Below are 253,586 nucleotides of genomic sequence, written 5' to 3'. Positions count from 1 at the left end.
GAGTTGTACCGTGAATTACGGGGCAGGTCCTCTTTGCTGAGGTTTATTTATGGCAGGACAGTAATAACTGGTTGACCATTGTGGCGATCAGAACATATGGAGGAACCCAGTTCTGGTGATCGGTTCCCAGTTCTGAGCCATTTATGATGAGATCTAAGAAACCTGAAGGTATAGTTTGTGTCCAGAACAGAAGATCTGGTGCCAACTCTAGGTAAAGACATTGCTAGGAGCAATATTGAAATATGTGAAGCACAGTTGTCCTAAGTAAAGGTCACCAGATTGTCCTCTCTGTTTTCTGCAGGTATGGGGGTCTGATGATGACTACAAAGAAGAGGTCATCCAGGATCACCACTCTGTGTCCTCATCGGGTAAGAGGAGACTTGGGAGAGTCCCACCTAGATCCCCCATCATCTGATAAACCCATAGAAACAATGTATTCAGTCAGTGTGTGTGTGTTTCCTACAGATGGATCCAGTAACGTAGTTTCACGAGGGGAATCTCCCAATCCTCATTTTTCCCGGGACTGTATAGACGTTCGTCACGGCGTCACACGGTTTTATCAGGTGGGCACTCTACTTCCTCTGAATCCTACACGATGTTCTCCTATCCATTGGTACAATCATGCTTATGAATTAAAGAGCAGCTTCAGGCTCCCCCCCCCCCCCCCCAAGAAAAAAAATAGTCAGCAGCTACAAATACTGTAAAATACTTGAAAGAGTTCTCTCAGAATAAGTGTTTTAGGACATATTGGTGCACTTGTGGCTTCAAACATTGAAAGTCATATTCTTCAAACCAGCTTGCTTAAAAATAAAAGACAGTTTATTCCAAAGACATGAAATCTAAAAAACTGCTAAAAAGGAGAATTCCAAAAACTTGTTACTAGTGGATAAATTGTCCGGTTACTAGAATCGCAACTCTTCCTCTCATACATCCAAGACAACCGCTGGAAAGTCTACTTGGCTCTATTGAAGATGTAGCGGACAATCCTGGGGTTAATGAGAATGGACTGTAGCCAACTGCCGTGCTACCCACTGCAGACTTGCAAGGAGCCTGTACACGGGATAGCTTGTGGTGTCAGAGGCCGCCTGACCATGGATGAGAGCTGCTCGGCTTCACAGCGCGACCAGTGTCACACGGCTGAGGAGAAATCTCCGCCTCATGCTGGAAGAGGGATGGAGGTCCAGGAAGCCGATCCACTTGGCAGCCGTCACGGGCAGCGCTGCGGCTCAGGGCTGTATGTTGTGGAGGAGAGAGACTCGTCACAGATTCCTGTAAGGCGGTCACAAGACGCGTTTCGCTCCATAGAGCCTTGTCAAACCAGGCCTAGTGATGGCTGCCAAGTAAATCGGCTTCCTGGACCTCCATCCGTCTTTGCGCTCAGCCAGTCCAGGGTGAGGCGGACATGTCTTCTCAGCCGTGTGACACTGGTTGCGCTGTGAAGCCAAGCAGTTCTCATCCATGGTCAGGCGGCCTCTGACACCACGAGCTATCCCGTGTAAGGGCTCCTTGCAAGTCTGCAGCGGGTAGCATGGCAGTTGGCTACAGTCCATTCTTATTAACCCGAGGATTGTCTGCTACATCTTCAATAGAGGCAAGTAGACTTTCCAGTGGTTGTCCTTGATGTACGAGAGGAAGACTTGTGATTCTAATAACCTGTAAATTTTTTCCACTAGTACCAAGTTTTTGTAATTCTCCTTTTTATCAATTTTTTATATTTCATGCCTTTGAAATAAACTATTTTCTGTTTTTAACCACTTCCCGCAAACCGACGTACCTGTACGTCGGCTTGCAGAAGTGGTTGTATCGGGATGAAGCCTGCAGCTGCAAGCATCAACCCGGTACTGTTTTTTAGAGCCGGCGGTCGGCTTTCAGGAGATAACAGCTGATGCGGCTCCAGTAGCCGCTCGGCCATTATCCCAGCGAGTGGGAGGGGTCATTCCTCCCCTCCTGCCGCCTTCCGCGGCTCTGCCCCCGTCTCCCGTTCAACCGGGAGACCCGAGCAACCAGCCGCCTCGTCCCGAATGGTTGGAGTCCCAAACCAAGCCGGATTCGGCTTTGATTGGGTCTCCGATGTAGTGACCTGGAAGCGACCTCACAACTTCCCTTCCGGTTTACTTGGTTAACGGCGCTAAAGGCCCGGTTGTCAGGCGGTTAAAACTGTTCTCCTTCACATGATATGTGATCGTAAAAGTCTCCCATACCGAAGACCCCGAGTCTTCTCATCTGTGTTAACGAATTCTTTTTGTTTCCTGAAATCCACAGGACGAGCACGTGGGCGATTTTAAGATTTTTGTCAAACAAGAAAAGAAAGAGGAGCATGGGGCGGATGACGAAGTCATTCACGTGACCATCAAAGAGGAAGAGTATCCAGCGGATATTGGCATAGGTGAGCAGTAAACTAGAAATGTTCCTAATCGTTCCCTCTCTGGAACTTCTGCCTACTTTTGTCTGCTAAAATTCTGCAAACAGTTCTTGGGCCTTCAGTTGAGCCTTTTGTGGTGGTGCTATTTTATGGATATTGTTTAGTAGAACGACATAGACAATGTGGGCTATGTGGGACTTTAAATGAGACACCGGCAGGTATGCCCAGCGTCTCCATCCCTGTATCGGAAAAAACAAATTGAAAAGGATTAAAAGAGGTGCATGGAAGCCAGCCAGCCCCCAGTCTGATGTACTCACCCTCCAGTCTGCCACCAACCAAGTAGACTTGTTTAGTAGAACTGTCCCTGTCCCTTGTGTGTGTTGGGTCTTCATAGAAGATGTGGTCCACATATATGGAAGCTCCGAGACTTGCCCTTTTACCTATCTTGTGGTTTCACATTTTGGTGAGACTGTTTATTGGATGTGATAACGTTTTGTATCTTTGTAAGACTTGCCCAACATTATCTGTACAAATGGTCAGAGGGTATAGCTGGTTAGTGTAGCTTCAACTATAGCAGGCCCTGTTCCCTTAAGGCAAAAGGCAAGCAGCCCTATCAGTTGTTTGCTCTCAGGACTTGCTACATGATGCTCCACTCTCTAGCCAGGAAGCTGAGGCTGAGCAAGGGAGGAACAAGGCTACCTGTGGTTCCAGAAGATACAGGTGTCCTGAGAGAGAGTCGGGACATGTGCCGAGCAAGAGCAGAACAAGTCTACCTGTGATTCCAGAAGATACAGGTGTCCTGAGAGAGAGTCGGGACATGTGCCGAGCAAGAGCAGAACAAGTCTACCTGTGATTCCAGAAGATACAGGTGTCCTGAGAGCGAGTCTGGACGTGTGCTGAGCAAGAGCAGAACAAGTCTACCTGTAATTCCAGAAGATACAGGTGTCCTGAGAGAGAGTCGGGACATGTGTGCCTCATCTGGAGAGTAATAAAAGTAAAGTAGCAAGAGGTCAGTCCAGGCAGAAATGGGGTGATCCAACAGCCAAGGGTTCGGTCCAGGCAGCAGACATGCGTGGTCAGTAAACAGGCAAGGGTCAATCCAGAGGGCAGGCAAGAGACTGGGTCAGTGAACAAGTAATGGTAAGTCCAGGCTGCAAACAAAAGAGGTGGTTTGTCAATGGGTAAAGGTTGGTCCAGGAGGTAGGCAAGGCACGTGGTCAGTGAACAAGCAAAAGATGTGGTTTGTCAATGGGTAAAGGTTGGTCTAGGCAGCAGGCAAGGGACATGGTCAGTCCAGGCAGCAAGCAAAAGACATGGTTTGTCAATAGGTAAAGGTTGGTCTAGGCGGCAGGAAAGGGACGTGGTCAGTCCAGGCAGCAAGCAAAAGACTTGGTTTGTCAATGGGTAAAGGTTGGTCCAGGAGGTAGGCAAGGCACGTAGTCAGTGAACAAGCAAAAGATGTGGTTTGTCAATGGGTAAAGGTTGGTCTAGGCAGCAGGCAAGGGACATGGTCAGTCCAGGCAGCAAGCAAAAGACATGGTTTGTCAATAGGTAAAGGTTGGTCTAGGCGGCAGGAAAGGGACGTGGTCAGTCCAGGCAGCAAGCAAAAGACTTGGTTTGTCAATGGGTAAAGGTTGGTCCAGGCGGTAGGCAAGGCACGTAGTCAGTGAACAAGCAAAAGATGTGGTTTGTCAATGGGTAAAGGTTGGTCTAGGCAGCAGGAAAGGGACGTGGTCAGTCCAGGCAGCAAGCAAAAGACTTGGTTTGTCAATGGGTAAAGGTTGGTCCAGGCAGAAGGCAAGGGACGTGGTCAGTCCAGGCAGCAAGCAAAAGACGTGGTTTGTCAGTGAGCAAATGTCAGATAAAAGGCAGGTCAGGCTCGAGATACAATAATGGCAGCTAGAGGAGCACATGGAGAAACCTATGACAAGTGAAGGTGAATTGGGTGCCAGCAGACAAAAGGCCAATGAAAGCCAAGAAGGGAGGAGAATGCTACAGGTGTCACTAAGTTGTAGAACACTGAGTGTCAGGATTGCAGACACGGTCATGTTGGCAGGAAACGGAAAGCGAGGGCTCCCAAGACCCATAGGAAGCCAGAAGGTTGAGTCCAAGGTGTGTCCATGTTGCCTGCACAACAGGACGCTGAACAGTGTAGCCACTTGGGTCAGGAGAAATGCCAGGAGGCAGGCCAATCTACATGGGACCAAATTTAAGTGTTTACAGTGGCAACATGGGTTTTAGCATTTCTCGCAGAGCTGTGTTGCCTACAAGCCAGTAGAAAATGGCAATGGCCACAGGCCTTTCCCAGGTAAAACAGATTGGCTTTACAAGGTCATCAATAGTTACATTGCTACTTGTGTGGTGAGAAGGTGTTGGTTTTTTTTTTTTTATTATCACTTGAAGGACCTCTTGAGTATCATTTTAAATGTTTTGGTGGTGGAACTTGAACCTCAATAGAGAACAACCCAAATATCAATGACACAATGTCATGGAGTCTATATTAATTGGTTTGTGTGAAAGCTATAGCGTCTACAAATTATGGTATATATATTTGAAAACTGATCAGTCCTGCTATACTGTTGTGCTCCTCTCATTTCTTGAGGCCTTAAAAAAAAAAAAGTTAAATGGAAAAAAAAAAGTTAAAGAAAAAAAAAAAGTTAAAGAAAAAAAAAAAGTTATTCAATTGTCACCAGTCAAGTGTCCCTGATCACCACCATACCAGTCATATGATGACCCTGTACTGCACTGGTAACCGTATGTAAAAAAAGTTGTGAAATGTATTAAATTTCTTCATTCAGGAAAAAATTGTGACAAAAAAAATAAACTTTAGGTAACTCGCCATGTCTCTTACTAAATACCTTTTGGCTGTCTTCTTTCCAAAAAGGGGTCTTTAGAGGATTAATTCTACTGTCCTAGAATTTTTCAACTTTTTTTCCTTTTTTAAAAAAAAAAAAACTTTCTTTTCATTTTTTTCTTTTTTAATTTATAACTTTTTATTTATTTATTTTTTTCATTCGTGGTTTTTATTTATTTTTTTTAACTTTTTAATTTTTCAACTTTTTTTACTTTTTAGTTTTTTTTTTTCTTCTTTTTAACATTCATTTAATTTTTTTTTTAATCAACGTGGTTTCAATTTTTTAATTTGTTTTTTTTTGTTTTTTTATTTTTTTTTTTCCATTTTAAGATTTTTTTTTAATTTTTATATTTTTTTTAACTTTTTTCATTTTTGAACTTCTTTTTTTTTTTTTCATTTTTTTTTTCTTAAACTTTTTTTTAATTTTCTTTCAATTTAAAAAAAAGTTTAAATGGAAAAAAAATGAAGAAAAAAATAACTTTTTTTTTTTTTTTTTTTCATTTTAATTTCTTTTCATCTTAACGTTAATTTTAATATTTTTTTTTTTTTTTTTTCATTTAACGTGGTTTCATTTTTTAACTTTGTTAAAAAATGAAGAAAAAAACTTTCAGAGTAGCGCAGATCACTGTAACAGCAATGTTTCAACTTTTATGAATGTGTAACATTCATGACAGCTGTGATCATACAGCTAATCACGTGGTACAGGGTGCTGTGATTGGCCTAGGTACCACGTGACAGCTGAGGGCCAATCACAGCCTAAGAAACACAGCTTTGTTGACACTGATCATGTGATCGCATATTACATGAGTACCGAGATCCGCATTTCACGCACCCCCCTGAACCAGGGCCGGCAAAATGACATTCACATGACTTTGCCTGCAGGTGCCGCCCAACTGCAGTATATGTATTACGGCTGGTCGGCAAGTGGTTCTCTTACTATATTTAGTTCGGACTACCCAGGCATGTTTTGATGGCCTTTTGGACCATCTGACCAATGTTGTCTGATGAAGTTAAATGTAAACGATCCCTCAGGTTGAACTGACCCTATACATTTTTTTGTATTCTGCATCCACTAGATGGTCGCCGTATCCGTCGGACCTCGGAGGGTTGTCTGATCTTATCTTGTGACATGGAGAACGACGTGGTGCAGGATTCTCCGGAAGAAGAAGAGGAGGAGGAGGAGGAGGAGGAAGAGGAAGAAAACCCGGTCACTATAGATGTACAACCAGAGGACTGCACAGAGAAAGCCCTTGATCTATCCAACACCGGGGGATCCTCTCCTGAAATCATTACGCATACAGTGGGAAACATAGTCCTCAATCCTAATTTTGACGGGTTTTACATCCAAAAGCCTAAAACCAGGCAGAAGAGGACGCCCAAGCCCCAGCCCCAACCCAAAGTCCGCCGACGGAAGACCCCTGTGGACGAGAAGCGATTCCAGTGCTGCGAGTGCGGCAAGTTCTTCCCGCACAAATCCTATTTGATCAAGCACGAGCGTTCTCACACGGGTGAGAAGCCCTTCATCTGTTCCGAGTGCGGCAAATGCTTTACGGACAACTCCGGCCTGATGAAGCACGTCAGAATCCATTTGACCGAAAGGCCTTACCAGTGCTGCTCATGCGGGAAGGGCTTCACGTACAAGGCCGACCTCATTAAACACGAGAGGATCCACACCGGAGAGAAACCATTCCCGTGCTCCAAGTGCGGCAAATGCTTCACAGACAAATCGGGCCGCGCCAAGCACGAGAGAATCCACTCCGGGGAGAAGCCCTTTCCCTGCCCCATTTGCGGCAAGTGCTTCTCCCGGAAGTCGCACATGGCCAAGCATCAGATCATCCACACAGGCGAAAAGCCGTTCTTGTGCCAGGAGTGCGGGCGGTGCTTCGGGCGCAAGTCCCACCTCACTAACCACCAGATCCTTCACCGGGGGGAGAAGCCGTACATGTGCCCCGAATGCGGCAAGTGTTTCGCCCAGAGGCCGGGCCTCATCATCCACCGCAAAATTCACAAGCCAAAGGTCCCCCCCGTTAGTGTTAGTTGAGGCCAAGGACAGTGGGGGGGAGGGGGGGGATTGCGCTTTTAGTGATACCGAGCGGTAGAACACGTAGACATCATGCTCCGTACGAACGCAATATCAACATTTATCAACCTTCACATCAACAATAGCCGACCGGCGCTGCCATAATCAGTCCGAAAAAAAAAAAAAACAATCACCCATTCGCAAGACTCGTGCGTAGTTATACTGTATAGGCCTTCAGCATCCTTTTTTTCTAATAATCGCAAAGAACAATGCCAATCGAATCCAACTTTTTTTTTTTTTTTGGGAATTTTCAGCTTCTTCTTTTTTGGAATAGGCACATATATAATTATTCACAAAATTTGGTTGATTTGACCAGAATCTTTTCAAGTGCAATTTAATTTTTTTTTAATTGTTTAAATTTAAAGATAATGGACGTGAGTTATAATTTCAGAAATGGTTAAGGATAGGTATGATCGTAAGAAATAATATTTGTATATCGCACCATCAATCATCAAAAGTAGCTCCCCTTTTTTTTTTTTTTTTTTTTTTTTGTAATCTAGTTTATTCAGATTACAAAAAAAAAAAAAAAAAATATCATATTAGAAAAAAATACATTATATTTTAACAATCCATATATTTGCACTTAACCAAACGCAGTGTGTTCGTTTTTATTAATTAGAAGAAATTATACACATGCTATAATATTTTTTTTTTTTTTTTTTCTCCTGATTGATTTATTTTGTCAGGTTAACCAGACAGCCGGTTGGAAAAGTTTAAAAAAGTATAATGGTTTTTCAATTTTTTTTTTTTTTTATGGAATAGAGTTACATGTATAATTCACAAAATATGGTTGCTTTGACCAGAATCTTTTCAAGTGCAATTCTTTTTTTTTTTTTTAATTATTTAAATTTAAAGATCATAGACGTGAGTGATCATTTGAGAAACGGTTAAGTATAAGTATGATCGTAAGAAATATTTGTATATCCCACCATCAAAATTAGCTGCTCCTTCTTTTTTTTTTTTTTTTGTAATCTAATTTATTCAGATTACTTTAAAAAAAATTATTTTTTTGTAATCTAATTTATTCAGATTACTTTAAAAAAAATTTCCATATTAGAAAAAAAAAAATGCATTATATTTTAACAATGTTATATTTGCACTTTACCAAGTGCAGTGTGTTAGTTTTTATTATCTAGAAGAAATAATACACATGCTATAATTTTTTTTTTTTTTCCTCCTGATTGATTTTTCGGTCAGGTTAACCAGAAAAGCTTAAAGTATACGGTTTTTCAACTTTTTATTTTTTTTTTTTTTTTAATGGAATAATGTTACATATATACAGTAATTCACAAAATATGGTTGATTTGACCAGAATCTTTTCAAGTGCAATTTTTTTTTTTTAATTGTTTAAATTTAAAGATCATGGAAATGAGTGATCATTTGAGAAACGGTTAAGTAGAAGTATGATCGTAAGAAATATTTGTACATCCCACCATTTAAAATTAGCTCTTTTTTTTTTTTTTTTTTTTTTTTTTTGTAGTCTAATTTATTCAGATTACTTTAAAAAAAAAAATACTATATTAAAAAAAAAAAAAAAAAATACATTATATTTTAACAATCTTATATTTGCACTTAAAGCGGTTGTAAACCCTATGAAAAAAAAAAAAAAAAACCTGCAAGACAAAGGCATAATGAGCTAGTATGCATCGCATACTAGCCCATTATGTTTAACTTACCTTAAAACTAAGCCCCGACACGGACCCCCGGACATCGATGCGGGCGCTGCCATGATCCCTCGTCGTCTCTTCCGGGTTCGGCGGCTCCGGCGCGCTGATTGGCCGGAAGAGACGGCTCCAGCGCGCTGATTGGCCGGAGCCGCGATGACGTCACTCCCGCGCATGCGCGCGGGAGTGATTTTTCCGGCAAGCTCCCGGCAAGTTAATTGAAGGTCCCCCCGGACCTTCAGAGCGCATGCGCCGCTCGCGCGAGCGGCTGCATGCACTGTAAATATCTCCTAAACCGTGCCGGTTTAGGAGATATTATTTGTACCTACAGGTAAGCCTTATTATAGGCTTACCTGTAGGTAAAAGTGTCAAAAAGCGGGATACAACCGCTTTAACCAAGTGCAGTGTGTTAGTTTTTATTATCTATAAAAAATTATACACGTGCTATAAATCTTTTTTTTTTTTTTTTTATCCTCCTGATTGATTTTTCTGTCAGGTTAACCAGACAGCAGGTTGGGAAAAGTTTAAAAAAAGTATACGGTTTTTCAATTTTTTTTTTTTTTTAACAGTTTAACATAAAAGCCTACCTGACGCAGGCTTGTACAATTCTGCCATTTAACCGGAAACGATAAATTCTACATTTCTTGCTAAGCTTCTCCTTTTTGGGTAGTTTGGTGTCTCATAACTGTAGTTAGAATTTGTCTCCTTCTCTTAACAGTTGAAAGTTTGTTTAATCGCGATTCTGATGGCTCAACATATTCGGGAAGCAACTTGTACAGACTTTGGGGGGGGGGGTGGGATTCGCGGGAGGGCGTTCTTTGCTTCGGTTTTGGTAATTTTGGTTGTTTGGGGGGATCATTCTTACTCTAGCATCGGTAGTATTTATTTACAGTGACTTCTTACATTCAAGAAATAAAAACTGTATTATATACATGCATCCTTCATTTTATTTTATTTTTTCTTTATAAAATTTAAAAATGTTAAAAAAAAATCCTCAGGTGATCTAGATTTGTAATAAAATTCTTTTAGCATTGTAAAAATCATTTCAAAAAATTAAACCACTGCAAAAGGAAGAAAAAAAAAATAAAAAAAAAATATGGACAGCTTGTTTTGTCATTTTACTGACCCTGGATGTTGAGCTTAAATAATAAAAATTCTGAATAGAAAATGTATTTGTGCATTGTAAAGCCACGCAGATATTCCGTATTGTAGCGGAAACCAAAGAGCCAGTACAATACTGAGAAGAAGAATAATTTCCTCTTCTCACAAAACACCTTCCTCATTTGTAGAAGAGCAATTTATCCAACTGTCCACCCAGAGCCTCTGGTTTATAGACCGGATACATCCTAAATATAGAACCATTTATCCAACTGTCCATCCAGAGCCTCTGGTTTATAGACCAGATACATCCTAAATATAGAACCCTTTATCCAACTGTCCATCCAGACTCACCGCCACTCCTTCCCTGGCCCGACTCCCGCTGTGACTGAATACAGCGGGAGCGAGCCTCCGGCGCCGCGCGCGCCGCCGAGAAGGGGTAGTGTCTGGCGACGTAGGTCTACGTCGCCAGACGATAACGAACCACGTTGCCGCAGTAGAGCTCTAGTGAGCAATGGTAAAATGGTTAAATATAGAACTATTTATGCAACTGTCCATCCAGAGCCTCTGGTTTATAGACCCGATACATCCTAAATATAGAACCATTTATCCAACTGTCCATCCAGATCCTCTGGTTTATAGATCAGATACATCCCAAATATAGAACATTTTATCCAACTGTCTATCCAGAGCCTCTGGTTTATAGAGCAGATACATCCTAAATATAGAACCATTTATCCAACTGTCCATCCAGGGCCTCTGGTTATAAGTTAATATTTCTCTCAGGAAGGGTTTTGGGTGAGGTGAAGTTGTAGGTTGTTCTTTTCCTTTATTTTTAGGAACACAAAGGGCTTTTCTCTTGATCCTGGCTGCTTAGGAAGTCGGTAACCTGGGACAACCATGCAAGCCGTGACCTTCCATCATGCATATTGTAGGTCAGTAACTCGCTAGGTTGTGAAGCCAGGATCAGGATGGGAAGACATGACGTCTAAACAGAAATAATACTTCCTATATTTCTCCCTGAAAGCGGTAGTGGGAAAAAAAAAAATGCCCTGCACGGTAAGGGCATGATGTGCGATTAGACATCGTAGGCTAGCGCTTTATGAAGACTTGAAACGAGGTCCTCCATTGGCACGCTGTCACTGCTGCAGAGGCTTCCACCTTCACTTGGTCCTCCTTCCGGGTTTCCCGGCTGTGGCCGCTTCAGTGGCGACGACGCAATGATGTCACTCCCGCGGCACAGGGCTCTGAAGGAACCGCATTAGCTGGTGACGTCCCCGCCTGCTGCTCCCTAGAATATCTCCTAAGCGGTTCACGAGCAGGAGATAAAAATCCTATCTGTAGGTAAAACAATTATAAGCTTACCTGCCGGTAAAAATAAAAATATTGCGTTTGCTACCACTTTAAGTGGTTATTTTTGAACCGCTTCATGCATAAGCCTTTTACCAGACATTTTGTTGCTTACAAGTTAAAATCTGTTTTTTTACTAAAACAATTACTTGGAAGCCCCCCCCCCCCCCCAAAAAAAAAATATATATAAAATATATATATATATATATAATGTATGTATGTATATATATATATATATATATATATGTAATAATTTTATAACACGATCCTGTCCGTGAAATCCTGAAGTATTAAAACCCTATTTTCTATCAGTCCAGGGGATCGGATCGGATGGGATCGGATGAGAGCGGACAGGCGTGGTCCGGTCTCATCCGAATTCCCCATAGAGAGCAGCGGGGCGGAGAGGGAGCTGTCACCTTCCTGCTCAGCGGGGATCTGTGTACTGATCCCCCGCTGAGCAGCACAGAGTCCGCCTATGGAGGCGGACCGTGTGAAAGGAGCCTGACATTTTGGGGGACCAGTGACATTACTATAGTTATCGGTGCTAAAAATATGCACTGTCACTGTACTAATGACAGGGAAAGGGTTAACACCAGGGGCGATCAAAGAGTTAAGTGTGTCCCTAGGGGAGTTCTCCCCAACTGCGGGGGGGATGGGCTTATGGAATCAACCCAGAGATCTGTGTTCCTAAATAGGAGCGTTTGCAACGGCAGACCTCCGTTCTGTCTCCACGAGGAGCTTCCCCTTTGGCGAATGGGCGTGTGCGCCCCCACTCGCAGTCCTGGGAACCGACGTACAGGTGCGCTGTTTCGCGGAAGGAGCCATATATGTACTGCTGGAGGTCGGAAATGGTTAAACTGAATCTATTTAGAAGAGGTGTGAATACGTCTATAAATAGGTCGCAGTGTGTTTTACTCCAGAGTCTCCAGAAAGATCCTGGGATTTATTGCTGGAAAACAAAAAAAAACACATTCCACATTTATTTTATGACCATTCTATAGATTATAAGCATACTAGCGACGCACCGATACCCTTTTAGTATACCAATACTTTCAGTCAAGTACTCGCCAGTACCTTGCGGTGCGATTTGCGTCCATACAAAATGAAGTGAAATCTATATATATATATATATATATATTTTTTTTTTTTAAAGCCCGTAGCGTGTGAAACACACTCAAAAGACTCCACCCGGTGCATAAAAAAGTGCAGACACACAAAGTGAGAACACAAAAAGTGCACAGGGTGTGCGAAAACTAATGGTCTTCCCTCCGAAGAGGTAGGACCCGAAACCTCGATCCCCCGGGGCGCAAGACTCCTGACAGGGATTTAAGGTACTTGTGGTCAGTCGGCCGAAACCAAACTGACCCTGTTCTTCAGGGGGACTGCCGAAACAGCCCACCCCAAGTACTAAGTGGAGCTCCCCCGAAGGGAGACCCCATGAGAGAGGGCGGACTAAGCCAGAAGGCCATATCCACCCCCTCCCAAGACTCAAGGCTGGGCCCGAGGACCCACACCCTACAAGTCGTGCAAAAAAAGAAAACAAAGGTGGTAGTGCAGGTGACGGACTTACAAAGAAAAAAAGACAAACAAACAAAAAGTGGGGGAAAGGGGAGTGGGGAAAGTGCAATGGTGCCATGTGAGGAACCAAGGCAGGCCTTCCAGCCGGAATAAAAAATTCCTCTGGTGCAAGCCAAAAGGCCTGTCCCAAGAGGCAGGTGTGAAAAAGGTGCAGTGACTAAGGTGCCGAAAAAACTCACAGCGAGCTGCCCCTCACCAGTGAGAAATTAAGGCACCCCTGGGCTGCCACCCCAGGGGCACTTACACTACGGGCTTTTTCTATCTCAGCCCCTGGCCAGACCGAGTGTAGCCTATCCCCACCAGCAGACATCAGAACCTGGACAGCTTAGAGAGAGCTTGCCTACCACTGGGGACAGGCCTTTTGCAAGGCCAGATCAAAACCCAGGAGAGAAAGCCCTCCCCTCGCCATCCTGTTCCTCAGCCCATTACATCCAGGAACAGTTCCACCGGCCCCCAGAACCGGCTTTCCTGCCCCCTTCAAACTGGTTAGGACAGTTCAACCCATTCGAATCAGAAGGCGGCGGGCCCCACATGCTTTCCCAGATGATCTACTCCCCATACCTCAATACTTAGAGCGCTCCGGGTTTCGGTCATACTGGTACTAGCTAAGGCCCATACCAACTGATAAGAACAGATACTACACTTGATCTTAGCCAAAAGGCCGAGAAGTGAAATCTATATATCCACATCCTAAGAATGCCCAGCCTCATAAAATCTTAAAGCCTCTGCTTGTGTTCCTCCTTCATAGCTATGTTTTTGTCACAATATTGCACTTATTGAGTCTGTTTTCTGTAAACTCATAATATCTGATATGTGTTACATGACCAATATGGTGACAGTGAAGCGGGATTTTAGGGTCACAGGACTGGGAGCATACGAAGCCCTGCTTTGGTGATCATCTGCTTGACTGAAGAGGAGGATCCTATGAGGGTCACACCACTGCTTCTTCAAGACAATGGATGTGTCTAGATCAGGAGTCTCCAAACTGCAGCCCGAAGACTAGATGTGGTCCTTTGCAAGCCTTTATCCAGGCCACGGGGCACTATTTCTCCCAATGATATTGAGGCACTATTCCTCCCACTAACAATGGGGCAACATTTCTTCCACTGCTATCAATGATGGGGCACTATTACTCCCACCAACACTGGGGCACCATTTCTTGCACTGATATCAATGAGGGGGCACTATTCCTCCCACTAACACCAACAATGGGGCAACATTTCTTCCACTGATGCCAATGATGGGGTACTATTACTCCCACCAACACCGGGGCACCATTTCTTGCACTGATACCAATGAGGGGGCACTATTCCTCCCACCAACACCGGGGCACCTTTTCTTCCACTGATAGCAATGATGGGGTACTGTTCCTCCCGCTAACACCAACATTGGAGCACCATTTCATCCTCTAATCGCAATGATGGGGCACTATTCCTCCCACTGATACCAACAATGGAGCACCGTTTCTTCCACTGATACAAATTATGTGGCACTGTTCCTCCCACTAACATCAACAATGAGGGGCCATGTCTTCCACTGATTCCAATGATGGGGTACTATTCCTTCCTCTAACACTAATGATGAGGCTGTACTCCTCCTACTGACCACCAACACTGAGGCCATGTTTACTCTCACTGATGCTGGGTTCAGGACATTTTCTACCCCCACTAACCACAATCCGGCCAACCTAAAGTCTGAAGTACAGTAAACTGGCCCTTTGAAAAGTTTGGAGACCTCTGGTTTAGATGGTGACAGTATCGTGAGTGTCAGGATCCTATAGGGCCCTGGTACCCTATAGTACTGAATGTGCTACACCAAATCAACACCTGCTGTGGGCAATGCCACTTAGCAATTGGTCCTACCTGTTCCCCAGTTACCCAGCCGTCAGACCTGCCTGTTTCCCAACCACCCAGCCATTGTCCTGCCTGTGCCTCAATTACCCAGCCATCAGTCTTGCCTGTTCCCCAGTCACTCAGCCATTAGTCCTGTGTGTTCCACAACCACTGGTTCTGTCTGTTCCCCAAACACCCATCCATTGGTCCCACCGGTTCCTTATCCACTCAGCAATTGGTTTTTCCTGTTCCCTTAACCACCCAGTTATGGGCTCTGCCTGTTTCCCAATCAACAGCCATGAGTCCTGCCTGTTTCCCAACCATTGGTCCAGCCTGTTCCCCAACCATTCAGCTATTGGTCTTGCCTGTTCCCCAATCACTGGTCCTGCCTGTTCCCCAGTCATCAGCCATTGGTCCTGCCTCTTTCCCCAACCACCCAGCAATCGCTCCTGCCTGTTCCCCAACCACCCAGCTATTGGCCCTGCCTGTTCCCCAACCACCCAGCTATTGGCCCTGCCTGTTCCCCAACCACCCAGCTATTGGTCCTGCCTGTTCCCCAACCACTGAGCTATTGGTCCTGCCTGTTCCCAAATCACCCAATTATTGGTCCTACCTGTTCCCCAATCAACAAATCATTGGTCCTGCCTAAGCCCTAACCATACAGCCATTGGTTCTATGTTCTTCAATCACCCAGCCGTTGGTCCTGCCTTTTCCCTAACCACTTAGTTATTGGTCCATCCTGTTCCCCAACCACCCAGCTATAAGTTCTGCCTGTTCCCCAATCACCCAGCCATTCCCTAACCATTCAGCTATTGGTCTTGCCTGTACCCCAATCCTCAGTCATTGGTCCTTGCTAAGCCCTAATCACCCAGCCATTAGCCCTGCGTGTTCCCCCATCACCCGGCCATTGGTCCTGTGTGTTCTCCAATCACCCAGCCATTGGTCCAGCCTGGTTTCTTAATCACTTAGTCGTAGGTCCTACCTGTTACTCAACCATACAGCTACTGGTTCTGCCTGTTCCCCATCCACCCAGCCATTGGCCCTGCCTGTTCCTTAATTATCTAGCGATATGTTCTGCCTGTTCCCCAATTACCCAGCCATTGGCCTCACCTGTGGCCCAACCACACTGACCTCAGTCCTGCCTGTCCCTTAATAAACCATCAGTCCTGTCTTTATCTCATTCAGGCATTGGCCCTGCCTGTGCCCAAATCATAACTGGCCAATAGCCTTGTGTTCTTTTATTCTGTGGGGGTGAGGCTTAGTGAATATCTAGAAACACAAAATCAGCTGAATTTCCAAATTAAAAAGAGAAATGCCACAGAATCTGGATCATCGTTGCTCCACCTTTTTGCATTTGATGGTCCTGTTGGCCATTTTCATGATTTAACCACTTGCTGACCACCTAGCTGAGCTGACTGCCATTACTTTCACGTTAAAAACCGGGGTTATGGCTGTTGCTAGAAGTCATAACCCCGGTATAATTTATTCCCTCAGGCACCCGTCTTTCTGATAAGAGGTCTGAGCGATGATGGATCACTTTTAGAAACAGCGGGTGGGGTAATTTCCCCTCCGTCCCATGGTTTTTTGGTGGTCCCTGGGCTTCCCTGGGTTCAGGAACAGATCCATCGCTGGCGGTGGCTGGGCATAGAGATGAGCGTAGGAAAGATGGCCACTGCTCATCTCTATGCCACTGGAGGACTGGAGCAACATCATGAGGTCACTTCCAGCTCTCAGGCCATGTAAACATGTTTTTTTTTTTTTTCTTAAAGCAAAAGATATAATTATATATATATATAATTATCTTTTGCTTTTAACAGTAGAGGAGAGATTTGGGGTCCCCAGATTTCTCCATAAAGAGTACCTGTCATGCTGTATTGTTATCGCAAGAGATGTTTATATTCTTTGCGATAGCATTAAAAGTGATCATTTTTTTCTAAGGGACAGTGTAAAATTTTTACATGTGAGGTATCACTGTGAACGTCAGAGCGAGAGCAATAATTCTAGCCCTTGACCCCCTCTGTACCTAAACTAGTAACCTGAAAAAAGTTTTTAGGGCGTCGCTGATGGAGATTTCTAGGTACGGAAGTTTGGCACCATTCCACGAGTGTGCAATTTTAAAGCGAGACATGTTAGTTATCCATTTACTCAGCATAACATTATCTTTCATATTATACAAAAAAAAATCAGGGGTACATGTTTTGTCTTTTTATTCATTAAAGTGTATTTTTGTCCCAAAAAATTTTGTTTGAAAAACTGCTGCGCAAAAACCGTATGACAAAAATTTTTGACAACCGCCATTTTTTTTCTCTAGGGTCTCTGCTTAAAAAAAATATATATATATATATATATATATATATATATATATATACATGCATATATATATATATATATATATATATATATGCATGCATACATACATACTTGTGTGTGTGTGTGTGTGTGTGTATGTATATATATATATATAAAAAATGTTTGGGGGTTAAGTCATTTTCTAGCAAAAAATACAGATTTTTACCTGTAAACAACAACTGTCCGAAAAAGGTCCAAAGCACACAGACATGCAACGGTCTACTGATCATGACTTGTTTCCATGTGTATCAGTGTTCACCATCTTGTGTATGTTGCGAACAAGCTCTGCACCATTCCCAAACCTTTCCTGCCGCAGCTGAGACTCCCGCCTCTGAATTGATCTGTGAGATTGAAAATTGAAGAAGACACAACTGCCATCATTTATTATCAGGCCATGGAAGTAGGAAAGTAAAAACAAGAAGTTTGGATGTACACAGCAAGAGTCTGGCTCCTTCTTTGCAGGCCTTGTTTCTGCCAGCTATGGACTACGACAAAAGGGCTGCTCCCCCACACAGCTGTTCCTCTATGATTCATAGCGGAGGCTCCCTGGTTCTTACGGTGGTATGAACACAAAGTTGGGCGCTGCAATCTGCCAGGAAACCAAGAACGTCCACCCATCTCCGGCAGCACAAGGCGCTCTGCGTTGAAGCCGGAGACCACGACAAAGGAGACTACAGGAGTAGCGGCTGAGTCTACACACAGGCATGCACTGCCCCTGGTGGCCATGTTGGAGGAGGGCACATTTCGGTGGATGAAAAATTCAGGACGGAAGTGGCTGGAGGGGAATGCTTCTGAAGCGCCTTTATAGCTGTCTGGTTGGGACTAGTTCCTATCCAGTAGAAGGACCCTATCTTTTCTCAAGATGGGAAATAGCTTGCTCATTGTAAGTGAGCTATTTTCTATCCTGCTAAAGGACCTTTTAGCCCCCCAGTGATCAGATCCTGTATCGGGATTGGAACTATCCAACTTGCACAGAGAGCTAGTTCCTATCCTGCTAAAGGACCTTCTAGCCCCATAGTGGTCAGATCCTGGATAGGGATTGGAACTATTCAACTCGCACTGAGTGAGCTAGTTCCACTTCCTATCCAGCTAAAGGACCTTTTTCTCCATAGTGGTCAGGTCCTGTTACATGATAGGAACTAGCCAGCTCACAGGAGGAAATCCATTTCCCATCCAGCCAACTGACCTTTAACCCTCCAGCTAGCAATGGTCCATTACAGGGATAGTAATCTCTCTTCTATGTGACCTTCTTAGCTCCAGCTCACACAGGTTTACAGGGATAGTGCGAAGTCTAGTTCCCATCCAGCCAAAGGACCTTTATACCTCCAGCTCATAATGGTCCTTTACAAGGATAGGAACTAGACGGTTCACAGTGAGAGGGATCGTTCCTATCCTGCTAAAGGACCTTTTGCTCCATAGTGGTCAGGTCATGTTAAAGGATATGAACTAGCCAGCTCACAGTGATTTAGTTCCCATCCAGCCAAAGGACCTTTATACCTTCAGCTAGCAATGGTCCTTTTACAAGGATAGTAATCCCTCTTCTAAGGGACTTTCTTAGCTCCAGCTCACATGGGTCCTTTACTGGGATAGGAACTAGGCGGTTCACAATGGGAAATCTAGTTCCATCCAGCCCAAGGACCTTTATACCTCCAGCTAACAATGGTCCTTTACAGGGATAGGAACTAGACGGTTCACAGTGAGACAGCTAGTTCCTACCCTGCTAAAGGACCCTTTTCTCCATAGTGCTCAGGTCCTGTTAAAGGATAGGGACTAGCCAGCTCACAGTGAGAAATCTAGTTCCCATCCAGGCAATGGTCCTTTACAAGGATAGTAATCCCTCTTCTAAGGGACTTTCTTAGCTCCAGCTCACATGGGTCCTATACTTGGATAGGAACTAGGGCGTTCCCAATGGGAAATCTAGTTCCATCCAGCCCAAGGACCTTTATACCTCCAGCTAACAATGGTCCTTTACAGGCATATGAACTAGATGGTTCACAGTGAGAGAGCTAGTTCTTATCCTGCTAAAGGACCCTTTTCTCCATAGGGGTCAGGTCCTGTTAAAGGATAGGAACTAGCCAGCTCACAGGGAGAAATCTACTTCCCAGCTAGGCAAAGGACCTTTATACCTTCAGCTAGCAATGGTTCTTTACAGGGATAATAATCGCTCTTCAAAAGAACCTTCTTAGCTCCAGCACACACGGTTCATTTACAGGCATAGGAACTAGACAGTTCACAGTGCGAAAGCTACTTCCCATCCAGCCAAGGAATTTTTATACCCCCAATTTACAATGGTCCTTTACATGGATAGGAATTCCTAGTTCTAATACTGCTAATTAACCTTTATTGATTCCAAAATTCTCAACAAATAATTGTATTCAATGTAGAGCACAAGACAGCACTTACTGAGATCTGAGCATGTTACAGTCGTAGACCTTCTTCAGGCTTGTGGCTCATAATGACTGGATGTTCCTGGGCCAGGTAGGGAGATTAACTTGCACCCACCTTTGTAAAGCTGTAGCAGTGTGGAAAGAGAGTACAGTACAGATTGGGGGGGGGGATACATGGCAATGTGGAAAGTGAAGGGTGCTGGAGAAAATGGAGTGGGCATCATGTAGACTCATGGAAGGTTGAGGGAGGATATATGGCACTGGCACTGTGATTGGATACAACACCCATCTTCATGCCATTGTTTTAAAATAAAATTCACAGAAACACACTGAAACATTGTTGATATTAAGATTTGGTTTTCCTCTTCAGCAGTATAATTTTATACATATAATTATTATTTAGTTCATGGGTTCTGGTCTGCTTTGTTTCTAACTCCAATATTCTTCTATCTGTCCTGGACTCACAGAGGGTGTTTTTACAGGGAGCTGCAGTCGCGAGTGTTGGGGTAGTGAAAAAAGGTGCAATGGCTGTTATATTTACAGTATAACATTCATTGCATCTGTTTTATACATCGCAACGCAATTGGCTTTTGAAATTGAGACTCTGCCAGCCCCAGTTTGGTGGAGAATATTCGAGCCATTTTAGACTTTAATAAACGGGAAGCACTTTTGGAAAGAGCACCAGAGCACCATGGAAGTTCCGAACCAGCACAACAAGTAGTGCAAACTCCCTACTTTTGTCATGACCTAATGTTATAAAATTGGCGCACACCAAGACTATTAGATTAAATTTCTGTGAACTCCACCTTTTAAGAAAAACCCCCAAAGGCCCCTTTGACCTTACAACTATGCCATCAGTACTCTGTGACTATTTACTCACAACCAATCTTCATCAGAGCTGTAGAAACTCTCGGCTGTCTGTAGAACTTCTGTAGATTGTGTGTAAAGGCCCGTACACACGATAAGAAAATCTGAAGGGAAATTTCGTCCGACGACCGATCTGCCGATTTATGGATTGTTAATATGGTGCTTTCGACAGCCGACTCCGACTTTTCGGCCAAAAAAATCCTGATGTGCAGGCTATAAAATTTTTGTCGTCCGTCAACACAACGTCCATTTCGTATCATTAGTATCATTATCATTAGTATCATTCATTTGGCCTGAAAACTTAGGTTCGAAGAATTATTACTCTTAGAATTCCTAATCTACAATATAAAGCAGGGTTTCTCAACCAGAGTTCCATGGAAGCCTAGGGTTCCTCCAGAGGTTGCTAGGGGTTCCTTGAGCAATAAGTAATTTCTGCCTCTCAAATAAGTTCCCACTGACACCATTGATCCCTTTAGCTATCTGTAAGGGGGTAATTCTTCCAAATGACCACAAGTGTAAGGAGCGTTCTTCCCACTGACCATCGCTCTAATGCATCAGGAGTTATAGATATAGTATTTTTAGCAGGGGTTCCCTGAGACTGGAAAGTTATTTAAAGGGTTCCTCTGTGTTGAAAAGGTTGAGAAAGGCTGGTCTAAAGGATGCTAACCTGTGGCACCGTTTCCCCCATATAAACCGTCAACCTGATTTGAAATGTCAGCCAATGTAACAGAGAGGCCAGATAATGCTCACTAATAATCTTGGCACCCAAGACATTCAATAATTTCCAATGCAAATACAAAAAAAAATAATTTTTACAAACTTTGAAAAAGAAAGAAGTGAGCTGTGTAGTCATCATTCTGTTGGTCAATGTAGTTTTTTGTATATAAGGATTTTTTAACATAAACTCCCTTCATCAACTAGATACTGTATAAAGCAAGATGGAGGACCAAGGGCCTGAGAGGCTATACAAAAGGAACTAATATCCTTATGGCGAAGACTCATTTCCACTTGAGGAATGTCCCACAAGGTACCCAAAAAAACTAGAGCCAGTTTGAGGAACACACTATGGACAAGACAGTCTTTCTAGTACCGATATTGGACAATGTCTTAAAGGAAAAATGCAACTACAAGCAAAGAGACCTTCCAAAAAAGCCAACATTGAAGATGGGAAAAGAGAAGAGACTGATGTACAAACAGAACAGAATTCTGGATTATGTCTGTGTTTCGTGTTCACCTGTGCTGATCTCCGGAGGGTTTTCCTCTTCCGTACAAGGCTCATCATTCTTCATATTTATCTCTTCTTCCTTAATGTCTTCTACTTTATTATTTATAAGGATTTCCCCCTAGATGGAGAGAGCAGAGTTTAGCCTTCTCTCATTTGATAATGAGGCTTTACAAGTAAGATTACTATTACAGAACATCTAAATGGCTTCTCAACAAATCGTATCCTGCATCAACATATCTTCAAGCCATCATATCTTCAACCTCGTTCTCAACATATATTCTCATCAATGTGTTGGAAGATCATTTGTTTTGCCTACCTGATGATGGTGAGGGATGGTGGGATCTTCCTGTGTGGAATCCCGGGAATACAGAGGACGGGGACATCTCTCTGGTGGGTTCCCATTACTGGATCCATCTGTAGGAAACACACACACTGACTGAATACATTGTTTCTATGTGTTTATCAGATGATGGGGGATCTAGGCAGTGGCGTACCTAGAGCATTTGGCACCCGGGGCGGATCCTATATCTGGCACCCCCCCCCCTCACTTTAAAATGTAAAAACACCCGCAAAAATTTGTAATGTCTCCAAGAATATTTATTGCACAAATTTCCCAGCCCCCCTATCACAGTGCCCTTTGCAGTCTGCCCCCCCCCCTGTCTCTCTAATCACAGTTCCCCCTTTTGCACTCTCTGCCTCCCCTGCACAGTCCTACCTTTGGCATAGACAGATAGCTAATACTATTATCAATGTGTTTAAGTTTGAGTAAGAGATTGGAGACATGCTAAAGGAGATAGTCAGAGACTGAGGACATGATGTAAGAGATGGTAAGAGACTACGGACCTAAAACAAAAGAAATCAGATACTGAGGACATGATACAAGAGATGGTCAGAGACTGAGGACATGATACAAGAGATGGTCAGAGACTGAGGACATGATACAAGAGATGGTTAGAGACTGAGGACATGATCCAAGAGATGGTCAGAGACTGAGGACATGATCCAAGAGATGGTCAGAGACTGAGGACATGATCCAAGAGATGGTCAGAGACTGAGGACATGATACAAGAGATGGTCAGAGACTGAGGACATGATACAAGAGATGGTCAGAGACTGAGGACATGATACAAGAGATGGTCAGAGACTGAGGACATGATACAAGAGATGGTCAGAGACTGAGGACATGATCCAAGAGATGGTCAGAGACTGAGGACATGATCCAAGAGATGGTCAGAGACTGAGGACATGATCCAAGAGATGGTCAGAGACTGAGGACATGATACAAGAGATGGTCAGAGACTGAGGACATGATCCAAGAGATGGTCAGAGACTGAGGACATGATCCAAGAGATGGTCAGAGACTGAGGACATGATCCAAGAGATGGTCAGAGACTGAGGACATGATCCAAGAGATTGTCAGAGACTGAGGACATGATCCAAGAGATGGTCAGAGACTGAGGACATGATCCAAGAGATGGTCAGAGACTGAGGACATGATCCAAGAGATGGTCAGAGACTGAGGACATGATCCAAGAGATGGTCAGAGACTGAGGACATGATCCAAGAGATGGTCAGAGACTGAGGACATGATACAAGAGATGGTCAGAGACTGAGGATATGATACAAGAGATGGTCAGAGACTGCAGACATGATACAAAAGAAGGTCAGAGACTGCAGACATGATACAAAAGAAGGTCAGAGACTGCAGACATGATAGAAGATAGAAGAGCATTAGGGGGGCCGGAGAGCACAGGGCAAGCAGAGAGCACTGGAGGAGCTGAAGGGCGCGGAGGGGGGACTGGAGAGAATTAAGAGGGGTTTGAAAAGCATTGTAGGGGGGTTGGAAGGTGCAGGGGTGGAGAGCACTGGGGGGGGGGGGACAGGGAAAACCAGGGGGATGGAGAGCATGGGGGGAACTGGAACTCACTGAGGGGGGAGGCAGGGAGCACAGGGGGGTGGAGAGCACTGGGGGAGCCAGAGAGCATAGGGGGGAGATGAAAAGCACTGCAGGGAGCTGAAGAGCACTGGGGGGCTAAGGAGCGCTGGGGGGGGGGGGCAAGAGCACTGAGGGGTTAAGATCAGGGGGGTGATAAGAGCAAGGGGGGTGTTAAGAGAAGGGGGGTGTTAAGAGCAGGGGGGGTGTTAAGAGCAGGGGGGGTGTTAAGAGCAAGGGGGTGTTTAGAGCAGGGGGGGTGTTAAGAGCAGGGGGGTGTTAAGAGCAGGGGGGGTGTTAAGAGCAAGGGGGTGTTTAGAGCAGGGGGGGTGTTAAGAGCAGGGGGGTGTTAAGAGAAGGGGGGTGTTAAGAGCAGGGGGGGTGTTAAGAGCAGGGGGGGTGTTTAGAGCAGGGGGGTGTTAAGAGCAGGGGGGGTGTTAAGAGCAGGGGGGGTGTTAAGAGAAGGGGGGTGTTAAGAGCAGGGGGTGTTAAGAGCAGGGGGGGTGTTAAGAGCAGGGGGGGTGTTAAGAGCAGGGGGGTGTTTAGAGCAGGGGGGTGTTAAGAGCAGGGGGGTGTTAAGAGCAGGGGGGGTGTTAAGAGCAGGGGGGGTGTTAAGAGAAGGGGTGTGTTAAGAGAAGGGGTGTGTTAAGAGCAGGGGGGGTGTTAAAGAGCAGGGGGGGTGTTAAGAGCAGGGGGGGGTGTTAAGAGCAGGGGGGGTGTTAAGAGCAGGGGGGGTGTTAAGAGCAGGGGGGGTGTTTAGAGCAGGGGGGGTGTTTAGAGCAGGGGGGGTGTTTAGAGCAGGGGGGGTGTTAAGATCAGGGGGGGTGTTTAGAGCAGGGGGGGGTGTTAAGAGCAGGGGGGGAGTGTTAAGAGCAGGGGGGGTGTTAATAGCAGGGGGGGTGTTAAGAGAAGGGGGGGGTGTTAAGAGCAAGGGGGGTGTTAAGAGCAGGGGGGATGTTAAGAGCAGGGGGGATGTTAAGAGCAGGGGGGGTGTTAAGAGCAGGGGGGGTGTTAAGAGCAGGGGGGTGTTAAGAGCAGGGGGGATGTTTAGAGCAGGGGGGGTGTTTACAGCAGGGGGGATGTTAAGAGCAGGGGGGGTGTTAAGAGCAGGGGGGGTGTTAAGAGCAGGGGGGGTGTTAAGAGCAGGGGGGGGTGTTAAGAGAAGGGGGGTGCTAAGAGCAGGGGGAGGGGGGGGACTGGAGAGCACTAGGGGGCCAGCAAGTTGTATAGGAGAGAGAATGGGACAGCTGCATATAGATGATTTGATCTTTACATAGCTAACTGACTGCAGGAGGGAGAGGAGAATCGGCCATTCAACGGCAGCAGGAGAAATACGGAAAGATGAATCCCTCTATATCCAGCTGTCCCATCTCCTCTCCAGTCCAGACAGTCACACAGAAGGAGGCTGCTCAGTTCTCACCTTCTTCCCGCCGGCCGCCGCCCCCGCGAGCAGCGCGGACTGAAGGAGCTGCAGCTCCTTCACACTGACTGATATTCCGAGCAGCCTGACACCCCCCCAGTGCGTGGCACCCGGGGCGGGCCGCCCCCCCGCCCCCCCCGTTAGTACGCCACTGGATCTAGGTGGATCCTCCGTACTGCTCTCTCCTTTACAATAAAGTCTCCTCTTACCCGGTGATGTGAGGGGCGTCTAGTTCTCCATCATGACGTCCTTGTAGAGATCCTTGTGTCCTTCTATATACTCCCACTCCTCCATGGAGAAATAGACAGTGACATCCTGACACCTTATAGGAACCTGACACACACAATGATACAGTCACCATCCAGACACATCCCTTGTCTGTTACTGGATAATGTCCCAGAATTCCCAGCACCGCTCACCTCTCTAGATAGCAGCTCAGTGATCTTCTTGGTGGTTTCTAGAATCTTCTCTTCGTTTTTCCTTTCAGGTATCAAAAGTGGAGGCACCGTGATGGTCACACGGTCACCAGATTTCACACTGGGTAAACGCTGCATTAACAGGGCAGCAATAAAATGGTAGAAAGCGTGAGGTCATGTGACCTTCCCAGAATAACCCTCACCTCTCCGGTCAGGTCTGTGTTTATTAATAGAGATAAGAGTGATGTCATGTGACCTCCCAGAATCCTCCTCACCTCTCTGGTCAGCTCTGTGTTTTTATTAATAGAGATAAGACTGATGTCATGTGACCTCCCAGAATCCTCCTCACCTCTCTGGTCAGCTCTGTGTTTTTATTAATAGAGATAAGACTGATGTCATGTGACCTCCCAGAATCCTCTTCATCTCTCTGGTCAGGTCTGTGTTTTATTATTAGAGATAAGAGAGATGTCATGTGACCTCTCAGAATCCTACTCACCTCTCCGGTCAGCAGGTAGATGATCTCCAGGGTTAGGTCAAATATCTTCTTGGTTATCTGGTTCCTGTCCATCCTCTTGGGTTAGTTGGGGAGATCAAAGTGGTGCAACAATGTCATGTGCTTCGCAAGGTGCTGGAATGATAAATAACATTAGCATCAATAATCAAGTGGTTAAGCATGAGGAGCTCAACCCACCATCTTTATTCTGGAGGAATATTATGGAGCTTTTTTGATTTCCACCATAACCACATCTAATAACATCAAAAGGATTCCATCTCCCTTTCACTCCCCTCCAAATGGTTTATACATCTTGCTTTGTATCCATTTCACAAGACCTTTCAACATTCTTTAGTTCACCAAAACATTCTTTCTACTTCTTACATGGCATATCTCTAACAAGGGATTTTGGTTTCCACTATAACCACATCTAATAACATCAAATGGGTTCCATCACCCTTTAACTCCCCTCCACACGGTTTATACATCTTGTCTTTCATTGTATCCATTTCATAAGGCATTCCACCATTACCTAGTTCACCAAAACAACCTTTCTACGTTTGTACATGGCATATCTCTAACAAGGGATTTTGGTTTCCACCATAACCACATCTCATAACATCAAAAGGGTTTCATCTCCCTTTCACTCTCCTCCACCTGGTTTATACATCTTGACTTCCATTCTATCCATTTCACAAGACTTTCCATCATTCCTTAGTTCACCAAAACATCCTTTCTATGTTGTACATGGCTTATCCCCAATAAGGGTCTTTTTCATATTCCCATCTACAGCCACCAACAGAACTAACGGAGGACGTCTTACTTGCAGCCTTGATATGTCAACTGGAGTCGTGCACATCTTACATTGGCATGGCGATCTCATGCTAGGTTTGCCACCTCATCCCTTTAAAACCGAACACATATTATATATACACAGGATCTGTGGCTGATTAAGGTGGTAATTAAACTCACTTGGTGACTTATCTGCATTACATTAACCTCAGAACCCGTGTAATTCATATGTGTTCGGGTTTAAAGGGATGTGGTGGCAACCCTATCTCTAGCGCTTCCTACAACCAGACCTATCATATTTCTCTCTAATCCCCGGCAACAGCTATCAGCCTTTTATATTCCCCGATGGCCTGCCTGTAGGGTTCAGTGACCTTGATGGACAGAATGTGCGACACTTCCCCAGAGTGGGGCAAGGACAGAAAATAGGTGGAAGTCAAAAGTAGCAAGAGTGAGGATGATCACAGTAATAAAAATGATAATGCTGGTGTCTGGTGATGATAATTTCAATAATATTAGTAATAATGACAACAATAATATCAGATCTCTAAATTCATGCAGAAAATGTCAAATGCTACATAAATTAGTAAAATGCAATAAAACAGGGATGTAACCTCTTGCAGGAGCTTCTCATTTGTTTTTGACTCTGCACAGCAGCCTAGCACAGGAAAAAGCAGGAAGCAGAGGATTCTGGGAGGCAAACCTGCACAGAACAAAACTGTCCTTATTTTGGACTACAAGAAAATGGACGCCAACTTGCAAATGGCAGCGTTGTAGTACCTGTACTGGCCCAATTTTGATGTGAGCGGGACAGGGAAATAGCCATGGTGTTCTGTTGTATCTGGCTTTCCCTTATTTCTGGAGGAGGATAACAAGAAGCCAAGACTCCCCTTGTAGGCTACATAAAAATGGCCACAATGCCCCCTGCACTAAAGACACATTTCTCTGCTGACTTTTAGTATGAGTCTCCTCCCACTATCTCTTTGTCTGGGATTGGCTAGATGGTGGGGATTCATGAGTGTTAGGTGGCCATTACAAGTGTGGGCAGAGAGGGAGGGTGTTCTGTCAGATTTCCCCACCCTGTCAGATTCCCCTACCCTCGTCACTTCGGGTGCAGGTCATCTCATGCCTGATAAAGCAACCATAATAGATAAGGGTGTGAATTCTGAAGTCTCCATGTTGGATGAGGGCAACGGACACAGAACTGCAATGTCTTCAAAATAAGAAAGTCATGCTGTGTTTGGAACATGCCACCTTATGGCCACACATGCAACAACCACTTGAGGACCAAGCCAGATACAACAGAACACCATGGCTAATTCCCTGTCCCGCTCACATCAAAATTGGGCAAGTACAGGTATGACAACGCTGCCATTTGCAAGTTGGCGTCCATTTTCTTGTAGTCCAAAATAAGGACAGTTTTGTTCTGTGCAGGTTTGCCTCCCAGAATCCTCTGCTTCCTGCTTTGTCCTGTGCTAGGCTGCTGTGCAGACTCTTAAAAAAATGAGAAGCTCCTGCAAGAGGTTACATCCCTGTTTTATTGCATTTTACTAATCTATGTAGCATTTGACATTTTCTGCATGAATTTAGAGATCTGATATTATTTTTGTCGTTATTACTAATATTATTGAAATTATCATCACCAGCATTATCATTTTTATTACTGTGATCATCCTCACTCTTGCTACTTTTGACTTCCACCTATTTTCTGTCCTTGCCCCACTCTGGGGAAGTGTCGCACATTCTGTCCATCAAGGTCACTGAACCCTACAGGCAGGCCATCGGGGGAATATAAAAGGCTGATCGCTGTTGCCGGGGATTAGAGACAAATATGATAGATCTGGTTGTAGGAAGCGCTAGAGATAGGGTTGCCACCACATCCCTTTAAACCCGAACACATATGAATTGCACGGGTTCTGAGGTTAATTTAATGCAGATAAGTCACCAAGTGAGTTTAATTACCACCTTAATCAGCCACAGATTCTGTGTATATATAATATGTGTTCGGTTTTAAAGGGATGAGGTGGGAAACCTAGCTTGAGATCGCCATGCCAAAGTAAGATGTGCACGACTCCAGCTGTCATATCAAGGCTGGAAGTAAGACATCCTCCGTTAGTTCTGTTGGTTGCTGTAGATGGGAATATGAAAAAGACCCTTATTGGGGATAAGCCATGTACAACATAGAAAGGATGTTTTGGTGAACTAAGGAATGGTGGAAGGTCTAGTGAAATGGATAGAATGGAAGTCAAGATGTATAAACCAGGTGGAGAGGAAGGGAGATGAAACCCTTTTGATGTTATGAGATGTGGTTATGGTGGAAACTAAAATCCCTTGTTAGAGATATGCCATGTACAACGTAGAAAGGTTGTTTTAGTGAACTAGGTAATGGTGGAATGCCTTGTGAAATGGATACAATGAAAGACAAGATGTATAAACCGTGGGGAGGGGAGTTAAAGGGTGATGGAACCCTTTTGATGTTATTAGATGTGGTTATAGTGGAAACCAAAATCCCTTGTTAGGGATATAGGGAAGCCAAAATCCCTTGTTAGGGATAGAGGGAAACCAAAATCCCTTGTTAGGGATATGCCATGTACGAAGTAAAAAGAATGTTTTGGTGAACTAAGGAATGTTGAAAGGTCTTGTGAAATGGATACAAAGCCAGATGTATAAACCGTGTGGAGGGGAGTGAAAGGGAGATGAAACTCTTTTGATGTTATGAGATGTGGTTATGGTGGAAACCAAAATCCCTTGTTAGATAGAGATATGCCATGTACAACGTAGAAAGGTTGTTTTGGTGAACTAAGGAATGGTGGACGGTCTTGTGAAATGGATACAATGAAAGACAAGATGTATAAACCGTGTGGAGGGAAGTTAAAAGGGTGATGGAACCCTTTTGATGTTATTAGATGTGGTTATGGTGGAAACCAAAAAACCTCCATAATATTCCTCCAGAATAAAGAGGGTGGGTTGAGCTCCTCATGCTTAACCACTTGATTATTGATGCTAATGTGATATATCATTCCAGCGCCTTACGAAGCACATGACATTGTAGCACCACTTTGATCTCCCCAACTAACCCAAGAGGATGGACAGGAACCAGATAACCAAGAAGATATTTGACCTAACCCTAGGGATCATCTACCTGCTGACTGGAGAGGTGAGGAGGATTCTGGGAGATCACATGACATCTCTTATCTCTAATAATAAAACACAGAGCTGACCGGAGAGGTGAGGAGGATTCTGGGAGGTCACATGACATCACTCTTATCTCTATTAATAAAACACAGAGCTGACCGGAGAGGTGAGGAGGATTCTGGGAGGTCACATGAGATCACTCCTATCTATTAATAAAACACAGACCAGACCGGAAAGGTGAGGAGGATTCTGGGAGGTCACATGACATCACTCTTATCTCTATTAATAAAACACAGAGCTGACCGGAGAGGTGAGGAGGATTCTGGGAGGTCACATGACATCACTCTTATCTCTATTAATAAAACACAGAGCTAACTGGAGAGGTGAGGAGGATTCTGGGAGGTCACATGACATCACTCTTATCTCTATTAATAAAACACAGAGCTGACCGGGGAGGTGATGAGGATTCTGGGAGGCCACATAACATCACTCTTATCTCTATTAATAAAACACAGAGCTGACCGGAGAGGTGAGGAGGATTCTGGGAGGTCACATGACATCACTCTTATCTCTATTAATGAAACACAGACCTGACTGGACAGGTGAGGAGGATTCTGGGAAGGTCACATGACCTCACACTTACCAACATTTTATTGTTGCCCTGTTAATGCAGCGTTTACCCAGTGTGAAATCTGGTGACCGTGTGACCATCACGGTGCCTCCACTTTTTATACCTGAAAAGAAAAACAAAGAGAAGATTCTAGAAACCACCAAGAAGATCGCTGAGCTGCTATCTAGAGAGGTGAGCGGTGCCGGGAATTCTGGGACATTATCCAGTAACAGACAAGGGATGTGTCTGGATGGTGACTGTATCATTGTGTGTGTCAGGTTCCTATAAGGTGTCAGGATGTCACTGTCTATTTCTCCATGGAGGAGTGGGAGTATTTAGAAGGACACAAGGATCTCTACAAGGACGTCATGATGGAGAATAAGCCGCCCCTCACATCACAGGGTAAGAGGAGACTTTATTGTAAAGGAGAGAGCAGTACGGAGGGTCCACCTAGATCCCCCATTATCTGATAAACACATAGAAACAATGTATTCAGTCAGTGTGTGTGTTTCCTACAGATGGATCCAGTAATGGGAGAGATAGTTAATAATAGAATAAAAAACAGTATAAAATTATATAAAAATAATAATATAATAATAATAATAATATAATAATAATATATAAAATAAAAAACAGAATAAAAACAGTAATAGAGAGATAGTTCCCTGGTTTCATCACAAAGAGAGTTCATCCTGTCATTACTCACGTTCGCCATGCAACACAATTACTTTTGGTTCGGCAGCTCCTTTTTCTTGCAAAAGAGGGGAGTCGCCATGGGTGCCAAATATGCACCGAGCGTGGCGAATCTGTTTATGGCCAAGGGGGGGGAAGACGTCGTCTATGGCCGCCCGAGACCTGAACTGGTTCTCTGGAGGCGCTATATAGACAGAGATGTATAGTAACGAAGTAGAACTACTTAAGTACTGTACTTAAGTACCGAAATGCGGTATCTGTACTTTCCTAGAGTATAATTTTTTTCTCCTACTTCTACTTTTACTTCACTACATTTTTTCGATGATTTCGATACTTCTACTCCGATATTTTTTTTTTGTGCTGCATAGTTACTCGTTACTTTTAAAAAAATTACCACTGCCAGAACAGTAGATGGCAGGTTGCATAAAGCTCAAAAAAATGTGTATAATGTCATTTGCAAATCAGCGCATACGAAAATAAAGGCTGTGTATAATAAAAGCTGCTTTACCAAATCTTTCCAATAAAAAGAAAATATGAAACAAACAAATAAATGGTGCTACAGCGCTTAAAGTGCATCAAGAAACTACTAACAAACACAGGTTAATCATTTGAATAAATCATTTGAAATAATAAAAACAATATGATGTTCAAAATTTTGACTTCTTTCTTTAATAACTACATAACACAGTACTTGTACTTCTACTTTCAGTACTTGAGTAGAAATTTTTTTTCAAAACTACTGGTACTTTTTACTTTTAGTACTTAAGTAGCAAATTTTTTTAAAAAACTACTTGCAATACTTAAGTAAAAAAAATGTTGAATACTTTAGTACTTCTACTTAAGTAACTTTTTCTGCGAGCACTTCCACTTCTACTCAAGTCACTTTTTGATCGAGCACTTGTACTTTTACTCAAGTAGAACTTTATACAAGTCTGTATATAGATGACGTCCTCCTCCTATGGGATGGCGACAGAACATCTTTGGACAATTTCATCAATGACCTCAATTCCAATTCACTTGGAATTGTCCTTCAGCATGAGGCCAGTGATAATAAAATCAATTTCCTTGACTTAACGATAGAGATCAAGGACGGTGCGGTTGTGACAACTACTTTTTTCAAACCGACTGACCGTAATGGGTACATTGAGCAGGGGAGTTGTCATCACCCCTCTTGGCTCCGCTCTGTACCCAAAAGTCAGTTTTTACGTCTTCGTCGCAACTGTACCGGTAAGGGTCAATATCACAGTCAGGCTCTTATGTTGAGGGATAAGTTCCTGGATAAGGGGTACGATGAGACTAACTTGAACATGGTGCTGCATGAAGTGGAGAACATCGATAGGTCTACTTTATTACATAAGCAGCCCCAACAACCAGCCGATCCCAACCGGTTTGGTTTTTCTTTTATCACCACGTATTCGAAGCAATATAGAGACGTTAAACGTATCTTCAAAAGACATTGGAAGGTTCTCCAAAATGACAAAGTGCTGGGCCCTCAACTTCCTGAAGTTCCACCAGTAGTGTTTAGGGGTGTAGAACCTCTGCGTCTCCATATTGCTCCGAACGTTCTGGACAAACCTGAACAATTACCCTTCTTTCACACGTTAACTGGGTATTATCCTTGTAGAAGGTGCTCGGTTTGCAAAGTCAATTCTCTTATTGGTAGGAAATTCTGCGAGGTTACCTCTACGGCCACCTCTAAGACACATCCCATAAAACCCTTCATTGGTTGTTCCTCCACCAACGTGGTTTACCTACTCCAATGTCCGTGCGGCCTACAGTACATTGGCCGCACTAAGAGGACATTAACGGTGAGGGTGAGGGAACACATTAAAAATATCAGAAAGGGTTTTCCGAACCATAGTGTTTCCAGGCATTATGCCAACTGTCATGATAAAAATCCTGTGGGAACCAAAATATGGGGGATTGACAAGTTCACCCCTCATTGGAGAGGAAGCCATGTCCACCGGGAGATTTCCCGTTTGGAAACTCGTTGGATTTTCAATATGAGGACCTATGCCCCATGGGGGCTGAATGTCGAATGGGACGTGAACTGTTACATTAACAACAGCTAATTACTTGGATTTATTTTTTAATGATTTTTAGTGATGTCATTTTAAAATCCTTTTAAAAAAAATAATTTCTGCTCAATTTAAAAGGTATCTTTTAATTTTTAACTTTTTTACACATATCTTATATGTTGATGTATTATGAATTATGCATGTTGCTTGATTATTAGGAGGACATATGGGTATGATGCATACACTGTAAATCCGTCTGCGGTGGCATCGTTACCATTTGTCTTGCCTTTTTAAGTAGTGTATAATTATTCAGTGTTTAATTATGTATGGGTTAATTGTGAGGCCTTAATTGGTTAAACTTATACCCAGAGACAATTGTTATGCTTTTAATGTTGTTTCGATGCATTCCACTCGATCTTTGTTGTATTGAAATTATTGTGTTTTTCAGTTTCCGGAGTTCCAGCGAGTCTATTCATTTAGTCTTTTTTTGCTGGAGGAGCTGGCGGCCAATTATTACTTCTTTCCGGCCTTTTCGGCTTGTTATGGCCCCTCCTTATCACATCCGGTGGCAGTGTAGGACCTGATGGAACGCATAGACGGACTGTTCCGCATGCGTCACTTCCGGTTCCGCCAGACGATCGAGTGGAACGCATCGGCGGCCAAGTTCGGCCTACGTCATTTCCGGTTAAGTCCTTTTTTAGCGTGCTGCCGTTCCGAGCCAGGTCCGCCTCTGATGATGTCATTACTTTGACGACACGCGTCAGGCGACCTGGAAGACGAGCAGCACGCCACCATATACCGCGGTTTTAATCTTTATGATGCCTTCTTGTATCCACCATTGTGTGAGTATGTTTTTGGCATATCAATAAATGAGTGTATTGTACAGTCTGCACTATTGTCCTGCCTTCTCTATCGATGTTTACTGGAGTTGTTGTGACCATACGCTTTGCCTGATGATTTTGATTTGAGCCTATTTCACCGCCCTGTTACCATGACCTGTTTGATGTATGGGAATTGATGAGACTACATGGTTTGATCTATCCTTTGATGGCCCTGCATGAGTCCTTTTCATCGCCTTATATACATTAATTTCTGGTAAGCAGCTGATGTTACTCCACGTTTGGTGTTGCTCTTTTCATCCACACAGTCGGAAGCTGGGAATTGGTCTCCACTATCTCTACATCTTTTGGACTATTGGGACTTTCTGTGGACACTCCACATTATTATATTTCATCATTTAGTGTTTGGCGCTACTACATCTTTTCAAGTGAACAAGTAATGGTCAGTCCAGGCAGCAAGCAAAAGTTGTGGTTTGTCAATGGGTAAAGGTTGGTCCAGGTGGCAGGCAAGGCACGTGTCGGTGAATAAGCAATAGTCAGTCCAGGCAGCAAGCAAAAGACGTGGTTTGTCAGTGAGCAAGGGTCCGATAAAAAGCAGGTCAGGCTTGAGATACAATAATGGCAGCCCAGAGGAGCGCATGGAGAAACCTATGACAAGTGTTGGGCTCAGAGCCAGTGAAGGTGAATTGGGTGCCAGCAGACAAAAGGCCAATGAAAGCCAAGAAGGGAGGAGAATGCTACAGGGGTTACTAAGTTGTAGAACACCGAGTGTCAGGATTGCAGACATGGTCATGTTGGCAGGAAACAGAAAGCGAGGGCTCCCAAGACCCATAGAAAGCCAGACGGTTGAGCCCAAGGTGTGTCCATGTTCCCTGCACAACAGGACGGTGAACAGTGTAGCCACTTCGGGAGAAATGCCAGGTGGCAGGCCGATCAGCATGGGACCAAATTTAAGTGGTTACAGTGGCAACATGGGTTTTAGCAGAGCTGTGTTGCCTACAAACCAGTAGAAAATGGCAATGGCCACAGGCCTTTCCCAGGTAAAACAGATTGGCTTTGCAAGGTCATCAATAGTTACATTGCTACTTGTGTGGTGAGAAGGTCTCCTTTTTTTTTTTTTTTTTTTTGTTTATCACTTGAAGGACCTTTTGAGTATCATTTTAAATGTTTTGGCGGTGCAACTTGAACCTCTATAGAGAACAACCCAAATATCAATGACACAATGTCATGGAGTCTATATTAATTGGTTTTTGTGAAAGATATAGTGTCTTCAAATTATGGTATATGTGTGTGTATGTATATATATATATATATATATATATATATATATGGCTACCTGTGATTCCAGAAGATACAGGTGTCCTGAGAGCGAGTCGGGACGTGTGCTGAGCAAGAGCAGAACAAGTCTACCTGTGATTCCAAGTCTACCTGTGATTATATATATATATATATATGTATATATGTGTGTGTGTGTGTATGTGTGTGTGTATATATATATATATGTGTATGTGTGTGTGTATATATATATATATATATATATATATATATATATATATATATATATATATATATAATTTGAACACTGATCAATCCTGATGTACTGACGGCCTCCTCTCATTTCTTAAGGCCTTAAAAAAATAAAAAAAAATAAAAATTAAATTAAAACAAAGTTTAGCACATTAAATAAAAAAATTATATTCAAATGTCACCAGTCAGTGTCCCTGATCACACCACCACACCAGTCATATGACTGCACTGGTAACCGTATGTAAAAAAAAAAAAAAAAAGAAGTTGTGAAATAATGTGTTCAATTTCTTCATTCAGGAAAAAATTGTGACTAAAAATTACAACTTTAGGTAACTCGCCATGTCTCTTAATAAATACCTTTGACTGTCTACTTTCCAAAGAGGGGTCTTTAGAGGATTAATTCTACTGTCCTAGAATTTTTCATTTTTCAACTTTTTTTTTTTTAACACAATTTTTTCATTTTCTAACACTTTTTTTGTTTAGTTTTCTTTCATTTTTATTTGAAACTTTATTTAAAAAAAAAAAAAAATATATATATATATATATATATATATATATATATATATATATATATATATATATATATATTTTATTTTTTTATTGTTATTTTTTTAAAATAGTTTAAAAAAAATTGTTAGAAAATGAGAAACATTATATATATATATATATATATATATATATAAAAAAATAAATATAATAATTTTTTCATTTTTCTACCACAATTTTTTAATTTTCTAACACTTTTTTTGTTTTTCTTTCATTTTTATTTAAAAAAAATATATTAAAAAAAAAAGTTTAGAAAATGAGAAAATATTTTATATATATATATATATATATATATATATATATATATAATCTATTTTTCATTTAACGTGTGGGGTTTTTTCTTTTCTTTTTTTTTGTCCTTTTCATTTTTTTAACTTTTTTTTTAACATACTTTCATCAGAGTAGTGAAGATCACTGTAACAGCAATGTTTCAACTTTTATGAATGTGTAACATTCATGACAGCTGTGATCGTACAGCTAATCACATGTTACAGGGTGCTGTGATTGGCCTAGGTACCATGTGACAGCTGAGGGCCAATCACAGCCTAAGAATCATAGCTTTGTTGACACTGATCATGTGATCGCATAGTACATGAGTACTGGGATCCACATTTCACGCACCCCTTGAACCGGAGCAGGCAAAATGATATTCACATGAATTTCCCAGCATGTGCCGCCCAACTGCAGTATATGTATTGCGGCTGGTGGGCAAGTGGTTATCTTAGTATATTCAGTTCGGACCACCTAGGCATGTTTTGATGGCCTTCACCTTTTGGACCATCTGACCAATGTTGTCTGATGAAGTTAAATGTAAACGATCCCTCGGCTTGAACTGACCCTATACATTTTTTTGTATTCTGCATCTACTAGATGGTCGCCGTATCCGTCGGACCTCGGAGGGTTGTCTGATCTTATCTTGTGACATGGAGAACGACGTGGTGCAGGATTCTCCGGAAGAAGAAGAGGAGGAGGAAGAAGAGGAAGAAAACCCAGTCACTATAGACGTACAACCAGAGGACTGCACAGAGAAAGCCCTTGATCTATCCAACACCGGGGGATCCTCTCCTGAAATCATTACGCATACGGTGAGAAACATAGTCCTCAATCCTAATTTTGATGGGTTTTACATCCAAAAGCCTAAAACCAGGCAGAAGAGGACGCCCAAGCCCCAGCCCCAACCCAAAGTCCGCCGACGGAAGACCCCTGTGGACGAGAAGCGATTCCAGTGCTGCGAGTGCGGCAAGTTCTTTACTGACAACTCCGGCCTGATGAAGCACGTCAGGATCCATTTGACCAAAAGGCCGTACCAGTGCTGCTCATGCGGGAAGGGCTTCACGTACAAGGCCGACCTCATTAAACACGAGAGGATCCACACCGGAGAGAAACCATTCCCGTGCTCCAAGTGCGGCAAGTGCTTCACAGACAAATCGGGCCGCGCCAAGCACGAGAGAATCCACTCCGGGGAGAAGCCCTTTCCCTGCCCCATTTGCGGCAAGTGCTTCTCCCGGAAGTCGCACATGGCCAAGCATCAGATCATCCACACAGGCGAAAAGCCGTTCTTGTGCCAGGAGTGCGGGCGGTGCTTCGGGCGCAAGTCCCACCTCACTAACCACCAGATCCTTCACCGGGGGGAAAAGCCGTACATGTGCCCCGAATGCGGCAAGTGTTTCGCCCAGAGGCCGGGCCTCATCATCCACCGCAAAATTCACAAGCCAAAAGTCCCCCCCGTTAGTGTTAGTTGAGGCCAAGGACAGTGGGGGGGGAGGGATCGCGCTTTTAGTGATACCGAGCGGTAGAACACGTAGACATCATGCTCCGTACGAACGCAATATCAACATTTATCAACCTTCACATCAACAATAGCCGACCGGCGCTGCCATAATCAGTCCGAAAAAAAAAACAAATCACCCATTCGCAAGACTCGTGCGTAGTTATACTGTATAGGCCTTCCGCATCCTTTTTTCTAATAATCGCAAAGAACAATGCCAATCGAATCCAACGTTTTTTTTTTTGTTTTTTTTGTTTTTTATTATGGAATAGGCACATATATAATTATTCACAAAATATGGTTGATTTGACCAGAATCTTTTCAAGTGCAATTTAATTTTTTTTAATTGTTTAAATTTAAAGATAATGGACGTGAGTTATAATTTCAGAAATGGTTAAGGATAGGTATGATCGTAAGAAATAATATTTGTATATCACACCATCAAAAGTAGCTCCCCCTTTTTTTTTTTTTTGTAATCTAATTTATTCAGATTACTTAAAAAAAAAAAAAATATCATATTAGAAAAAAAAATACATTATATTTTAACAATCCATATATTTGCACTTAACCAAACGCAATGTGTTCGTTTTTATTATTTAGAAGAAATTATACACATGCTATAATTTTTTTTTTTTTCTCCTGATTTGATTATTTTTTTGTCAGGTTAACCAGACAGCCTGTTGGAAAAGTTTAGAAAAGTATACGGTTTTTCAACTTTTTTTTTTTTTTTTTTTTATGGAATAGAGTTAAATATATAATTCACAAAATATGGTTGATTTTGACCAGAATCTTTTTAAGTGCAATTCTTCTTTTTTTTTTTTTTTTTTTTTTTAAATTATTTAAATTTAAAGATCATAGACGTGAGTGATCATTTCAGAAACGGTTAAGTATAAGTATGATCGTAAGAAATATTTGTATATCCCACCATCAAAATTAGCTGCTCCTTCTTTTTTTTTTTTTTGTAATCTAATTTATTCAGATTACTTTAAAAAAATTATTTTTCTCTTACGTTCTCTGACAGTCGCCGCCCACTCACAAGTCTTCACCAATGGGTATTGACCTTTGCTCCGCAGGAGTAGCTAGGCAACAAGAATTGTTAATAACAAAAGCTTTTAGCATAGACACACCCCTAGGGGCTGTCCCCTCAGTCAATACCTCCCTGCACCAGCATTCCCAACTCAGTTTGATCTTGCCTAGCTTAGGAGTAGCTGGCTTTCCTGTGCTGGGGCTTCAGTCTCAGCCTTCTACCCTTTTTGATTTTATTTCAAAGTATTTTTCTTTTCTTTCACTAGCTGTTATTTTGTCAGCTTTAGTTTAGGGTTCTTCGGATGAAGATGTTCATGCGGAGCTGGGTCTCGAACTGGCCGCCCTGGATCTCAGGGCTGAGTGCCAGATGGATCCCCAGCCTGCCATCGAGCGTTCAGCTTAGGTTTGCCCTGGCACATTGAACGACCCATCCCTGTTCGCTGCAGGGATGCTGCCTGTGAGGTGGCTACCTCACTGGACGCCATTATGCGGTCTCGTGCTGCACTACACACTGGTGTTCTAGCTACGGCACTCCCTTGCACCATGATGGCGGTTTGTCGCTGGAGACGGCTCCCCACGCCATCCGGTACGGTAAGCACTTCTGTGTGGGGACCGTCTGTGTGGGTGTCAGTCTGTGGCTGTGTGTACCCCCATGTCTGTGTAAAGTGCGGGCTCCCTGTCGGATCCCTGTATGGGTTAGCATGCCTTTTTGTGGGCTGCAAGGGGGGGGGCCCTCCCGCTCTGCTGTGAGTTTTATATGGGCAGTTTGGGTGCAGACATGAATGAGCGGCGACCGCTGCTGCGGTCCGCCATTTTTTTGCAGAAATGCTGTGATCGGCCCTGTCCCTGTACAGCGCTGTGTTTTGGCACCAATCGCCGACATTTTGGCGGGCCGCGCTCGTCCGAGCACATGTCGGCGCCATTTTCTTGTAGCTTTCTCTCCTCAGCCGAGCGGCCATGTTTGCGGAGCCTCATAGGCTATATCAGTCAGCCGGTATTGCATCACTTCCTCTTTCTCTGGGACAGCGATCGGTGGCAGCAGCCTGTTTGTGCTCTCTCCAGGTTTTTCCTTCTTTGTCCTGTCATTCCTTGCTCAGTGTCCTCTATCCCTGCGGGATCGGTGCATACAGTAGTGTGCGGTGGGCTGCGCTCGCCGTGGTGTTAAAGGGACAGTACCTTTTTTTCCTTTCATTGCTGTGGGCATGGATTCCCAGGATAGCAAGTTTCCCCCCGTCCTGGTGGGGGACCAGGGGGCTGCTGCACCCCCCGAGGGGGCTGATCTGGCCGCGGTAGTGGCATCCTTGGTTTCTCAGGTGCAGATGCTGATGGCTGATCGATCCGCAAAAAGGGCCAGGTTATCCATTTCCTCTGATTCAGAGGGCGATGTGGCTGCTGTGGCTGGCGTGCCCTTCTCAGGGTCTCGCTCATCTCTGGACCTTATGGGGTCTGAGGGGGAGGCGGAGGTGGAGGGGGTTGATGTTTCTCCCCCTGGCTCGCCTGAAGAGCTTGCACTCATGGATGAGCTGATTACCTCTATCAAGGAGACACTGCACCTGGAGGATGAGCCCACTCCTCCTGCTAGGGTGTCCTCTTTTGGAACGCAAAGAACCCGCAAATCAGCGCAGGTTTTTCCCTACCCTGCAGAATTTCATCATACTGTTAATGAGCAGTGGCGCAATTTAAAGAAGCCCTTTACGGTGCCGAATAAGTTTAAACTGCTTTATCCGTTTGCGCCCTCCACCGACGAGCGTTGGTGTGTGGCGCCTCAGGTGGATCACGCGGTGGCCATTTTGAACAAGACAAGGCTACTGCGGTTCCTTCTGAGGATACTCCGGTTTTCCGGGACCCCACGGACAGGAGGCTGGAGTCTCTTGCCCGTCATGCCTATATGGTTGCTGGTTCTATGCTGAAGCCTATTTTTGCTTCCATTATGGCGGCCCAGGCTGTTGCAGATTGGACGAAGGTGCTCAGGCGCACCCTGGTGGCTGATTCGGCTCCGCCTACCACGTTGGCTATGGTGGATCAAATCCATCAGGGTGTCATGTACTTGTGTGATGCGGACTTGAATTTAGCTCCCTTGGCTGCGCGCCTGTCCAGTGTGGCGATACTGAACCGTCATCTGATATGGCTGAACAGTTGGTCGGTCGACCAATCTTCTCGCAAGACGCTGACGGATTTTCCCTACGCGGGATCTCGCCTTTTTGGCGAGGCTTTGGATACTCTGATTAAAGGAGTTACGGGGGGCAAGAGTACTCTCTTACCCCAGTCTCACAAGCATAAGTCCTTCCGTGGTAAACGGAATTCCTCGTTTAGGCCCTCTCAGGGGTCCTTTCGTGCCTTTCGGTCGCAATCCAAGGGCAAGCCCTTCAAAGGCCAAGGCTCCCAGAAAAAGCCGTGGGCGGGTAAGCAGAAGTCCGGCCAGTCCGGTTCGACTTCCCATGCCAATTCCGCCTGAAGGGGCGCCCTCACCCGTTTCTGGGGTGGGGGGACGTCTGCGCGGTTTCCTACAACCTTGGCTGACCCACATTCGGGACGGATGGGTTCAGGAAATCGTTCGATCTGGTTACAAGATCGAATTTCTCTCTCGGCCGGTGGGCAGATCCTTTCCCTCAAATCTTCAGCTGTCCCCGGAGCGCTTGCAGGATCTACACCTAGCGGTACGGGACCTGCGGGCCCAAGGGGTGGTTGTTCCGGTGCCTCATCGGGACAGATTTCGGGGGTTTTACTCCAATCTGTTCACTGTGCCCAGAAAGGAGGGCAAGGTGCGTCCGATTCTGGACTTGAAAGCTCTGAACCGCTTTGTGCGGGTTCGCAAGTTCCGCATGGAATTCCTGCGCTCAGTGGTGGCTGCCCTGAGTCCGGGGGAATTCATGGCCTCCATCGATCTGAAGGATGCGTACCTACACAATCTCCATTTTCGAGGGTCACCAGAGGTACCTTCGATTCGCCATTGCGGAGGATCACTACCAATTCGTGGCGTTACCTTTCGGTCTCGCTTCGGCTCCGCGGGTTTTTACCAAGGTGCTGGTGCCGGTTCTGGCCCTGTTACGAGCACAGGGCATTGCTTTCTTGGGGTATCTGGACGATATCCTGATAAGGTCGAATGCCAGTCAGAGCCTGGTGACCGACCTGTCCACCACGATGCAGACACTGCAAGGGTTCGGTTGGACCATAAACATTCCGAAGTCGACTCTGTGTCCTTCGGTTCGTCTTCCCTACCTGGGAATGATTCTGGACTCTGTTCAAGCGAAGGTCTTCCTACCGGAAGACAAGCTCCGGACACTTCAGGACGAGGTCAGGTCCCTCAGGGACATGCATGAGATGTCTAGGTTTGATGGTCTCGGCTTTCGAGGCGATCCCCTTTGCCCAGTTTCACACGCGGGGTCTCCAGGCGGAGATTCTTGCCGAGTGGGACGGGCGGCCGCAATCCCTGGATCTGCGGATCTCATTGAGCCAACGCACCAGAAGGGATCTTCTGTGGTGGCTCCAGTCCCCGGCAGTGTCGGGGGGCAAGTCTTTTCGTCCATTAATGTGGACGGTGATCACCACGGATGCCAGCCTGTCGGGCTGGGGTGGTGTTCTGGGCGTTCTGTCTGCCCAGGGAACTTGGTCGGAGGAGGAGTCCTCCCTTCTGATCAACATTCTGGAATTGAGGGCGATAAAGCTTTGTCTTCTGCGATGGACGGGCCGGCTTCGGGGCCGTCCAGTTCGGGTTCAGACGGACAATGCCACCGCAGTGGCCTATATCAACCATCAAGGGGGCACCAGGAGTGCCCGAGCGGCTCGGGAAGTGGCCGACATTCTGTCTTGGGCCGAGACGCACGTCCCGGCGATAACGGCAGTTCACATAAAAGGGGTGGAGAACTGGCAGGCGGACTATCTGAGTCGCCGGACCCTGGACCAGGGGGAATGGTCCCTTCACCCGGATGTCTTCCAGATGTTGTGCGCGAAGTGGGGTTCTCCAGATGTGGACCTGTTCGCGTCTCGTCTAAACTACAAGGTGGAAAGGTTTGTGGCAAGGATGCGCGATCCTCGGGCGGACGCCTCAGACGCGTTGGTGGCGCCCTGGCATCAGTATCGTCTGATGTATGCCTTTCCCCTGATTCAACTACTGTCCAGGCTCCTTCGCAGGTTAGCCTCGGAACCGCATACGGTGATTCTGGTGGCACCGGACTGGCCTCGCTGGTCTTGGTACGCAGACCTCGTCAATCTAGCAGTCGACACTCCGTGGCGCCTGCCGCTTCGAGAAGACCTTCTGTCTCAAGGGCCGATATTCCATCCTGCGTTACAGTCGCTGGCTTTAACGGCCTGGCTGTTGAAAGCCAGGTCCTGAAGGATAGGGGTCTCTCCCCTGAGGTCATTCCCACTTTGATCAAGGCTAGAAAAGCCTCTTCGGGAAAAATTTACTACCGTACTTGGAAAGCGTACTTTGCCTGGTGTGAGTCCAGGGGGTATTCCCCTCGCTCATACTCGGTGTCGAGAGTGTTGACTTTCCTCCAAACTGGAGTGGACCAGCGTTTTGCGCTGGCCACGATTAAGGGTCAGATTTCTGCGCTGGCCATTCTCTTTCAACGCCCTGTGGCGTCTAATTCATTGATTCGCACCTTTGTTCAGGGGGTGCGACATTTGGCCCCTCCTAGGAGGGAACCTTTGCCTGCATGGGACTTGAACTTAGTTCTGTCCGTGTTACAACAGGCTCCCTTTGAAAAGATCAGGGAGATCTTGTTGTCTCTGTTGTCCAAAAAGGTTGCCTTTTTGGTGGCGATCACTTCGGTTCGCAGGGTGTCGGAGCTGGCGGCTTTGTCCTGCAGCTCTCCCTACTTGGTGCTTCACAAGGATAAGGTGGTCTTGCGACCTAACCCATCCTTTCTTCCGAAAATGATCTTGGAGTTTCACCTTAATGAAGACATTGTCTTGCCTTCGCTCTGCGCGAAGCCTAAGCATCCGAAGGAGGTTGCCTTGCATTCCTTGGATGTTGTCCGGGCGATCAGGGTTTACCTGTCGTACACTAAATCTTTTCGCAAGTTGGATTCCCTCTTTGTCCTTCCTGAGGGTCCTCGGAAGGGCATGGCGGCGTCGGCTGCGACAATCGCCAAATGGATCAGACAGACCATTGAGCAAGCCTATGCTTTGATTGGGAAGGTTCCTCCCTACCAGATCTTTGAGTACGTCTTGGGCTTACCGACATCAGGCTTCTGTGGCCCAGGTGTGTAAGGCGGTGACTTGGTCGTCCGTTCACACCTTCTCGAAGTTTTATAAGGTGGATGTTCAGGCATCGGCCGATGCCTCCTTTGGCCGTAAAGTTCTCAGTGCGGCAATGTCTTAGGGACCCTTGTTTTTTTGGGCCCTTGGCTATTGGGTTGTTGCTCCTGTTGAGCACGTTTTCCTGTTGCCCAGTTGGTTCTCTTACTATGGTAAGGTTCCTTTCTCTGATGTGGGTACTGCGTTGCCTTTTCTACGGTTGCGTCTCCCACCCCTCATGTCTACACTGCTTTGGGACATCCCATTGGTGAAGACTTGTGAGTGGGCGGTGCCTGTCGGAGGACGTAAGAGAAAACGGAATTTTTGTAAAATCTTACCGTAAAATTCCTTTCTCTGAGTCCTCCGACAGTCGCCGCCCCCCGCCCCTCTTTTGGGGTTTTTTTGTGTACTCTTACTGCTATGCTACCAAACTGAGTTGGGAATGCTGGTGCAGGGAGGTATTGACTGAGGGGACAGCCCCTAGGGGTGTGTCTATGCTAAAAGCTTTTGTTATTAACAATTCTTGTTGCCTAGCTACTCCTGCGGAGCAAAGGTCAATACCCATTGGTGAAGACTTGTGAGTGGGCGGCGACTGTCGGAGGACTCAGAGAAAGGAATTTTACGGTAAGATTTTACAAAAATTCCGTTTTTTGTAATCTAATTTATTCAGATTACTTTAAAAAAAAAATACCATATTAGAAAAATAATGCATTATATTTTAACAATGTTATATTTGCACTTTACCAAGTGCAGTGTGTTAGTTTTTATTATCTAGAAGAAATAATACACATGCTATAATTCTTTTTTTTTTTTTTTTTCTCCTGATTGATTTTTCTGTCAGGTTAACCAGACGGCAGGTTGGAAAAGCTTAAAGTATACGGTTTTTCAACTTTTTTTTTTTTCTTTTCTTTTCTTATGGAATAGTGTTACATATATAATTCACAAAATATGGTTGATTTGACCAGAATCTTTTCAAGTGCAATTTTTTTGTTTTTAATTGTTTAAATTTAAAGATCATGGACATGAGTGATCATTTGAGAAACGGTTAAGTAGAAGTATGATCGTAAGAAATATTTGTACATCCCACCATCAAAATTAGCTCTCTTTTTTTTTTTTTGTGTAGTCTAATTTATTCAGATTACTTTAAAAAAAAAAATTACCATATTGAAAAAAAATATACATTTTAACAATCTTATATTTGCACTTAACCAAGTGCAGTGTGTTAGTTTTTAGTATCTATAAAAAATTATACACGTGCTATAATTCTTTTTTTTTTTCTCCACATTGATTTTTCTGTCAGGTTAACCAGACAGCAGGTTGGGAAAAGTTTTAAAAAAAAGTATACGGTTTTTCAATTTTATTTTTTTTTTAACAGTTTAACATAAAAGCCTACCTGACGCAGGCTTGTACAATTCTGCCATTTAACCGGAAACAATAAATTCTACATTTCTTGCTAAGCTTCTCCTCTTTGGGTAGTTTGGTTTCTCATAACTGTAGTTAGAGGTTGTCTCCTCTTCTCTTAACAGTTGAAAGTTTGTTTAATCGCGATTCTGATGGCTCAACATATTCGGGAAGCAACTTGTACAGACTTTTGGGGGGGGGGGGGATTCGCGGGAGGGCGTTCTTTGCTTCGGTTTTGGTAATTTTGGGTGTTTGGGGGGATCATTCTTACTCTAGCTTCGGTATTTATTTACAGTGACTTCTTACATTCAAGAAATAAAAACTGTATTATATACATGCATCCTTCATTTTATTTTATTTTTTCTTTATAAAATTTAAAAATGTTAAAAAAAAATCCTCAGGTGATCTAGATTTGTAATAAAATTCTTTTAGCATTGTAAAAATAATTTCAAAAAATTAAACCACTGGAAAAGGAAAAAAAAAAAAATTAAAAAAATAAGGACAGCTTGTTTTGTCATTTTACTGACCCTGGATGTTGAGCTTAAATAATAAAAATTCTGCATAGAAAATGTGTTTGTGCATTGTAAAGCCACGCAGATATTCCGTATTGTAGCGGAAACCAAAGAGCCAGTACAATACTGAGAAGAAGAATCATTTCCTCTTCTCACAAAACACCTTCCTCATTTGTAGAAGAGCAATTTATCCAACTGTCCACCCAGAGCCTCTGGTTTATAGACCGGATACATCCTAAATATAGAACATTTTATCCAACTGTCCATCCAGAGCCTTTGGTTTATAGACCAGATACATCCTAAATATAGAACCATTTATCCAACTGTCCACCCAGAGCCTCTGGTTTATAGACCGGATACATCCTAAATATAGAACCATTTATCCAACTCTCCATTCAGAGCCTCTGGTTTATAGAGCAGATACATCCTAAATATAGAACCATTTATCCAACTGTCCATCCAGAGAATCTGGTTTATAGAGCAGATACATCCTAAATATAGAACCATTTATCCAACTGTCCATCCAGAGCCTCTGTTTTTTTATAGACCGGATATATCCTAAATATAGAACATTTTATCCAACTGTCCATCCAGAGCCTTTGGTTTATAGACCAGATACATCCTAAATATAGAACCATTTTATCCAACTGTCCATCCAGACTCACCGCCGCTCCTCCCCTGGCCCGACTCCCGCTGTGACTGAATACAGCGGGAGCGAGCCTCCGGCGGCGCGCGCGCGCCGCCCAGAAGGGGTAGTGTCTGGCGACGTAGGTCTACGTCGCCAGACGATAACGAACCACTTTGCCGCAGTAGAGCTCTAGTGAGCAACGGTAAAGTGGTTAAATATAGAACTATTTATCCAACTGTCCATCCAGAGCCTCTGGTTTATAGACCCGATACATCCTAAATATAGAACTATTTATCCAACTGTCCATCCAGAGCCTCTGGTTTATAGACCAGATACATCCTAAATATGGAACCATTTATCCGACTGTCCATCCAGAGAATCTGGTTTATAGAGCAGATACATCCTAAATATAGAACCATTTATCCAACTGTCCATCCAGAGCCTCTGTTTTTTTATAGACCGGATATATTTTAGCCATTTGCTAAAATCATTTAAGTTCATTCTTCTTCCTCATGAATGTACACATAGCACCCCATACTGACAGAAAAACACAGAATTGTTGACATTGTTGCAGATTTATTAAAAAAGAAAAACTGAAATATCACATGGTCCTAAGTATTCAGACCCTTTGCTCAGTATTTAGTAGAAGCCCCCTTTTGATCTAATACAGCCAGGAGTCTTTTTGGGAAAGATGCAACAAGTCTTTCACACCTGGATTTGGGGATCCTCTGCCATTCCTCCTTGCAGATCCTCTCCAGTTCTGTCAGGTTGGATGGTAAACGTTGGTGGACAGCCATTTTTAGGTCTCTCCAGAGATGCTCAATTGGGTTTAAGTCAGGGCTCTGGCTGGGCCATTCAAGAACAGTCACGGAGTTGTTGTGAAGCCACTCCTTCGTTATTTTAGCTGTGTGCTTAGGGTCATTGTCTTGTTGGAAGGTAAACCTTCGGCCCAGTCTGAGGTCCAGAGCACTCTGGAGAAGGTTTTTGTCCAGGATATCCCTGTACTTGGCCGCATTCATCTTTCCCTTGATTGCAAACAGTCGTCCTGTCCCTGCAGCTGAAAAACACCCCCACAGCATGATGCTGCCACCACCATGCTTCACTGTTGGGACTGTATTGGACAGGTGATGAGCAGTGCCTGGTTTTCTCCACACATACTGCTTAGAATTAAGGCCAAAAAGTTCTATTTTGGTCTCATCAGACCAGAGAATCTTATTTCCTTCAGGTGTTTTTCAGCAAACTCCATGCGGGCTTTCATGTGTCTTACACTGAGGAGAGGCTTCCGTCGGGCCACTCTGCCATAAAGCCCCGACTGGTGGAGGGCTGCAGTGATGGTTGACTTTCTACAACTTTCTCCCATCTCCTGACTGCATCTCTGGAGCTCAGCCACAGTGATCTTTGGGTTCTTCTTTACCTCTCTCACCAAGGTTCTTCTCCCCTGATAGCTCAGTTTGGCCGGAAGGCCAGCTCTAGGAAGGGTCCTGGCCGTCCCAAACGTCTTCCATTTAAGGATGATGGAGGCCACTGTGCTCTTAGGAACCTTAAGTGCAGCAGAAATCTTTTTGTAACCTTGGCCAGATCTGTGCCTTGCCACAATTCTGTCTCTGAGCTCTTCAGGCAGTTCCTTTGACCTCATGATTCTCATTTGCTCTGACATGCATTGTGATCTGGAAGGTCTTATATAGACAGGTGTGTGGCTTTCCTAATCAAGTCCAATCAGTATAATCAAACACAGCTGGACTCAAATGAAGGTGTTGAACCATCTCAAGGATGATCAGAAGAAATGGAAAGCACCTGAGTTAAATATATGAGTGTCACAGCAAAGGGTCTGAATATTTAGGACCATGTGATATTTCAGTTTTTCTTTTTTCATAAATCTGCAACAATGTCAACAATTCTGTGTTTTTCTGTCAGTATGGGGTGCTATGTGTACATTCATGAGGAAGAAGAATGAACTTAAATGATTTTAGCAAATGGCTGCAATATAACAAAGAGTGAAAAATTTAAGGGGGTCTGAATACTTTCCGTACCCACTGTATATATTATATATATATATATTTTTTTTTTTATAATTATTTTTTTTTTTTTTTTAGCAGAGATCATAGAGAAAAAAAAAAAAAAAAATATATATATATATATATATATATATATATAATATAATTATTTATTTTTTGCAGAGATCATAGAGAATGAAATGGCAGTCTCTGCCATATTTTATTATATATATATATATATATATATATATATATATATATATTATATATAATATATCATTTTTTTATTTATTTATTTTTTAGCAGAGATCATAGCGAATAAAATGGCAGTCGTTGCAACAGGTCACGCGGTATTTGCGCAGCGGCCTTTCAAACGCAATTTTTTTTTAAAGAAATACACTTTCATTAATTAAAAAAAAAAAAAAAACCCTGTGAAGTTACCCCAATTTTTTTTTGGATAATGTGAAGGCTGATGTTATGCCGAGTAAATAGATACCTAACATGTCACGCTTCAAAAATTGCGTACGCTCGTGGAATGACGACAAACTACGGTACTTAACCACTTTTGGACCGGAAGGATTTGCCCCCTTAATGACCAGGCCATTTTGTTTTTAGATTTGGCACTGCGCTATTTTAATTAATTGCGCGGTCGTACGACGCTGTACCCAAATAAAATTGATGTTTTTTTACCCCCACAAATACAGTTTTCTTTTGGTGGTATTTTATCACCTGTGTGATTTTTAAATTTTTGCCCTATAAATAAAAAAGCGACAATTCTGGGAAAAAAAAAATATATATATATTTTTTTACTTCCTGCTATATAACATTCCCAACAGGAAATGTTTTAAAAAATCTAATTTTTTTCATCATTTTAGGCCAATTTGTATTCTGCTACATGATTTTGGTGAAATCAAATCCCAATAAGAGCATATTGATTGTTTTTTGCAAAAGTTATCGTGTCTACAAACTAGGGGAAAGATTTATATAATTTTTATTTATTTATTTATTTATTTTTACTAGTAATGGTGGCGATCTGCAATTTTTTTTTTTTGCGGGACTGCAACATTGTGGCGGACAGATCGGACCCCTAAGGGTTCTTTCACACGAGCGATCCGATCAGATCCGCCTGTCAGTTTTTTAGGCGGATCTGATCGGATTCCTCCATGCATCCCTATGGGGCAGCGGATGTCAGTGGAGACATTGCCCGCTGCCATCCGCATCCGATCCTGTCCGTGAAATCCTGATGTATGAAAACCCTATTTTCTACCAGTGACATTACTACAGTAATCGGTGCTAAAAAATATGCACTATCACTGTACTAATGACACTGACAGGGAAAGGGTTAACACCAGGGGCGATCAAAGAGTTAAGTGTGTCCCTAGGGGAGTTCTTTCTAACTGTGGGGGGGATGGGCTTATGGAATCAACCCAGAGATCTGTGTTCCTAAATAGGAGCGTTTGCAACGGCAGACCTCCGTTCGGTCTCCACGGGGAGCTTCCCCTTTGGCGAATGGGCGCGTGCGCCCCCACTCGCAGTCCTGGGAACCGACGTACAGGTGCGCTGTTTCGCGAAAGGAGCCGTATATGTTCTGCTGGAGGTCGGAAGTGGTTAAACTGAATCCATTTAGAAGAGGTGTGAATACGTCTATAAATAGGTCGCAGTGTGTTTTACTCCAGAGTCTCCAGAAAGATCCTGGGATTTATTGCTGGAAAACAAAAAAAAACACATCCCACATTTATTTTATGACCATTCTATAGATTATAAGCATACTAGCGACGAACCGATACCCTTTTAGTATACCAATACTTTCAGTCAAGTACTCGCCAGTACCTTGCGCTGCGATTTGCGTCCATACAAAATGAAGTGAAATCTATATATCCACATCCTAAGAATGCCCAGCCTCATAAAATCCTAAAGCCTCTGCTTGTGTTCCTACTTCATAGCTATGTTTTTGTCACAATATTGCACTTATTGAGTCTGTTTTCTGTAAACTCATAATATCTGATATGTATTACATGACCAATATGGTGACAGTGAAGCGGGACTTGAGGGTCACAGGACTGGGAGCATACGAAGCCGTGCTTTGGTGATCATCTGCTTGACTGAAGAGGAGGATCCTGTGAGAGTCACACCACTCTTTCTTCAAGAGAATGGATGTGTCTAGATCAGGGGTCTCCAAACTGCAGCCCGAAGACTAGATGTGGTCCTTTGCAAGCCTTTATCCAGGCCACGGGGCACTATTTCTCCCAATGATATTGAGGCACTATTCCTCCCACTAGCACTAACAATGGGGCAACATTTCTTCCACTGATGCCAATGATGGGGTACTATTACTCCCACCAACACCGGTGCACCATTTCTTGCACTGATACCAATGAGGGGGCGCTATTCCTCCCACTAACGCCAACAATGGGGCAACATTTCTACTACTGGTACCAATGATGGGGCACTATTCCTCCCACCAACACCGGGGCACCTTTTCTTCCACTGATAGCAATGATGGGGTACTGTTCCTCCCGCTAACACCAACATTGGAGCACCATTTCATCCAATAATCGCAATGATGGGGCACTATTCCTCCCACTAACACCAACAATGGAGCACCGTTTCTTCCACTGATACAAATTATGTGGCACTGTTCCTCCCACTAACATCAACAATAAGGGGCCATGTCTTCCACTGATACCAATGATGGGGTACTATTCCTTCCTCTAACTAATGATGAGGCTGTACTCCTCCTACTGACCACCAACACTGAGGCCATGTTTACTCTCACTGATGCTGGGTTCAGGACATTTTCTACCCCCACTAACCACAATCCGGCCAACCTAAAGTCTGAATTACAGTAAACTGGCCCTTTGAAAAGATTGGAGACCTCTGGTTTAGATGGTGACAGTATCGTGAGTGTCAGGATCCTATAGGGCCCTGGTACCCTATAGTACTGAATGTGCTACACCAAATCAACACCTGCTGTGGGCAATGCCACTTAGCCATTGGTCCTACCTGTTCCCCAGCCGTCAGACCTGCCTGTTTCCCAACCACCCAGCCATTGTCCTGCCTGTGCCTCAATTACCCAGCCATCAGTCTTGCCTGTTCCCCAGTCACTCAGCCATTAGTCCTGTGTGTTCCACAACCACTGGTTCTGTCTGTTCCCCAAACACCCATCCATTGGTCCCGCTGGTTCCTTATCCACTCAGCAATTGGTTTTTCCTGTTCCCTTAACCACCCAGTTATGGGCTCTGCTTGTTTCCCAATCAACAGCCATGAGTCCTGCCTGTTTCCCAACCATTGGTCCAGCCTGTTCCCCAACCATTCAGCTATTGGTCTTGCCTGTTCCCCAATCACTGGTCCTGCCTGTTCCCCAGTCATCAGCCATTGGTCCTGCCTCTTCCCCAACCACCCAGCAATCGCTCCTGCAAGTTCCCCAACCACCCAGGTATTGGTCCTGCCTGTTCCCCAACCACCCAGCTATTGGCCCTGCCTGTTCCCCAACCACCCAGCTATTGGCCCTGCCTGCTCCCCAACCACCCAGCTATTGGTCCTGCCTTTTCCCCAAGCACCCAGCTATTGGCCCTGCATGTTCCCCCAACCACCCAGCTATTGGCCCTGCCTGTTCCCCAACCACCCAGCTATTGGCCCTGCCTGTTCCCCAACCACCCAGCTATTGGTCCTGCCTTTTCCCCAAGCACCCAGCTATTGGCCCTGCATGTTCCCCCAACCACCCAGCTATTGGTCCTGCCTGTTCCCCAACCACTGAGCTATTGGTCCTGCCTGTTCCCAAATCACCCAATTATTGGTCCTACCTGTTCCCCAATCAACAAATCATTGGTCCTGCCTAAGCCCTAACCATACAGCCACTGGTTCTATGTTCTCCAATCACCCAGCCGTTGGTCCTGCCTTTTCCCTAATCACTTAGTTATTGGTCCATCCTGTTCCCCAACCACCCAGCTATAAGTTCTGCCTGTTTTCCAACCACCCAGCCATTGGTCCAACGTGTTCCCTAACCATTCAGCTATTGGTCTTGCCTGTACCCCAATCCTCAGCCATTGGTTCTGGCTAAGCCCTAATCACCCAGCCATTAGCCCTGCATGTTCCCCCATCACCAGGCCATTGGTCCTGTGTGTTCTCCAATCACCCAGCCATTGGTCCAGCCTGGTTTCTTAATCATTTAGTCGTAAGTCCTACCTGTTACTCAACCATACAGCTACTGGTCCTGCCTGTTCCCTATCCACCCAGCCATTGGCCCTGCCTGTTCCTTATTCATCTAGCGATATGTTCTGCCTGTTCCCCAATTACCCAGTCCTTGGCCTCACCTGTGGCCCAACCACACTGACCTCAGTCCTACCTGTCCCTTAATAAACCATCAGTCCTGTCTTTGTCTCATTCAGGTATTGGCCCTGCCTGTGCCCCAATCATAACTGGCCTGGAGAAGCTTGGCCAATAGCCTTGTGTTGTTTTATTCTGTGGGAGTGAGGCTTAGTGAATATCTAGAAACACAAAATCAGCTGAATTTCCAAATTAAAAAGAGAAATGCCACAGAATCTGGATCATCGTTGCTCCACCTTTTGCGTTTGATGGTCCTGTTGGCCATTTTCATGATTTAACCACTTGCTGACCACCTAGCTGAGCTGACTGCCATTACTTTCACGTTAAAAACCGGGGTTATGGCTGTTGCTAGAAGTCCCCGGTATAATTTATTCCCTCAGGCACCCATCTTTCTGATAAGAGGTCTGAACGATGATGGATCACTTTTAGAAGCAGTGGGTGGGGTAATTTCCCCTCCGTTCCATGGTTTTCTGGTGGTTCCTGGGCTTCCCTGGGTTCAGGAACAGATCCTTTGCTGGCGGTGGCTGGGCATAGAGATGAGCGTAGGCAAGATGGCCACTGCTCATCTCTATGCCCTTGGAGGACTGGAGCAACATCATGAGGTCACTTCCAGCTCTCCATGTAAACGTTTTTTTTTCCCCCTAAAGCAAAAGATATATATATATATATAAATGTATAAAAAAAATTTTTTTATCTTTTGCTTTTAAGGGTAGAGGAGGGATTTGGGGTCCCCAGATATCTCCATAAAGAGTACCTGTCATGCTGTATTGTTATCACAAGAGATGTTTATATTCTTTGCGATAGCATTAAAAGTGATCTCATTTTTTTTTTTTTTTAAGGGACAGTGTAATATTTTTTAAATATCATAAACAAAATATTTTTTTAAAGCGTCCCTGCGTGCTCATGCGCAGTAGTGAACGCATATGTAGATCACGCCCGCATATGTATACAGTAGAAAGTAGAAAGTTTTTAGGGTGTCGCTGATGGAGATTTTTAGGTACGGAAGTTTGGCACCATTCCACGAGTGTGCAATTTTAAAGCGAGACGTGTTAGTTATCCATTTACTCAGCATAACATTATCTTTCATATTATACAAAAAAAAAACAGGGGTATATGTTTTGTTTTTTTATTAATTAAAGTGTATTTTTGTCCCAAAAAATTATGTTTGAAAAACTGCTGTGCAAAAACCGCATGACAAATTTTTAACAACTGCCATTTTTTTTTTCTCTAGGGTCTCTGCTTAAAATATGTGTGTGTGTGTGTGTGTGTGTATATATATATATATAAAAAATGTTTGGGGGCTAAGTCATTTTCTAGCAAAAAATACAGATTTTTACTTGTAAACAAACAACTGTCCGAAAAAGGTCCAAAGCACACAGACATGCAACGGTCTACTGATCATGACTCGTTTCCCATGTGCATCAGTGTTAACCATCTTGTGTATGTTGTGAACAAGCTCTGCACCATTCCCAAACCTTTCCTGCCGCGTCTGAGACTCCCGCCTCTGAATTGATCTGTGAGGTCAAAAATTGAAACTGAAGGCACAACTGCCATTATTTATTATCAGGCCATGGAAGTAGGAAAGTGAAAACAAGCAGTTTGGATGTCCTCAACAAGAGTCTGGCTCCTTCTTTGTAGGCCTTGTTTCTGCCAGCTATGGACTACGACAAAAGGGCTGATCTCCCACACAGCTGTTCCTCTATGATTCATAGCGGAGGCTCCCTGGTTCTTACGGTGGTATGAACACAAAGTTCGGCGCTGCAATCTGCCAGAAAACCAAGAACATCCATCCATCTCCGGCAGCACAAGGCGCCCTGCGTTGAAGCCGGAGACCATGACAAAGGAGACTACAGGAGTAGCGGCTGAGTCTACGCAGAGGCATGCACTGCCCCTGCAGGCCATGTTGCAGGAGGGCACATTTCGGTGGATGAAAAATTCAGGACGGAAGTGGCTGGAGGGGAAGCTTCTGAAGCGCCTTTATGGCTGTCTGGTTGGGACTAGTTCCTATCCAGTAGAAGGACCCTGTCTTCTCTCGAGATGGGAAATAACTTGCTCATTGTAAGTGAGCTATTTTCTATCCTGCTAAAGGACCTTTTAGCCCCCCCCCCCCCCAGTGATCAGGTCCTGTATAGGGATTGGAACTATCCAACTTGCATAGAGAGCTAGTTCCTATCCTGCTAAAGAGCCTTTTAGCCCCATAGTGGTCAGATCCTGGATAGGGATTGGAACTGAGTGAGCTAGTTCCACTTCCTATCCAGCTAAAGGACCTTTTTCTCCATAGTGGTCAGGTCCTGTTAAATGATAGGAACTAGCCAGCTCATAGGAGGAAATCTATTTCCCATCCAGCCAAATGACCTTTAACCCTCCAGCTAGCAATGGTCCATTACAGGGATAGTAATCCCTCTTCTATGGGACCTTCTTAGCTCCAGCTCACACAGGTTTACAGGGATAGTGCGAAGTCTATTTCCGATCCAACCAAAGGACCTTTATACCTCCAGCTCATAATGGTCCTTTACAAGGATAGGAACTAGACGGTTCACAGTGAGAGGGATCATTCCTATCCTGCTAAAGGACCTTTTTCTCTATAGTGGTCAGGTCGTGTTAAAGGATAGGAACTAGCCAGCTCACAGGGAGAAATCTAGTTCCCATCCAGGCATAGGACCTTTATACCTTCAGCTAGCAATGGTCCTTTACAAGGATAGTAATCCCTCTTCTAAGGGACTTTCTTAGCTCCGGCTCACATGGGTCCTTTACTGGGATAGGAACTAGGCGGTTCACAATGGGAAATCTAGTTCCATCCAGCCCAAGGACCTTTATAGCTCCAGCTAACAATGGTCCTTTACAGGCATTGGAACTGGACGGTTCACAGTGAGAGAGATAGTTCCTATCCTGCGAAAGGACCTTTTTCTCCATAGTGCTCAGGTCCTGTTAAAGGATAGGAACTAGCCAGCTCACAGGGAGAAATCTAGTTCCCATCTAGGCAAAGGACCTTTATACCTTCAGCTAGCAATGGTTCTTTACAGGGATAGTAATCCCTCTTCAAAAGGACCTTCTTAGCTCCAGCTCACACGGGTCATTTACAGGGATAGGAGCTAGACAGTTCACAGTGCGAAAGCTACTTCCCATCCAGCCAAGGAATTTTTATACCTCCAACTTACAATGGTCCTTTACATGGATAGGAATTCCTAGTTCTAATACTGCTAATTAACCTTTATTGATTGCAAAATTCTCAGCAAATAAAGCAAATAATTGTATTCGATGTAGAGCACAAGACAGCACTTACAGAGATCTGAGCATGTTACACTCGTAAACCTTCTGCAGACTTGTGGCTCATAATGACTGGATGTTCCTGGGCCAGGTAGGCTAATTAACTTACACCCACCTTTGTAAAGCTGTAGCAGTGTGGAAAGCGTGTACAGTGCATATGGGGGGGGGGGGGGGGGGGGATACATGGCAATATGAAAAGTGAAGGACACTGGAGAAAATAAGGTTGGCATCATGTAGACTGGTGGTGAGGGAGGATATATGGCACTGTGATTGGATACAACACCCATCTTCATGCCATTGTTTTAAAATAAAATTCACAGAAACACACTGAAACATTGTTGATGTTAAGATTTGGTTTTCCTCTTCAGCAGTATCATTTTATACCTATAATTATTATTTAGTTCATGGATTCTGGTCTTCTTTGTTTCTAACTCCAATGTTCTTCTATCTGTCCTGGACAGAGGGTGTTTTTACAGGGAGCCGCAGTCGCGAGTGTTGGGGTAGTGAAAAAAGGTGCAATGGCTGTTATTATATTTACGGTATAACATTCATTGCATCTGTTTTATACATCGCAACGCAATTGGCTTCTGAAATTGAGACTCTTCCAGCCCCAGTTTGGTGGAGAAATTTCGAGCCATTTTAGACTTTAATCGGGAAGCACTTTTGGAAATAGCACCAGAGCAACATGGAAGTTCAGAACCGGCACAAGTAGAGCAAACTCCCTACTTTTGTCATGACCCGATGTTACAAAATTGGCGCACACCAAGACTATTAGGTGAAATTTCTGTGAACTCCACCTTTTAAGAAAAACCCCCAAAGGCCCCTTTGACCTTACAACTATGCCGTCAGTACTCTGTGACTATTTACTCACAACCAATCTTCATCAGAGCTGTAGAAACTCTCGGCTGTCTGTAGAACTTCTGTAGATTGTGTGTAAAGGCCCGTACACACAATAAGAAAATCTGAAGGGAAATTTCGTCCGACGACCGATCTGCCGATTTTTGGATTGTTAATATGGTGCTTTCGACAGCCGACTCCGACTTTTCGGCCGACAAAATCCTGATGTGCAGGCTATAAAATTTTTGTCGTCCATCAACACAACGTCTGATTTTCGTCTCATTAGTACAGATTTTGACGGGAAAAAATCTTAAGAGCAAGACTAGGCATGCTCAGAGAGGAAAGAACACATACAAATCAATCCAACACATGACATCACATCTGAAGTAGAATTCTGTCGTACGGGAAAATTCGTATGAAAATAACCTCTTCACTTTCCACATCAGACTAGCATGCCACAAAAAACGGACAACAGATCGTTCGATAATCTGATCGTGTGTACGGGGCTTAAAACTTGGTTTACCCCTGTTGTGGCGGCAAATGGCACCACCTACTTCCCAAGTATTATCTTTTTTTAAGTAAACCATATGCTTTACAGATTAAATAATTTTTTAAATATTAGGAAATAAAACAAAAAAATAACTCCTTTTGCAATGGTTCACTTTTTTTTAGGGTGGGGTAGGCCATTTTGCCCCCTTTTTTTTTTTTTTTTTTGCAAGGACTATGGTGGTTGCTTTTCAGTTGGCTGTAGTAACTTGTGTTTTTTTATGGTCATTTTAATACACCTTGATAAAGACGTGTTAGCCGAACTGTTGTGAAAAATAAAGTTGATACTACTTGGTTTATTCATCTGATGCTTTGTAAAGCGGAAGGGGGGACATATGCAACGGTGATTAGATACAACACATATCTGCTTTTCACTGTTTTTAAGGTAAAAAAAAATGGGATTTTGTACTTGTATATCCATTTCACTGAGTTCATTGACGGACACAGCTCTTCATTATTCAGAACCATAAGGTTATATTGCCCCCTACAGGAGTAGGACACTAGGCAGAAAAAAGACTTGGCTACACCTATGGGCAGTCCTAAGTGGTATACAGTACATCCCCCTCTCTGCTATAGGCCTTCAGTTTAGTAACAAGCAGTGTCAGAAGTAATACAACTCCATAGAGGGGTGGGTGCTGTGTCCGTCAATGAACTCAAGAGAAATGGATTTTAGGGTAAGTATAAAAATCCCATTTGCTCTTTTGTTCATTGACGGACACAGCTCTCCTTATGCAGAACCATAGGGACGTCTCCAAGCAGTGCCAAACAAGGGGTGGGACAACAAAAGATCCCAAGGCTAAACACAATAGCCAACCAGGTAACAGGAGAAGGGAACAGACCCTCTAAAACAGAAGCCTGAAAAATTTTGCTGCCAAAGGAAGCATCCGCAGATGCCAACACATCCACTTTGTAGAATTTAGTAAAAGTGTGCACCGACGACCAAGTGACCGCCACTGACGCCTGATGACGAAAGGCCCAAAAAGCACTAAGCACCTAAGTAGAGAGGGCCGTGACCCTTGATAGAATAGGCCTGAGTCACCATCTATCTGATCCCTCTGGAAATGGTCGCAGGCCTTTTCTTGGCCCGTCTGTGATCACAAACAGTAAGTCTGACCTCCGAAAAGACTCCGTAGCTGCCAAATACACCCGAATTGCCAGAGCCACATCCAATGCATGCAAAGCAATCTCCTTAGGGTGTTTAGGCCTGGTACACAGGGAAGGGAACACAATGTCTTCTTCCAAATGGAAATCAGACTACCTTAGGAAGGAATAACGGAGATGGGCAAAGAACCACCTTATCTTGTGGACCACCAGATAGGGGGTACGACTAGATAACGCAGCCAGCTCTGACACCCTGCAAGCAGAGGTGATAGCTACCAAGAAGGGCCACCTTCTGGGACAGCGTAAGTAGGGGAATCTCCCCAATATTCTCAAAGGGAGGCTTCTGGGGAACTGAAAGCACCAAGTTCAGACCCCATGGCGGTAGAGGGGATCGCTAAACTGAAGGCCTATAGCAGAGAGGGAGATGTATACCACCTAGGGCTGCCCATAGGTGTAGCCAAGTCTTTTTTTTCTGCCTAGTGTCCTATTCCTGTAGGGGGGAAATAACCCTATGGTTCTAAATAATAGAGAGCTGTGTTCGTCAATAAACTAAAGTGAAATCACAGAAACATTGTTGGATCTATTTTTTTTCAATAGATCATATGTTTCATAATATACATGTGATTGTTGTTTAGGTCCTGGGTACTAAAGCGGGCTTTAAAGGACTCCAATATCCTTCCATCTGTCCTAGTGCACTCTCACCTTAAACTTGTGTGGTCTGTGAATATCCGTGCAGGAAAAAAATAGCCATTGGACCATTTTTTGGATATTTTACCTTGCTTGTATGACATTTAAAAATACACAACTATGCTGGTTCCCACTACCTTTGGACTTGTCCACTCCACCACTGGTTCCCAACACAGTCCTCAAGAACCACTAAACAGTCCAGCATTTAGGGATTACCCAGTGGTGCCTAAGTTGTTTTTAAAAAAGAAACACAACTTAGACACAACTGGGTAATCCCTAAATCCTGGACTGTTTGGTGGTCCTTGAGGACTGTGTTGGGAACCAGTGCACTACACAATTCTCAGCAGGCAACATCTTTTGCCTGTGGTCCTATTTCACTAACCACACCTGCTATGTGGACCTAATCTATTTGATGAATCTACCCATGCGACTAAAATGTTTTTGTTTGGTTGTGGGTAAGTGAGACAGACACACCTGCCCCGGAAGTGATAAGCAGGCCATTCAGGGACTCCGACGTCACCGAAGGTTACAGAGGCGCATACAAAGGGTTGTGATAAATAACTATTCATAACGCCAAAATCTGGATTTTTGAATAGTGTCACTTTTTTAAAATCGGCACTATTGGCAGCTGCGTAAACCGGCTGCCAACGTTATGACGTCGCTTCCGGGTTACATGATCGCAGACCCAATCAAAGCCGAATTTGGCTTTGTTTGGGACTCCAGCTCACAAACGTGCCGGCTGGTCGCTCGGGTCTACCAGTGGGATGGGAGACCTGGGCGGATCAGCGGGAGGAGGGGGGGTAGCTGCCTATACCCTGGTATTTTTTATTATATTTTCTGACACCTTTGTCTTCTGTGGAGTCCCAAGCGGGTGGGGGGGGGGGGGGGGTACGTGGTCCACAGGTATTTTAGGTATAGCACCTTGGAGCAGATCTTTGATTGAGGAATCTAGTTCTCCAAGATAGTCCTCATCCTTGGTTAGGTACACAGTATCCAAAAGGCGCTTTACATTCTGTGTACAGCTACGCAGTAATAAAATTATTTTTGTTCTCCTGTGTGGTGGAAGTGGAGTAACCGTATCAAGGCGGAAATAAATGTGGCTACTACAATAATCTGGAACATCTTTTTCTACATTGGGTTCAAAATTCATTAAAAAAAAAAAAAACTATTCCAAAGATTGGAGACCCCTGCTATAGAAGATGTACAGACAGTCCAACTCCTCCAGGATGACATCAATACATGCCATGGCACTAGATGGGCAACAATGAGACAACCTCCAAAACAGGAATGGTTTTACAGGTGGAGACCACTGACATTTTTTTTTCCCTACTCATCTTTTCTGACTGTTTTTCACTAGTTTTGCATTTGGCCAGGGTCAGTGTCACTACTGGTAGGATGAGGAGATACCTACGCACTACGGTCCAGTTCACAGACGCTCGGCGGGGAGAAGTAGGAGGAATAGAAGGCGGTAGCGGCGTCCTAAGCCGATGATAGCTGTAGATGTAGCTTCTCCCCGCCGAGCGTCTGTGAACCGGACCATAGTGCGCCTGCGCACCGGCCTGCCAGCTGTTTCAACTGCGTAAGTGCGCCTGGGGCCTCGTCCAAAGTTCCGCTCAGTAGCCTCCAGGCATGGGGGTGTATGGTAAGGTGTCTGAAGGGATTCAGCACTGCAGAATGGTTGCCATGACTACGCCTTACGGTGGCGGAGCCTCCTTCTTCAGGTCCCCAGTTCACAGACGCGCGGCGGGTAGAAGCAGGAGGAATAGTAGGCAGCGGTAGCGGCGTCCTAAGCCGACGATAGCTGTTGGACGCACCATAAGCCATCTAGGAGAGGGAGGAGGAGAAGGCCCTTGCAGATGTGCCTATCATTAAGAGAGAAAATGTGAGTGCAATTGTCTTATTGTGTATTGTGTGTCTTCTATTAAAATGATATTACCCGAGGTCGGCATGCCCTGTCTTTCTCCTATCTTTGCAGCTTCAATTCAAATCAAGTCCGCCACCCAGTGGATCTTAGGAGGAGCTGCAACGACCATAAACTTTTACATGCACACCGCAAGCAACACTGGGACTGTATAGAGCAGTGATGGCGAACCTTGGCACCCCAGATGTTTTGAAACTACGTTTCCCATAATACTCAACTACACCGAAGAGTGAGCATCATGAGCATCATGGGAAATGTAGTTCCAAAACATCTGGGGTGCCAAGGTTCGCCATCACTGGTATAGAGGATGAGAACCCTTTACTGGTGATATCTCACAAATTGTGTGTAGATCTTTGTTGGAGTCTATTAGACCCCCACATCTCTCCTTTGGCCTCCCATGCAGCCGATTGGACCGAGGCGTGGCCAGGTTAACAAAGGGGCGGAAAGGGAAATTACGAATACTCCTTGTTCCCGGTTCCCAGGGTTACAGAGAGAGGGGAAAGATGTCAGCTTCTCTTTCTCTGTACAGGGCAGCCATCACCGCCAGCCGCATCTCTCCCGACCTCTGCTATGGGACCGGAGAGCCCGAGAGAGGCGGCGGCGGGAGGAGGAGGATGGGACCCCTTTCTGCCACCTGAAAAAGTGACCGAGTGGCTAATTAGCCACTCAAATCACTTCTGATTTGCAGAGAATCGCCGGCTGCAAATAACGGTACCGGGATGATGCCTGTAGGTGCACCCATCATCCTGGTATAACCACTGAAACCCAAGGACGTACGGGCACGTTGAGTTACTGGGTTACCGTAGAATTTTAGCAATCTGCTTTGCTGGTGTGTTTGGTAACCAGCAAAAGACATTATTTTCTGGATTCTGTTCCTTCCAGGAATTTAGCAAGTACAGAATATTTTCCTGGTCTACTGTTGAGCTTCGTCCCTCACGCCTGGATTTAAACAGTAGGTTGGCAATATCTTTTCTGGTGGGATAAAATCTTCTCCGTGACTCTTCCGGCAAACTTGCACCTGGGTAGAGTTCTTGAGCATCAAAAGCATTAGTGTGTCTTAGAATTTTGCTTACTTTCCCGAAACCACTCCGGGTACATAGGCTTTTATTTTATTTTTTACGCTTATATCCATCTTCTCTTGGATATTTGCCAACTGTAAAAAAAAAATAAAAACAAGATTACAATTGAATTGAAGATCTCTCCTAAAAGCACAATTCGGTGTGGGGAGTAGCATTGTCTGTTCTGTCCAGACTGGACCCAAACGACTCCTTTGCTGTCCAGAATGCGATTAGATCCATTTAATTATATCACACAATTCTCTAGCTTCTTGAGAATCAGAGATATTGGATTAATAGGCTGTTTTTTTTTTTTTTTTTTTTAGACCCATCGTTTTCTATCATTACGGATTTGGATTTATTAATGCCAATCAGAAATTAATTGTTGGATCATATGAACTGTGCCATTAGCTGGTATTGTATTTAATACTTTTAATTAATTATTCTTATGCTGACGTATGCATTTATATTTAAGATGGGATATATGTGAAGGCTGCGTATTTCTAATTTTAAAATTCAGGACCTCACATTTTACATTCCTAAAATGGGGAGACAGGCCCCCATACGCACCAAGAGACAGCCCCCCATACATACCGAGAGACAGCCCCCCATACATCCAGAAAAAGACAGCCCCCATACATCCAGAAAGAGACAGGCCCCCCAATATCCAGCGAGAGACAGGCCCCCATACACACCGAGAGACAGACCCCCCCATATACAGCGAGAGACAGCTGTATCCAGTGAGAGACAGACCCCCCCATATACAGCGAGAGACAACCCCCCAATATTCAGCGACAGACAGCCCCCCATATATAGCGAGAGACAAACCCCCCATATACAGCGAGAAACAGGCCCCCCATATACAGCGAGAGACAGGCCCCCCCCATATACAGCGAGAGACAGGCCCCCCCCCATATACAGCGAGAGACAGGCCCCCCCCCATATACAGCGAGAGACAGACCCCCCATATACAGCGAGAGACAGGCCCCCCCCATATTCAGCGAGAAACAGGCCCCCCCCATATTCAGCGAGAAACAGGCCCCCCCCATATTCAGCGAGAGACAGACCCCCATATACAGCGAGAGACAGACCCCCATATACAGCGAGAGACAGACCCCCCATATACAGCGAGAGACAGACCCCCCATATACAGCGAGAGACAGACCCCCCATATACAGCGAGAGACAGACCCCCCATATACAGCCAGAGACAGACCCCCCATATACAGCGAGAGACAGGCCCCCCCATATACAGCGAGAGACAGGCCCCCCCATATACAGCGAGAGACAGGCCCCCCCATATACAGCGAGAGACAGGCCCCCCCATATACAGCGAGAGACGGCTGTATCCAGCGAGAGACAGGCCCCCCCATATACAGCAAGAGACAGGCCCCCCATATACAGCGAGAGACAGGGCCCCCATATACAGCGAGAGACAGGGCCCCCATATACAGCGAGAGACAGGGCCCCCCATATACAGCGAGAGACAGGCCATATAGAGAGACGAGCCCCCATATACAGCGAGAGACAGACCCCCATATACAGCGAGAGACAGGCCATATAGAGAGACGAGCCCCCATATACAGCGAGAGACAGACCCCCATATACAGAGAGAGACAGACCCCATATAGAGAGACGAGCCCCCATATACAGCGAGAGACAGACCCCCATATACAGAGAGAGACAGACCCTTATATACAGCAAGAGACAGACCCCATATAGAGAGAAGAGCCCCCATATACAGCGAGAGACAGACCCTTATATACAGCAAGAGACAGACCCCATATAGAGAGACGAGCCCCCATATACAACGAGAGACAGACCCCCATATACAACGAGAGACAGACCCCATATAGAGAGACGAGCCCCCATATACAGCGAGAGACAGACCCTTATATACAGCAAGAGACAGGCCCCCCATATACAGCGAGAGACAGGCCCCCCATATACAGCGAGAGACAGGCCCCCCCATATACAGCGAGAGACAGGCCATATAGAGAGACGAGCCCCCATATACAGCGAGAGACAGACCCCCATATACAGAGAGAGACAGACCCCATATAGAGAGACGAGCCCCCATATACAGCGAGAGACAGCCTCCCAATAGCCAGCGAGAGAAAGACCCCCCATATACAGCGAGAAAGCCCCTTATATACAGCAAGAGACAGGCCATATAGAGAGACAGCCCCCATATCCAGCGAGAGACAGACCCCCCATATACAGCGAGAGACAGACCCCCCATATACAGCGAGAGACAGACCCCCATATACAGCGAGAGACAGACCCCCATATACAGCGAGAGACAGCTGTATCCAGCGAGAGACAGGCCCCCCCATATACAGCGAGAGACAGGCCATATAGAGAGACGAGCCCCCATATACAGCGAGAGACAGACCCCCATATACAGCGAGAGACAGGCCATATAGAGAGACGAGCCCCCATATACAGCGAGAGACAGACCCCCATATACAGAGAGAGACAGACCCCATATAGAGAGACGAGCCCCCATATACAGCGAGAGACAGACCCCCATATACAGAGAGAGACAGACCCTTATATACAGCAAGAGACAATCCCCATATAGAGAGAAGAGCCCCCATATACAGCGAGAGACAGACCCTTATATACAGCAAGAGACAGACCCCATATAGAGAGACGAGCCCCCATATACAACGAGAGACAGACCCCCATATACAGAGAGAGAGACAGACCCCATATAGAGAGACGAGCCCCCATATACAGCGAGAGACAGACCCTTATATACAGCAAGAGACAGGCCCCCCATATACAGCGAGAGACAGGCCCCCCCATATACAGCGAGAGACAGGCCCCCCCATATACAGCGAGAGACAGGCCCCCCCATATACAGCGAGAGACAGGCCATATAGAGAGACGAGCCCCCATATACAGCGAGAGACAGACCCCCATATACAGAGAGAGACAGACCCCATATAGAGAGACGAGCCCCCATATACAGCGAGAGACAGACCCTTATATACAGCGAGAGACAGCCTCCCAATAGCCAGCGAGAGAAAGACCCCCCATATACAGCGAGAAAGCCCCTTATATACAGCAAGAGACAGGCCATATAGAGAGACAGCCCCCATATACAGCGAGAGACAGACCCCCCATATACAGCGAGAGACAGACCCCCCATATACAGCGAGAGACAGGCCCCCCCATATACAGCGAGAGACAGACCCTTATATACAGCAAGAGACAGGCCCCCCCATATACAGCGAGAGACAGGCCCCCCCATATACAGCGAGAGACAGGCCCCCCCATATACAGCGAGAGACAGAGACCCCCATATACAGCGAGAGACAGAGACCCCCATATACAGCGAGAGACAGGCCATATAGAGAGACGAGCCCCCATATACAGCGAGAGACAGACCCTTATATACAGCAAGAGACAGACCCCATATAGAGAGACGAGCCCCAATATACAGCGAGAGACAGACCCCATATAGAGAGACGAGCCCCCATATACAACGAGAGACAGACCCCCATATACAGAGAGAGACAGACCCCATATAGAGAGACGAGCCCCCATATACAGCGAGAGACAGACCCTTATATACAGCGAGAGACAGGCCCCCCCATATACAGCGAGAGACAGGCCATATACAGCGAGAGACAGACCCTTATATAAAGCGAGAGACAGACCATATAGAGAGACAGCCCCCATATCCAGCGAGAGACAGCCCTGCTCCATGGCAGAATCCAGAAGTTCCAGCAGAAAAAAAAAAAACCTTTATATACCTTTCTCACAGAGAGAACCCACAAGGGGTGTGACTAGTTCCTATCCACTTCCTGTAGTTCCCTGTACCATGTGACCAAACAGTCACATGATCTGCTGACATCATCAAGGTCCTTCTACTGGGTAGGAACTAGTGGCTACCACATTGAAAAGACTTCCAGCTGGTGGCAGTGTGGCGGGAAGAAGGTAAGTGCCTGCTGTGCAGCCTTGTGTGTGTGCTGGATGATTCTCCTCCTCTCCCTCCTGGAGGCATCCAGCGGCAGCAGGAGAAATATGGAAATATCAATTCATCTATATGCAGCTGCCCCATCCCCCTCCTATACAACTTCTTTTACTGGCCCCCCAGTTCTCTCCAGCTCCCCCCCCCCCCCGGTGCTCTTCAGCTCCCCACAGTGTTTTTCATCTCCCCCCCTATGCTCTCTGGCTCCCCCAGTGCTCTCCACCCCCCTGTACTCCCTGGCTCCCCCCTCAGTGATTTCCGGTTCCCCCTCCTACCCCCATACTCTCCATCCCCCTGGTTTTCCCTGCCGGCCATCCCGTGCTCTCTACACCCTGCGCTTTCCAATTCCCCCTTAATTCTCTCCAGTCCCCCCCCCCCCCCTCCATGGCCTTCATCTCCTCCAGTGCTCTCTGCTTCCCCTGTGCTCGCCGGCCCCCCTAGTGTTCTTTTATCTTCTATCATGTCTGCAGTCTCTGACCTTCTCTTGTATCACATCTGCAGTCTCTGACCATCTCTTGTATGTCCTCAGTCTCTGACCATCTCTTGTATGTCCGCGGTCTCTGACCATCTCTTGTATGTCCGCGGTCTCTGACCATCTCTTGTATGTCCTCAGTCTCTGACCATCTCTTGTATGTCCTCAGTCTCTGACCATCTCTTGTATGTCCTCAGTCTCTGACCATCTCTTGTATGTCCTCAGTCTCTGACCATCTCTTGTATGTCCTCAGTCTCTGACCATCTCTTGTATGTCCTCAGTCTCTGACCATCTCTTGTATGTCCTCAGTCTCTGACCATCTCTTGTATGTCCTCAGTCTCTGACCATCTCTTGTATGTCCTCGGTCTCTGACCATCTCTTGTATGTCCGCGGTCTCTGACCATCTCTTGTATGTCCGCGGTCTCTGACCATCTCTTGTATGTCCGCGGTCTCTGACCATCTCTTGTATGTCCGCGGTCTCTGACCATCTCCTGTAGTATGTCTGTAGTCTCTGACTATCTCCTGGATCATGTCGGCAGTCTCTGACCATCTCCTGTAGGATGTCTCCTATCTCTTACTCAAACTTAAACACATTGCTAATAATATTAGCTATCTGTTAATGCCAAAGGTAGGACTGTGCAGGGGAGGCAGAAAGTGCCAAAGGGGGAACTGTGATTAGAGAGACGGGGGGCAGACTGCAAGGGACACTGTGATGGGGGGGGGGGGGGCTGTGAAATGTGTGCAATAAATATTATTGAAAACATTACAAAATTTTGTTTGTGTTTTTACATTTTAAGGTGGGGGTGCCAGATATAGGATCCGCCCCGGGTGCCAAATGCTCTAGGTACGCCACTGGCTGGTGGGTATTGATGGCTCTGCCTGGAGAGAAAAATGTGGGGGGTGTTCTATAATAGCAATGGGCAGCCAATAACAGGTCCTTAGAGGGCTGGCTGCACTTTTCTGATTGGCTACTAATATCAATGGTTTATAGAGGATATTGAGCAGATACATATATATATATATATATATATATATATATATATATATATATATATATATATATATATATATATATATATATATATATATATATATATATATATATACATGACATCAGTCTTATCTCTAATAATAACGGTCTTGGTTGTTTTTCATCCTATAGGATCACACAAGGGTGAAGAAGACCCGCCCCTCCTCCCTATCAGCTGAGACGGACAGCGAGCAGAAGACGCCTCCAACAAGGTTACCCAGCTGCTTCCTTGGGAGGTAAGAGTTGCAGTGATGTGGGGGGGTACTAATTAAAGCTGTAGTTGAATCTGATTATATTTTTCCTCTCCCTCCTCATCAACATGCTGCTGAATTTTTAAAATAAAACCTTTCCATTTTCATTGCATAACTTATTTTAGACTCTGACATCACTGGGTCTCTGTGCTTCTCTATGCAATGCAGGCAGTTAATGGCTAGTTGGAGGGGGTGTACATAGCTTCCTGAAAATATCACAGCACCGTGCCTCAGTACTCCTCAGCCCTGATGTAAGCAGTGGGCTGGATTTTGGGAGGAGTCATGCAATTTTTTAAATGTAAGGATAGGTGGATGTCAGTCAGGAGGAGTGGGCATTCTAGCCAGAGTTAGGTAATGCCCACATGAGACGTTGAGCCTCCATTGTTGAAAGAACTGAAATTCAATTAGCGAGAGGAACAGTCTAGGGAGAGTCAGGCTGGGGAGGAAAGTGCTAGATGATGCCGGGCGTCCTCCAGCCCGGAAATGAGACGGGCTCTAGCTCTTCGCACATAATGAATTTACATGCAGTTTGAATGGATGAACAGTTATACAAGTTTTTATAAAAACACCCCAAAGAGTATTTTCTTTTCGTTTCCCAGTTATGGCATGTAATGCCACAATCCAGAAAATCATACTCAACGGCTATTTCATTTTAAGTTGGTAAATGGTGACAAAGTCCTTTACTCTGCCTTACATGTGATGGGATGGAATCTTTTTTTTTTTTTTTCAGATGCTGAGAAGAACGAGAGGCCACAAAGCAAAGTTCAAACAACAGTCGCCTCATGTGGATTCCACACAGGACGAGAAACATGAGGAGTTACGTAAACCAGCTAAAACGCAGATTGAACAGGCCATTGGCGTGACTGAGGAGCCACCATCTTGTGAGGAAATAGAAGAGAAGGAAACTGGTTCACCCCTAGATCATACTCCACGCTCGCCAACTTCTTTTAAGGAGGAGGGATTTCACACGCATGAAGATCTTCTGAACTCGGATACATCGACATCAGCAGAGAATCCACCGTACGCTTCTAGTGGTGTAAAGTTCGAAACCCTGTTGGGTCAGGGAAATCTCCAAACTTCGTCAGTGCTTGTGAAGGAGGAACCCAAAGAACACCTCCAAAAAGCCAACATCTCAATATGCACAAATCATACACCAACTATACCTCCTCGTAATAAGGAGGAACCTGAAGAACATCTCCAAAAAGCCAACATCTCAATATGCGCAAATCATACGCCATCTATACCTCCTTGTAATAAGGAGGAACCTGAAGAACATCTCCAAAAACCCACCCTCTCTATATGCACACATCATACGTCATCTATACCTCCTTGTAATAAGGAGGAACCCGAAGAACACCTCCACAAAGCCAACATCTCAATATGCACAAATCATACGCCATCTATACCTCCTCGTAATAAGGAGGAACCTGAAGAACATCTCCAAAAACCCACCCTCTCTATATGCACACATCATACGTCATCTATACCTCCTCGTAATAAGGAGGAACCCGAAGAACACCTCCAAAAAGCCAACATCTCAATATGCACAAATTATACGTCATCTATACCTCCTCGTAATAAGGAGGAACCTGAAGAACATCTCCAAAAACCCACCCTCTCTATATGCACACATCATACGTCATCTATACCTCCTCGTAATAAGGAGGAACCCGAAGAACACCTCCAAAAAGCCAACATCTCAATATGCACAAATCATACGCCATCTATACCTCCTCGTAATAAGGAAGAACGCCTCCAAAAAGCCAACATCTCCATATGCACACATCATACACCATCCGTTCCTCTCCCTAATAAGGAGGAACCCAAAGAACGTCTTCAGAAACCCAACATCTCTGTACGCACGACTTATATACCATCTATACCTCCTCAAACAAAGGAGGAACCCAAAGAATGTCTCCAGATATCCAGCATCTCCATATCCACACATCATACGCCATCTATACCTCCTCGTATCAAAGAGGAACCCGAAGAACATTTTCAGAAATCTAGCATCTCTATATGCACACATCATACGCCGTCTGTACTTCCTCTTAAAATAGAGGAACCCGAAGAACATCTCCAAAAACCCACCCTCTCTATATGCACACATCATACGTCATCTATACCTCCTTGTAATAAGGAGGAACCTGAAGAACATCTCCAGAAGTCCAACAGTTTTGTATGCACACATTATACGCCATCTACACCTCCTCGAATTAAGGAGGAACCTAGCTTAAGCAAGGCGGATCAGTCATGTGAAGAACATGACTCGTACTTGGATATTACTCCACCAATACATCCAACACCTGATCACATTAAGGAGGAAATAGATAATCTACCAAAGACTAACGTTTTCACTGCCCAAGGCAATGACCAGCATACATCTAACAGTATTAGGGAGACTCTTCTTCCATGTAAAGACATCTCCTCTCCTACAGATCGTGTAGAATATACATATATTCAGATTAAGGAGGAACCCAATTTATTTGAAGATAAGGACTCCACCAGCACAAATGTTTTTAATCCTAGTCAACCAGACGAAGACCAGACCAAAACTGACCAGACCAACACCAGACCAACACTTAAAAGTTTGTTAATGCTAACGAAGAGTCCTCAGGATAGTTCTGTTTTGATGCCTCAGCTTAGGCCACACAAGATAAAAGATATCTATGAGAACTCACAACTGCATGGTATGGCCGGTGCATTGGATCTGAGGACACCTTCTATTATGAGAAGGACTTTGGACAGCCCTGTGAACCCTGACATTCACAGTTCAGGACCTGTGTCTGACTGTGGGAATTTATACAGGGACTTTTCAAAACTCACAAAGCACCAGAAAACTAACAACCAGGAGAAGACCTTTCCGTGTTCGGAGTGTGGGAAGTGTTTTATGTGGAACACCCAGTTGGTCATACACCAGCGCTGTCACACTGGTGAGAAGCCGTACAAATGCTCAGAGTGCCCGAAGCGTTTTCCAGAGAAAGGTAGCTTGATCAAACACCAACGCCTCCACACAGGCGAGAAGCCTTACCATTGCCCACTGTGTTCAGAGTGCTTTAGGAACAGCGCTCAGCTGGTCGTGCATCAGAGGAGTCACACAGGCGAGAAACCGTTCGAGTGTTCCGAGTGCGGCAGGAGTTTCCCCTGCAGAACACAGCTTGTCATTCATGAGAGGGGGCACACTGGGGAAAAACCGTTTGAGTGTTCTGACTGCAACAAACGCTTTGCTGAGAAGGGAAAGCTGGTGCGGCACAGACGGATCCACACTGACGAGAAACCGTTTGTGTGCACAGAGTGTGGAAAACGTTTTACCGAGAAGGGGATCCTGGCCAAACACCAGAGGTGTCACACTGGTGAGAAGAAATTTGAGTGCTCAGAGTGCGAAAAGCTCTTCAGCAGCAAAAAGTCACTGGTTATCCATAAGAGGGGTCACACAGGGGAGAAGCCCTATTCCTGCTCGCTTTGTGGGAAAAGTTACAGTAATTGTTCGTCCTTAATCAAGCACGAGCGGACCCACACAGGAGAAAAGATGCTACCTTGCCCCGATTGCAAAAAACTTTTCCGAGACAAGTCAACGCTGGTCATACACCAGAGCACTCACTCTGGGGTGAGGCCATATGCTTGCCCTGAATGCGGCAAATGCTTCAGCGACAAGACCATCCTCGCTACACACCAGAAAATCCACCTGCGTGTGAGCCAGGTCATCTGCCCGCAGTGCAGCAAGAGCTTCTGTGACGAGAGGACTCTTCTCCGCCACCAGAAGACACACACAGGCGAGAAGGAGTTCATGTGCTGCGAATGCGGTAAGCATTTCAGAGACAAGTCGGCGCTCACCAGCCACGAGCGCCTTCATACAGGAGAGAGACCTTACGTCTGCCCCGAGTGCGGGAAGGGCTACAGCAACACATCAGCCCTTGCCAAGCATAAGAAGTCACACACTGGTGATAAGCCGTATGCGTGTGTCAAATGTGGGAAATGTTTCACGGACAAGTCAGCTCTCGTCATACACCAGCGCATTCACACCGGCGAAAAGCCATTCCCATGCCCCAGGTGTGGCAAATGCTACAGTAGCAAGTCCTCCCTTGCCAAACATAAGAAGACACACCTGAGAGACCTTCACACTTAGACTTAGAACAGTTTGATGCCAGAAGTTACATTTTGGGCACAGAAGCTGCAGACCAGATCAATATATATCCCTGGTCCTTTTTTGCACACGTACTGTATATGTTGACCATACCATGTTATGCCATTACTTTGTATATAGCCATTGCATACAGGTGTTACGTCGCCACTTTCTTCTTTTATGAGCGCAGGCCTGTAAATTGGGTATTTTTACTTTAATATTTTTCTTTTTATGGTATTCTCTCCTTACAACACGTGGCAGTTGCCTAAACATACATTTAAAGGGTTGTCATATTTTTTTTTATTTTACATTGTCGTATTTTTACATTTTTTCAAATTTGTAATTTAAAGCATATCTGAAGTCAACATTTTGGGTTTGAATCTGTTTCAGGTTCTCATTGCTTCTTTTATTACTGCTGGGGAGGTTTGACCTATTTGTCTTGGTGCCCATTGTCACTGGGACAAAAAGCGAAGGGAAATGCAAAGAGGTAAACCGCAAATCTTCCAGTGGAAACGCCTGTTTCAGTGACAAGTGTCCATTATATTGGAAAGATTTCCTTTCACTTCATGTTGCACCAAGAGAAGTCACCAATGGGATACAGACCACAAAAAATTCTAACCCTCCCCAGCACTTCCCAAAAGAAAAAGTGATTGGCTATAGATACTCTTTAACAACATATCTACTGTCAGTGGTTCCCTAGTATGATATGTACATAGTTGATATTTGGGGTATCAATATAACCTATATGGTTTGGTACAAGAGCACAAACAGCAACTAGAAATGATGGACCCAGCTTGGGTGCTCTACAAGTTTAGATGCAAGGACTGGTTGTGTAGGCCCTTTGGGCTAAATTTTGCTGGCACAACAAGAGCCCAACCAACAACTAGAAATGATGGATCCACCTTGGGTACGTAGGAGCTCCACAGGCTTAAGGCCCGTACACACGAGTCGAAATTCGGCCGGGAATTTTCGTCCGACGACTGATCTGCCGATTTTCGGCTTGTTAGTATGGTGCTCTCAACAACCGACTCCGACTTTTTGGCCGAAAAAATTCTGGTGTGCAGGCTATAAAATTTTTGTCCACCGTCAAAACACGTCCGATTTTCGTGCAGTCAGTAAAGATTTCGACAGGGAAAAATCTTATGAGCAAGACTGGGCATGCTCAGAGATGAAAAAACACAAAGAAAGCAATCCAACACATGACATCACTTCTGAAGTAGAATTCTGTCTTGCGGGAAAATTCGTGTGCAGTCTAGAGCACATTCCAACTAACAAACACCACTCTGGACAAAAGACGGACGACCGGTCGGCGGAAATTCGTTGCGTGTGTACTAGGCTTTAGACATCAGCACTGTTTGTGTCTACGCATTGGGCTAATTTTTTTTCATACAACAAATGCCCAACCAGCAACTAGAAATAATGGACTCAGCTTGGATACTGTGGCATTCTCTTAATTTAGATGCAAATTAAAAAAATGTGTTGACCTATTGGGCTAAGTTTAGTTGGTACAAGAGCCCAACCAACAACTAGAAATTATTTATCCCACTAGGGTACTGTGGAGCTCTACAGGTTTAGATGCAAGAACTGGTTGTGTTGGCCCCATGTGCCAAAAAAAAAAATTAGCCCAACAAAACTAGAAATGATGGACCCAGCTTGGGTACTTCAGAGCTTTACAGGTCTAGACACCAGAACTGGTTGGTACAACAAGAGCCCAACCAGCAAATAGAATTGATGGACACAGCTTGGGTACTTTGGAGTTCTATTGGTTTGGCCATTGGGACTTGCTGTGTTGGCCCAGTTGGCCAGAATTATATTGGTACAACAAGAGCCCAACCAGCAACTAGTGATGACGGACCCAGCTTAGGTACTTTGGAGTTGTACAGGTTTTGCCACTAGGACTGGTTGTATCTGCCCATTGGGCGACATGTTCGTACAAGAGCCCAACCAGAAACTGGAAATGATTTACCCAGCTTGGGTACTTTGGAGTTTTATAGGTTTGGCCATTGGGACTGGTTGTGTTGGCCAGAATTATGTTGGTACAACAAGAGCCCAACCAGCAACTAGTGATGACGGACACCAGCTTAGGTACTTTGGAGTTCTACAGGTTTTGCCACTAGGACTGGTTGTATCTGCCCATTGGGCGACATTTTCGTACAAGAAGAGCCCAACCAGAAATTAGAATTGATGGACGCAGCTTGGGTACTTTGGAGTTTTATAGGTTTGGCCATTGGGACTGGTTGTGTTGGCCCAGTTGGCCATAATTTGGGTGGCACAACAAGAGCCCAACCAGCAACTAGTGATGATGTACTTCAGAACTCTACAGGTTTAGAAGTCAAGAGTGAATGTGTTGGTCCTATGGGCTAAATTTTGTTGGTACAATAGGAGCCTAAAGCCTCATACACATGATGAGAATATCGGACATATATTTTTGCATGCTTGTCTCATACCAAAAATGAAGAGGTTACACAACTTACAAAAATTCTAATACTACAGAATACAACTTTGGAAGTGATGTAATGTGTTGAATTGTATTGTAATATATTCTTTTATATCCGAGCATGCGTGGTTTTGGTATTCTGTTTTTTTTTTTTTTTTTTTATATAAACTGTGCTAATTAACCACTTAAGCCCCGGAAGATTTTACCCCCTTCCTGACCAGGCCCTATTTTGCGATTCGGCACTGCGTGATTTTAACGGACAATTGCGCGGTCGAGCGACGCTGTACCCAAATGAAATTTACATCCTTTTTTTCCCCACAAACAGAGCTTTCTTTTGGTGGTATTTGATCACCTGTGCGATTTTTACTTCTTGCGATGTAAACAAAAAAAGAGCGACAATTTTGAAAAAATAACAATATTTTTCAAATTTTTTTTTATATGAAATTCCCCCCCAAAAAATGTAAAAATCAAAATTTTTTAACATTTTAGGCCAATTTGCTTTCTGCTACATATGTTTGGTAAAAAAAATCGCAATAAGCGTATTTTGATTGGTTTACTAACTAAGGGAAAGATTTCTGTAATTTTTGGTGTTTTTTTTTTTTTAACGAGTAATGGCGGCGATCTGCGATTTTTTTTTTTTTTTTTTTTTTTTTTTTTTTTTTTTTTTTTTTGCGGGACTGCGACATTGCGGCGGACAGATCGGACCCTTGAATGACATTTTTGACACTTTTGGGGGTACCAGTGACATTACTACAGTAATCAGTGCTATACATATGCACTGTCACTGTAAAAATGACACTGGCAGGGAAGGGGTTAACATTATTGGTGATGCATGGGTTAAATGTGTCCCTAGGGGTGTGCTTCTTACTGTAAAGGGGCGTGGCTAGTGATGTAACCACAGAGACATACGATCCTACATAGCAGGATCGTATGATCTCTGCAGTTAGATCAGGGAGAATGATAGGCGGCTTTGTTTACATCAGCCGCCTGCCTTTCTCCCTCTGCACCGGGAGATCGCGAGTGACCGGCGGACATCGGGTCCACCGGTCACACGCGCGGACATGTTAGGGAACGAGCGGGGGCGGGAGCGCGCCTCTGGCGCCACGCGCTTGCCCCCTAGAGGCTCTCAGGCGAGCGACGTAGTACTACGTCACTTTGCCTGTACGGGGCTGACTGCCGCAGTAAATAGTGGTGCGGCGGTCGGCAAGTGGTTAAACGAAAATTGGACTTTGTGTTTACGTACGATAAAAAATTTCGAGCCTGCACCTTCGGTTTTTGTCAACCGAACAGTTGGAATCAGCCATCGAAAGCACAATACTAACGATCAGATAGACGACTTCGTACGGACATTTTTGTACGATTTTCTTATCATGTGTATGGGCCTTTACCAGCAACTAGAAATGACAAACCCAGCTTGGATACTTTAAGGGTTTTTTGGTTTTGATTCCAGGACTGTGTTGGCCAAGTGAGCTAAAAAAAAGTCTGCAAGATTTTCCCTAGAATGGTAATTGGGTCTTTTGATCAAATGTCATAGTTACAAGCTATATGTCCATTGAATCTCACAACAGGTCCATGACAAGTGAAGTCTATTGCTTCTACAAAGGTGTGTACCTTCATTATTATATACAGTATATTGTAATACCCTATTGAAACCGTTTTAGGGAAAAACATTCTCTGTGGATCAACAAGACAGAGCGGGTGCCTTGGTCTAATACCACTTGCCAACTGCCGCACGACTATATACGGCGGCAGTCAGCCCCTCACAGGCAAAGTGACGTATGGGTACGTCACTAGCCTGTGAGGCTCTAGGGAGCGAGCGTGCGCCGCCGGAGGCGCTCTCACGCCCCCCCCGCACGTGTGAGCGGCGGACCCAATGTCCGCAGGTCACTCGCGATCGCCGGTTACACCGGGAGAAAGGCAGGCGGCTAATGTAAACAAAGCCGCCTGTCATTCTCTCCTGTGTAACAGCAGAGATCATACGGTCCTGCTATGTAGGACCGTAGATCTCTGCTTTTACACCACTAGCAACATCCAATCACAGTTAGAATCACGCCCCTAGGGACACACTTAACCCCTCCCTCTCAAATAAAGTTAACCCCTTCACTGCCAGTGTCATTTTTACAGTAACAGTGCATATGTATAGCACTGATTACTGCAGTAATGTCACTGATACCCCCAAAAGTGTCAAAAATGTCAGTCAAGGGTCCGATCTGTCCGCCGCAATGTCGCAGTCCCGCAAAAAAAAAAAAATCGCAGATCACCGCCATTACTCGTTAAAAAAAAATAACATAAAAATGACAAAAATCTTTCCCTTTGTTAGTAAACGCAATAACTTTTGCCCAAACCAATCAAAATATGCTTTTTGCGATTTTTTTTTTTTTTTTTTTTTTTTTTTTTTTTTTTTTTTTTTACCAAACATGGTAAAAAAAAATTGGACTAAAATGTTAAAAAATTTTGATTTTTACATTTTTTTGGGAGAATTTCATATAAAAAAAAATGTGAAAAATATTGTTATTTTTGCAAAATTGTCGCTCTTTTTTTGTTTATAGCGCGTGATCAAAAAATCGCACAGGTGATCAAATACCACCAAAAGAAAGCTCTGTTTGTGGGAAAAAAAAAGGACGTCAAATTCATTTGGGTACAGCGTCGCACGACCGCGCAATTATCCATTAAAGTCACGCAGTGCCGAATCGCAAAATAGGGCCTGGTCAGGAAGGGGGTAAAATCTTCCGGGGATTAAGTGGTTAAGCCTTTGGGTGTTTCCATCCGTACTGACATATGCTACGCTCACTACAACCCTAAACTGGTTCCTTTAACATCAAAAATGATGCCACAAAGTATTAAAGGGTTACTCTATTAAGCAGAGCGGGGTGTGTTGTGGTAATCATGTCAGTTGTGTACCTCTAGACTGCAACAAGTAGGTCCAAGCAACTTCTAGTTCCAGTCAGCCAAATAGTCGATATTCTTCCTCTAGGTGTCAAACCCAAGAGGGAAACATCCAAAAAACGTGACAATTGGTGGCATAGGTGCCATGACTATGAAGAGCTAGGACAGGTCTCGTAATTGTGATCTTCAATCAGAAACATTCTTCTTACAGAACAGAATATTTAGAGTTAAGATTTAACGTTTTTTTGTGTAATTCAGTTCAGCTTCAAAGGGAAAATAAAATGGTTTTGGGTCAGTTTTTTATTCACACAGTCTGTCTTAGCAATTCACATTTATTGCAGGATATAATTCGTAAACATGGATTCCCATACCAGTATTGATTATCTAAAGCAGTGTTTACCATCTTGGTTGTCGTTTGGGGTTCCCCAAGGGTTCTGCAAAAAAAATGACCCAGTTTCCCCTAAATCAGTGTCATGAGTTGCCATGGTACTGGCGGACCAGCCACCAGCAGCAAGGTAACCAATGATGCTCTAGGGCAGTATGCATGGCGCTATCTGCTGCTATGTGGTTGGCAGATGACCCACCCGCATCATGGCAGCTCATGACGCTGATTCAGGGCAGGTGGCATGCAGGGCTGCCCTCAGCATTTAGCAGAGGTTGTAAGTCTGACTTTTCCAGACCTGCAGGTGTACAGACCTGGGAACTCAGCACAGGGATGGTGGGAACCCCTCATAATGGGCACAGCAGATGTACAGACCCGGGAACCCAGCTCAGGGATGGTGGGAACCCCTCATAATGGGCACAGCAAGTGCACAGACCTGAAAACCCAGTATAGGGATGGTGGGAATCCCTCATAATGGTTATGACAGGTTTACAGACCCTGGAACTCAGCACAGGAATGGTGGGAACCCCTAATAATGGGAACAGCAGATGTACAGACCTTGGAACTCAGCACAGGGATGGTGGGAACCCCTCATAATGGGCACAGCAGATGTACAGACCTTGGAACTCAGCACAGGGATGGTGGGAACTCCTCATAATGGGCACAGCAGATGTACAGACCTTGGAACTCAGCACAGGGATGGTGGGAACCCCTCATAATGGGCACAGAAAGTGTACAGACTTGGGAACTCAGCACAGGGATGGTGGAAACCCCTCATAATGGGCACAGAAGGTGTACAGACCCAGGAACTCAGCACAGGGATGGAGGGAACCCCTCATAATGAGCACAGCGGGTGTACAGACCCGGGAACTCAGCACAGGGATGGAGGGAACCCCTCATAATGAGCACAGTGGGTGTACAGACCCAGGAACTCAGCACTGGGATGGTGGGAATCCCTCATAATGGTTATGACAGGTTTACAGACCCGGGAGCCCAGCACAGGGATGGTGGGAACCCCCTATAAAGGGCACAGTAAGTGTGCAGACCTGAGAACTCAGTACAGGGATGGTGGAAACCCCTCACAATGGTTACGACAGGTGTACAGACCAGGAAACTCAGTACAGGGATGGTGAGAGCGGCTCAAAAAGGGCACAGCGGGTGTACAGACCTGGGAACTCAGCACAGGGATGGTGGGAACCCCTCATAATGGGCAAACCTTTTTATGGGCAATTACTTGCATATAAGCCTTTAAAATGGGCACTTTGATTTTTCCTGTTCAACTCCCATACACTTCAGTGGGGTTCGTCGTTGGGGTTAAAACATTTGCCCTGTTTGGGAGCTCTGCTGCGAACTGAACAGGGGGGTGTTCAGCCCATCCCCAGTTCCCACCATCCCTATACTAAGTTCCGGGGTCTGTACACCTGCTGTGCCCATTATGAGGAGTTCCCACCATCCCTGTGCTGAGTTCCCAGGTCTGTACACCACCTGTGCCCATTATAAGGAGTTCTCACCATCCCTGTGCTGAATTTCTGGGTCTGTATACCTGCTGTACCCATTATGAGGGGTGTTCAGTGAACAGCCTTACAGGCAAATATTCTGCCCCAAAATTCCTAGTGGGAACACCTCCTAATGGACACATCAGATGAACAGACCTGAGAAACTCAGCACAGGGATGGTGGGAACCCCTCATAATGGGCACAGCAGGTGTACAGACCTGGTTACTTGGCACAGGGATGGTGGGAACCCCTCATAATGGGCACAGCAGGTGTTCAGACCCAGGCACCCAGCACAGAGATAGTGGGAACCCGTCAAAATGAGCATAGCAGGAGTGCAGAGAAGGGAAGTCAGTGTAGAGATGGTGGGAACCCCTCATAATGGGCACAGCAGGTGTACAGATCGGGGAACTCAGCACAGGGATAGTGGGAACCCCTCATAATGGGCACAGCCGGTGTACAGATCCGGGAACTCAGCACAGGGATGGTGGGAACCCCTCATAATGGGCACAGCAGGTGTACAGATCCGGGAACTCACACATACATATAATGGAGCTTAGGACAATTGCTGTGACGCTGTGACTTTGGAGTTGCTGGAGAAAGGAAGATGAGGGAAAATTTACGGGCTCATTGCACATTATATAAAATTGTAGACATATGATAAAAGCAGATTTTATTACATCAGATGGTGAGCACAGCACATAATATACAATATTCTACACGAGATTTAGTATATAGAGAAGTACATTGAACTCTAGAGGGATCACAACCCTCCTTTCTGTCTCCAATCCCAACAAAACAGCCTCCTGTGTGCAACCGTCATGAGATAATGGACCAAGATGGAGGAGACGGGAGGGTGGGTGTAAATCCATTTAACTTGTAGACAGCATCCCAGGTGGGTGTGACATATGAAGACTATAAAATGGAGAGATTGGGTTCATGCACAGTGCAGATACCGCCAAACCTGCACTCGGGCAAGTCACGTTCCGCCCACGAAGATGAATCAAAACTTATAGAATTATTGTACTGACTTCTTTCATGTGAATCCTTTGATGTCTATCAATATCGGATTTCTGCCCAAAACCCTTGCCGCAATAGAGGCAGGAGTACGGCCGCTCGCCGGTGTGAATCCTGAGGTGCTTGACAAGAGTTGACCGGTGGGTAAACCGCTTCTCGCACTCGGTGCACGGGTAGGGCTTCTCACCTGTGTGTGACCTGTAGTGCACAACGAGGTTAGACTTGTTGGTGAAGCATTTGCCACACTCAGAGCACTGGTACTCACAGTTCCCGGCATGAATGCTCTCGTGGTGGAACAGGTAACACCTTCGGCTGAAGCGTTTCCCACACTCGGAGCAGGCAAACCTCTTCGCCCTGCTCTTACCCTCGCTAAGCTGATCAATCTCCGGTTTTAGCGTGAGGAGTTTCTGACACTCGCAGCAAGTAAATGGCTTGACGTCTGAGCTCGTCCTTTGAGATCCACCAAAGATGTGCTGTAGAATGAAAGTCTTCCCGCATTCGGAACACGGATATAATTTATTTTTGTCCATGTATGCTGTATGAAGTGCCACTGTTTCTGTAGTGTCTGGAGAAACCTCATTAGGGCTAGAAGGTTCTGGGGTTCCATCGCTACTGGAACGTTCTGGTTGGTTGTGTATGAAAACAGTGTCCGAGTTTCTGGTAGAAAAACCCTCAGGATCTTGAAGTCCTGGAAGAATATCTATGGTGTTTTCCATGGTACAGTCTTGTCTTAGGTTGGGAACTTCTAGGTCACAATGTGGAGATGAAAGAAGGGGTTCAACCATTGTTTTCCTGACATCGTGTCCATCTGCCAGGGGTGAACACAACATATATGAGAACACAGATCTTCCATTGAAAAAAGGTCTTCAGATACATAGGGTTACTTTGGAGGGCAGAACATTTGAGCTACAAGCCACCTATCTATGCTGGAGGTCTGTTATAAGTATGGATTTACTCAAATGTGGCCAAGTTTAACATACAAAGTAAACCTATTTACCCTAAAAGCTCCCTTAAAGTGGAACTTCACTCTCTCAATCAACATTGACAATTTTTAATCCTTAAGCTGCTAGCATTAGTAGATAGGAAACTATATCATATTTACTGGTTTTGTGCTTATCAATTCAAACCAAATCAATTTTGATTAGACTTTTCTATTTGGCTCGAAAACTTAGTTTTGAAGAATTATTACTCTTGGGACTCCAACTCTATAGTCTAAAGCAGGGTTTCTCAACCAGGGTTTCATGGAACCTTAGGGTTCCTCCAGAGGTTTCTAGGGGTTCATTGAGCAATACTCAACTTCTGCCTCTCAGAAATATCAATTTTGGAATGCCTTTTTCATTTTTGCCTGAAAACTTAGGTTTGAAGAATTATTACTCTTGGGACTCCAACTCTACAGTTCAAAGCAGGGTTTTTCTCAACCAGGGTTTCTTGGGACCTTAGGGTTCCTCCAGAGGTTTCTAGGAGTTCCTTGAGCAATAATCAACTTCTGGTTCTCAGAAATATCAATTTTGGATTGCCTTTTTCATTTGGCCCAAAAAGAGAAGAGACTGATGTACAAACCAGATAGATTCTGGATTATGTCTGTGTTTAGTGTTCACCTGTGCTGATCTCTGAAGGGTTTTCCTCTTCCGTACATGGCTCATCATTCTTCATATTTATCTCTTCTTCCTTAATGTCTTCTACTTTAATATTTATAAGGATTTCACCCTAGATGGAGAGAGCAGAGTTTAGCCTTCTCTCATTTGATAATGAGGCTTTACAAGTAAGAATACTATTGCAGAACATCTAAAGGGCTTCTCAACAAATCGTATCATGCATCAACATATCTTCACGCCATCATATCTTCAACCTCATGCTCAACATATATTCTCATCAATGTGTTGGAAGATCATTCGTTTTGCCTACCTGATATTGGTGAGGGATGGTGGGATCTTCCTGTGTGGAGTCCCGGGAATACAGAGGACGGGGACATCTCTCTGGTGGGTTCCCATTACTGGATCCATCTGTAGGAAACACACACACTGACTGAATACATTGTTTCTATGTGTTTATCAGATGATGGGGGATCTAGGTGGACCCTCCGTACTGCTCTCTCCTTTACAATAAAGTCTCCTCTTACCCGGTGATGTGAGGGGCGGCTGATTCTCCATCATGACGTCCTTGTAGAGATCCTTGTGTCCTTCTAAATACTCCCACTCCTCCATGGAGAAATAGACAGTGACATCCTGACACCTTATAGGAACCTGACACACACAATGATACAGTCACCATCCAGACACATCCCTTGTCTGTTACTGGATAATGTCCCAGAATTCCCGGCACCGCTCACCTCTCCTGTCAGCAGCTCCATCATCTTCTTGGTGGCTTCTAGAATCTTCTCTTCGTTTTTCCTTTCAGGTATCAAAAGTGGAGGCACTGTGATGGTCACACGGTCACCAGATTTCACACTGGGTAAACGCTGCATTAACAGGGCAACAAATGGTAGTAAGCGTGAGGTCATGTGACCTTCCCAGAATAACCCTTACCTCTCCAGTCAGGTATGTGTTTATTAATAGAGATAAGACTGATGTCATGTGATCTCCCAGAATCCTCCTCACCTCTTCGGTCAGGTCTGTGTTTTATTAATAGAGATAAGACTGATGTCATGTGATCTCCCAGAATCCTCCTCACCTCTCCGGTCAGGTCTGTGTTTTATTAATAGAGATAAGACTGATGTCATGTGATCTCCCAAAATCCTCCTCACCTCTCCGGTCAGGTCTGTGTTTATTAATAGAGATAAGAGTGATGTCATGTGACCTCTCAGAATCCTACTCACCTCTCCGGTCAGCAGGTAGATGATCTCCAGGGTTAGGTCAAATATCTTCTTGGTTATCTGGTTCCTGTCCATCCTCTTGGGTTAGTTGGGGAGATCAAAGTGGTGCAACGATGTCATGTGCTTCGTAAGGCGCTGGAATGATAAATAACATTAGTATCAATAATCAAGTGGTTAAGCATAAGGAGCTCAACCCACCCTCTTTATTCTGGAGGAATATTATGGAGCTTTTTTGGTTTCCACCATAACCACATCTAATAACATCAAAAGGATTCAATCTCCCTTTCACTCCCCTCCGCACGGTTTATACATCTTGCTTTGTATCCATTTCACAAGACCTTTCAACATTCCTTAGTTCACCAAAACATTCTTTCTACTTCGTACATGGCATATCCCTAACAAGGGATTTTGGTTTCCACTATAACCACATCTAATAACATCAAATGGGTTCCAATACCCTTTAACTCCCCTCCACACGGTTTATACATCTTGTCTTTCATTGTATCCATTTCACAAGGCATTCCACCATTACCTAGTTCACCAAAACATCCTTTCTACGTTGTACATGGCATATCTCTAACAAGGGATTTTGGTTTCCACCATAACCACATCTCATAACATCAAAAGGGTTTCATCTCCCTTTCACTCCCCTCCACCTGGTTTATACATCTTGACTTCCATTCTATCCATTTCACAAGACCTTCCATCATTCCTTAGTTCACCAAAACATCCTTTCTATGTTGTACATGGCTTATCCCCAATAAGGGTCTTTTTCATATTCCCATCTACAGCCACCAACAGAACTAACGGAGGATGTCTTACTTCCAGCCTTGATATGTCAACTGGAGTCGTGCACATCTTACATTGGCATGGCGATCTCATGCTAGGTTTCCCACCTCATCCCTTTAAAACCGAACCCCTATTATATATACAAAGGATCTGTGGCTGATTAAGGTGGTAATTAAACTCACTTGGTGACTTATCTGCATTAAATTAACCTCAGAACCCGTGTAATTCATATGTGTTCGGGTTTAAAGGGATGTGGTGGAAACCCTATCTCTAGCGCTTCCTACAACCAGACCTATCATATTTCTCTCTAATCCCCGGCAACAGCGATCAGCCTTTTATATTCCCCGATGGCCTGCCTGTAGGGTTCAGTGACCTTGATGGACAGAATGTGCGACACTTCCCCAGAGTGGGGCAAGGACAGAAAATAGGTGGAAGTCAAAAGTAGCAAGAGTGAGGATGATCACAATAATAAAAATGATAATGCTGGTGATGATAATTTCAATAATATTAGTAATAATGACAACAATATGATCAGATCTCTAAATTCATGCAGAAAATGTCAAATGCTACATAAATTAGTAAAATGCAATAAAACAGGGATGTAACCTCTTGCAGGAGCTTCTCATTTTGTTTTAGACTCTGCACAGCAGCCTAGCACAGGAAAAAGCTGGAAGCAGAGGATTCTGGGAGGCAAACCTGCACAGAACAAAACTGTCCTTATTTTGGACTACAAGAAAATGGACGCCAACTTGCAAACGGCAGCGTTGTAGTACCTGTACTTGCCCAATTTTGATGTGAGCGGGACAGGGAAATAGCCATGGTGTTCTGTTGTATCTGGCTTTCCCTTATTTCTCGAGGAGGATAACAAGAAGCCAAGACGACTCCCCTTGTAGACTACATAAAAATGGCCACAATGCCCCCTGCACGAAAGACACATTTCTCTGCATACTTTTAGTATGAGTCTCCTCCCACTATCTCTTTGTCTGGGATTGGCTAGATGGTGGGGATTCATGAGTGTTAGATGGCCATTACAAGTGTGGGCAGAGAGGGAGGGTGTAGGGGAATCTGACGGGGTAGGGAAATCTGACAGAACACCCTCCCTCTCTTCCCACACTTGTAATGGCCACCTAACACTCATGAATCCCCACCATCTAGCCAATCCCAGACAAAGAGATAGTGGGAGGAGACTCATACTAAAAGTCAGCAGAGAAATGTGTCTTTAGTGCAGGGGGCATTGTGGCCATTTTTATGTAGTCTACAAAGGGAGTCTTGGCTTCTTGTTATCCTCCCCCAGAAATAAGGGAAAGCCAGATACAACAGAACACCATGGCTATTTCCCTGTCCCGCTCACATCAAAATTGGGCAAGTACAGGTACGACAACGCTGCCATTTGCAAGTTGGCGTCCATTTTCTTGTAGTCCAAAATAAGGACAGTTTTGTTCTGTACAGGTTTGCCTCCCAGAATCCTCTGCTTCCTGCTTTGTCCTGTGCTAGGCTGCTGTGCAGACTCTAAAAAAATGAGAAGCTCCTGCAAGAGGTTACATCCCTGTTTTATTGCATTTTACTAATTTATGTAGCATTTAACATTTTCTGCATGAATTTAGAGATCTGATATTATTGTTGTCATTATTACTAATATTATTATAATTTTCATCACCAGCATTATCATTTTTATTATTGTGATCATCCTCACTCTTGCTACTTTTGACTTCCACCTATTTTCTGCCCTTGCCCCACTCTGGGGAAGTGTCGCACATTCTGTCCATCAAGGTCACTGAACCCTACAGGCAGACCATCGGGGAATTTAAAAGGCTGATCGCTGTTGCCGGGGATTAAAGAGAAATATGATAGGTCTGGTTGTAGGAAGCGCTAGAGATAGGGTTGCCACCACATCCCTTTAAACCCGATCACATATGAATTACACGGGTTCTGAGGTTAATTTAATGCAGATAAGTCACCAAGTGAGTTTAATTACCACCTTAATCAGCCACAGGACCTGTGTATATATAATAGGTGTTCGGTTTTAAAGGGATAAGGTGGCAAACCTAGCTTGAGATCGCCATGCCAAAGTAAGATGTGCACGACTCCAGCTGTCATATCAAGGCTGGAAGTAAGACATCCTCCGTTAGTTCTGTTGGTGACTGTAGAAGGGAATATGAAAAAGACCCTTATTGGGGATAAGCCATGTACAACATAGAAAGGATGTTTTGGTGAACTAAGGAATGATGGAAAGTCTTGTGAAATGGATAGAATGTAAGTCAAGATGTATAAACCAGGTGGAGGGGAGTGAAAGGGAGATGAAACCCTTTTGATGTTATGAGATGTGGTTATGGTGGAAACCAAAATCCCTCGTTAGAGATCTGCCATGTACAACGTAGAAAGGTTGTTTTGGTGAACTAATGAATGGTGGAATGCCTTGTGAAATGGATGCAATGAAAGACAAGATGTATAAACCATATGGAGAGGAGTTAAAGGGTGATGGAACCCTTTAGATGTTATTAGATGTGGTTATAGTGGAAACCAAAATCCCTTGTTAGAGATATGCCATGTACGAAGTAGAAAGAATGTTTTGGTGAACTAAGGAATGTTGAAAGGTCTTGTGAAATGGATACAAAGCAAGATGTATAAACCGTTTGGATGGGAGTGAAAGGGAGATGGAATCCTTTTGATGTTATTAGATGTGGTTATGGTGGAAACCAAAAAACCTCCATAATATTCCTCCAGAATAAAGATGGTGGGTTGAGCTCCTTAAGCTTAACCACTTCATTATTGATGCTAATGTTATTTATCATTCCAGCACCTTACGAAGCCCATGACATCGTTGCACCACTTTGATCTCCCCAACTAACCCAAGAGGATGGACAGGAACCAGATAACCAAGAAGATATTTGACCTAACCCTGGAGATCATCTACCTGCTGACCGGAGAGGTGAGGAGGATTCTGGGAGGTCACATGACTTTACTCTTATCTCTATTAATAAAACACAGAGCTAACTGGAGAGGTGAGGAGGATTCTGGGAGGTCACATGACATAACTCTTATCTCTAATAATAAAACACAGACCTGACCGGAGAGGTGAGGAGGATTCTGGGAGGTCACATGACATCACTTTTATCTCTATTAATAAAACACAGAGCTAACTGGAGAGGTGAGGAGGATTCTGGGAGGTCACATGACATCACTCTTATCTCTATTAATAAAACACAGACCTGACCGGAGAGGTGCGGAGGATTCTGGGAGGTCACATGACATCACTCTTATCTCTATTAATAAAACACAGAGCTAACTGGAGAGGTGAGGAGGATTCTGGGAGGTCACATGACATCACTCTTATCTCTATTAATAAAACACAGAGCTGGCCGGTGTTCCGTGAGAAAACCATACCCGTGAGAAAACCATACCCTCGTCACTTCCGGTGCAGCTACGGAGGGTATGCATTTATCACAGTAGTGTGTGTAATGTTACACTTGCGGCGGTTACATTAAAACAGCTCCTCTGCAATATGAGTCATCTACGCTCCTATCCCTGTCTCTTCCCTGATCTCGGCTAATAAATATAAAAGCGGATCACGGAGCCGACATCTCGGTCATTTACATTTCATACAGCCGCCGCCGCTTTTTCATTAGCCGAGATCACGGAAGTGACAGGGATAGGAGCGCAGATGACCCATGTTGCAGCCGCACTGTTTTAATGTAACCGCTGCAAGTATAACATTACACACACTACCGTCATAATTTCATACCCTCCGAGCATGCGCACTTGTCAACTTCTCTGCTGTTCAATGATGTATCCGGGGCTCTGAGCATGCGCACTGCTACGCTGCTCAGCTGTTTCTGACAGGAAGTGACGAGGGTATGGAATTCTAACGAGGTATGGTTTTCTAACGTTACACCGGGGAGGTGATGAGGATTCTGGGAGATCACATGACATCACTCTTATCTCTATTAATAAAGCACAGACCTGACCGGAGAGGTGAGGAGGATTCTGGGAAGGTCACATGACCTCACACTTACCAACATTTTACTGTTGCCCTGTTAATGCAGCGTTTACCCAGTGTGAAATCTGGTGACCGTGTGACCATCACGGTGCCTCCACTTTTGATACCTGAAAGGAAAAACGAAGAGAAGATTCTAGAAGTCACCAAGAAGATTGCTGAGCTGCTATCTAGAGAGGTGAGCGGTGCCGGGAATTCTGGGACATTATCCAGTAACAGACAAGGGATGTGTCTGGATGGTGACTGTATCATTGTGTTTGTCAGGTTCCTATAAGGTGTCAGGATGTCACTGTCTATTTCTCCATGGAGGAGTGGGAGTATTTAGAAGGACACAAGGATCTCTACAAGGACGTCATGATGGAGAATCAGCCGCTCCTCACATCACCGGGTAAGAGGAGACTTTATTGTAAAGGAGAGAGCAGTACGGAGGGTCCATCTAGACCCCCCATCATCTGATAAGCACATAGTTGTTTATTTTCTAAAGGCAAATCCATTGTACACTTGGAAGTGCAGTCGTTGTAGATCTGAAGAGGACATGCAAGGAAAATTTAAAAAAAGAGCATTTTTGCTCACACATGATCTGATCATTTCATATCTTCCCCTTTGGATCTACTTCCAAGTGCACTTGCAGTGCACAGCGATTTGCCTTTAGTAATCAACCCCATAGAAACAATGTATTCAGTCAGTGTGTGTGTTTCCTACAGATGGATCCAGTAATGGGAACCCACCAGAGAGATGTCCCCGTCCTCTGTATTCCCGGGATTCCACACAGGAAGGTCACACCATCCCCCACCAATATCAGGTAAGCAAAACGAATGATCTTCCTACACATTGATGAGAATATATGTTGAGCATGAGGTTGAAGATATGATGGCGTGAAGATATATTGATGCATGATAAGATTTGTTGAGAAGCCCTTTAGATGTTCTGCAATAGTAATCTTTCTTGTAAAGCCTCATTATCAAATGAGAGAAGGCTAAACTCTGCTCTCTCCATCTAGGGTGAAATCCTTATAAATATAAAAGTAGAAGACATTGAGGAAGAAGAGATAAATATGAAGAATGATAAGCCATGTACGGAAGAGGAAAACCCTCCAGAGATCAGCACAGGTGAACACTAAACACAGACATAATCCAGAATCTATCTGTTCTGTTTGTACATCAGTCTCTTCTCTTTCTCCCATCCTCAAATGTGGCTTTTTTGGAAGGTCTCTTTGCTTGTAGTTGTTTTTTTCCTTTGAGACATTGTCCAATATCAGTACTAGAAAGACTGTCTTGTCCATAGTGTGTTCCTCATACAGGCTCTTGTTTTTTTTGGGTACCTCGTGGGACATTCCTCAAGTGGAAATGAGTCTTCGCCATAAGGGTATTAGTTCCTTTTGTATAGCCTCTCAGGCCCTTGGTCCTCCATCTTGCTTTATACAGTATCTAGTTGATGAAGGGAGTTTATGTTAAAAAATCCTCATATACAAAGGTCTTCATTGGCCAACAGAATGATGACTACACAGCTCACTTCTTTCTTTTTCAAAGTTTGTAACAATTTATTTGTATTTGCATTGGAAATTCTTGGGTGCCATGATTATTACTAAGCATTATCTGGCCTCTCTGTTACATTGGCTGACATTTCAAATCAGGTTGACAGTTTATATGGGGGAAACGGTGCCACAGGTTAGCATCTTTTAGACCAGCCTTTCTCAACCTTTTCAACACAGAGGAACCCTTTAAATAACTTTCCAGTCTCAGGGAACCCCTGCTAAAAATACTATATCTATAACTCCTGATGCATTAGAGCGATGGTCAGTGGGAAGAATGCTCCTTACACTTGTGGTCATTTGGAAGAATTACCCCCTTACAGATAGCTAAAGGGATCAATGGTGTCAGTGGGAACTTATCTGAGAGGCAGAAATTACGTATTGCTCAAGGAACCCCTAGCAACCTCTGGAGGAACCCTAGGCTTCCATGGAACTCTGGTTGAGAAACCCCGCTTTAGATTGTAGAGTCGGAGTACTAAGAGTAATAATTCTTCGAACCTAAGTTTTCAGGCCAAATAGAAAAGTCTAATCAAAATTGATATTTCAGTTTCAGATAGAGTCTGGTGGGCTCCATGCCTTGAGTTTCTTATATCTCTTAGTGGTAAGATCTCCCTGCTATTGGGAGTTGGAGTCCCAAGAGTAATAATTCTTCGAACCTAAGTTTTCAGGCCAAATGAAAAAAGGCAATCCAAAATTGATAATTCTGAGAGGCAGAAGTTGATTATTGCTCAACGAACCCTTAGAAACCTCTGGAGGAACCCTAAGGTTCCATGAAACCCTGGTTGAGAAACCCTGCTTTAGACTGAAGAGTTGGAGTCCCAAGAGTAATAGTTCTTTGAACCTAAGTTTTCAGGCAAAAATGAAAAAGGCAATACAAAATTGATATTTCTGAGAGGCAGAAGTTGATTATTGCTCAACTAACCCCTAGAAACCTCTGGAGGAACCCTAAGGTTCCATGAAACCCTGGTTGAGAAAACCTGCTTTAGACTATAGAGTTGGAGTCCCAAGAGTAATAATTCTTCAAACCTAAGTTTTCGAACCAAATAGAAAAGTCTAATCAAAATTGATATTTCAGTTTCAGATAGAGTCTGGTGGGCTCCATGCCTTGAGTTTCTTATATCTGGGTGTTCTTGTCCATAATCTAAATATGGGTTTACCTTATTCTCAACCCAAAAAGGTTAACCCCTCCTAGCCAGGGTGGATTTGGATTAAGTCAACTTGATTTAAACCAATAGTAAAAAGGCTTGATTTAAATCAACTCGATTTAAAGTGGAAGTAAACCCTCCTATCGTTTTCAGTCAAGGAAGCTGCCATCTTGGCCTCTGTTTAATCTTCAACTGCCATGATGCTGCACATGTGATCAGTTATTACACCAGCCATTGGATGGTTTGACAGTTTGGTTGAGAGCACAACCAATGTGACAGCTAGCATTTCCGGCATGCCGGGAATATAACTGCTTTTTGGAAACTGTTAATCGATGGGTTTACTTCCACTTTAAGTTATAATTTTTAAAGGGCAACTGTCATCTCTGTCCCGCATTGGCTCCTCCTCAGACCCGCAGTTGACTCACCGACAGTCCCATTCACTTTAATGGGATGGCTGGTGATGAGGCAGTGACACAACACGGTGAGGGACGTGATGGCAGCAGGTGAGTGGATGCCCACTAACAGGCGCTGCCAGGATGGATCTGAAAAGACAGGTGCTCTTTAAATGTAAGGATTCATTCTTGCTGGTGGTTAGTGTGAAATTGTGTGAATTGCATCAGTGCAGTGCATGTTATGCTTGGATTCACTGAATGAGTTTACCAAAAATGTAACTATTGCAGAATATACAGCCTCATGCTACATAACTAAGCTCCATTTCATGCTGAATAAAAGGTGGGTGTGCTTAGCTGAGAAAACCCCTCCTCCCCTTCTAAAGGCTCCTAGGATGTATGACATCATTGGCCTAGGCATAGAAACCAGGAAGTAACAGTAAAAAAGCACAAAACCAGTAAATATATAATTGCCTATCTACTAATGTTAGCAGCTTAAGGATTAAAAATAGTCAATGTTGATTGAGAGAGTGAAGTTTCACTTTAAGGCAGCTTTTAGGATAAATATGTCTACTTTGTATATTAAGCTTGGTCACGTTTGAGTAAATCCACCTGAGATTTGCAAAACTTATAACAGACCCCCAGCATACATAGGTGGCTTGTAGCTCAAATGTTCTGCCCTTTAATCCCTATGTATCTGAAGGCCTTTTTTCAATGTAAGACTTTGTATGTTAAACTTGGCCACAGATTTGAGTAAATCCATCTGAGATTTGCCATACTTAAAATAGACCCCAGCATAGATAGGTGGCTTGTAGCTCAAATGTTCTGCCCTCCAAACTAACCCTATGTATCTGAAGACCTTTTTTCAATGGAAGATCTGTGTTCTCATATATGTTGTGTTCACCCCTGGCAGATGGACACGATGTCAGGAAAACGATGGTTGAACCCCTTCTTTCATCTCCACATTGTGACCTAGAAGTTCCCAACCTAAGACAAGACTGTACCATGGAAAACACCATAGATATTCTTCCAGGACTTCAAGATCCTGAGGGTTTTTCTACCAGAAACTCGGACACTGTTTTCATACACAACCAACCAGAACGTTCCAGTAGCGATGGAACCCCAGAACTTTCTAGCCCTAATGAGGTTTCTCCAGACACTACAGAAACAGTGGCACTTCATACAGCATACATGGACAAAAATAAATTATATCCGTGTTCCGAATGCAGGAAGACTTTCGTTCTACAGCACATCTTTGGTGGACCCCAAAGGACGAGCTCAGACGTCGAGCCATTTACTTGCTGCGAGTGTCAGAAACTCCTCACGCTAAAACAGGAGCTTGATCAGCTTAGCGAGGGTAAGAGCAGGGCGAAGAGGTTTGCCTGCTCCGAGTGTGGGAAACGCTTCAGCCGAAGGTGTTATCTCTTCCACCACGAGAGCATTCATGCCGGGAACTGTGAGTACCAGTGCTCTGAGTGTGGCAAATGCTTCACCAACAAGTCTAACCTCGTTGTGCACTACAGGTCACACACCGGTGAGAAGCCCTACCCGTGCACCGAGTGCGAGAAGCGGTTTACCCACCGGTCAACTCTTGTCAAGCACCTCAGGATTCACACCGGCGAGCGGCCGTACTCCTGCCTCTATTGCGGCAAGGGTTTTGCGCAGAAATCCGGTATTGATAGACATCAAAGGATTCACATGAAAGAAGTCAGTACAATAATTCTATAAGTTTTGATTCATCTTCGTGGGCGGAACGTGACTTGCCTGAGTGCAGGTTTGGCGGTATCTGCACTGTGCATGAACCCAATCTCTCCAGTTTTTAGTCTTCATATATCACACCCACCTGGGATGCTGTCTACAGGTTAAATGGATTTACACCCACCCTCCCGTCTCCTCCATCTTGGTCCATTATATCACGACGGTTGCACACAGGAGGCTGTTTTGTTGGGATTAGAGACAGAAAGGAGGGTTGTGATCCCTCTAGAGTTCAATGTACTTTATATACTAAATCTCATGAAGAATATTGTATATTATGTTCTGTGCTCACCATCTGATGTAATAAAATCTGCTTTTATCATACGTCTACAATTTTATATAATGTGCAATGAGCCCGTAAATTTTCCCTCATCTGCCTTTCTCCAGCAACTCCAACGTCACAGCAATTGTCCTAAGCTCCATTATATGTATGTGTTGAGTTCCTGGGTCTGTACACCTGCTGTGCCCATTATGAGTGGTTCCCACCATCCCTGTGCTGAGTTCCCGGGTCTGTACACCTGCTATGCTCATTTTGATGGGTTCCCACTATCCCTGTGCTGAGTTCCCAGGTATGCACATCTGCTGTGCCCATTATGTGGGGTTCCCACCATCCCTGTGCTGAGTTCCCAGGTCTATTTATCTGATGTGTCCATTGGGAGGTGTTCCCACTAGGAACTGAACACCCCTCATAATGGGTACAGCAGGTATACAGACCCCGGAACTCAGCACAGGGATGGTGAGAACTCCTTATAATGGGCACAGGTGGTGTACAGACCCGGGAACTCAGCACAGGGATGGTGGGAACTCCTCATAATGGGCACAGCAGGTGTACAGACCCCGGAACTTAGTACAGGGATGGTGGGAACTGGGGATGGGCTGAACACCCCCCTGTTCAGTTGGCAGCAGAGCTCTTGAACAGGGAAAATGTTCTAACCCGAACAGCGAACCCCACTAATGTGTATGGGAGCCGTTCAGGAAAAATCAAAAAACTGAATTTTTGTAAAATCTTACCTGTAAAATTCCTTTCTCTGAGTCCTCCAACAGTCGCCGCCACCTCTAAGTCATCACTGTTGGGTATTGACTTCCGCTCCGTAGGAGTAGCTAAGCATATAGACTTAGTCAAAAGACAAAAGGCATTAGCATATACACACCCATGGGGGCTGTCCCATCTAGTCAATACCCCCCTGCATGACCACTCCCAACTCAGTTTTGTAGCATAGCAGTAGGTAATAAGAACCCCAAAAGAGGGACGGGGGCGGCGACTGTCGGAGGACTCAGAGAAAGGAATTTTACAGGTAAGGTTTTACAAAAATTCAGTTTTCTCTTACGTCCTCCGACAGTCGCCGCCACCTCTAAGTCATCACTGTTGGGATGTCCCAAAGCAGTATAGACATGAGGGGTGGGAGACGCAACCGTAGAAAAGGCAACGCAGTACCCACATCAGAGAAAGGAATCTTATATGAACCGTAAGAAAACCAACTGGGCAACAGAAACAAACAATGCTCAACAGGAGCAACAGCCCAGGAAAGCAAATGCCAACAGCCAGGGACCCAGAAAAAAACACAGGGGTCCATCATGGCACAGCCGCACTGAGAACTTTGCGGCCAAAGGAGGCATCAGCTGATGCCAGAACGTCTACTTTGTAGAATTTTGAAAAAGTGTGCACCGACGACCAAGTCGCAGCCTTGCACACCAGGGCCACCGAGGCCCTATGCCAACAGGCCCAGGACGTACTCACAGATCTGGTAGAGTGCGCCTTAACAGGGAAGGGTGGAACCCGTTCCTTCAAAGCGTAAGCCTGTTCAATGGTCTGTCTGATCCATTTGGCGATAGTCGCTGCAGATGCAGCCATGCCCTTCCGAGATCCCTCAGGAAGGACAAAGAGGGAATCCATTTTACGAAAGGATTCCGTGGCCGACAGGTAAACCCTGATCGCCCTGATCAGAGACCACCTTAGGAAGAAAGGAGGGCTGCGGACGCAAAACCACCTTATCCCGGTGAATCACCAAGTATGGAGAACGACAAGATAACGCTGCCAGTTCCGACACTCTGCGAGACGAAGTAATCGCCACCAAAAAGGCAACCTTCTTAGACAGCAGAGGCAACGATATCTCCCGGATGTTTTCAAAGGGAGCACGCTGTAATACGGACAGAACTAAGTTCAAGTCCCAAGGAGGTAAGGGCTCCTTCCTGGGAGGAGCCAAATGTCTCACACCTTGAATGAAGGTGCGAACCAGAGAATGAGACGCCACAGGGCGTTGGAAAAGAATAGCCAGGGCGGACACCTGGCCCTTGATCGTGGCCAGCGCCAGGCGCTGGTCCACTCCCACCTGGAGAAAGGCCAACACTCTCGACACCGAGTACGAGCGAGGGGAGAACCCCCTGGACTCGCACCAGGCGAAGTAAGCCTTCCAGGTGCGGTAATAGATCTTTCCAGAGGAGGTCTTCCTGGCCTTGACAAGAGTAGGGATGACCTCAGAGGAGAGACCCCTGTCCCTCAGGACCTGGGTCTCAACAGCCAGGCCGTTAAAGCCAGCGACTGTAAAGAAGGATGGAAGATCGGACCCTGAGACAGGAGATCTTCCCGCATGGGCAGCTGCCACGGAGGCGCCACCGCCAGATGAACAACGTCGGCTAGGCAGATTAAAACTGAGTTGGGAATGGTCATGCAGGGGGGTATTGACCAGATGGGACAGCCCCCATGGGTGTGTATATGCTAATGCCTTTTGTCTTTTGACTCAGTCTATATGCCTAGCTACTCCTACGGAGCGGAAGTCAATACCCAACAGTGATGACTTAGAGGTGGCAGCGACTGTCGGAGGACGTAAGAGAAATGCCGATTTTAATGGCTTATATGCAAGTAATTGGCCATAAAAGGGTTTGCCCAATATGAGAGGTTCCCACCATCCCTGTGCTGAGTTCCCGGGTCTGTACACCTGCTGTGCCCATTATGAGGGGTTCCCACCATCCCTGTGCTGAGTTCCTTGTTCTGTAGATTTGTTGTGCCCATTTTGAGGGGTTCTCACCATCCCTGTGCTGAGTTCCCGGGTCTGTACACCTGCTGTGCTCATTATAAGGAGCTCCCACCATCCCTGTGCTGAGTTCACGGGTCTGTACACCTGCTGTGCCCATTATGAGGGGTTACCACCATCCCTGTGCTGAGTTCATGGGTCTGTACACTCGCTGCGTTCATAATGAGAGGTTCCCACTATACCTTTGCTGAGTTCCCAGGTCTGTACACCTGCTGTGCTCTTTTTGAGGGGTTCCCACCATCCCTGTGCTGAGTTCCCAGGTCTTTACACCTTCCGTAACCATTAGGAGGGGTTTCCACCATCCCTGTACTAAGTTCTCAGGTCTGCACACCTGCTATGCCCATTATGAGGAGTTCCCACCGTCCCTGTACTGAGTTCTCGAGTCTGTGCACCTGCTTTGCCCATTATGAGGGGTTTCCACCATCCCTGTATTGAGTTCTCAGGTCTGCACACCTGCTATGCCCATTATGAGGAGTTTCCACTGTCCCTGTACTGACTTCTCGGGTCTGTGCACCTGCTTTGCCCATTTTGAGTGGTTCCCACCATCCCTGTACTGAGTTCTTGGGTCTGTGCTCCTGCTTTGCCCATTATGAGGGGTTCCCACCATACCTGTGCTGGGTTCCCAGGTCTGCACACCTGCTGTGCCCATTATGAGGGGTTCCCACCATCCCTGTGCTGAGTTCCCAGGTCTGTACACCTGCTGTGCCCAATATGAGGGGTTCCCACCATCCCTTTATGGCCAAGTAATTGGCCATAAAAGGGTTTGCCCAATATGAATGGTTCCCACCATCCCTGTGCTGCGTTCCCAGGTCTGTACACCTGCTGTGCCCATTTTGAGGGGTTCCCACCATCCCTGTACTGAGTTCTCAGGTCTGTGCACCTGCTGTGCGCATTATGAGGGGTTCCCACCATCCCTGTGCTGAGTTGCAAGGTCTGTGCACCTGCTTTGTCCATTATGAGGGGTTCCCACCATACCTGTGCTGGGTTCCCAGATCTGTACATTTGCTGTGCCCAATATGAGGGGTTCCTGTGACAGTGGCGGGTATAAGACCCCTGGCCTTCTCATCCACCTCGTGACCAAAGACCAAGCAATCTCACACCCTGCCGTCACTTGCGTAACAATGCCACTCTCATCTGCACCCGGCATATTGATGTGCCATCCAGGAGGAGTTAGACTGCCTGTGCTACCTCTATAGGGTCCATGTATGGCCTCATGCTACCAGTAGTGACACTGACCCTAGCCAAATGCAAAACTAGTGAAAAACAGTCAAAAAAAATGAATAGGGAAAAAAAAGTCAGTGGCCTCCACCTGTAAAACCATTCCTGTTTTGGAGGTCGTCTAATTTTATCCCATCTAGTGCGCCTGTTAACCACTTTACCGCTGCTCACTAGAGATCTACTGCGGCAAAGTGGCTCTTGTAGGTCTGACGACGTAGACCTACGTCGGCAGACACTCCCCCTGCTCAGCGGCGCGCGCGCCGCCGGAGGCTCGCTCCCGCTGCTCTTCCCCGATCGTCGGGGAATCGAGTCTGGAGATCCGCCCGCTTGTGTAAACAGAGCAGGCGGATCTCCTAAGTGACAGGCAGTGTCAGATTGCAGGGTTCAGCATAGCTGAACCTGCGATCTGTCCCTGTGTCACTCAGTCACCTCCCCCCACACACGTCAGTAAGCACCAGGCATACATTAACCCCTCCCTCTCCAATAAAATTAACCCCTTACCTGCCAGTGTCATTTTTACAGTAACAGTGCATATGTATAGCACTGATTACTGTAGTAATGTCACTGGTACCCCCAAAGTGTCAAAAATGTCAGTCAAGGGTCCGATCTGTCCGCCGCAATGTCGCAGTCCTGCAAAAAAAAAAAAAAAAATTGCAGATCGCCGCCATTACTCGTTAAAAAAAAAAAAACAACACTAAAAATGACAGAAATCTTTCCCTTAGTTAGTAAACGCAATAACTTTTGCGCAAACCAATCAAGATACGCTTATTGCGATTTTTTTTACCAAAAATTTGTAACAGAAAACAAATTGGCCTAAAATGATAAAAAATTTTGATTTTTACATTTTTTGGGGGGGGGAATTTCATATAAAAAATGTGAAAAATATTGTTATTTTTTCAAAATTGTCGCTTTTTTTGTTTATAGCGCAAAAAGTAAAAATCGCAAAGGTGATCAAATACCACCAAAAGAAAGCTCTGTTTGTGGGAAAAAAGGACGTAAATTTAGTTTGGGTACGGTGTTGCACGACCGCGCAATTGTCAGTTAAAGTTGCACAGTGCCGAATCGCAAAAAGTGGCCCAGACGTAAGACAGCAAAATCCTCCGGTGGTAAAGCGGTTAATATCATTAACACCAAAGCAGCGGAAACTGATTAACAACCCCCCTCTGCTACTTAACTGACCAGATCAATAACCCAGGAGATGAATTGACTTGATGCTATACTCTGATTAAAAGTGTTCCTTTAATTTCTTAGAGCAGTGTATATATTGAGAGGGAAGAAGGAAGGGAAGGGGAGGGAAGAAGGAAGGGAAGGGGAGGGAAGAAGGAAGGGAAGGGGAGGGAAGAAGGGAAGGGAAGGGAAGGGAAGGGAAGGGAAGGGAAGGGAAGGGAAGGGAAGGAAGGAAGGGCAAATGTTGGAGACTACTACAGACAAATTATAGGCAAGGACTAGGTCAGAATTTGGGTAAAATTTTATTACATGTTTAGCTCCTGGATGACACATCTAAATGATAAATAGACAACTTTCTAATTCATCTGAAATTGTTTAGCATTATCTGTATCTGATTCTTTCCCAGCGAAGTGACAAATTGGCCGATTTACAGATGAGCACCACGTGGACTCGCCTTTCTCGACCACAGTTTTCCAGTCCTATTTCATTTCCACCTTAGTGCCAAGGAAACGCCATTTCGTTGACCCTCTGACGTCTCGCCAGCTTTCCTTCCTCTGTGAAGCACTTGCTGGATTCTGAGCAGGACTGATTCCTCCGATGTTTGTTCAGCTGGGCGATTGAAGTAAATCGCCTCCCGCACTGGGGGCACGAGAAAGGCTTTTCCCCCGTGTGAGTCCTCTGATGGTCGAGCAGGTGAGAGCGGCTTGTGTACCGTTTCCCACATTCTTCGCAGGAGAGGGTGCGTTCTCCAGTATGGGCCTTCCTCTGGTGCTTGTCGAGATCAGACTTCCACGTGAAACACTCCCCACATTCCGGACACGAGAGCGACTTCCTGCCAGTGTGCACCTTCTGGTGTTTCAGAAGCACGGTCTTCCAAGAGAAACTCTTCCCGCACTCTAGACACGAGAAGGGCTTCTCCCCTGTGTGGACTCTCTGATGCTGAACGAGCTCCGACTTCCACGTGTAACTCTTGCCACACACTGAGCAGGAATGTGGTTTGGCGTCTGAGTGGCTTTTATAATGGCGGTGAAGGCCGCGCTTATCTGCAAAGCATTTCCCGCACTCGCCACACGTATAAGGCTTCTCCATGGAATGAGTACTCTGATGCATAACAAGCTCCGATTCCCACATAAAGCATTTCCCGCAATCTGTGCAGGGAAACTGTTTTTCCGCTACGTGAATTCTGTGATGCATAACAAGCTCCGACTCGTATCTAAAACTATTTTGGCAGTCAGGACATGAAAACGGCTTCTCCGCCGCGTGACGTTTACGGTGTATTTTAAGAGCCGAATTCTGTGAAAAACCTTTACCGCACTCAGGACAAAAAAATTTCTTAACGCTTTGGTGGGTTCCATTACGCCTGTCTGTGTCTGGGCGATAAGGTTCCTCAGCATAGCACGGGTTAGGTAATATATATGAAAGTCCTTCTTGGATATCTGGGGTCGCCAGGTTTTCTGCCGGAGAATCTCGAATGATGGTCTGAGCTTCTGCGTCATATTTCGGGAATAAATCCAGAAGATCCTCTGAGAACACTTCCCTGACTGTGACACCTGTTGGAAGCGAAGGAATAATTACACAAAGCTGTAGAGAACACCTTTGATACTAATAACTCTGGGGTGCCCTCCAGAAATGCCCAAGGGGCAACTACGCCTCAGAACTGAAAGAGAAAGTTAAGTGGACAATATTGTTGGCACCCGAGACGGGTCATTCATGCAACCCTAGAAAGGTCAGAAACTTGATGGCCTAAAAGCCAGTTTATCAGTGTCCATGAGGTACCTGATATGGCTCAGAGTTATCTTTGTGGTGCCTGACATGGCTCAGAGAAGTCCCTGTGGCACCTGATAAGATCTACAGTTGTCCGTGAGGCACCTGACATGGCTCACAGCTATACATGTGGCATCTGATATGGCCCACAGTTGCCCATGTGGCACCTGCTACGGTTTACAGTTGTCCATGTGGCACCTGATATAACCCATAGTTCCTTAAGTGGCAACTGAAATGGCTCACAGTTATCCATGTGGTACATGATATGACCCACATTTCTTTATGCAGCACCTCATATGACTCACAATTGTTCATGTGGTACCTGATATGGACCAAAAATTGTCCATGTGGCACCTGATAAGACCTATAGTTTTCCAATAAGCACCTGACATGGCTCATAGTTGTCTATGTGGCACCTGATATGGCCTACAGTTGTCCATGCAACACCTGATAGGAACCACAGTTGTCCAAGAAGCACCTGACATGGCTCACAGTTGTCCATGTGGCACTTGATATAGCCTACAGTTGACCATGTGAGAGGAAAAGCAGGCGCCACTGTATTAAGCCAAAGAGTTTTATTGCACACGAAAACAAGTAGTTACTTACATTAAAGTTCAAGTCAGTCCATATAGGAGCACTTCTAGTCGCACTGTCCGGCCGTCCACCAGCCCGGAAGTGACGTCATAGGAAGTAGGTCCGAGGAGCTGGTTTCGCCGGAAGCCGCAAAGGAACGCAGGCTACCGGAAATGACGCAACGCGTTTCGGAGCATGCGTACTCGGCTCCTTTCTCAAGACGCTTGTTAAAAAATTTTGATTTTTACATTTTTTTTGGGGAATTTCATATAAAAAAATGTGAAAAATATTGTTATTTTTGCAAAATTGTCGCTCTTTTTTTGTTTATAGCGCATGATCAAAAAAAAAAATCGCACAGGTGATCAAATACCACCAAAAGAAAGCTCCGTTTGTGGGAAAAAAAAGGACGTCAAATTAGTTTAGGTACAGCGTCGCACGACCGCGCAATTGTCCGTTAAAGTCACGCAGTGCCGAATCGCAAAATAGGCCCTGATCAGGAAGGGGGTAAAATCTTCCGGGGCTTAAGTGGTTAATATGGCCTGCACTTGACCATGTGGCACCTGATATGGCCTACAAATGTCCATTCGGCACCTAATATGGCCTACAATTCATTAGGTGGCATCTGATGTGGTTCAAAGTTATCCACGTGGCACCTGATATGACCCACAATTCCTTTAGATCACCTGATATGGCTCACAGATCTCCATGTGGCACCTGATATGGCTCTAGCTTCTCACGCTGGCATCAGATATTGCTTAAAGCTGGACCTGAATTTAAAAGAAATACCCTTGCAGTGAGGCCCACTGCACTGCAAAGGTTAAAGTCTGGGGTTAGAGGCACAGGTTGTGTTACTTACCTAATTCTTTGCTCCAGCGGGCTTTGACCTCCTGGTCCCCTAAAAAACTTTTCTCTAAAGCCCCGTACACACGCAACGATTATCGGCCGACCGATCGTCCATCTTTTGTCCAGAGTGGTGTTTGTTGGTTGGAATGTGCCTAGACTGCACACGAATTTTCTCGCCCAACAAAATTCTACTTCAGAAGTGATGTCATGTGTTAGTTTGCTTTCTTTGTGTTTTTTCTTCACTGAGCATGCCCAGACTTGCTCATAAGATTTTTCCCTGTCGAAATCTGTACTGACTGCACGAAAATCGGCCGTTATGTTGACGGCCAACGAAAATTTTATAGCCTGCACACCAGATTTTTTTTCGGCCGAAAAGTCGGAGTTGGTTGTCGGAAGCATCATACTAACAAGCCGACAATCGGCAAATCGGACGTTGGCCGAAAATTCCCTGCCAATTTTCGACGCGCGTGTACGAGGCTTTAGGTGGTCCACCAATGGTTGCTCTCTGGCGTCTTCACACACAATGCAGGACTAGTAGTTCTGCATTGTACACAAGGATGATAAGGGAGAGAAGATCAGAGAGTCAGGGCAAGGAATAGGGTAAGTATTACTGCTTATTCTTTTACCCCTAGACTTCACAAGCATTTAGCCCTTGCAGTACCAGGGGCCCTACAACAAAGACTACTTAGCAGCAGATAATGTTGACCAAAAATACGAAAGTGAAACTGAATTTGTTCTGCCATGGCAGAGGAGGGTCGGAAGTGATACAGACTAAAAAAGGGGGACGTGGGAATATTTTCCGTATTTAATGTCTATTGCTCACCTTTCTGCGACTCTGGGGAAACTTCCTCCCTCCGTTTAGGTGGCCAACCACTTAGTGAATATGTCTCATCTTCGATGTGGCTATCTTCGACTTTAATATCAATCAGAATTCCGTCCTAGAAGAATAGGAATGTCATCAGATCAGATTCAGGAATCCTGGATTATATAGAGTTTATAATATCAGTAGATCATCAATACAGATCACACAATGTGCAGACCCTTTAGGATTTGGTGATAGCTTCAACGCCACCTACCTGATCATGGAGAGGGATGGTGTTATCTTCTTTTGTGGAATCCCGGGAATAAAGAGGATGTGGACATCTCTCTGGTGGGTTTGTGTCACTAAATGGTTCAATGATGACCTCCTTGAAGGGGTCTTGGTGTCCTTTTGAAAACTCCTCTATGACATCAACCTCATCCTCCTCCTCCTTTATCTCTTCTCTAACCGTAGGTGAGATGGTGTGATCTTCCTGTGTGGAATCCCAGGAATACAGAGGACGGGGACATCTCTCTGGTGGGTTCCCATTACTGGATCCATCTGTAGGAAACACACACACTGACTGAATACATTGTTTCTATGTGTTTATCAGATGATGGGAGATCTAGGTGGACCCTCCGTACTGCTCTCTCCTTTACAATAAAGTCTCCTCTTACCCGGTGATGTGAGGGGCGGCTGATTCTCCATCATGACGTCCTTGTAGAGATCCTTGTGTCCTTCTATATACTCCCACTCCTCCATGGAGAAATAGACAGTGACATCCTGACACCTTATAGGAACCTGACACACACAATGATACAGTCACCATCCAGACACATCCCTTGTCTGTTACTGGATAATGTCCCAGAATTCCCGGCACCGCTCACCTCTCCTGTCAGCAGATCAATGATCTTCTGGGTGACTTCTAAGATCTTTTTGGTGTTTATTTCAGGCTTCGGTAAGTAAGGAAGAGGCACTGTGATGGTCACATAGTCATTAGACTTTACTGGAGGAAAACTCTGTATCAAAACAGAAACAATTATGTCATGTGACCTCCCAGAATCCTCCTCACCTCTCCGGTCAGCTCTGTGTTTTATTAATAGAGATAAGAGTGATGTCATGTGACCTCCCAGAATCCTCCTCACCTCTCCGGTCAGGTCTGTGTTTTATTAATAGAGATAAGAGTGATGTCATGTGACCTCCCAGAATCCTCCTCACCTCTCCGGTCAGGTCTGTGTTTTATTATTAGAGATAAGAGTGAGGTCATGTGACCTCCCAGAATCCTCCTCACCTCTCTGGTCAGCTCTGTGTTTTAATAATAGAGATAAGAGTGATGTCATGTGACCTCACAGAATCCTCCTCACCTCTCCGGTCAGTTGATAGATGATCTGTAGGGTGAGGTCTAGTATCCTTTCGGTGATATGACTCGGGTCCTTGGCCATCCTCATGGAGGTGGTGGTTCTCTCTGTGGATGGATATAAAACTAGAAATGAATGACACCATGAGGGTAATGTCTTCTGAATATCCCCTGACTGCTCCATTCTACACTCTTTGGTCAGTAGGCTGCCATTGGGACATGAGTGATGGACGGGACTGAACAAGAAGAAGAATCCTTCCTCAGAGGACCTATTATGGGCAGGACTTACTGTTCTTTTCAGGAAAACGAGCAAAAGCAAGTAACTGGGCTGGGATTACACTGATAGGGTGGGGCATCTGAGTAACAAAACCCTCCCCTGCAGAGCCATATTTCCTGTACATGATAGGTCATGTGACTCATCTGTGTTTCGGTACATGGGAAGTGTAACGCCCTACAGAACCGTTGACACCGCCCACCACTGACTTTTATATTGCGGCACGGCCTGACATCACTGATCCCCAATAACAGTAATAATAGCAATAGTCGTAATAATGTCACCAGCGTTCTCGTTTTTCAGTTCCAGGTACATACGGAGCTTAACTATCCCTTCCGTATCTGATTATATTTATTGTATTCGCCTATTACGCTCATCTATAGAAAGCAATAATAGATAAATCGATCGATGAGGACTACAAGTCACACAGAGGGGGCTGGACATGGTTCTATCCCTCTGTTGTTCTGTATCTGTGCTGCAAATATACAGGAATAGGTGAAGAGGATGGAGATGAGTGCTAAAGAAACAGAATATGGCCAAAAATTCATATAAATACCTCCTCCTGCCAGTTCCAGCAATGTCTTTCTTCTACTTCCGGCCAATTCACCTTTCACCCTGGAAGCTACTTCTAGCTTGTGGCTTGCAAGGGCACTTCCTGGCTGTGCGTTTCACCAGACACTTCCTGGTTGTGAATTGTATAAGATACTTCCTGGTTGTGAATTGTATGAGACACTTCCTGGTTGTGCGTTTCACCACATACTTCCTGGTTGTGCGTTCCACCACATACTTCCTGGTTGTGAATTGTATGAGACACTTCCTGGTTGTGCGTTCCACCAGCGGCTCTCGCTCTCACTCGCAATGTTGCAGGAAACAATTGCGGGGTTCTGACCGAGTACCCCCCTTATGGTGACTTTGAGCTACTGCAGCTGTTTCTATGGGAATAGCTGGTGACGCGGCGGCCATGTTGGATTCTGGCAGTGGAACTCTCAGATGGAAATGTCGGAGTTGGAAAGGAGTCCGCAGAGCGTGTCGAGGTGATAATGTTTTCTTTTCACTCCCTGATTCTGAGGGTAGCTGGGGTCCTGCGCGCTGTTTATCGCATGTAAAGCGACTTCCGGTGGCGGGGCGGCCATCTTGGTTTGGGGCAAGTTGGAACGCACAAGGCAGAAGTGGTCTGTGGGAGAGGGGTTGGGGGCTTCCGGTTGTGGAAAGAAGAAGGGAAATGTCTGGTGAGTGGGGGGAGAGGAGAGGATCTGGTGGTGACAGTGATGGGAGAGGTCATGGGTGGGGTGTCAGGTTGGGGTTCAGTAACATTTTGAGGGGGGGGGGGTGGTCAGAGCTTTCCCTCTCTATTTCAGAACATATAAGTGGTGTCTCCTATCATTGAGTTGGCCGTACTTGGTGGAGATGTAGGTTTCTTATACCGTAGGGTGGCACCCATATGCTCTCTGCCCTTTAATTGCCACAATGGGGGATCTAGTTGATACATAGAATGTCCCTTACATTGGTGATCAGTGGGAAGAATGTCCCTTACATTGGTGGTCAGTGGGAAGAATGTTCCTTATATTGGTGATCAGATCAGTGGGAAGAATGCTCCTTACATTGGTGGTCAGTGGGAAGAATGTCCCTTACATTGGTGATCAGTGGGAAGAATGTTCCTTACATTGGTGGTCAGAGGGAAGAATGTTCCTTACATTGGTGGTCAGTGGGAAGAATGTCCCTTACATTGGTGGTCAGTGGGAAGAATGTTCCTTACATTGGTGATCAGTGGGAAGAATGTTCCTTACATTGGTGGTCAGTGGGAAGAATGTCCCTTACATTGGTGGTCAGTGGGAAGAATGCTCCTTACATTGGTGGTCAGTGGGAAGAATGTTCCATACATTGGTGATCAGTGGGAAGAATGTCCCTTACATTGGTGATCAGTGGGAAGAATGTTCCTTACATTGGTGGTCAGTGGGAAGAATGTCCCTTACATTGGTGGTCAGTGGGAAGAATGTTCCTTACATTGGTGGTCAGTGGGAAGAATGTCCCTTACATTGGGGGTCAGTGGGAAGAAGGAGGAGGACACACCCAAAGAGCTCTCTCAGAGAACCAGCCCTTTTCAAGCCTGGGCCTTGCTTGCTAGCTTGGCCCAGGAACAATGCCTGATCCTGGGGGAGGCCCTGGGAGGGATCCCCCTGATGACACGGGGCCTAGTGAGGAGGAGGTGGAGGACCTGTCTGTGGGTCCAGGCCCCGGTGAGAATGCGGATGTCTTCAGCCAGAAGGTTATCAATCGTTTTAGGGCGATTGGAAGAGCTGAAGAAAAGCTTAAAGTTTTGAAGGCTGAACATAAATCCTTCAGAGCCAAATACTGCCAGGCCTGGAGTAAAAATCGCACAGCCATGAAGCCTGAGCTACAGGAATTGGAAGATAAGGTAAAGAAACAATCTTTATTACTGGAAAAGTTGAAAGATAGAAGCGGAGTGTTTAAAGAAAAATTTGATAATGAGAGGAGATTTGCCAGCCAAGCATCAGCATCTGTGGATCAGCAGCCTCAGTTAATGGATGACCAGGCTCCATCTGCCTCTGCACCTCTCCCCCCATGCCAGAACTGGGAATCGCCAGCGGCAACCAGCCAGGGGGTTGAGAGTGGGCATGGATCCCTGACATTTATCCAGGAGATGGAGTCCCCCCTGAGAGCAGATAAGTTTGCATTCACTGATGATCCATCAGAAATCCCTGTGGATGGGCAGAGGAGATACAAACCAGCAAAGCCAGTAATGGTGGAGAAATCCCAGTATACCATGCTGCCATCCAACATGTCTGCCCCACCTGCTGTTGTGGATGGTGTCCCAGGTGAGAAGGAGCTTTGCCAGCTATCTATTGGAGATTCTGCTGTGAACACAACCAGTACAGACATGCAGGGAAAATCCCTGACCGTGAAATCCCCGGACCATCAGGTGAATGTGGATGGACCTGCATCTGACACCCCAGACATGGATTTTGCTGGTCTGGCTGAGACCAGTAGTCCCTCTGAAAGCAAAATGGCTGCCAGCTCCAAGGAGTCTGTTTCACTTTCACCAGAGCTTCCCAGTGTTTCAGGGCTGATTGCTGGTGGGGGAGGGGATCAGCATGCTGCTGTTTTTGGAATGGAAGCAGCCATGGAAGTTACCTGCAGTGTTTTACCTGCTGCTGTGCTAGAACAGAATTCCATTTCCACAGCTGAAAACCCTGTCCCAGTGGAAGAGAAGATGACAGCTGAAACTCTTACCAGTGCAGCACCAACTATGGATTCTGCTGTGAAGACAACAAATATCCCAGCAAGTATTAAAAATGACAATAATCATAAAGCAATGAATGTGGTGGGTGGTGGTGAAGGGGATAATATTGCTGGGAAAAATAGAAATGACATTTCTCCCCCTGCTCAGCAGAGGAAAGATTTATCGATTGTGCAGATCAATCCCGGATCTGTACAATCGTTATCTGTTATGTCTGTGTCGGATGTTTCAAAACAAACTGATGGATTTTCTGCTGGGAGGAATGTTGGAAGCTATGCTTCAGCTTTGGGGAGTCGCACCAGGGTGGGTGGTGGGGATTTTGGTTAGTAATCGCAATTCAAGGAGGTTTGTTGGGGGGTTGGTTAGTGGGTATAGGAGGAGGAATGTGGTTCAGTTACGGTGGGAGGGCGATGGAACGCCGCCAGTAAGGGGGAGAGTGGCCGAGTTGGTCTTGGAAATGGGGTTTAAAGCCTGTGACATTTTTGCTTTGATTTGCCCGGTGGGAAGTTATGAATTTGATTTGTCGTTTGTGAAACCTGAGAGTTTGGATCTCTTTTGGGAGAGATTTAGGAGGTGCAAGGGCCTTCAGCAGTGGAGTGGTTTGGTGCCAAAGGTGATTTCAAGACAGCCTCTGATAAAGTCGGTGACCATCTTGGTGCGTAACGAATCCATACCAGAGGCTGATTTATTAGTATGGCTACGCCGATATGGCGAGGTCCTCACTCCACTGCGGAAGGTCCTTGATGAGCATGGGATATGGACAGGGGCCTGGACAGTGTCACTAAAATTGGGGGTGCTGGGCGATGTAGTTCAGCACCTTCCCTGCTCAGCCTTTCTGGGTAGGGATAGGCTGACCATTTTCTACCAAGGTCAGCCTAAGGTATGTAATAAATGTGGTGATAAAGGCCACTTTGCATCGTCCTGCACCCACAAGAAGTGCTCACTGTGCCAGGATTTAGGCCATTTGGCCAGAGAATGCACCCAGATTCGGTGCAATTTGTGCCAGCAGCTGGGTCATCCATATAGCCAGTGCCCAGAGGCACTGCATAACTTGCCAGGATTGGAGACTGAGCTGCAGAGGCTTGATAAAGAAGATGAAGCAGCTGAAGTTAGAGAGGAAATTGTTGTTGCCCCTCCTGTGTCTGTTGTGTCAGATTCTGTTTCCCCTAGTGAGGTGGTCCCTGAGTCTGTCCTTCCTGTGTCTGTTGTGTCAGATTTTGTTTCCCCTAGTGATGTGGTCCCTGAGTCTGTCCCTCCTGTTGTTCCTACATCTACTGTGCGTAGATCCTCCAGACTAGCGGAAGCTGCTGGGGGGGCGGGTATAGTGGATCTTCCCCCTCGGCCTACTCCACCTCCAGTCCCTGTCTCTCGACACCGCAAACGCGGCCAAGAGGGTGCAGGGGTGCTGGATGGTGGTGGGGTCGATGGGGTTGAGGGAGGGGTGTCCATGTCCCATGTCTCACCCTCTGTTGTGGAGGATTCGGATGATGAGGGGTGGGAGAGGACAAAGAGGAAGAAAAAGAAGAAGAGGAAGACCAGTAAGGCGGTCATTTCTTCCTTACAGTTAGAGCCAGGAGGGGTTCCTCTTGGCAACACATTTTCGGTTTTATCAGGGGAGGAGTTAGTATCCGATTTATCTACTTCTTTATCATCTATGGATGAGGGGGAGTCACATAGTGTAAAGAGAGCTGCTTCGGGTGATGAGAGTGTGGTGGAGGTTAAGAAACGACTACCCCAATCATCCTGATGGCAGTGCCCGCTCTGATAAAGGTGGCGACCATTAATGTCGCCAGCGTGAAATCTGCAAGAGCTCGTGATATTGCCTTATTTTTGCTCAGTGAGTTTGATGCTGAGATTTTATTTTTGCAAGAGACCTGGCTCAATACTTTGGCCGATGTCCATCTAGCAAAAAGGGAGTGGAGATGCGGTCCCTCCTTTTGGTCTCTTGCGGCTGAGCCTTGCAGCGGAGTTGCGGTTCTTTTTAAAACCGATATGGTAACGTGCCGGCGGATAATTGAGGTAGAAATGGGGAGATGCATGGTCTTAGACGTCTCTGTTAGGGGGCAGGACCTGCGCCTCATCAATATCTATGGACCGCAGTCAAAATGGGACAGGAAATGCCTCTTCACAAAGATCAAGCCCTTCCTTTTTACATCCCAGCAGGTTGTCTTTGGAGGTGACTTTAACACCATAATTAGGCCTGAAGACAGGAGGGTCTCCATAGACAGGCTGGGTTATGATAGCGTTTTTCTTAGAGATATGGTTAGACAAGCAGGCCTGGTAGATGTGCACATTAAGCACTGCCCTGGCAGCACAGGATTCACATTTCAGAGAGGGAATAGTCAGAGTAGGATAGATAGGTTTTTTTTAAAGGAGAACTCTGCTTTCTCGGCTCCTGAGTTGAGGGCGGTGGAGTTCTCTGACCACTGTATGCTGTCTGTGACTCTGAATGCCTCGGACACTCCACCCAGGGGAAGGGGTACCTGGAAACTGAATTCGGCTCTCCTGGAAGATGTAGAGGTAAGACAATCCTTTGAGGATTTTTTTCAGGCACAGGTTTCTATTCTGGACTTTTGCAGCAGTAAGTCAGAGTGGTGGGAGCTTGTGAAACAAAGGGCGATTGGACTTTTCAAGGCCATAAGTAAGAAGAAGCAGCTTGGTATGTATATTGTCTACCAGCATTTGCGAAGGAAGCTTGATCGTCTTGTCTCGTATGGAGGAGATCCAGGGGAGATCTCGGAGGTAAAGCTTCTTCTTAGGAAGTGTCAATACGACCGGCATGCCTCCTTGGTTCTGGAGAGAGATTACGGGAAATATCACTCGCCTGATCCTTACCAGAACTGTAAGCAAGGCATAGCAGTTAAGACGGTCATAGGTCTGAGGGATAGTACGGGTTCCCTGGTTAAGTCCAGATCAGGGATCCTGGAGATCTTCAGGTCATATTACGCAGACCTTCTGGGAAGAAAGGACCTTAGTCGGGACAGGATGGAAAGCTTTCTGGATTCTACTCCAGGATTGGGAAATGATACATTGCCTTTGATGGATTTGACAGAACCAATTTCAGCGGATGAGGTAGTTCGTGCTATAGAGAAGCTGGCTACCAAAAAATCGCCTGGGCCAGATGGGTTGACAGCTGAATTTTACAAGTGTTTTAAGTCCATTCTGGCTCCCTTTTTAGCGGAGGTTTATAACAGCTGTTTAGAAGAGGGTTCTCTCCCTCCCTCCATGAGGCAATCCGCTGTGATTCTTCTGTCAAAAGGTAAAGACCCCTCAATAATTGAGAACTGGCGCCCCATCAGTCTTCTCAACGTTGATAGAAAGATCTTGGCGAAGATTCTTTTTTGGCGCTTGTCGTCAGTAGCAGGCGATTTGTTGTCCAATCATCAGCACTGCTCGGTCCAGGGCAGAAGTACTTTTTCAGCAATTTTAGCTGTCCGGGAGGCTTTGGAGCGATGCAGGGCTGCTGGATGGAGAAAGTACTTGCTGGCATTGGATCAGGCGAAGGCTTTTGATCGAGTCAATCATGAGTACCTGTATTTGCTACTTGGTAGATACGGCCTGCAGGGGAGGTTTATTGATTGGCTGAAAACATTATATAAAGGGGCTGAGAGCTTCCCACTTGTTAATGGTTGGGTTGGACGGCCTTTTGAGGTTGGCTCTGGTGTGCGCCAGGGGTGTCCTTTGAGCCCCCTGCTATATGTATTCGCAATCGACCCCTTCATAAGAAGGTTAGAGAGTGGATCGTTGTGTGGGGTGCCTTTGGGCATTGCTGGTGTGCCACCTTTGAAGGTCGTGGCCTATGCTGATGATGTGTCTGTTATTATCTCTGGGATGGAGGAGGCGCAGGAGGTGGTCTCTGTGATAGAGCAGTACACAGAGGCTTCTGGCTCTAAAATCAATCATGAAAAGAGTGAAGTTTTCTGGATGGGTGAGGAGGGTGAAAGCTTCGAACTTCCGGATGCCTTCCCAGAGCCCCAGCAGGAAATTAAAGTGTTGGGCATCAAATTTGGTCCTGGTGACTATGGTCATCGAAATTGGGAAAGCAGGTTGTTGAATGCCAATGCCAAGGTGGCAAGCTGGAAGAAATGGAAACTTTCCTTGAGGGAAAGGGTTGACTTGATTAAAACTTACCTGATCCCAATCTTTTTATATGTCAGCTTTGTCTGTATCTTGCCGGAATCTCTCTATGCAAGGGTGTACAGCTGCTTTTTCCAACTGTTATGGGGAAATAGGCTGAACCTGATCAAACGCAATGTAACTTACCTGTCCAGGCGGGAGGGTGGTCTAGGAATGGTCAACCCTATAGTTTTCTTTTCTCTGCTCTTTTTAAAGTATAATCTTGGTAATATGTTAGCAGAGACCCCGCCGGGATGGGTGGGTATTTTTCAATCTTGGTTTAGGCCTTTTCTGCGATGCTGGGAAGATGGCGGGCCAGTGAAAAGTCTGAGAGTCCGACATGGCAAGCTTCCGGCTTATGTTGCCCCGTGTCTGAAAATACTTAGGCAGTGGCAGGTGACAGTGGGGGATATCAAGTCCCTCCCCAGAAAGCTTCTGGAGAAGAGGATTTTGGGCTCTGCTTTCAGTGTGTCACTGACCTTAAGGGATTGCCCAGGCCCCGTAATGAGGGAGGGGTTGCGTTTAATTAACTTAGGAAGAATCCCTTTGAAGTTTAGGGATCAAGCCTGGCTCGCTTTCCATGGAAGGCTCTATGTGAGAGGGAACCTGAAGCATCGCCCTGTGGATGATCGGGTTTGTCCTAGAGCGGAGTGTGTTGGTAAAGTGGAATCTATGGACCACTTTTTGCTCCAGTGTCCCTTTAACATAGAGGTGTATAAAAGGGTGGGGAGGGCTCTAGGCCTCCCCTTTCTCTATCGCATGAGTTATGCGGAGTGGGTGTACGGGGCATTCCCAACTCGCTGGGATTTTGATTTGGATACACTTTTTCTAGTTAGTATAGTTGTCCGTTACTTCACGTGGAATGCACGGTGCCAGATTACCCTGCGGAAGAAAGTCCTCCCTGTTGAGGTGGTGGTGTACGATATTCTGGGTGAGGTTGGGAAGATTCGGGGTCTTGAGAAGGGCAGGGAGCCTCGAGCGGTCTGGATAAGGGCGTGGAGGAATATCAGACCTGCTTTTGGTGAACTGTCCATCTCTGGGTGAGGAGCTCTTTTCCTATGCTATTTCTTTCACGCCCTTAGCTTTTGTTGGTTAATATCTTCTTTTTGAAGAAGGGCTGCATGCATAATGGGGGTGGTTTTGTTTCTTGACCTCGCAGGTTGGATGTCTGGTGTGGTGGTGTGAGTCCTACTAAGATTATTTTCTCCGGTAATGACAGTTTCATGATGTGAGTTTTGTTTTTGCTGTAAAGCCATTCTTTATTTGAGAGCAGAACTTGCTATGTATTTTTTTCCATTTTCATGTAAATATGTATATATTTATTTATGTATATTGATTTTATGATTATTGATTGCAAGACTTTTAATAAACAAAAATTGGGAAGAATGTTCCATACATTGGTGATCAGTGGGAAGAATGTTCCTTACATTGGGGGTCAGTGGGAAGAATGTTCCATACATTGGTGGTCAGTGGGAAGAATGTCCCTTACATTGGGGGTCAGTGGGAAGAATGTTCCATACATTGGTGATCAGTGGGAAGAATGTCCCTTACATTGGTGGTCAGTGGGAAGAATGTTCCATACATTGGTGATCAGTGGGAAGAATGTTCCTTACATTGGGGGTCAGTGGGAAGAATGTTCCATACATTGGTGGTCAGTGGGAAGAATGTTCCATACATTGGTGGTCAGTGGGAAGAATGTTCCATACATTGGTGATCAGTGGGAAGAATGCTCCTTACATTGGTGGTCAGTGGGAAGAATGTTCCTTACATTGGTGGTCAGAGGGAAGAATGTTCCTTACATTGGTGGTCAGTGGGAAGAATGTCCCTTACATTGGTGGTCAGTGGGAAGAATGTTCCTTACATTGGTGGTCAGTGGGAAGAATGTTCCATACATTGGTGATCAGTGGGAAGAATGCTCCTTACATTGGTGGTCAGTGGGAAGAATGTCCCTTACATTGGTGGTCAGTGGGAAGAATGTTCCTTACATTGGTGGTCAGAGGGAAGAATGTTCCTTACATTGGTGGTCAGTGGGAAGAATGTCCCTTACATTGGTGGTCAGTGGGAAGAAGGAGGAGGACACACCCAAAGAGCTCTCTCAGAGAACCAGCCCTTTTCAAGCCTGGGCCTTGCTTGCTAGCTTGGCCCAGGAACAATGCCTGATCCTGGGGGAGGCCCTGGGAGGGATCCCCCTGATGACACGGGGCCTAGTGAGGAGGAGGTGGAGGACCTGTCTGTGGGTCCAGGCCCCGGTGAGAATGCGGATGTCTTCAGCCAGAAGGTTATCAATCGTTTTAGGGCGATTGGAAGAGCTGAAGAAAAGCTTAAAGTTTTGAAGGCTGAACATAAATCCTTCAGAGCCAAATACTGCCAGGCCTGGAGTAAAAATCGCACAGCCATGAAGCCTGAGCTACAGGAATTGGAAGATAAGGTAAAGAAACAATCTTTATTACTGGAAAAGTTGAAAGATAGAAGCGGAGTGTTTAAAGAAAAATTTGATAATGAGAGGAGATTTGCCAGCCAAGCATCAGCATCTGTGGATCAGCAGCCTCAGTTAATGGATGACCAGGCTCCATCTGCCTCTGCACCTCTCCCCCCATGCCAGAACTGGGAATCGCCAGCGGCAACCAGCCAGGGGGTTGAGAGTGGGCATGGATCCCTGACATTTATCCAGGAGATGGAGTCCCCCCTGAGAGCAGATAAGTTTGCATTCACTGATGATCCATCAGAAATCCCTGTGGATGGGCAGAGGAGATACAAACCAGCAAAGCCAGTAATGGTGGAGAAATCCCAGTATACCATGCTGCCATCCAACATGTCTGCCCCACCTGCTGTTGTGGATGGTGTCCCAGGTGAGAAGGAGCTTTGCCAGCTATCTATTGGAGATTCTGCTGTGAACACAACCAGTACAGACATGCAGGGAAAATCCCTGACCGTGAAATCCCCGGACCATCAGGTGAATGTGGATGGACCTGCATCTGACACCCCAGACATGGATTTTGCTGGTCTGGCTGAGACCAGTAGTCCCTCTGAAAGCAAAATGGCTGCCAGCTCCAAGGAGTCTGTTTCACTTTCACCAGAGCTTCCCAGTGTTTCAGGGCTGATTGCTGGTGGGGGAGGGGATCAGCATGCTGCTGTTTTTGGAATGGAAGCAGCCATGGAAGTTACCTGCAGTGTTTTACCTGCTGCTGTGCTAGAACAGAATTCCATTTCCACAGCTGAAAACCCTGTCCCAGTGGAAGAGAAGATGACAGCTGAAACTCTTACCAGTGCAGCACCAACTATGGATTCTGCTGTGAAGACAACAAATATCCCAGCAAGTATTAAAAATGACAATAATCATAAAGCAATGAATGTGGTGGGTGGTGGTGAAGGGGATAATATTGCTGGGAAAAATAGAAATGACATTTCTCCCCCTGCTCAGCAGAGGAAAGATTTATCGATTGTGCAGATCAATCCCGGATCTGTACAATCGTTATCTGTTATGTCTGTGTCGGATGTTTCAAAACAAACTGATGGATTTTCTGCTGGGAGGAATGTTGGAAGCTATGCTTCAGCTTTGGGGAGTCGCACCAGGGTGGGTGGTGGGGATTTGGTTAGTAATCGCAATTCAAGGAGGTTTGTTGGGGGGTTGGTTAGTGGGTATAGGAGGAGGAATGTGGTTCAGTTACGGTGGGAGGGCGATGGAACGCCGCCAGTAAGGGGGAGAGTGGCCGAGTTGGTCTTGGAAATGGGGTTTAAAGCCTGTGACATTTTTGCTTTGATTTGCCCGGTGGGAAGTTATGAATTTGATTTGTCGTTTGTGAAACCTGAGAGTTTGGATCTCTTTTGGGAGAGATTTAGGAGGTGCAAGGGCCTTCAGCAGTGGAGTGGTTTGGTGCCAAAGGTGATTTCAAGACAGCCTCTGATAAAGTCGGTGACCATCTTGGTGCGTAACGAATCCATACCAGAGGCTGATTTATTAGTATGGCTACGCCGATATGGCGAGGTCCTCACTCCACTGCGGAAGGTCCTTGATGAGCATGGGATATGGACAGGGGCCTGGACAGTGTCACTAAAATTGGGGGTGCTGGGCGATGTAGTTCAGCACCTTCCCTGCTCAGCCTTTCTGGGTAGGGATAGGCTGACCATTTTCTACCAAGGTCAGCCTAAGGTATGTAATAAATGTGGTGATAAAGGCCACTTTGCATCGTCCTGCACCCACAAGAAGTGCTCACTGTGCCAGGATTTAGGCCATTTGGCCAGAGAATGCACCCAGATTCGGTGCAATTTGTGCCAGCAGCTGGGTCATCCATATAGCCAGTGCCCAGAGGCACTGCATAACTTGCCAGGATTGGAGACTGAGCTGCAGAGGCTTGATAAAGAAGATGAAGCAGCTGAAGTTAGAGAGGAAATTGTTGTTGCCCCTCCTGTGTCTGTTGTGTCAGATTCTGTTTCCCCTAGTGAGGTGGTCCCTGAGTCTGTCCTTCCTGTGTCTGTTGTGTCAGATTTTGTTTCCCCTAGTGATGTGGTCCCTGAGTCTGTCCCTCCTGTTGTTCCTACATCTACTGTGCGTAGATCCTCCAGACTAGCGGAAGCTGCTGGGGGGGCGGGTATAGTGGATCTTCCCCCTCGGCCTACTCCACCTCCAGTCCCTGTCTCTCGACACCGCAAACGCGGCCAAGAGGGTGCAGGGGTGCTGGATGGTGGTGGGGTCGATGGGGTTGAGGGAGGGGTGTCCATGTCCCATGTCTCACCCTCTGTTGTGGAGGATTCGGATGATGAGGGGTGGGAGAGGACAAAGAGGAAGAAAAAGAAGAAGAGGAAGACCAGTAAGGCGGTCATTTCTTCCTTACAGTTAGAGCCAGGAGGGGTTCCTCTTGGCAACACATTTTCGGTTTTATCAGGGGAGGAGTTAGTATCCGATTTATCTACTTCTTTATCATCTATGGATGAGGGGGAGTCACATAGTGTAAAGAGAGCTGCTTCGGGTGATGAGAGTGTGGTGGAGGTTAAGAAACGACTACCCCAATCATCCTGATGGCAGTGCCCGCTCTGATAAAGGTGGCGACCATTAATGTCGCCAGCGTGAAATCTGCAAGAGCTCGTGATATTGCCTTATTTTTGCTCAGTGAGTTTGATGCTGAGATTTTATTTTTGCAAGAGACCTGGCTCAATACTTTGGCCGATGTCCATCTAGCAAAAAGGGAGTGGAGATGCGGTCCCTCCTTTTGGTCTCTTGCGGCTGAGCCTTGCAGCGGAGTTGCGGTTCTTTTTAAAACCGATATGGTAACGTGCCGGCGGATAATTGAGGTAGAAATGGGGAGATGCATGGTCTTAGACGTCTCTGTTAGGGGGCAGGACCTGCGCCTCATCAATATCTATGGACCGCAGTCAAAATGGGACAGGAAATGCCTCTTCACAAAGATCAAGCCCTTCCTTTTTACATCCCAGCAGGTTGTCTTTGGAGGTGACTTTAACACCATAATTAGGCCTGAAGACAGGAGGGTCTCCATAGACAGGCTGGGTTATGATAGCGTTTTTCTTAGAGATATGGTTAGACAAGCAGGCCTGGTAGATGTGCACATTAAGCACTGCCCTGGCAGCACAGGATTCACATTTCAGAGAGGGAATAGTCAGAGTAGGATAGATAGGTTTTTTTTAAAGGAGAACTCTGCTTTCTCGGCTCCTGAGTTGAGGGCGGTGGAGTTCTCTGACCACTGTATGCTGTCTGTGACTCTGAATGCCTCGGACACTCCACCCAGGGGAAGGGGTACCTGGAAACTGAATTCGGCTCTCCTGGAAGATGTAGAGGTAAGACAATCCTTTGAGGATTTTTTTCAGGCACAGGTTTCTATTCTGGACTTTTGCAGCAGTAAGTCAGAGTGGTGGGAGCTTGTGAAACAAAGGGCGATTGGACTTTTCAAGGCCATAAGTAAGAAGAAGCAGCTTGGTATGTATATTGTCTACCAGCATTTGCGAAGGAAGCTTGATCGTCTTGTCTCGTATGGAGGAGATCCAGGGGAGATCTCGGAGGTAAAGCTTCTTCTTAGGAAGTGTCAATACGACCGGCATGCCTCCTTGGTTCTGGAGAGAGATTACGGGAAATATCACTCGCCTGATCCTTACCAGAACTGTAAGCAAGGCATAGCAGTTAAGACGGTCATAGGTCTGAGGGATAGTACGGGTTCCCTGGTTAAGTCCAGATCAGGGATCCTGGAGATCTTCAGGTCATATTACGCAGACCTTCTGGGAAGAAAGGACCTTAGTCGGGACAGGATGGAAAGCTTTCTGGATTCTACTCCAGGATTGGGAAATGATACATTGCCTTTGATGGATTTGACAGAACCAATTTCAGCGGATGAGGTAGTTCGTGCTATAGAGAAGCTGGCTACCAAAAAATCGCCTGGGCCAGATGGGTTGACAGCTGAATTTTACAAGTGTTTTAAGTCCATTCTGGCTCCCTTTTTAGCGGAGGTTTATAACAGCTGTTTAGAAGAGGGTTCTCTCCCTCCCTCCATGAGGCAATCCGCTGTGATTCTTCTGTCAAAAGGTAAAGACCCCTCAATAATTGAGAACTGGCGCCCCATCAGTCTTCTCAACGTTGATAGAAAGATCTTGGCGAAGATTCTTTTTTGGCGCTTGTCGTCAGTAGCAGGCGATTTGTTGTCCAATCATCAGCACTGCTCGGTCCAGGGCAGAAGTACTTTTTCAGCAATTTTAGCTGTCCGGGAGGCTTTGGAGCGATGCAGGGCTGCTGGATGGAGAAAGTACTTGCTGGCATTGGATCAGGCGAAGGCTTTTGATCGAGTCAATCATGAGTACCTGTATTTGCTACTTGGTAGATACGGCCTGCAGGGGAGGTTTATTGATTGGCTGAAAACATTATATAAAGGGGCTGAGAGCTTCCCACTTGTTAATGGTTGGGTTGGACGGCCTTTTGAGGTTGGCTCTGGTGTGCGCCAGGGGTGTCCTTTGAGCCCCCTGCTATATGTATTCGCAATCGACCCCTTCATAAGAAGGTTAGAGAGTGGATCGTTGTGTGGGGTGCCTTTGGGCATTGCTGGTGTGCCACCTTTGAAGGTCGTGGCCTATGCTGATGATGTGTCTGTTATTATCTCTGGGATGGAGGAGGCGCAGGAGGTGGTCTCTGTGATAGAGCAGTACACAGAGGCTTCTGGCTCTAAAATCAATCATGAAAAGAGTGAAGTTTTCTGGATGGGTGAGGAGGGTGAAAGCTTCGAACTTCCGGATGCCTTCCCAGAGCCCCAGCAGGAAATTAAAGTGTTGGGCATCAAATTTGGTCCTGGTGACTATGGTCATCGAAATTGGGAAAGCAGGTTGTTGAATGCCAATGCCAAGGTGGCAAGCTGGAAGAAATGGAAACTTTCCTTGAGGGAAAGGGTTGACTTGATTAAAACTTACCTGATCCCAATCTTTTTATATGTCAGCTTTGTCTGTATCTTGCCGGAATCTCTCTATGCAAGGGTGTACAGCTGCTTTTTCCAACTGTTATGGGGAAATAGGCTGAACCTGATCAAACGCAATGTAACTTACCTGTCCAGGCGGGAGGGTGGTCTAGGAATGGTCAACCCTATAGTTTTCTTTTCTCTGCTCTTTTTAAAGTATAATCTTGGTAATATGTTAGCAGAGACCCCGCCGGGATGGGTGGGTATTTTTCAATCTTGGTTTAGGCCTTTTCTGCGATGCTGGGAAGATGGCGGGCCAGTGAAAAGTCTGAGAGTCCGACATGGCAAGCTTCCGGCTTATGTTGCCCCGTGTCTGAAAATACTTAGGCAGTGGCAGGTGACAGTGGGGGATATCAAGTCCCTCCCCAGAAAGCTTCTGGAGAAGAGGATTTTGGGCTCTGCTTTCAGTGTGTCACTGACCTTAAGGGATTGCCCAGGCCCCGTAATGAGGGAGGGGTTGCGTTTAATTAACTTAGGAAGAATCCCTTTGAAGTTTAGGGATCAAGCCTGGCTCGCTTTCCATGGAAGGCTCTATGTGAGAGGGAACCTGAAGCATCGCCCTGTGGATGATCGGGTTTGTCCTAGAGCGGAGTGTGTTGGTAAAGTGGAATCTATGGACCACTTTTTGCTCCAGTGTCCCTTTAACATAGAGGTGTATAAAAGGGTGGGGAGGGCTCTAGGCCTCCCCTTTCTCTATCGCATGAGTTATGCGGAGTGGGTGTACGGGGCATTCCCGACTCGCTGGGATTTTGATTTGGATACACTTTTTCTAGTTAGTATAGTTGTCCGTTACTTCACGTGGAATGCACGGTGCCAGATTACCCTGCGGAAGAAAGTCCTCCCTGTTGAGGTGGTGGTGTACGATATTCTGGGTGAGGTTGGGAAGATTCGGGGTCTTGAGAAGGGCAGGGAGCCTCGAGCGGTCTGGATAAGGGCGTGGAGGAATATCAGACCTGCTTTTGGTGAACTGTCCATCTCTGGGTGAGGAGCTCTTTTCCTATGCTATTTCTTTCACGCCCTTAGCTTTTGTTGGTTAATATCTTCTTTTTGAAGAAGGGCTGCATGCATAATGGGGGTGGTTTTGTTTCTTGACCTCGCAGGTTGGATGTCTGGTGTGGTGGTGTGAGTCCTACTAAGATTATTTTCTCCGGTAATGACAGTTTCATGATGTGAGTTTTGTTTTTGCTGTAAAGCCATTCTTTATTTGAGAGCAGAACTTGCTATGTATTTTTTTCCATTTTCATGTAAATATGTATATATTTATTTATGTATATTGATTTTATGATTATTGATTGCAAGACTTTTAATAAACAAAAATTGGGAAGAATGTTCCATACATTGGTGATCAGTGGGAAGAATGCTCCTTACATTGGTGGTCAGTGGGAAGAATGTCCCTTACATTGGTGGTCAGTGGGAAGAATGTTCCTTACATTGGTGGTCAGAGGGAAGAATGTTCCTTACATTGGTGGTCAGTGGGAAGAATGTCCCTTACATTGGTGGTCAGTGGGAAGAATGTTCCTTACATTGGTGGTCAGTGGGAAGAATGTTCCATACATTGGTGATCAGTGGGAAGAATGCTCCTTACATTGGTGGTCAGTGGGAAGAATGTCCCTTACATTGGTGGTCAGTTGGAAGAATGCTCCTTACATTGGGGGTCAGTGGGAAGAATGTCCCTTACATTGGTGGTCAGTTGGAAGAATGCTCCTTACATTGGTGGTCAGTTGGAAGAATGCTCCTTACATTGGTGATCAGTGGGAAGAATGCCCCTTACATTGGTGGTCAGTGGGAAGAATCCTCCTTACATTGGTGGTCAGTGGGAAGAATGTCCCTTACATTGGTGATCAGTGGGAAGAATGTCCCTTACATTGGTGATCAGTGGGAAGAATGTCCCTTACATTGGTGATCAGTGGGAAGAATGTTCCTTACATTGGTGGTCAGTGGGAAGAATGTCCCTTACATTGGTGATCATTGGGAAGAAGGAGGAGGACACACCCAAGGAGCTCTCTGTGAGAACCAGCCCTTTTCAAGCCTGGGCCTTGCCTGCTAGCTTGGCCCAGGAACAATGCCTGATCCTGGGGGAGGCCCTGGGAGGGATCCCCCTGATGACACGGGGCCTAGTGAGGAGGAGGTGGAGGACCTGTCTGTGGGTCCAGGCCCTGGTGAGAATGCGGATGTCTTCAGCCAGAAGGTTATCAATCGTTTTAGGGCGATTGGGAGAGCGGAAGAAAAACTTAAAGTTTTGAAGGCTGAACACAAATCCTTCAAAACCAAGTATTTCCAGGCCTGGAGTAAAAATCGCACAGCCATGAAGCCTGAGTTACAGGAATTGGAAGAAAAGGTAAAGGAACAATCTTTATTATTGGAAAGGCTGAAAGACAGAAGTGGAGCATTTAAAGAAAAGTTTGACAATGAGAGGCGTTTTACCAGCCAAGCATCAGCAAGTTCTGTGGATCAGCAGGCTCAGTTAATGGATGACCAGGCTCCATCTGCCTCTGCACCTCTCCCCCCATGCCAGAACTGGGAATCACCAGCGGCAACCAGCCAGGGGGTTGAGAGTGGGCATGGATCCCTGACATTTATCCAGGAGATGGAGTCCCCCCTGAGAGCAGATAAGTTTGCATTCACTGATGATCCATCAGAAATCCCTGAGGATGGGCAGAGGAGATACAAGCCAGCAAAGCCAGTACTGGTGGAGAAATCCCAGTACACCGTGCTGCCATCCAACATGTCTGCCCCACCTGCTGTAGTGGATGGTGTCCCAGGTGAGAAGGAGCTCTGCCTACAGCTACCTATTGGAGATTCTGCTGTGAACACAACCAGTACAGACATGCAGGGAAAATCCCTGACCGTGGAATCCCCGGACCATCAGATGCATGTGGATGGATCTGCATCTAACACCCCAGGCATGGATTCTGCTGGTCTGGCTGAGACCAGTAGTCCCACAGCAAGCAAAATGGCTGCCAGCTCCAAAGAGCCTGATTCATGTTCACCTGAGCCTCCCAGTCTTCCAGTGCTAATTGACCAGCTGATTTCTGGTGGGGGAGGGGATCAACATAGTGCTGGAAGTGTAGTGGAAGCAGCTATGGAAGTTACCTGCAATGTTTCACCTGTTGCTGTGTTAAAACAGGATGCCATTTCTACAACTGAAAACTCTGTCCCAGTGGAAGAGAAGATGTCAGCTGGAGTTCTTACCAGTGCAGCAGCAGCTATGGATTCTGCTGTGAAGACAACAGCAAAAATAAATATCCCAGCAAGTATAAAAAATGACATTAATGTTAAAGCAATGAATGTGGTGGGTGGTGGTGAAGGGGTTAGTAATGCTGGGAAAAATAAAAATGACATTTCTCCTCCTGCTCAGCAGAGGAAAGATTCGATTGCACAGATCAATCCCGAATCTGTGCAATCGTTATCTGCTAAGTGTGTGTCAGATAATTTAAAAAAAACTGATGGATTTTCTGCTGGGAGGAATGTTGGAAGCTATGCTTCAGCTTTGGGGAGTCACACCAGGGTGGGTGGTGGGAATTCTGTTATTAGTCAAAATTCAGGGAGGTTTGGTGGGTATAGGAGGAGGAATGTGGTACAGTTGAGGTGGGTGGGGGATGGAACTCCACCAGTAAGGGGGAGGGTGGCTGAGTTGATTTTGGAAATGGGGTTTAAAGCTTGTGATATTTTTGCTTTAATTTGCCCGGTGGGGAGTTATGAATTTGATTTGTCGTTTGTAAAACCTGAAAGTTTGGATCTCTTCTGGGAGAGATTTAGGAGGTGCAAGGGCCTTCAGCAGTGGAGTGGTTTGGTGCCAAAGGTGATCTCAAGGCAGCCTCTGATAAAATCAGTGACCATTTTGGTGCGTAACGAATCCATACCAGAGGCTGATTTATTAGTATGGCTACGCCGATATGGCGAGGTCCTCACTCCACTGCGGAAGGTCCTTGATGAGCATGGGATATGGACAGGGGCCTGGACAGTGTCACTAAAATTGGGGGTGCTGGGCGATGTAGTTCAGCACCTTCCCTGCTCAGCCTTTCTGGGTAGGGATAGGCTGACCATTTTCTACCAAGGTCAGCCTAAGGTGTGCAATAAATGTGGTGATAAAGGCCACTTTGCATCGTCCTGCACCCACAAGAAGTGCTCACTGTGCCAGGATTTAGGCCATTTGGCCAGAAAATGCACCCAGATTCGGTGCAATTTGTGCCAGCAGCTGGGTCATCCATATAGCCAGTGCCCAGAGGCACTGCATAACTTGCCAGGATTAGAGACTGAGCTGCAGAGGCTTGATAAAGAAGATGAAGCAGCTGAAGTTAGAGAGGAAATTGTTGTTGCCCCTCCTGTGTCTGTTGTGTCAGATTCTGTTTCCCCTAGTGATGTGGTCCCTGAGTCTGTCCCTCCTGTGTCTGTTGTATCAGATTCTGTTTCCCCTAGTGATGTGGTCCCTGAGTCTGTCCCTCCTGTTGTTCCTACATCTACTGTGCGTAGATCCTCCAGAGTAGCGGAAGCTGCTGGGGGGGCGGGTATAGTGGATCTTCCCCCTCGGCCTACTCCACCTCCAGTCCCTGTCTCTCGACACCGCAAACGCGGCCAAGAGGGTGCAGGGGTGCTGGATGGTGGTGGGGTCGATGGGGTTGAGGGAGGGGTGTCCATGTCCCATGTCTCACCCTCTGTTGTGGAGGATTCGGATGATGAGGGGTGGGAGAGGACAAAGAGGAAGAAAAAGAAGAAGAGGAAGACCAGTAAAGCGGTCATTTCTTCCTTACAGTTAGAGCCAGGAGGGGTTCCTCTTGGCAATACATTTTCGGTTTTATCAGGGGAGGAGTTAGTATCTGATTTATCTACTTCTTTATCATCTATGGATGAGGGGGAGTCACATAGTGTAAAGAGAGCTGTTTCGGGTGATGAGAGTGTGGTGGAGGTTAAGAAACGACTACCCCAATCATCCTGATGGCAGTGCCCGCTCTGATAAAAGTGGCGACCATTAATGTCGCCAGCGTGAAATCTGCAAGAGCTCGTGATATTGCCTTATTTTTGCTCAGTGAGTTTGATGCTGAGATTTTATTTTTGCAAGAGACCTGGCTCAATACTTTGGCCGATGTCCATCTAGCAAAAAGGGAGTGGAGATGCAGTCCCTCCTTTTGGTCTCTTGCGGCTGAGCCTTGCAGCGGAGTTGCGGTTCTTTTTAAAACCGATATGGTAACGTGCCGGCGGATAATTGAGGTAGAAATGGGGAGATGCATGGTCTTAGACGTCTCTGTTAGGGGGCAGGACCTGCGCCTGATCAATATCTATGGACCGCAGTCAAAATGGGACAGGAAATGCCTCTTCACAAAGATCAAGCCCTTCCTTTTTACATCCCAGCAGGTTGTCTTTGGAGGTGACTTTAACACCATAATTAGGCCTGAAGACAGGGGGATCTCCATAGACAGGCTGGGTTATGATAGCGTTTTTCTTAGAGATATGGTTAGACAAGCAGGCCTGGTAGATGTGCACATTAAGCACTGCCCTGGCAGCACGGGATTCACGTTTCAGAGAGGGAATATTCAGAGTAGGATAGATAGGTTTTTTTTAAAGGAGAACTCTGTTTTCTCGGCTCCTGAGTTGAGGGCGGTGGAGTTCTCTGACCACTGTATGCTGTCTGTGACTCTGAATGCCTCGGACACTCCACCCAGGGGAAGGGGTACCTGGAAACTGAATTCGGCTCTCCTGGAAGATGTAGAGGTAAGACAATCCTTTGAGGATTTTTTTCAGGCACAGGTTTCTATTCTGGACTTTTGCAGCAGTAAGTCAGAGTGGTGGGAGCTTGTGAAACAAAGGGCGATTGGACTTTTCAAGGCCATAAGTAAGAAGAAGCAGCTTGGTATGTATATTGCCTACCAGCATTTGCGGAGGAAGCTTGATCGTCTTGTCTCGTATGGAGGAGATCCAGGGGAGATCTCGGAGGTAAAGCTTCTTCTTAGGAAGTGTCAATACGACCGGCATGCCTCCTTGGTTCTGGAGAGAGATTATGGGAAATATCACTCGCCTGATCCTTACCAGAACTGTAAGCAAGGCATAGCAGTTAAGACGGTCATAGGTCTGAGGGATAGTACGGGTTCCCTGGTGAAGTCCAGATCAGGGATCCTGGAGATCTTCAGGTCATATTACGCAGACCTTCTGGGAAGAAAGGACCTTAGTCGGGACAGGATGGAAAGCTTTCTGGATTCTACTCCAGGATTGGGAAATGATACATTGCCTTTGATGGATTTGACAGAACCAATTTCAGCGGATGAGGTAGTTCGTGCTATAGAGAAGCTGGCTACCAAAAAGTCGCCTGGGCCAGATGGGTTGACAGCTGAATTTTACAAGTGTTTTAAGTCCATTCTGGCTCCCTTTTTAGCAGAGGTTTATAACAGCTGTTTAGATGAGGGTTCTCTCCCTCCCTCCATGAGGCAATCCGCTGTGATTCTTCTGTGAAAAGGTAAAGACCCCTCAATAATTGAGAACTGGCGCCCCATCAGTCTTCTCAATGTTGATAGAAAGATCTTGGCGAAGATTCTTTTTTGGCGCTTGTCGTCAGTAGCAGGCGATTTGTTGTCCAATCATCAGCACTGCTCGGTCCAGGGCAGAAGTACCTTTTCAGCAATTTTAGCTGTCCGGGAGGCTTTGGAGCGATGCAGGGCTGCTGGATGGAGAAAGTACTTGCTGGCATTGGATCAGGCGAAGGCTTTTGATCGAGTCAATCATGAGTACCTGTACTTGCTACTTGGTAGATACGGCCTGCAGGGGAGGTTTATTGATTGGCTGAAAACATTATATAAATGGGCTGAGAGCTTCCCACTTGTTAATGGTTGGGTTGGACGGCCTTTTGAGGTTGGCTCTGGGGTGCGCCAGGGGTGTCCTTTGAGCCCCCTGCTATATGTATTCGCAATCGACCCCTTCATAAGAAGGTTAGAGAGTGGATCGTTGTGTGGGGTGCCTTTGGGCATTGCTGGTGTGCCGCCTTTGAAGGTCGTGGCCTATGCCGATGATGTGTCTGTTATTATCTCTGGGATGGAGGAGGCGCAGGAGGTGGTCTCTGTGATAGAGCAGTACACTGAGGCTTCTGGCTCTAAAATCAATCATGAAAAGAGTGAAGTTTTCTGGATGGGTGAGGAGGGTGAAAGCTTCGAACTTCCGGATGCCTTCCCAGAGCCCCAGCAGGAAATTAAAGTGTTGGGCATCAAATTTGGTCCTGGTGACTATGGTCATCGAAATTGGGAAAGCAGGTTGTTGAATGCCAATGCCAAGGTGGCAAGCTGGAAGAAATGGAAACTTTCCTTGAGGGAAAGGGTTGACTTGATTAAAACTTACCTGATCCCAATCTTTTTATATGTCAGCTTTGTCTGTATCTTGCCGGAATCTCTCTATGCAAGGGTGTACAGCTGCTTTTTCCAACTGTTATGGGGAAATAGGCTGAACCTGATCAAACGCAATGTAACTTACCTGTCCAGGCGGGAGGGTGGTCTAGGAATGGTCAACCCTATAGTTTTCTTTTCTCTGCTTTTTTTAAAGTATAATCTTGGTAATATGTTAGCAGAGACCCCGCCGGGATGGGTGGGTATTTTTCAATCTTGGTTTAGGCCTTTTCTGCGATGCTGGGAAGATGGCGGGCCAGTGAAAAGTCTGAGAGTCCGACATGGCAAGCTTCCGGCTTATGTTGCCCCGTGTCTGAAAATACTTAGGCAGTGGCAGGTGACAGTGGGGGATATCAAGTCCCTCCCCAGAAAGCTTCTGGAGAAGAGGATTTTGGGCTCTGCTTTCAGTGTGTCGCTGACCTTAAGGGATTGCCCAGGCCCCGTAATGAGGGAGGGGTTGCGTTTAATTAACTTAGGAAGAATCCCTTTGAAGTTTAGGGATCAAGCCTGGCTCGCTTTCCATGGAAGGCTCTATGTGAGAGGGAACCTGAAGCATCGCCCTGTGGATGATCGGGATTGTCCTAGAGCGGAGTGTGTTGGTAAAGTGGAGTCTATGGACCACTTTTTGCTCCAGTGTCCCTTTAACATAGAGGTGTATAAAAGGGTGGGGAGGGCTCTAGGCATCCCCTTTCTCTATCGCATGAGTTATGCGGAGTGGGTGTACGGGGCATTCCCGACTCGCTGGGATTTTGATTTGGATACACTTTTTCTAGTTAGTATAGTAGTCCGTTACTTCACGTGGAATGCACGGTGCCAGATTACCCTGCGGAAGAAAGTCCTCCCTGTTGAGGTGGTGGTGTACGATATTCTTGGTGAGGTTGGGAAGATTCGGGGTCTTGAGAAGGGCAGGGAGCCTCGAGCGGTCTGGATAAGGGCGTGGAGGAATATCAGACCTGCTTTTGGTGAACTGTCCATCTCTGGGTAAAAAGCTTTTTTCCTATGCTATTTCTTTCACGCCCTTAGCTTTTGTTGGTTAATATCTTCATTTTTGAAGAAGGGCTGCATGCATAATGGGGGTGGTTTTGTTTCTTGACCTCACAGGTTTGATGTCTGGTGTGGTGGTGTGAGTCTTATTAAGATTATTTTTCCCGGTAATGATGTGTTTCATGATGTGAGTTTTGTTTTTGCTGTAAAGGCAGTCTTTATTTGAGAGCAGAATTTGCTATGTAATTTTTTTTTCCCCTTTTCATGTAAATATGTATATATTTATTTATGTATATTGATTTTATGCTTATTGATTGCAAGACTTTTAATAAACAAAATTGGGAAGAATGTCCCTTACATTGGTGGTCAGTGGGAAGAATGTCCCTTACATTGGTGGTCAGTGGGAAGAATGTCCCTTACATTGATGATCAGTGGGAAGAATGTCCCTTACATTGGTGGTCAGTGGGAATAATGCTCCTTACATTGATGATCAGTGGGAAGAATGTCCCTTACATTGGTGGTCAGTGGGAAGGATGTTTCTTACATTGGTGGTCAGTGAGAAGAATGCTCCTTACATTGGTGGTCAGTGGGAAGAATGCTCCTTACATTGGTGATCAGTGGGAAGAATGTCCCTTACATTGGTGGTCAGTGGGAAGAATGTCCCTTACATTGGTGGTCAGTGGGAAGAAGGAGGAGGACACACCCAAGGAGCTCTCTGTGAGATCCAGCCCTTTTCAAGCCTGGGCCTTGCTTGCTAGCTTGGCCCAGGAACAATGCCTGATCCTGGGGGAGGCCCTGGGAGGGATCCCCCTGATGACACGGGGCCTAGTGAGGAGGAGGTGGAGGACCTGTCTGTGGGTCCAGGCCCTGGTGAGAATGCGGATGTCTTCAGCCAGAAGGTTATCAATCGTTTTAGGGCGATTGGGAGAGCGGAAGAAAAACTTAAAGTTTTGAAGGCTGAACACAAATCCTTCAAAACTAAGTATTTCCAGGCCTGGAGTAAAAATCGCACAGCCATGAAGCCTGAGTTACAGGAATTGGAAGAAAAGGTAAAGGAACAATCTTTATTATTGGAAAGGCTGAAAGACCGAAGTGGAGCATTTAAAGAAAAGTTTGACAATAAGAGGCGTTTTACCAGCCAAGCATCAGCAAGTTCTGTGGATCAGCAGGCTCCGTTAATGGATGACCAGGCTCCATCTGTCTCTGCACCTCTCCCCCCATGCCAGAACTGGGAATCACCAGCGGCAACCAGCCAGGGGGTTGAGAGTGGACATGGATCCCTGACATTTATCCAGGAGATGGAGTCACCCCTGAAAGCAGACAAGTTTGTCTTTTCTGATGATCCATCAGAAATCCCTGAGGATGGGCAGAGGAGATTCAAGTCAGCAAAGCCAGTACTGGTGGAGAAATCCCAGTACATCATGCTGCCTTCCAGCATGTCTGCCCCACTTGCTGTAGTGGATGGTGTCCCAGGTGAGAAGGAGCTCTACATACAGCTACCTATTGGAGATTCTGCTGTGGAGAAACCGAGTGCAGACATGCAAGGAAAATCCCTGACCAATGAATTCCCGGACCATCAGATGAATGTGGATGGACCTGTATCTAACACCCCAGGCATGGATTTTGCTGGTCTGGCTGAGACCAGTAGTCCCACAGCAAGCAAAATGGCTGCCAGCTCCAAAGAGCATGCTTCATGTTCACCTGAGCCTCCCAGTCTTCCAGTGCTGATTGACCAGCTGATTTCTGGTGGGGGAGGGGATCAACATAGTGCTGGAAGTGAAGCAGCTATGGAAGTCTCCTACAATGTTTCACCTGTTGCTGTGTTAAAACAGAATGCTATATCCACAGCTGAAAACCCTGTCCTAGTGGAAGAGAAGATGACAGCTGGAGTTCTTACCAGTGCAGCAGCAGCTATGGATTCTGCTGTGAAGACAACAGCAATAATAAATATCCCAGCAAGTATAAAAAATGACATTAATGTTAAAGCAATGAATGTGGTGGGTGGTGGTGAAGGGGTTAGTAATGCTGGGAAAAATAAAAATGACATTTCTCCTCCTGCTCAGCAGAGGAAAGATTCGATTGCACAGATCAATCCCGAATCTGTGCAATCGTTATCTGCTAAGTGTGTGTCAGATAATTTAAAAAAAACTGATGGATTTTCTGCTGGGAGGAATGTTGGAAGCTATGCTTCAGCTTTGGGGAGTCACACCAAGGTGGGTGGTGGGAATTCTGTTATTAGTCAAAATTCAGGGAGGTTTGGTGGGTATAGGAGGAGGAATGTGGTACAGTTGAGGTGGGTGGGGGATGGAACTCCACCAGTAAGGGGGAGGGTGGCTGAGTTGATTTTGGAAATGGGGTTTAAAGCCTGTGATATTTTTGCTTTAATTTGCCCGGTGCGGAGTTATGAATTTGATTTGTCGTTTGTAAAACCTGAAAGTTTGGATCTCTTCTGGGAGAGATATAGGAGGTGCAAGGGCCTTCAGCAGTGGAGTGGTTTGGTGCCAAAGGTAATTTCAAGGCAGCCTCTGATAAAATCAGTGACCATTTTAGTGCGTAACGAATCCATACCAGAGGCTGATTTATTAGTATGGCTACGCCGATATGGCGAGGTCCTCACTCCACTGCGGAATGTCCTTGATGAGCATGGGATATGGACAGGGGCCTGGACAGTGTCACTAAAATTGGGGGTGCTGGGCGATGTAGTTCAGCACCTTCCCTGCTCAGCCTTTCTGGGTAGGGATAGGCTGACCATTTTCTACCAAGGTCAGCCTAAGATGTGTAATAAATGTGGTGATAAAGGCCACTTTGCATCGTCCTGCACCCACAAGAAGTGCTCACTGTGCCAGGATTTAGGCCATTTGGCCAGAGAATGCACCCAGATTCGGTGCAATTTGTGCCAGCAGCTGGGTCATCCATATAGCCAGTGCCCAGAGGCACTGCATAACTTGCCAGGATTGGAGACTGAGCTGCAGAGGCTTGATAAAGAAGATGAAGCAGCTGAAGTTAGAGAGGAAATTGTTGTTGCCCCTCCTGTGTCTGTTGTGTCAGATTCTGTTTCCCCTGGTGATGTGGTCCCTGAGTCTGTCCCTCCTGTTGTTCCTACATCTACTGTGCGTAGATCCTCCAGACTAGCGGAAGCTGCTGGGGGGGGGGCGGGTATAGTGGATCTTCCCCCTCGGCCTACTCCACCTCCAGTCCCTGTCTCTCGACACCGCAAACGCGGCCAAGAGGGTGCAGGGGTGCTGGATGGTGGTGGGGTCGATGGGGTTGAGGGAGGGGTGTCCATGTCCCATGTCTCACCCTCTGTTGTGGAGGATTCGGATGAGGAGGGGTGGGAGAGGACAAGGAGGAAGAAAAAGAAAAAGAGGAAAACCAGTAAAGCGGTCGTTTCCTCCTTACAGTTAGAGCCAGGAGGGGTTCCTCTTGGCAACACATTTTCGGTTTTATCAGGGGAGGAGTTAGTATCCGATTTATCCACTTCTTTATCATCTATGGATGAGGGGGAGTCACATAGTGTAAAGAGAGCTGTTTCGGGTGATGAGAGTGTGGTGGAGGTTAAGAAACGACTACCCCAATCATCCTGATGGCAGTGCCCGCTCTGATAAAGGTGGCGACCATTAATGTCGCCAGCGCGAAATCTGCAAGAGCTCGTGATATTGCCTTATTTTTGCTCAGTGAGTTTGATGCTGAGATTTTATTTTTGCAAGAGACCTGGCTCAATACTTTGGCCGATGTCCATCTAGCAAAAAGGGAGTGGAGATGCGGTCCCTCCTTTTGGTCTCTTGCGGCTGAGCCTTGCAGCGGAGTTGCGGTTCTTTTTAAAACCGATATGGTAACGTGCCGGCGGATAATTGAGGTAGAAATGGGGAGATGCATGGTCTTAGACGTCTCTGTTAGGGGGCAGGACCTGCGCCTGATCAATATCTATGGACCGCAGTCAAAATGGGACAGGAAATGCCTCTTCACAAAGATCAAGCCCTTCCTTTTTACATCCCAGCAGGTTGTCTTTGGAGGTGACTTTAACACCATAATTAGGCCAGAAGACAGGAGGGTCTCCATAGACAGGCTGGGTTATGATAGCGTTTTTCTTAGAGATATGGTTAGACAAGCAGGCCTGGTAGATGTGCACATTAAGCACTGCCCTGGCAGCACGGGATTCACGTTTCAGAGAGGGAATAGTCAGAGTAGGATAGATAGGTTTTTTTTAAAGGAGAACTCTGCTTTCTCGGCTCCTGAGTTGAGGCCGGTGGAGTTCTCTGACCACTGTATGCTGTCTGTGACTCTGAATGCCTCGGACACTCCACCCAGGGGAAGGGGTATATAACAGCTGTTTAGAAGAGGGTTCTCTCCCTCCCTCCATGAGGCAATCCGCTGTGATTCTTCTGTCAAAAGGTAAAGACCCCTCAATAATTGAGAACTGGCGCCCCATCAGTCTTCTCAATGTTGATAGAAAGATCTTGGCGAAGATTCTTTTTTGGCCCTTGTCGTCAGTAGCAGGCGATTTGTTGTCCAATCATCAGCACTGCTCGGTCCAGGGCAGAAGTACCTTTTCAGCAATTTTAGCTGTCCGGGAGGCTTTGGAGCGATGCAGGGCTGCTGGATGGAGAAAGTACTTGCTGGCATTGGATCAGGCGAAGGCTTTTGATCGAGTCAATCATGAGTACCTGTATTTGCTACTTGGTAGATACGGCCTGCAGGGGAGGTTTATTGATTGGCTGAAAACATTATATAAAGGGGCTGAGAGCTTCCCACTTGTTAATGGTTGGGTTGGACGGCCTTTTGAGGTTGGCTCTGGTGTGCGCCAGGGGTGTCCTTTGAGCCCCCTGCTATATGTATTCGCAATCGACCCCTTCATAAGAAGGTTAGAGAGTGGATCGTTGTGTGGGGTGCCTTTGGGCATTGCTGGTGTGCCGCCTTTGAAGGTCGTGGCCTATGCCGATGATGTGTCTGTTATTATCTCTGGGATGGAGGAGGCGCAGGAGGTGGTCTCTGTGATAGAGCAGTACACTGAGGCTTCTGGCTCTAAAATCAATCATGAAAAGAGTGAAGTTTTCTGGATGGGTGAGGAGGGTGAAAGCTTCGAACTTCCGGATGCCTTCCCAGAGCCCCAGCAGGAAATTAAAGTGTTGGGCATCAAATTTGGTCCTGGTGACTATGGTCATCGAAATTGGGAAAGCAGGTTGTTGAATGCCAATGCCAAGGTGGCAAGCTGGAAGAAATGGAAACTTTCCTTGAGGGAAAGGGTTGACTTGATTAAAACTTACCTGATCCCAATCTTTTTATATGTCAGCTTTGTCTGTATCTTGCCGGAATCTCTCTATGCAAGGGTGTACAGCTGCTTTTTCCAACTGTTATGGGGAAATAGGCTGAACCTGATCAAACGCAATGTAACTTGCCTGTCCAGGCGGGAGGGTGGTCTAGGAATGGTCAACCCTATAGTTTTCTTTTCTCTGCTTTTTTTAAAGTATAATCTTGGTAATATGTTAGCAGAGACCCCGCCGGGATGGGTGGGTATTTTTCAATCTTGGTTTAGGCCTTTTCTGCGATGCTGGGAAGATGGCGGGCCAGTGAAAAGTCTGAGAGTCCGACATGGCAAGCTTCCGGCTTATGTTGCCCCGTGTCTGAAAATACTTAGGCAGTGGCAGGTGACAGTGGGGGATATCAAGTCCCTCCCCAGAAAGCTTCTGGAGAAGAGGATTTTGGGCTCTGCTTTCAGTGTGTCGCTGACCTTAAGGGATTGCCCAGGCCCCGTAATTAGGGAGGGGTTGCGTTTAATTAACTTAGGAAGAATCCCTTTGAAGTTTAGGGATCAAGCCTGGCTCGCTTTCCATGGAAGGCTCTATGTGAGAGGGAACCTGAAGCATCGCCCTGTGGATGATCGGGATTGTCCTAGAGCGGAGTGTGTTGGTAAAGTGGAGTCTATGGACCACTTTTTGCTCCAGTGTCCCTTTAACATAGAGGTGTATAAAAGGGTGGGGAGGGCTCTAGGCATCCCCTTTCTCTATCGCATGAGTTATGCGGAGTGGGTGTACGGGGCATACCCGACTCGCTGGAATTTTGATTTGGATACACTTTTTCTAGTTAGTATAGTTGTCCGTTACTTCACGTGGAATGCACGGTGCCAGATTACCCTGCGGAAGAAAGTCCTCCCTGTCGAGGTGGTGGTGTACGATATTCTTGGTGAGGTTGGGAAGATTCGGGGTCTTGAGAAGGGCAGGGAGCCTCGAGCGGTCTGGATAAGGGCGTGGAGGAATATCAGACCTGCTTTTGGTGAACTGTCCATCTCTGGGTAAAAAGCTTTTTTCCTATGCTATTTCTTTCACGCCCTTAGCTTTTGTTGGTTAATATCTTCATTTTTGAAGAAGGGCTGCATGCATAATGGGGGTGGTTTTGTTTCTTGACCTCGCAGGTTTTATGTCTGGTGTGGTGGTGTGAGTCTTATTAAGATTATTTTTCCCGGTACTGATATGTTTCATGATGTGAGTTTTGTTTTTGCTGTAAAGGCAGTCTTTATTTGAGAGCAGAATTTGCTATGTATTTTTTTTCCCCTTTTCATGTAAATATGTATATATTTATTTATGTATATTGATTTTATGCTTATTGATTGCAAGACTTTTAATAAACAAAATTGGGAAGAATGCTCCTTACATTGGTGGTCAGTGGGAAGAATGCTCCTTACATTGGTGATCAGTGGGAAGAATGTTCCTTACATTGGTGGTCAGTGGGAAGAATGTCCCTTACATTGGTGATCAGTGGAAAGAATGTCCCTTACATTGGTGGTCAGTGGGAAGAATGCTCCTTACATAACAAGGAGATATTGGAGGCGTTCTCGAACGTTCTTGTCTTTTCTTTATCGATAAACAGTTGTGAAGAAGACATCTGGTGAATATGTGACACCCAACAGTCACCTGAGAGAGTCAAAAAGACTAATCAGGACTCTAAGCCCCACCGGGAGCCTTCAGAGCTTTCCCCAACAAGATGGAGAATGAGCCGTCCCACATGTCCCAAGGTAGGAGAAGACTTTATCACAGAGAAAAATGTTTGGTCCACCTAGATCCCCCATCATCTGATAAACACATAGAAACAATGTATTCAGTCAGTGTGTGTGTTTCCTACAGATGGATCCAGTAATGGGAACCCACCAGAGAGATGTCCCCGTCCTCTGTATTCCTGGGATTCCACGCAGGAAGATCACATCATCCCTCACCATCATCAGGTAGATGGATCCAGTAATGGGAACCCAGCAGAGAGATTTCCCCGTGTTTCCATGCAGGAAGATGAGACGGTAGGAGGAACTTCAATAATAAACCAACAGATTTTTAATGGTCTGTACATGGGTACATTATGTCTATCTTATGACGTGTTTAGAGGGACGAGTTGGGAGACCTCAACATTATTGTTGTTAAGGAAGAGGTGAAAGAGGAAGAAATGATGACACCAGTGACATTGGAGGAAGAGGAAGGTTCCCCAGAGATCGGCACTGGTAAGTATTGAGTAAACACTCGTTGCCTTGTCTCTACATCCACCTCTTTCTTCACCCGTCCTGTGTGATGAAGCAACATGTACCTTGTGGTGGGGTCGAGATTCATCTTTCTTTATTAGGCTCTTTACCTAAAATCATTTCTTTTCCCAGCTGCCTAGAACCTCATATCGTAACAACACAATCTTTGCCATCTCTTTATCCTAAATTAGTAGATGGATTTCCAAAGCTCGTAGGATGCTCCGGTTATCTGTATGTCTTTCCTCTATTAGATGGTAGGACAATAGGACTGCATCATCTACTTCGTCCTCCTGGGGATCCCTCTAATGATATCTAAAGATCTTATAAGTACCTGAAATGAATATATGAAGGCCCTCATACGTCCTACTAGTGAACCCTCTAGTAATATAAAGATCTATAAAGAGGAATCGGGACCTCCTTATGCCTGCTGGTGATCTCTCTAGCAATATAAAGATCTATATAGCGGAATAAGGACCTCCTTCCTCCTGCTGGTGATCCCTCGAGTGATAAATAAAGATCTATATAGAGGAATCCGGACCTCCTTCCTCCTGTTGGTGACCCCTCCAGTGATATAAAGATCCATATAGAGGAATCAGGACCTCCTTCCTCCTGCTGGTGACCCCTCTAGTGATATAAAGATCTATATAGAGGAATCAGGACCTCTTTCCTCTTTGGTGATCCTGCTAGTGATATCAAGATTAATATAGAGGAATCAGGACCTTCTTCCTCTTTGGTGATCCCTCTACTGATATAAAGATATATATATAGAGGAATCAGGACCTCCTTCCTCTCTGGTGATCCCTCTAATGATATTAAGATCTAAATAGAGGAATCAGGACCTCCTTCCTCCTGCTGGTGATCCTCCAGTGATATAAAGATCTATATAGAGGAATCGGGACCTGCTTCTTCCTGCTGTTGACCCCTCTAGGGATATAAATATCTTTTTAGACAATCAGGCACTCCTTCCTCCTGCTGGTGATCCCTCTAGTTACATAGTAGGTGAGGTTGAATAAAGACAATAGTCCATCTAGTTCAACCCGTGTAGGTGTGTGTGGCCGTAATAATCTCTCATACCCCTGAATGTTCTGATTCTTGAGATGTACGTCTAAGAGTCTTTTGAAAGCCGCCATACTTCCCGCAGAAACCACCTCTTGTGGTAGAAAATTCCACAATCTTGTAGCCCTAACAGTGATATCAAGATTTATACAGAGGAATCAGGACCTCCTTCCTCCTGCTGATGATCCATCTAGTGATATAAAGATCTATACAGAGGAATCAGGACCTCCTTCCTCTTTGGTGATCCCTCTACTGATATAAAGATATATATATAGAGGAATCAGGACCTCCTCCCTCTCTGGTGATCCCCGTGTTTCCATGCAGGAAGATGAGACGGTAGGAGGAACTTCAATAATAAACCAACAGATTTTTAATGGTCTGTACATGGGTACATTATGTCTATCTTATGACGTGTTTAGAGGGACGAGTTGGGAGACCTCAACATTATTGTTGTTAAGGAAGAGGTGAAAGAGGAAGAAATGATGACACCAGTGATCCCTCTAATGATATTAAGATCTAAATAGAGGAATCAGGACCTCCTTCCTCCTGCTGGTGATCCCTCCAGTGATATAAAGATCTATATAGAGGAATCAGGACCTCCTTCCTCCTGCTGGTGATCCTCCAGTGATATAAAGATCTATATAGAGGAATCAGGACCTCCTTCCTCCTGCTGGTGATCCTCCAGTGATATAAAGATCTATATAGAGGAATCGGGACCTGCTTCTTCCTGCTGTTGACCCCTCTAGGGATATAAATATATTTTTAGACAATCAGGCACTCCTTCCTCCTGCTGGTGATCCCTCTAGTTACATAGTTACATAGTAGGTGAGGTTGAATAAAGACAATAGTCCATTCAGTTCAAACTGTGTAGGTGTGTGTGGCCGTAATCATCTCTCATACCCCTGAATGTTCTGATTCTTGAGATGTACGTCTAAGAGTCTTTTGACAGCCGCCATACTACCCGCAGAAACCACCTCTTGTGGTAGAGAATTCCACAATCTTGTAGCCCTAACAGTGATATCAAGATTTATACAGAGGAATCAGGACCTCCTTCCTCCTGCTGGTGATCCCTCTAGTGATATTAAGATCTAAATAGAGGAATCAGGACCTCCTTCCTCCTGCTGATGATCCATCTAGTGATATAAAGATCTATACAGAGGAATCAGGACCTCCTTCATCTTTGGTGATCCCTCTACTGATATAAAGATCTATATAGAGGAATCAGGACCTCCTCCCTCTCTGGTGATCCCTCTAATGATATTAAGATCTATATAGAGGAATCAGGACCTGCTTCTTCCTGCTGTTGACCCCTCTAGGGATATAAATATATTTTTAGACAATCAGGCACTCCTTCCTCCTGCTGGTGATCCCTCTAGTTACATAGTTACATAGTAGGTGAGGTTGAATAAAGACAATAGTCCATTCAGTTCAAACTGTGTAGGTGTGTGTGGCCGTAATAATCTCACATACCCCTGAATGTTCTGATTCTTGAGATGTACGTCTAATAGTCTTTTGAAAGCCGCCATACTACCCGCAGAAACCACCTCTTGTGGTAGAGAATTCCACAATCTTGTAGCCCTAACAGTGATATCAAGATTTATACAGAGGAATCAGGACCTCCTTCCTCCTGCTGGTGACCCCTCTAGTGATATAAAGATCTATATAGAGGGATCAGGACCTCCTTCCTCCTACTGGTGATCTCTCTAGTAATATAAAGATCTATATAGAAGTATCAGGACCACTGTCCTCCTGCTGGTGACCCCTCCAGTGATATAAAGCTCTTCATAGGCAATCAGGTGCTCATTCCTCCTGCTGGTGACACGTCTAGTGATATAAAGATCTATATAGAGGAATCAGGACCTCCTTTCTCCTGCTGGTGACCCCTCTAATGATATAAAGGTCCATATAGAGGAATCAGGACCTCCTCCCACTTACTGGTGATCCCTCTAGTGATATAAAAATCTATATAGAGAAATCAGGACCTCCTTCCTCCTGTTGGTGACCCCTCTAGTGATTACTAAAGTTCTATATAGAGGATTCAGGACCTCCTTCCTCCTGCTGGTGATCCCTCTAGTGATATAAAAATCTATATAGAGGAATCAGGACCTCCTTCCTCCTGTTGGTGACCCCTCTAGTGATTACTAAAGTTCTATATAGAGGATTCAGGACCTCCTTCCTCCTGCTGGTGATCCCTCTAGTGATATAAAAATCTATATAGAGCAATCAGGACCTCCTTCCTCCTGTTGGTGACCCCTCTAGTGATTACTAAAGTTCTATATAGAGGATTCAGGACCTCCTTCCTCCTGCTGGTGATCCCTCTAGTGATATAAAAATCTATATAGAGCAATCAGGACCTCCTTCCTCCTGTTGGTGACCCCTCTAGTGATTACTAAAGTTCTATATAGAGGATTCAGGACCTCCCTTCTCCTGCTGGTGATCCCTCTAGTGATTTAAAGATCTGAATACTGGAATCAGAACCTCTTTCCTCCTGCTAGTGACCCCTCTAGTGATATCGAGATTAATATAGAGGAATCAGGACCTCCTTCCTCCTGCTGGTGACATAATGATTTATATAGAGGAATCATTGATGTGTAAAAATAATATACATATCTGGTGCCAAGTATATTTTTTAATTTTTTTTTTTTTTAAAGATGAAATAAATTTAAATAATATGTAGTTGTAATATTTATATTTTTATATATGACAGATGGTGAAGACAGCAGCAAAACCTTTGCGAGTCGTCTTATTTTATCTCACGTTTCTGACTCTGAAGATGAAGACACCATAGATGGTTCACCCAGAGAAGACCTAGCCGCCCCATACAAGGCAGACGGATCAGCAGATAATATTGAGAGATTGCCCAGCAGTACATCAGATACCGTCATAACAAATATTCATCCGGGAGAACGCATTATAGACAGAACAGCCGATACCTCGAACTCTGAGAGGTCCTCACCCAGAGCATCAGACCCGTTCTCGTTTTCCTGCTCAGAATGTGGAGAATGTTTCACTGGGTTATCCGCTCTCCTCGAACATCATCAAACTCACACAGGCGAGGGCTCATTCATATGTTTGACGTGCGGGAAATGTTTCAAGGCAGACTCGGAGCAAGACTCAACTGGCAAAAACAGCTTTTCATCCTCCGAGTGTAAAGAATGCCTTTCGCAGAAACCGAGTGAGGGGCAGAAGAGAGCTCACCTCGGTGAGAAGCCCTTCATCTGTGCCGAGTGTGGGAGATGTTTCGCCTGGCAGTCGGCCCTCGATAGGCACGAACTGACCCACTCTGGGGAAAGGAGGTTTCATTGTCTAGAGTGTGGAAGAAATTTCGAATTCCGGTCAAAGTTCCTACAACACCAGAGGAGCCATACTGGTGAGAGGCCTTTCCCATGTTCGGAGTGTGGGAAATGTTTCTCCTGCCCTTCCCAGCTTCGCAAACATCAGAGGACTCATTCCGACGTTAAGTTTTCCTGCGTAGAGTGCGGGAAGTCCTTTCGGCAAAAGTCGCGGCTTCGGGCCCACCAGACTATCCACAGAGGGGAGAAGCCTTTTGCCTGCTCGGAGTGCGGGAGATGCTTTATTGCCAAAGCAGACCTGGTCAGCCACGAGAGGGTTCACACGGGGGAGAAGCCTTATTCCTGCCCGGAGTGCGGGGAAGGCTTTGCCTGGTCTTCCCACCTCCGGAACCATCTGAAAATTCACGTCATAGAGATGCCCTTTTCCTGTGCGGAATGCGGGAAGGGCTTCATGGACAAAGCGTCCCTCATCCGACACCAGACCACTCACACGGGCGAGAAGCCCTTCACCTGCACAGAGTGTGGGAAAGGCTTCTCCGACAGGTCGTACCTTTACCGCCATCGAAGAATCCACACGGGGGAGAAGCCGTTTTCATGCTCAGAGTGTGGAAAAGAATTTGTAGACAAGTCAAACTTTATCAGACATCAGAGGCTTCACACTGGTATCAAACCGTTTTCCTGCTTAGAGTGCGGGAAATGTTTCTCACAGACTTCGCACCTCGTCAGTCACTACAGAGTTCACACACGTTGACTCGGCCAAAATCCTTTATTGAATTTAGGAATTTTTATCAGTATAGTCGTACCAAAACTTTAGACTGTTGGATAAAAGCTAAATTATGTTGACCTATACTATATTGTCAAAAGTATTGGGACGCCTGCCTTTACAATCACATGAACTTTAATGGCATCCCAGTCTTAGTCCGTAGGGTTCAATATTGAGTTGGCCCATCCTTTGCAGTTATAACAGCTTCAACTCTTCTGGGAAGGCTGTCCACAAGGTTTAGGAGTGTGTCTATGGGAATGTTTGACCATTCTTCCAGAAGCGCATTTGTGAGGTCAGGCACTGATGTTGGACAGGAAGGCCTGGCTCGTAGTCTCCGCTCTAACTCATCTCAAAGTTGTGCTATCGTGTTGAGGTCTGGACTCTGTGCAGGCCAGTCAAGTTCCTTCACTCCAAACTCACTCATCAATGTCTTTATGGACCTTTATTTGTGCACTGGTGTGGAGTCATGATGGAACAGGAAGGGGCCATCCCCAAACTGTTCCCACAAAGTTGGGAGCATGAAATTGTCCAAAATGTCTTGGTATGCTAACACCTTAAGCGGTCTCTTCACTGGAACTAAGGGGCCAAGCCCAACCCCTGAAAAACAACCCCGCACTATAATACCCCCTTTTCCAATAGATGTGGACCAGCGCACAAAGAAAGGTTCATAAAGACATGGATGAGTGAGTTTGGGGTGGAGGAACATGACTGGCCTATACAGAGTCCTGACCTCAACCCGATAGAACACCTTTGGGATGAATTAGAGCGGAGACTGTGAGCCAAGTTTTCTCCTCCAACATCAGTGCCTGACCTCACAAATGAGCTTTTGGAAGAATGGTCAAACTTTCCCATAGACACTCCTAAACCTTGTGGACAGCCTTCCCAGAATAGTTGAAGCTGTTAAAGCTGCAAAGGGCGGGCCAACTCAATATTGAACCCTACGGACTAAGACATGTCATGTCAAGTGCGGGTTAAGGCAGGCGTCCCAATACTTTTGACAATATAGTGTAGCTATCCCCCCCTCATCCTTTGCAGCTTGGCTGCCCTACTAGTATGTTCCCAATCTTTTTTTTTTTTTCTGAACGTCCCCAAATCTCACCCTAAGAGGATACTGGAATACTGTGGACCCCGGTTTAAGCACCTCTGGGCTCACTGCTGTCTCACCCACACAGATTGGAGCTTGAGAGGGAGGTTGCACAACATCATGACATAAGACTTGTCTCTTTTAGCTTGAAGCACTGTGAAAAGACTGCTTGATTTGGCTGTATTAAACTATTGATGACTCAGGTTTTTGGTAAAAGTGACTGATTTTTGGTAAAACAATGTAAATGTTTTCTGTCGTTCAATATTAGAATTTATTCGTTGCCCGGAGCTACTCTTTACCTATTGAATAAAGATAAATGTTGTCACAGGATCCATCTTCCTGTTCATCCCCTCCTAGTATAGTTATTAAAAATAATGTCCACCGAGAGATCTGTGTTTTCCGACATAATATTATCTCCGAGATAACACAAATTTTCCCAGCATGCACCTGGGGTTTAGATCTACCAATGTACCAATACAAAGAAATACTCTGGATGGCTGCACTCCTTGTTTGGCTTTTTATTTTATATAATAGCAAAACAGCACAAAGACTAGTGGGGGAAAGAAGGCAGAGATTAACGCGTTTCACGAAATGCGTCAATCTTTGCCTTTTTTCCCCCCCCACTGGTCCTGGTCCTGTTTTACTGTAATATAACCACTTACGTAAATATACATTGTGGCTTTAACCACTTGCCTGTCATATAGTAAAAGGAGGGCCGCAAAGTGGTTGTCCCATCCCGGCTGGGCGTCCTATGACGTCCAGCGGGATAGGCTGCTCTGCACGCCATCACTGATGGTCAATGAAAAGGCATCACTGATGGGCACTGACAGGCATCACTGATGGGCACTGACTGGCATTACTGATGTGCACTGACTGGCATCACTGGTACTGACAGGTATCACTGATGGGCACTGACTGGCATTACTGATGGGCACTGACAGGCGTCACTGATTGGTACTGACAGGAGTCACTGATTGGTACTGACAGGCATCACTGGTGGGCACTGACTGGCATCACTGGTACTGACTGGCATCACTGATGGGCACTGACTGGCATCACTGATTGGTATTTACAGGCATCACTGAGTGGCATCACTGATTGGTATTTGCAGGCATCACTGAGGGGCATCACTGATGGGCACTGACAGGCATCACTAATAGTCAATGAAAGACATCACTGGTGGTCACTGACTGGCATCACTGATGGGCACTGATTGGTATCACTGATGGGCACTGACTGGCATCACTTATGGGCATTGATTGGCATCACCGATGGGCTCTGACTAGAATCACTGATGCGCACTGATTGGCATTACTGATGGGCACTGACTGGCATCAATTATGGGCATTGATTAGCATAACTGATGGGCACTGACTGATATCACTTATGGGCACTGACTGGTATCACTGATGGGCACTAACTAGCATCACAGATGGGCATTGAGTGGCATCACTGATGGGCACTGACTGGTATCACTTATGGGCACTGTTGGGGCTGCACTAATAATCAGTGCCCTGATTATCTGTGCAGATCTCCCCTGTGAGGAAATGCCGCTGATTGGCTCTCCTCTCCTCACACGCTGTCAGTGTGAGGAAAGGAATGTTGATAAACCAGCATTTCCTTGTTTACATGTGATCAATTGTGATTGGACAAGGCCGATCACATGGGTAAAGATCATCATCGGCTCGGCGATGCGCAGAGACCCACGGGCGTGCATGTGTGGCGAGAGTGGGAGGACGTCATATGACATCCTTCCAGAATGAGAGTGCCGCCGCTGCCCGCTCATCATTTCACAATACGGCGGGCGGAAAGCATGTAATCATAGAGACAGCTGCCTCCTCCTTTGTGGAAGTGCCATGTGGCCTCAGATGGTCGACCTGAGGGCCCGGAGTGTAGAAGTAAGGAACTGAACCCAGAGGTCCAGAGAAGCTGACAGAGGGGAAACACTGGAGGATCTGTCTCTGCAGTGCAGTGAGTATGGAAACTCGTGCCAAGGGGCCTGACCAGAGGTGGGGCCACTCGTGCTCCTAGGGTAGTCGGTGGATAGGTGTTGGTTGAAAGGGGATTACTAGTGAGTGTGTCCTGAAGATAAGGTATCATCCACTAAGTCGTCTTGCTAGGAATTAAAGAGCAAGAGACTTAACCCTTTCTACACTTGTGGCAGTGTGGATTAAGCAGCCTAGCTGTTTCCAATGAACCTAGAAGGCCTGAAGATAGAAGTCCTCAACTATGAATAGTTCAACTGGAGTATCCGACTATTCCCTGTCTCTGCAGTGCAGTGAGTACGGAAACTGGTGCCAAGGGGCCTGACCTGAGGGGAGCCACCCGTGCTCCTAGGATAGTCAGTTGACAGGTGTTGGTTGAAAGGGGATGATAGAGAGAGTGTCCTGAAGATAAGTTATCATCCACTAAGTCATCTTGCTAGGAAGTAAAGAGCAAGAGACTTAACCCTTTTTACACTTGTGGCAGTGTGGATTAAGCAGCCTAGCTGTTTCCAATTAACCTAGAAGGCCTGAAGATAGAAGTCCTCAACTAATGTGAATAATTCAACCGGAGTATTCGACTATTCCCTTCTCCTATCCCAGTTCCGAATAAACACCAAAAAAAAAAAAAAACACCCCCTAGACTGTTTATTGGTGTGATGAGCCATCAGGAGCAAGGAGGGATCCACAGACTACATCTCAAGATAACCGTGTGCTGGTAATCAGGGGAGCTCGTCAAGTCATTATTCAGCAGTCCCTGCGGGGACAGTGCTACATGAAGAAATAGGAAGGAAACTCTATTTACAAACTGGCTACAGCGAATGTGAAATACTTCATAGTACATGCAATTGTGAAATTTTGGGATGGATGCACAAGGTTGTAAAAGTTTGGGTCTAAATCAGCAAAGGTCTACGCATAGCACAGATAAAAGCTTCCCTTACATGCTCCAGTCCAGTGACTTTACCTAAGCTGAGGACAAACCATGTGATCAGTGCTGGGACAAAGTAATCTAAGCGAACGTGCCAAACTGCGCCCCCCCCCCAAAAAAAAATATATGAGCATTATGTGTCAGCAAAAATACCCCCCCCCCCCCCAAAAAAAAAAAAATTGAGCACTAACCTACATGTTTACCCCCTAAGTATAAATACCCCCTCCTCCTAGTACAAATCCCCCCTCCTAGCAGAAATATTTTCCCCCCACACCCCATCCTAGTTCATAACCTCTCTCTACCCAAATCCCCCAACCAAAGAAAATTAACCCCTCCTAGCACAGATCCTCTACCCCTCAAATTCCCCCCTAGCACAAATACCCCTCCCCAACCCCCCCCCCCCCCAGCACAAACCCCCTCCCCTTCAATTTTCTCCTCTTTGCACAAATTCCCCCAATCATCCCTACTGGTACAACCCCCCCCCCCAAGAAAACATTTCCCCCTCCTAGCACAAATCTCCTCCCCTGTCTACTATATGACCTCTTCTAGCACAAACCCCCCAAATCCCACCTCCTAGCACAAATCCTCCTCCCAACACAAATCCCCCCAAATCACCACTCCTAGTACACACTCCTAAATTTCTCTGCCTCAAACAATGCTTATCCTCTATTGTCCCCCAAATTTCACCTCCCAACACAAATCCCCACCACCAATCTCCTTACGGTGACCCCCCTCAGCTCACATGATACCACAATGCCCAGGGCACTCCCCCCTCCTTCTCACCCCTTGTCCCAGCCCTGTATGTGATGCTGAGATTTCTGCACTGGATGTGACGCCATTTTAAATGGTTTCCTGGTAAAACTATCACGCACTTTTTAAAATTATTTTATATTAGGGAGGATTTTAAAACGAATCTCCTTCCCCACTGTAACGTATCCCCTATACTCCGACTGAGTATATCTGTTATAAGTCTCCCAACACCCAAGTAAATCAGTGGTCACAGCCCTTGGTTATCCAAAGACCAGCCAAGACTTGATGAGGGGTACAACAGGAATGACTGTTTATTGAACAAACTCATACAGAATATATACCCCACCAGGTCAGGTGAGCCTGATTACATTATCATATGCAGAAGAAATTGTATACAGAAACATAATTAACCTGAGCTAATTAACTAGCCACCTGGACAGAAACAATAGGTGAATGGAAATCCAGACCCAGACAATGTTATAGTTAACATGCTAATTAACTCAGCACTGCAAGAATGCCAAAACAAAGTACATTACACATTATCCTAAGTATAAACACAGTACACCTTATTAAACAAACAATAGCAGAAGACCCCAGTAGCAAACTGTCCGTCTCCCACATTGAAGTATTTCCACATCTAAGCAATGTTTTGATTATTCAGAAGTCACAGACTTCATGGCAATGGTCTACAATAAGTAAATAAGAATCAGGTGCGCTAACCAAAAATCAAATCAACCAATCATATACGTCAAAACATGTATGATGAGGTAAGTGATATAACCATGAATGGATACTGGTGCTGTGATAAAAGATGCACAATCACGGAACAAGTGTTAAATCAATACATTTGAACAGAAAAAACACCAGTGAATATCAAACAATAGTGTCCATCCAAATAAGTGTCAAAAGACAGTCCCAATAAGGTGTGAGCGGTGAAGCAAAAATCTAAATCCTAAGTATAAACACAGAACACCTTATTAAACAGACAATAGCAGAAGACCCCAGTAGCAAACTGTCCGTCTCCCACATTGAAGTACTTCGAGTCCACATCTAAGCAATGTTTTGATTATTCAGGTGTCACAGACTTCATGGCAATGGTCTACAATAGTCTATGAGGCAATGCTCATACAATGTTCCATCATTGGCATACATTGAAATTAATGTATCATAGATTTCTTGAGGAATATTGTGGATAAATATTACTGTCTTATTTGAAGAAATCAAAACCATATTCTCAGTGTACACTAAGTAGTTGTCCATCACTTTCTCGGTCACCCTGTTCTATGTAGAATACAGGCACACAACACAGTGAAATCTAGACACGTAAAAAAAGTCACAAAAAATGGCGCCGAAAGCTTGTGGCCCAGGCCAAACAAATCAGGCAATCTATCACATATCTCCCACCCATAGAAATAGGCAGACCTGTGGCCAGACCCATGACGGGCCTGCAACAAGTTGGTTGGACCCCCCCCCCCCCGATTCTACAGTCCAAGTCCTTGGGGTCCAATGTGACTAGACAAGTGGGTGGGCACATGTGGGTATGGCACTCAGTGACGGCGTTTCAAAACATGACCCACCAAGACCTACTCATGAACCTAAATCTACACTACTTTTAAAGTGTACCTATAGTCAACACTTTTTCTTTTTAGTAGGGGGTGAAGTGGGGAATATACGAAATAAAAAATGTCAACCTCGCGGAGAATGTCCACTTTTAGGACGTAAATCTCTACAGTGATGTTTGGCTTGGATCAATAGAGGTCCTGTGTGAAATGAGGCTTCTTCCGGTTCCTGGAGCTGCTCCCAACCATCTGTCAATTTCTTGCGATTACTCAAAACTCAGAAAAGCCTCAGAAAGGAGAAGTAACATTTACAGGAAAGTTCCATTGCATAAAAAACATAAAAGGAGAAGATTCACAGAGAGGTAAGACCTTCTTTATATTTATCTGCATCCGTAATGTATATGACTCTGCTTGTTCCACCTAGATTAATGGTAGTCAACTTACAAAGCCTAGAGGCCTGGAGAGTGGCCCCAGACATCACCTAGGGTCCTCACATAACACATGGTACATGCAATGCAATGCTACAAGTCTATCAAGTCTATAAACATGCCACAGGTATAGCTAGAACCAGGAGATACAGTATGCTATAGGACAGTGAGGTTGCATTTACAGCTGAGCATAGCGTCTTTGAACGTTTTTCCAGCATTTCTTTGCTCGTTTTTTTTTGGGCAATTTGGGTGTTTTTATACAGCGTTTTTAAGCTTTGCGGTTTTTTTTATTAGCCAATAGCGAAAACTATCGCCTGTTGCGTCATTTGTTGCTAGGTTTTTCAGCTGTTTTAGCTTTTCCATCAGCTTTTATTTATTTTTTATTATTATTATTATTAATATTCTTTTTCTTTTTTTTTTCGTTAGGATAAGGGGTTAGAGTTAAGGTTAGGATTAGGGTTTGGGGTTAGGGTTAATTATTATTATTATTTTTTCTTTGTTAGGGTGTTACTACTACTACTACTAAAAATAATAATAAAAATAAATGAAAAAATAAATGTACAATAAATACAAGTAATCATAAATAAATAATAAATAAACACAATAAATGAATACTATGTAATCATAAATAAAAAATGAACCCCCTAAACCTTAAAAAAATAAAAAATAAAATAAAATATTAAATCACTTAACACCCTAATCCTAGCACAAAATAAATATATTATTATTATTAATAAGAAGGTATTATTTTGTTTGGGTTTGGGTGTTTATGATTGTTTTATTATTATTATTATTATTATTAATATTTTTTTTGTTAGGATAAGGGGTTAGAGTTTAGGTTAGGATTAGGGTTTGGGGTTAGGGTTAATTATTATTATTATTTTTTTCTTTGTTAGAGTGTTACTACTACTACTACTAATAATAATAAAAATAAATGAAAAAATACATGCACAATAAATACAAGTAATCATAAATAAATAATAAATAAACACAATAAATGAATACTATGTAATCATAAATAAAAAATTAACCCCCTAACCCTTAAAAAAATAAAAAATAAAATAAAATATTAAATCACTTAACACCCTAATCCTAACTCAAAATAAATATATTATTATTATTATTATTATTATTATTAAGAAGGTATTATTTTGTTTGAGTTTGGATGTTTATGATTGTTTTATTATTATTACTATTAATATTACTTTTATTAATAATAAATAATTTTTTTTTAAGGTTAGGGGTTAATTATTATTATTATATTATTAATAATATACAGGATTTATATAGCACCAACAGTTTGCACAGCTCTTTACAACATGAGGGCAGACAGATAACTATTATTTATTTATTTAGTTATTAATTATTATTATTATCATTAATATTAATTTATTTTATTCATTTATTATTTATTTATAATGATTTTTAGTTATTTGTGTATTTATTTTACATTTATTCATATATTATTACTATTTTTAAAAAAAATATTATGTTTGAGCAGAAAATCTTGCAAAAACACGCAAAAAACTGCACGAATGCACACAAAAACGCACAACTTGCGCATTTTCATTATTTCTATGGGAATAAAAAAAATGTGCCAAAAAAAAAATACACGCAAATCTGCCCAGTTTGAGCCAAAAAAAAGCTCCAGAACTTTTTTGAGCTTAAGGCATTTGGCTTCAGGCGACTTGGAGTGGAGATGTTGGAGATGTGAACCATCTCCATTGAGAATAATTTTTTTTCTCCTCCGGAATTTTAGAGCTTCAAGCTACAAAAATGCTGAGGTGTGAATGAGACCTAAGAGATAGGGACATGTTACGTGAAAGTGCTAGAGACCATTACAGCTACAGTCCCTTTACAAATCAATGTTCCCATTCCCAGTAGGGACTGTTGGCATTTGGGGGTTGCAGAATAACTACCAAAGTCCGCATGTAGCCATCAGCCAGTAGGTTGGACACCAAGAACCTGGCATGCTCAGTAGATAATCAAGTTATATACACTATATTGTCAAAAGTTTTGGGACACCTGCCTTTACACGTACATGAACTTTAATGGCATCCCAGTCTTAGTCCGTAGGGTTCAATATTGAGTTGGCCCACCCTTTGCAGTTATAACAGCTTTAACTCTTCGGGGAAGACTGTCCACAAGGTTTAGGAGTGTGTCTATGGGAATGTTTGACTATTCTTCCAATAGCGCATTTGTGAGGTCAGGCACAGATGTTGGACGAGAAGGCCTGACTTGCAGTCCCTGCTCTAATTCGTCCCAAGGGTGTTCTATCGGGTTGAGGTCCGCACTCTGTGCAGGCCAGTCAAGTTCCTCCTCCCCAAACTCGCTCATCTATGTCTTTATGGACCTTGCTTTGTACACTGGTCCAAATAATTTGGTAGAGGGGGGACTATGGTGTTGGGTTGTTTTTCAGGGGTTGGGCTTGGTCCGTTCGTTCCAGTGAAGGAAACTCTTAAGGTGTCAGCATACCAAGACATTTTGGACACTTTCATGCTCCCTGTTGGAGTCTGCAAAAGACGGGGCGGAGGTTTACCTTCCAGCAGAACACCGATCCTAAACATACAGCCATAGCTATAATAGAATGGTTTAGAACAAACCATATTCGTGTGTTAGAATGGCCCAGTCAAAGTCCAGACTTAAATCCAATTGAAAATCTGTGGCAAGACTTGAAAATTGCTGTTCGCAGACGCTCGCTCTCCATTCAATCTAGATGTGCAAAGCTGGTAGAGACATCTCCAAAAAGACTTGCAGCTGTAATTGCAGAGAAAGGTGGTTCTACAAAGTATTGATTTAGGTGGGATGAGGGGATGTCTCCCCTTTCACGCATATGAACTTTAATAGCATCCCAGTCTTGTGGGCTTTGTTCCATGCTGCCCTAAATATGCACAACCACACTATCACCGACAGGTCTCAATCACAAACTAATGATTAGGAACTGGTAGAATAAGCACATAGGTTACATGATTACTGTGACAACCAATTACAACAGGGATCCTCAAACTACGGCCCTCTAGCTGTTGTGGAACTACACATCCCATGAGGCATTGTAAAACTCTGACATTCACAGACATGACTAAGCATGATGGGAATTGTAGTTCCTGAACAACTGGAGGGCTGTAGTTTTAAGACCCCTGAATTACAATGATCACATGATCAATAGGCCCATGAAACATCTGCCCTTTGTTTTGGCTTTAAGCAGAGAGGTGTTAACCAAGGTTTAGGACTCATCCCACTAGGCTTCGCCTTTGACATCTGACTTAGCCCACCAGGTTTCACCTTTAACACCTGACTCAGCCCTCCAGGTTTCACCTTTAATACCTGACTCAGCCCTCCAGGTTTCACCTTTAATACCTGACTCAGCCCACCAGGTCTTACCTCTGACCAAAGCATGGATTTTTGAGTGGGCTGACCCTTTTATATGTCCTCCTCATATGCTGGGAAATAGATTTTAAGTAAATAATTTGACGATTTAAAGTTTTTTCTATGTTCTGATGGATCTCCAGACCTCAAATAATTATCATCTCTGGAAATTATATGCCTTCTAGGTAATGGAAGTGCCAAATTTCTTGTGATTGTCCATTATGGCGTCTTCCGTCCTGCAAGGTGAGTCACACTTTAATGATTCGTATGTATGATATTGATTTTTGCTTCTAGTTTGTATTTTTAATTTTTTTTATAAAGTAATTACTTGAAATTTGGGTGTTTATGGCATAGTTATTCACCAGCTGAAATCAGCCTTGCAGTGGGAGTGTCTGTTGCATAAATTGATTGTCAGGAGGAGATACCTATGAGGTATCATGGTCTGCTTGTGTGTGGACATACAGTAGTAGAAGGGGGTACATGACAGTATTTACGTATATTATTTTAGAAATCTTGTGCCAAAAATCTTTGGTGAGGCTGCGCTTGATGTTCAAAGATGCAGGGACTTTTTCCCAATGTCTCTTCCAGTCTCGCTCCTTCTTTATTACACATACTGCATAGGTGTCATCTCTCCTTTCCTCTCCTGTATGGCTGCATCTGCTCTTTATATTGCAGGAACCGCCCCTGAGGATTGGGGTGGTAGTTTGACAAGCAGTGATCTCATCATCACTTCCCTCGAGGACCTGGAAGGCAAAGATTTTGAGCGTTTTAAAGATAAGCTGTCAGATTTCTCCTACAAGGACATACGGTCAATTCCACGTGGACCTCTAGAAAATGCGAATAGGGTTGTTACAAAGAACCTTCTCATCAATTTTTACGGAGAGGCGGCAGCTCTGGATGTGACAGTAAAGGTTCTAAGATTAATTTCTTTAATGGGACCAGCTGAGGAGCTCCAGATGAAGATTGATCAACAAGGTGAGTTCAAGTCTTAAGTTACTTCGGAACATGTTCTTTGCTTTCTTTTTATTTTCAAATGTATGTGCAACATTTCTACAATATACACTCACCGGCCACTTTATTAGGTACACCTTCCTAGTATCGGGCTGGACCCCCTTTTGCCTTCAGAACTGCCTTAATTCTTCCTGGCATAGATTCAACAAGGTGTTGGAAGCATTCCTCTGAGATTTTGGTCCACTGTGACATGATAGCATCATGCAGTTGCTGCAGATTTGTCAGCTGCACACCTTCCGTTCCACCACATCCCAAAGGTGCTCCATTGGATTGAGATCTGATGACTGCCGAAGCTGATGGAGTACAGTGACCTTATTGTCATGTTCAAGAAACCAGTGGTGAGATGATTTGAGCTTTGTGACATGGTGCATTATCCTTCTGGAAGGAGCCATCAGAAGATGGGTACACTGTAGTCATAAAGGGATGGACATGGTCAGCAACAATACTCAAGTAGGTCATGGCGTTTGATGCTCAATTGGTACTAAGGGGCCCAAAGTGTGCCAAGAAAATATCCCCCTCACCATTACACCACCACAACCAGACTGATCCGTTGATACAATGCAGGATGGATCCATGCTTTCCTATTGTTTACGCTAAATTCTGACCCTACCATCTCAATGTCGCAGCTGAAATCAAGACTCATCAGACCAGGCAAAGTGTTTCCAATCTTCTATTGTCCAATTTTGGTGAGCCTATGTGAATTGTAGCCTCAGTTTCCTGTTCTTAGCTGACAGGACTCCTAGTGTAGTCTTCTGCTGCTGTACCCCATCTGCTTCAGGCTGGATGCACACCTCCATGCAGAGTGTCTCAAAATGGTCAATCGTTTTTAGAATTCTAATCGTTCTGAAAAGTTGGAACTCATTAGAAAATTTATAAATGAAACAAATTTTAACGAAAACGGAATGAAGTTTAAAGAAAACTGAATGAAACTAAACAAATTCTGAACCCATTGTTGGATAGGGAGGGCTGGGAGGAGTGTTTAGAAGCGGGACCCAAGTTGGTTATCCCCTCTCGGGACAAGTTGATTCAGGTGAAATTCCTTCATAGGGTCTATTACACTCCAGAGAGGTTGCACCGTATCTACCCCGACAGGGATGCTACTTGCCATCGTTGTCACTCCCACCCAGGGTTTTACTTCCTGTTCTGGGACTGCCCGGTGATAGCTGGTTATTGGGTGGCAGTATTTGGGGCTATCAACGCTAAGTTGGGGCTCTCTCTTTAGACCTCCCCCGTGTTGGCACTATTGGGTATACATGAGGACGACCAGCGTTCCCATCACTCCAAGCTCCTGCTCTCATACCTTCTGTACTACGCGAAAAAGGGCATACTTCTCAAGTGGTCGGCTCCGTCTCCTCCGGATGTGCCATCTTGGCTTAAGCTGGTGGATGAAATTACTCACAGCATGATGGTCAGCAGGCACAATAGTACGGACAGGGGACCAAACCAAGACGGTGCAGGTGGCCATGTTGCAACCCCTTGCCGTAAAGATGGTAATGTGGAGATGGTCCAATGTGTACTGGAGAATGGCCGTCTGATGTGGTAATGCCGCTGGAAAGGCAAGGAGGGAGAGAGCAGGGATGGTATCCTCCGTTGTCAGCCTAGCCAATGTTCCAGGGTCAGTTGTGTTGTCCTTTTCTGTTACTGACACCTTGTTCTTCTTGTTCACGATGCCCATGATGACAAACATGGTCAAGATCATGTTCTAGTATTTGTTGCATATTTATCTGCAATTTGTATTTCAGAGATTTACTGAATATTTTTTTTTCTTTCATGCACACATACACTTTAATTATGTTTTTGTTTTAGGTGCAATAAAGACAAAGTCATTGGATAACAGAATAGAGGGTATGTAAAACTTGTACAAAACCTCTGTGTTAAGAGCTTATACATGAGTGTCTGGTTTGGTTGACGATAGCAAATACAAATACCTTGTCAAGATAGAACCTCTTCAAGCTTGAATCAAACCCCTTTAATTTGTATAAATTTCCCTTTTTTTTCTCCAAATAAAAATGCTTGGGTATTGTTCATTCATACTTTTTTTTTGCTCATGAGTGTGAAAGGGACATTGGTAATTTCAAATTTGCAATTTTTAGCATGGTAGCTTTTTAAATTATTTTTTATGTTTTCTTTTTGTCACTTCATGTGTCTTATTTTGAAGCACGCCGAAAGATATTGAAAAAATGCCTCCCTGAAGCATGACTTTCTGTTTCACTGATTTTGACCAACTGAAATGTCATAGCCCAAACAGACAAAGCAAACTACTATCTGTCTAGAACAGGGGGGTCAAACTCAATTTCACCGCAAGCCACATCCGCATTATGGTTGCCCTCAAAGGGCCATTTTTTTCTGTAAGACTAGATGTCTACAGCACACCCCCCTCCCCATTCATCAGATATCAAGAACCCCCCACCATCCGAAGCCAAGAGCCCCCACTTACCTTGTGCTGCTGCTGGGAAGAAGCTGGGGGCAGAGCTAGGAAGCAGAAAGTGCAGGGCCTGGAGGAGGGCTGGAGTCAGCCACTGGAGTCTGCTAAATGCTGGGACCATGGTTGATGGGGACGAGAGGGTGCTGCTGCACAGAGAGGCACAGGATCTTTAGGAAGAGTTCTGTCCTTTCTGCTGCCTACTGCTGAGAGACGAGTCTCTCTGTGGCTGCACGGAGAACCGCAGGATCTGGTGGAGGAGTTCTGTCCTCCTCTCTGATGTTGACTGCTGAGACAAGGTGGGGATGAGATGAGGTCGGTGACACAGCGGCAGGAGAGGTGCTAGGGCCACATGAAATCGCCTGGTGGGCTGGAGCCCACGGGCCTTGTGTTTAAAACATGTGGTCTAGAAAAAGAACATTTGCCCTAATCCAGCGTCTCCATCTTTAGGTCATGGTCAGATCTTGCCCATGGTCATATCAGGCCATGGTCATATCCCGGTAATCTATCATGTTGGGTATACTACAGGGTCCAAGAAACATCTCCTATTAATCCACAAACTGTATATATTGGATAATCTTGACTGTACTAGCTACTTTTCTTTTAACTGGCTATTATTATTTCCTGAAGCCAAAAAAGTCAACACAAATAATGAACACTCAATTTTCTACAAGATATTTATTATGCATGAGAAAGTTGAACAAAGGGCACAAGGGCCTAGTACATTACCGTTATCATTTATTGAGTATGAACCAAATGAGTGTATACTCACAAAACCCAAGGAATAAAAGTGTTGTACAACCACTGAAACCACAGAAGATGGAACTCACAGGGTCCTTACATAAACCAGACTACTGCTGACTTGTTTCAAGGGGCATGCCCTCTTCCACAGAGCAAAAGTAGTGACTACCATCTTTCTCTTCTTTTATAGAGGACCTGAAAAGAAGAGACAGGTGGTAGTTACTACTTTTCCCTGAGTAGGAGGCATGCCCCTCAAAATTTGTCAGAGGTAGTCTGATTGATGTAAGGACCCTGCGAGTTCCATCTTCTGGATCAACATTGTGGTTTCAGTGGTTGTACAATGCTTTTATTCCTTAGCTTTTGTAAGTATACACTCACTTGGTTTAATACTCAATAAATTATAACAGCAATGCACTAGACCAGTGGTCTCCAAACTGTGGCCGAGGGGCTGGAAGCAGACCTTTAATTGCATTTATCTGGCTCTTGGGGCACTATTCCTCCCATTGACACCCATAATGGACCTCTATTACTCCCCCTAATGCCAAATATGGGGCACTGTTTACTACCACTACTGCCAGGGCAATGTTTACTCCCACTGGCCACGGTCTGGCTCCCCTCATGCCTAAAGGATAGAGTTGAGCCGAACGACCCCCAGTTCGGTTTGCGCCAGAACTCTCGAACATTGCAAAAGTTCAGACCCGAACCCTAATAAAGTCTATTGGACCCGAACTTGAAAAATCAAAAGCCCCATTTTGAAGGCTTATATGCAGGTTATTGGCCAAAAAAGGGTATGGAGTCCCGGGTACTGTCCTGGGGGACATGATCCAATGCAAATATATTTTTAAAAATATAGTTTTTACAGATGCAGTGATTTCAATGATGCCTAAAGTGAAAAAATAAAAATGAAAAAATTATTTAAATATAGTGCCTGAGGGGTCCTCTTAGTCTGCCTGTAAAGTGGTACATCTGTACCGTGTATAGAACCTGCTGCAGCAAAACTGACATTTCTAAAGAAAAAAAATTACCTTTAAATTGCCGGCAATACAATACCTTTACCGGCAATAGAAAATTGTTAAGAAAACGGCGTGGGGTCCCCCCCCCCCAATCCATACCAGGCCCTTCAGGTTTGGTATGGATTTTAAAGGGAAATACAATACAATACCTTTGCCGACATGCCAACATTTTATAAAAAAAAAAACAGCGTGAGGTCTCCCCCAAAATCCATACCAGACCCTTATCTGAGCATACAGCCCGACAGGTCAGGAAAGGGGGGGGGGTGAGCAAGCGCCCCCCCCCCTTAACCCTACAAGGCCACATGCCCTCAACATGGGGGGGGGCTCTGCAGGTGAGGATCAGGCCAAACCTTTGTTCGGCTCGAACTGTTCGCCCAACTCTAGTGAAGCACAGTTAAGTGGTCCTTTGTTTACAAAATTTGGAGACCTCTGTACTAGGCCTATGCGTACTTTGTTTATTAAAGTTTGTTTTTAGGATTCCCTGATCTCAGGTGGGTGGCGTTGGTGGATCATTCCAATTCTGATATTTGGGTGGTGGTCTTCGATTCACCACCTAGTCAGCTTCCTTGGTATCCCTGAGCACTACGATGTAAAAGTGTTAATTGTTAGGCATAAGAAAGGCAATTGTTAACAGGCTTTGGGCTTCTATTAATGGACAAATGCAGCTTGCTTTTGACATCAGTTTGAAATGAATCTGAGATTTTTTACAACGTAGAATTAATTGCAGGTGCGTTTCTTGTTCCGACGTAGATAAAAGACTTCTAGAAGGGCTTTATGTTGTTGCTGTTGTAAACAATTGCAGATGTTTTATCATTCCTTCTTCTTATTTTGTTGGTCTTCAGCAGATTTCAAAAAAAGGTTCATGACTTTAATGAAGGAAAGATATCAGAGTCATAGGGATGTAAATGGCTGCCTAGGAGAGACTGTCTATCTAGATAAGAGGTACACCAAACTATTGATAATAAAGAAACAGCGGAATATAAAGGAGAGAGAACATGAAATCATAAGCCTGGGCCAAAGACATCTAGAGATTATGGATGAACGGTCGTCAAGTCAATATTCCCCAGTCACCATAGATAGGCTGTTCGATCCAGATGAAGATGGCATTGCCCCCAAAATCGTTGTGCTCCAAGGACCTGCCGGGGTTGGAAAAACCATGACCTCCAAGAAAATCATTATGGACTGGGCCAATGGGACTTTTTACCCAGACAAATTTAATTTAATTTTTTACATGAGCTGTAGGGAGATTAACACCCTGAGTGGTGACATAAGCCTAGTTGGACTTGTACGCAAATTATGCCACATCAGTTGTGAAAGAGACCTTCTCAGGTCAATCCTAGATGATTCCCAAAAACTACTTTTTCTTGTGGATGGATTTGATGAGTTGAGATGGACTTCAGTTGGCGATACAGAGGTTTGCGAAGATCCTTTTCAGGAAACCAGTAAAGAAATCCTTTTAAATAGCATCTTCAGACAATCTTGTCTCTGGGGAGCTTCCATAATCCTCACTACAAGGCCATACTCACTGGAACAACTAAGCAAACTTTTTCTATCCCCCCGACATGTTGAAATTCTGGGGTTCCTGGGAAGTGACCGTGAGCAATTTTTCTACGGTTTCTTTCCAGCAAAAGAAGAAGCTGAGCTTGCCCTCCGTATTGTGAAGGACAACGATACCCTCTTTACCATGTGTGCCATTCCGATTACTTGCTGGATTGTATGCACGGTAATAAAACAACAGATGTCAGAGAAACAAAGAGAAATCGATTGTAAGACCAGCTCATCGATTTACCTGCTATACCTGAAGAGTTTAATTAAATACCACTGTAGGAATTCTAACCAATCAGTCATTAAATGTGTTCGGAAAATTTGCGCGTTAGCCAACGAAGGTGTCTGGAGTCAGAAAATTCTGTTCGAGGAAGATGACCTCCGAAAACACGAACTCTCAATAAAAGAAATTGAGTCGCTCTTTCTAAATGAAAACATTTTTCAAAGAGACATTGAAACTCAAACCTGTTACAGTTTCATCCATCTGACTGTCCAGGAGTTCTTTGCTGCCCTTTATTATGTGGTGGGAAGTAAAACGAAAATCACTTCTATGGCCTCTGCAAAAAATGCCCCAATAAAGAAGCTACTGGAAGAAGGAAAATACAAGTTACACTTACAATTAACAATACAGTTCCTGTTTGGCCTTTTCAGTGAAAAACAACAAAAAGAAATGGGGAAACTTCTGGGCTACGATCAATTTTCCTTTAAGGAAAAATCTGTGGTGTTGGATTGGCTGATAAAGAACTACAACTACAGAGTGAGTTTCAAGTACTTATATGAGACGCAGGATGAGGATTTAATTGGACAATTAATGGCTCACTTTCCAGACATAAAGGTCATCAGTCAAGGACAAAACTTTGACTACAGGGCTTTGTCTTACTGTTTAAAGAACAGCAGAAGCGAGCACCGAATCCTTTTTATTAACTCCAAAATAGGCCCCAAAACTCGTGCCCTCTTGTCTTCAGCTCTCCACAAGTGTTCACATGTTCAGTAAGTGTGTGTCATTATTATATAGAATGTAAAAATGCAGTGCTAGCCTTCTAAAATTTAAACCAATGACATTAAAATCATATCTGTCATTCAGCTTCAAATCTCTCATTAATGTCCAAAGGAAATAGACAACAGGATCTATAGTTGTGATCAACAGATATTGTTTTTTTAATGCAGATACCGATATTTTGGTCAGCGGATATCGGTATCGGCCGATATCGGCCAATATTTTCGGACATGTAAAAAAAAATGTTATTTTTATTTTTTTCACAGGTACTCCTTGTGGAGGGATCTGGTTGTCTAAAAGACCCCAAACCCCTCCTCGGCACTGAAAAGCATTTAAAACGCCAAGTTTGGCTGTTTTGAATGCTGTCAGTTTTTATAATTTGGCGCAGAGTACCCGGAAGTGATGTCATGACATCACTTCCGGGTTTTTTACATGGAGACCCGATCAGAGCCGAATGCGGCTTTGATCGGGCCTTCGGCGGCCGTGCAGGTAGGATGCCCGGGTCTCCTGTCGAGAGCCGCGGAAGGCGGCGGGAGGGGGTGGCGTCCCCTCCCGCTCGGTTGTCATTACAAGATAGCTGACTGTCGGCTATGGACGCCGGTACTGGGGTGATGCCTCTAGCTGCAGGCATCACTCCGGTACAGCACTTCCCGAAATATCGGAAATATCGGTAACTTCAGGGGCCGATTCCGATTTAACAGGGAAAGTGCATATCGGCCCCCGATATATTGGTGGTGCCGATAATCAGTCGATCCCTAATCTAAAGGTAGATAATCATTCATAGAGAGATATTAAAGTCCATAAACTCCAAGTGTAGCAATAGTTGTATATAAGAAACGGAGTGGATCAGGGGTCTTCAAACTATGGCCCTCCATTTGTTCAGGAACTACAATTCCCATCATGCCTAGTCATGTCTGTGAATGACAGAGTTTTACAATGCCTCATGGGATGTGTAGTTCAGCAACAGCTGGAGCGTCGTAGTTTGAGGATCCCTGGAGTAGATGAAGAAATTCCTCCTCCAGCACCTCCACACAACTCGTGCAAACCCTTACCAGAAATCAATGGCTAAACAGCCAAACAGCGCAGTTTGTATATAATGAACCAGGCAAGATCAAAGCACAAAGGCGTCCTGTGGGGCATCATCCATGATCCGATGTTACAGCAAATGTTTATAGATTCATAAAGTCATCATATGCATAAACAGAAAGGAAACAGCCTCCTCATGGTGTAGTACTTTAAAACCAAACACATTTTAATCCAGTAATGCACTTACATTCAAAATGCCAAGTAACAGCAGGTACACTATATTACCAAAAGTATTGGGACACCTGCCTTTACATGCACTTGAACTTTAATGGCATTCCAATTTTAGTCCGTAGGGTTCAATATTGAGTTGGCCCACCCTTTGCAGTTATAACAGCTTCAACTCTTCTGGGAAGGCTGTCCACAAGGTTTAGGAGTGTGTCTATGGGAATGTTTGACCATTCTTCCAGAAGCGCATTTGTGAGGTCAGGCACTGAAATTAGATGAGAAGGCCTGGCTCACAGTCTTCGCTCTAATTCATCCCAAAGGTATTCTATCGGGTTGAGGTCAGTTCCTCCACCCCAAACTCGCTCATCCATGTCTTTATGGACCTTACTTTGTGCACAGGTCCAAATCATTTGGTGGAGAGGGAATTATGGTGTCGGATTGTTTTTCAGTGGTTGAGCTTGGACCCTTAGTCGGGTCTTCGGCGAAGGGAAGGGAAGACATTTTGGACAGTTTCATGCTCCCAACTTTGTAGGAACAGTTTGGGGATGGTCCCTTCCTGTTCCAACATTACTGTGGACTAATGCACAAAGAAAGGTGTAAAAAAAAATGAGATTTTTTTTGGGGAGGGGGGGGGGGGGGGCTTGTAAAGAGGTGAGAGCTGGGGGGGGGGTGGTGGTGTTGTGAAGAGGTGAGAACTGTGAAAAGTGTGTGGTGGGGGTATTTCTAAACAGTGAGAGGGCAATCAGCATACTAATGAATTTCCCCCATAATAGGTTTTTAATGTCATTCTTTCCAGCCAGCCTTTAACCCTGACATAATGGCGTTGCCTCAGGGTTATTGGCTGGCCACTCTTCTGTAAGTAACTTAGGGTTAGGGTGCACAAATTATTTGCCTTGCCCCGAAACCTGACAACCCACACTACACCAATAGCAGCAGCCCCTCAGGAGACTGGAACCCTCCTTGGATAGGAAAGAAAAATCTGCTAAGGCCTCCTGCACATATTAATATATAGGATTTACATAGCGCCCACAGTTTACGCAGCCCTTTTTTGGATGCCTCCTTCCAGGGATTGGCTGGGGTATAAAATATTCAACTGATCATTTGAATCTCCCTCACTATGCTCTGGAAGCTTCAAATTCTCAGCTCAAGAATCCTGATCAGACAAGCAATCAACAACCACTCCACTCACTACAGTGAAGCCAAAAACTATATTTACCGAGCAGCCTAACTAGAAGGGCACTCCACTAAATAACCATTTAGGGAGGTAAAAACTAACATAATGAAATTGAGTGATACTGCCATGTATGTTTTTTCTTGTGAACCTCTTATGATCTCGTGTGATAATCTATTTGAATTTGGACTCTGACACGATATCTTATAACATTGTTTTATGTCTTCAATATGCATTAATTTCCTTCTCATTCTTTTCAGATTTCGCCACTGCTTTATTTTGGGTAACGACGGTGATGAAAAGTTGCCGTATACCAACTCCAGTCTTTCAGGTTTATTTAGTTCTCAAAGTGGAATTCAGAGACTACAGTACGTATGCTCAACTACTATTACTACTACTTATCCAAACTAAGTGTTATCAAAGTCTAAATTCCCCACATTAACTAAACACTCAGTACAAGGTACCCGTCCTCAATAAACAGAGCACAGCACAGTGTTCACGGTTATTTACATGGTAGTGCAATTGCATAAACACTGATTATTTTGAGAAAATCTGTTATTTTGCATTTACACATTTTAGCTTTCTACGCACACAAGCACAGATGTGGTTTTTATGCATCACGTGTTCATTTTAATGGGCTGTCCTACTCATGAGCAACATGAAAAGAAGTCCCTTTGCCCTCTCCCCACCAGTACTGCCACTGATCCCACCCCACCCCCCACCAGCACTGCCACTGATCCCACTGTCATATACTACCCTAGCCTGTCCGTATACTACCCTAGCCTGTCCGTATACTACCCTAGCCTGTCCGTATACTACCCTAGCCTGTCTATATACTACCCTAGCCTGTCTATATACTACCCTAGCCTGTCCGTATACTACCCTAGCCTGTCTATATACTACCCTAGCCTCTCCGTATACTACCCTAGCCTGTTTATATACTACCCTAGCCTGTCTGTATACTACCCTAGCCTATCAGTATACGACCCTACCCTGTCCGTATACTACCCTAGCCTGTCTATATACTACCCTAGCGTGTCCGTATACTACCCTAGTCTGTCTAAATACTACCCTAGCCTGTCCATATACTACCCTAGCCCAGTGTTTCTCAACTCCGGTCCTCAGGGCACACTAACAGGCCAGATTTTAAGTATTACCTTGGGGAGATGCAGACTAGAATACTGCAATCACTGAACAGCAAATTATATCACCTGTGATGTATTTCAGTTTTCTTGCAAACCTGGCCTGTTAGTGTGCCTTGAGGACCGGAGTTGAGAAACACTGCCCTAGCCTGTCTATATACTATCCTAGCATGTCCGTATACTACCCTAACCTGTCTATATACTACCCTAGCCTGTCCGTATACTACCCTAGCCTGTCCGTATACTACCCTAGCCTGTCTATATACTACCCTAGCCTGTCTATATACTACCCTAGCCTGTCCGTATACTACCCTAGCTTATTCATAAATTACCCCAGCCTGTCTGTATACTACCCTTGCCTGTCTGTTTACTACCCTAGCCTGTCTGTATACTACCCTGGCCTGTGTATATTCTACCCTAGCCTGTTTGTATACTATCCTAACCTGTCTGTATACTACCCTGCGCTTTCTTCGCACACAAGCACAGATGTGGTTTTTATACATCATGTGTAGGGAAGCACATTAATTTCAATGGGTTGCCCTACTCATGAGCAACAGAAGTCCCTTCCCCCCCACCAGCAACTGCCACTGATCCCATTCCCCCACCAGCACTGACACTGATCCCAACCCCCCACCAGCACTGCTACTGATCCCACTGTCATATACTACTCTAGCCTGTCTGTATACTACCCTAGCCTGTCTATATACTACCCTAGCCTGTCTATATACTACCCTAGCATGGTCCCTATACTACCCTAGCCTGTCTATATACTAGCCTGTCTATATACTACCCTAGCCTGTCTATATACTACCCTAGCCTGTCTATATACTACCCTAGCATGGTCCCTATACTACCCTAGCCTGTCTATATACTACCCTAGCCTGCCTGTTTACTACCTTAACCTGTCCATACTACTCTAGCCTGATGCATGTGTAGCACCCTCCAAGCTAGGTGCTAGGTAAAGTATAGTGGGCCTTGTCTGCTTATCAGCATGGCCATGATTTTCAGCTAGGCTGGCATGTGGTCCCAGGTGTGCCTGTTGAGTTGGTGGAGTCTCCCCACTGTGTCCCAATGAGGGCTCTCATTGGGCGGTGGAGGAAACCTGACCAAGAGCACACCAGAGCTTGTATCCATCCTGGAAGGGCAGATTCTGCCGCAGAGTATTCTGGGAGGGGGTATAAGTCTGTGGGGAGCACATGACAGGTGGTCTTTGGCGGGAAGCAGAGTCCCAGGAAGGAGAGTACGACTGTCTCACCTCCTGTCAGGAAGAATCGGGTATCCCAGGAGGCTTGCCTGAGGGGATTCAGGGCCGAGCTGAGCTGCAGGAAGGATCCAGTGTGCTGAGGACCAGCGGCATTGTGGGGGTCGAGTTCCAGGAAAGCATTCTGAGTCGTGGGTACTGTGAACTGTCCCTGGGGGTCTGCCTAGTCAGAGGGGACCGCTCCGGAGAAGGTCAGAGGGACCCAGGAGCTAGCTAACTGGTGGAGAAATAGAGTAAAGGGGGTGCCAGAGTTTAACCCTGAACAGTAAAGGGGGTGCCAGCGGTTGGGCCCTGAAGTGTACAGTGTTACAGTGTTGAGAGTTGCATCAGTTTTTACAAGAGGCTATCTCAGTCAGGAAGGACTGGAGGAAGCAGTGTCAAGGACTTTTGAGCTAACCAGAGTGTCAGAAGTCAGCTTTCATTACAGTACAGCAAGTCAGTGATTTCAAGCGCCAGCAAGCGTTGGTCGGCATTTAGCCGGCGTCAAGACAGCGCTGAAAGGCATTTTTCTTCAAAGTGTCCCGATTTGTACCTAGTTGAGCCAGAGGAGTATCCCACTCATTCCCTTCTCCCATCCCCATATAAAATAAACAAAACAAACCAAAGATGCCGGACTGTTCATTGTCTCAGATCTCACACTTGGGTAATCAGCTTAAATGTGCTGTTGGTGTTAACGGTAACCATGGCAGACCCACATCAGGCCCAATTCCTGGAAATCCTGCTACACATGTAAATCTGACTTCCTGATAAATTTAAAATGTAATTTTAGTTTTAATTATTATGATATAAAATAATGCATGTGGGGGCCTTTTGGTGGGCATTTTTTTTTTTTTGGGGGGGGGGGGGGCATTTTTAATTATTGGACCCAGCCACAGTTATACCAAAGCAGTATATGATGGAACCCCATCCACTAGGCAAAGTATTGCTTATCGGTTAAGGCAGCATAACAGAACCAGGACATGTTAGTCAGCCTTTCCTTTGTCTAAGCCATTTTCACAAAATATATACAGACAAAATCTCGTTAGTGCCCCTACAGAGGGGCCACTATAGAAAGGTAGGGAGAGGGACAAAACCTAGAGCGAAGAGGGAATGTCAGGGAAATTGTATGCACAGTCATGCGCAATGATGTGCAAATGCTCATAATAATTCTCGAGTGACAACTAGACGTGCCTTAACTCGCGCACATGCCCATGCACGTGCGCATTAGCGCGAGTCAGCATAAATACTTGGCGCTAATTTGCCTATTTAAAGTGGCTCCAGGGACCAGAGGATTGCTAAGTGGTCGTCAGCTTCTCCCGTTTGTGACCTGATCCTGTACTACTTGGCTTGTCTTGACTCCGCTTGTTCCTGTTACCCCGTTGCTGATTCTGGCTTGTGGCCTGACCCTGCCTTCTGCCTGTTGTTTTGGTACCTTTGCTGCTCACATGATACCAGCCCCGGTCTGGCTCTGACTCTGTTTGGGTTCTTGATTCTGCACCCCTAATGCCCGGTTGATACTGTCTCCTACCTACCTGACCACCCAAGATCCTGCATCTGCCTGCTTGTCAGCCTGCTTGCTGCCTACCGTTTAGGGTTGCCACCTCATCCCTTTAAAACGGAACACATATTAATTACACAGCTTCTGAGGTTAATTTAATGCACATAAGGCACTGAGTTTAATTACCAACCTAATCAGCCACAGAAACTGTGTAATTAATATGTGTTCAGTTTTAAAGAGATAAGGTGGCAACCCTACTACTGTTCTGTACCTGCTTCAGTGCCTCTGCATCTGCCAGAGCATCCTACATCCACCAGTTTGATGCCCGTGGTTCTGCACCTTCTGCTGTGTCTTCTAATCGCCTAGCTCATCAGCCTTCCTGCTGCTCGGCACCTGCAGCAAAGTTCTTCCAGACAGGATCTCCTACAAGGCACCCGTGCCACTCAGTGCCCTGTTATAGCCTGTCCCCACCTCCAGAAGAAACAGGACAGGGGATGTAATTGAAAGCCCTCTCGTCCGTTTGGCCTTGACCAAGTATGTGACGGGGAAGAAGGGGGGTTAAAAAAGGGGGGGGGGGTTAAAAAAAAAGGGGGGGAGGGGTAATAATACATTTTATTAGCTTTGAATAAAACGCTTTGCCCAGCCTGGTTCCCGAAAGTCATCCATCCTGCAATCTCTAATGCAAATTGGGGCTAATCCAGTAAATCCATTTGGTTTCCACATTATGGTAAAAATGAAGAAATATTCTGATATACTCAATGGAAATTTGACGACAGTCCCTGTTTAGTTAATAAGTCTGGGTAATTTTTCTAACCCTCACAGTACTGAAACTATTCAAACATAATTATAAAAGGCAAAACCCATTCTTATATGCAACATGGGAACATTATTATCCTATAACAATTTTTTGTTGCCACTATTGCAAGTTGTTATATTTTCTGTAACTTTGAATGTCCCTTTTTCAGCCTTAATATGACACTGGCTTTCCTCTTCACTTTGCAGGTTGTATGAATGTAGCCTGAAGTCATATTGCTGTGAAGATCTCTGTCCTGTTGTTGCAAACAAGTCTCTGACCAGCCTGAGCCTCTCACGTAATTACCTGCAAGACTCTGGAATAAAACTTCTATGCAAGGGGTTAACAGACAAGGATTGCGTACTGCAGGAACTGAGGTGAGAGTTAAGGCCCGTACACACGATAAGAAAATCTGTAGGGAAAATTTGTCCGACGACCGATCTGCCGATTTTCGGATTGTTATGCCCCGTACACACGCGTCGATAGTTGGCCGTAATTTTTCGGCCAACGTCCGATTGGCCGTTTTTCGGCTTGTTAGTATGATGCTTCCGACAACCGACTCCGACGTTTCGACCGAAAAAAATCTGGTGTGCAGGCTATAAAATTTTTGTTGGCCGTCACCACAACGGCCGATTTTCCGTCAGTCAGTACAGATTTCGGCAGACAAAAATCTGATGAGCAAGACTGGGCATGCTCAGAGATGAAAAAACACACGGAAAGTAAACCATCACATGACATCACTTCTGAAGTAGATTTTTGTTGGCCGAGAAAATTTGTGTGCAGTCTAGAGCACATTTCAACCAACACAACAACACTGGACAAAGGTCGGCCGATAATCATTGCGTGTGTACGGGGCTTTAGTATGGTGCTTTCGACAGATATCCCACTTTTCAGAACACTTTCAGAAGGTCCACTTTTTTATAACTGTAATAGTTGTTGTATTTGCAAGACAACTCCCAGCTGTCATTTTGACAGGTGGGTATTGCCGACACATGTGAGGGAGTGAGGCAAAACAACTGGACATAAACGCAAACACCCTGTGCACATCAATGATGTTTTTTTCGGCATGTGCAGCACACCCCACATCCAAAACTGTTTCCTTAAGGCCGGTACACACGATAAGAATATCTGAAGGGAAATTTCGGCCAACGACCGATCTGCCGATTTTCGGATTGTTAGTATGGTGCTTTCCACAGCCGACTCCGACTTTTCGTCTGACAAAATCCTGATGTGCAGGCTATAAAATTTTTGTCCTCCGTCAACACAACGTCCGATTTTCATCTCATTAGTACAGATTTCGACGGAAAAAAATCTTAAGAGCAAGACTAGGCATGCTCAGAGACGAAAGAACACATACAAAACAATCCAACACATGACATCACTTCTGAAGTAGAATTCTGTCGTACGGGAAAATTTGTATGAAAATAACCTCTTAACTTTCCACATCAGACTAGCATGCCACAAAAAACGGATGATAGATCGTTCGATAATCTGATCGTGTGTACGGGGCTTTAGGCCTCATGAACACGGGACGTTTTTACAGCGGCTGTTTCTGGCATCAGACGTTTTTTTCTACAGCCAATAAACGTCCCAGCATGTTATCCTATGTCTCCATGCACACATAGGCTGTTATCAGCATTTTTTGGAAGGGGCAGTTTCTGGCTGTTAGAAAAAATGAAAACTAGTGGGTTTTGAGTGGCGTTTTTCCGCTGTAAAAACACTCTAACGTCGATAAACGCTAAAAAACGCCAAAAAACGCTGCTAACTGGCGTTTTTTTGAAGTTTTTGATTCCATTGCTTTTTTTAAGCATGGGTTCTGTTTCGAGGTGTCATTCATGGAACATAGTCTGAGATCACACTGGTGCATGCTGAACACCGCATGTGATTTGCACCAAAAATGCACCGCATTCCTGTGTACATCACATGTGATGCCTGTGCGAAGCGATTTGAGCTATATATTTTCATACCTCCCAACATTTTAAGATGGGAACGAGGGACACCTAGTAGCAAAAGTATGTGGGCATAGGACATAGCCCCTGCCATGCACCCTTAAAGTCGAAGTAAAGCCCACTTTGTGATTTTTACCTACAGGTAAGCCTATAATAAAGGAGAGCCGTCACCGGCTCTTTGGTAGGGATTGCACCTAAATGGGGTGGGTGCAGCCGTAATGGGTGAGAGGATGGCCAAAAAGTTAGAGGGGCTTTTAAACTAGGGAATGGGGGGAGGGTACAGATGTAGAATTAGCCAGTGGAAAGCAAGTTTCATAGGGCAGAAATGGGGGCATTAGCGGTAGGGTGTTCGGAGCTCCTAAACCCAGGGTGGGTATGGGGAAAAATCAAGAGAGCAGCCTAAAAACATCAAATGAGGATCAATGTAACCGATCAAAATTAAGAGGTTTGTATACCAATGCCAGAAGCCTGGCCAACAAGATGGGAGAGCTGGAGCTGCTGATGTGTGAGGAGGACTTAGATTTTGTGGGGATAACTGAGACTTGGTTTGACAGCTCTCATGACTGGATGGCGACCATTCAGGGGTATTCCCTTTATCGCAGAGATAGAGAGGGTAAAAAAGGGGGAGGGGTATGTCTGTATATTAAGAACAGTATACAGGTAAATATGAGGGATGATATTAATAATGGAGCTATGGACGAGGCAGAATCCCTATGGGTAGAGCTTCAAAGGGAAGGCACGGTGGGGAAGGTAATATTGGGCGTATGCTATAGGCCCCCCAACCAGAGGGAGGAGGGTGAGGCGGACCTCCTTTTACAGATAGGATTGGCAGCAAGGATGGGAAATGTCATTATAATGGGGGACTTTAATTATCCAGATATAGACTGGGCAGAAGGAACCGCGCACTCAGCCAAGGCTAGGCAGTTCCTAAATGTTTTGCAGGACAATTTCATGGGTCAGATGGTGAATGCACTGACAAGAAACAATGCGGTACTTGACCTACTGATTACCAACGATACAGACCTGATCACGGATATAGAAATACGGGACAACTTAGGAAACAGTGACCATAGGTCAATAAGTTTCAGTATTAATTACAGTAATAGGAAGCAGAGGGGTAATATAAGGACACTGAATTTCAAAAGAGCCAATTTTCCTAAACTGCGCTTGCTGCTAGAAAATATCAATTGGGATAGAACCCTGGGAACAAAGAACACGGAGGAAAAATGGGAGTGCTTCAAGAGCATACTAAACAGGGGGATTGGCCAGTGCATTCCAAAGGGAAATAAATTTAAAAGAGCAAAAATAAACCCTGGGTGGCTAAACTCCAACATAAAAATGTATATTAGAGCAAAAGAAAAGGCCTTCAAAAAATACAAGACTGAGGGGTCATTGGCAGCGTTTAAGCATTACAAAGAGTGTAATAAGAAATGTAAAGATGAAATCAGGGCGGCTAAAATAGAACACGAGAGACATATAGCGGAGGAGAGTAAAAAGAACCCCAAGAAGTTCTTTAAGTATATAAACAGTAAGAAAGCGAGGCCAGAACACATTGGCCCCATAAAAGATGATAAAGGAAATATGGCCACTGAGGACAGAGAAAAGGCGGAAGTGTTAAATCATTTCTTCTCTTCAGTCTTCACAAAAGAATCGGGGGGCTACACGAACCCAGCTTGTAAGGCCGAACTAAATAATACACCTCAGGAAGTGCCGCCATGGTTAACAGAAGATAGACTTAGAGCTAAACTAGAGAAACTTAACATAAATAAATCCCCGGGACCGGATGGCTTGCACCTGAGGGTTCTTAATGAGCTCAGCCAGGTGATTGCCAGACCATTATTCTTGATCTTTAAGGATAGTTTACAGACGGGTATGGTGCCAGCTGATTGGAAAAAAGCCAACGTGGTACCAATATTTAAGAAGGGGCCGAGATATATCCCGGGTAACTATAGGCCGGTCAGCCTAACATCTGTAGTCTGCAAAATTTTGGAGGGGATGTTCAGGGACCACATACAAGACTTTAGTAATGAAAACGGTATTATAAGTAGTAATCAGCATGGATTCATGAAAAATCGTTCGTGCCAAACCAATCTATTAACCTTCTATGATGAAGTGAGCAGCCACCTAGATAAAGGTAAGCCTGTGGATGTGGTGTATCTGGACTTTGCAAAGGCCTTTGACACCGTTCCCCACAAACGATTACTGTACAAACTAAGGAAGGTAGGTATGGATCAGAAGGTGATTACCTGGATAGAGAACTGGCTCCAGGGGAGAGTACAGAGGGTGGTGATTAATGGGGAGTACTCGGATTGGGCGGGTGTGGAAAGTGGGGTCCCCCAGGGTTCTGTCCTGGGACCAATCCTGTTTAATTTGTTCATAAATGATCTAGAGGAGGGGATATCGAGTACAATCTCAGTATTTGCAGATGATACTAAACTAGGCATGCCAATATCTTCTATGCAGGATGTGGAAACCTTGCAAGCAGACCTGAACAAAATAACGGGGTGGGCAACTACATGGCAGATGAGGTTTAATGTTGATAAATGTAAAGTAATGCACTTGGGGGCCAGAAACCAGAAAGCAAGCTACTCACTAGGGGGGGGAACCTCTGGGTGAGTCAAGGATGGAAAAGGACTTAGGGGTACTGGTAGACAACAAGCTTGGCAGTGGCATGCAATGCCAAGCCGCCGCAAGCAAAGCCAACAGAATACTGGGATGTATAAAAAAGGGGATTCACTCCAGAAATAAAGAGATTATTCTCCCACTCTACAAGACTCTGGTCCGGCCACATCTGGAGTATGCTGTCCAGTTCTGGGCACCGGTCCTCAGGAAGGATGTGCTGGAACTGGAGAAAGTCCAGAGAAGGGCAACAAAAATAATTAGGGGAATGGAGGACATCAGCTATGAGGAAAGACTACAAGCACTGAACCTTTTCTTTCTGGAGAAAAGACGATTGAGGGGGGATATGATATCAATGTACAAATACTGTAATGGTGACCCGAGCATAAGGAACAAACTATTCAGAGAAAGGAGATACAATAAGACACGTGGCCACTCACTAAAACTTGAGGAAAGGCGGTTTAACCTTAAAGTGCGTAAGAAGTTCTTCACTGTAAGAACGGTAAGGATGTGGAATTCTCTTCCACAAGCAGTCGTATCAGCAGGGAGCATTGATAGTTTCAAAAAACTATTAGATGGACACCTTAAAGACCACAACATACAGGGGTATACAATGTACAACATACAGGGGTATACAATGTACAACATACAGGGGTATACAATGTATGGTTAAAAGCAAACACGCACACGCATCATAGGTTGAACTGGATGGACTGATGTCTTTTTTCAACCTCACTAACTATGTAACTATGTAACTATATTAGTTAAACCCACAAGTGCTTTTTTTTACCACTACTATTTCTTTATAATGGCTTTTGTCATTTACAGATGCCGCAATTTAGAAATTGGATGATAAGTTAAGCACTGGGAAACACTTTTTGAAAGATAAATAGTACATTTTATTGTGTCAAGGGGCCTGACCTGAGGGGGGCCACCCCAACGTAGAATAGTCAGTGGATGGGTGTCAGCAAGCAAGAATGAGGATACTAAGGAGAGTGTCCTGAAGATAAACTTAGTTCATCAAGTCATCTGGAAAAGAGACTTAAAGCTAAATTCACCTCAGTGACAAGGTGGATCAACAGCCTGGCTGTACCAAGAGATAGAAGTCCTCAAATCTTGTGCATAGTAAATTCAGAGCATCCCACTATTCCCTTCTCCCATCCCTGATTTATCAATAAAACACAAAAACAACTACATACCCCTGGATTGTTATTGAATGAGCCAAGAAGGAAAGTGAGAGACTGTTAATGTTAAGGTTGCTAATGGTAACCCTGGGGGACCCGTAAGTATGAACTCCGGCAGTCCTCAAGGGGGCAGTTCTACATTAATTTTACATTTAATGTGTTTTATTAATCAAAGTTTGCAATTTAATCCAACAAAAAAATTGTAAGATGTTTGTTCATTTTTCTTTTTACTAGAGAGAGGTTATGACAATATAAAATTCTTCCTATCTCTTTAGACTGCAAGATTGTGGTTTGACATCAAACTGTTTCGCTGACCTCTGCTCTTTTATTACTACAAACCAAACTTTGACCATGCTGGATCTGTCCAGGAACACACTGGATGATTTTGGATTAAAAGTTTTGTGTGAGGGACTTAGACATCCAGGCTGTACCATACAGGATCTACGGTGAGGCTTTAGTTTATACTTATCGGAATTACTCTGCAATAAAATGCCCACATGAGGATCTCAGACATTCAGGCGCTGATACAGTATGTGAATTATACAAATATTTATATTGATGTTACAGTGCCTTGCGAAAGTATTCGGCCCCCTTGAACTTTGCGACCTTTTGCCACATTTCAGGCTTCAAACATAAAGATATAAAGCTGTAATTTTTTGTGAAGAGTCAACAACAAATGGGACACAATCATGAAGTGGAACGAAATTTATTGGATATTTCAAACTTTGTTAACAAATAAAAAAATGAAAAATTTGGCGTGCAAAATTATTATGCCCCTTTACTTTCAGTGCAGCAAACTCTCTCCAGAAGTTCAGTGAGGATCTCTGAATGATCCAATGTTGACCTAAATGACTAATGATGATAAATAGAATCCATCTGTGTGTAATCAAGTCTCCGTATAAATGCACCTGCACTGTGATATTCTCAGAGGTCCGTTTAAAGCGTAGAGAGCATCATGAAGAACAAGGAACACAACAGGCAGGTCCGAGATACTGTTGTGGAGAAGTTTAAAGTCGGATTTGGATACAAAAAGATTTCCCAAGCTTTAAACATCCCAAGGAGCACTGTGCAAGCGATAATATTGAAATGGAAGGAGTATCAGACCACTGCAAATCTACGAAGACCTGGCCGTCCCTCTAAACTTTCAGCTCATACAAGGAGAAGACTGATCAGAGATGCAGCCAAGAGGCCCATGATCACTCTGGATGAACTGCAGAGATCTACAGCTGAGGTGGGAGACTTTGTCCATAGGACAACAATCAGTCGTATACTGCCCCAATCTGGCCTTTATGGAAGAGTGGCAAGAAGAAAGCCATATCTTAAAGATATCCATAAAAAGTGTAGTTTAAAGCCACCTGGGAGACACCAAACATGTGGAAGAAGGTGCTCTGGTCAGATGAAACTAAAATCTAACTTTTTGGCAACAATGCAAAACGTTATGTTTGGCGTAAAAGCAACACAGCTCATCACCCTGAACACACCATCCCCACTGTCAAACATGGTGGTGGCAGCATCATGGTTTGGGCCTGCTTTTCTTCAGCAGGGACAGGGAAGATGGTTAAAATTGATGGGAAGATGGATGGAGCCAAATACAGGACCATTCTGGAAGAAAACCTGATGGAGTCTGCAAAAGACCTGTGACTGGGACTTGTCTTCCAACAAGACAATGATCCGAAACATAAAGCAAAATCTACAATGGAATGGTTCACAAATAAACATATCCAGGTGTTAGAATGGCCAAGTCAAAGTCCAGACCTGAATCCAATCGAGAATCGGTGGAAAGAACTGAAAACTGCTGTTCACAAACGCTTTCCATCCAACCTCACTGAGCTCAAGCTGTTTTGCAAGGAGGAATGGGCGAAAATTTCAGTCTCTCTATGTGCAAAACTGATAGAGACATACCCCAAGCGACTTACAGCTGTAATCGCAGCAAAAGGTGGCGCTACAAAGTATTAACTTAAGGGGGCTGAATAATTTTGCACGCCCAATTTTTCAGTTTTTTATTTGTTAAAAAAGTTTGAAATATCCAATAAATTTCGTTCCACTTCATGATTGTGTCCCACTTGTTGTTGATTCTTCACAAAAAATTACAGTTTTATATCTTTATGTTTGAAGCCTGAAATGTGGCAAAAAGTCGCAAAGTTCAAGGGGGCCGAATACTTTTGCAAGGCACTGTATATCCCATCAAAAAAACTGACTATATAACTGTTTTTTAAACACACGTTTTTTATTTCACGTGACACACATAGGGCAGCCCGTGGAACTTTTTGCCCTGATTTGTGTGTTTTACTGCGTATGTCAAGCACTTTTCCACATTCAGGATGCCATTACAAATGAATGAAACCACATACTGTAGGTGACCCGTGTTTTTCACGCGTTCCCACAACACACATATGTGAATAGATCTTAAACCCTTCTGTTTGTTTTGCTGCACATTTCTCATGTTTTTTGTCCTTCAGGCTAGGTTCACATCTATGCAGTTGCGTTTGATGTGGTTTTCCCACACATTTTTCAGTGCATTTTAAACACAGTATTTTTGATGCGTTTAGTCGTTAAGCAGTAGGCAGCCACCGCGTCCTTAACAACCGATGACTCATCAGCTGTCAGTGGGATTCCCTGCTGACAGCTAAATGTAAACAAAACAATGCCAGCATTAAAAAATAAAAATAAAACAGCGTGGGCCCCCCCCCAATTCATACCTCCCCCCCCCCCCCCCCCCAATTCATACCAGGCCCTTCAGGTCTGGTATAGATTTTTTTTTTCTTTTTAAATATATTTTAAAGAACAGTGCAAGTGACACTTATGCAATTGCACACAGGATTAACAAATCAGATAAAATCAATATATAACATATAAATATATAATTACATAATATAATGTATGATATATAAATTAGAACGACCCGTCCTAAAAGCAAATAGCTTAAGAAATATAAAAGAAAAGGATAGACCACGCTCATAAAATATAATACCAAAAATATCAAAAGTCAACGTGCAATGTGAAATATATTCTCAAAGAAAGTCTCATAAAAGTTGATGGAAACTTTGCCTTGATATACATCAAAAACCAACCACCCGTATCTGTGGGGTAATCCTCTCCTCCACCGACATCCACATGCACATTTCACTTACCAGATGAAATTGACCCCCATTACAGGTAGTCAAAAAAGCTTTGGATCAAGGATAAATGCGCTGTCCTAATGGATACGGTTTCCACTTTAAATTTCCATATATCGGAACCAACATTTAAATAATGAAGGTATCCGGATAGGTATGTAGGGGAGATAAGAAGCCTCTTATGGTGTAAAATTTTTAAAAACCATTTATTTTAAAACAATAGTGACTCACAGTTTAAAATTCCAACATTCAGCTATGTTAGCGCTGGTTCCAAGCAGGGGACGCCGTTACGCGTTCCACCTGTGCTCCAAAAACCGTAAGTGACGTAAGTGCGAATCCCAGTCCCCATATATATTTATTGAGTTTTAAATGAACATATAAGGTCCAAATGCTTACAAAGTAAATAAAGACAATCATGATGCGGGTGCAGCCGCCTTAGTAGAAATTTGAATATAACAAAGTGAAGGAGAAGAAAGAAGGGAAGAGTAAAGGGGGGAAAGAGAAGGGGTATAAATTGGGTAAGGGCAGGCAGAGGCAACAGTACTGCATGTATAGAATAATAATTACAAATTGAAACAAATATCATCATCAGAGATTATCAACCAGGTACAGCAGGGGATTTTAAGTTCTTAAGATGTATACCAAAGGGACCATGGTTTCCATATTAGATCAAAGGAACGGAAGTTGTTGTTCTGTATGGCTAAGGATTTTTCCCATAGGAAGTGTTCATGTGTTGCATTAATCACTTCGGAAGGGATTAGGGGACAGGTCTTGTTTCCAGTGTCTGGTGATAGAAAGTCTGGTGGAGAGCAGAATGTTAGCAACCATACCCATGAACGTTACTGGGAATTTGTCAATCCCTAAATTAAGTAAGGCTAGTGCAGGATTGATGGGGGTTAAAATGCCAGTTATGTCTGAAATTGTTTGAAATATTTTACACCAAAGACTACGGATGCTTTTCCACCATAGTATGTGCATGATATTACCGTACACATCCTATCCAGCACAGTGGTGAGCTTGTGGGATACATTTTTGCTAACCTGCATGGAGTGAGGTACCAAGGTCTGGTATGGATTTTAAAAGGGAACCCTATGCCAATATTAAAATAATAAAAATATTAAAATAATAATAAAAAAAAAAACAACATGCCCCCCCAAGTCCATATCAGACCTTTAGGTCTGGTATAAATTTTGAGGGGAACCCCACGCCAAAATTGAATAAAAAAATCCATACCAGACCCTTATCCGAGCATGCAGACGATAGGCCAGGAATGGGGAGGGGGAAATGAGTGAGCGTCTCCCCCCCTTCTGAAGCATACCAGGCCACATGCCCTCAACATGGGGAGGGGATGCTTTGGGGTAGGGACTAGGGCTGCAACTAACGATTAAGCGGAGGGATACGCGCTCATATACACAGCCAGGGATAGCCGGTGATGCGGCCAGCCAGGGGGCGTGTGACGTCACGTGTTGACACGTCGACGCCTTTCACGCACGTCGACGATTTTTAGTAGTCAACTACGTCGACGCGTCGTGGCAGCCCTAGTAGGGACCCCCCAAAAACACCATGCTGATGGGGACAAGAGCCTCTTCCCTACAACCCAGGCCAGTGTTTGTGGGGGTCTGCGGGCAGGGGGCTTATCGGAATCTGGAAGCCCCTTTTAAGTGCACTAAAACGCACTAAAAAAAAATGCACAGGTGTGAACCAGGCCTCAATCCTTTTTCTGTTTACATTCCTCTATGCTTGTCCCCGTATGATTTCTTATTGCTGTTAGGAATATTTGTAAATTTTAGTGATGTCTAAGAAAGCATGTTAATTTCTCTTCAGATTTGAGGCATGCAATTTCCTTCCATCCTACTGTGAAGATCTCTCCAACATTATTACTGCAAGCAGATCCTTGAAATCCATTGACTTATCATCAAATGACCTGCAGGATTCTGGAGTAAAACATCTGTGCCATGGGCTCCAAAATCCCGAATGTGCCCTGCAGGAGTTGAGGTGAGAGGTACAAACTATATCAGTACATATCTGGCCAAATGCAAAATCTACATAGGTGTCCCTGTCCTGCTGATGATAGCAAATCACAGCTGCTGGGGTGCTCACATGGCTGTAAGAGAAGTTTCCGGGACTCAGTGGGTCTAGAGCAGAAGTGATTTCAGCTTGGGGGCGGACCGTCACTACATCTCCTTCAGCCCTGTGAGCACCTCCAGCAGCTGTGATTTGCTATCATCGGTGGGTCTGGGACACCTATGTAGATTTTGAATTTGGCTAGATATGTGGGCAGTTTATTAAAACATTTAGAACTTACAGTACATATCTGGCCAAATGCAATCTACATAGGTGTCCCTGTCCCGCTGATGATAGCAAAATCACAGCTGCTGAAGGTGCTCACAGGGCTGGAAGAGAAGTTCCTGGGACTCCTTGGGTATAGAGCATAAGTGATTTCAGCTTGGGGTGACCCCCACTACATCTCCTTCAGCCCTGTGAGCAGGGCCGCTGATAGGGCAGTACAGCCAGCCCTCCTGTACTGGGCCCGGGCCCCTTCAGTTAAAAAGGGGGGCCCAGGCACCTGCTGAGTAGGAGGGCTGGCTGTACTGTCTTATTGCAGACACTGATCCTCTTCTGCCTCCCCCTGCATTTCTGCCAGCTTCTCCTCCTCTTTCTCCCCCTGGCTGCACTGCAAGGGGAGTTGTTCTAGCACATATGTCCCTTCCATATGCTGTCGGGGCCCCCTGATGTGCCTCTTCCCCCCGCAGCACTGCTGGCTTCCCTCTGTCCCGCTGGCAGCTGCTGCAGACACACAGGGGGATGTTTTAGGATGGAGAGAAGGGCAAGGGGCCAGTAAATATGTCATTTTTTGGCCCCTTCCTTTCCTGAATAAAAACAGTGAGTGATCGGTACCAATCACTCCTGTGTCCATTGATTACTGAAGCATAATAAACTGTGTTTACAATGCTTCAGTTTGTGAATGAGCAGGAAGCCTCAGAGTGCTCCCTATTCATTAATCCATGCAGGCGAGGCTGCAGAGAAAGGGACTGATAAATCTATGTCAGTGTCAGCCGGGGGGGGGGGGGGGGGTCTGTCAGGTAGGCTGTATGGGTCCCCATTATTTCTAACAGCAGCCCTGCCTGTGAGCATCTCCAGCGGCTGTGATTTGCTATCATCTGCAGGCCTGGGACACCTATGTAGATTTTGCATTTGGCCAGATATGTACGGTGAGTTCTAACATATTTAATAAACTGCCCACTAGATGGCGCTTTTCCTTTTCTATGCACACACACACACGAGCAGTGGGGGAAATCGCATGTGATTCAGACAGGAATTGCTCCCCATTCCTGTTCAAATCACATGCAGTTTTTTGCAGTGCGAATTGCGCTCATTCATTTTGTATTGATGCAAATTACAACACAAAGTATCGGTTTCCGTATCATAAACATTTGCGCAAATGCTTGGTATTTGGCATCGATACCAATACTGGTGTTAGTGCATCGCTAGTTCTAATGGATACCTGTTCACTTTTGAAATTATATAGGTATTTCTAGTTTGTTTTCTCTTTCTAAGTAAACCTAGGACACATCACTTGTATTTCTGGAAAATGCCTTTTTCTTCTGTGGATCTCAGAAGTTAGAACATGTGAATGTAAACACAAATAATTTTCTTCATTCCGGAGGTTGATGCACTGTGGTCTAACATCGTCCTGCTGTGATGACCTTCGCTCCGTTCTTATTACCAACCGATCTCTGAATAAACTTCTGTTAAAAGGAAATACCCTGGGGAACCTTGGAATAAAGCTTCTGTGTGAAGGACTCAAACATCCGGGCTGTACCTTGCAGGAGTTGAGGTGAGAATTCTACTATAGATCAGGGGTAGGCAACCTTAAAGTGGAGTTCCACCCTTAACCACTTTACCACCGGAGGATTTTGCTGTCTTACGTCCGGGCCACTTTTTTGCGATTCGGCACTGTGAGACTTTAACTGACAATTGCGCGGTCGTGCGATGCCGTACCCAAACGAAATTTACGTCCTTTTTTTCCCACAAACAGAGCTTTCTTTTGGTGGTATTTGATCACCTGTGCAATTTTTACTTTTTGCGCTATAAACCAAAAAAGAGCGTAAATTTTGAAAAAAATAACAATATTTTTCACATTTTTTTATATGAAATTCCCCCCCCCCCCAAAAAATGTAAAAATCAAAATTTTTTTTACATTTTTGGCCAATTTGTTTTCTGCTACCTATGTTTGGTAAAAAAATAACAATAAGCGTATTTTGATTGGTTTGCGCAAAAGTTCGCAAATTCGCAGCCTGTTCCCGCATCGCAAACGCACCCTTGGCAGCTCACACTGCCATATGCGATATGCTGGGGGTGTCAATGAAATGTTAACGACACCCCCAGTTTGATCGCATATCGCAGTGCGATCTTTACAGTTCGCACAGGATGGATCGCACAAGTGTGAACCACTGTGCGATCTGATCCTGATGCGGCTAAAAAAAAAGGGTCATGTGCGACTTTGCTGCGGGTGCAGTGCGAATTTAGCCATACAAATTGTATGGCTGAATTCGCACCGCACAGCCGATCGCATGTAATGAAGGAGCAGTGCGCTCCGATATTACATGCGATCGCCGCAGCCGCACTAGTGTGAACCGGCACTTACTGCATCTACAGACAGATTTTACTGTTGTGGGTTTAGTAAAGCAGGCCATACACGTTTCGAATTTCGTACGATTTGTCGTTCGATAAACGCAAGTGCCAGTCGTGCACATCGTCGAGTGTACCATCAATGTGATTCGAAAATCGTACGACAAAACACTTCTTCCTTCTGCAAGTATAGGAAGTGATGCAATGTTGTCTTGACCTTTTAACCACACCTCCACTGGGCACTCCCCCTACAGTTAAAAGTCGGATCGTGTCATTTGCGAACAGAGCAATCATTCGCCACAGCATACGACTATTCTCAGCAATAAAATGCCATTCAAGAGGTATAATAGGAATCAGAAAATGGCAGCAATGGTTATTGCATTGATTGCTTTGGAGGAGGAGAAGAAAAAGAAGAAAAATAGAAGGAAGAGCAGAGTGTGGGCCAAAGACTGGCTCATGCAACGAGAGCAATTTTCACATGTAAACCTGCTAACAAACCTCAGAGAAAATAATCCTGAGGATTACCGTAATTATTTGCGGATGACCCAGCAGTCCTTTGACATGCTATTAGCTCTTGTGCAGCCACATATCACCAAACAGGACACCTGCATGAGAAAATCTATTAGTGCAGAGGAGAGGCTCATGGCAACCCTGCGTTTTTTGGCAACAGGCAGGTCTTATGAAGACCTGAAGTTCACCACTGGAATCTCTGCCCAATCCTTGGGAAGAATCATACCTGAGACGTGTCAGGCCATAGTGAAGGTGCTCCAGCCACAGTATTTAAAGGTAATTATAAAAATTACAACTTAAATTAGTAAGAATATTACTGCAAACATAAGTCAAATTTTGTGAGTACATCACTTTTATTAAAAAAATATGTAACTTCCTGTACACGGTTGTCTGAAAAAGTTTGTATTTTCTTAAATCAATACATACCCATTTCCAAATCATTATTATGAAAATATATAATTCTTAAACAATAACCAATAAAAAAGGAACAAATACACCAAAGAAATGCAATAATATTGAGCAACATATCTAGAATTTTTTTTTACAGATTTGTGTATTGGGGGCCATGAAACCAAGAACCTTGAGGTGGTTCAGGACGCACTGACCAGCTTGGGTTTCCCTGTGATTGAGACATATTTGGGTGCCAATATTGGCCAGATGTTACAGGTGGAGCAGATGTTACAGGTGGAGCAGATGTTACAGGTGGAGCAGATGTTACAGGTGGAGGAGATGTACATCCCTGATATCCTATTATATCTGTGTTAGGTGTAAGATTGCCCTTTAGTCCAATGGCAATCATTTTATGCATTAAAGCTTCACAAATGTCTCGTTGCTCCATGGACATTCTCCGTAATTTGTGTGCAACCAGATGACCCACAGCATCACATTCATCATCTTTCTGCTTCATGATAGATGATGCATCCTTCAGCAAACTGGCAGTATCGTAGTCAAGATTTCTCTTCTTTCCTCTTTGAGTTCTCTGAGTTGATGTTCCTGGCTGCTCTGATACTGGGCTTGGTGTATCCTATAGAAACCCAAAAAATTAAGAAGAAAATATGATCACTAATTATCATTAAAACATGTTTTAATTTTTTTCTATCTTGCCAACAGTTTCCTTCTAAATCTGAAGAATGGAAAGAAGTTGCCAAAGAATTCCAGGACATGTGGAATTTCCCCAATTGTGGTGGCGCAATTGATGGGAAACATGTGAGAATTACACCACCAGCACATTCAGGATCCTATTTTTACAACTATAAAGGGTTCTTCAGCATAATTCTAATGGCAATTGTGAATGCCAAATATGAATTTATGTACTTGGATATAGGGAAAAATGGAAGAAACTCGGATGGAGGTGTGATAGAGCGCAGTCCATTTATGCATCGATTAAAAGAAGGAATGTTGCATCTTCCATCTTCCAGTGAGACAGTTGAGGGCCTTAATTTTGTGTTCATTGGGGACGATGCATTTGCCTTACATGAACACCTGTTGAAACCCTATCCCTTGCGCAATTTAACTGCTCCCCAGAAAATCTTTAATTATAGATTGTCTAGGGCGAGAAGGGTGGTAGAAAATGCATTTGGGATCATGGCCAGCAGATTCCGCATTTTCCACACCGCCATTAATGTTACAGTTGAAAAAATTGACATAATAGTGGAGTGCTGCTGTATGTTACACAATTATTTAAGAAGCACAACTGTGTCATATATGCCATCAACTGCAGTTGATATTGAAGATCTTACCAGTGGCACAATTGTGCCAGGTGATTGGCGAAATGACAGCAGTGGCATGGTAAATTTAGCTCCTGCAAGGCCTAGGCTACCAACTGCAAATGCACGTCAAAATCGCATTCATTACACAGATTATTTTATGGGTAGTGGTGCAGTTGCATGGCAGGATCGCATATAATCATATGTATTATATTTTGTAAGAAATGACTTGCTCTAAATAAAGACAGCTTAATAAATCATATACAATATATGAGTATTCTTTATTCTAGTTTTTGTTACATTCTACTATGACTGGCCCATGAGGCAGAAGGACCCCTGACCCTATAGTTGTTTCATTGGGCCCTCCAACCCCCCCCCCCCCCAAAGAAAAAATATTGTGAATTAAACGAAAATTTGGATATACCTGTGTCTGAGTCTGTGTCTGTGACATTTCCTCTGCTTCTGGGTCAGATATCAAACTGGAGTCTGATGCTGCACTTGGTGGCAGAGTGCAATGGGACTCTCTTGGATCATCTGTGTCAGCAAGAAACATCAGGTCTTTGAAGTACCACAAACGTGGGACATAGACATCATCAGCCCCTGCTCCAGATTTCTTGGATGCTTGTATTTTTTTATACTCCTTTTTAAAAACAGTCCGCAAGTTAGCAATCTTGTGCTTTACATATAGGTCATTTGGATCTTTGCAAACCTCTTTACATAGCTCCTTTAGTTCTTTGATGGCCTCATCACGCTTATATCTATTAGAATAATCCCTGGATTTCACATCCCATAAGCACGAAAATTCTCTGTATTTATCAATGAATTGGGGAAGGAACTCAGTAGATGTGAATGTGAGAGGCATTTTCCTTTAAAAAAAAAAAAATATATATATATATATTTTACTAAGTTACCTTGCAAAGCCTTGTTATACATGTGTAAAATATAACACATAATGATTTTGCACATTAATAATGACTAAATAAGAAGAATAAATAATACTTAAGACAATAGAAATAACACGATATGCAAGTTTCATGCAGCCTGTTCATATAATGGATGAGCCATGTGCCATGAATCGTGACTGAGATAAATTTGGACAGGAGTGAGGTCTAATTTTTAGCCTTTTTGAACAGCTCCTATACTGCAAAAGGACTTCTATCAGTAATAAAATAGCATATATTTACATTATAACACAGTATTTCCGTAGAAAAAGTGAAATATGCAATGGAGAGTCAGCATTTTGAACTTACCTCAGGGATGTGTGTTCAGCGTTCTCTGCACGAATAGACTTTCCTACGTCCCGAAAAGTCGCTGCATATTCGTGCAATGCGCACGTGCGTTATATACCATGTACAGGCCCCGCCTCTTCTTTCTTTCGGGGGCTTGTGGGAGAAATCATGGCAGAGGGACAAGACATGGCAGCTTCTCAGAGCGAAAGATCTGGGACAGATGAGGAGCAGGAAATCGTGGAGGTGGAAGAAGGTCACCAGACAACCATTGTGACAAGCCCCAGGAAGAAGAAAGCCACCAACATGTCTTTGGAGGAGATGGTGGACATGGTGAACATTCTTCAAAAGAAGGATTATGACTGTCGGAAGCAAGTCTACCCTAAAAAAAATGTGAGAAAAGATCAAATTCTGGAGAAAGTTCTACGTGTCCTACAGAAAAACCATGGTGTTGAACGCACTAAAGATCAAGTGAGAAAACGCTGGTCTGACTTAAAATCCAGAGAATCCCATCAGCTAAGGAAAATCAAGAAAATTCTTCAAAAAAGTAAGTATAAACTTTTTAACAAGAATGTATGATGTTCTTGGGTTTTTCTGTGTGAGTGTATGTTCTGTATATGCCATGTGACATGTGCATGCAGAGAGTGCATACTACACAGCTTGCATCATTGTGATTTTCTATGCATATCTATAGTGTATTTTTGTCTTCTATACAGAAAAAATATGCATAGTGTGATTGCATTTAAATATATGTATAGTATTTGAAGTTAAATACATGTATTTATTAATTTTCAAAGGACATTCTAGAAAGGCCCATGCAGAGGCGGGAAATGAACAGCAGACAAGTGCAGAGTCTGAGATGACGACTGACACAACACTGATATGTCTCACACCAGTTGAAGGCAGTGATTGGAGCAGCATTGCCACCAGTTCAGGTACATAACCAAATGTCACATAAACGTATGCTCATTATAACGTTTAGACTGTGATTTTTATGATTTTTCATGTTTTCTTATAGGCTTTACAATGTCTACTGCTGGCAGTTCTTCATTCACTTCTGCATCTGCAAACCGCATGATTGCTGATTTAATGCAAATCAATTCAGATATTGAGAAAGTTTGCAATAAAATGAAATTGGTTCAAGGCAGGATTTCTGATGTGATAGACCAATTAGCAAAGGTTTAAATACTCTGGAACCAAAAATTTTTTTTTAAGACCATGTTTCGTTATGGCACTTTAAAAAATAAAAATGGTTGTTATAAAGTAGGGGCCCATTCACACTGTCCGCATGCACCCACGTACTCCATTCTGCTGAAAGGGGGGTCCACGCCCAAATCCCCTATGAGCAGGTGTCTGACAGCTCTTTCTCTGCTCTTTGTGCAGAGACAGAGCTGTCAGAACCCCACCGTTCTCTTTTGGGGACCACCAGTCCATTTTCATCATATCCATCCGATCCGCCTGACAGATGTAAATGATAATTTCCATCCGTCAGGCTTTGATCGGGTCGGATAGCAGCGGATGTCAGTGGACATGTTTCCACTGACATTCGCTGCCCTATGGGGATGCATGGAACATTCCAATGAGTTCCGCCTGACAACATGACAGGCGAATCTCATTGGATTGTGTGAAAGGGCCCTTGCTCTGACTTGCACTTTATTAAAAATAAAATTGCACTATGTGACTGTTTATGTACTTTTGTACTGTTAAATTTTGGCTGTATGTACATATTTACTAACTATATTCATGTACATATGTACAAGCTTTTAAGATCCTAAATAGGGAAATGTTTGTGTGCTGGACATGCGCAACTACGCTTTTTGTTTATTGTTCATCAATAAATTGATGGTTATTTTGAAATTGGTTTCAAGTGTCTTTATTTCATGCATTATGTGATATCAACTGTATACACAGCTATTGATCTTTATGGTAGTATAGACAATGACATTCTCATCAAAATAATCTACTGTTAAAATGACAATTAGGATAACCATATGTTATTAATGACAAACAATATTGGAACATATACATCCTGCAGAAAGAAAACTTGCTGTACCATTTATTCTGCAGCTGTACAACAATGCAGTGGGTCCGTTTATTGAAAAAAGGTGTTAAAAGTCATTTTGCAATACACATACTTTTGTGTTTACACTTTTCATGCACACATATTGGCCTCTTAGCAGAGTTTGCTTGAACATATAATATTTGATGTATTGCGGTTTTTCGGCTGAACAGTCGTCCGTGTTGATATTCTTTTTATTTACCTTCCGGGTCATTCTTTTCGGAAACATGCGCAGTTGTGTGTTGTTCTGTGGAATCGAACGACTAAACCACTAATGATACGAAAATTGGACAAATTTCGCGGAAAAACCCAACATGTTGGATATGTGAATTTTTGCTGTCGTACGAAAAACGCATAGTTTACATACCACACTAACGATACGAAAATCGTTCGATAACACTGGCATTTACGATTTTCGGACGATATTCGTATCGTCTATGGCCTGCTTAACACTTTAATGATATAACGATCTGCAGGTCTCTGGAATAAACTTCAGTGTTGGTTTTGGACATGCATGTTGCAGATGCCAAGAAAAGTTTTCACAACATATTATCCCAACAACATTTTTATTTGCTTATTACCATCTTTCCTCAGACTGGAGTCTTGTGGCCTGACATCATATCGTTGTGGAGACATCCGGTCCGTTATTACTACAAACCGGTCTTTCATCAAACTGGACCTGACTTTGAATCATCTGAGTGACTTTGGGATAGAATCTCTACGTGAAGGACTTGGACACCCAGACTGTATTATGCAGGAACTGTTGTAAGAACTATATCATTGTTTTATATCATTAAACATAAAAGTGCTGGTCAGGGTCTGGATCTGAACCTGGGACCTCTGTGGTATCGGGCTGTAGCTATTCTTGCTGTACCACCTGAGATGCTGGACAACTCCCTGCATCATGGTCCCTTGGACAATCTTGCCTTGTATCTTGTTTCTGGTGAACCTTGAACTCTTTTCTCCTCCCATGAACTTCCTGATTTAGGCCATGTCTCTGCACTTCCTGTTTGCCAGATTATTATGCTCTTTCCAGCTGATACTCTGCTCCTTGCATACCTACTGCTGTTCTACAAGAGTTTTAAAAGCAGAAGGTTTTCTTATCTTGATGGGGGGGGGGGGGTGGAGGAGGTATGAAGAGCCGCTTTACATTTAAAAAAAAAAAAATTTTAAAAATGAAAGTTTGATAAAATAAATAAATAAAAAATGAAAAAGCTCCCAGCCCCAATGTACACGCACACGACTATCGCACTTTTAAATGATGGAGTAAAAAACAATAATTACAGGGCCATCATTGACTTTTAACCTAACACTAAAATCCCTGCATCTATAGATCTCCACAATCTAACACTAACCTATCTAGCCCTGTAAAGAGGAAATCCGTATACTTACCTATTTTAAAGCCGAACTGACCCAATCCCACGCTGAGCTGTCATCCATGGCCTCACTGTGGAAATGGGTGCAGAGGACATATCCAACAATGGAAGCCCCATAGTAAGTCTATGGTTGATGTCACTTCCTATTCATTTTACAGCCGTTGTCGGCTCTGTTCTCTGCAGAGCTTCCACCACTGGAGATCAGGTAGGATCGGCTTCAAAAAAGGTATATATATACTAATTTCTTCTTTATAGGGCTAGATAGGTTAGTGTTCGATCATGGAGATGTTCAGATGCAGGGGTTTTAGTTTTAGGGTGGACTTATCCTTTACCCCTCAAGTGATGACCTGTAAAGTTTTAAAGTATTGCCTATGGAAAATTTTGGGTGCCGTCGTTTTTCACAGTTTCCCAGGCACATGCAATTTTGAGGCTTCAAAAAAGGTATGTTTACTGATTTCTTCATTACAGGGCTTAGTGTTAGATCGTGGAGATCTACAGATGCAGGGATTTTAGTTTTAGGGTGGACTTATCCTTTAACCACTTTAGCCCCGCTTACATTGAGGCTACTGCGGCAAAGTGCCGCGATCCCGTCCAGCGACGTAGACCTACGTCGCTGGACTCCGCCCCTTGTGGGCGCCGCTCGCGCGCCGCCGGAGGCTCGCTCCCGCTGTGTTCATTCACAGCGGGAGTCGGGCCAGCGGAGGAGCAGCGGCGATTGCCGCTGCTCTGCCCCGATCGTCGGGGATCGAGTCTGGAGATCCGCCCGCTGTGTGTAAACACAGCGGGCGGATCTCCATAGTGACAGGGACTGACAGATCGGAGTGTTCAGCATAGCTGGACATCCGATCTGTCCTTCTGTCACACAGTCACCTCCCCCCCCACACGTCAGTAAGCACCAGGCATACATTAACCCCTCCCTCTCCAATAAAATTAACCCCTTCCCTGCCAGTGTAATTTTACAGTAACAGTGCATATATATAGCACTGATTACTGTAGAAATGTCACTGGTACCCCCAAAAGTGTCAAAAATGTCAGTCAAGGGTCCGATCTGTCCGCCGCAATGTCGCAGTCCCGCAAAAAAAATCGCAGATCACCGCCATTACGCGTTAAAAAAAAAACCACCAAAAATGACAGAAATCTTTCCCTTAGTTAGTAAACGCAATAACTTTTGCGCAAACCAATCAAAATACGCTTATTGCGATTTTTTTTACTAAACATAGGTAGCATAAAACAAATTGGCCAAAAATTTAAAAAAAATCTGATTTTTACATTTTTTTTGGGGGGAATTTCATATAAAAAAATGTGAAAAATATTGTTATTTTTTCAAAATAAACGCTATTTTTTTGTTTATAGCGCAAAAAGTAAAAATCGCACAGGTGATCAAATACCACCAAAAGAAAGCTCTGTTTGTGAGAAAAAAAGGACGTAAATTTCGTTTGGGTACGGCGTCGCACGACCGCGCAATTGTCAGTTAAAGTCGCACAGCGCCGAATCGCAAAAAGTGGCCTGGACGGAAGACAGCAAAATCCTCCGGTGGTAAAGTGGTTAACCCTCAAGTGATGACCTGTAAAGTTTTAAAGTGTTGCCTATGGACAATTTTGGGTGCTGTAGTTTTTGACTGTTTCCCAGGTACATGCACTTTTGAGGCTTGAAAAATGTGGTATCTACTGTATTTACTTGATGCAACTTCCTCTTTTATATTTCACCATAAAAGTGGGTATTCTATTGTTTGTGGGCAATAAAATTAAACCGAGTGTATTTTTAACTGAAAATATGAATTTGTTCAAGTTACGAGTTACATAAAAAATTACAACTGTGACCATTATATTCTACAGCATGGTTTCTCAACCAGGGTTCCATGGAAACCTAAGGTTCCTCCAGAGGGTGTTAGGGGTTCCTCAGCAATGAACAATTTATGCCTCTCAGATAAGTTCCCACTGACATCAATGATCTTTTTAGCTATCTGTAAGGAGGTAATTTTTCCCAATAACCACAAGTGTAAGGAGCATTCTTCCCACTGACCATCTCACTAATGTATCATGAGTTGTAGATATAGTCATTTTAGCAGGGTTTCCCTGAGACTGGGAAGTTATTTTAAGGGCTCCTCTGTGTTCAAAAGGTTGAGGAAATCTGTTCTACAGGTTCTCTGCTTTAAAAATATGTAATGCTTTGAGGAGGTTTAAGTAATCTTCAGGTCTAAAATGTGAAATTTAACATGTGATTAGCAGCGAAGGGTTAAAGGCCCGTACACACGATAAGAAAATATGAAGAGAAAATTCGTCCGACGACCGATCTGCCGATTTTCGGATTGTTAGTATGGTGCTTTCGACAGCCAACTCCGACTTTTCGGCTGACAAAATCCTGATGTGCAGGCTATAAAATTTTTGTCGTCCGTAATACAACGTCCGATTTTCGTCTCATTAGTACAGTTTGACGGAAAAAAATCTTAAGAGCAAGACTAGGCATGCTCAGAGACGAAAGAACACATACAAAGCAATCCAACACATGACATCACTTCTGAAGTAGAATTCTGTCATACGGGAAAATTCGTATGAAAATAACCCCTTCACTTTCCACATCAGACTAGCATGCCACAAAAGACGGAGCGTGTGTACAGGGCTTAAGTCTTCTATTCAGCCAAGAGGAAATTGTGACTCAAGGGTAGCACAGACATGTTCCAGAGAAGGTGGAGGTGTTCTGGTGATTAATTCAGAATATTGCCCAGTATCTTGAGACACAACATTTCATCTTTAAACTCACCAAACAATATCACATTGTCTTATCGATTTTTTTTTTTGTTTTTTTTCAGGGTCACTAAAGAAAACCTAACAAGGAACTTGGTTTCGGAGTTAGAAAATGAAAAGCCAAAAAAGACATTTCTGCCGAAATGGTACTGATTTTCTCTGTCAAACGTATTAGATTTATATACAACCTTTCTCCACATTGGAGCATTTTTTAAAATGTGGTATTTTCTCCCTTATTTAGCTTGACTTAGTTTGCTGAGGACAATGGCAGAACAGAGAAGCCATCTGAGGACTGAAAGTTCTCGGTCTACTGCCTGACTTCATACTAATATTGCGTTATCTCCCAGATCCTGAGTGTGCACAGCTGTATCAATGACATCACACATTAATCCAGACAATTTGGGGCTGAAATTTCACTTTTTAGATTGTATGTTTTATATTCACTGATTAGCCTTAGCTTTATGATCATCCACCTAATATTGAGTAGGTCTTCCATTTGCCACCAAAACAGTCCTGACCCATCGAGGCATAGATACCACTAGCCCTCTGATGGGATGCTCTGGTATCTGGCACCAAGCCATCAGAAGCAAGTCCTGTAAGTTGCGAGGTGGAGCCTCCATCGATCAGACTTGTTTTTTTCCAGAAAATTCTACAGGTACTCAATTGAATTGAGATCTGGAGAATTTAGAGCCTAAGTCAACACCCCAAACTCGTTGTTGTGTTCCTCAAACCATTGTTGAACCCAAAAGGCACAATTCACAAAGGTTTTTCCCATTCGTTATGACAGTCTTGTGACCACTTAGCACAAGCGATAGTGAAAATGTAAATTTACTATTGTTCGTATGTGCTTTTTAGCGCAAACACCAAAAACGTTAGTTAAATATCACATAAAAAGGCATTAAAGTCAATTCACAAAAGAAAATAAATAAATGCATGTGGTAATTAAGTACTGGTCAAAGCTTGCAATAACCCCCCCCCCCCCCCCCAGTGATTGGTTTAAAAAAATAGATGGGAAAGTGCAAGCTGGAGCAGGTGCCAGGTAGATTTTAGTGAGGAGTTATTTCTGGAGGATAGCAAACGGCATAGCAAAGAGGATTGAGCCCTTTGAATCCAGTCTTCTGGAATTTAAAGCAATGCAGAAGAGGAGGAGAAGAAGATCTCAAGTGGTCCTTTTTAAAGGAAAGATGCTTTAAGAAGCGAACACTGCTGGATAAATTCTCCGATGCTGATACCCTGCAGAAGTTCAGGTTATCCAAATCACTTATCATGGAGCTCTATACCCAACTCATAGGATAACTTGAGCCCTCAACACAGAGAAGTCATGCCATACCAGCCATAACCAAATTGTGACGTTCTTGCGAGATGCTTGCGATAACTTACGGCACATTTTCATGCGGTATTTAAGGCATACTTCGGAATGATAATGCATGCAAGGGGAGAGTTTTTTCGTGAATTGCACAGTTTTTCTTGTACGTTATTTTACTTGGATACGGTAACATATTGCTTAGTGAATTATGCCCATTATGGTTCATTATCCTGCTGTAAGAGGCCACTGCCTTAAGGGAATACCGTTTTCATGAAGAGCCGTACTTGGTCACCAACAACGTTTAGGTAGGTGGTACGTGTCAAAGTAACACTTGTTGACTTGTCCTCCAGATCTCAATCCAAGCGAGCGTCTGTAGTCCAATCCATGGAGGCCCTACCTCCAACTTACAGGACTTAAAGGATCTGCTACTGACTGTTTTGTGCCAGATACTATGGTATACCTTCAGAGGTCTAGTGGAGTCCATACCTAGATGGTCAGGGATGTTTTGGTAGTAAATTAGGACTATATGCTCGTACTTCCACTGGCCACCTGGACTGTTGGCTGACTATGAACGGGAGAGATACTCAATATAGTGAGATTTTCCCTGGTGATCCCCATTACTGAACTGATATACGATCTGTGAGAGGGGTGTTTTTGTAGTATGGGGAAGGAAAAAAATCCTGATAACTTTTTTCTTCTTCTTTTTTTTTAGGTTTTGGAGAAGTAAACCAGGCAACACCTAGACCATCTTCTCTCCCAAAACCCCATCACAATGAACGTTTTTATGGAATATTTGAAAACATTTTTAACCATGGACATTTGATGCTTTTGAAAAATATTTGGAAGCAACGTGAATACAATGGCTGAGCTATGCACTGGAATAATTGCTTACCAGATCGCTGTCTACATAAAATTTGTCTCTGCCTTTTTTTAAGAGTTTCCTTCAAGTGATCCAGTCTACTCCCGATTCATGCATTACCTACTACACTGGCCCCAGCGGGCATACACTGTTTGTGACTGTGGTGGGGTCTCCTCTCGTGCAGAAACTGATGTGACTGATTCAGTAATCCCTGTACTGCACTGCGGTATATGTCACGGCTATATGAATGTATTATGATAATAATAATAGTATTTGACTAAAGGGGGGGGGGGCATTACAGTGTAAGCTTCTCTGGTGAAGAGACTGATGTGACTGTCTAAGTGTTCTTCGTACGGCTCTATGGAACATGTAGGAGCTATATAAATACATCATGATAATCATTTATGACTGTGGTGGGGGGCATTAGTGTAAGGTCCTGTGGTGCAGAGAATGAAGTGGCTCAGCTAAATAAATTAGTAAAATAAATCCCTTGATAAAGTCACGTGTCTGTGACGCAACGCGTCGGGATGAGCCGGGTGACGTCACTTCCGGTGTACGGCTGTAACCGGAAGTCGCTTTGTTTTACTGCATGTACTGCGCAGTGATCTCTGCTTGATTGTAAGTGTTATTTTATACATTAAAACATCTGTTATCCTGAATTACTGCACCATGATGGCCTTTATTTAATCCCCCCATATATGAGACATATCGGATAAGCTTTGGGGTCAATACCGGTATAACGCTCTGAAGTAATCCATACCACTGCACATATTTATATTTTTAGCTCACTGGAGTGGTATATCACTGTCATCAGACAACACGTTTGATTTATCCACGGATGTCACTTGTCACATATTTGTGACTCACTTTTTTTGCAAGTCACCATATGATTTGATTCATCATTTATTTAATGAGATTTATTCATTATTTATTTTTGTGATTTTTTATGTGATCTATTGCACGTTAGCAATTTTATTGCACTGAGCCACTTCGGTATCTATTTCATGTGCACTACTATTTAGTACAGCACTTCACATTCATTGAGAGTCCTTCAATTCACTGACTCGTTCAGGATTTGTTTTTGACTTATCCATCTGTACCGTTTTTTTCACGTCAGCATTAGCTGACTTCACTATCCTAGATTGCTTTACTCGCTTTTGCACTGAACCACTTTGGTATTATTTATGTGCACTACAGAGTCCTTCACTTAATTCGTATTTGATTGAAGATTTGTTTTGTGCATTTATCCATCTGTGTCACCATATATGTTACATCGATTCATCTGCATTCTTTACATCTATACTACTATTTTATTCGAATACAACGAGATTTTAATCTTTTTTTCTATTCCACTTCTACACATTGTGCACATTTATCCATCTGTACATTAGAATTTTAATTATTTTTATAATTAAGTATTATTATTAGAATATTGTCTTATACTGAAGAGTTGATTTGCCACATTATTCATCTGTTCCAGGAACGTGCGCCGATTTTCCCTCTCTCATTTATTTGCTATCACGGTGGTGACACCGACTAGAATTGGCAGCAGTTCCATTGTTGGTACTCATTTTTATCCTACCCAATATTGATCATCTACTTTAGGCTCCATGTACACGGGACGTTGTAAATGGCCGTTTAGGAGCAGTTGGGCGTTTTTTTCAGAAGCCCCTGAACCCTCCTACATGTTATCTTATCTGTCCATGTACACAGGCTCGTTTACAGTCATTTGCAGTTCAGGGACATTTTTTGGAACAAAATTATTTGCGTTCGAACGTGTGTTTCCCGGCGTTTCAAACGCAAAAACACGACCGAACCCGGCCGAACGCGACCGAACGTGATGACCCGCGTTTAGCTTTTCGCGTTTTTCCATTTTAAAGGGGAATAATTTTTTGACCTCTAGGAACGGTTCTAAACGCAAACGCCCGCTAAACGCGGGTGCAAACGCGACCTAACAGACGTTTCAAACGTCCTAAAAATTCCAGCATTCAAAGGGACTTTTAACAACGTCCCGTGTACATGGAGCCTTAGACTCCATGTACACGGGACGTTGGAAATGGCCGTTTAGGAGGAGTTGGGCGTTTTTTTCAGAAGCCCCTGAACGCAGCTCCATGTTATCTTATCTGTCCATGTACACATGGTCTTTACAGTCATTTGCAGGCAGTTGCGTTCAGGGACGTTTTTTAGAACGCAATTATTTGCGTTCGAACGTGTGTTTCCCAGCGTTTCAAACGCAAAAACGTGACCGAACGCGATGACCCGCGTTTAGCGTTCGCGTTTTTCCATTTTAAAGGGGAATAATTTTATTGACCTCTAGGAACGGTTCTAAACGCAAACGCCCGCTAAACGCGGGTGCAAACGCGACCTAACGGACGTTTCAAACGTCCTAAAAATTCCAGCATTCAAAGGGACTTTTAACAAAGTCCCGTGTACATGGAGCCTTAGGTAGCGCATTGGTTCTCCCCCATACATTAAAATAAATACTGACTCTGCGTACCACACGTTACATAGTTACATAGTTAGTGAGGTTGAAAAAAGACATCAGTCCATCCAGTTCAACCTATGATGCGTGTGTGTGTTTGCCTAAACGTAGTTTAGGTTATAGGAGTCACCCTGGGCAGGAAGCTCAGCCTTGTCTCATAAATGCCTTTCGCTACTGGCACTTTCATTGCAAAAATTGTAGCTCTGTCGGGTATCTGCTGCTTCAAAATTGTGGGCAGTGAGGAAGGAAAAAAATAACTGTTAAAATGTTATCCCCAGACATAAGAGATCTACGAATAAAAAATGAATTGGACAAATGTCACAAGCATTCATCTAGACCCCACAAATTCTGGTCGTATTTTGCTTACAGTAGAACTGAAAGGCTAAACTTTTTTTTTTTCATTTTGGATCGAGTAAGGGATGGTTATAACCCTTGTCAGGTTTTTTTTTGCCATCTACCTACCTGTCCTGTGGCTGCTGAAGCACTTTGAAGGACCTCTGGAGATTCCGAGACCCCACTTCAGACATTGTGTCCTTCGACCACATACCAGTCCTGTGGCTGTTGAAGGACTCTGGTGGATCTCTAGAGATTCTGAGACCCCACGTCAGGCATTGTGTCCCTCTACCAGATACCGGTCATCGACTGGTAAAGGTCTTTGATGGACTTCTTGAGATTCAGAGACTACACTTAAGGTATTGTGTCCTTCTACCACATACCAGTCCTGTGGATGCTGAAGGACTTTTGTGAACTTCTGGAGATTCCAAGGCCTCATTCGGGCATTGTGTCCTTCGACCACATACCAGTCCTGTAGCTGTTGAAGGAATATGGTGGATCTCTGGAGATTCCGAGACTCCACTTCAGACATTGTGTCCTTTGACCACATACCAGTCCTGTGGCTGTTGAAGGACTCTGGTGGATCTCTAGAGATTCTGAGACCCCACGTCAGGCATTGTGTCCCTCTACCAGTTCTCGACTGGTAAAGGACTTTGATGGACTTCTTGAGATTCGGAGACTCCACCTAAGGTATTGTGTCCTTCTACCACATACCAGTCCTGTGGCTGCTGAAGGACTTTTGTGGACTTCTGGAGATTCCAAGGCCTCATTCGGGCATTGTGTCCTTCTACCACATACCAGTCCTGTAGCTGCTGAAGGACTATGGTGGATCTCTGGAGATTCCGAGACTCCACTTCAGACATTGTGTCCTTCGACCACATACCAGTCCTGTTGCTGTTGAAGGACTATGGTGGATCTCTAGAGATTCTGAGACCCCACGTCAGGCATTGTGTCCCTCTACCAGTTCTCGACTAGTAAAGGACTTTGATGAACTTCTTGAGATTTGGAGACTCCACATAAGGTATTGTGTCCTTCTACCACATACCAGTCCTGTGGCTGTTGAAGGACTCTGGTGGATCTCTAGAGATTCTGAGACCCCACGTCAGGCATTGTGTACCTCTACCAGATACCGGTCATCGACTGGTAAAGGACTTTGATGGACTTCTTGAGATTCGGAGACTCCACTTAAGGCATTGTGTCCTTCTACCACATACCAGTCCTGTGGCTGCTGAAGGACTTTTGTGGACTTCTGGAGATTCCAAGGCCTCATTCGGGCATTGTGTCCTACCACATACCAGTCCTGTAGCTGTTGAAGGACTATGGTGGATCTCTGGAGATTCCGAGACTCCACTTCAGACATTGTGTCCTTCGACCACATACCAGTCCTGTTGCTGTTGAAGGACTATGGTGGATCTCTGGAGATTCCGAGACTCCACTTCAGACATTGTGTCCTTTGACCACATACCAGTCCTGTGGCTGTTGAAGGACTCTGGTGGATCTCTAGAGATTCTGAGACCCCACGTCAGGCATTGTGTCCCTCTACCAGTTCTCGACTGGTAAAGGACTTTGATGAACTTCTTGAGATTCGGAGACTCCACTTAAGGTATTGTGTCCTTCTACCACATACCAGTCCTGTGGCTGCTGAAGGACTTTTGTGGACTTCTGGAGATTCCAAGGCCTCATTCGGCCATTGTGTCCTTCTACCACATACCAATCCTGTAGCTGTTGAAGGACTATGGTGGATCTCCGGAGATTCTGAGACCCTATGTCAGGCATTGTGTCCTTCTACCACATACCAATCCTGTAGCTGTTGAAGGACTATGGTGGATCTCCGGAGATTCTGAGACCCTATGTCAGGCATTGTGTCCTTCTACCACATACCAATCCTGTAGCTGTTGAAGGACTATGGTGGATCTCTGGAGATTCTGAGACCCCATGTCAGGCATTGTGTCCTTCTACCACATACCAGCCAGGTGCTGCTGAGGGTCTTTGTTGGATCTCTGGAAATTCTGAGACCCCACGTCAGGCATTGTGTCCTTCTACCACATACCAATCCTATGGCTGTTGAAGATGATGGGCACTGAGTGGAATCTGAGGCACTGAGGGATTTGGGGGGAATTGAGGATAATGGGGACACAGGTGGCAATGGAGGACACTGAGGAAAATTGGGGGCACTGAATGGAATTGGGAAACACTGTGCAGAATTGGGAGCAAGGGGGGTAATGTGGGACACTGAATGGAAACGGGGACACTGAGGGGGGAGTTAAGGAGAATGAGGGCACTGATAGTAATTACAGGGCGCTAGTTGAGAGGGATTGGGGGAACACTGATGGGGTTGTGGTAGCACTAAGGAAAATTAGGGGATACTGAAAAGTATTAGGGGACACTGAGGGGAATCGGGTCCATTTAAGGGAACTGGGGACACTCAATGGAATTGGTGGCATGGGTGGTAATGGGGGCACTGCTGGGAACTGGGGGGCACTAAAAGAAAAAGGAGACACCGAGGGGAAATGGGAGGAACACTGAGGGGGATTTGGGATCACTGAGGGGAATTGGGGGACACTGAGGGGAATTGGGGACACTTAGGGGGAATGGGGGCAGTTAAGGAGATTGAGGGCACTGGCAGTAATCAGGGGGTGCTATTTTAGAGGGATTGGGGGAACACTGACGGGATTGGGGTGGCATTGAGGGAAATTAGGGGTACTGAAATGTATTGGGGACACTGAGGGGAATTGGCTAAATTTCAGGGAATTGGGGGCACTCAGTGGAAATGGTGGCATTGATGGTAATGGGAGACACTGAGAGGGATTAGGGGGCATTAAGAATAATTGAGGGCACAGAGGATAATGGGGGACACTAAGGGGAAATTGGAGGCACTGGGTGAAATATGGGGACACTGAGGGGAAGTTGGAGGCACTGTGTGAAATATGGGGACACTGAGGGGGAATTGGAGGCACTGTGTGAAATATGGGGACACTGAGGGAGAATTGGAGGCACTGTGTGAAATATGGGGACACTGAGGGGGAATTGGAGGCACTGTGTGAAATATGGGGACACTGAGGGGTATTGGGAGTACTGAAAAAGTATAGGGAGCAATGAGGTGGACGTGATGGACACTGAGGGCGTTAAGGGCACAGAGTGTAGATAGGGGGCGCTATTTGAGAGGGATTGGAGAAAAGCTGAGGGGATGGGGTGGCACTGAAGGTAATTGGGGGTACTGAAAAAGTTTTGGGGGACACTGAAGACATTTAGGGGAATTTGGTGGCAGTTAAGGGGGTTGGAGGCACAGAGGTTAGATAGGGGGCGCTATTAAGGGGGATTGGGGAAAAGTTGAGGGGTTGGGGTGGCACTGAAGGTAATTGGGGATACTGAAAATGTTTTTGGGGACACTGAAGACTTTTAGGAGAATTGGGTGGCAGTTAAGGGGATTAGGGGCACAGAGGATAGATAGGGGGCGCTATTGAGAGGGATTGGGGGAAATTTGAGGGGGTGGGGTGGCACTGAAGGTAATTGGGGGTACTGAAAAGGTTTTGGGGGACACTAAAGACATTTATGGAAATTGGGTGGCAGTTTTAAGGTATGTTAGTGGCACAGAGGGTAGATAGGGGGCGCTATTTGAGAGGGATTGGGGAAAAGCTGAGGGGGTGGGGTGGCACTGAAGGTAATTGGGGGTACTGAAAAGGTTTTGGGGGACACCGAAAACATTTAGGGGTATTGGGTGACAGTTAAGGGGGTTGGGGGGCACAGAGGATAGATAGGGGGCGCTATTTGAGAGGGATTGTGGAAAAGGTGAGGTGGCACTGAAGGGGGTACTGAAAAGCTTTTGGGGGGACACGGAATACTTTTAGGGGAATTGGGGGGCAGTTAGGGGGGTAGATGCACAGAGGGTACAGGGGGCGCTATTTGAGAGGGATTAGGGGAAAGTTGAGGGGGTGGGGATGAAATAAAGACACCTAGAGGGATTGGGTGAAGGATTTTGGGGTACAGACGAGGATTGAAGCCACACTGAATCCCCTCCCCCTCCTCCTCCTCCACACACACCACTCAGTACAGCCCGCTATTCTCAGAGCAGCCGCCGTACTGCGTCACGGGAGCCCCGCCCACACTCTCCAGGACGCTGGAACGCAGAACCAGGAAGTCCCCGTCCAGGGTCGGCTGGAACGCACGAACCGGAAGTACCCCTTAAGAAGCCGGAAGTGGGCTGTGTGCAGGGCGGACATGGCAGGTCCTGGCAGCAGGTAACGTGGAGGTGTCACACAGCTGGGCAGGGGGCGGGGCAGGGTTGATTAGGGGAGGAGTCTATGGAAGCTTGCTCCTCCCTGTGCCATTTTTCTGAATCATTCATCTTTACACATCAGACACATAATAACTGCTCCTGGTTTCCATTGACACGGCCTGGTTTGTGCCACAGACACGCCTCCAGTCCCCCATGAGTGGCCAATCACCAGGCTTCGGGGCTGTCATATGGTTGTCAGGGGGCGTGCCTAGCCATATGCAAATATTGACTTTCAGAAAGTCAGCACATGGGTTGGATCTTAGGATGGGGGTGGGGAGTAGAGGAGTCTGCAGTGTGATAGGCTAACAAAGAGACCTTTTGTGTCCAGTCGGAGTGAGCAGGGCTTTCACAGTGCCTCGGAATGGGACTGCGGACTCTCGAAAAGATCCTGCAGCAATTCCTTCGCCTCCTGATGACATCCGCGGGACGGGAGGAGATCTGTGAGGTTGTACCTGGCCCCCCATCCTCACCCTGGGTTCCTCCATTGAGAAGATGGCCAAAGCCCCCCCCCCCCCCATAGGCCTCAAATGGTTCATTTGTAGTAGTAAACGCTGAAAAGCTGAGAAAAAGAGATTTTTGTGGAATTTGGACAATGATCAACCACAAAAACAAACCAGCATCCCGTAACCGTGACCAATCAAGGAGCTGGAAAAGCCGGTGACCAGGCTTCAGGGCCTTCAAACTTGTGTAGCATGCAAAGGTAAGATCCATCCAGCTAAACCTCATCGCCCAAACATGAAGGACTTCATCAGGGGTCTTCAAACTACGGCCCTCCAGTTTTTCAGGAACTACAATTCCCATCATGCCTAGTCATGTCTGTGAATGTCAGAGCTTTACAATGCCTCATGGGACGTGTAGTTCCGCACCAGCTGGAGGGCCGTAGTTTGAGGATCCCTGGTTTACATGGTCAAAGACAGTGCAAAGACGTTAACGCGTTTCGTCCGTCAGACCCTAACTACTTGAAGGACTTTTTGTTTACATGTAACAGTCAGTAATTTGTGCTAAAAAATGTACTGGAATCCCCAAACATTACATATATTTTTTTAGCAGAGACCCTGGAGAATAAAATGGTGGGTTTTGCAATTTTTTTATGCCACACCCGTATTTGCTCACCGTTTTTTTTTTTTTTTTTTATAAATGCATTTATTTTTTTATTTTAACCACTTAAGCCCTGGAAGATTTTACCCCCTTCCTGACCAGGGGGTTTTTTGCGATTTTTTTACTGCGTGACTTTAACGGACAATTGCGCGGTTGTGCGACGCTGTACCTAAACGAATTTGACGTCCTTTTTTTCCCACAAACAGAGCTTTCTTTTGGTGGTATTTGATCACCTGTGCGATTTTTTTGATCATGCGCTATAAACAAAAAAAAAGAGCGTCAATTTTGCAAAAATAACAATATTTTTCACATTTTTTTATATGGAATTCGCAAAAAAAAAAAAAGTAAAAATCAAAATTTTTTAACATTTTCAGCCAATTTGTTTTCTGCTACATATGTTTGGTAAAAAAAATCGCAAAAAGCGTATTTCGATTGGTTTGCGCAAAAGTTATCTAACAAAGGGAAAGATTTTTGTCATTTTTGGTGTTTTTTTTTTTAACGAGTAATGGCAGCGATCTGCGATTTTTTTTGCGGGATTGCGGCGGACAGATTGGACCCTTGACTGACATTTTTGACACTTTTGGGGGTACCAGTGACATTACTGCAGTAATCAGTGCTATACATATGCACTGTTACTGTAAAAATGACACTGGCAGGGAAGGGGTTAACTATATTGGAGAGGGAGGGGTTAAGTGTGTCCTAGGGGCGTGATTCTAACTGTGATTGGACATGGCTACTAGTGTAAAAACAGAGATCAACGGTCCTACATAGTAGAACCGTCTGATCTCCATCTTTACACAGGGGAGAATGACAGGCGGCTTGTTTACATTAGCCGACTGCCTTTCTCCCTTCCCAGCGAACGATCGCGAGTGACCGGCGGACGTCGGGTCCACCGGTCACATGCAATGACTTGTTAGGATACGAGCCGGGGCGGGCGTGCGCCTCAGCGGGCGCGCGCTCGCCCGTTATTGGCTCACAAGCCAGTGACAGGCTAGTGACGTACCGGTACGTCACTTTGCCTGGCCGGGGCTGACCACCGCAGTATATGTACTTGCGGCGGTCGGCAAGTGGTTAATACAAAAATAAAAAATACATAACCCAAATTTTTAGTGAAATATAAAAGATGATACCGCAGGTAAATAGACACTGAACCTGATCTCGCTTTGAAATTGTGCACCCCCTGTGCAACGGCGACAAACTATGTAAGTTTTACTATCCATTGAGACGGTTTAAAAGCCTTTACAGGTCAACACTTTGGATTTACACAGGAGGTGCGGGACTAGAATTACTGCCCATGATCTGACCTTCGTGGTGATACCTCGCATGTGTGGGACCATCGCTGTTTGTGTGCCTGTGGGACCGGGTGTACTCACTTTTGTGAGATACTGTACATGTATACAGGCAGTGTTAAAGCCCAACTCCATATTTCTTTTAGGAATTTCGGGAGCTGGGATAGGGCCCCCATTCCATAATTACATTGCCTCATTAAAGTGTTCATTGTGTGTGTCAGGTTCCTATAAGGTGTCAGGATGTCACTGTCTATTTCTCCATGGAGGAGTGGGAGTATATAGAAGGACACAAGGATCTCTACAAGGACGTCATGATGGAGAATCAGCCGCCCCTCACATCACCGGGTAAGAGGAGACTTTATTGTAAAGGAGAGAGCAGTACGGAGGGTCCACCTAGATCCCCCATCCATCATCTGATAAACACATAGAAACAATGCATTCAGTCAGTGTGTGTGTTTCCTACAGATGGATCCAGTAATGGGAACCCACCAGAGAGATGTCCCCGTCCTCTGTATTCCCGGGATTCCACACAGGAAGATCACACCATCCCTCACCATCATCAGGTAGATAGAAAGTCTTGAACTCAAAATACGAGAGTTTTTCAACAAGTTTCCACACTTTTTTTTAAATCTAAGTTATATATATAAAAGTGCTAAAACTTTTTGAAGACGTCTCGTAGAAATAAACTTGGAGACCTATAGGAAGTTGTGTTGTGTATTATAAGCCGAAATCCCTCCATTATTAAACCATACATTTCTGTTTTCTTATTGAGGGCGTAAATCAGTGTAATGTTAAAATTGAAGCTGAAAAGGAAGAAGAGACGTATCCAATGGGAGAAGAGCTGTTTGACGAGGAAAACGTGACTTTACAGAATACAAGAAGTGAGTAATAAACCCCAAATATAGAGAAGAGTAATAATATATTTTTTGTGTTAGCCCTGAAATGATGGCGGGCCATTTGTCACGTGTCAAGCCTTTGTAGAGGAGCTAATGAGATTCTGCACTGAGAATCTTAATCCCTTCACAAATAATAATGCCTAAGCACAATTTTGCAACTTTGACATGTTAGTAAAACTGTACATATCATCACAACTACTTTGTGCATCCAGGTGGATCATACAGTATATATATATATATATATATATTTTTTTTTTTCCCTACAGTTATCTTTGTATCTTTCCTCTCCATTCACATGGGGGTTGGTTTTACAGTGACTGATCACCGCGGTAGCCATCAGAATCGGGAGTTCCAGGTCCTGATCGTTATTTCGGGACCCTGGGCTCTTGGTGAGACCCCGGTCTCTGCGTTGGCATTCTCCCTATACAAAGACAGATACGCATATATGCGGCTCCAGGGAAAAAAAGCCCAGTCCAGGCCACATATACTGTATGTGTGGTTAAACATCTTCAGAAGAAAATTGGTGTGTTGCCAGCTTTAGACTTGAGGTAATTGGGTAAAGTTCCTCCTTGATTGTAGATATATTTCATTTTAAAGTCCATCCTGTTTGTTAACCGCTTGCCGACCGCCGCACGACTATTTACTGCGGCGGTCAGCCCCTCACAGGCAAAACGACGTAGGGCTACGTCGCTAGCCTGTGAGGCTCTAGGGAGCGAGCGTGCGCCGCCGGAGGCATGCTCCCGCGCGGTCACGGACCCCCCCCGCGTGTGTACCCGGTGGACCCGATGTCCGCCGGGCACTCGCGATCTTCCTGCTCACATCGGAAGAAGGGCAGGCTGCTAATGTAAACAAAGCCGCCTGTCATTCTTCCCTGTGTAAGAATGGAGATCAGACGGTTCTACTATGTAGGACCGTTGATCTCTGTTCTTACACTAGTAGCCACAGCCAATCACAGTTAGAAACACGCCCCTAGGACACACTTAACCCCTCCCTCTCCAATACAGTTAACTCCTTCACTGCCAGTGTCATTTTTACAGTAACAGTGCATATGTATAGCACTGATTACTGCAGTAATGTCACTGGTAACCCCAAAAGTGTCAAAAATGTCAGTCAAGGGTCTGATCTGTCCGCCGCAATGTCGCAGTCCCGAAAAAAAAAAATCGCAGATCGCCGCCATTACTCGTTAAAAAAAAAAAAACAACAAAAATGACAAAAATCTTTCCCTTTGTTAGTAAACGCGATAACTTTTGCGCAAACCAATCAAAATATGCTTTTTGCAATTTTTTTTACCAAACATATGTAGCATAAAACAAATTGGCCGAAAATGTTAAAAAATTTTGATTTTTACATTTCTTTTGGGTGAATTTCATATAAAAAAATGTGAAAAATATTGTTATTTTTGCAAAATTGACGCTCTTTTTTTGTTTATAGCGCATGATCAAAAAATCGCACAGGTGATCAAATACCACCAAAAGAAAGCTCTGTTTGTGGGAAAAAAAGGACGTCAAAATCGTTTAGGTCCAACGTTGCACGACCGCGCAATTGTCCGTTAAAGTCACGCAGTGCCGAATCGCAAAATAGGCCCTGGTCAGGAAGGGGGTAAAATCTTCCGGGGCTTAAGTGGTTAAAGGTGGAGTACTGATAAAATTGATTGATTTTCTGTGCCTTCCTCAGATGGATCCAGTAACAGAAACTCACCAGAGAGATGTCCCCGTCTTCTGTATTCCCGTTATTCCACACATGAAGCTTATGAAGCTTATGAGATCCCCCACTATGATCAGGTAGATGGGAGATGAGGGCCTCGAAACCCAGAACCATCTTGTATTTTATAGTCTCTGTCATTAAACTGTTTAGACCTAATGTGTATGTGTTATGAAATATTCAGCCGGAGACCCTGGATGACCTAAATATAATTGTGAAAGAAGAAGTGAAGGAACATCTAGATGTTAAAGAAGAAGTGGAGGAGGAGATTGCAGTACCAATGATGACTGACGTGGAGGACGATCCGGCAGAGATTGGTGCTGGTGAGGAAAAAACACGAAATCTCTGACTTGTTGATCGTCAGGGATGAGCTCGGGTTTGACCTGAACTTGGGTTTGGACTAAACCCAGGAAAGAAGCTGTCCCTGCTGCCAAATCAACTGCAGCCAGTGCATTTCAACCACACCATGTTTGGTCAATGATGTCACCAGCACCCCTTTGTGTACCTGCAGCTTCAAATCTCAGTGGTGGAAGCCCACCCAGGGGCGGCAGCAGAAGAGTTACATAAAAGTAAAGTGGATAGCACGTAGAATTACACCCAACGGTAAAAAAGAGAGGCTTACACTAACATTGATGGTCAAAATCATAGAAGATAAGCAAGTCAGGGGAAGTATGCCGAACCCTTGCTACAGTTGATTCGACAATAGTAGGCAGGAGCAACAGCTTCCTTGCAGGTTCTCTCCGAACCAAAGTTGGAACCAAACCTGAGCTCATCCTTATTCATCGTTGCCCGTGATTCCCTCTGTGTAATATCACAAATGGCATTGCTCTCCCATATTCCTCTATACCATATATATACCGTATATAAAGTCAACCTCTGTCGTTTCCCATCACCAAGTCCATAGTTTCTGGCTCTGTGCTTACATGCCTTGGGGTGTTATGGATCCTCCTTTTGCTCTCCTTCAAAAATATGATAAAGCTGCACAAAGTCAGATACAGCCCATCTCATTTCCTGGCTGAAGGGTGTCCACATCATCTAGCCTTTTCCTTTCCCAACCTAACTGTCCCTGGCCTGCCTCTTTCATTTATTGGATTTCAGTTCTTTCAATCATGGCAGTTAGGGTCCATCATATTTATTGAAACTTAAATCTGGGCAGCTATATAAGGAACCGTTTACACTTGTATCAAAATGTAGCATTGGATACTGTAACGATCAACCGGCACCCCAACTGTGTACCTCCGTTGAGGGATGCTCCTAGTGCTTCCCGAGGGCTCCAAGCACTCCACCAGACACCATAACCACCTCAGACCCCACGAACCGCCGCAGTTTGGTTGGGGTCTCACCGTCTCCTACCCACCCTGGACCTACGACAAGGCTCCAGGTTCCCGTGGGTGAACCTCTCTTTCCCCAGAGAGTGAAGCAGGAACAAGCTCTTACACAAGCTCTTACAAGAGCTTAGTGATTATCCAAGGGAGTATGAAGAGCATAGCAATCCCTTGTAGCAGCTTTCCCCAATGAGAAACAGGACTCTAGAAGTATAACTCAAACTTTATTGAACAAGAAACATACTTTTATACCGTTTTCCACCACAAGGTTACCGCCCAGATGGACCTTGTGGAGAACAGGACATGACATTCATAATCCAATGAAAACAGAGTTTTATACTCCCATACAGTGTACACAATCCCTCCCCTCTGCCTGATTACAGTAGCATATGCAGATGAAAGTGTAAAGTGTATACAGAAACAGAATTAGCTTAAACTAATTATCTAGCCATCTGGACAGAACAATGTGAGGTCATTAACATTTAAAAATGGGACAGGCACAATCCACATTCCATTTCAATACACAAATAATAGGGAAGTCTGCCAATGTCTGTGTGTCTTTCTAACAGACAAGCACACGGAATACACATTATCTAGGAGTCAGACTTCATGGCAATGATCTATAACAGTCTAAGTCTCCCAGCGTAAAGTGGGAATAAATCTTCACATTTCTATATGAAGATATTGCTGACAAATATTACTGTCCCATCTGTAGCAATTAAAACCATTAATTATCTGTCTTTCACTCCCAGTGACGGTGAACACCGTCACAGATACACTTTTTTAAAGCATTCTGAATGCCAATCAAAGCCCCTGTCACCAAATAAAATGGTTACCTTACAATCCTGTTTATACGTTGCATTTGCTTTGCGTTAAACGTTTTAACCCAAGTCACTTTCTTGGTGCTTCAAAGAATCTCCAAAGCCTCCATAGAAGACTATGACAATGCTCGCTTACAGCAGCTGGAGCTTTTGAGAGGCTTTTATTCAGCGTTAGCTTTGTTTTGTTTTGGAGGTATTGCAGGTATGAGATATCCCAGGATTCACTGAGAAACCAACAAGTGAACCATAAAGACATCATCAGCAGTCACTTCTGGTTCATATGTATATACTGTATTCTGGAAGTGTCTGGTGCAGATGTCACATCTGGTGTGCAGCATGGAGCAGCAGGAAGGTGAGCGGGGTCTGGATTGGAGTGGAGCAACTAGCAGACAGCACATGTGGTGTGCAACATGGGAACACTAAAGCAGAAAGTGAGCGAGCACCAGGGAGAGAGGACTGAGTGGCAGAGGATCAGCAGAGGCTAGGGGACCAGATCAGGGAAAACTACCAATGTCACAACATAAGGTGCGCAGCGTGGGAGGTGAGCGGGGACCAGAGAGAGAGGAGGATCAGCAAACCAGAGAATCAGCAGAGCTGGGAGTTATTACTGAGTAGGGAATCGGCAGAGCTTGGGGTACTACTGAGTGGGAGATCAGCAGAGCTGGGGGTTACTACTGTGCGGGGAATTAGCAGAGCTGGGGGTTACTACTTAGCGGGGGATCAGCAAAGCTAGGGGTTGCTACTTAGTGGGGAATCAGCAAAGCTGGGAGTTACTTCTGAATGGGGGATCAGCATAACTGGGGGTACTACTGAGCAGGGTATCTGCTGAACGAGGGTACTAATAAGCTGGGAATTTGCTAAAGGAAGGTACCAGTGAGCTGGGGATCTGCTAAGTGGGGGTACTACAGAGCCAGGGTTCTACTGGGCCCCTTTAAAACAATTAGAAAATCAACACACACACTGTAGGATACCACTGAGCAGGGTATCAGCAGAGCTGGGGGCTACTACTGAGTGGGGGATCAGCAGAGCTGGGGGCTACTACTGAGTGGGGGATCAGCAGAGCTGTGGGTTGCTACTTAGTGAGGGGTCAGCAAAGATGGGGGTTACTACTGAGTAGGGAATCAGCATAACTGGGGGCACTACTGAGCAGGGGATCTGCTGAATGAGGGTACTAATAAGCTAGGGATTTGCTAAACGAAGGTACCAGTGAGCTGGGGATCTGCTGAGTGGGGGTACTACTGAGCCAGGGTTCTACTGGGCCCCTTTAAAACAAATAGAAAATGAAAACACACGGGGCATTTGCCAAGCTTCAGTAAAGCTTCATTGTGTGTTAAAGTCGAAGCAAGTGTAAATCAGCCGTGTAATCAATACTACCTCATTAAATGTAATTATTAAATGTAAGCGGGAGAAGCAGTCCATGTGCTGACAAAGGAACATGCTCATAGGAGAAGAGAGCAGAGTGGCTGTGAGACAACCCCATTCCTGTGCTGCTTCTCCTTTCACTGCCCAGTCACAAGTTGGGAGCACGTCTGGGATGACCTGAACTCAGAGGAAGTGGATTGAATGATTCTGGTCATCAGACTAAGGACATCTAGGGGAAGAAAAAAAAAAGAATGCAAGGGAAATTTCTAGATCAGTGGTCTGCAAATTGCGGTCCCGGGGCCGCCGGATGTGGCCCTCTGCTTGCCTTTATCTTGCCCTTGAGGTATTATTCCTTCCACTGATATCAACATTGGGCCATAATTCCTTCCACTGACAACAAAAATGGGGCACTATTCCTTCCATTGACATCAACGATGGGGCATAATTCCATTTACTGACAACAAAAATGGGGCACTATTCCTCCCACTGACACCAACAATTTGTCCACCTAATACCAAAGATCAGGCACTGTTTACTCCCACAGGGCACAGTCTGACCCCTCTAAAGTCTGAAGGACAGTAAACTCGACCTTTCTGGTCTCCAAACTTCCTAAAGAAAGGGCCAGTTTACTGTCATTCAAACTTTAAGGGGTCCAGACTGTGCCCTGTGGGAGTAAACAAAGCCCCATCTTTGGTATAAGGGGGGAAAATGGTTGGTGTCAGTGTCCTTCAGACTTTAGGGGGTTCGGACTGTGCCCAGTGGGAGTAAACAATGCCCGATCTTTGGTATTAGGGAACAAATGGTTGTTGTCAGTGGGACCAACCATTTGACCCCCAAATACCAAAGATCGGGCATTGTTTACTCCCACTGAGCACAGTCCGGATACCTAAAGTCTGAAAGACAATGACACCAACCATTTGTCCCACTAATACCATAGATCGGACATTGTTTATTCACATAAGGTACAGTCCAGCTTCAAAATGTCTGAAAGACACTGACACCAACTATTTGTTCCCTAATATCAAAGATCGGGCACTGTTTACTCCCACTGGGCAAAGTCCGGACCCCCTAAAGTATGAAGGACACTGACACCAACTATTTGTTCCCTAATACCAAAGATCGGGCACTGTTTACTCCCACTGGGCAAAGTCCGGACCCCCTAAAGTATGAAGGACACTGACACCAACTATTTGTTCCCTAATACCAAAGATCGGGCACTGTTTACTCCCACTGGGCAAAGTCCCCTAAAGTCCAGAAAGTTTGGAGACCCCTGCTCTAGATTGAAGGTAAAAATTGCATCAAAAGATGGTTTTGTTTAGTTTTTTTCTTCTAATGGGCCATCTACTTTCATATTGTTATTTTTGGAGTTCTGCTTTAAGCTGAATCGCTTTGGTGGGGTTACTCCCATATAAAATGATAGGTAAAGAAGGGGCCTTGAAAGGTTTATGGGCTCCAAAATTATAGTGATAAAGTCTAGAGTGATTTTTTTTTTTAAAATTGAATAATTAATAGAATAAAGAGAGCCAACGCGTTTCAGGGGTCCACACACTCCTTCATCAGGGCTTGAGTATTATGTGACTTTAGCAATGTCTGAACTCAAAGTACTACTTAGAGATGTGGGATCCAAAAACACTTTCAAACCACAGAGCTCAGGCATTGCCGAAGTTACATAATCCCTAAAGCGGATCTGCACCCGCCCAGTCCCCCCCCCCCCCCGCTTGCCTTAAGGGGTTATCTGCACATTTCAGATACTCACCCATCCAGCGGATCCAGCGATGTCATTCTGAGATCCTTTCTTGCCTGGCCACAGCTTTGTGCCATGCCACCATGTTCTTTCTGACATCATCGAGGGGCCCACTGGCTCTTCCTGGGTCAGTGGGCATGCCTCCCATTGATGCGCAGACAAGCCCGCCCCCTCCTCCTATTCTGAATGGAAGGCTGTGCAGAATAGATTATGTGACGTGCATATCCCAGGAGGCACAGCAGGCGGTTGGTGACTGACTTGCGCGGGGAGGCGGGGCCAGACATTTTTGCCTATAAAAGTTAAAAAAAAAAAAAAAACAATGCTGTGATACCTGCAGAAGATGGAAGGAGGGGTGGAGTGGAGGGAAATAGTGTAAGAGAGTAAAGGTCTGCTTTAAACCCTGTTGAAGGGGGAGTGTGTGGACCCCTGAAACACGTAGGAACTTTTATTCTATTGATTATACAATTTAAAAAAATCACCCTGGAATCTATCACCTTTGGCGTGGCACCCTTACGGCTTTCAGCTGATGGAGCTTAGAACCTCACTTCATATGAAACAAAGAAACATTCTGGTTGGGTGTTAGACTTGGTGAAAAAAGTATTATTAATCCCCCACAGATGGACAGTATGTCAAAAAGACTTCTGAGGGACGGAGCTTATCTCTGGATTGTGATATGGACGAGGAGGATTTCCCAGAAGACAATCTTGTTAAGCTATACACATGTCCTGAATGTGATAAATGCTTCAGCCAGAACTCTACACTCCTTCAGCATCGCCGAACCCACACCGGCGAGAAGCCCTTCCTGTGCCCGGAATGTGGGAAAAGCTTCACGCGCAAGTCCATCCTCATTGAGCATCGGAGGATCCACACGGGCGAGAAGCCTTTCTCCTGCTGGGAGTGTGGGAAATGTTTTACACAGAGATCGGGACTCATTCTTCATCATAAAACTCATGGGGGGGCAAAGAAATTCCCTTGCTCGGGGTGTGGGGCTTTTTTCACGCCCATGACCAACTTCGAGATGGGGGAACAGACCTTCTGCTTCAAGTGTCGAAAGCTGTTCCCGCCTGTTGCCCACCTCTCCGAGGAGGAGAAAACATTTGACTGTACAGAGTGCGGGAAGTGCTTCTCACGGAAATCAACGCTTCTCGAACATCAGAGAGTCCACACGGGGGAAAAGCCATATTCGTGTTCTGAATGCAACAAGAGCTTCACCCGGAAATACATCCTGGTGGAGCACCAGAGAATTCATACCGGGGAAAAACCTTTTTCTTGTTCTCAGTGCTGGAAGAGTTTCTCGAAAAGTTCCGGCCTCCTCATGCACCAGAAAATTCACACGCTCGAAAAGACTTTCCAATGCTCGGAGTGCGGGAAAGATTTCACACAGAGGTCGAAAACTCCATCAGGGGAAGACGAGAGCTCCTGCCCTGAGTGCAAGACCTTGTCTACCAGGAACCCTCGGCGCATGGGGCCACCCACGCTTCATACTTGTACAGAGTGCTCAAAGACTTTCCGGTACAAGTCGTATCTCATTACGCACCTGAGGTCCCACACCGGAGTGAAGCCGTTCACGTGTCCTGTGTGCGGGAAATCTTTCACTCAGAAATCCGGCTTTGACACACATCAGAGGGTCCACACAGGGGAAAAACCGTTTTCTTGCCTGGACTGTGGAAGACGTTTCACGCAGAAGTCGAAGCTTGTCTACCATCAGCGAGGGCACAGCAAAGAGAGGCCAAGGAGGACAGCGTCAAGTGACCCGAGGGCAGAAGATATTTTAGACTTAAACTAAGGGGTCTTTTTTAAAAAGAAATGGCATTGCAAGTTCATTTACATTTGTTCTGTGGGAATGGGGCAAAAAAAACAAATGTTATTAGGCTATTTCTTGTGTTGGTCGATTGTCTTTCATTGATTTATCTACTTCAATACCGCAAAATATATATATATATATATATATATATATATATATATATATATATGTTGCGGCTTTAAAGTGGTTTACTGGGAATATGACTGAAAATATCAGCCATAACTCCGATATCTATTTTTTTCAGCAGATGGCTGGCTTTCACTTGAGCCGCTGGAACAATTTCGGCAGCGGTGGAAGGGGACGCCCACTCGCTGGTGTCTCTCGCGTTTACCGTTTCCGCCGGTTCGCCCGATAAACAACCTGACGGTGCTGCTGGCCGCTCCCATAGGCGATCAAAGAATAGATCCTCTTTGATCTTCTCCACGTCCACGTGCCGGCTGGTCAGAGTCCTGAGCGAAACCAGATTGGCTTTGATCGGTTCTCCGATGTAGTAACCTGGAAGCGACGTCACGACGTCACAACGTCTGATGTATCGCTATTAGAGTTTTGATATATTAGACCAGTCATGGATGGGGGTGAGTTGGGGGAGGTTTGGGCTGCCTCCCTCCCACTTGTCTCCCATCCATCCATTAGCAGCCATGTGCTTCCATTGTGGAGACACTCAAATTAGAAAGTGTTAGGACTGCAGGTAACACAGGGTGCCGTGTAGTGGCCCTGCAGCTTACACATGCGTATGCAAATGCGTGTCAACTAAACCCCTGTTCTTTATTTATATCATGAGAAAGGTCCGTCAGACTACATCTGAGTACATCAGACTGGGGGCTGGTTGGCTTCCATGCACCTCTTTTAATCCTTTAAATTTTTGAACTGATACAGGGATGGAGACGCTGGGCATTACCTGCTGGTGTCTCACTTAAAGTCTCACATAGCCTACGTTGAACATGGAAATGACTGCCTTTGTCCAGTAGATGGCAGCTAAGTATCAATGCCTATGATACTTAGGGCCATCTAGTGGCTAAATACTGTCATTTTCATTTTTAAATCAGTGATAAACATTTGACCAGCACAGGAAATAGCCTAATAACAATCGTTTTTTGTTACATTATCACAGAACAAATGTACAAACACCTTCACTAGGTCAATTGCAATGCACATTTTTTTTTTTTAAATAATTACACCTCTTAGTGTTTTTTAAACACTTCATATTGATGGAAATCATTCATTTAGAAGTCACATGCCATTATTGCCTTATATTTTTTTATATTTTTATGGTTTTTATTCATTTTTTTATTGATTATTCTTCATCAAAGAAAGTAAAATTTGGCACTTTGTTGTTGGAGGTTTTCATATCAGACATCAAAATATGGATTTCATAACACCTTTGTGTCTTGTGGTTTTTTCTTTACAATGTCTGTTCCTCAGGAGTGGAGGAGAGAGCCCAGAGGGGAGGAGAGAGCAGGGAGTGGAGGAGAGAGCCGGGAATTGAGGAGAGAGCCAATAATTGATGGGAGAGCCGGTAGTGGAGGAGATAGGAGTGGGGGAGAGAGCCCAGAGAGGAGGAGAGAGCAGGGAGTGGAGGAGAGAGCCAGGAATTAAGGAGAGAGCCCAGAGTGGAGGAGAGAGGTGGAAGTGGGGGATAGAGCCGGGAGTGGAGGAGAGAGCTGGCAATTGAGGAGAAAGCCAATAATTGAGGAGAGAGCCGATAGTGGAGGAGAGAGTCAGGAGTGGACAAGAGAGCCCAGAGGGGAGAGAGCCCAGAGGGGAGAGAGCCCAGAGGGGAGGAGAGAGCAGGGAGTGGAGGAGAGAGCCAGAAATTAAGAAGAGAGCCCTGAATGGAGGAGAGAGGTGGGAGTGGGGGATAGAGCCGGGAGTGGAGGAGAGAGCCAATAATTGAGGAGAGAGTCAGGAGTGGACAAGAGAGCCTAGAGGGGAGGAGAGAGCCGGGAATTGAGGTGAGAGCCGGTAGTGGAGGAGAGAGATGGGAGTGGAGGAGAGAGCCGGGAATTGAGAAGAGAGCCCAGAGGGGAGGAGAGAGCCAGGAATTGAGGAGAGAGAGCCAATAATTGATGGGAGAGCCGGTAGTGGAGGAGAGAGTCAGGGTTGAATAAGAGAGCCCAGAGGGGAGGAGAGAGCAGGGAGTGGAGGAGAGAGCCAGGAATTAAGGAGAGAGCCTGGAGTGGAGGAGAGAGGCAGGAGTGGGGGATAGAGCCGGGAGTGGAGGAGAGAGCTGAGAATTGAGGAGAGAGCCAATAATTGAGGAGAGAGTCAGGAGTGGACGAGAGAGCCCAGAGGGGAGGAGAGAGCCGGGAGTGGAGGAGAGAGCCAGGAATTAAGGAGAGAGCCCAGAGTGGAGGAGAGAGGCAGAAGTGGGGCATAGAGCTGGGAGTGGAAGAGAGAGCCGGAAATTGAGGAGAGAGACAATAATTGAGTAGAGAGCCGGTAGTGGAGGAGAGAGTCAGGAGTGGACAAGAGAGCCCAGAGTGGAGGAGAGAGCAGGGAGTGGAGGAGAGAGGCGGGAGTAGGGGATAGAGGCGGGAGTGGAGGAGAGCCGGGAATTGAGGAGAGAGACAATAATTGAGGAGAGAGTCAGGAGTGGAGGAGAGAGCCGGGAGTGGAGGAGAGAGCCAGGAATTGAGGTGAGAGCAGGTAGTGGAGGAGAGAGCTGGGAATTGAGGAGAGCCGGGAAATGAGGAGAGAGCCGGGAATTGAGGAGAGAGCTGGTAGTGGAGGAGAGAGCCGGGAATTGAGGAGAAAGTCGGGAGTGGAGGAGAGAGCCGGGAATTGAGGAGAGAGCCGGGAATTGAGGAGAGAGCCAGGAATTGAGGAGAGAGCCAGGAATTGAGGAGAGAGCCGGGAGTGGAGGAGAGAGCCGGGAGTGGAGGAGAGAGCCGGGAATTGAGGAGAGAGCCGGGAGTGGAGGAGAGAGCCGGGAATTGAGGAGAGAGCCGGGAATTGAGGAGAGAGCCGGGAATTGAGGAGAGAGCCAGGAATTGAGGAGAGAGCCGGGAATTGAGGAGAGAGCCGGGAGTGGAGGAGAGAGCCGGGAGTGGAGGAGAGAGCCGGGAATTGAGGAGAGAGCCGGGAGTGGAGGAGAGAGCCGGGAGTGGAGGAGAGAGCCGGGAATTGAGGAGAGAGCCGGGGATTGAGGAAGGACCCAGGAATTGAGGGGAGAGCCAGGAATTGAGGAGAGAGCCAGGAATTGAGGAGAGAGCCGGGAGTGGAGGAGAGAGCCGGGAATTGAGGAGAGAGCCGGGAATTGAGGAGGGACCCGGGAATTGAGGGGAGAGCCAGGAGTGGAGGAGCAGAGCTGATAATATTCTAACTATCATGTTTAAAATATAAAAAAAATATCAAGAGTTGCAAATGGGTTGCAGCAGAATTAATAATAATCTAATTATCATGTTTAAAATATATATTTAAAAAAATCAAGAGTTGCAAATGGGCTGCAGCAGAGCTGAGAAGCAAGCAGCACTGAACAAGTTAACCTCATTCACAGGGGGAGCTCGCAGTACCAGCAATGGCCAGCAGAGGGAGCCCCTCTGCATAGCAGCGCCGCTGAAACGCAAAACCCGGAAAGATGCTCTAATGTCCTGGAACGCATAACGCGGAAGTAACCTGTCAGAAGCACACCCGGAAGTGTGTTCTCTCTACTATGTGTTTCCGGGGTGAGAGGTGAGCAGGGCGGACATGGCAGTTGCTGGCAGCAGGTAATGGGTCTCATTGTTTGTCTATGGGCTCTGAGTGTGAAATGGAGCAGCAGGTTGAGAGTCTTACACAGGGGGGAGGGGAGGCTACTGTTATTGGGGGCTGGGTGTCCCCTGTGCTGCATTAATAGACATTGTCATCATTTTAAAGCCTGGCTATTGGTGATCCTGCAGAGGTAAGTCCACCGTATACAAAACCTGAGATCCAGGGGGGGGCTTATGGCACCCTGCATGCTCTGTATTCATTGGCTGGGACAGGTCCCCTTTAACCGCTTCCATACCGCGACAATTTTGGCTTTCCCCTCCTCCATGTAAAAATCATCATTTTTTTTTTTTGCTAGAAAATTACTCAGAACCCCCAAACATTTATATATATTTTTTTAGCAGAGACCCTAGAGAATAAAATGGCGTTCGTTGCAACTTTTTATGTCGCATGGTATTTGCGCAGCAATTTTTTTTAACACGTTTTTTTTTTTTGGGGGAAAAAAATGTTTAATGAATTACGAAATAAAAAAACAGTAAAGTTAGCCCAATTTTTTTTCAGTGACACCTGCTATGCCAGTCCCAGGTCATAGACACATGTGATGAACAGCTAATTAATGGCAGTTTGCTGACTGGCTGTCGGGGTGTACAAATAACTAAAGAAAAAAAAACATACTATGGTGATGGGGGGCCAACCCCTTTTTTCTAATTTTTTTTTTTTTTGTCTGACCAGTTTATCATTGTGTGTGTCAGGTTCCTATAAGGTGTCAGGATGTCACTGTCTATTTCTCCATGGAGGAGTGGGAGTATCTAGAAGGACACAAGGATCTCTACAAGGACTACTCATCCCTCCCTTGGTTGCGGCTGGAAGGGAAAATAAACACACATGACCGAGCGGATAATACACCTTGCCCTGGAGATCATCTGTCTGGTGACTGGAGAGGTGAGGAGGATTCTGGGAGGTCACATGACATCACTCTTATATCTATTAATAAAACACAGACCTGACCGGAGAGGTGAGGAGGATTCTGGGAGGTCACATGACATCACTCTTATCTCTATTAACCACTTAAGCCCCAGCCCTATTTCGGACACTTAAAATCAGTATTTGTTTCCTAGAAAACTACTTAGAACCCCCCAAACATTATATATATATTTTTTTAGCAAAGACCCTGGAGAATAAAATATATTTTTTGTCACGCGATATTTGCGCAGCGGTCTTTAAAACACCATTTTTTTGGGAAAAATTTTGAAAAATCACATTTCACTGCATTTAAAAAAATACTAAACAGTAAAGTTAGCCCATTTTTTTGTATATTGTGAAAGATGATGTGACGCCAAGTAAATAGATACCCAACATGATGCGGTTTAAAATTGCGCCCCCCCCCCCCCCCCCCCCCCCGTGGGATGGCGACAAACTATGGTCAATAGAGATCTCAATAGGCGACGCTTTAAATGTATTTAACGGTTACCAGTTTAGAGTTAAAGTGTAGATCTTTTTTTTTTTTTGTACGCGAGCTAACGGTGATGGGGGGCGGCTAATTTTTTTTTTTTTTCCTATTTATTTTATTTATTTTTTTTAACTTTATTACAGTTTTTAAAAAAAAAAAAAAAAAATCTGATCACTTTTATTGCTATCACAAGCAATGTAAACATCCCTTGTGACAGCAATATGCAGTGACAGGTACACTTTATGGAGGGATCGAGGGTCTAAAAGACCCCAAACTCCTCCACTACACTTTCATGTATGCAAAACGCCGAAAACTGCATTTTTGCATACAGCCGTTTTTAACATTTGTAACCTTTTGCAGCACAGTAACCCGGAAGTGACGTCATGGACGCCGCCTCCATGTTACGTCATCGGAGACCTGATCAAAGCCGTTTCCGGCTTTGATCGGGACTCCATCCAGCCGGCGGACGTGCCGGCTGGGTGCTCGGGGCTCCCGGTGGGACGGGAGCCCCGAGCAAAGTCACGAAAGGTGGCGGGAGGGGGGATGGACGTCCCCTCCCGCTCACCCGGGTAACGATCGAGCGGCTCCCGAGCCGCATCGGTCGTTACCGACGGAAAGCCAACCGTTGGCTCTAAACCACGGTATCGGGATGGTGTCTCTAGCTAGAGGCATCACCCCGGTATACTACTGCAAAGTCTGCCAACGTAGATCTACGTTAGTATGCGGTAAGTGGTTAATAAAACACAGACCTGACCGGAGAGGTGAGGAGGATTCTGGGAGGTCACATGACAGCACTCTTATCTCTATTAATAAAACACAGAGCTGACCGGAGAGATGAGGAGGATTCTGGGAGGTCACATGACATCACTCTTATCTCTATTAATAAAACACAGAGCTGACCGGAGAGGTGAGGAGGATTCTGGGAGGTCACATGACATCACTCTTACTGATATTTTTCTGTTATATTAGAGATTTCCTCCTGTGAAGTCCGGTGACCATGTGACTATCAAGGTGTCTCCACCTCCCTCCCGGACACCTGAGAGGAACAAAGAACAGAAGATCCTAGAAGTCACCAAGAAGATCATTGACCTTCTGACAGGAGAGGTGAGCGGTGCCGGGAATTCTGGGACATTATCCAGTATTGTGTCTGGATGGGGAGTGTAACATTGTGTGTGTGGTTTCCTATAAAGCAGGGGTAGGCAACTTTGAAGAGGTGGATATTTACCTGAACTATATTGAAGAGATCGAAGATCACCAGGGTGCAGGCCCTTTTGTTTTTTAGAGATAGGCAAAGCCCCATTAGAAAGTAGGAAAGGTTTGAAGAGTGCAGAGGTCGGCATCTAACCTTCACAAGGCCACGCTCGATGGTTTGTCTAACCCAGCTATAGGAATCACATGGGTCTCTAGTCTATAAAACTGTTTTGTTTTTCTCAGGTGGAACATCTCATCAATGTTAAAGTTGAAGTCACAGAGAGTGAAGAAGAGGTGTGTTTGAGAACCGATGTGCAATGTAAGGAGAAGGTTCCTGCAGAAGGATCCAGGTGCGAAGAGGAGAAAGTTCCTGCAGAAGGATCCAAGTGTAAGGAGGAGAAAGTTCCTACAGATGGTTTCAAGTGGAAGCACGAGAAAGTTCCTGCAGATGGATCCAAGTGCATAGAGGAGAAAGTACCTGCAAATGGATCCAAGTGGAAGCAGGAGAAGGTTCCGACAGATGGATCCAAGTGGAAACAAGAGAAGGTTCCGACAGATGGATCCAAGTGGACGCCGGAGAAAGTTCCTATAGATGGATATAAGTGGACGCAGGAGAAAGTTCCTACAGATGGATCCAAGTGGAAGCAGGAGAATGTTCCGACAAATGGATCCAAGTGGACGCCGGAGAAAGTTCCTATAGATGGATCCAAGTGGAAGCAGGAGAAAGTTCCGACAGATGGATCCAAGTGGACGCCGGAGAAAGTTCCGACAGATGGATCCAAGTGGACGCCGGAGAACGTTCCGACAGATGGATCCAAGTGGACGCCGGAGAACGTTCCGACAGATGGATCCAAGTGGACGCCGGAGAACGTTCCGACAGATGGATCCAAGTGGAAGCTGGAGAAAGTCCCTACAGAAGGATCCAGTAACAGAAACCCACCAGAGAGATGTCCCTGTCCTCTGTATTCCCAGGATTACACACAGGAAGATCACACCATCCCCAACCATCATCAGGTAGGTGGGACTGAAGTTTCTAATACAAGAATGACTTTGTATGATCCGTAGCAGTTGTGTGGATGCTCTGAAGTGACATTCTCTTTCGAATGTATCAGATATTTATGTTTTTGGTATTATTTTATGTGTTTCTAGGATGAAGCTCTGACAAAGTTCAAAGCAGAAGGTATAGGTGAAGAAGAAGTGTGTATGGAGGTTGATCAGCCATGTGAAGAGAACCAAGCTCCTCCTGGGATCTCCATAGGTGACTCTAAATGTCTAATACAGATATAGTCCCTATATTCTGAAATGTGTTATTCATGTGTCACATAGTATGTGAACAGCGTCATGGCCTTTTGTCTTCTGCACTTCTCCTCTTTCAACAAGGATTGAGTACCTGCTCTTCCAGGGGGTGGAATAGCCACTTAAGAACTAGGCCTTTTCCGGCACTTTTTGTTTAGAAGCAAAAATCAGTATTGTTTGATATAAAATTACTTGGGTCACACGATATTACACGTAATGGTTTATCAAGCACAGATTTAAATTTATTTTAGGGCATGCAGACGCAATATATTACCCACATTTGTGGTACAATATAAAAGATAAGCCTCTATGGGTAAGCCTAAAAGGGCGAAACGTGTCAGAGTATACAGGAGCTGAAGCCATCTTTTACCTATTTTTTACACATTAAAACTACAGGGAGTCGGAGTCTGTGTGCAGGCGGCTGCCAATTTGTTCAAGTCTACTGGAGCCTGGCATACCGATCGTTTCTACCTTGCACTAGTCTATCCACATTTGTGGTATAATATAAAATATAAGCCCGAAAAGGGTGAAACATGTCGGAGGAGTTCTCTACAGGTGGAGAACAGGAGCTGAAGCCATCTTTTACCTATTTTCTTCACATTAATACAACAGGGAGTTGGAGTCTGGCTGCCATTTTGTTCACGTCTACTGGAGCCTGACATGCCGATCGTTTCTGCCTTGCACTACTCTATCCACATTTGTGGTATAATATAAAAGATAAGCCCGAAAAGGGCGAAACATGTCGGAGGAGTTCTCTACAGGTGGAGAACAGGAGCTGAAGCCATCTTTTACCTATTTTCTTCACATTTATACAACAGGGAGTCGGAGTCTGGCTGCCATTTTGTTCACGTCTACTGGAGCCTGACATGCCGATCGTTTCTGCCTTGCACTAGTCTATCCACATTTGTGATATAATATAAAAGATAAGCCCAATATAATTTGTTTTTAATTCATGCTGTGCCACACCTTTTCACACCGTTTTTCAATTTGCACTGGCATACTAAAGTTAATTCCTTTTGATTTTTCAACAACGGTGTCCCTAGTTGACTCTTTTCCTGGGGGGATTTCTGGTCTCTCCAACCCCTTTTTGTATGCCGATCGTTTCTGCCTTGCACTAGTCTATCCAAATTTGTGGTATACTGTAATATAAAAGATAAGCCCGAAAAGGGCGAAACATGTCGGAGGAGTTCTCCCTGCAGAGCCCAGAAATAACGTAATGAGAGCCTCTTGGGTATGGGAGATCAGCGAATGGATGGACTACCAAAGCTGGTCCTGGGTCTGCAGGTGGGGCACTGGAGCTAAAGAAAAACATGGCGATGACGTTCTATTAGTTACAGGGAACTATATTGTCAAAATTTAAATATTCCCCTGATTTGTGTTCTTTGTAGAAGTTGGATGGTTCAGTCAAGTAGAAATCACTTTACTTGGCCATTTTGTTTCCTACAGATGGATCCAGCAGCAGAATTATAGCGGAGAAATGTCCCGCTCCTCCTACCACACAGAGAGACCACAGCATCCCTCACTGCGATCAGGTAGATACAACTGGGGTTGGCCTCCTCCCTACTGCCTGCTCTTTTATGGTGTGTGGACGTAATGGGCAACGTTGATGCATTTCTTTTTTTCTTTATAGGATGAGAAAATGGAAGATATCCAGGTTGTCGTTATTAAAGAAGAGAAAGAGGAGAACTTGGCATTTTCTGTGATGACGGAGGAGGAATTTCCAGCAGAGATCGGGACAGGTGAGCAACTGACAATAGGTAGAGAAAATATTCAAAGATTAGAGTTCTTTGGTCTGTACAACATCTGCAGACCTCCCCACTCTTCGGTTCCTTTAATGTTCTTCCTTGATCCTGCCTGTACAAACCAATTGTGTCATCAGCCTTGTGTTTTCCTTTCCTCCCAGTCTTCTTCCACATGGCATCTCCCATTATCCTCCCACCGAAGAACTTCTATATGATGTCACCTAATCTCTTCCCCAGCTTCCTTTAACGTGACATCACCCAGTTTTCCCATTTTTTTTTTTCCACATTGAAATTGTTCATCCTAGCCCCATCTACTTTGACAGCTGCTCCATCTTCGACAATGTCCATTATTCTCCCACTTAACTGACATCACCCAATTTCTCCTTCATCTTCCTTAATGTGATATCACCCAGTTTCCCACCATCTTCTTTCACGTTGACTTTGCCTGTCATCCTCTGTTTCCTCCCTCTTTGACATTGCCCATCATACCTCCATCTTCTTCCACTTAGAGATTGCCCTCCATCCCCTGTGTAATCCATAATAACATCACCCATCACCCCCCAATTCTTTTTCCATATTGACTTCACCTGGTATTAACCTAACCCCCAGTCGTTTTCCACATTGATGTCACCTGTCAATAACCCCCCCCCCCCCACCCGAGTCTTCTTCCACATTGACGTCACTTGTCATTATGCCCTACTCTAGTCGTCTTCCACATTGACATCATGTGTTATTATCACCCCACCCAGTTGTCTTCTACATTACCATCACCTGTCATTATCCCCCCACCCAGTCATCTTCCACCTTGACATCACCTGTCATTCCCCCCCCCCCCACCCAGTCATCTTCCACCTTGACATTACAGGTCATTATCCCCCCACACTAGTCGTCTTCCCCCTTGACATCACAGGTCATTGTCCCCCCACCCAGTCGTCTTCCCCCTTGACATCACAGGTCATTATCCCCCCCCACCCAGTTGTCTTCCCCCTTGACATCACAGGTCATTGTCCCCCCACCCAGTCGTCTTCTCCCCCTTGACATCACAGGTCATTGTCCCCCCACCCAGTCGTCTTCTCCCCCTTGACATCACAGGTCATTGTCCCCCCACCCAGTTGTCCTTCCCTCTTGACATCACCTGTCATTATCCCCCCACCCAGTCCTCTTCCCCCTTGATCACAAGTCATTATCCCCCCCCCACGCTAGTCATCTTCCACATTGACATCGCTTGTCCTTTCCCCCCACACCAGTTGTCTTTTACATTGACATCGCCTGTCATAACCCCCCCCACACCAGTCATCTTCCACCTTGACATCACTTGTCATTATCCCGTGTTATCACCCCACCCCAGTTGTCTTCCACATTAACAGCACCTGTCATAACCCCCCACCCCAGTCGTCTAGTTGACATAACCTGTCATTAACCCCCCCTCCCCCACGCCAGTCATCTTCCACATTGACATCACCTGTTATAAACCTGCCCCCCCCCCCCCCACCAGTCATTTTCCACCTTGACATCACTTGTCATTATCCCCCCCCTTCCACCACACACCTACCACAGTTGTCTTTCACATTTACAACTCCTGTCATTAACCCCCCCCCCCCCCCCCACACCATTCATCTTCCATCTTGACATCACTTGTCATTATCCCCTACTCTAGTTGTCTTTCACCTTGACATCACGTGTTATCACCCCACCTCAGTTGTCTTCCACATTAACAGCACCTGTCATAACCCCCCCAAACCCCCCCTTCCACCCCAGTCGTCTTCAAAGTTGACATCACCTGTCGTCATTCCCCACGCTAGTAGTCTTAGACATTGGCATCGCCTGTCCTAACAAACCTCCCCCCACCCGTCGCCTTCCACCTTGACATCACTTGTCATTATCCCCCCACACCAGTCTTGTTCCACCTTGATGTCTCCTGTCATTAACCCCCTCACCCCAGTCGTCTTCCACATTGAAATCACCTATCATAAACTTCTTTCCAAAGTTGTCCTTCACATTGACATTGCCTCTTATCCGCTCTCTCAGTTGTCTTTTACAATGGCATCGCTTATTGTTTTACATAAATTATGACTCTTACGTAAAATAATCTGAGACCTTGTCCCGGCATTTATAACTTATAATAAGTACTTTTTTCTCACCAGACGGAAACTACGTCAGGAAGACTACACAAAGATATCAAAGTTCTTCACTGAAACGCAGCGGTCAGAATAGTGACGTGTCTCCGGGTTCCCCAGAAAATTTGCTCTACAACTCCGATATAAATCTGGGACTTTACATTGCCGACATTTCCCCTGATTCTGGCAAGAGCAGTGGGGGGAACCGGGGAGACCGGTTATATCGCTGCTCCGAGTGCAATAAGTCTTTTTGCCAGAATGCCGCCCTCGTTCGACATCAGAGGAACCACACCGGTGAAAAGCCCTTCCCATGTGTGGATTGTGGGAAAAGCTTTACCCGGAAGTCAATCCTGGTGGAACATCGGCGGATTCACACGGGTGAAAAGCCCTTCTCATGTTTGGATTGCGGAAAGTGTTTCACGCAGAGATCAGGTCTCCTCATTCACCGCAAGACCCACAGAGGCCCCATGAAATTTCCATGCAGCGGGTGCGGGAATTTTTTTGCGCTGACCATAAACACCGACACAGGGCAGATAGAAACCTTCTGCACCGGCTGCCGAAAATCTACTATCCCGCCTCCTGTTTCGCCTATTTCTCCTAAGCCCAATGGATACAATGCAGAAGAGGGATCCATCCCATACGTAGCAGATGAGATAGTCACCCCAGGACAGGAGAGTAGCAAAAACATCTCTCAGGAGTCTAAACTTCTCAGCCAGTATAAAATTCCCACGGGGGAAAAGCGGTACACGTGTAACGAGTGCAATAAAAGCTTCACGCGGAAGTCCATCCTGGTGGAGCACCAGAGAATTCACACGGGGGAGAAGCCATTCTCCTGCTCCCAGTGTTGGAAAAGTTTTACACAAAGATCCGGCCTCCTGATACACCGGAGGATTCACGCCCGCGAGAAAATATATTCGTGCTCAGAGTGCGGTTGCATTTTTACCCAGAAGGCCAACGTTTTTGCCGGCGAAGAGAGTTCCTGCCCCGACTGCCGAAATTCTGCTACCCAGAAGCCTTAGCATTGGGTGCCACCAAACTTCCAGGCCATCTTGGGGTGCAGGAAATGTTTTCTTCGAAGGTCTTGGCTTGTTTACAGATGAAAAACACATTTCCCCAAAATGTGAGCCTGGAAAAGCGCTTACCTATTTATTGCTTGCTCAACATCATGTTGAGTTTTTGATCTATCGCAAGGCTCAGAAGAATTAAAGCCTGACTCCAGCAAAAACTGTTCTTGTTTTTGGATAGTGTGGAGAATAGTTAAAGCCTCATGTTGAGCACCATGTTTTCTAGCTCCCTACCCTTCCTCTCTCTGCACTCCATAATCACCATACATAAATTCTGACCTACCTTGCTTGTTTTTATGCCAAATGGTGTATTTTCAGCCAGTGACTGATGACACTGTGTTCAAACCGCTAGAAGGTGGATTCTGCTCCTTCGTTTGATACCTCCTTGAGCCTACATGGGTGGGTGGGCAGGCTATGGGCAGACCTGCTGGGGTGGTTTGTGGGGGCCTCTGAACTTCAAACCTTTCCACAGTGACAAGATATTGAGCTGAAAAGGGAGGCCCAGAAAGTAGGCGGTGGGCAGAGCCTAGCAAGCAGAAGACAGCTTCAGGTGGAACTAAACCCATTGATTAAAAGGTTTCCATACAGTCACATTCAAGCAGGGGAGGACTGAGCCAGGGGGGCAATTGCCCCCTGGGCTGCTCCGATGCCCCCCCCCCAAAAAGGCTGCACCCCTTCTTCCACAGACATGCCTAAAGAATTTCTGATGAAGAGAAGTAAAAAGTTCCCAACGCCAATCTAGTCCCCATCGCTGAGTGTGGGTTGAAAACAAGGACAGAGCACAGGCCCCCCCCCCCCCCCCCCCAGCTTGAATGGTGGAAACTGTGTCTGAGTAGAAGCCGGTTCCATGCCCCACTGGAGACTCCCCTCCCCCGTCCAGCCCTGACCAAGCTGTCTCAGTTCCCCCCCCCAACTGCCCCTTGTTGGCCACGTCGGGAACCTGGATTCGGCAGGTGAGTATAGAGTACCTGGAGCGGAGCTTCAGCCTGGAATGGGGGTCAGGAGAAGGCCAGAAGAGGGAGAGTGGAAGGGGGGCCGAGTCGCTGCCCCACGGGCCTCTGGTTTGTACTTGCCCCCTGGGCTGAAAGTTGCCAGTCTGCCCCTGCATTCAGGGCATGCTGTGAGCGATAACCATACAATTTGCTTGTGTTCCCAACCAAGTTGTTGGACCATCAAATGGCTGGTGTCATAACTTATCACATGTGAAGCACCATGGCAACTGCAGATCAGACAGAGGCTAAGATGGCAGCTTTCATGGCAGTAAAGAATAGGAGGGTATTTAGTTCCACTTTAATGACTACAAGCATTACATTTATTCTCCCTGGAGAAGAGGAGATATGATTGCAATACTAGGGATACTGTAATTCTAACATAGAGAGAAAACTAGTCTTAGGGAGCTTAGGAAATCACGCGACCACTCAATAAGTTTGGAGAAGAAGCGGTTTAACCTTAAACTGCGTTGGGGGTGCTTTACGGTCAGAGCCGTACGGTTGTGGAACTCCCTTCCACAGTTGGTGGTGTCAGCGGGAAGTGATAATTTAAAAAAAAAAAAACTCTTAGATGGGCATCTTAGTGAATGCAATATACAAGGATATAGAAAATGGTATTGACGTCAGCACACACCCACACAGGTTGAACTGGATGGACTGGTGTCATTATTCAACCTAACCAACTTTAATAAGCTGGCTGAGGAAGCGCTGATGTGAATACCCTATAGTTATCAGAGCTAAAACCACAGGGGGGGGGGGGGGGCTTTTAGCAGACCGGTCACCCTGCAGAACGACGAGCAGGCAGAAGTGTCCCGTTTCCTGGGCAGGAAATGTGGGGCTGACGGCCTCTAAGGACATAATTTCTTTAAGGGTTACAGAACACGAAGATTTTTACTACACCTATTGAAAGAATAAAGATTTTTCTCTCTTTAATATGAAACCGTTTTTGCCCAGAGATGGTTATTTATATCTCAGTCAGGTTTTTATTTCGTCCTTTGACCCAATGGTGATACAGTATTTGCCTCACTTCCTGTCCCTCAGAAATGGGCAGGGGGGTTAGGATTTTACCGGTACAGGAAGTGAAAGACAGCAATAAAAATATTGTAACAATTTCGAACCCTTCCACGCTCTACTTTTAAAAAGATTTTCCATCACTTCCTTTGCTGGTAACATCTCAACCCCCCCTGCCCATTTCTGAGGGACAAGAAGTGCGGGAATAAGAGGATAATAAGGGTAATCTTCCTATTAGGGATGAGGATATTAATAAAAACCTGACACCTCTAACCCTTCCCTGCTCTACCCAAAACATAAAAAAAAGTTTTCAGCTGGAGCTTGGCTTTAACAATCACTGATCTTATCCTCCTTACTCGTGCCACGTACTGGACAAATGACCCCAACTACCAGTTTTATTATCAGCCCCCATTAAGGATGTCCCATATTGCCATCTTGGACATTTTCAGGATGACGTGTCCTTCATCTCTGTGGGGATCAGCTACCCAGAATTCAGATCTTAATAAGCATCAAGAGAATTCACACAGAAGAGGTGAAGACATGAGACATTTTCAGACATCAAGAGAAGCTTTCAGCGCATGCCTGAACCTATTGGTCTTCTGCAGGTTCACAATGACAAGAGGCCTTGTTGGAGCTCGATGTCAATAGAGTTCTTGGAGATATCGTAGACCAGTGGTTCCCAATGACGAGTGGCCTATTTTAGCTCACAATCAGTAGAGTTAATAGAGATGTCGTAGACCAGTTGTTCCCAATGACAAGCCTGTTGGAGCTCAACATCAGTAGAGTCTACGGAGATATCGTAGACCAGTGGTTCCCAATGACAAGTGGCCTATTTTAGCTCAAAATCAGTAGAGTTAATGGAGATGTCGTAGACCAGTTGTTCCCAATGACAAGCCTGTTGGAGCGCAACATCAGTAGAGTTCATGGAGATATCGTAGACCAGTGGTTCTCAATGACGAGAGACCGGGTATAGCTCAACGTCAGTAGGGTTCTTGAAATAATTGTAGACCAGTGGTTCCCAACCTTAGTCTTCAAGTACTCCTTAGCTGGTCACATTTTAAGTATTTCCTTCACCTTGTGCAGGTACTTTAATCAATGTTGATGGTTTAGTATTCATGAGAACTATTTTTTTTAAGGGAAGTCCTCAAAATTGGCCTGTTGGGGATACCTGAGGACTGATGTTGGAAACCACTGCCGTAGACTGAAACTGGATCTTGATAACAAAATAAGAATCGCAAGCTTTTTCTGCATTAGGGACATGTTAAATTATTCCTACAAGGCCATTTTCTTCAAGGGCCCTCCACTATTGGAGCTTGTTTTTGGAACGTAAATAGGGTTCTTGGAGGTATCATAGACCAGTGGTTCCCAACCTCAATCCTCGAGTACCACAAACAAGCTACATTTTGAAGATTTCCTTCACCTTGTACAGGTATCCTAAATCAAGGTCAATGGTTTTGTATTCATGAGAACCATTTTTTGTAAGGGAAGTTACCGAAACATGGCTTGTTGGGGATACTTGAGAACAGAGGTTGGGAACCACCGCTGTAGAATGAAAGTGGCTCTTGGTAACAATGTGAGAATCGGAAGCTTTTTCTGCATTAGGGACACGTTGAATTTTTTCCAGAAGGCCATTTTCCTCAATGGCCGTCCACTATTGACCCTGCATGAGCTTTTTTTGGGAACATCAGTAGGGTTCTTGGAGATATCCTAGACCAGTGATTCCCAACCTCAGTCCCCAAGTGCCCCCAGCAGGTCAATTTTTCAGTATCTCCTTCACCTTGTGCAGGGACTTTAAGTCAAAGGTTTGGTATTCATGAGAACTATTATTTCAAAGGGAAGTTCCCAAAACATGTCCCGTTGGGTATACTTGAGGACAGAGGTTGGGAACCACCGCCGTAGACTGAAATTGGCTCTTGGTAACAATGTGAGGATCAGAAACTTTTTCTGCATTGAGGACATGTTGAATTTTTACCATAAGGCCATTACCTCAAATGCTGGCCACTATTGGTCCTGTATGAGCTTGTTTTGGGAATTTTTTACCCTTTTAACCCATGGGTAGCTTCACTCAGGCTCAAAGTCCCAATTTATTCACAAGATCAGTTTTCCTTGACTCCACTCATCCGAAGATCAAGGATCGGGGACTTTGCGTGTGATCACTGCAGTTTTTTTTTTTTTTTTTTTAGTAGACATTATCTATGTTATTATCATGTGTATGTCCTTTTGAGTGTTTTATTATATTTTTTTATATTTATTTATGTGTGAAAAAAAACCTGTGTGCAAATGTCACTAAATTATCCTAGAACACGTTTTTGTGTTTTTTTGCAATAAACGTTTAGTTCCATTGTTGCCTACCTGTGGGTTAATGCCATGTTTTGTGGAGGTCACTGGGGTCTCTTCTGCATTTTCTGATTTTTGGTGTCCAATCAGACATAGACTTTTGTCAACATGCATGTTCCAGGTTGGTTTTGTATCTGATATGACATATAGGTATGAAGTGTCAAGTGACCTGCCCTGATGCTATAGACAGCCACTCCTAAATACTGATGGGTATAAAGTGTGACATGGCCCACCATGGCATTACAGAGAACCTCTCCCACATGCTGACTGATATGACGTGCCACATGACCTGCCCTGATGTACTGACAGCCCCTCTCACACACTGATAGGAAGTGTCACATGACCATACTGATGGAGCAGACCGCCCCTCCGGCCCTCTGATAGGTAGAAAGTGTCACATGACCTGTGGGGTTATACTGCCATTTGCAAGAGAACGCTAACAGCACAAAAAAAGAAACCTAGAAAGCCAGTACAATCCAGTGGCTAAACCCCACCTCTGCATCCAATGAGGATGGACGTCTTTTCATCAGTTTGTTGGCAGGTGCAGTCTGTACTCCCCACTGCAGGTGGCACTCGACCGAAGCGGCATTACAGACACGGAAGGAGGTTGTGAGGAACTTGGTTCCGTTATGACTTCCTTATGTCACAGGTAGACCGCTGTTCAACTCCGTTAGACTCCGGCTCCCTGGTTTGTTGTGCTTTACATGAGTTGTCCTGGTAGGGACAGGACCCCTGTCAATTAGGGACAGTGCCCTCAAGCTTAGAAAGGTTTCAGAGCAGTAGGGGCAGTGCAAGGATTATGTCTACCCTTCCCCTCCATAGGTGTGGGCCAGCCAGGCTGCATTTTGCTTCTTACAGTTCGTAAGTGGCTCTGGAGGGCTGTGCCTACTCACCTGGGCGAGTTGAGTTGTGTTGGTCCACTCTACAATATATTGCCATTGCCTAACTTGGACTGTGTGTTTACTGCCTGCCACACCAAACTGCACCTTGCTCACAAACTTCTCGGTTCCAGAATTTTTTTCTGAGGTTTAAAGCTTTTGATCCTGTTTTACAGGAAATGTAGGAAATGAGTATCATTAATATCTGTATTTAAACATTCACACACAGTATTTTGACCAATGTGCATATTGCAATACCAAGTTATAATGCTCGCTTGTCCTCATAGAGGAAATCATGTGGGCCAGCTAGCTATTACAGCTGTGTGGCATCACCTGATGGAGAAGGCTAGTATGGCAGCTCGACCACAAAATACTATACATTGGTTCTCTTTCTAAATGATGGGACTTCTCTCCAAGAACTGGGAATATACCGGCAAAGATTTGGGAAGGGTTTAAAAGGCAGATGCAGGTGATCGGGGACCTTTATGTTCCAACAAATCCCTTTACGTACCTTAAGGATACATGTGCTGGATCTTTTTTACATAGTTTGTGTGTCAGTTTCCCAGTGTTCTGGGTGCCTAAGTAAGACTTAGGGTGTTTTCATTGCCTGGTCCGAACCCAAGTTAGATTGCTCTCCCCTCCCTCTGCCCCCGATGGACTGTGTTCACATTTGATTTTTGTATCCGAACCGTGGTACACTTGTGTCATCAAGCTGCAGCCGGCGCGTACTCGTGTTGCTTGGCAACCGCTGTAAACGAGAAGGTGCCAAAATGGATAGAATTGCTTGCTTTGGTACGATTGCGTTCTCATCAGAAGCGAACCGTGCTGGAGTTCACATGAACCATACCCCAGACCACCCTTTTTAAGTGGACTCGGGTACGGTTCGCGGGTGCGCACCCGAGTTCAAAGACAGTGTTCACATCATCAAAAAGAACCGAATTCTGACGTCAATCGAACCCGGGGGCGCACCAAAAGTGCTAGTGTGAAAACACCCTTATTTTACAGTAGACCTCAGAAACTGCTTAAGGATTCCCATCTGCAATCCCTCCACCAGGGTGTTATTGCATCACTGAATTCAAGTCAGGTCAAAGCCCTAGTCGTAATGCCTTTCCCCATTTACTTTCTCATATGTTACTTTGGCCTCTGATGGACTTGTTGAAACTTCGGTAACACATAATAATAATAAAAAAAAAAAGAAAGCTTTAATGGGACCATCAAAGGTGTTAACGATTGAAAAAAGAGCAGTTTCTGATTTCACTGTAATCACATTGATATAAAGGGAGACAATATGGCAAGTCTGCCCAAAGTCGATAGGTGGCATCTGGTGAGATCGTTCACCTGATGCCTCGGGGACTAAACACAGTCACCAAAACATCTCCACAGTCCCAGGCTCTCCTATTGGCCTCTGCTCTCCCAAAAAATACAGCAGCTCAAATGAGATCTCCTTGGAACAATAGCAGTCAAGGGAAGTCCCTGGAAATACAACAGCTTGAGAGGCTAGCCTACTTAACATCTCATGTATATGCTCCAAGGCCCATGGTGTTAGGGTGAGGTTTGTGTGTGTTGGACCATTTATCATGAAGCTTCCTGATTGCTGCCCTTGAAAAGCCACCAGACATCACCATTTATGCCTTGAGTAGCCAATGAGTTGCTGTCTACTTGGTTCTGCACATCATACAGAGTACCTCAACCTGAATTTTATTATTATACAGGATTTTTATAGCGTCAACAATTAATGCAGCACTTTATAATGTAGAGAGGGGACCGTACAATAACCATACAGTTCAATACAGAAGGAATAGTAGGGCCCTGCTCGTGGAACTTACAATACAAAGCTCTGAGGGATAATCTGATGGTGGTGACTTGGGTAAATTTGGGTAGGCTTCCCTGAATAAATGAGTTTTCAGGGCTCGCACAAAGGCAGACAGGGTAGGGGCAGACTGGACATACTGAGACAGGGAGTTCCAGAGGATGGGAGAGGCTCTGGAGAAGTCCTGGAGACAAGCATGGGAGGAGGTAACAAAGGATCTATAGAGCAGGAGGTCTTGGGAGGAGTGCAGAGGAGGATTTAGGTGATATCTGCAGATGAGGTTGGTGATGTAGTTGGGGGCGATGTTGTAGATGGCCTTGTATGTTGTGGTTAGTATTTTGTATTTTATACCGTGGGGATAGGGGAAGCCAGTGAAGGAATTGGCAGAGAGGAGCAGCAGTCACGGATCAGTTAGTAAGGTGTATGTCTAGCAGTAGCATTCATAATGGACTGAAGAGGAGGGGGCCTGTGAGGAGGGAGTTGGAGTAGTCAAGGCGGGTAATAACTGATTGAATAAGTTCTTTTGTGGTGTCGTTAGAAAGGGGTGGATTCTGGAAATGTTGCGGAGGTTATTATTGATGGATTAATGCTCTCTGCAATTAAAGCAATGGATCTCTTTAACTGTAGCCATTGATGACCACCCTTTGAGGACCAGCCATTAGGACATGCCCAGTGGTGGGATTCGGCCTGTTCGCACCGGTTCGCGCAAACCTGTTACTAATATTTTACAAGTTCGCCGACCCGGTGCAAGCCGGAGATGCAAGCTGCCAAAGAAGGGGGGTGACAGCAGGAATTTTTGAATCCCACCACTGGACATGCCCATGAACAACCAAGATCCAATACATGGCTGCAAGCTGCCCAACGACTAAAATGCAGCAGAGACACAAAGTGTTGGGGCTTATTTAGGAGAAGGATCTAAAAGTTCAGAGTAAGGTTTAGAATACAAAACCCTTTAGGGACAAATCACCCGAGCAATGGATTATATTGCATTTCATTAGTGTTGACAAGACGTAAAAACAGACGAATGCGCTTCTTCTGTGAGGTAATCATCATATTTTGTCCCGTTGATACCATAATTGTAGACAATGAGTAGAAAATCCCAACCACGGCACTACCTGCATGGAGTTTGCATGTCCTCTGCCTACATGGGCTTCCTCCGGGTACTCTGGATTCCTCTCACACTTCAATTTGCTTGGTTACCTGATGCGACCCCCCTCCTCTGTTCCTCTCATTAGTATGGGGGTGCGCTGACTGGAGGTGGCTTAAAGCGGAACTCCAGTCGACCTCTCCATTTTGTTTTTGCCCCGCTTAACTGATGGTGGTATCTGGCCTTTTTAGATAGTCACCTATCCAGTGGATCCAGCATTGGCCCGCCTGAGAACATCTCATGCCCGGTCACAGCTCCGTCCTACGTTGCCATGTTTTCTCTGACGTCAAGAGGCCTGCTGGCTCATCCACATTCAGCGGACGGCCCTCTCAATGGTGCGCCAATAGGCCTGCCCTCTCCTCCTGTTCTTGAATGGAAGGTTATGCCTCCTGGGATATGTGACGTACATATCCCAGGAGGCACAGCAGGCACGTGACGTAACGTACATGGGGAGGCGGGGCGGACTTTACATTAAAAAAAAACCATAAACAAAAGGGAAAAAAAAAAAAAAAAAGGATGCCCTATTCCTGCAGAGGAAGGGAGGAGGGGTGGAGAAGCAGGATCATCCTTTTGGAGGGTGAAGGTCCACTTTAAACACTTTCTGCAAAATCAAGTACCTATACATTATTTGGCTTCAACTGATTGTACTGGAGTGATGCCTGCATTTGCAGGCATCACCCCGGTACTGTTTTTTGGAATTGACGGTTGGTTCTCTTGTAATAACAACCGATGCGACTAAGCAGCCACTCAAATGTTATTACAAGCAGCGGGAGGGGGTGTCCTCTTCCTCCTGCCGCTCTTCGGTCTCTCCTGCTCCACCGGGAGACCCGAGCGACCAGCCGGAACGTCCGTTGGCTGGCTAGAGACCCAAACAAAGCTGGAATCGGTTTAACAGGACAGGTTCCACTCAGAACAGGCCTCGCCTTGGTCGACCAAAGAGGTTGAGTGCACGTGCTCAGCGTCATATCCAGAGGTTGTCTTTGGGAAATAGACGTATGAGTGCTGCCAGCATTGCTGCAGAGGTTGAAGGGGTTGGGGGGTCAGCCTGTCAGTGCTCAGACCATACGCCGCACACTGCATCAAATTGGTCTGCATGGCTGTCGTCCCAGAAGGAAGCCTCTTCTAAAGATGATGCACAAGAAAGCCCACAGTTTGCTGAAGACAAGCAGACTAAGGATGTGGATTACAGGTCCTGTGGTCTAATGAGACCAAGATACATTTATTTGGTTCAGATGGTGTCAAGCGTGTGTGGCGGCAACCAGGTGAGGAGTACAAAGACAAGTGTGTCTTCCTACAGTCAAGTATGGTGGTGGGAGTGTCATGGTCTGGGGCTGCATGAGTGCTTCCCCATTGGGGAGCTAAAGTTCATTGAGGGAACCATGAATGCCAACATGTACTGTGACAAACTGAAGCAGAGCATGATCCCCTCCCTTCCGAGACTGGGCCACAGGGCAGTATTCCAACATGATAATGACCCCAAACACCCCTCCAAGATGACCACTGCCTTACTAAGGAAGCTGAGGGTAAAGGTCATGGACTGACCAAGCAGACCTAAACCGTATTGAGCATCTGTGGGGAATCCTCAAACAAGGCGGAGGAGCGCAAGGTCTCTAACATCCACCAGCTCCGTGATGTCATCATGGAGGAGTGGAAGAGGACTCCAGTGGCAACCTGTGAAGCTCTGGTGAACTCCATGCCCAGGAGGGTTAAGGCAGTGCTGGAAAATAATGGTGGCCACACAAAATATTGACACTTTGGGCCCAATTTGGACATTTTCACTTAGGGGTGTACTCACTTTAGACATTAATGGCTGTGTGTTGAATTATTTTGAGGGGACAGCAAATTTACACTGTTATACAAGCTGTACACTCACTACTTTACATTGTAGCAAAGTGTCATTTCTTCAGTGTTGTCACATGAAAAGATAGAATAAAATATTTACAAAAATGCGAGGGGTGTACTTACTTTTGTCAGATACTGTGTAATGTTTAGGGGTTCTAGCAAAAAATACAGATTTTTACTTGTAAGCAACAAATGTCAGAAAAAAGTGGGGTCTTCAAGGGGTTCAGCCTTATCGGCCTTTCGGAGTTCAGCTTTCCCTTCGGAGCCAGAATAAAGGGTCCAGCCCCCGGAGGGGGGGGTATACCAGGGTCCCTGTGTCCCCCACCCAATCCGGAACTCTTCCGGGTTCACCCGCTCATTCAGAAAGAAAATAATATCATAAATGATGATAAATGACCCAAAATTCACCAGAATGGCATATAGGGTACGAGCGGAGCCCCGCGTCGTGCTCCATATTAGCTGACCTGAACCACAGAAGACCAACGCCCCCCCCACGATGCAGTGGGAAGTTTCCCAGCATGCCCTGTTGTTTGTGAGAGGGCGTCGGGCATTTGGAGAGACATTTATGTATTTACATTTGTCGTATTTACCATGGACAACCTATGATGCATGAAATAACACCCCCTTAACCTGACACTTCCCTCCACACTCCACACCTTTAAGAGAGCAGCACACACTATTTGGATTAGTAACTTCCGGTCTGTGCTGTCCACCAACTGTGGGCGTCTTCCCACTTCCAAGATGGCCACCGTAACGTCGGAAGTATCCAGGGAGAAGTAGGAGGCGCGGTGTTCTGGAACCCGGAAGTGGAGTGGCTGTGGAACGCACAGACCGGAAGTGGTCGTCTTTTCCCGGAAGTGGTGCTGTGCTGGGCAGGAAATGGAGTACTAAAGCTGGGGAGCTGCAGGTGAGTGTCCTTGGTGGGATGTGATAGGGCGGTGTGTGTGTGTGGGGAGGGTGTTAATGGGGAACTCTGGGGAGAATAGAAAGGACATTCATCTTAGTCTGTGTAGCCTTTACCTTCCTTTATATCACATTGCAATCATCCTGTGCACACCAGCTGAAATCTGACATCAGGCTGACAGAGGGAGTGTCGAAGGGAGGGATGCTGGGTGGCTAGCTGAGCTGCAAGCGCTGTACGCCCCCTTTCCGGTCATTGGTGGCAGGAATAGAAGGGGAGGGGCTCAAACATAGACCCCTCCCTCAGCTAAAAGTGACAACTCCCAGAAGTGTCTGTAGGGGGCGCCTGAGGGAGGAGGGGAGCAGATTGGACGGCACCTGTGGGGTGGGGGGGGCTATGTCTCTGCCCCGCCCATGAGGTACTGATGATGGGATCACTCTCTTACTCTTTGGGGGAGGGTGACCCCCATCATGAGGCCTGGTGGGACGATCCCGATGTCGGAGTCCCAGCATCAGGAAATCAGCAAAGGCCGTTCAATGGGTCACACTGATATCGCATCCTAGGTGGAGCCGCCATTTAATGTGGACCTCCAAGCAAACAGATTAGAAAGACGGCTACAGCCTGCACCTAGAATGCTGGGAGGACGAACCTGGAGGTCCTCCCATTCTTTCACTTCCCGTGTACCCCCAACAGTGCCCTCTGTGATCACCGAGTTCTTGGGACTCGGCTAATCACAGATCAGAGTAAGGGGCCAATCACAGCCTTTTACCACGTGATCAGCTGTCAGCCAATAGGAAACAGAATAAAGCCAATCACCGACTTCTGTAAGAGGGACATTGGTCCCCCACTGTCCCCACCAGTGCCACCTACCAGTACCCACTAGTACTGCTAATCAGTACCCACCCAGTGCTTATCAGTGCTTTCAATCAGTGCATATAAGTGCCTCATCATCAGTGCCACCTACCAGTGTCTATCAGTGCCACCTATCAGTGCAGCCTCATCTGTGCTTCCTGATCAGTGGCCACCAGTGCAACCTATCTGTGCCTGTCAATGCTGCCTTATCAGTGCCCACCAATTCCACCTACCAGTGCCCATCAATACAGGTAATCAGTACCCATCAGTGCATGTCAGTGCCACCTACCAGTGTCTATCAGTGCCACCTACCAGTGTCTATCAGTGCCACCTACCAGTGCAGCCTCATCTGTGCCACCTATCTGTGCCTGTCAATGCTGCCTTATCAATGCCCACCAATTCCACCTACCAGTGCCCATCAATACAGGTAATCAGTACCCATCAGTGCATGTCAGTGCCACCTACCAGTGTCTATCAGTGCCACCTATCAGTGCAGCCTCATCTTTGCCTCCTGATCAGTGCAACCTATCTGTGCCGGTCAATGCTGCCTTATCAGTGTCCACCAATTCCACCTACCAGTGCCCATCAATACAGATAATCAGTACCCATCAGTTCATATCAGTGCCACCTACCAGTGTCTATCAGTGCCACCTATCAGTGCAGCCTCATCTGTGCCTCCTGATCAGTGCAACCTATCTGTGCCGGTCAATGCTGCCTTATCAGTGCCCACCAATTCCACCTACCAGTGCCCATCAATACAGATAATCAGTACCCATCAGTGCATATCAGTGCCACCTACCAGTGTCTATCAGTGCCACCTATCAGTGCAGCCTCATCTGTGCCTCCTGATCAGTGCCCACCAATTCCACCTACCAGTGCCCATCAATACAGGTAATCAGTACCCATCAGTGCATGTCAGTGCCACCTACCAGTGTCTATCATTGCCACCTATCAGTGCCCATCAGTGCAGCCTCATCAGTGCCTTCTGATCAGTGCCCACCAGTGCTGCCTCATCAGTGCCCATCAGGGCTCTGTGCTATCAGGAGGTGGATTGGGGACTGTGGAAAAATAGAGGATCAGAGAAGACAGGATCAAACAGCCTTTTTACACAATGCACAGGATTAAACCTTTAGGCTCTACAATGAGCATAACCAGCATTCTTTACTGCATATACAGACTGATTTTACTTTCGTGGGTTTAGTAACACTTTAAGGGTAATGCCAGATGGGTGACTCCAGAGTCAAATCGCTGGCATCACCGGAGGCTTCCTGTCTGTTCCAAGGGAAGCGCTTAAGGCTGGTGTCAGATGAGTGACTCCAGAGACAAATTGTGGGTGGTGGGATCACTAGAGGCTTCCTTTCTGTCCCTATGTAAGAAATGACTGCTGATATCAAATGGGTGACTCCAGAGACAAATTGCCAGTGGTGGCATCACTAGAGGTTTCCTGTCTGTCCCTATGATATGTCTTAGGGCCGCTGTCAAATGGGTGACTCCAGAGACAAATGGCTGGCGGTAGGATCTCCAGAAGCTTTCTGTCTGTCCCTATGATATCTCTTAAGGCTGCTGTCAGATGGGTGACTCCAGAGACAAATTGCTGGTTGTGGGATCACCAGAGGCTTCCTGTCTGTCCCTATGGAAGCAGTTAAGGATGATGTTAGATAGATGACTCCAAAGACGAATCGCTGGCGGTGGGATCACTAGAGGCGTATCTCTTAAAGCGGAGTTCTGGCCTCAAATAACTTTTATAACTAAAAATACCCCTATAATACGAATCCATCGCCATTTACAGAACCGCTATTCTCATACTTACAAGGTGTACAGTATTGGATTTTAGTCAAAATCTTACTTTTAAAAACGCTGTCTGGGCGCGGCCATCTTAGACGTGGGCATCTGAAGCCGCAGTGTAATCTGCTGAGTCGTCCTTCCTGATTCCAGGGAGTGTTCTGGGAGTTCTTCCTGATTCCAGCCTCCTGGGAGTGATGACAAACAGCTCCCAGGATGCAATGCAAAGGCGGAAGTGATGTTGGTGGCCGTGGCCACAGAGGGGGGAGAAGGAGGAAGTACAATCAAAAATGCCCTGAAAATAAGCTAAGGGGCCGCCAAAAAAAAATTGAAAATGGACAATTGTTGATCAGCATAGCAAGCGATCCAGGAATCACTAAAGTTGCAAAATAGGCCGGAACTCCACTTTAAGGCCGATGTCAGATGGGTGACTCCAAAGACGAATCGCTGGTGGTGGGATCTCCAGAGGCTTCCCGTCTGTCTTTATGGTATCTCTTAAGGCTGGTGTCAGATGGGTGCCTCCAGATTCAAATTGCTGGTGGTGGGATCACCAGAGGTTTCCTGTCTGTCCCTATGGAAACACTTAAGGATGATGTTATATAGATGACTCCAGAGACAAATCACTAGTGGTGGGATCATTAAAGGCTTCCTGTCTGTCCAATTGGTATCTCTTAAGGCCGATGTCAGATGGGTGACTCCAAAGACGCATCGCTGGCGGTGGGATCACTAGAGGCGTATCTCTTAAGGCCGATGTCAGATGGGTGACTCCAAAGACGAATCGCTGGCGGTGGGATCACTAGAGGCGTATCTCTTAAGGCTGATGTCAGATGGGTGACTCCAAAGACGAATCGCTGGCGGTGGGATCACTAGAGGCGTATCTCTTAAGGCTGATGTCAGATGGGTGACTCCAAAGACGAATCGCTGGCGGTGGGATCACTAGAGGCGTATCTCTTAAGGCTGATGTCAGATGGGTGACTCCAAAGACGAATCGCTGGCGGTGGGATCACTAGAGGCGTATCTCTTAAGGCTGATGTCAGATGGGTGACTCCAAAGACGCATCGCTGGCGGTGGGATCACTAGAGGCGTATCTCTTAAGGCTGATGTCAGATGGGTGACTCCAAAGACGAATCACTGGCGGTGGGATCACTAGAGGCGTATCTTAAGGCCGATGTCAGATGGGTGACTCCAAAGATGAATCGCTGGCGGTGGGATCTCCAGAGGCTTCCTGTCTGTCCAATTGGTATCTCTTAAGGCCGATGTCAGATGGGTGACTCCAGAGGCTTCCTGCCTGTCCCTATGGAAGCACTTATGGATGATGTTAGATAGGTGTTTCCAGAGACAAGTTGCCGACGGTGGAATCACTAGAGGCGTCCTGTCTGTCTCTATGGAAATTCTTAAGAATAGTGGAATCACTCGAGGCTTCCTGCCCGTCCCCATGGTATCACCTAAAGGTTAATTTTTAAAAAAAATTAAAAAAAACAAACATGTTACGCTCACCAGCTCTGTTAAATTCTATTGCACAGAGAACCCCTGTTCCTCCTCTACTTGGGTCCCCCGTCGGCGATCTTGGCTTCTTCTCTTCTTCGTGTGTCTCCATAGAAAGCCATTTGCTATGGGGGCAGGCAGTGCCCGCTCGCTCCTGAGCTGTGTGTCTATGGAGCAAGTTCAGACTGCGTGGACTCTAGTGCCATTGGCATTGAGTCAAACAGGCATCTCCCAACCTTAATGCTGTATGACAGACAATCACTCCGTTTCCACATCAATCAGAGAAAACGTCACTTTCAATCCAGTAGGTCAATCGTCATAAATACAAAAGGAAATCTCCACATACGAAAAAACAGGCATTTCATCACATAATCCAATAGGCTAGGTTGCAGATATGTGGATCGCAGTGTTTGGATGAGCCTCAACCCAACATGTTTTGTCTAAAAAGACATCATCTGGGGTATGAGTGCCTCGTCCTACACTGCGTTTATTTAAAGGTAATAATTAAAACTCAACTGCGGAACCCGTGTACCGATCGATGGTGCTCATTATTCTGGAAGTGACTTCCAAGATGGTGTACGGCGTGCGTCTCAAGCCCCGATTCGATTTGAACGATTGCGCATGCGCCGTTTCAAGCCTCGATCTCGTAATGGATCCAAAGGCTATGCATACATCAGCACGTCCTTTCAAGATCTATCTGCAGAGACTGACACAGCTCACAAGACCAGGAAATGACCATGCAGCCATGACCCTGGTAGAACCACTAAAATTAGAGGACCTACAGGTATATCCTTATGGGGCAAAATGTTAAGTCCTTCTGACTACCTGCTGATTTATAGCAGAAGTAGCCGAGACCTGCAGCAGATCCCAAGCAACTGCCTGAAGATTAATATTACTGTATGTTCTTATTCTCCATAGGGCTGGTTTGAATGACACAAGGATCCCTACAAGGACGTCATGATGGAGAATCAGCCGCCCCTCACATCACCGGGTAAGAGGAGACTTTATTGTAAAGGAGAGAGCAGTACGGAGGATCCACCTAGATCCCCCATCATCTGATAAACACATAGAAACAATGTATTCAGTCAGTGTGTGTGTTTCCTACAGATGGATCCAGTACCAGGAGATGTCCTTGTCCTCCTCACCCCACCCTGGAACATCACAATGACTATAATATAAAAGTAGAGGATTCTGATGAAGAGGAGGAGGAAGAGGAGTGTATAAACAGTGATCAGTCATGTAAGGAGGAGAAAGCCCCCCCAAAGAATGGCACAGGTGAGTTATAAACACTAAATACACTGATTTTCCCAGCTGGCAGCTGAATGGGACCATGAGATGAGTCACTGGTTGCTATGACACCTATGGCTGCTGGTTGCTATGACACCTATGGCTGCTGGTTGCTATGACACCTACGGCTGCTGACTTCATTGCAACCCTGCAAATTCCTGAATTAGAGGCAGGCCATTTTAACCACTTAAGCCCCCGGAAGATTTTACCCCCTTCCTGACCAGGCCCTATTTTGCGATTCGGCACTATGTGACTTTAACGGACAATTGCGCGGTCGTGCGACGCCGTATCCAAATGAAATTGACGTCCTTTTTTTCCCACAAACAGAGCTTTCTTTTGGTGGTATTTGATCACCTGTGTGATTTTTACTTTTTGCGCTATAAACAAAAAAAAAGCGACAATTTTGCAAAAATAACAATATTTTTCACATTTTTTTATATGAAATTCCCCCCCAAAAAAATGTAAAAATCTAAATTTTTTAACATTTTAGGCCACTTTGTTTTCTGCTACATATGTTTGGTAAAAAAATAGCAATAAGCGTATTTTGATTGGTTTGCGAAAAAGTTATCGCGTTTACTAACTAAGGGAAAGATTTTTGTCATTTTTATTGTCTTTTTTTTAAATCAGTAATGGCGGCGATCTGCGATTTTTTTTTGTGGGACTGCGACATTGCGGCGGACAGATCGGACCCTTGACTGACATTTTTTACACTTTTGGGGGTACCAGTGACATTACTGCAGTAATCAGTGCTATACATATGCACTGTTACTGTAAAAATGACACTGGCAGGGAAGGGGTTAACTTTATTGGAGAAGGTTAAGTGTGTCCCTAGGGGCGTGTTTCTAACTGTAAAGGGATGTGGCTGTTTGTGTAACTACAGAGATATACGATCCTACATAGCAGGACCGTATGATCTCTGCACTTACACAGGGGAGAATGACAGGCGGCTTTGTTTACATTAGCCACCTGCCTTTCTCCCTCTGTACCGGACGATCGAGAGTGACCGGCGGACATCTGGTCCGTCGGTCACACGTGCGGGGATCACAGTGAACAAGCGGGGGCGGGAGCGTGCCTCCGGCGGCGCACGCTTGCCCCCTATTGGCTCGCAGGCGAGTGACGTACCCATACGTCACTTTGCCTGCACGGGGCTGACCGCCGCAGTGTATGTACTTGCGGCGGTCGGCAAGTGGTTAAATAGACTCTACCACCCGAAAAATGTTGTAAATGCTATAGTGAATTCCTCCAATTTATTTAGTCCGTGTGTGTTTCCTACAGATGGATGCAGGAACAGAAACACACCAGAGAGATGTCCCCACCTTTTGGATTCCCCCGAGGAGGGTCAAAGTGTTTTACAGGATGATCAGGTAAGGTGGTTTGTGGTTTTACGGAGAGCTGAGAAGTTTTTAAGCCCTGAGGTTAGAAGATTTTACATTGTGTGTTTGTTTTTGGGCAGGAGGAATTCTTTACTGTTGTTAAAATGGAGGATACAGATGTAGAGGAGGAGACATGTGTAGAGGGTGATCTGCTGTGTAAGGAGGAGGAAGTTCCTTCCGAGATCAGTGCAGGTAAGCAATGAACCTGGAAGATCTGTCTCTTAATTTGTTGTCCTTCATTCTTCTGATCTTGGCCTGATGTATTCAAAGTCATCCCAAGTTATCAAATATAATTTTGGTTTTAGACTATTGCCTTTTATCTTGTTCTAAGCTCAGGTTGGTGGTTTAGTTTTGAGCTTTGTCCCTGAAGCCCCTTGTCTTGTTCTAGGCTTACACTGGTGTCTTCAATCTTGTTCTGAGCTTTGTTTATGAGACCTCCTGTCTTTTCCTAGATTCCTATTGGTGTCTTTAATATTGTTCTGAGCTTTGTTCTTGAGACCTCCTCTCTTGTCTTAGACATACACTGGTGGCTTCCATCTTGTTCTGAGATTTGTTCCTTAGACCTCCTGGCTTGTCTTAGCTTGACACTGGTGTCTTCCATCTTGTTCTCAGCTTTGTTCCTGAGACCTCCCATTAGAAACGTTAGTCCAGTAAAAACGTCTTGCTCCTTAGTGTTGTAGTGTTTGTTAATTTAATAATACAAAGTGCAATTGATGATGTGGACTTTACCAATGAAAATTCCCAGCTCAATCGAACAAAGCTTTCCCCACATACTGGTGGCTTCCATCTTGTTCTGAGCTTTGTTCCTTAGACCTCCTGACTTGTCTTAGCTTGACACTGGTGTCTTCCATTTTGTTCTGAGCTTTGTTACCAAGATCTCCTGTCTTGTCTTAGACTTACAATGGTGTGTTTCTTCTTGTTCTAAGCTTTGTTCCCAAGATCTCCTTTCTTATACTGTACAAGCCTCTTGTCTTGTCCTAGATTTACACTTGTGTCTCTCATCTGTTTTGAGCTTCGTTCCTGAGACCTCTCGTCATGTCCTGGATTGACAATTGTGTCTTCCATTTTATTCTGAGCTTTGTTCATGTGACCTCCTGTCTTGTCCTAGATTTACATTGTTGTCTTCAATCATGTTCTGAGCTTTGTTCCTGAGACCTCCTGACATGTCTTAGACTTACACTGGGGTCTTCCTTCTTCCATCTTCCGTTCTGAGATTTGTTCCCGAACCCTTCAGTTCCTAGATTGACACTGGTGTCTTCCATCTTGTTCTGAGCTTTGTTCCGGAGACCTCCTGTCTTGTCCTAGATTTACACTCAAGTGTCTTCCATGTTGTTTTAAGCTTTGTTCTTGAGACCTCGTGTCATGTCTTAGACTTATGCCCCGTACACACATGCAGATTATCTGAAGACTTTTGTCTGCAGACTTACCAAAACCATATAATATGAGGTCAAACCTAAACACTTTCAATTTGTATGCAATCCGGCAGGCCCTTGCACTACATAGAAAAGGTAAATCTGAAGACAAAAGTCTTCAGATAATCTGCACGTGTGTACGGGGCATAAAGCCCCGTACACACGTACCGATCGTCGTCATACAAACGTTCGTCTTTTCTCCCCGGGATGTCGATGTCTGTTGAAAAGTGCAAAGACAGCACAAGAATTTTGTCCGCAGACTTCAGCTGACTGCAGAAGTGATGTCATGTAATGGTTAACTTTCCCTGTGTTTTTTCTTTTCTGAGCATGCCCAGTCTTGCAAATCTGCGGTCTGTCGGCTGATTTCTGTACTGACTGGCGAACAATCGGCCGCTCTGGTGTCCGCATACAAAAATTTTGATGTTTGCAAGAAAGACTCTTGTCCGCAGAATGTGCGCAGACAGCTGTCGGAGGCACCATACTAACAAGCGTACAATCGGCAGATCTTTCGTCCGCCGACGTTTGTATGACGACGATCGGTACGTGTGTACGGGCCTTTAGACTTACACTGGTGTGTTTCGTCTTGTTCTGAGCTTTGTTCAAAAGATCTCCTATATTATACTGTACAAGCCTCTTGTCTTGTCCTAGATTTACACTAGTGTCTTCCATCTTCCATCTTTGGAGCTTTGTTCCTGAGACCTCTCATCATGTCATAGATTGACAATGGTGTCTTCCATTTTGTTCTGAGCTTTGTTCCCAAGACCTCCTGTCTTGTCTTAGACTTACACTGGTGTCTTCCTTCTTGTTTTGAGCATTGTTCACCGGACCTTCTGATTTGTCCTAGATTCTCACTGGTGTCTTCTATCTTGTTCTGAGCTTTGTTCTCAAGATCTCCTTTCTTATTCTATATAAGCCTCTTGTCTTGTTCTAGATTTACACTCTATTGACTTCCGTTTTGTTTTGAGCTTTGTTCCTGAGACCTCCCGTCATGTCCTACATGTACACTGGTGTCTTCCATTTTGTTCTGAGATTTGTTCTCGAGACCTCCTGTCTTGTCCTAGATTTACACCAGTGTCTTCCTTCTTGTTTTGAGCTTTGTTCCCAAGACCTTCTCTCTTGTCTAATGCCCCGTACACACATGCAGATTATCTGAAGACTTTTGTCTTCAGATTTACCTTTTCTATGTAGTGCAAGGGCCTGCCGGATTGCATACAAATTGAAAGTGTTTAGGTTTGACCTCATATTATATGGTTTTGGTAAGTCTACAGACAAAAGTCTTCAGATAATCTGCACGTGTGTATGGGGCATTAGGCTTACACTGTTATCTTCCTTCTTGTTTTGAGCTTTGTTCCCAGGATCTCCTGTCTTGTCCTAGATTTACACTGGTGTCTTCCATCTGGTTCTGAGCTCTCTGGTGTCTTCCATCTTGTTTTGTGCTTTGTTCCTGAAACCTCATGTCTTGTCCTAGATTTACATTGGTATCTTCCATCTTGTTCTGAGCTTTGTTCCTGAGACCTCCTATGTTGTCCTAGGTTTACATTGGTGTCTTCCATCTTGTTCTGAGCATTGTTCCTGAGACCTGTTCTGTCCTAGGTTTACATTGGTGTCTTCCATCTTGTTCTGAGCATTGTTCCTGAGACCTGTTCTGTCCTAGATTTACATTGGTGTCTTCCATCTTGTTCTGAGCTTTGTTCCCGAGACCACCTGTCCTGTCTTATATTAACATTGGTGTCTTCCACCTTGTTCTGAGCTTTGTTTCCGAGACCTCCCATTGGAAACGTTACTTAGTCCAGTAAAAACGTCTTGCTTCTTAGTGTTGTATTTGTTTATTTTGTAATACAAAGTGCAATTGATGGTGTGGGACTTTACTAATGAAAATTCCCAGCTCAACTCACCAACCAGCCTGCAACCAACTTGCAAACAACAAACTGTTAGACAGGATTATTTGGTTGTTTGCAGGCTGGTTGGTGAGTTGAGCTGGGAATTTTCTTTGGTTTTGTTTGACATGCCATTGCCCTTCCATGCCCTTTTTGCTCATAGGCCAGTTATATGTGGGGGCATTTGTTCGTACTGTTGGAAAATTGGTGAGGGGATGGAATGGACATCCACCATGTAGCACAATGGCAGCCAAGGTGTCCAGTGCATCCCCTCACCAGTTTTCCAACAGCACAAACAAATGGCCACTGCCCCATCTATAACTGTGCCCCTGTGCCTTTTTTTTTTCTATAAATCGGATTTTATTTTGAGATTTCTTCTTATATGAGACAAATACAAGGGAAACTAAAAATACAAAGAAATAAGAGAAAAAAAAAGGGAAAAGGGGATCCAATTAACAGATAAAACATTGATGTCAACAGTACTTTTAGTTCATTATCATACAGTTTTCCAAGAGATATCCCAGAGCAACCGCTCTGTTCAGGAGGGTCCATTCAGCTTTCGATCTTTAAGGAGAAGTCCTGGTGCCAGTTACATCTATGTGTCCACAGGCTTTTTAGACCCTAATATAGGGTCCACATGTTCTGGTGAGTAGGGGTCCTGGAGGGGTCACCACCACTTGGAGCACGTGTGTTTTATATGCACTGGAGCACTTCATCACCTATTGTATTTTCACCTTATTGGACACTTTCTTGGATATTTAATTATTTTGGACACTTAAAAATAATAATTTTTGTATTGGTTTTTTAATATTTTTTTGAGTAACATGAGTATGTTTATGTAATTTTTATTTATGTATGCCAGCGCTGTGTTTAATTGATTATTCATATATTTTTTCTGAGTTATTTACTTGGCGAACAGCAGCTGCAACATTCACATATACACTTATTAGATTTATTTTCAAGGTAGCGCGGGTTTAATTTTCGTTTTTCACTTATTGCCAGCTTAGATTAGAACATGGGACATCTTTCCATTTTTTTCTATATTTTTTTAAACTTCCGAGAAGCATTACGTTGGGCATAAGTGTATTTCTTGAACAGTTCATGTTTGTCCATTTCCCGAACCCAGTCCTCAAGGGTAGGAGGATTGGGTGAGACCCATCGAGAGGCTATTAACTTGCAGGCCAAAAACAGCATTCTCACAATGGCCACTGCCTCGTCGTATTACAGAATGTTGGAATTTATATACCCAAGTAGACATAAGACGGGATCTGAAACTAGCCTAGTGTGATATATAGAGTTTATCACATCCTGCCAATACTGTCGTAGTTTTGGACACCTCCAAAATAAATGTATAAAGGAACCAGGAGATTTAGCACATCTTACACATTCAGGATTTTCTTTCCTGCCTATCCTATACAACGGCCCTGGAGTACAGTACGCCTTATTTATAAAAAAAGGTTGGGTCACTCTATGGGTTCAAGATATCGAAACAAGCTACACATTTTCCCTTGTGCCTTTAAGGAGCAGTGGGCTCCCTATATGCTTACCTTCCCTCTATCCATTATAATGCATGTGCTTCCACTGTGGAGGCTCTCAAAAATGTATAGACTTAGGACTACAGAAAATGCTGGGGTGACGTGAAGTGGCTCTGCAGCTTACGCATGTATTTGCAGATGTGTGCTAACTAAACCCCTGTTTTTAACGCAAACTGTTGGACAGGATTATTTGGTTGTTTGCAGGCTGGTTGGTGAGTGGAGCTGGGAGCCTTCTTTGGTTTTGTTTGACAGAACTATGATTCCTGCTAAGGAGCAGATGCCATTTCTTAGAGAGGTCAGTGGGTGACTGAGCCCATACACCGTTGAAGTAATAGTAAAGGTTGGAAATTTCCATTGTTATTGATCTTTCTGTTTCCAAAGATTTGTGTTGGCTGCTTTTCGCATATTTAATTTTTACAGTATATTCTAGCGCAGCAATATTATGTTTAATAGTAAAGGTTGGACTAAATTCTCAAGCCAGGTAACCCTCCTCTAACACATTCTACATATTTTTTCCTTACCTTGTGAAAAAATGTGTACTCATGTAAGTTGGCCATGCAGGTCCCTTGCTGGTTCAGTTTCCCAGTGCAGGGGGCCTCAGATGTGCCTTTAACCACTTAAGCCCCGGAAGATTTTACCCCCCTTCCTGACCAGGGGGTATTTTGCGATTCGGCACTGCGTGACTTTAACGGACAATTGCGCGGTCGTGCGACGCTGTACCTAAACGAATTTGACGTCCTTTTTTCCCCACAAACAGAGCTTTCTTTTGGTGGTATTTGATCACCTGTGCGATTTTTTGATCATGTGCTATAAACAAAAAAAGAGCGACAATTTTGCAAAAATAACAATATTTTTCAAATTTTTTTATATGAAATTCCCCAAAAAAAAAAATGTAAAAATCAAAATTTTTTAACATTTTCAGCCAATTTGTTTTATGCTACATATGTTTGGTAAAAAAAAATCGCAAAAAGTGTATTTTGATTGGTTTGGGCAAAAGTTATCGCGTTTACTAACAAAGGGAAAGATTTTTGTCATTTTTGTTGTTTTTTTTTTTTAAACACGTAATGGCGGCGATCTGCAATTTTTTTTGCGGGACTGCGACATTGGGGCGGACAGATCGGACCCTTAACTGACATTTTTGACACTTTTGGGGTTACCAGTGACATTACTGCAGTAATCAGTGCTATACATATGCACTGTTACTGTAAAATGACACTGGTAGTGAAGGGGTTAACTTTATTTGAGAGGGAGGGGTGGTGTGTGTCCCTAGGGGCGTGATTCTAACTGTAGAACATAACATAGTAGAACCGTATGATCACTGTTTCTACACAGGGGAGAATGACAGGCGGCTTGTTTACACTAGCCGTCTGCCTTTCTCCCTCTCCACCGACGATCGGCGAGTGACCGCCGGACATCGGGTCTGCCGGTCACACGCGCGGGGGGGTCCGTGACCGCGCGGGAGCGCGCCTCCGGCGGCGCGCGCTCGCTCCCCAGAGCCTCACAGGCTAGTGATGTACCGGTACGTCACTTTGCCTGTGAGGGGCTGACCGCCGCAGTATATGTACTTGCGGCGGTCGGCAAGTGGTTAAGGGCCAGGCTTCAAACATCCTCTCCAAACTCCTCTTCTGGATCCTTAGAGCACCTAACAGCCCCTTGCGCTGACATCACTCCTCTCCTGGACCTTGCTGCTGGACAGCCATTAGGTGGCGTCCACTTTGGGCAAGCAGTGGCATTGACATCGAAGAAGATGCAGCTTTAGGTGAGTAAATTGGGCCTTTAGATATTTGTTTTTTTTTTAATTTTCAAATTCCAGCTATCATATCAAGGCGGGGGGGGGGGGGGGGTGGGGGTATAGGGAGATCAACTTAATTTTTTTTTAAAGTGTGTCACAATTTTTTACTTTCCTATTATTAGTTTACGTCTTTCTTTCAATGTGTTCCTGACAGATGGACGTTATATTGAGAACACGCCTCAGGGGTTAGATAGCCCAGGAGAAAACTTTGTCACCCCAAATTTCCATGAAGGACTTCACAGCCCAGATAAAACATTAGAGACATTTCCTACAGCTAGCCCCGACTTCCCTATTACGCCCCAGAAAACTGACGCCATCAAGAGGCCATACACCTGTCCGCAGTGTGAAAAGTCCTACACCAAGAAATCCAACCTCATAGAACACATCAGCGCTCACAATGGTGAGAAGCTACATCCTTGTCCAGAGTGCGGAAAATTCTTCACCCAAAAGTCGTATCTCGGGCAGCACCTGAAAATTCACACAGGGGAGAAGCCATATTCCTGTCTGCAGTGCGGAAAGTGCTTCACTCACAAAACCAATCTCGCTGAGCATAAGAAAATTCACACGGGCGAGCGGCCTTTTTCTTGTTCGGTGTGTGGAAAGTCTTTCACCCGGAAGTGTTACCTGGCCAGCCATCAGACCATGCACACAGGTCAGAAGCCTTTCTCTTGTTCCGAGTGTGGGAAATCCTACAACAAGAGATCCAATCTGCTTGAACACGTTAGAAGTCATACAGGGGAGAAACTCTTTTCCTGCGACATATGCAGCAAAAGCTTCACGCAGAGGTCCTACCTGGGGCAGCACCAGAGGATTCACACAGGGGAGAAGCCATTTATGTGTTCGGAGTGCGGCAAAAGCTTCACCCATAAACCGAACCTAGCAGAGCACATGAAGACCCACACAGGGGAGAAACCATATTCCTGCCCGGAATGTGGGAGGTGTTTCGCCCGCAAGTCATTCCTGGACGATCATCGGTCCATCCACAGCGGGGAGAAACCCTTTTCCTGTACAGAGTGCGGGAAATGCTTCAGGAAGGAGCCATCGCTTATCTTCCATCAGAGGAGCCACACTGGGGAAAAGCCTTTTTCTTGTGCACACTGCGGAAAATGCTTCACTCACAAGTCATACCTAGTGAGGCATCAGAAGACTCATCGTGATTAGACACTGTGTTACCGACCAGGATGTGGGAGGGGTTTCGTTCACAGATCCAATCATTTAAAGAAAATAACTTTCATGGGAGGAGTGGGCAGAGGGTTCGTGCTCCAATCAAGATGTATTTTATCTCCATACCTCTGTCCTTCCAACCTCCATGGCCCTAATTATGTGAACTTGTCTCTGATCTTTTGGTCCGTTTGCCCTTGTCTTTTGATCCAGGTGTCCCTGTTCCTGCTTATTTTGTTCCCAAACCATCTACTCTCTATTCCCTATCCCCATAACCTCTAGTTCTTTCATCTCTCACCAGTCCCTACAGTCTCTATACCCCACCAGTCTACATACCCCGCCAGTGCTTCAGTCTCCATGATTCACTGAATTCCTTCAGTTTTTATAACTCACCAGTCCTTCACTCTCCATGCCCCTTCCCTTCAAACCCTAGTCCTTTAATCTCTATATCCCACCAATCCTTCAGTCTCCATACCCCACCAATCCTTTAATTTCCATACTCCATCAATCCTTCAGTCCCCATACGCCACCAATCCTTCAGTCTCCATACCCCACCAATCTTTCAATTTCCATACTCCATCAATCCTTCAGTCCCCATACGCCACCAATCCTTCAGTCCCCATACGCCACCAATCCTTCAGTCTCCATACCCTACCAATCTTTCAATTTCCATACTCCATCAATCCTTCAGTCCCCATACGCCACCAATCCTTCAGTCCCCATACGCCACCAATCCTTCAGTCTCCATACCCCACCAATCTTTCAATTTCCATACTCCATCAATCCTTCAGTCCCCATACGCCACCAATCCTTCAGTCTCCATACCCCACCAATCCTTCAATTTCCATACTCCATCAAACCTTCAGTCCCCAATTCTTCAGTCTCTGTACTCCACAAAATCTTCAGTATCCATACCCTAAATTATTAAGGCTCTATACCCTTCTAATCTTTCAGTCTTCACCCCCCCCCAATCCTTCAGTTTTCACCCCCTTTTCCTAACCCTCTACTCTCTATTCCCCTTAACCCCTAGTTTTATACTCTATACTGTACACCCCACCAATTCTATAGTCGCCACACCTCACCAATCCTTCAATCTCTATACCCCACCAATCCTTCAATTTCCATACTCCATGAATCCTTCAGTCCCCATACGCCACCAATTCTTCAGTCTCCGTACTCTACAAAATCTTCAGTATCCATACCCTAAATTATTAAGGCTCTATACCCTTCTAATCTTTCAGTCTTCACCCCCCCCCCCAATCCTTCAGTTTTCACCCCCTTTTCCTAACCCTCTACTCTCTATTCCCCTTAATCTCTAGTTTTATACTCTCTACTGTACACCCCACCAATCCTTTAGTCGCCATACCTCACCAATCCTTCAATCTCTATACCCCACCAATCCTTCAGTCTCCATACCCCACCAATCCTTCAATTTCCATACTTCATCAATCCTTCAGTCCCCATACGCCACCAATTCTTTCAGTCTTCACCCCCTCCCCTCAATCCTTCAGTTTTCATCCCCTTTTCATAACCCTCTACTCTCTATGCCCCTTCCCCTTAACCCCTAGTTTTGTACTCTCTACTCTATACCCCACCAATCCTTCAGTCTCTATACCCCACCAATCCTTCAGTCTCTATACCCCACCAATCCTTTAATCTCTATATCCTGTCAATTCTTCAATCTCTATACCCCACCAATTATTTAGTTGCCACACCTCACCAATCCTTCAAACTCTATACCCCACAATCCTTCAGTCTCTATACCCCACCAATCCTTTAATCTCTATACCCCTTCAATTCTTCAATCTCTATACCCCACCAATCCTTCAGTCTCTATAACCTACTAATCCTCCAGTTTCTTACCACACTAATCCTCCAGTCTCTCTACCACACTAATCCTCCAGTCTCTTCTATCCCCCCCATTCCAGTCCTTCAGTTTTAACCCCTTTCCAACCAGTCCTTCAGTTTCCATGTCCTGCCAGTTATGCCACTGTCTTAAGATCTTTACTACCTGGTGCTCCTTAAAGTCTAAGTTCACCTTTTTATAAACAATGAGAATGTGAATTAACTCACATCACCATTCCCACTCCCCAGCCCCTGCTGCACTTTTGGTGTAACAGCCTGCAAATTTGAACGCGCTCAAGTCTGACTGTTTTGGCTGTGCCTGCACATTACAGCTCCATAGGTATCTGTGGACATAGGTGTGCGCAGCCTATTGCATTAGGGTGTGCACCCCAAAGTTTAAATACACATGCATGTGTTTGCCTACATGTATATGGCCCCGGTACATTACTCTCCCTGCTGGCAAAGTGAAATAGAAGTGTGTGGCACTCCTCTTATGGCAGAGCAGGTCCGAGGGAGATCTTTCCCATGTCCTCACTGGCAAACAGAGCGATAATGCTAATGTGCCCTAGGTGATTAGGGTGTGCCCAGGCACACCCGGCACACCCTGTGCGCACGCCTATGTCTGTGGAACTGTATCTGGCCTTGGGACATGGCCCCATAGCAGTCTATATTGCTGTAATGCACAGGCATGGCCAGGGTGAGACTTGCATGCACTGGTTGTAAGCAAACACTGGAGGCCATGGCTGTCAGATCAAAGTAAATATGCATCTGTGGAGCCAGAGAGTGAGTTAGGTTAGGTCATGGAAAGGGAGGGAAAAAGACAAATGCACTTTGTCTTAAAGTGCGCTTCTGTTATTGGGAAATGACCAGGAGTTCAGCTACCTTCTAGATTCTTGTATCTCCGTGTGAGATTTCCCCCACCATAAATCCAAACAGTGCCTTCCCTGCATGGGCTCTCACTCTGTATGGACCACACAAAATGTAAAATAGATTCTCTGTCTTGAGAGCAAGAGAATGGGGTGGAGCTGCAAACTCTGGCTTGGAGAGCTCTCTGATGTACTCCCTAGAGATGTAGAAAGAGTGTTGGTGCTCCAGTCCCTTCAAGCCCTTTGAAGATAAAATAGCCTACTGTACAAATACTCCGCTATAGAGAAGGTTCTTCAGGGTTAAGGGAATGAAACAGTTGGTACACTCAAAAGGGATAATTTAGTTGAAGCTGGCTTCCTATATGTCTTGAATTCTCTAACTGTGAGATCTCCCTGCCATAATTTCTAGCGCTTTTCCTGTCCACCTGGGAGACTTGGGTGTGCAACCCCTCATAATGGGCACAGCAGGTTTGCATACCTGGGAACTTGGTATACAGATGGTGAGAACCCCACATAATGGGCACAAGAGATGTGCATACCTGGGAACGTGCCCTAGGGATGATGAGAACCCCTCATAATGGACACAGCAGGTGTGTCGTAGGGATAGACTGATATGGTTTTTCCAGGGCTGATACCAATACCGATATTTTGGTCACAAAGTATCGGTATCGGCCGATATGGGCCGATATTCTGCACATTGAATCGCACATCCAATGCAGAGTGACCAGTGCCCCCCATCAATGCAGAGTGACCAGTGCCCCCATCAATGCAGAGTGACCAGTGCCCCCCAACAATGCAGAGTGACCAGTGCCCCCCAACAATGCAGAGTGACCAGTGCCCCCAACAATGCAGAGTGACCAGTGCCCCCATCAATGCAGAGTGACCAGTGCCCCCATCAATGCAGAGTGACCAGTGCCCCCATCAATGCAGAGTGAGCAGTGCCCCCAACAATGCACAGTGACCAGTGCCCACAACAATGCAGTGTGACCAGTACCCCCATCCAATGCAGAGTGACCAGTGCATGGGGATTAGAGTGCCGCCTGATACACAAAGAGCAGGGTTCTTCTGCTTACCTGGCGCAGGCACTCTCATATGAAGTACCGCCTCCTATGATAGACGTCACCAGTGTGCTGTCTATCATAGGTAGGAGCCGGTCCAGGAAGCAGGGCTTTGTATAACAGCGCCCGCGCTGGGTAAGCAGAAGAACCCTGCTCTTTGTGTAATCAGGCAGTGATCTAATCCCCATCTCCCCCTTCCCCTACCCTAAGAAAATATCGGTCATATCAGCCAAGTTTTGTCCGATACTGATACTTTCAAAAAAGGGAATATCGGCTGACGATTATCGGCCAAACTGATAATCGGTCGATCCCTAGTGTGTAGACCTGGGAACTTGGCACAGAGATAATGAGAACCCCTGATAATGGTCACAACAGGTGTGTAGACCTGGGAACTTAGCACAGAGATGGTGGGAACCCCTCATAATGGGCACAAAAGTTGTGTAGACCTAGGAACTTGGCAGAGAGATGGTGGGAACCCATCATAATGGGCACAAAAGGTGTATAGACCTGGGAACTTGGCCCAGAGATAGTGAGAGCCCCTCATAATGCCTACAAAAGGTGTATAGACCTGGAAACTTGACACAGAGATGGTGAGAACACCTCATAATGGGCAGGGTACAGATTTGATCTCAACCAGAGATCACACCAATAGTGTCTTTAAGAGATTGAAGGAACTTTTAGTTTTACCTGTCAAAAATCCACCAAATGCAAATTTGGGTGGACTGTTACTTTTCTTATACTGGAAAACCTTCTCTCTGGCTGTAGTCCAGGGTGTGTTGTTTTTATCAAAACTGATGGCCAGTCACAGGAACACAAGTCCTCATGCTGTAAGAATGTCTTCCAATCTTTTATTTCGACTAAGGGCGATGTTTTATTTCCTTGGGGAAGAGACAAATAATCTTCTTGACAATGTTGACTATTAACAATTGATTTTATCCTTTTTGGTTTACACACTTTGGCCTCCACTCTGACATCGACTGTGATTGTTCTACCACCTCTATCTTCAGACTTGATGGAGTTTTTATTTAAAGACGTAATTTATAACCCTAAACAAAGAAGGAGGAGAAGCCACGTACGCACTTTGCAGAGGACATCTGAACGTTGATTCTAGTGAAAACCTTTGATGATATTTGTGTGTGGGTTGTATTTTAGCCCTGCAGTAAACAGTTACAGATGTGTCTCTTGTCTTTTTTTTTCTTCATCATCCTCCTCTGGAATGTACAGGGTCATTAATAAACTGATGATGACAGCAGATAAAGATCAACACCGAAAAGGTGTTTTTTAGCAGTAACATGTCTCACCAAAATTGATGCCTGGTGGCACATCTGCTTGCACTTTGGTCCTTCCAACAATGAGAATTTCTGAATAGACATGTGCAGAACAAAAACATTTGTTTTGTTTCGATTTGTTTTTTAAATAATTTTCTTTAGTGAAATTAGTTTGTTTTCGGAAATTTTTTTTGTTTTGTTTATTCAATTTCAAGTTTGATTAGAATTTTCCGAATTCGGTCAAACTGAGATCAATTTGACCGAATTGAGAAAATTCCAATTTGGAAAATTTGAATTTATTCTATTCAAATTCTAATTTTGGAAGACGGTTAGATTCTTTCTATTTTATTCTTTTCTATTTTTTTTTCTATTCTATTTCTTCATTTTTAATTCTATTCTAATGTTTTCTATTCTATTCTTTTCTAATCTATTCTATTCAAATTTATTATATTAAAATTGTAAAGGACGGTTATATTCTTTCTATTCTATTCTATTCTATTCTATTCTTCTAATCTATTATTCTTTCTATTCTATTCAAATTTAAATTGATATTATTCAAATTTTGGAAGATGTTTATGTTCTTTCTATTCTATTGTTTTCTCTATTCTATAATTTTATTTTCTATTATTTTTTATTGTATTCTAATCTATTATCAAATAGAGTAGTGCAGCGCAAAAAGAAATCCTAAATTCATAAGAAAATCATAAAAAGTCCATCATATAATATCCTCATAATAATGACCGCTGTGAGTAAGTGCTTGAAATTGGGATTTTGATGTGAGAATCCTTTCGCCACAATCATAAGCAGTCTCTCGCCTCCTTCATAGGACCAGACAGGTCCCAATATGCCTTCCCGAGTGGGGTCAAAGATTCCCCAGACAGCATATAGTAATTGCAGTACACATCCGTCCGTGGTATCTAAAATAAATAAGATAACATCTAGTGCTCTCTGTATATGATCAAACTTTAATAAAACAGTGGTAAAAGACATATAAACAATGCACTTCAGTCAAAAATTGCTTCTCTCCCCCATACGCGTTACGTCCTGGGTGGGACTTCGTCAGTGGGAATGGAGCCCCATAGTGAACCTGCTCCTAAGTACAATTACGAGCTCCATGGCAACCACACGCAACAAATCAGAACCAGCTGATTCGACTGCGTGGATCCCTTCCACAACAAGTGAAATGAAAGCCAATATTTTATTTAGAGAAAGGCTCCGTCGCTTCGGGATAACTTGGCCCCGGAAGTTATTGACCCTTCTAGGAATTCAGACAATCATTTGTTTTCTTTTTTTGTCAGGCTTTTTTGCATGCGGCAAATGCTTGGCTTGTAGGCGTTCGAAAGTGAATAATTAAAAACATAAAGATTTTGTAGCATCAGTGACTGGGAAACAATAATGCATTAGAAACCTGATCACTTGCACCACTCAAGGTGTGGTCTATATGTTAGAACAGTGGTTCTTAACCTTGTTGGAGGTACTGAACCCCACCAGTTTCATATGCGCCTTCACCGAACCCTTCTTAA

At 45.0% G+C, this 253,586-nt stretch overlaps 8 protein-coding genes across 8 annotated transcripts in view; 6 read left to right on the top strand and 2 right to left on the bottom strand.

Annotated features, from left to right (window-relative positions):
* The window catches only part of LOC309564399 (uncharacterized protein), a 252,084-nt gene extending 244,605 nt beyond the window's left edge, over positions 1-7,479 (top strand). The window contains exons 21-24 of the mRNA XM_082269027.1: positions 302-368; positions 466-563; positions 2,263-2,386; positions 6,293-7,479. Coding sequence (XP_082125153.1) covers positions 302-368; positions 466-563; positions 2,263-2,386; positions 6,293-7,257 — 1,254 coding nt within the window. The 3' untranslated portion in view covers positions 7,258-7,479. The remainder of the gene's footprint in view (positions 1-301; positions 369-465; positions 564-2,262; positions 2,387-6,292) is intronic.
* A 29,459-nt stretch (positions 7,480-36,938) lies between these two features.
* LOC309562855 (uncharacterized protein) lies at positions 36,939-37,852 on the top strand. The gene has a single exon (XM_082267174.1). It carries the CDS (start codon positions 36,989-36,991, stop codon positions 37,805-37,807), a length of 819 nt encoding a protein of 272 aa, XP_082123300.1. The 5' UTR covers positions 36,939-36,988; the 3' UTR covers positions 37,808-37,852.
* A 28,390-nt stretch (positions 37,853-66,242) lies between these two features.
* On the top strand, positions 66,243-139,688 carry LOC309564398 (uncharacterized protein). The gene is made up of 9 exons (XM_082269026.1): positions 66,243-66,300; positions 67,991-68,094; positions 68,840-72,231; positions 72,623-72,719; positions 88,092-88,220; positions 88,307-88,430; positions 134,176-134,342; positions 134,426-134,544; positions 138,338-139,688. The coding sequence occupies exons 3-9, from the start codon at positions 68,840-68,842 to the stop codon at positions 139,656-139,658; spliced, it is 5,349 nt and encodes a 1,782-aa protein (XP_082125152.1). The 5' UTR covers positions 66,243-66,300; positions 67,991-68,094; the 3' UTR covers positions 139,659-139,688.
* LOC309562995 (uncharacterized protein) lies at positions 80,364-84,709 on the bottom strand. Its single transcript, XM_082267320.1, has 7 exons — positions 84,655-84,709; positions 83,263-83,394; positions 82,777-82,905; positions 82,567-82,690; positions 82,353-82,450; positions 82,046-82,154; positions 80,364-81,255 (listed from the first exon to the last, which is right to left on the bottom strand). The coding sequence occupies exons 2-7, from the start codon at positions 83,332-83,334 to the stop codon at positions 80,441-80,443; spliced, it is 1,347 nt and encodes a 448-aa protein (XP_082123446.1). The 5' UTR covers positions 83,335-83,394; positions 84,655-84,709; the 3' UTR covers positions 80,364-80,440.
* On the bottom strand, positions 98,667-103,915 carry LOC309562656 (uncharacterized protein). Its single transcript, XM_082266930.1, has 6 exons — positions 103,623-103,915; positions 103,146-103,277; positions 102,936-103,059; positions 102,536-102,819; positions 102,283-102,397; positions 98,667-99,829 (listed from the first exon to the last, which is right to left on the bottom strand). The coding sequence occupies exons 1-6, from the start codon at positions 103,797-103,799 to the stop codon at positions 98,775-98,777; spliced, it is 1,887 nt and encodes a 628-aa protein (XP_082123056.1). The 5' UTR covers positions 103,800-103,915; the 3' UTR covers positions 98,667-98,774.
* A 10,215-nt stretch (positions 139,689-149,903) lies between the features above and the next one.
* LOC309562623 (NACHT, LRR and PYD domains-containing protein 3-like) lies at positions 149,904-189,802 on the top strand. Its single transcript, XM_082266876.1, has 12 exons — positions 149,904-150,010; positions 150,443-150,742; positions 152,585-152,623; positions 155,797-157,489; positions 160,179-160,286; positions 164,801-164,968; positions 170,619-170,789; positions 175,284-175,454; positions 177,127-177,297; positions 184,187-184,357; positions 187,778-187,858; positions 189,731-189,802. The coding sequence occupies exons 1-12, from the start codon at positions 149,989-149,991 to the stop codon at positions 189,759-189,761; spliced, it is 3,126 nt and encodes a 1,041-aa protein (XP_082123002.1). The 5' UTR covers positions 149,904-149,988; the 3' UTR covers positions 189,762-189,802.
* On the top strand, positions 178,548-180,506 carry LOC309563406 (uncharacterized protein; the record flags this gene model as incomplete). The annotated part of the gene is made up of 2 exons (XM_082267800.1): positions 178,548-178,877; positions 179,712-180,506. The coding sequence occupies 2 exons, from the start codon at positions 178,548-178,550 to the stop codon at positions 180,504-180,506; spliced, it is 1,125 nt and encodes a 374-aa protein (XP_082123926.1).
* A 7,096-nt stretch (positions 189,803-196,898) lies between the features above and the next one.
* LOC309564397 (uncharacterized protein) lies at positions 196,899-247,349 on the top strand. Its single transcript, XM_082269025.1, has 18 exons — positions 196,899-196,930; positions 199,577-199,700; positions 199,821-199,918; positions 200,128-200,236; positions 201,926-202,032; positions 202,137-202,275; positions 207,822-208,987; positions 215,115-215,249; positions 215,580-216,242; positions 216,486-216,594; positions 218,079-218,164; positions 218,263-218,371; positions 220,519-221,503; positions 237,508-237,512; positions 237,697-237,864; positions 239,152-239,240; positions 239,330-239,441; positions 246,020-247,349. Exons 2-18 carry the CDS (start codon positions 199,616-199,618, stop codon positions 247,024-247,026), a joined length of 5,172 nt encoding a protein of 1,723 aa, XP_082125151.1. The 5' UTR covers positions 196,899-196,930; positions 199,577-199,615; the 3' UTR covers positions 247,027-247,349.
* Positions 247,350-253,586: the final 6,237 nt, after the last annotated feature.

This window comes from Pelophylax lessonae, assembly GCF_965119305.1.
Source record: "Pelophylax lessonae genome assembly, chromosome: 9".
Taxonomy (NCBI): Eukaryota; Metazoa; Chordata; class Amphibia; order Anura; family Ranidae; genus Pelophylax; species Pelophylax lessonae.
Note: the sequence above shows the minus strand (reverse complement) of the source record. Positions and strands in the feature narration are given on the sequence as shown.

Excerpts from the sequence above, each read along its gene's own strand:
- LOC309562855 (XM_082267174.1), top strand. The coding sequence starts at position 36,989 with ATGGAGAACGACGTGGTGCAGGATTCTCCGGAAGAAGAAGAGGAGGAG.
- LOC309562623 (XM_082266876.1), top strand. The coding sequence starts at position 149,989 with ATGGCGTCTTCCGTCCTGCAAG. Across the intron at positions 160,287-164,800 it reads AGTGGAATTCAGAGACTACA|GTTGTATGAATGTAGCCTGA; the intron begins GTACGTATGCTC and ends TTCACTTTGCAG. Across the intron at positions 184,358-187,777 it reads TGTATTATGCAGGAACTGTT|GGTCACTAAAGAAAACCTAA; the intron begins GTAAGAACTATA and ends GTTTTTTTTCAG.
- LOC309564398 (XM_082269026.1), top strand. The coding sequence starts at position 68,840 with ATGCTGAGAAGAACGAGAGGCCACAAAGCAAAGTTCAAACAACAGTCG. Across the intron at positions 88,221-88,306 it reads CTGAGCTGCTATCTAGAGAG|GTTCCTATAAGGTGTCAGGA; the intron begins GTGAGCGGTGCC and ends TGTGTTTGTCAG. Across the intron at positions 88,431-134,175 it reads GCCGCTCCTCACATCACCGG|ATGGATCCAGTAATGGGAAC; the intron begins GTAAGAGGAGAC and ends TGTTTCCTACAG.
- LOC309564397 (XM_082269025.1), top strand. The coding sequence starts at position 199,616 with ATGGAGGAGTGGGAGTATATAGAAGGACACAAGGATCTCTACAAGGAC. Across the intron at positions 199,919-200,127 it reads CCATCCCTCACCATCATCAG|GGCGTAAATCAGTGTAATGT; the intron begins GTAGATAGAAAG and ends TTTCTTATTGAG. Across the intron at positions 202,276-207,821 it reads TCCGGCAGAGATTGGTGCTG|ATGGACAGTATGTCAAAAAG; the intron begins GTGAGGAAAAAA and ends AATCCCCCACAG.
- LOC309562656 (XM_082266930.1), bottom strand. The coding sequence starts at position 103,799 with ATGGAGCAGTCAGGGGATATTCAGAAGACATTACCCTCATGGTGTCAT. Across the intron at positions 102,398-102,535 it reads CCATCCCTCTCCATGATCAG|GACGGAATTCTGATTGATAT; the intron begins GTAGGTGGCGTT and ends CTATTCTTCTAG. Across the intron at positions 99,830-102,282 it reads TTCCCCAGAGTCGCAGAAAG|GTGTCACAGTCAGGGAAGTG; the intron begins GTGAGCAATAGA and ends CGCTTCCAACAG.
- LOC309562995 (XM_082267320.1), bottom strand. The coding sequence starts at position 83,334 with ATGGACAGGAACCAGATAACCAAGAAGATATTTGACCTAACCCTGGAG. Across the intron at positions 82,906-83,262 it reads TCTACCTGCTGACCGGAGAG|CGTTTACCCAGTGTGAAATC; the intron begins GTGAGTAGGATT and ends CTGTTAATGCAG. Across the intron at positions 82,155-82,352 it reads CCATCCCTCACCAATATCAG|GGTGAAATCCTTATAAATAT; the intron begins GTAGGCAAAACG and ends CTCTCCATCTAG.